Source organism: Oncorhynchus mykiss, chromosome 28 (genome assembly GCF_057628025.1).
Source record: "Oncorhynchus mykiss isolate SJ-2025 chromosome 28, ASM5762802v1, whole genome shotgun sequence".
NCBI classification, from domain to species: domain Eukaryota; kingdom Metazoa; phylum Chordata; class Actinopteri; order Salmoniformes; family Salmonidae; genus Oncorhynchus; species Oncorhynchus mykiss.
Genome location: NC_143049.1, coordinates 38,242,685 through 38,531,042, shown reverse-complemented (window position 1 = coordinate 38,531,042; position 288,358 = coordinate 38,242,685). Strand labels below are relative to the sequence as shown.

Below are 288,358 nucleotides of genomic sequence, written 5' to 3'. Positions count from 1 at the left end.
TTGGCACTTATACACGCATTACAGAATCCCTCACCTCAAGAATGCAGTCAGCAGGAGCAGACCTAGTTGCAGTGGAGGAGCGCGTTCAGCAGCACTCGACCATGTTGAAACGTTTGGGCACAGCCACGGATCGTGTCCTGCAGACTATGGATTGTTGGGGGAGAGGAGGAGGAAATTCAGCACCTCCACCAGCCCCACTACAACAGGTCCCACTATCCACCCCTCTTTCACCTGGTTTTTGACTAGCGCTCCCGAAGGAATATGATGGAACGGCTGCCAGATGCCAGGGGTTTTTACTACAGCTGGAGCTCTACCTGGCGACCGTCCACCCGGCTTCTTCGGGGCGTGAGAGTGTGTCTACCCTCGTCTCCTGCATCTCAGACAAAGCCCTGGAGTGGGCCAACGCCGTATGGAGTGAAGGAGACGCGGCGTTGGACCATTACGCAGAGTGAACGTCTGTTCCACCTGAGGCAGGGGACGAGGAGCGCGCAGGATTTCGCCTTGGACTTCCGGAACCTGGTCGCCAGCGCGGGATGGAACAACAGGGCCCTGATCGATCACTACAGGTGCAGTCTGTGCGAGGATGTCCATCGGGAGATGGCCTGCCGAGACACCACCCTCACATTGGACCAGCTGCTGGACCTGTCCATCCGGCTGGATAACTTGCCGTCCCGCGGACATCCTGATCGGGACCTGTCAGTTCCATCCCCAGCACCTCCGCTCCGACGCCCATGGAGCTGGGAGGTGATGCACTTAGGGCGACCGGAGGAGGGGCCATTCCCTGCACCATCTGTGGCCGCAGAGGGAACACTGCTAGTCGGTGCTGGGGGGGGTTCCTCAGGGAGTCGAGGAAGCAGGCAGGGCACTATATCGTGTCATCCCAGGTGAGTCGGCACCAGGCTAACCCAGATCCCCCTGTTGCTCACATGTATGTGTTTATTTCATTTCATGGGTTTTCCCCGCATAAGGCGCTAGTAGATTCAGGCGCTGCTGGGAATTTTATTGACTGTTCATTTGCTCATAGTTTAGGGATTCCCCTGGTTCCTGTGGATATGCCCTTCCCTGTGCACGCCCTAGATAGTTGACCGTTAGGGTCAGGGATGATTAGGGTGGCCACCGCTCCACTTGACATGGTTACGCAAGAGAATCAGTCTCTTCCTTATTGATTCACAAAATTGGATCTCAGGAGCGCTTACAACCTGTTGCACATCCGGAAGGGAGACGAGTGGAAGATGGCATTTAGTACAACCTCAGGGCACTATGAGTATCTCATCATGCCGTACGGGTTGATGAATGCTCCATCAGTCTTCCAGACCTTTGTGGTGAGATTTTCCGGGACCTGCACGGGCAGGGTGTAGTGATGAATATCGACGACATTCTGATATACTCCGCTACATGCGCCGAGCAAGTGTCCCTGGTGCGCAGAGTGCTTGGTCGACTGTTGGAGCGTGACCTGTACGTCAAGGCTGAGAAATATCTGTTCTTCCAACAGTCCGTCTCCTTCCTAGGGTACCACATTTTCACGTCAGGGGTGGAGATGGAGAGTGACCACATTTCAGCCGTGTGTAATTGGCCGACTCCCACCATGGTAAAGGAGGTGCAGAGGTTTCTAGGGTTTGCCAACTACTACTGGCGGTTTATCCGAGGTTTTAGTCAGGTAGCAGCTCCCATTACCTCACTGCTGAAGGGGGGACCGGTGCAGCTGCAGGCTTTGGTCCACATAGACTGTTTTACGGCGTAGCGTAGCTATAAACTAACGCCTCCTGCCGAGCTCCGCTGTCTTTCAAAGTGACAAAGCACTTGAGTGAACCGTGTCCATCACGTAGCACATCACCGCCAACAATCAACAAAGTTGTCTAGATTGGTCTGTTTAGATCTTTATGGACAATTTGGTACCATGAACGACAGGATGAATGGGCCCAGGGTGCATTTCAACAGTCTAAAAACGGCTTCCTCTCCAAGTCTCCTTTCCATTAGTAGTTGTCACAGGTCTGATCGGAATATAACAAGACAGAGGAAACACATTTCCATTGTAGTGGAGGCATCGGCCATCTTGCTTTTACCTGTCCCACTGCGTGTTTTCAGCTCGGTGAAGATGAGAGACGGGAGAGGAGCAGAGGAAACCACTTGAGACTATTAAGATGCACCCTGTGCTCTCCTCTTATTGCTGTGAGGTAGTGAAGGGTCTGGTGTCCTCTTCCTCTTATTGGTGTGAGGTAGTGGAGGGTCTGATGTCCTCTTCCTCTTATTGGTGTGAGGTAGTGGAGGGTCTGATGTCCTCTTCCTCTTATTGGTGTGAGGTAGTGAAGGGTCTGGTGTCCTCTCCTCTTATTGGTGTGAGGTAGTGAAGGGTCTGGTGTCCTCTCCTCTTATTGGTGTGAGGTAGTGAAGGGTCTGATGTCCTCTCCTCTTATTGGTGTGAGGTAGTGAAGGTGCTGGTGTCCTCTCCTCTTATTGGTGTGAGGTAGTGAAGGGTCTGATGTCCTCTCCTCTTATTGGTGTGAGGTAGTGAAGGGTCTGATGTCCTCTCCTCTTATTGGTGTGAGGTAGTGAAGGGTCTGATGTCCTCTTCTCTTATTGGTGTGAGGTAGTGGAGGGTCTGGTGTCCTCTCCTCTTATTGGTGTGAGGTAGTGGAGGGTCTGTTCAATTGAAGATACACCGATGGGTGCTCCAGTGAGACCATTACCTTCCAACTTTACTCTGTTTTGGAGCATTTTCTTCTGTTTTGGAAAGAGGTCCTTGGACCTGTGTCTTATTTGTCACCGTATAACCTTTGACAGTGGTACGATTCTTAACATCAATCCCCCCCCATGATGATTATGTAACACCAACAACGACCAGCTGTATCTTTCCAAAGTGGATAGACATAGAGGAAAACACACTGTTCGCCGGTAGAGAGCTTTAGGTATCACGTTACACAAAACCAATTCATCGTTATAATACAGACAGAGGTGAAAAGCTGTTCATCATGTTACACGGAGAAGGAAAAGACAGCTAGAGACAAAGGTGGGAGAGACAAAAATGCTTGGGATGAAAGAGAGGGCACAGGAGGTAAAGACGGAGAGACTAATAAAGTGGAGGAGAAAGGGAAAGACACAAAAGAAAGAAAGAAAGAAACAAAGAAAGAAACAAAAGAAAGTAAGAAAGAAAGAAATATAAAATCAAAGAGGGAAAAGTCAAGTCAACTTACAGAGAATGATTTAAGAGAACATAGCAAAATCATAGAGATATGAAATCAGCCAACCCTGAATCAGCCAATTCCATTCCATTTTAGTCATGTTCAGGAAGTAAACAATTTTTTTTTAGATCAAATTGTCAAATTTTCTTTAATGAAAAGCAATAAGGGTAATTGACCTCAAACCTGGACATCTGTTCATATTCCGCTGAGATTTATACCATTACAACTAGACAGTATATACTGTAGTTAGCTGTGATCCCGTTCTAGTAGAAAAAACCTGATATGGTTTATTACAGATCAGATATTCAATAAGACTGACATTTAATATACAGTAGTTAGCTGTGGGAGAGATGCTGCCCGGAAGTTACTCCAGCTTCGGCCGGACACCCTCAGTGTGGCAGACTATGCGGTGGAGTTCCGCACGCTAGCAGCAGAGGGTACCTGGAACATGGAACCGCTGTTCGACATGTTCCTGCACGGATTATCGGAGGAGATAAAGGATGAGCTGGCAGCCCGAGAACTACCAACCGATCCCGACTCACTCATCGCTTTAACCATCCGGATTGATGGTCAGCTACAGGAACGTTGGAGGGAGAAGAGGTCCGATTGTGGTCCGCATCACTCTCTCAGGGATCCCACCTTGCATCTGATGAACTCCGGAAGTCCCTAGCGTTTTTGTGAATCGGAGACTGCCGATTCACCTCTTCCCGAGCCGATGCAGATTGGCAGGGCTAGGCTGTCTCCGGAGACTGCCGATTCACCTCTTCCCGAGCCGATGCAGCTTGGCAGGGCTAGGCTGTCTCCAGCAAAATGCGTACACAGACTTGAGACCCAGAGTCGTCTGTATTGCGGTACTGTCGGTCATTATGTGTCTACCTGTCCCTTCGAGAATCCTAGCTCATTCCTTGGAGTGAGTACACCTCTGGTGGGTCTTAAAGACCATTTTTAGTCTCCTCTTGCTCGCCCCCTTCTCCGTGCCATCCTGCGGTTGGGTGACCAGTCCAAGTCTCTCCAGGTACTCATTGACTCTGGGGCCAATGTGAGTTTCATGGATGTTACCCTGGCGTCTGAGCTTGGCATCTCCACTCAACCCCTCTCCATTCCCATGGGTGTTTAAGAGCTGGATGGGCGCTCTGTAGGACGGGTCACCGACCAGACCACCCCCGTCAACCTACGAGTGTCAAGGAACCACAGCAAGACGATCCAATTCCTGCTGGTTAAGTCTCCGCAGGTTCCCGTGGTATTGGGATTATCTTGGCTCCAGCAACACAATCCCTCCATTGACTGGGCTACGGGTGCCATCGTGGGCTGGAACCTGTCCTACATCCCCGGAAACCGAGACCTTTTGGCGCTCCAAGATCATTATCCCCTCTGCTGTTTGTCCTCTGTTGTCCCTTACCCTCCATATTGTTCCTACCTTTTCTGTGTCTAGAGTTAAAGCCATGTCTGACTGCCCCTTGTCTCCTGTTTCCAGGCCCACCCCGTCTCATCGACGGCCGACCGGCGTACAGGGTGAGACGTCTCCTGAAGGTTCGACCTCAGGGGCAGGGGATTCCAGTACCTGTTTTGACTGGGAGGGTTATGGCCCGGAGGAGAGGTGCTGGGTCTCCGCTAGGAACATCCTGGTCCCAGGCCTCATCTCTGAGTTCCAGCGCCGCTCAGCCAGGTATGTACCCAGGTAGGACGCCAGGTGGTGGGGGCGCCTTGTGCTTGTCTCCACCCCCCTCCAGATGTCACCCATCTTCCCCACTCATCCCCTGGGTATGTATACCTGTGTTTTCCGTCTGTCTGTGCCAGTTCGTCGCGTTTGTTCAAGCCTACCAGCGTTTTGTGTCTCAGCTCCTGTTTTTTCCAGTCTGTCTTTTCTCACCCTCCTGGTTTTGACCCCTGCCTGTCCTGACTCCGAGTTCACCTGCCTGACCACTCTGCCTGACCCTGCCTGCCTGCCGTCCTGTACCTTGGTCCCATTACTCTGGATTACCAACCTCTATCTGACCTGACCCTGGGCCTGCCTGCCGTCCTGTACCTTTGCCCATTACTCTGGTTTACCGACCTCTATCTGACCTGACCCTGGGTCTGCCTGCCGTCCTGTACCTTTGCCCCCTACTCTGGTTTACCGACCTCTATCTGACCTGACCCTGGGCCTGCCTGCCGTCCTGTACCTTGGTCCCACTACTCTGGATTATCGACCCCTGCCCGCCTTGACTTGTCGTTTGCCTTCCCCTGTTGGTACAATAAACATTGTTACTTCAACACAGTCTGCACATGGGTCTTACCTTAAACCTGATAGCCTCTTCTTTTTTTTTTTTACCTAGCTCTTGTAAATAGGTATTTCGTTTTGAACGGTTTGTGCTAGATATTGCATTATAAAGGTCCAATCACCGACACCATGCTCTGTTTGTTTCTGTGGCAGAGGCTGTGATATAGCCAAAGCCCAGAGCCATATATTAAGAAATTAATTACTCTCACTATGCCTAATCAGACTTGCCTATACGAATGGTTTTCACAGTAGTTCACAGACAAAGTAAAACAAATATATATATATAAAAAAAATGCTTGTGAAGCCACTCGAATGGTACAAATGTAACAACAACTCACTCAGCACACTGGACTTGTAAGAACCCCACAGATGTAACCATGTGACGTGTTCACTGTTTTATCTGACCGCCACTAGTCCCAAGTCAACAGTCCAACAGGTCACGTTTATCAGCGACTTATCATCAAGGAAACCACTGCCCAAGAAACTGACTCTAGGGGTGAAGAGAAAATCCCTAGAGAATCCAGTCCAACATGTGTATATCAGCGCTGTGATGACACTTGGCATGCTTTAACTCACGATGATGTCATGCTGAGTCATGAGTAAAGCTTACTGTATCCCTGTGTGTGTGTGTGCGTGCATGCGTGCGTGTGTGTGTGTGTTGGTGTGTGGTAAGAATTAATCAGGGTGACACAGTGAATCTTCCTCCTCCTCTATGGTGAGGAAAGTAGTGAAATATACAGTAGTAATGGAGGTGGGGGTAAATAGGGAGGGAATAAAAAAGAGAGTTGAGAGTAAGAAAGAAAGAGAGAGAGAGAGAGAGAGAGAGAGAGAGAGAGAGAGAGAGAGAGAGAGAGAGAGAGAGAGAGAGAGAGAGAAAGAGAGAGAGAGCACTCTAACCCTGCCCACTTTTACAAAGCCATTCAACTCCGACATAGTGAGGCTTCTCCAGTGCTGTGTACATCAGCAGGAAAGGACACCATCACTACTGCAGCTCAACACACTGTCCTATATCCCAGGCACTTTGTTCAAGGACTAAAGTAGCGTGGACACGCTCTACCGAACACGAGACTGGAGAGAGTGGACAAGAGACTTCACTAACTGGACAAAAAGAAGAGGAATGGTTTTACAAATCTGAGAGGAGACAAAGCTGAGAGGAGACACCTGCTTTCCTGGACTTGATAGGATAAGTGGTTTACAAGGACTGCAGCAAAGACCTGGTTTATGAGGACCAAGTAAAGAGCCTGGTCCCAAAACCTCCATCTCCACTTTCCAACATCCAACTTTTTGAAGCTATAGTACCACTCTCAAAAAAGAAGCTATAGTACCACTCTCAAAGAAGAAGCTGTAGAACCACTCTCAAAGAAGGATTGTACTTTTCTCAAACTTGTTCTTTCAGGGAAACAGAGGTAAGGTGAAGAGAGCTCTCCGGTGTGCTGCTTCTCGTTCAGTCACCCCTTGCCGCAGTCCTCTCATCACCCTCTCCAGGGAGTGTGTATGTGTGAGTGTGTGTGTGTGTCTGTGAGTTGTCTGCGCTTTGTAGCACAGGATGCCCTCGTTAGCCGCGTTGGCTCGGGTGCTGGCGTTGCTTCTCCCTGGGCTGCAGACAGGATGTGGCTCCGCTACGGTAGCGGGATCACTTGCGACGGTGGATGGAGCTACACGGGGACAGGAGCAGGTGGAGGAGATCCAGGTGACCCCCTGTCCTTCCTGTGTGCTGGCCCAGATGAGGAGTGACTACCTGGGCTCGGACCCGGGTTCTGTCCCGGCCCCTCCTGGATCTGAATCGGCGTCGGCTCCGACGGACATGGTAGAAGCGGTGAAGCAGCACATCCTCGACATGCTCCATCTCAGCGCGAGGCCCAACGTCACCCACCCGGTGCCGCGCGCCGCCCTGCTCAACGCCATCAAGAAACTACACGTGGGCCGCGTGGGCAAAGACGGCAGCGTGGAGATCCAGGAGGAGGGGCCGGGGGGCGGCGTGGGGGCGGCGCCGCCACCCGAGCCGCCCTCCGAGATCATCACCTTTGCCGAGCCAGGTGTGTATAGCGTTTCATTTAAAGTGTATTCCTAGGTACTAAGAAATGACTTTGGTAAAATGTTAATTATACTATATAATAACATGAATTACTTTCTGGATATGTTTTGGTTGATTTATTAAACCAACACCGCTCGGTAGTGGTAAGGTACAAGGTAGTTATTACTCCTGTTGAATGGTTTGAAAAAGAACCAGAAACGATCCACTGTTTTCTCTTCATTATAAATACCAGCAGTAAACAAAGGTTCCCAAGGGTTTCTTCAGCTGTCCCCATAGGCTAGAAACATTACTGCAATTTATATGTTGCCCATAAGAGAACCATTTTTTTGTTCCAGGTAGAACCCTTTTGGGGTTTCATGTAGAACCCTCTGTGGAAAGGGTTCTACATGGAATCCAAGAGGGTTCTAATTAGAAGGAAAATTGTTCTGCCTGAATCCAAAAAATGGTTCTTCAAAAGGTTCTCCTATGAGAACAGCCGAAGATCCCTTTTAGGTTCTAAATAGCAGCTTTTTGTCTAGGCGTGTAGTGTAAAATAACGTGCTGCCTGAAACCCACGCTACCTGTCACCCACGCTGCCTGAAACCCACGCTACCTGAAACCCACGCTACCTGAAACCCACGCTACCTGAAACCCACGCTGCCTGAAACCCACGCTACCTGAAACCCACACTGCCTGAAACCCATGCTGCCTAACATCCACACTACCTGAAACCCACGCTGCCTGAAACCCACGCTACCTGAAACCCACGCTACCTGAAACCCACGCTACCTAACACCCACGCTGCCAGAAACCCACGCTGCCTAACATCCACACTACCTGAAACCCACACTGCCTGAAACCCACGCTACCTAAAACCCACGCTGCCTAAAACCCACGCTGCCTGAAACCCACGCGGCCTGAAACCCACGCTGCCTAAAACCCACCCTACCTGAAACCCACGCGGCCTAAAACCCACACTACCTGAAACCCACACTACCTGAAACCCACAATACCTGAAACCCACACTACCTGAAACCCACACTACCTGCGTGTGTGAAATGTGTAGTCTGCCTAGGTCTGGAAACGTTTTAAAGTTGACAAGTGTCTGTGGTGCTTATGGCTTTCTCTTGAGGATTCCTTCGAACTTGTGGTCAACAAGGCTTAGATGAAACTTATCGACATCCCTTTTCAGTTTCTTAGTTTGGGGGTTATGTGCATCCTCAGCTAGCACGAGTTCCCCACGGTTCAGAGAATGTCGACTGCAGCTTTGACTAGATGATTTCAGTGAGACATTACAAACGCAGCTGCTGGAGGGGCACATTCAATATATGTTTAGGAGGTCGTCATTGAAAATAAATAATTTGTTATTAGCTGGTTTGCCGGGTTAAATAAAGGTTAAATGAAAGGTTGGTATGAGATTAAGAAAAAGGAATTGTAAATTATGTGACATGCCAATTGTGTGTGTGGACTATATGGACTGTAGACTAAATTAAAATGGACTGTAGACTAAATTAAAATGGACTATAGACTAAATTAAAATGGACTATAGACCAAATGAATATGGACTATAGAATACATTAATATGTCTATAGACTAAATGAATATGGACTATAGACTAAATGAATATGGACTGTAGACTAAATTAATATGGACTATAGACTAAATTAATATGTCTATAGACTAAATGAAAATGGGGGAAACCCTAGCCTGGTTGCTGTCTCTGTTCAGCTACATGACAGGAGAAAAGTAAAGGAGTGAAACGTTAAACACACAGAAACCCCATACTACTGTATATTTATAGTGAGGTTGACGTTCTAGAGTAGAGAGGAACACACAGAAACCCCATACTACTGTATATTTATAGTGAGGTTGACGTTCTAGAATGAACGCACCAAATGGGTTTAGGAAGTAGGAAGTTAGAGAGGGAGATGGGCACACGTAAGAGAGGTACTGTATGATGACAGTAGAGAGGAACACACAGAGAGGTATGTTGACAGGTCTGGGGTTCGTATGTGTGGGGAATGTACGCTCAGGAGTTGTCAGCTCTACACTCTTAGAAAAAAAGGGCTCTAAAAAGGGTTCTTTGGCTGTCCCCATAGAACCCTTTTTGGTTCCATGTAGGGTTCTATCTAGAACTAAAATCATTCTACCTGGAACCAAAAAGGGTTTCTGCAAAGGGATGTCTTATGGGGACAACCAAAAGAAACATAGAAATGCTGTGTTGTGGATATTAAGAACACGGCGCAGAAGGAACTTTTCAGAGCTTAAATGTTATCATCAGTCGGGGAGAGAGAGGCAGAGAGAGCCAGAGAGAGCCAGAGAGAGAGAGAGAGAGAGAGAGAGAGAGAGAGAGAGAGAGAGAGAGAGAGAGAGAGAGAGAGAGAGAGAGAGAGAGAGAGAGAGAGAGAGAGAGAGAGAGAGAGAGAGAGAGAGAGAGAGAGAGAGAGAGAGAGAGAGAGAGAGAGAGAGAGAGAGAGAGAGAGAGAGAGAGAGAGAGAGAGAGAGAGAGAGAGAGAGAGAGAGAGAGAGAGAGAGAGAGAGAGATGGAGACAGAGAGAGAGAGAGAGAGAGAGAGAGAGAGAGAGACAGAGATGGCGACAGAGAGAGAGAGAGTGAGAGAGAGAGAGAGAGAGCCAGAGAGAGAGAGAGACAGAGAGAGAGAGCCAGAGACAGAGAGAGCGAGAGAGAGAGAGAGAGAGAGAGAGCCAGAGAGAGAGAGAGACAGAGAGAGAGAGAGAGAGCCAGAGAGAGAGAGAGACAGAGAGAGAGAGCCAGAGACAGAGAGAGAGAGAGAGAGAGAGACAGAGATGGAGACAGAGAGAGAGAGAGTGAGAGCCAGAGAGAGAGAGAGACAGAGAGACAGAGAGACAGAGACAGAGAGAGCGAGAGAGAGAGACAGAAACAGAGAGAGCGAGAGAGACAGAGATGGAGACAGAGAGACAGAGAGAGAGATGGAGACAGAGACAGAGACAGAGACAGAGACAAAGACAGAGAGACAGAGACGGAGATGGAGACAGAGAGACAGAGAGAGAGAGAGAGAGCTAGAGACAGAGACAGAGAGACAGAGAGAGAGAGAGAGAGAGAGAGAGAGAGAGAGAGAGAGAGAGAGAGAGAGACAGTATCCCCCGACAAGTAGCAGAGAAGTAGCAGAGACACGTGTTCCCCAGCTGTGTCTCTCTCTCTCTCAAGCACTTTGTGTCAACGCAGAAAACTGCACTGTACAACTATACCCTAATGTCTCTGTGTTCAGAGGAACTGAAAGTAGACCAAGTTTTGGGATTTCAGGCCTCGGTTTTCATCCTTTTACAAGAGCGGGTCATCAAAAGGCACCATCCAGAAGGTTGGTGAGTAAAACCCGTACATTTAGATAACCATTTTCTGTGTGATGGTCCGCCCTCGAAAAATTATGTTGCATAAAAATTACATAACTGTTTTTAAATAATAATCATCAAATCAAATCAAATCTAATGTATTCATAAAGCCCTTCGTACATCATCTGATATCTCAAAGTGCTGTACAGAAACCCAGCCTAAAACCCCCAAACAGCAAGCAATGCAGGTGTAGAAGCACAACAATAATTATTATTATCACTGCATCAGGGATAGCTTTATACAGACGCTTCGACTTTGCAGCCTTCTTGCTTCAGATACACTGCATGACCAAATGTATGTGGACACCTGCTCGTCGAACATCTCATTCCAAAATCATGGGCATTAATATGGAGTTGCCCCCCCCCCCCCCCCCCCACCCCGCCCCCACCCCCCCTCAACATTGCTGCGAGGACTTACTTCCATTCAGCCACAAGAGCATGAGTGAGGTCATGCACTGGTGTTGGGCGATTAGGACTGGCTCGCAGTCGGCGTTCCAATTCATTCACAACGGTGTTTGATGGGGTTGAGGTCAGGGCTCTGTGCATGCCAGTCAAGTTCTTCCACACCGATCTCGACAAACCATTAATGTATGGACCTCGCTCTGTGTACGGGGGCATTGTCATTCTGAAACAGGAAAGGGCCTTCACCAAACATATGCTACAAAGTTTGAAGCACAGAATTGTCTAAAATGTAATTGTATGCTGTAGCGTTAAGATTTCCCTTAAGGGAAAAGGGTCTAGCTAAAAACCATGACAAACAGCCTCAGACCATTATTCCTTCTCCACCAATCTTTACAATTGGCACCATGCATTGGGGCAGGTAGCGTTCTCCTGGCATGCATCAAGCCCAGATTCATCCGTCAGACTGCCAGAATGTGAAGTGTGATTCATCTCTCCTTAGAAGGCATTTCCACTGCTCCACAGTCCAATGACGGCGAGCTTTACACCACTCCAGCCGACTCTTGGCATTGGACATGGTGATCTAAGGCTTGTGTGCGGCTGCTCGGCCACGGATACCCATTTCATGAAGCTCCCGATGAACAGTTCTTGGGCTGAGACAGCTTGGAACTCTGTAGTTTGTTGCAACTGAGGACAGACGATATTTCAGTGCTACGCCCATCAATACTGGCCGGTCCCGTTCTGTGAGCTTGTGTGGCCTACCACTTCGCGGCTGAGACGTTCTTGCTCCACTTCACGATAACAACACTTCCAGTTGACCGGGGCAGCTCTAGCGTGGCAGAAATTTTACAAACTGTCTTGTTTGAAAGGTGGCATCCTGTAACGGTGCCACGTTGAACGTCACTGAGCTGTGTCTTCGATTTAATACACCTGTCAGCAACGGACGGGTGTGGTTGATATAGCCAAATCCACTAATTTCAAGGGGTGTCCACATACTTTTGTATATTTATATAGTGCACATCAACCACGTACATATCTAGTGTTGGAAAGAATTGTCATATTCAGGTGCAAAGTGGGTGAATCAAAGATGATATCAGACGAAGATGCAAAAAAACAGCAACAGGAAAGGTTTAATATAATGCATCGGAACAAAAACGTGTATCCGTGTACCACAGCACGCAGTCATGCGCTGCACGCCAACCCAACGAAGGGGGGGGGGGGGTTGCTCCGATTCTGGAGTCTTTCTTGATTGCGGGTCGGCCAATGTATACTGCAGAGCGGTGCAATAAGCGCATTCCTCCCTGGCTTGTTTGCTTACATAAATGTGCATAATGGCTTGGTACTATAAATAACCACCCTTTTGAATGAACCTTCGATTAAAGAAGGGCCAATAATGAGTTGGCGGAATTAGGGAGAAGGGGGGGGGGGTGTTAACGATTGTGTGGGGTGGGGGGGGGGGCATGGAGGCGAATCGGAGGGCTCCTGGCCGTGTATAATCATTTCATTCATCCAAATATGAGCCCCAATAATTACTTTTAGGCAGTGTGGAAGCTATATGTGGAGATTTGGATGGAGAGGTCTTTGAAAGAGCCTGAGCAAAGTGAGAGTAGGATATGGAAAGGGAGAGATATGGGAGGATGGGGGGAAGGTGGGAAAAGAAAAAAGAGAGAGGGAAAGAACAAAGAGGACTAGAGAGGGAAAGAACAGAGAGGACTAGAGAGGGAAAGAACAGAGGACTAGAGAGGGAAAGAACAGAGAGGACTAGAGAGGGAAAGAACAGAGGACTAGAGAGGGAAAGAACAGAGAGGACTAGAGAGGGAAAGAACAGAGAGGACTAGAGAGGGAAAGACCAGAGAGGACTAGAGAGGGTAAGAACAGAGAGGACTAGAGGGGGAAAGAACAGAGAGGACTAGAGAGGGAAAGAACAGCGAAGACTAGAGAGGGAAAGAACAGAGAGGACTAAAGAGGGAAAGAACAGAGAGACAGGACTAGAGAGGGAAAGAACAGAGAGACAGAGGACTAGAGAGGGAAAGAACAGAGAGACAGAGAGGGAAAGAACAGAGAGGACTAGAGAGGGAAAGAACAGAGAGCTAGAGAGGGAAAGAACAGAGAGGACTAGAGAGGGAAAGATCAGAGAGGACTAGAGAGGGAAAGAACAGAGAGCTAGAGAGGGAAAGAACAGAGAGGACTAGAGAGGGAAAGAACAGAGAGCTAGAGATGGAAAGAACAGAGAGGACTAGAGAGGGAAAGAAAAGAGAGGACTAGAGAGGGAAAGAACAGAGAGGACTAGAGAGGGAAAGAACAGAGAGGACTAGAGAGGGAAAGACCAGAGAGGACTAGAGAGGGAAAGAACAGAGGACAAGAGAGGGAAGAACAGAGAGGACTAGAGAGGGAAAGAACAGAGAGGACTAGAGCAGGAAAGAACAGAGAGGACTAGAGAGGGAAAGAACAGAGAGGACTAGAGAGGGAAAGAACAGAGAGACAGAGGACTAGAGAGGGAAAGAACAGAGAGGACTAGAGAGGGAAAGAACAGAGAGGACTAGAGAGGGAAAGAACAGAGAGGACTAGAGAGGGAAAGAACAGAGAGGACTAGAGAGGGAAAGAACAGAGAGACAGAGGACTAGAGAGGGAAAGAACAGAGAGACAGAGGACTAGAGAGGGAAAGAACAGAGAGACAGAGGACTAAATAGGGAAAGAACAGAGAGGACTAGAGAGGGAAAGAACAGAGAGGACTAGAGAGGGAAAGAACAGAGAGGACTAGAGAGGGAAAGAACAGAGAGGACTATAGAGGGAAAGAACAGAGGACTAGAGAGGGAAAGAACAGAGAGGACTAGAGAGGGAAAGAACAGAGAGGACTAGAGAGGGAAAGAACAGAGAGGACTAGAGCGGGAAAGAACAGAGAGGACTAGAGAGGGAAAGAACAGAGAGGACTAGAGAGGGAAAGAACAGAGAGACAGAGGACTAGAGAGGGAAAGAACAGAGAGGACTAGAGAGGGAAAGAACAGAGAGGACTAGAGAGGGAAAGAACAGAGAGCTAGAGAGGGAAAGAACAGAGAGACAGAGGACTAGAGAGGGAAAGAACAGAGAGGACTAGAGAGGGAAAGAACAGAGAGGACTAGAGAGGGAAAGAACAGAGAGGACTAGAGAGGGAAAGAACAGAGAGACAGAGGACTAGAGAGGGAAAGAACAGAGAGACAGAGGACTAGAGAGGGAAAGAACAGAGAGGACTAGAGAGGGAAAGAACAGAGAGGACTAGAGAGGGAAAGAACAGAGAGGACTAGAGAGGGAAAGAACAGAGAGCTAGAGAGGGAAAGATCCTTATTTTCTTCTTTTTATTTTAGATCTAGCCTAATATATTTTTGAAGCGCTTTTCATTCAAACTATTTTTGGTTCCCCGCTTTGTTTATTAATTTGTTCATTAGGAGGAGAAAAAGAGATAGAGGAGGAGAAGAGATAGAGAGGGTAGCGTGTGAACGAATTGTATGAATGTAATTTAATGTTGGTGGGCTTTTCTGTACATGCATATGCATATGCGATATGAGTTGCTCCCATTTCAATATATTTATGGTTTATGATGCCTAATTAACAGCTAAAGCCCCCAAAAGTACTAAATAATTCCGACCAAACTTGACAGACTGTTTGATGGTTGACTGTCTTTGTTTAGTTACACTAGGTGTTACACTACACTCCTGTTTGTTTGTGATTAAATTCAATGAGATTCCCAGGACATGTTTCTCCAAAACCGACAAAAACGACAGAGAACCAGCTATGCACGAACACTGCCAGACAGACGCACACTTTGGTAATAGATAGTGAGAAAGTTGTAAAAAAAAAAAAAAAACGTCACCTAAGCACACACGTTGCCACTCACCAGTGACTTGATAAACTGATTGTGGCCTGGCTGTTCAATGTGTCTGCTACAGTAACTACTACTTGCTAGCTTTATTGAGTTGGAACTTAGCTAGCGAGCTAGTGATTTTGGGCACTGATAAACAGCCTGTAGCTTGTGTTTATTTACGATAGTTGGACGGCTGATGAGGAAGTTGTAGACGTGTTATTGTTCTCAGAAATCAGTCCTGAGAGCGCAGCCAGATTTTCCCGACTTTCCAGACTTGACTAGACTGCATGCATATTTTTTAGCATGATAAATACTACACCAAACACCTTAGTTAAGTGTAAAATTGCAAGACTAAGACCACTGCAAAAAACGTCAAAATGATAGTAATTACAGACTTCTTAATTTATCCTAAATTAATTCAGACTATTTTAAGGAAGTTACTATTTTTGAGGAGGTGGCTATGTTGTTGCTACGGTGACTCAGGGGGGACAAACAACAGTCTCTGCCTCTGTACGATATGTGCAAATAACACACCCACATCCAACCACACCCCCAAGACAACTCTCGTTTGACTTCAGTCATGGCCGCTAGCGTTTCTTAATTAGCTTAATGAGCAATGAGGCTGTGTTGGAGATGTGTGTTGTTGCGTGATGGGTTGCACAACGTTGACCATTGGCCAGAGAGACTTCATGGTAGCTCTCTATATTACATTTTTTTTGGAAACATTTATTATAACCAATATAAATATTTTAATTTTTATATTTTATTAGGTGCAACTGTGTACAATATCAGACAATAAATGTCTGGTATCCATGAGGCTGTCCTAATATGAACATCATACACTAGTCCAATCACTGCATCTCCAGGACTCAAATCTACACAAGTATTTATAAAGACGTATTAATGAAAGTCACTAGGAGGTTATTATAAAGTGTAACCTGACTCACAACAATCCGCCCGTTGCTTTCCTAACTAAACAGATGCCAGAGTGACTGGGAAAGATAAATCCGAGCCAAACCTAGTCAGACACGACAGACCTCGAACAAATGCATTCTTGTACAAACAGAGTATGGGTTTGGAATAGAATGGACTGTCCATGGTCAAAAGCATGTACAATATCTCTCCTTCAGTCTAGAGCTCTATTTGATACTTAGAGTAAGCCTTTGAATATATTTAAGGAGGCTATGAGGCTTTTGCCTCTAGGGGTGCTCTTAAGCCAAAAGAAGTCCCCTAAATGGACAGACACACAGATTCGTCCAGAAATTCCATTTTTGGACAAAGAGGGGCACACCTCCAGTCAGCAATTACATTCCTGTACAGCCTCTTTTAAACATACTAGGTGTCATTTTAGAAGAGCAAAGAAAAACCTGCGTTGTCTAACCAAAAATGATTATGCACATTTGAAGCATTGCTCTCATTGTGATGACTAAACAACCTTTTCCCTTTTCTCCTGTAGGCGACACTACATCCGCTGTGACCTTTGACATTTCCAAGGAGGGCAGTGAGCTCTCAGTGGTGGAGCAGGCCAACGTGTGGCTCTTCCTCAAGCTGGCCAAGGGGCAAGGGCGAGGCAAGGGCAAGGTGAACATACAGCTTCTGCAGCGCCGCCGGCAGAAGACCAAAGCGCCAGGCTTTGCCTTCAACGAGACCCAGGGCGAGGAGGAGGAGTCGGTGTCTGAGAAGATGGTGGACACGAGGCGCAGCGGCTGGCACACGCTCCCCGTGTCGCACAGCATCCAGTCCCTCCTGGACACCGGTGGCAGCGTCATCGATCTGCGAGTCTCCTGCCCGCAGTGCACCGAGGCGGGCGCCACACCCATCTTGGTCCAGACCGAGGGCGAGCAACCGGGACGAGAGAGGGACCAATCCCACCGGCCTTTCCTCATGGTCGTATTGCGGCCCGGCACGGAGGAACACACTCACCGACGCGCCAAACGCGGCCTGGAGTGCGACGGAAAGATGCACATCTGTTGCAAGCGGCAGTTCTATGTCAACTTCAAGGACATCGGCTGGAACGACTGGATCATCGCGCCGCCGGGCTACCACGCCAACTACTGCGAGGGCGACTGCCCCAGCCACGTGGCCAGCATCACGGGCTCCTCGCTGTCCTTCCACTCCACTGTCATCAACCACTACCGAATGCGAGGCTACGCGCCCTTCCAGAACACCCAGTCGTGCTGCGTGCCCACGCGGCTACGCGCCATGTCTATGCTCTACTACAACGAGGAGCAGAAGATCATCAAGAAGGATATCCAGAACATGATTGTGGACGGGTGTGGCTGCTCATGAGAGACAGTGAAAGAGAGCAGATATATATATATAGACTCACCAATAACAAGAAGACACCCGTTGGGATGATGGGCCGTTTATCCCTTCAAACAAAAACAATACCTTTTTTGGGGAGTCATGTAAAAAATGTGTTGACTGACTGATCTGTCCGTTTTGTCTGATTATCTGACGGGAAATTTTGAAGTCTCTTTTTTCAGATTTGGAAATTTTGAAGTCTCTTTTTTCAGATTTAAAAAAAAAAGAGAATACAGAATATATTTTTGTTGAATGGAGAGCAAGAGTGGGACTACTTATGTGATTCCTGCTTCTCTGCACTGCAATGAACATGGAACCATTTTCCCTGAAAGAAAAAACCATACAACTGATCAAGTATTACCGTGTTTTTCTTTTTAATGTTTCTTTACACATTATGGGTGTTTTGATTTATTTTTTCATTTGTATACAAGGAAGACTTTTTTTTGCAAATTTTTTTGTTGTTGTTTTAGTTCAAATGCGCGTCCGTGTTTCAGTTGTTTGTTACTGTTGAGAGATACTTGAAAGAAATAGGTTTGACCAGCTACTGGAGCCAAACACTTTTATAATTAATAACACGTTTTTTTTATTTTTATTATTATTAATATTTCTGAACTATTTTGTCTTTTTACATAAAAAAAAAAAAAAATTATGTTGAAATTTGCACTATACCAACATTCATGCCAGCTTGATCACATTGACGGTAAAACACCAAACAGATGAGAAGACTACAGCTACAGACTTCTCAAGCAAAAACATATGAAGAGTTTTTTTTCCGACACTGTAAAAAAAAAAAAGTTGTATAAATTATCTTTTATATTTGAAAGAACTTCTGAAAGAAATTGGGTTGAGTCTATCCTAATCATGGCATGGAGTTGTTCAATGACAGACATGTATTTGTTTGAAATCTATCACTTGATGGTTTATTTCAGTGACAAATAATCATGTAGTTTAGCTAAAAGTAGTATTGCTAGGTTTAACACAGTCAAATGTAACAAATAACTACTTTATATATATATATATATATATATATATATATATATATATATATATATATATATATATATATATATATATATAAAGAACTGTACAAATGTTACGTATGACATCAATACTTAAATATATGAAACAATACAAATCAGTAGAGTAATATGAGATGTGAAACATTTACATTTGACCTTTTAGTAATTTAGCAGATACTCTTATCCATAGTGACTTACACCTTAAGATAGCTAGGTGAGACAACCACATATCACAGTCAAATATACAGGATATGAACATTCCATTCCACCTAAACAATGGATATATATATATATATATATATAAACACTTAAAATATTTAAATGAAAGATCTGAGAACAGTCATTGTTTTACACACACATGAAGGTACCCATAAACAATCATTTCTGATGGAAATACAATCATTTTTGGAAATAAACTCTTCATATACACTACAGTTACGGATCATAGTCTCTCAATCAAAGTAACACCAAAGATAGGAGCACCATTAACTTTCAAGTTGAGCTGTTTACCAGAAGGACAATCTCTACTGAAGTGTCTCGATTAATATTCCTAACAACTAGTGATGACAAAGACAAACAACACTTTGATGTAGAAACACCATGAAACTTACACTTAAAAGTCCCACTTAAAAGTCCCCACTTAAAAGTACTCATTTCCGACGGTTAAATGAATTTAATATTTTTTTTTCCATAATTTTCTTTCTTCAACAATTCTTTCACTGCCATTTTCTTGTTCTAAATGATTGACAAATTGAAATTGAAGAACAGTGGTTTTGTAGACATGTAACATCTTTGATAATAAACATACTGTATAACATGAAATGTCATAAATAACAAATATATAAAGATCATTGTGTTTTAATTTGGTGAATTACTATTCCATTGACAAAAGAGAAGACTCTGAAACGTTTGGACAACTTTACATACTCTTAAGTTACTGAAAATAAGGTGTTATATTACTTTGTTGTACAAACCACAAAATGTCGCTTGTGGATATGTTTTTATATAATTTATTTGGCAGAAATGTTTGCTTCATTATTAAACGCAATGAGTTGTACAAGTTCTGTTTTGTGTTTAATTTACATTTTCAGTAACACTTTACTTCAAGCATCCCGGAAATGGATCTATAACGCAGTTATGGAAACATCAGAATGCTTTCGTTTTTTTTTAAATGGTTCTAGCAAAAAAAAACATAAACGCAACAACAATTTCAAAGATTTTACTGAGTTGCAGTTCATACAAGGAAATCAATAAATTTAAATAAATTCATTAGGCCCTAATCTATGGATTTCACCATGACTGGGAATACAGATATGCAACAGTTGGTCACAGACGTTTAAAAAAATAAAATAAAAAGGATACAGATACATTTGAAAAAAAGAAAAGGAAAGGTAGGTGCGTGGATCAGAAAACCAGTCAGTATCTGGTGTGACAAACCATTTGCCTTACGCAGCGCGACACATCTCCTTCGCATAGAGTTGATCAGGTTGTTGATTGTGGCCTGTGGAATGTTGTCCCACTCCTCTTGAAGCTATGCAAAGTTACTGGATATTGTCAGGAATTGGAACATGCTGTCGTACACATAAATCCAGAGCATCCCAAACATGCTCAATGTGTAACATGTCTGGTGAGTATGCAGACCTTTGAAGAACGGGGACATTTTCAGTTTCCAGGAATTGTGTACAGGTCCTTGTGACATGGGGGCCGTGTATAATCATGCTGAAACATGAGGTGATGGCGGTGGATGAATGGCACGACAATGGGCCTTAGGATCTCGTCACGGTATGTCTTTGTGTTCAAATTGCCATAAAATGCTTTTTATTCGTTGTTCGTAGCTTATACATGCCCATATCATAACTGAGATGGTTTCTGACAGTTTGTGCAGAAATTCATCGGTTGTGCAAACCCACAGTTTCATCAGCTGTCCAGGTGACCGGTCTCAGACGATCCCGCAGGTGAAGAAGCCGGATGTGGAGGTCCTGGGCTGTACTCATAAAGCCAGGTTCCGAGACACAGGTGAAGCCTAGTAAGAAGTAGTGTGTATTCATGGATATCAAGGGAAGCCAGCCCCCCCCCCCCCCCAAACAAATACCAAGAAAAAAACATATACAATAATTTATCTTTCGTCTCTCTGTGTTTCATAATTTTCCTTTAATTCTCAAGAGGTTGAATGTATCTCACCAGAGAAAGCATCCGAGAAAGGGAAACAGCGCTCCTCTGTCTCTGTATGTGTAGCCCATGTATCTGATGCTGTCTGGTCAAATTGAGTATTACATTGTTGCCACCCGTAGTACTGAATGTAAGGGAAGCCAGTGAGCATTTGGCCTCCCTTGTTTAAAACATTTAAAAAATAACTGAAGGGTCCTTGTGCACCAAAAAAAAAATGTTTAAAAGGCTTCACACCAATCACATGACATCATTGACAGAAAGAACTTGAACTTCTGCATCTCATTGTGTTGGTGTTCTCCCGTGGCTAGCTAGCTAGCTAAAATGTTCCCTTTTTTAAATTAGCCATGGATGGAAATAGGGATTTGGACTTGTTGTTTTACTTAATTCTCCATACTGGCCAATGATTATAAAGGGGATTCTGATCCAACCATAAAGTCATACATTGTTCCCCTGGCCTGAGAGGATGGACATTTAATATGTAGCTAGCTGTAGAAGGCTAATATTAACTAGCTGGCTCATCGTTGCCCATGAAAGGAAGGTAGGCTAGCGAGCAAGTATTTTAGCCAGGTAGCCTAGGACAACAAAAACTAAAAGCATGTACTGTATGACAGAGTGACAGACTGTTTAACCAACATGAAAGAACAGGATGTCATTGCCGTTTCTCTAGGTTGAGTCAACACACACGTAAATCAGAACCATGGACAGCCATGGACCATGGACAACCATGGACAGCCACATCATATTTAACTTACGTTGATTGAAATAAATAGTTGTAACTATTAGACTAAGCATAGGTGATTTGATGATATTGAAATGTTTGAAATGCTGGAATAGTGGAGGCAGCTCCTGTTTTCTCTGTGACTTGCGGAAACTCTCTGGTGTTCTAAATCAATAGCTGTTTAGTAGTACGATAATGTAGGAAACCTTAACTTGTTAGACCATGCTGTAGGTCATGTAACTGTTTGTTACATGCAATATGCTTTGTGGACTCCACCGGACAGATGTTGCTCTCGGGTTTTGTGATGAAACAAAGGTGTGGTTGAATTTATTCTAGTTTTCTCGGCCTTAGGCCTACACATAACGGGGGAAAGGAATATGAATAGGTTATAGTGCAAACAATAAGTTGTAATATGGCTTTTTTCCTGGCTTGGTTTCTCCAGTGATTTTACCCACACTCCTCTGCTGCTGGTGAAGCTACTTCAATAGAGAGTCTTCATGCAGCATGCTATTTAGTCCAGGACCAATGGCACCATGCGCAGTATACTATATTCTGGTGCAGACACATTTGTAGAAAATAGAAATCATATATTGTCTGACTGCCTTTGGTTTAGGAGGAAGTGGACCAGCTGTGGAGGCAATGATGCTTTTCCTGTTCCGGCTGCATTTGTGATCACGGTCGGATCCTGACGAGAACTTCACAGCTATGTCACCAACAGTGGCTGGACTGATTCATGAAATCTAATTAGGTGCTAACGTAAGCTGTATGCTAACAAGACAAACTACTATACACATACATTTGATGGCTGTGATAAATCATTCATGGACTAATTTCAAGCTAAGAAGGTTAAGACATTGTCCTATTAAGACTATATCCTGTGCACTTGCATACTTCCTGTCATGGACTTGGTAGAGACTCCCTCCAGCCAATACTTACTCCAAATCCAATGCTTTTAAACCCATGATTGGGGAGAAGGGTTGAAAATGCAGACGCAATCAGTCATGGACACAAAGTAGAGATTGGAACCCGAGAGAGACACTTCCTGGCAGACAGACTGGCCCTGCCACAAGGCTAGTCGGCTGGATGCTTGTGAATGACATTGAGCCTTAGTCGCAGGGCTGTCTGATCATAAACAAGGAGAGTAGCAAACATTCCACAGCTTCAAGGACAAGAGACTCGAGTGCTCCCTGATACCCTCTGATACCCCCTTGGTCCAGCGTTGTCCGGGTTAGGGTTTGGCCGGGGTAGGCCGTCATTGTTAATAAGAAATTGTTATTAACTGACTTGCCTAGTTAAATAAAGGTGAAATAACAAAACATGTAAAGTAAGGAGGAGGAGGACATGCTCCCTGATTCCCCCTCGTAAGGAGGAAGAGGACATGCTCCCTGATTCCCCCTTGTAAGGAGGAGGACATGCTCCCTGATTCCCCCTTGTAAGGAGGAGGACATGCTCCCTGATTCCCCCTTGTAAGGAGGAGGACATGCTCCCTGATTTCCCCTTGTAAGGAAGAGAACATGCTCCCTGATACCCCCTTGTAAGGAGGAGGAGGACATGCTCCCTGATTCCCCCTTGTAAGGAGGAGGACATGCTCCCTGATTCCCCCTTGTAAGGAGGAAGAGGAGGACATGCTCCCTGATACCCCCTTGTAAGGAGGAAGAGGAGGACATGCTCCCTGATTCCCCCTTGTAAGGAGGAAGAGGAGGACATGCTCCCTGATACCCCCTTGTAAGGAGGAGGACATGCTCCCTGATTCCCCCTTGTAAGGAGGAGGACATGCTCCCTGATTCCCCCTTGTAAGGAGGAAGAGGATGACATGCTCCCTGATACCCCCTTGTAAGGAGGAAGAGGAGGACATGCTCCCTGATACCTGAGGGGTTGGCGGGACTACAGTAGTTCAGTTGGATGAAAACAGGCTTTGTTGACAACAATACTTTTCAGATATAAAGAAAAAGGCGGTAGAAAGTTGGTTGATACCTGGCTCGACACATCCTGGGAGGGAATGACTGCAATGATGCTTATGCTGAGTTCTAATAATTAATTAAATGTTGAGGGAAATCAATTTAAAGCCCTGAGGGATGGCTTTTTAAAGTGGTGATTCACACTGCCATTTCTGGATTTCATATTCTATAGGCACTGTGCACATGCTAGCTTATTTAACTTCCTGATTGGTTTCTATTGGTGCAGCTGTTTCCGCGCCAGCACACAAATGCTAAATACACCTCCATTTTGTCGTATTAATTAAATGACTTTATCTGGTGAGGAAACTCAACAAAAAAAAAATGAAAATATTTGTTTCCACGTAGCATAGCAACTAACAACAAGCTGATGTTCGCCGTATGCCCCTATCACTAAAGTTAGCTGAAGTTAGTAATTGCTGAATCCGCAGTAGGGGAAACCGGGCCACTGTTTGCTCTCAGCACCATTTTGTTTTTGTTTTGTTGATGAAAACAGAGGAGAGTAGAATTTAGCAGTGTGGTTTCTGCTGTACTTTAAGACTCGTGGAAAAAACAGTAACTTCCTTCTTGTTGTTAAAACCCAAAATAACGTGTCAGTTTAACCAATTAAGGTTTCCAGTTTTAAAGAAAACTAAACCATGGATTGAAGTTTCTCCTTGCTCATAGACTATTTTCAGGGTGAGAAACCATTGAACATTAGCGGCTAGATTAGCCTAGATTAGAGGCTAGATTAGTTTTGGCGGTGCACGACTGTGTTAGAGCTGTCAAATCCGCAAGCAGCTCCTTGTGCATTATTATTATTATTATCTTATTGCAGACACTGCCATTGGATGCAACGAAACCAGCCCACATTATAATCCCACGCAGCATTGTTAGAAATTCAACCGCTTGAATGCGTGACATTCTATTGTGTGCACCTCCATTAGACTGATACTCTATAAATCCACCCATCCTAATAAACATGACTGATACTCTATAAATCCCCTCCATCCTAATAAACATGACTGATACTCTATAAATCCCCCCCCATCCTAATAAACATGACTGATACTCTATAAATCCCCCCCCATCCTAATAAACATGACTGATACTCTATAAATCCCCTCCATCCTAATAAACATGACTGATACTCTATAGATCCCCCCCCATCCTAATAAGCATGACTGATACTCTATAAATCCCCCCCCATCCTAATAAACATGACTGATACTCTATAAATCCCCCTCCATCCTAATAAACATGACTGATATTCTATAAATCCCCCCCCCATCCTAATAAACATGACTGATACTCTATAAATCCCCCCCCCCCATCCTAATAAACATGACTGATACTCTATAAATCCCCCTCCATCCTAATAAACATGACTGATATTCTATAAATCCCCCCCCATCCTAATAAACATGACTGATACTCTATAAATCCCCCCCCCATCCTAATAAACATGACTGATACTCTATAAATCCCCCCCCCATCCTAATAAACATGACTGATACTCTATAAATCCCCCTCCATCCTAATAAACATGACTGATACTCTATAAATCCCCCCCCATCCTAATAAACATGATTGATACTCTATAAACCCCCCCCATCCTAATAAACATGACTGATACTCTATAAATCCCCCCCCATCCTAATAAACATGACTGATACTCTATAAATCCCCCCCCCATCCTAATAAACATGATTGATACTCTATAAATCCCCCCCCCCATCCTAATAAACATGACTGATACTCTATAAATCCCCCCCCCCATCCTAATAAACATGACTGATACTCTATAAATCCCCCTCCCCCTCCATCCTAATAAACATGACTGATACTCTATAAATCCCCCCCCCATCCTAATAAACATGACTGATACTCTATAAATCCCCCCCCCCCATCCTAATAAACATGACTGATACTCTATAAATCCCCCCCCATCCTAATAAACATGACTGATACTCTATAAATCCCCCCCATCCTAATAAACATGACTGATACTCTATAAATCCCCCCCATCCTAATAAACATGACTGATACTCTATAAATCCCCCCCCATCCTAATAAACATGACTGATACTCTATAAATCCCCCCCCATCCTAATAAACATGACTGATACTCTATAAATCCCCCCCATCCTAATAAACATGACTGATACTCTATAAATCCCCCCCATCCTAATAAACATGACTGATACTCTATAAATCCCCCCCCCATCCTAATAAACATGACTGATACTCTATAAATCCCCCCCCCATCCTAATAAACATGACTGATACTCTATAAATCCCCCCATCCTAATAAATATGACTGATACTCTATAAATCCCCCCCATCCTAATAAACATGACTGATACTCTATAAATCCCCCCCCCATCCTAATAAACATGACTGATACTCTATAAATCCCCCCCCCCATCCTAATAAACATGACTGATACTCTATAAATCCCCCCCATCCTAATAAATATGACTGATACTCTATAAATCCCCCCCATCCTAATAAACATGACTGATACTCTATAAATCCCCCCCCCCCATCCTAATAAATATGACTGATACTCTATAAATCCCCCCCATCCTAATAAACATGACTGATACTCTATAAATCCCCCCCCCATCCTAATAAACATGACTGATACTCTATAAATCCCCCCCCCCATCCTAATAAACATGACTGATACTCTATAAATCCCCCCCCCCCATCCTAATAAACATGACTGATACTCTATAAATCCCCCCCCATCCTAATAAACATGACTGATACTCTATAAATCCCCCCCTCCATCCTAATAAACATGACTGATACTCTATAAATCCCCCCCCCCATCCTAATAAACATGACTGATACTCTATAAATACCCCCCCCCCATCCTAATAAACATGACTGATACTCTATAAATCCCCCCCCCCATCCTAATAAACATGACTGATACTCTATAAATCCCCCCCATCCTAATAAACATGACTGATACTCTATAAATCCCCCCCCATCCTAATAAACATGACTGATACTCTATAAATCCCCCCCCCATCCTAATAAACATGACTGATACTCTATAAATCCCCCCCCCATCCTAATAAACATGACTGATACTCTATAAATCCCCCCCCCATCCTAATAAACATGACTGATACTCTATAAATCCCCCCCATCCTAATAAACATGACTGATACTCTATAAATCCCCCCCCATCCTAATAAACATGACTGATACTCTATAAATCCCCCTCCCCCTCCATCCTTATAAACATGACTGATACTCTATAAATCCCCCCCCCCCATCCTAATAAACATGACTGATACTCTATAAATCCCCCCCCCATCCTAATAAACATGACTGATACTCTATAAATCCCCCCCCATCCTAATAAACATGACTGATACTCTATAAATCCCCCCCCCCATCCTAATAAACATGACTGATACTCTATAAATCCCCCCCATCCTAATAAACATGACTGATACTCTATAAATCCCCCCCATCCTAATAAACATGACTGATACTCTATAAATCCCCCCCCATCCTAATAAACATGACTGATACTCTATAAATCCCCCCCCCCATCCTAATAAACATGACTGATACTCTATAAATCCCCCCCCCATCCTAATAAACATGACTGATACTCTATAAATCCCCCCCCATCCTAATAAACATGACTGATATTCTATAAATCCCCCCCCCCCATCCTAATAAACATGACTGATACTCTATAAATCCCCCCCCCCATCCTAATAAACATGACTGATACTGTATAAATCCCCCCCCCCATCCTAATAAACATGACTGATACTCTATAAATCCCCCCCCATCCTAATAAACATGACTGATACTGTATAAATCCCCCCCCCATCCTAATAAACATGACTGATACTCTATAAATCCCCCCCCATCCTAATAAACATGACTGATACTCTATAAATCCCCCCCATCCTAATAAACATGACTGATACTCTATAAATCCCCCCCCCCCCATCCTAATAAACATGACTGATACTCTATAAATCCCCCCCCCATCCTAATAAACATGACTGATACTCTATAAATCCCCCCCATCCTAATAAACATGACTGATACTGTATAAATCCCCCCCCCATCCTAATAAACATGACTGATACTCTATAAATCCCCCCCCCCATCCTAATAAACATGACTGATACTCTATAAATCCCCCCCCCATCCTAATAAACATGACTGATACTCTATAAATCCCCCCCCATCCTAATAAACATGACTGATACTCTATAAATCCCCCCCCCCATCCTAATAAACATGACTGATACTCTATAAATCCCCCCCCCCATCCTAATAAACATGACTGATACTCTATAAATCCCCCCCCCCCATCCTAATAAACATGACTGATACTCTATAAATCCCCCCCATCCTAATAAACATGACTGATACTCTATAAATCCCCCCCCATCCTAATAAACATGACTGATACTCTATAAATCCCCCCCCCATCCTAATAAACATGACTGATACTCTATAGATCCCCCCCCCATCCTAATAAACATGACTGATACTCTATAAATCCCCCCCCATCCTAATAAACATGACTGATACTCTATAAATCCCCCTCCATCCTAATAAACATGACTGATACTCTATAAATCCCCCCCCCCATCCTAATAAGCATGACTGATACTCTATAAATTCCCCCCCCATCCTAATAAACATGACTGATACTCTATAAATCCCCCCCCATCCTAATAAACATGACTGATACTCTATAAATCCCCCCCCATCCTAATAAACATGACTGATACTCTATAAATCCCCCCCCCATCCTAATAAACATGACTGATACTCTATAAATCCCCCCATTCCTAATAAACATGACTGATACTCTATAAATCCCCCCCCCCATCCTAATAAACATGACTGATACTCTATAAATCCCCCCCCCATCCTAATAAACATGACTGATACTCTATAAATCCCCCTCCCCCTCCATCCTAATAAACATGACTGATACTCTATAAATCCCCCTCCCCCTCCATCCTAATAAATATGACTGATACTCTATAAATCCCCCTCCCCCCCATCCTAATAAACATGACTGATACTCTATAAATCCCCCTCCATCCTAATAAATATGACTGATACTCTATAAATCCCCCCATTCCTAATAAACATGACTGATACTCTATAAATCCCCCCCCCCATCCTAATAAATATGACTGATACTCTATAAATCCCCCCCCCCATCCTAATAAACATGACTGATACTCTATAAATCCCCCCCCCCATCCTAATAAACATGATTGATACTCTATAAATCCCCCTCCATCCTAATAAACATGACTGATACTCTATAAATCCCCCCCCATCCTAATAAACATGACTGATACTCTATAAATCCCCCCCATCCTAATAAACATGACTTATACTCTGTAAATCCCTCCCCCCCATCCTAATAAACATGAATTAGCCTATCTTTCTAATGCCGCTTTGAACTTCTAATGCAGTAGTGATAATACACAACGTGGTTGGTGACACAACAGAGCAGCCGCTCACCGACTTGTCACCAGATACCACGGATGTCAGCCAACGCAGGTTAATGCTTGATCTGATTTAATCGAGGATAAAAAAAAAAATTACAAAATAATTGTAAAATACTGAACATCCCCTTTAACATCACAGTCATTGGGGTTTATGAGTTTATTCATCCTTTTGAAAAAAAAATAATTGAGTTGAAGGGTCAACAGGTCCAGGCGCTTTACATGATGCAGGTTTTATGCAAATGGGCATTTCCATCGTGTTGATTTAGTCTTAGTGGCTTACAATTCAATGTGTCCAACTTAGGTCGGTGATATCAAATCAAATCAAATCTTCATTTGTCACATAAACATGATTAGCAGGTGTTCATGCGAGTGTAGCGAAATGCTTGTGCTCCTAGTTCCCGACAGTGCAGTAATATCTAGCAATACATCTAACGAGTAAATCTAACAATTTCACAACAACTACCTCATATACACAAATGAAAAGGGATGGAATAAGAAGAGTGTGTACATATAAATACATGGGCGGGCGATGGCCGTGCGGCACAGATGGTTTGACATACAGTATGAGATGCGTAGGATATGTAAACATCATTAAAGTGGCATTATTTAAAGTGACTACTGATACCTTTTATTAAATAAATGTATCCATTAAAGTGGCTTGTGATTTGGATCTGTATGTTGGCAGCAGCCTCTCTATGTTAGTGATGGCTGTTGAACAAAAGCTGTTTTTTCAGTCTCCCAGCTTTGACGCGCCTGTGCTAACCTCGACTTCGGCATGACGGTTCGGGTGGTTGTTGTCCTTCATGATCCTTCATGGCCTTCCTGTGACATCAGGTGCTGTACAACCACAGTCACATATAGCACAGTCACGTAGTACAGTCACGTAGTACAGTCACGTAGTACAGTCACGTAGCACAGTCACGTAGTACAGTCACGTAGCATAGTCACATAGTACAGTCACATAGTACAGTCACATAGCACAGTCACGTAGCACAGTCAAGTAGTACAGTCACGTAGCACAGTCACGTAGCACAGTCACGTAGCACAGTCACATAGTACAGTCACGTAGCACAGTCACATAGTACAGTCACGTAGCACAGTCACATAGCACAGTCAAATAGCACAGTCACATAGCACAGTCACGTACCACAGTCACATAGCACAGTCACATAGCACAGTCACATAGTACAGTCACATAGCACAGTCACATAGTACAGTCACGTAGCACAGTCACGTAGCACAGTTACATAGTACAGTCACATAGCACAGTCACGTAGCACAGTCACGTAGCACAGTCACATAGCACAGTCACGTAGCACAGTCACATAGCACAGTCACGTAGCACAGTCACATAGTACAGTCACGTAGCACAGTCACGTAGCACAGTCACATAGCACAGTCACGTAGCACAGTCACATAGTACAGTCACATAGCACAGTCACGTACCACAGTCACATAGCACAGTCACATAGTACAGTCACGTAGCACAGTCACGTAGCACAGTCACATAGTACAGTCACATAGCACAGTCACGTAGCACAGTCACATAGTACAGTCACGTAGCACAGTCACATAGCACAGTCACGTAGCACAGTCACATAGCACAGTCACATAGCACAGTCACATAGCACAGTCACATAGCACAGTCACATACCACAGTCATTGCAAGTGAAGCTTTCCTCAATAAAGCAGTTATTAAGAGTCTTTTGTAACCTTTAACCTTTAACCTTTGTTTAACTAGACAAGTTCTTAATTACAATGACGACCTAGGGGCAGAATAACATGGGGCAGAACATCCGATTTTTTACCTTGTCAGCTCAGGGATTTTATCTAGCAACTCTTTTGGTTACGGGCCCAACGCTCTAACCACTAGGCTACCTGCCACACCCCGAGAAACCAAGTGTACGTGAGAAACCAAGTGCACGTGAGAAACCAAGTGTACGTGAGAAACCAAGTGCACGTGAGAAACCAAGTGCACGTGAGAAACCAAGTGCACGTGAGAAACCAAGTGCACGTGAGAAACCAAGTGCACGTGAGAAACCAAGTGCACGTGAGAAACCAAGTGGACGTGTTATTGCAAGAAAGACAAGTGAAGGCCATTAAGGTTGTTGGATTTAGATATTTATTAGCCCCAGAATTCATCTTGGAATTGTAGTTACTCATTTTGGACACCTACTGTGTATCAACAGGTTGTCATAAGGCAATATATAACTGTGATGTTGTGTATTCAAATACATGTGGGGTAAAGTATGTTGATGCACATTATGCATTGATCCCTGCCTACTTTAATCAGCTCATTCTCACTGCCTTTGTTTGTTTGGGAGAACTGTATCAGGTCTCGCGCTTAGCTCCAAACCATTCAGTTTCTCTCAGCAAATATGAATGAGAGATTGGATTAGTTCAAGGTCAGACAGTCCAAATCTATGGGACTGAATTGTGTCACACGGTTGGAAAGCTGATAGACAGAATACAAGGTCTGTGCCATGAAAGGTTCACAAACCAAGAGACAGCTAAAATAATCAGTTACTCTCTCTCTCTCTCTCTCTCTCTGTCTTTCTCTCTCTCTCTGTCTCTCTCTCTCTCTGTATCACACTCATTCTCTCGCTCTCTCATTCTCTCTCTCTCTCATTCTCTCTCTCTCCACTATTTATTTCATTATTCTCATGGAACCAGCTAAAGTGCCTTCAGAAAGTATTCATACCCATTGACTTATTCAACATTTTATTGTGTTACAGCCTGAATACAAAATGGATTAGTAGGTTTTTATCTTAGCAATCTACACACAATTCCTTGTAATGACAAAGTGAAAACATGTTTTCAGAAATGTTTGCAAATTTATTGAAAATTAAATACAGAAATATATAGTTTACATAAGCATTCACACCCCGTATTCAATACACGTTAGTGTCACCTTTGGCAGCAATTACAGCTGTGAGTCTTTCCGGATAAGACACTAAAAACATTAACACACCTGGATTGTGCATCATATGCCCATTATTCTTTTCAAAATGGTGTTGATACACCATCTAAAGTGTAATTATTAACTTCACCATGCTGAAAGGGATGTTCAATGGCTGCTTAAAAAAACCTCCCTGTTTTTTTTGTGGTTGAATCTGTCTTTGAAATTCACTGCTCGACTGAGGGACCTTACAGATAATTGTATGTGTGGAGGTACAGAGATGAGGTAGTCATTCAAAAATCATGTTAAACACTATTATTGCACACAGAGTCCATGAAACATGTTATTTCACTTGTTAAGCAAATGTTTACGCCTGGACTTATTTAGGCTTGCCATAACAAAGGGGTTGAATACTTAAAGACAATTCAGCTTTTCATTTTTAAAATAATTGGTCTTAGAGACTGGTCTTAAAAGCCGTGTGTTGTACTACGGCCTCCAGATCACATGTCTAGGTCTCAGATCAAATTTTCTACTAGTTCAACTAGTAATTTAACTACATGTTGCAGTAGGTTGGTGGTAGTTGAACTAAATTCTAATCTAGGTAGTGTTTTCAATAGTTCATTACTTTCTTAGCCATGTAGCGGTCTAGCTAACTACACACTACTGTTTTACCATGTAGCGGTGTAGCTAACATTGACTGGTAGTCTATGGGTATCTGCTAGCATGCTACTTACTATACTATACTCATGTATAAATTGTCGATAAGTAGATATAATAAAGTAATGGAAGATTATTAGGGACAATCTGCAGTTCAAAACAATAACTGTTCTGGTCAAGGGATGAGGCTGGAGAAATGTAACCACTCTCAAATGCATAGACTACGCTATGGATGCTTGTATGGCTGGCTCTTTTTGTTAAAGGAGATATCTTAATCCCAACGAGACTGACTGGGGGCGAAAAGGGGGAAAAAAAGATAACTAAAGTAAAAAACAGTCGGACTGAAGCCACGTTACCTGGACCCGTTACCAAGCAACAAGGGAACCAAGCAACTATTTCCAGAATTGAACGTGTCCTTGTGTTGTTATGAAGACGGCTCTGCTTGGGGAGGCCAGGAGTGCGTTCAATGAGGTTAAACGTTCAGAATGTAGCAGATACAACTTTTAACATGAATAATGCTGACACTGACAATTCAATACATTTTATTCATCTCTTGAGGGGGGGGGGGGTCACTTATTGTGCCTATGACAGCCAACTGTATCTGTATTACGTAATACATTTCTATAAGAACGTTCCGTAACGTTCCGTGGTCCGTTTTTGAACAGACCACCTGTTGGCTCATGGGACTCTCCCACAAGTTGTTCTCTGTAAACTTGGATCCCTTCTACCCGATGACTCTGGCATGGTTGGCAGCAGCAGCCATGCCCCTGTCCTTACGTGAGACTCAACAACACAACTGACTCTGTAGTGACCCTGGAGTTTAACAGTAACTGGGGAACTAAAACAGATGAGACGCAAGAGCTGCCAAAAGAAAGGTATATTACTGGAAACTTTTGAAGTTTACCGGTAAACTACCAGAATTTTGGTATCTTTCAAAGGACTTCTACTTCAGATTATCGCAGGTGTCTGCTGTCATCTGTGGCCTTATCACATAAATATATGACATAACTAAGTAAGAAAATTGAAAAATTAGAATGACAAACCGATAAAACATTATCCTAAATATAAACCATCAACTTTGTGAACACCATTGGTGTTTAATATGAGTGTTTCAGTACGTCACGTCCTTCATATTATTGCTTCGTTTACACACTTATTTATTACTTTATTTATTTTATAATATCATTATTGTTGTCAGTGTTTTGGCATCAAACTGGCAGCAGTTGTGAGGGGGGAAAAAAGTCACAGGTCTGAAGGAATTTTGCAGAGTTAATTTCAAATAATGCCATTGTTGGTTAGATTATTTTTTTCCCCTCATTAATTAGGACATTTGTTATTGAACCATATGGTTCCATCTACTACAGTAGAAACTCATGGACAAAGATATGAAAAATGAATACTATTATCACGTTTTAAGGTATGACCCAGGTGCAGACAGTGTTGAAGAAACAAAAGTGTATTCTTTAAACAGGGGAAGGCAAACGACAGGTCAAGGCAGGCAAACGACAGGTCAAGGCAGGCAAATAACAGATCAAGGAAGGCAAACGACAGGTCAAGGCAGGCAAACGACAGGTCAAGGAAGGCAAACGACAGGTCAAGGCAGGCAAACGACAGGTCAAGCCAAGCAAATGACAGGTCAAGGCAGGCAAACGACAGATAAAGGAAGGCAAATGACAGGTCAAGGAAGGCAAACGACAGGTCAAGGCAGGCAAACGACAGGTCAAGGCAGGCAAACGACAGGTCAAGGCAGGCAAACGACAGGTCAAGGCAGGCAAACGACAGGTCAAGGCAGGCAAACGACAGGTCAAGGCAGGCAAACGACAGGTCAGGGAAGGCAAACGACAGGTCAAGGCAGGCAAACGACAGGTCAAGGCAGGCAAACGACAGGTCAAGGCAGGCAAACGACAGATCAAGGAAAGGACACGACAGGTCAAGGCAGGCAAACGACAGGTCAATGCAGGCAAACGACAGGTCAAGGAAGGCAAACGACATGTCAAGGAAGGCAAATGACAGATCAAGGCAGGCAAACGACAGGTCAATGCAGGCAAACAACAGGTCATGGCAGGCAAACGACAGGTCAAGGAAGGGACACGACAGGTCAAGGCAGGCAAACGACAGGTCAAGGCAGGCAAACGACAGGTCAAGGCAGGCAAACGACAGGTCAAGGCAGGCAAACGACAGGTCAAGGAAGGCAAACGACAGGTCAAGGAAGGCAAACGACAGGTCAGGGAAGGCAAACGACAGGTCAGGGAAGGCAAACAACAGGTCAAGGCAGGCAAATGACAGGTCAAGGCAGGCAAACAACAGGTCAAGGCATGCAAACGACAGGTCAGGGAAGGCAAACGACAGGTCAGGGAAGGCAAACGACAGGTCAAGGCAGGCAAATGACAGGTCAAGGCAGGCAAACGACAGGTCAGGGAAGGCAAACGACAGGTCAAGGCAGGGGTCAATAATCCAGAGACGGTGGAAAGCACCGGAACGGCAGTTAATTTCAAATAATGGTCTCAGGGTCAGGTCAGGCAAAGGTCAGTAATCAAGAGGAGTTGAGGCAGGCTCAGGGTCAGGTCAGGCAGAGGTCAGTAATCAAGAGGAGTTGAGGCAGGCTCAGGGTCAGGTCAGGCAATGGTTGGTAATCAAGAGGAGTTGAGGCAGGCTCAGGGTCAGGTCATGCAAAGGTCGGTAATCAAGAGGAGTTGAGGCAGGCTCAGGGTCAGGTCAGGCAAAGGTCGGTAATCAAGAGGAGTTGAGGCAGGCTCAGGGTAGGTCAGGCAAAGGTCGGTAATCAAGAGGAGTTGAGACAAGCTCAGAGTCAGGTCAGGCAAAGGTCGGTAATCAAGAGGAGTTGAGGCAGGCTCAGGTTCAGGTCAGGCAAAGGTCGGTAATCAAGAGGAGTTGAGGCAGGCTCAGGGTCAGGTGAAGACTTACAGAAAACGTTTGACCTCTGTCATTGCCAACAAAGGGTATATAACAAAGTATTGAGATAAACTTTTTTTATTGACCAAATAAGTATTTTCCACCATAATTTGCAAATAAATTCATTAAAATGTCCTTATTTTGTCTGTCATAGTTGAAGTGTACCTATGATGAAAATTACAGGCCTCACTCATCTTTTTAAGTGGGAGAACTTGCACAATTGGTGGCTGACTAAATACTTTTTTGCCCCACTGTATGCCTATTGCATCTACACCAAAGCCTGCCATTTATAAACAAACAATGAACCAGACTCAAATTATAGCTATGCTAGTCAGTGCACCAGACACATTTGAATCTGTTACCCAAAAGAGAAAGTGAATGCAGGGGTAGCTGTGTATAGTGTTCCCACTTCCCAGCAATTTTGTCTCCCTATTCTTATTACAATGTCCAATTAAAATTCACAGACAGATTATCTGACTCTTAGTACTGGGGGCCAATTCTCTGCTTCAGAAAAAAAACGGATGTTACTAAGATTGTCCTTAGCCCCTATTCTATTACAGACAAAATGAAAAGTTGCACTGAGGGTTTAACTCCCAAAATGTGCTGTAGCAAAGCATTTTGAAAAAAAAATACATTTTTTAAATGCCCCCAGAGAACTGTAGACTGTACTTTACCACTGTAGGTAAATGCTGACTCATACTCAGTGTGTTGGGGAGAGCTAAGTGTTCCTCCAGCTTCACTAAACATAAAGATATACTGTATACACAGCTAAAAAAAAGACTCAGAGAAGACTATGAGACGATTTGACTGACGAACACATGGCAAAAAAAAAAAAAAACTTTATTAACAGACTATTTGCTAAGTAAGTAAACGAGTATGATATTTATGATCAGATTTATTATGCTGCATAAGACTTGTCATGAGCATGTATGACCCACTATAACGCCTTATAGTCATGTCATAAGGATCTTAACAAATACCAGCCTTTTGGAGTCAGTTAATATGTTGATACATGTTACCTATTGAGCTCTAGTTTAACAAAGTTAACGCAATGGTAAATCTTGGTAGCGCTATAGGTTCGGGGGTGTGAATTTTTTTTGGGGGTGGGGGGGATATTTTCACAATCGGAATTATTGACACAGTAGCTGACGGTGACACGAAAGGGCTGGGTTTTAATGAACAAACAAGTTGTGGCAATTCAATCTGGAAGAACGAGAATAGAGACATGACCACGGTCTGAGGACCACGCCCCCCCCCCCCCCCCCACCCCAAATCAAAAAGAGACATGAGGTTGTATTAAGTGTCACAGTAGAGTGCTGATTAGAATCAGTTTGAACCTTTTCAGATCACGATGAGAAAGGTAACATGGGCAGGGAAGATCTGATCCTTATATTCTGAAATGCTTGTGACATACGGCTCCTGGCGTTGACTAAAAGGAAATGTAGGGCACACTGTCGTTTTTCTTGGTGAGTCAGCTCATCCACAGACGCAATGTAAATAATTGTGGCCATGATGCTGCTGTATTTCCTGGTAGCTATGGAGACGCAGCGGTTGTCCTGAAAACATATCCGTAAAGGAACTGCTGAAGACATTATGTGGTTGAGCTCCTGGATATATTCAGCTCAAGATCCCTCTGAATAACCCCCCAGACTTCTTGTTTTGCTAAAAGAGACATAGAATTAGATTCAAATTACATTTGATCAAAATCGGTAAAAAAAAAAAACATAAACCGAATATACCGAAGATGTTGATAAATGAGGTCCATTGTTGGAGCTGAAACTGGGTAAAACTATGAATTGGAGCTGAAACTGGGTTCAGCCATGAATTGCTAACATGCACTAGTGGTACTGTACGGTGCCTTCAGAAAGTATTCATACCCCTCGACTTGTTCCTCAATTCAAAATGTATTAAATAGATGTTTTTCTCTTACCCATCTACACACAATAACCCGTAAAAAATGAGTCCATGCCGATGACAAGCACACCCAGAAAATGATGCAGCCACCACAATTCTTGAAAATATGAAGAGTGGTACTTAGTACTGTGTTGTGTTGGATTTGCCCCAAACATAACGCTTTGTATTCAGGATATAAAGTTAATTTCTGTCACACATTTTTTACTTTAGTGCCTTGTTGCAAACAGGATGCATGTTTTGGAATATTTGTATTCTGTACAGACTTCCTTTTTTTCACTCATTTAGGTTAATATTATGGAGTAACTACAGTGTTGTTGATCCATCAGTTTTCTCCCATCACAGCAACTCTGTCATTTAGGTTAATATTGTGGAGTAACTACTGTGTTGTTGATCCATCAGTTTTCTCCCATCACAGCAACTCTGTAACTGTTTTAACATCACCATTGGCCTCTTGGTGAAATCTCTGAGCAGTTTCCTTCCTCTCCGGCAACTGAGTTAGGAAGGACGCCTGTATCTTTGTAGTGATTGGGTGTATTGATACACCATCCAAAGTGTAATTAATAACGTCACCAAAAAGATATTGCTTTTTTTTATTTTTTATTTTTTACCCATATACCAATCTTCGTAAGGCATTGTAAAACCTCCCTGTTCTTTGTGGTTGTGGAGTCCATGCAACTTACGATGTGACTTGTTAAGCACATTTTTAATCCAGAACTTATACAGGCATGCCATAACAAAGGGGTTGAATACATATGAACTTTACTTTTTATTTTTTATTAATTTGTAAAAAAAAAAAAATAATAATAATTAAGAACATAATTACACTGACATTATGCGGTATTGTGTGTGTAGGCTGCGTAGGCTGTGACTGTAGGTATATCATCTCACTGTGTTATTGATCATCTATAAAGGTAGTTTGTACGGATGTGTGTTATGACACCATGTTTTTTTGAAAAAACCTTTTACACAACATTGTGGGAGCATCTTGGTCAGTGAAACTGACAAACAGTCACATGTTCACCATACGGACATGACAGCCAACATCCCCAACGCCTCACTATGCTGGAGGCAACAATGTCCAGTGACAAACCAGGTCTGATGGGTAACGGGTACGCCAAAATATGTTTTCCTTCTCCTCGCCATTGTTGCCGTGACAAACTGTTTTATTGCATCTGCCCCCCCCCCCCCCCCCACACACACACACACACACACACACACACACAACCTGGGACACTGTAATTACAGCTTGTCACGCATATCTGACCTCACAATAGCTTGTTCGTTGTCTTTGTTGTGGATGGTGTTACACACACACACACACACACTCACTGACAAATATACTCTCATTCACACACACACACACATTGACAAATATGCTCTCATTCACACACACAACACAAAACACACACAAACACTGACAAATATACTCTCATTCACACACACACACACACACACACACACACACACACACACACACACACACACACACACACACACACACACAGAGAGAGAGAGAGAGAGACAAAACACACTCACTAACACACTCAGTCTCCTTTCACACATACATTTACAGAACACACTCACACAGGGGACACACTCACACAGGGGACACACACTCTACCACATCAGAGGGGGAGGGCCCGGCTAGTGCAGCTCGCGGCCTGTGGGCCACATGCTAACTTACGCATGTTAATCTTTTCCCGGGTTGTCTCTCATCTCTGTGACTCAGATGCTGAACCACACACTCGCTCCAAATTCCCTTAGGTCTCCTTAATGAACATGTTTTGGTCAGTTCCAAGCCTGTAGCTTTAAAAGCCCCTGATAACTTTTTTTTTGTTTTTCACCCAATACAAAAAAAGTGTTGTCAAAAAGTTCAACCCTCATCTAGTATGGATTTTAACTTGGCTCGTTGTTCGATGGTTGTGCTATCTTACACAGTGGGGGAAACCAGTGTCTTCAGGCTAGTCGTCAGGCTTCAGGCTAGTCGTCAGGCTAGTTATATCCAGTCGGAGTCATCAGGCTAGTTATATCCAGTTAGAGTCGTCAGGCTAGTTATATCCAGTTTGAGTCGTCAGGCTAGTTATATCCCGTTGGAGTCGTCAGGCTAGTTATATCCAGTCGGAGTCGTCAGGCTAGTTATATCCAGTCGGAGTCGTCAGGCTAGTTATATCCAGTTTGAGTCGTCAGGCTAGTTATATCCAGCAATCTGAAACAAATGGAAAAGTTTAGGACTATGTGATTTCTAGATTTTGTGGTGATTATCTTTTCCATTCAGTCTAAAACCATGATGATGTGGTGATCCGGCGAGACTGTCCTTGTTTTTTCTTGAAGTCCGTAAAATAGTTTCAAACCAGCCAACTCATTGCTCTCTCTACTGTTTCATGGTGAGTGGTCTTACCCAGTCAAGTCACTCTTTGAAGCAGGGTGTCACGAGGGACCTTCTCACAGCTGGAATCCCCTTTCAGGGTTTCATGTGGTTCTGTGATGTGGGAGACAGGTGTCAGAGAAGAAAGCATTAGTCTTTAGAGGGATTTAGTGGCAGCTGTGGGACCCACAGGCCTTGCGGCAGGGTAGCCTAGTGGTTAGAGCGTTGGACTAGTAACCGGAAGGTTGCAAGTTCAAACCCCCGAGCTGACAAGGTACAAAATCTGTCGTTCTGCCCCTGAACAGGCAGTTAACCCACTGTTCCTAGGCCGTCATTGAAAATAAGAATTTGTTCTTAACTGACTTGCCTAGTTAAATAAAGGTCAAATAAAAATAAAAAATAAAAAACCTAGTATGACATGATAGGGAATGTTTGACAGGTCGTGTGGTAGCCAGTATTGTGGAGTAGTGAACTACTGTACATTTACAATTCAACTAATAATTTAATAACAAAGTTTCATCACGTTGTTAAGAGTCCATGTTACCGTAGAAACGGACTCAACCGAACGATTTCCCAGCGTCTCAAGTCAGCTGTTTGTTCCACACTAAACGTTACGAAACTCAGCAAAAAAAAAGAAACGTCCTCTCACTGTCAACCGCGTTGATTTTCAGCAAACTTAACATGTGTAAATATTTGTATGAACATAACAAGATTCAACCACTGAGACATAAACTGATCAGGTTCTACAGAAATGTGACTAACAGAAATGGAAGGGGGGGTCAAAATCAAAAGTAAAAGTCAGTATCTGATGTGGCCACCAGCTGCATTAAGTACTGCAGTGCATCTCCTCCTTATGGACTGCACCAGATTTGCCAGTTCTTGCTGTGAGATATTACCCCACTCTTCCACCAAGGCACCTGTAAGTTCCAAGACATTTCTGAGGGAATGGCCCTAGCCCTCACCCTCCGATCCAACAGGTCCCAGACGTGCTCAATGGGCTCTTCGCTGGCACTGGCAGAACACTGACATTCCTGTCTTGCAGGAAATCACGCACAGAATGAGCAGCATGGCTGATGGCATTGTCATGCTGGAGGGTCATGTCAGGATGAGCCTGCAGGAAGGGTACCACATGAGGGAGAAGGATGTCTTCCCTGTAACGCACAGCGTTGAGATTGCCTGCAATGACAACAAGCTCAGTCCGATGGTGCTGTGACACACCACCCCAGACCATGACGGACCCTCCCACCTCAATCCCGCTCCAGAGTACAGGCCTCTATGTAATGCTCATTCCTTCGACAACAAACGCAAATCCAACCATCACCCCTGGTGACACAAAACCGCAATTCGTCAGTGAAGAGCACTTTTTGCCAGTCCTGTCTGGTCCAGCAACGGTGGGTTTGTGCCCTTAGGCGACGTTGTTGCCGGTGATGTCTGGTGAGGACCTGCCTTACAACAGGCCTACAAGCCCTCAGTCCAGCCTCTCTCAGCCTATTGAGGACAGTCTGAGCACTGATGGAGGGATTGTGCGTTCCTGGTGTGACTCGGGCAGTTGTTGTTGCCATCCTGTACCTGTCCTGCAGCTGTGACGTTCCAATGTACCTATCCTGTGCAGGTGTTACACGTGGTCTGCCACTGCAAAGACGATCAGCAGTCCATCCTGTCTCCCTGTATTACTGTCTTAGGCGTCTTACAGTACGGACATTGCAATTTATTGCCCTGGCCACATCTGCAGCTCTCATGCCTCCTTGCAGCATGTCTAAGGCACATTCACGCAGATGAGCAGGGACCCTGGATTCTTCGGGTATTTTTCCAGAGTCAGCAGAAAGGCCTTTTTAGTGTCCTAAGTTTTCATAACTGACCTTAATTGCCTACCGTCTGTAAGCTGTTAGTGTCTTAACGACCGTTCCACAGGTGCATGTTCATGAATTGTTTATGGTTCATTGGACAAGCATAGGGAAACAGTGTTTAAACCCTTCACAATGAAGATCTGTGAAGTTGTTGTCAAATCAAATCAAATGTATTTATATAGCCCTTCGTACATCAGCTGATATCTCAAAGTGCTGTACAGAAACCCAGCCTAAAACCCCAAACAGCAAGCAATGCAGGTGTAGAAGCACGGTGGCTAGGAAAAACTCCCGAGACATGAATGAATTATCTTTGAAAGACAGTGTCCTGAAAAAGGGACGTTTCTTTTTTTGCTGAGTTTATATTTTCAGAGTAGCTTCCCCAACACGATAGTGAATGTTTGACAGGTTGTCCAGCCATTTGCACCACAGCACAATGAATCATCTGGGGATTTTGACTTTTGGATGTGTCACTGGTAAAGTCCCCCATAACCTCAAACGTATGGTGTACATTTTAGGACAGCCTGACCCCTTCTTGAGTCAATCAACAGCTGAGGATGTCCTAAAATGTACAACACACTAACCTGTGATCCGGCATGTCAATGCCGGGTGTGTGTGTGATGCTGCAGTTTGGTGTACAGCAGCCCCCAGAGGCAGCATCTGTGTTATGAGTGCCAACCATGGTTCTGACTCAAGGTTGTGGTTTTCTCACTCAGCCCCCTCACTGTGAAAACAAAGCCTGTTTAGTTCTCTGATCTTCTGACACCCTGGCCTCCTCGTGGTGGAGGACAGATGTACCCTGGGTCGTCTATTTGATCTCTCAGATGTACTGAGGAGCCTATCAACACTTTAACATTAGAATGTGGTGAAGTGCTGATAAATCATATTTTCTCACATTTGTCAGTTATGTGGTAGGCATTACCAGTAGCAAATAGCCTTTTGAAGTGTATGTTGCCTCACCAACCACATGTTGACTGATCCAGAGCAAAGTACAGGATAAATTAGGGTTAAGGACACAACAGAAAGTTGGTTTGGGTATTCGAACCAGCAACCTTTCAGCTACTGGCCCAACTGCTAGGCTACATGCTACAACAACAAAGATGTTTCTGGAAACAATAAATACTGTTTTTTTCACTCACACCCCTTACTGAAAAAATAGGCTCTGGCAAAAAGCTGTGGCAAACCTTTGGCATAAAATTTGCAGCAAGCTCATATTTTCACAATCAAATTCGTTGTGGCAATCTATTGTGGTAAATTTGCAGCACCTTGTGAACTTCTGGCAAACAATTATGGGAAACTTGTGACTAACATTCTGTTTGCTGCAAACTCAGTATGAATAGGCAAATTAAATTAGGTTTTTGTTTAAACAACATTGAAATATATCTACATTAACCAAATCAAATAGCTTTAAATGAACTTACTTCACAGAGGAAACTAAACACGCTATATGTAGTAAATATACTAAACATGTATTCAATGTCTTTAACAGATTAAAAAATATATTTATATATTTATACAACATGAAATCAGCATGGTAATGAAGAAAATGAAAGTCCTTCGTCCAACGCTTTGGCGCCCAGGAAGTAGTTGTTGTTGGTGGTTAACTGCCTTGCTCAAGTGCAAATTGGCAGATTTCTCTGGATTGCGGTCTCCCTCATGTACACCGCAACCTAGTTTTCCAGCCAGATGTTGTTCAGCCGCTTGGTCACCTAGTCTGCCCTTTCACATTTGACTCTGTTATGAGCACAAAGTATTCAATTAATTATAATTCCTTTTAACAATCAGTTTTCAAAATACACAACAAAATCTTTCAACATGTACCTGGCAAGACCCGGCTACTGCTCAAGCTTGGTGTGTCCAGAGGACTTCCCCTTGCGTATAAAAAAAAGATGGCGTTTACAAGACACTCACTGCGTGTAAGTCGTTTATGTTCTTCTTTAACTTCAGGCTATAGTCAAGTCGTCCAAAAGCAAGAGTGTTTCCTGAACCATGCCTTCCGCTGCAAGAAAGAGTACCTAATCAGTTGCTCAACCGAATGCATTAAACTAAAATGTGTCTTCCGCATTTAACCTAACCCCTCTGAATCCGAGAGGTGGCGGGGCTGCCTTAATCGACATCAACGGCGCCAAGGAACCAGTTGTTGTTGGGGGTTAAATGCCTTCCTCAGGGGCAGATAAGGGCAGATTTCTACACCTTGCTGGCTCGGGGATTCAAACCAGTGACCTGTCAGTTACTGGCCCGACGCTCGTAACCACTAGGCTTCACTGCTACGGGGGGAGATTTTAAAGGATAGTTTCACCCTGACATTTCTAAATGAAATACTTTGAGGGAAGGGTTGATAAGGCAGATCAAATGGTTGAACAAAGGGAGGGGAGTGAGGGAAGAGCTAAATGAATGAATAGGGGCGGCAGTAGCTTCCCGGTTAGAAAGAAAGGTCAATATTCGAACCCCCTGAGCTGCCTGCGAGGAAATCTGGAAATCTCCGTCAGCCAGAGAGTTACCAGCTACAATATCGCTGTGTACTACCTACTGCTGTGGTGCCCTTGAGCTGCTCACAGCCTCTGATGTGTGTGCTGTGTGTCATGTTGGTCACTGTGACAGAATATCTGTGCGAATGACCCAATAAAGCAAGCTATGTTAAAAATGATGAAGGCCAGACTATCTCGTCCCAAAGTGGCTGCAAGAGGTGAAGTTAAGTCTTTCAAGTTTCCATTAAGGTTGTGAAAGACATAGATGCTGTTTTACACACGGTCAATGAAAATCTGTGTTATTTCCCCCCCCTAACCCTAACCCTAACCCTAACCCTAACCCCTAACCCTAACTCCCCCCAAAGCTCTGTCCCTAGTCTCAAAAAAGGAATGTCTCAGTTTTACCTACCCCAAAACTTTGGAATCAAAGAGACCATACAGGTTCCACTCACTCAACATATCTTTACAAAGCTGTCCATTCATTGGCCTTGACCTCTGCATTTAAGTACAGAAATAAAGACATTTTAGAAACATAGCTAGCTAGCTAAACTAACTTCGCTACATCAAATTTAAGGTAAACTCTAATGTTAGCTAGCTAACCCGAATTTGCGTCCATCCTCCTCAACGTCACAAGTCTGACTGAAGCTGCCATTTTCAGAAACCATTGAAAACCAATACAGTAACGTTAACTAACTCAATAAATCCCCATGCAAGCATGAGTTAAGACTGCCCATTTTTTTTATTAACCCAGATGGAGAATAAGTCAAATCTAGCTATGGTAACGTAGCTAGCCAGCTAACTTAGCTAATGAGTAAAACAGTGTCCGTGACTTTAGCTAGCTACCGTTACAGACACTGACATAGTTAGCTAACCAAACGTTGACTAAAAACGTGCATTTAGTTATATTCTGCGACAACACTTCAGTAAACTAGCATAGTTGCGAAGGCTAATGTTAGCTAGCTAGCTAACGTTACCACAGCCAGGGATATCAGCACAGAAATAACTAGCTAGCTAACGATCAAGCTAATGTTAGCTAGCTACCTAATTATGATCGCACAATGTATTTAACCTGAATGACCATCAAATTCATAATTCATAACGTTTGTTACTTACTGTTTTCACTGTTTTCAGTCAGCCAAAATACCCTTAGTCTGTCAAAATAACATTAGCCGTTTTCCACTCGTCAGTCACGCAAGTCACACTAGAACTAGAATACTTGCAAGTATTCTAGTGGACTTCATGCGCTGGTGGAGGGACTTCATAAACTATTTGGCTGGGTCAAATAGCCCAACCTTAATAATAACCCAGCACCAACAACTCAACCTCGCTGTATTTACAGAAAACAACCAAACTATTGACCGAATGCCTGTAACCCAGCAATTGGGTCATCCAAACAACCAAACATTTTTTTTTTGAGTGTAACTTACATCTCATGCATGCAAGAAGCCTTGATCTTTTTGTTGCACACATATTTCTGCTAGAAAAGAGAGAAGGAACATCACATGATGAAGATGAGCTAGCTACTAGTTTAAAGCAATGAAAGATCGATATTGTGACAAATAATTAATGTATGGACTACATTAATGAGAATAAGACATGCATTTACGTACTTTATCAATCTTGAATACAAAACACTCATTTATTAAATCTATTTATGTTTTATTGAACCTTTATTTAACTAGGCAAGTCATTTATCACTCAAAGTGTTATGAGTGAGGTCACCACAAACATATTTCCAGGGTGTCAATGCATCCTCCTCCCAATACAGCCTTTTCCAACACTACGGGTAGGGTAGGTTTTGCTCTGATGTGAAATCAACTCATATTTTTGCAAGCTAGCTACCTTAGCTGTGGTGCTAGCTAACATGTTACTGAACCGTGACACTAGCATATTGACAGGCATATTGGTATTAAAAGACAGCAACGTATTCACCTACCTAAGTGTTTTGGCAAATCATCAGTTAGCTAGCTAGCTACCAATCACATGAATTTTGGAAGAATATGTTAGCTACATTAGTCAGTCAGTGGCGCTGACCGATTGAAACTAGACATCATCACGCGGGATAGAACAGCAGAATGTACTGCAATATTTTTTTTTTTTTACCCACAATGCTCCACTCCGTTTCATCCACAAAACAAAAACAATAACAGTGGTGCTGGGGACGGACATTGGCACCTGTTCCACTAATGCAGATTCCACCCTTAAATGAACAATAACTTTTAAGCTTTATTGATTTAAATACTTCATAATCCCTTTTATAAAACCAGATTCTACAACAACAAAAAAAAATCATAACCAAATATCATCACAAGGGGTAGCAAAAGGGGTATGCCATATTTGGCAAAGCACCAGAGGAAGACATTTTGACTTTTATTTAACTAGGCAAGTCAGTTAGGAACAAATTCTTATTTTCAATGACGGCCCTAGGAACAGTGGGTTAACTGCCTGTTCAGGGGCAGAACAACAGATTAGTACCTTGTCAGCTCGGGGGTTTGAACTTGCAACCTTCCGGTTTCTAGTCCAAAGCTCTAACCACTAGGCTACCCTGCATATTTTGCTTTATGTCGTATCACTTTGCTGATACAGTATTTTAAAGCATTTAAAGTGTCTGTAAAGACTTTAAGAACACTTTACAAAAGCGTTTATACGTTTCTGTACTTTTAACCAGTGGGTCTGGAAATAAAAGCCATGAATCAAAAATCTCTCTGTAGTCTCATCACAACAGCGATGCCAAGTTAGACAGGATATCGCCCATTCACTGTCCCCGTAGGCCCTCACACATACTCACATTCTTAAATAGGCAGGATTCATCCAGCCATCCTGTTTCTCTGTGTGTTAAAGAGATTACGCATGCAGGGAGAGAATTACTATATTTGGCACTGGCTGCCAAGTAAGCTGTAAAAGATCACATGTGAGCTCCATGTGTCTGTAGGACGGTGGTGCGCCCCTCTCTCTCTCTCTCTTTCTCCCCCTCCCCTCTCTCTCTCTCTCTCTATTCAATTCACTTTATTGGCATGACATAACAATGTACATATTGCCAAAGCTGTTTTTGGATATTTACAATATAAAAATAAATAAAATGAGAATCAAAATTGTCAACGGGACAACAGTAACAACAATAACCAAGGGTCAAAATAACCATACATTCAACTATAACAATAAGCATACAGTAGAGGACATGTGCAGGTTGATTGGTCTGTCAGACACTGTCCCTCAATTTATGGCAGGCAGCAATGTAGTGCGCTGCCAACCCACAGCTCTCTGCGTCCTCCCCCAACAGGACGGGTAGGCATATCTCACCAGAGAGGTCTTTGAAACCTATAAGGGTTTCAAATTTGGGAAAATGACACTATTTGTTTTATATTTTTTACATTTTGTCAGGAAATGCAGCTCCGTCTCAGGTTCTGCTGTGGTGCAATGGTTGCACAGCCTTTCCTCTACAGGGAGCCAGGTTCTGCTGTGGTGCAATGGTTGCACAGCCTTTCCTCTACAGGGAGCCAGGTTTTCCTGTGTCTACCCTTCTCAATGACAAGGCTGTGCTCACTGAGCCTGTAATTTGTCAACGTTTTTCTAAGGTTTTGATTCCTAACCATGGTCAAATATTGTGTTTCCCAATAAGCAAAATACAGTGGGGCAAAAAAGTATTTAGTCAGCCACCAATTGTGCAAGTTCTCCCACTTAAAAAGATGAGAGGCCTGTAATTTTCATCATAGGTACACTTCAACTATGACAGACAAAATGAGAAAAAAAATCCAGAAAATCACATTGTAGGATTTTTTATGAATTTATTTGCAAATTATGGTGGAAAATAAGTATTTGGTCACCTACAAACAAGCAAGATTTTTGGCTCTCACAGACCTGTAACTTCTTCTTTAAGAGGCTCCTCTGTCCTCCACTCGTTACCTGTATTAATGGCACCTGTTTGAACTTGTTATCAGTATAAAATACACCTGTCCACAAACTCCAACAGTCACACTCCAAACTCCACAATGGCCAAGACCAAAGAGCTGTCAAAGGACATCAGAAACAAAATTGGAGACCTGCACCAGGCTGGGAGGACTGAATCTGCAATAGGGAAGCAGCTTGGTTTGAAGAAATCAACTGTGGGAGCAATTATTAGGAAATGGAAGACACACTGTTAATCTCCCTCGATCTGGGGCTCCACGCAAGATCTCACCCCGTGGGGTCAAAATGATCACAAGAATGGTGAGCAAAAATCCCAGAACCACACGGGGGGACCTAGTGAATGACCTGCAGAGAGCTGGGACCAAAGTAACAAAGCCTACCATCAGTAACACACAACGCCGCCAGGGACTCAAATCCTGCAGTGCCAGACATGTCCCCCTGCTTAAGCCAGTACATGTTTTTACCCATGAGCCCCTCATGTTTACCCATGAGCCCTACATATATCCCAATGAGCCCTACATTTTTACCCATGCGTATGTTTTGCCTTTCACTAATGTGAATGCACTGACTCAGTTTCTTCTGACATTGCATTGAGGAAATGTTTTCCTCCCCTGTCCACCATGTCAGTATATAGTAATCGTGGGCTTGTTGGAATAGTTTGAAAATGCATTACTGGTGTCCATAGGCTTTATTCACCGTAACATCAAACAGTGGGTACCACACAACTAAGACGTTACTGTGCTTAGTTGGCTCACTCACGCAGACAGACACCACACACACACTCGCCGTCTCTGATAGAACTGTCCACACCTCTCCGTCTGTCACCCTGTATGACCCATCCCTGCTATGAAGGAGATGCTGTGGATGAGGTGAGGTGAGGTTATAGGGGGGGGGTATTCCTCCTGCGTCATCTACAACGTGGTTCTCTCTGCGTCGATTCCTTCTCTGTCCTCCGTCCAGTAGCCGTGAAAAAAAAAGCTGCCCAGTGGGAGGTGTGTTACTCACAGCTCAAGTCATCTTCGGGGGGGGGGGGGGGGGGGGTGTTGGAAATCGGGACACCAGGTGGCTACAATGTGAACTTTTTTCTGAGTTGAACCCACTGGTGTGGGTGTCTTCAAAGTCCTGTTAAAAAGAGAGGTGTAGGTTTGCAAACAAAGTAGCCCATTTTCATGTTTAATGTTGCAGCAGTACATTCTTGACTTTCTCCTTAAATGTGCTAATGATAATAATAATAATAATAATAATAATAATAATAATAATAATAATTAATAATAATGTTTTATTCACATTTTGAGCAAACCTGTGTTCTGGTGAAAATGTTATGAGTGGGAAAGTGTCTTGTTCTCCAAGCCTTGTAGATACAGTATACGGTTTCTTAGTTGAAACACCATTTTCTGTATGTTTAAAATGTTATTAAACAACAGCAGCTTTTAATATTATATATTTTTTGGGGACTGACATCAGTAGCTTCAGTCCTGTCAGTTCAATTCCCACTTTGGTAAAAACCCAGAGGGTGATTTTGACATGATGGGGATTACTTCCCTGACGACTCAGTGCACCATTTGACATGTTGGGGATTACTTCCCTGACGACTCAGTGCACCATTTGACATGATGGGACTCTAATTCCCTGACGACTCAGTGCACCATTTGACATGTTGGGGATTACTTGCCTGACGACTCAGTGCACCATTTGACATGATGGGACTTTACTTGCCTGACGACTCAGTGCACCATTAGACATGTTGGGGATTACTTGCCTGACCATTTGACATGATGGGGATTACTTGCCTGACGACTCAGTGCATCATTTGACATGTTGGGGATTTCTTGCCTGACGACTCAGTGCACCATTTGACATGTTGGGGATTACTTGCCTGACGACTCAGTGCACCATTTGACATGATGGGACTCTACTTGTATGACGACTCAGTGCACCATTTGACATGATGGGACTTTACTTGCCTGACGACTCAGTGCACCATTTGACATGATGGGACTTTACTTGCCTGACGACTCAGTGCACCATTTGACATGATGGGACTCTACTTGCCTGACGACTCAGTGTACCATTTGACATGATGGGGCTCTACTTGCCTGACAACTCAGTGTACCATTTGACATGATGGGGCTCTACTTGCCTGACGACTCAAACTGAATTATTTCCGCTGCTCTATGTTCGCTACAGACTTCAGTCTGAGACTGACATCATCGAAGTCAGTTTGTGGTAATGTCAAAATGAAGGGGATGTCGTACAAAACAAAGTATGTAGCTCAGTTGGTAGAGCATAGCGCTTGCAACGCCGAGATAGTGGGTTTGATTCTCAGCACCACGCACACAAAACCTGTATGTGTGCATGGCTGTAAGTCGCTTTGGCTAAAAGCATCTACCAAATGGCATCTCTGGTCCAAACCCATCGGTTTCTGCAACCAATCAGAACGGTTAGAATGTGTTTGTGTTCTATAATATGTTTTCCAGTATTGGGGAGGTATTCAGATCCAGACTCATTGCGGAGAAGAAGTGTTGTGGGTGTGGCGTTTGGCCAGGTAAGGGATTTACACCACAATAAGGATATTTTTTTGCACTTATTGGTGTTTTGACCGATCAGATCAGCTCTGAAAAATATCTGATGTGATAAGATCTTATGTGATTAGTGTGATTAGTGGGAAAAATATCAGAATTGGCCTGCCTGTTTAAACGCAGCCTGTAGACCCATACACAATCAGCGTACAACAGTGTACGTACAACAGTGAAAAAAGAAGAGTGTAAGGGATTTCTTCCATTGACGGAGAGGCGGACCAAAGCGCAGCGTGGTTATTTTGACTCATGTTTTAATAAATCACTTCACATGAACAAACTAACAAACTAACAAAAACAAGAAACGTGAAAACCCAAAACAGCCCTATCTGGTGCAAAACACAGAGACAGGAACAATCACCCACAAACACACAGTGAAACCCAGGCTACCTAAGTATGATTCTCAATCAGAGACAACTAATGACACCTGCCTCTGATTGAGAACCATACTAGGCCGAAACATAGAAATACCCAAATCATAGAAAAACAAACATAGACTGCCCACCCAACTCACGCCCTGACCATACTAACTAAAGACAAAACAAAGGAAATAAAGGTCAGAACGTGACAAAGAGACTCCTATCTCAATGGGACTCACCTGGATAAATAAAGGAGATATCAAATATCTTCATTACATAAGTATTCCTCCATTTTTGTAGAATGACAATATATATTGCCACAAATGGTACTACGCCCGAGATGTGCTGAATGTTTTCAAAATCTCAACATGTAGCCTATAGCCTGTTTCATCCTCACACAATCAAACACAGATGAATCCAAGCTGTCTAGACCATGATTTAACATCCACCTGTTTTCTATAAAACATTTCATTACCACGTCGGAGAACGGGACTCCAACCTGAGGATGAGGCTGCAGCTGACAGGGACGGCAATGGAGAACGGGACTCCAACCTGAGGATGAGGCTGCAGCTGACAGGGACGGCAATGGGGAACGGGACTCCAACCTGAGGATGAGGCTGACAGGGACGGCAATGGGGAACGGGACTCCAACCTGAGGATGAGGCTGACAGGGACGGCAATGGAGAACGGGACTCCAACCTGAGGATGAGGCTGACAGGGACGGCAATGGAGAACGGGACTCCAACCTGAGGATGACAGGGACGGCAATGGGGAACGGGACTCCAACCTGAGGATGAGGCTGACAGGGACGGCAATGGAGAACGGGACTCCAACCTGAGGATGAGGCTGCAGCAACATGTCATTACCACGTCGGAGAACGGGACTCCAACCTGAGGATGAGGCTGCAGCTGACAGGGACGGCAATGGAGAAACGGATCTCTGTGCTAATGGTACATTTCCACTAAAGCATTTAAGTATGTTATCCTCTGAGGCCTGACCCAAAACCAGTCAACGTACTTGGGTTGTGGGTTTAGTAGTGTTCCTATGGAAAAACACATTTAAAGAGACATGGTTTCTGATTTGAGATTTGATCTTATTATTATAATAGTTTTTTTTTTTACATTAGTCTCTCGTGTCCACTGTTGTTTTACTCTTTTGTCTCATTTAGAAAAATATTGTGTTTTTATTTTTCTCATCTTGTATTTTTTTGGGGGATTTGTTAAGCACTTTGAAATGAATCCTCTGTAAGATATGTGCTCTAAAAAAATTAAGTTGGATTTGATTTGATGTTTCTCCCGAAGACAAAAATGCAGATTGCCGTTCCCATGATTTCATCCTTTGGAATGACATTCAGGATTACAGGTGTGGGTTTAGATGCTAATCCGTGTCAATAGACAAATACGTCTCACAGGTCCTCCACTGTAATCCTCCACTAATGTTTCCAGATGGACCCACGGTATGGTTACCTCATGAGCAACGGTGGAAAAAGTACTCAATTGTCATACTTGAGAAAAAGTAAAGATACCTTAATAGAAAATGACTCAAGTAAAACTGAAGGTCATCCGGTAAAATACTACTTGAGTAAAAGTCTAAAAGTATTTGGTTTTAAATACACTTAAATATCAAAAGTAAATAGAATTGCTAAAATGTACTTAAGTATAAACCATTTCAAATTCCTTATATTAAGCAAAGCAGATGGCATCTTTTTCTTTCTTTCTTTTTATTGGCGGATAGCCAGGGGCACATCATTTACAAACTAAGCCTTTGTCTTTAGTGAGTCCGCCCGATCAGAGGAAGTAGGGATGACCAGGGATGTTCTCTGTTTAGTGAGTCCTCCAGATCAGAGGCTGTAGGGATGACCAGGGATGTTCTCTGTTTAGTGAGTCCTCCAGATCAGAGGCTGTAGGGATGACCAGGGATGTTCTCTGTTTAGTGAGTCCTCCAGATCAGAGGCTGTAGGGATGACCAGGGATGTTCTCTGTTTAGTGAGTCCTCCAGATCAGAGGCTGTAGGGATGACCAGGGAAGTTCTCTGTTTAGTGAGTCCTCCAGATCAGAGGGTATAGGGATGACCAGGGAAGTTCTCTGTTTAGTGAGTCCTCCAGATCAGAGGGTATAGGGATGACCAGGGAAGTTCTCTGTTTAGTGAGTCCTCCAGATCAGAGGGTATAGGGATGACCAGGGAAGTTCTCTGTTTAGTGAGTCCTCCAGATCAGAGGGTATAGGGATGACCAGGGATGTTCTCTGTTTAGTTTCATAACATTTACATACCAATAAAAATAATACCTCAACCCATATACCCACCCCCTCAACCCATATACACACCACCCCACCATATTCCTACCACCTCAACCCATATGCCCACCACCTCAACCCATATACCCACCACCTCAACCCATATACCCACCACCTCAACCCATATACCCACCACCTCAACACATATACCCACCACCTCAACACATATACCCACCACCTCAACACATATACCCACCACCTCAACACATATACCCACCACCTCAGCCCATATACCCACCCCCTCAACCCATATACACACCACCCCACCATATACCCACCACCCTTATATACCCACCACCTCAACCCATATACACACCACCCCACCATATACCCACCACCTCAACCCATATACCCACCACCTCAACCCATATACCCACCACCTCAACCAATATACCCACCACCTCAACCCATATACCCACCACCTCAACCCATATACCCACCACCTCAACCCATATACCCACCACCTCAGCCATATATTTACCACCCCACCATATACCCACCACCTCAACCCACATACCCACCACCTCAACCCATATACCCACCACCTCAACCCATATACCCACCACCTCAACCCATATACCCACCACCTCAACCCATATACCCACCACCCAACCATATACCCATCACCCAACCATATACCCACCACTCAACCATATACCCACCATCCAACCATATACCCACCACCTCAACCCATATACCCACCACCTCAACCCATATACCCACCACCTCAACCCATATACCCACCACCTCAACCCATATACCCACCACCTCAACCCATATACCCACAACCTCAACCCATATGCCCACCACCTCAACCCTTATAACCCCCCACTCAACCATATACCCACCACCTCAACCCATATACACACCACCCCACCATATACCCACCACCCCTATATACCCACCACCTCAACCCATATACACACCACCCCACCATATACCCACCACCTCAACCCATATACCCACCACCTCAACCCATATACCCACCACCTCAACCCATATACCCACCACCTCAACCCATATACCCACCACCTCAGCCATATATTCACCACCCCACCATATACCCACCACCTCAACCCACATACCCACCACCTCAGCCATATACCCACCACCTCAACCCATATACCCACCACCTCAACCCATATACCCACCACCTCAACCCATATACCCACCACCTCAACCCATATACCCACCACCCAACCATATACCCATCACCCAACCATATACCCACCACTCAACCATATACCCACCATCCAACCCATATACCCACCACCTCAACCCATATACCCACAACCTCAACCCATATACCCACCACCTCAACCCACATACCCACCACCTCAACCCACATACCCACCACCTCAACCCACATACCCACCACCTCAACCCATATACCCACCACCTCAACCCATATACCCACCACCTCAACCCATATACCCACCACCTCAACCCATATACCCACCACCCAACCATATACCCATCACCCAACCATATACCCACCACTCAACCATATACCCACCATCCAACCCATATACCCACCACCTCAACCCATATACCCACAACCTCAACCCATATACCCACAACCTCAACCCATATACCCACCACCTCAACCCATATACCCACCACCTCAACCCATATACCCACCACCTCAACCCATATACCCACAACCTCAACCCATATACCCACCACCTCAACACATATACCCACCACCTCAACACATATACCCACCACCTCAACACATATACCCACCACCTCAACCCATATACCCATCAGTGGGGGCTGCTGAGGGGAGGATGGCTCATATACACGTCTGGAATGGAGTCAATGCAATGCAACACATTAGAAATGTGGTTTCCATGTGGTTGATACCATTTCATTTACAGTCCTCCCCTCAGCAGCCTCCACTGATACCCACCACCCAGACCCCTATACCACCACCCTTATACCCACCACCACTATACCCACCACCCAAACCCCTATACCCACCACCATTATACCCACCACCCCTATACCCAGACCCCTATACCCACCACCCTTATAACCACCACCCAGACCCCTATACCACCACCCTTATAAACACCACCCAGACCCCTATACCACCACCCTTATAACCACCACCCCAACCCCTATACCCACCACCCCTATACTCACCACCCCAAACCCTATGCCCACCACCCCTATACCCACCACCCCAACCCCTATTCCCACCACCACTATACCCACCACCCCTATACCCACCACCCAACCCCTATACCCACCACCCCTATACTCACCATCCCAAACACTATACCCACCACCCCTATACCCACCACCCCAACCCCTATACCCACCACCACTATACCCACCACCCCTATACCCACCACCACTATACCCAACACCCCTATACCCACCACCACTATACCCACCACCCCTATACCCAACACCCCAACCCCTATACCCATAACCACTATACCTACCACCCCTATACCCACCACCCCAACCCCTATACCCACCACGACTATACTCACCACCCCAACCCCTATACCCTCCACCCCTATACCCACCACCCCAACCCCTATACCCACCACCACTATACCCACCACCCCTATACCCACCACCCCAACCCCTATACCCACCACCACTATACCCACCACCCCTATACCCACCACCACTATACCCACCACCCCTATACCCACCACCACTATACCCACCACCCCTATACCCACCACCACTATACCCAACACCCCAACCCCTATACCCATAACCACTATACCCACCACCCCTATACCCACCACCCCAACCCCTATACCCACCACGACTATACTCACCACCCCAACCCCTATACCCTCCACCCCTATACCCTCCACCCCAACCCCTATACCCACCACCACTATACCCACCACCCCTATACCCACCACCCCAACCCCTATACCCCCCACCCCTATACCCACCACCCCAACCCCTATAGCCGCCACCACTATACCCACCACCACTATACCCACCACCCCAACCCCTATTCCCACCACCCATATATCCACCACCCCAACCAGGCAGCGCTTTCAATCAAGGGCTCTTTTTCCCTCACGTCCTCCACTGACCTCTCAATGTTTAAGGTAGGCTAACTGCCCCCTTTGATCACAACAGAAATGAGTCCCAGTCCAAGGAAGAAGAAAGGGTCTGCACTTTCCCTAACAGCAGTGTTTCTCAGCTTTTTACCGTATAACTACAGGACCACAATCTCACCATGTACAGTGGGGTCAGAGGTCACCACAATCTCACCATGTACAGTGGGGTCTGAGGTCACCACAATCTCACCATGTACAGTGGGGTCAAAGGTCACCACAGTCTCACCATGTACAGTGGGGTCAGAGGTCACCACAATCTCACCATGTACAGTGGGGTCAGAGGTCACCACAATCTCACCATGTATGTATGATGCAAAAACAACATCATCAGCTGGGTAATAGGCAAGGCAGTGAGAACATCTTGTTCCTCTGATGTACTCAGAAGAGATCAACTGAAAATGCCTTTGTAACTGGTCTTCAGTACGGTGTACATTTTAGGGCACCCACAGCTTCAAGCCTCACCCCTCCTTGCTGAGGAGGTCCTAAAATGTACACCGTACGACAGACCTAGCATGCCTCGGACATCAGAGGTTCACATCTGGAAACCTTTGCTACTTATTAAACATTTCCCAATTAAGTGATTTCTCTCTGGTGGTTTTGCCTTTTTTCTTTCTTACTAAAACTTTTTTTTTTTTTTTTTTTTACGACATATATTCATTTTCACAGCGTTTTTTTTTTTTTCCACGGGGCAGATGTGAAAATTGTCCTGTTTTAAATCCACATATGTTTTGAGTCAAGTGAAAAGAGTTCACAGTGTGTTTCTTTTGAGTGTGTGTGTGTGTGTGTGTTAAAATCCTTTGTTTCCTTTGTTTCACCAGCATGATAAGGATAATGTCATTTTCAACCTTAAAAGGTTTCACCATCCCTACCACAGACAATACAGCTCCACTATATGAATTTGGCATCAGTGGGGGGAAACATCATTTCAGTACAGGGATGAGCAACTAGTCCTCGGGGTCCTGATTGATGTCACACTTTTTCCCCCAGCCCCAGCTAACACAGCTGACTTTAATAATCAACCTAAGTTTAGAATGCAATTTGTTTAACACGAGGACTGGCGCTGCCCATCCCTGCTTCAGTACTCATTTGTATTACTCTATCTGCAGGCTGTTTCATTTCTTTCCCTCTAGTGTTATACTATAATACAGGAGGTTGGTCCAAAACCCAGTACACTCAATGTGTACCCCTGGTTGGTATGACAGCATTCACATCTCACAAAATGGAGAGCTTGGGATATTCTGTGCCCAATCAAATGAATGGAATATTCACAAAAAGTGCAATCCCGTTCATCTGGCCTCCCAGACAACGCTGGACTCTGATGATCTGTTATTCGTTTTTCAGTTCAATTAACAAGTTTAATCTATACTCTTTAGTTGAAACAATAACAAAATGTCACCTGTTTTGGTAAAAAAAAAAAAGCTGAGGGATGGGCCTGGAGAAATGTAACCACTCTCAAATCTATAGACAGAGCTATGGATGCAAGGACTGACAATCCATGAAATCTAAATGATAGTTATAACCATGTTGAGGTTATACAGCGTTTGTTTATGTAGCACACGGGAGTGTGTGAAACGCATTCCTCAGCCTGAAGTGTCCCGTTTGTGTTGCCTCATTAGCTAGCTTGAAGTGGCGTGATCAGCTAGCTTGAAGTGGCGTGATCAGCTAAGGTGCTTAAGGAAGGACAGTCACTTGAGGCAGAGGGTCTCAAGTTCGTGCCAGCATGGGCTGAATCGGGAGGAAGTGGTACTTGCTAAGCGTGCAGTGTGATGTCCTTTACAGTGGTGCCGTGACCCCGGATCTACACATGCACTGGGGTCGCTGTTGAGTAAGTTTGAGGGGTCAATGTAACACATGGGGGGGGGGGGGGGGGATGTGTGAAACGTATTCCTCAGCCTTTAGTGTCCCGCTTGCATCGTTCATCATTAGCTACCTTGGGATATTCTGTGCCTTATTATACAAACTATAAGCATGTACAGTTGCGGGTGTTTGAAAATTGTTGCAATTTGTGTCTGAAAAAAATTTGGATTCCCTTTTAATATGCATGGAGAAATCCTGGTTGGAGGATTCCGGATTTCCTGCTTATTCTCTCCTGAGGAATGTATTGAATGTTCCCAGAATTTTGCAACCCTTGGCACACATAACTCACATTTTTAAATGACTGGATCCTAGTGACCTTATAAGGAGCTACCTACCGGAGGACACAAGACCGGAAATAAAACTGGCCAAGACCGCATTTGAGGGTAACAGTTTGGTTTTCAAATCTGCACACTGCTGAGAGTAAGAGGAGGCCTAAGCAGAAAACCGTGGGACAGTCATATCCTGTATGAAAACCTGGGGTCAAATAGTATTTGTTTCCATTCAAATACTTTCCGTGTTTGATCAAGCCTGCCTGGAGTGCTAGATGGGTGGGGTTTGAACCTTTGGGACTATTCCATTGGTTCTGTTACTCCAAGCTAGCTTTAGCAAGCAACGCTAAAGAAAACAAAGAAAAACTAATACTACTTAACCCCAGGTCTGATGAACACATGTGGAATCCAGAATGAAATGTAGAAAAACAGAGAGCATCCAAGAGATAGATGCTGATAAGAGCACTTGATGTGCTGCAGGTGCTGCTGTTGTCAATGAAGGGAGGAAGGCTGAATGGAAATCCCCCTACAGGCTTGACATATCTGTTGAAAGGAGAGCACATGCTTCTTACAAATGGGGAAAGATAATGTGTTCCTTCCCCAACAATCAGATCTGTTTGCGAAATATGTCCAGTTAGGTATGTTAACATAACATTTAAAGTTCAGGTTTTTCCATGAGATGAGAAGTGTTGAAATAACGACCCCCCCCAAAAAAAACACCCAGGTCGTGTTCATTAGGCCACAGACAGAAGAAAAAAGGTCAGACACTAAGTGAAACGGGAAGGTACGAGCTGAACATGTCAAATTAGAAAACACTTGTTTTTGTTTTCCATTGAAAAACATTTTGGTACAGTCTGCCCTAATGAACACGACCCAGTGCAGCAGACCTGAACTAAATTAGAATTCAATTTTCTTTCAGTGACATAAGCTCCACTCTATTGACCTATTGAGGACGGTCACTTGTGTTTGGGAGGCAGAGGTCCCGAGTTTGCACCAGGTATGGGCCGAATTAGGGAGGAAGTGGTTTTACATTTACAAATATTGGAGTAAAACAAGCTTGTATTTTGGTTTTAGTAGGGAACAGCAGTTGAACTAAGCTCACGAGGCATTTATAAGTTATATTCTGCAAGAATCAATGGGTATATATATTGAATTTATAAGTCCAAAAATGGATCGAGAAACTAAGGATTCTAGCTTTAAGGACAATCAATTAGTCTATAAGTCACTGTGATGGTCACATACTGTGCATCCTGCTCTATGTCCCAAAAAAATAAGTGAGAAATGGAGAGCGAACAAAGTGTTTTTTGACAACCACACACAAAGTCCACGGAAAAACACTTGCAAACGACGTGCATCACTGAATGAAGTGCTATGGGTGGGAGTGCTGAGACCAAAGGAAATCCTTATAGGAAGTTTCATCGGCTGACAGAAATGATTAGGCGCTCTCTCTTCACAGATGTCTGACCTGCGAAGTCACTCAGGTGCTTTTTTAAAGCAGGTTCAAGTTTCTATTTAATAAAAAAAAAACGATTAAATTATAATATTGTTTTAACGGCCTTTTTCCCGGGTGTCTCCCATGTGTTGCGGTATTCGGTCCAACTGTTTCCTGTGTAAATAACATAAACACACAAGGAGACTTAAGGGCTTGAGCTGTTTTAAGATGCGTTGGGTAACTAACTTCCTAAACAGATGCATGCTCTGTCCTTCCTTGTCCTCTCAAGAGTTGTGCAACAAACTCGAGGTCCATTTTCTTGCACAATCTATGGGAGAATCCCAATTGATTTTGGTCAGCTGCTCTCTTCCGTTGTTTTCCTCGACAAGGTAATCTCCCCCAAAATCATCAGGCTAGTGACGTCAACAGGGGTGCAACCCCCTCCTCCAAAAATCATCAGGCTAGTGACGTCAACAGGGGTGCAACCCCCTCCTCCAAAATCATCAGGCTAGTGACGTCAACAGGGGTGCAACCCCCCTCCCCCAAATTCATCAGGCTAGTGACGTCAACAGGGGTGCAACCCCCTCCCCCAAAATCATCAGGCTAGTGACGTCAACAGGGGTGCAACCCCCCTCCCCCAAATTCATCAGGCTAGTGACGTCAACAGGGGTGCAACCCCCTCCCCCAAAATCATCAGGCTAGTGCTGTCAACAGGGGTGCAACCCCCCTCCCCCAAAATCATCAGGCTAGTGCTGTCAACAGGGGTGCAACCCCCCTCCCCCAAAATCATCAGGCTAGTGACGTCAACAAGGGTGCAACCCCCCTCCCCCAAAATCATCAGGCTAGTGACGTCAACAAGGGTGCAACCCCCCTTCCACGCTAGTGGCGCCGGAGGAGATGGCCGCCGTTTTACGGTCTCCTAACCAATTGTGCTATTATGTGTTTCTTTTCGCGATATTAGTAAATTATTTTGTACATAATGTTCTGAAACGGTATCTTATGGAAGAAAAGAGCTTCTGGATATCAGGACAGCGATCACTCACCTCGGATTAGACAAAGATTTCTTCAACAACAACAACAAGCAGGACTCATGCGATATTCTCCAAACACCCCACAGGGTAGACATCCCAATTATTTGCAAAAGGAAGCGACACAGAGGGTGAAGAGCCGGATGCCTCGTCCGGACCCGTAGAAGACAACTAGGAAAGCTGCCGTTACCGTCAATATTACTCGCCAACGTTCAAACATTGGACAATAAACTAGACGAGGTACGATCACGAATATCCTACCAACGGCACATCAAAAACTGTAATATCCTATGCTTCACGGAATCGTGGCTGAATGACAACATGGATATTCAGCTAGCGGGATACACGCTGCACCGGCAGGATAGAACACTCCGGTAAGAGCAGGGGGTGTGGTCTGTGCATATTTGTAAACAACAGCTGGTGCACAAAATCTAAGGAAGTCTCTAGATTTTGCTCACCTGAAGTAGAGTATATTGTGATAAACTGCAGGCCACACTACTTGACTAGAGAGTTCTCAGCTATACTTTTCGTGGCTGTTTATTTACCACCACAGACAGATGCTGGCACTAAGGCCGCACTCAGTCAGCTGTATAAGGAAATAAGAAAACAGGAAACCACTCACCCAGAGGTGGCGCTCTTAGTGGCTGGAGACTTTAATGCAGAGAAACTTAAATCAGTTCTACCAAATCTCTATCAACATGTTAAATGTGCAACCAGAGGGAAAACAATTCTAGATAACCTGTACTCCACACACAGAGACGAGTACAAAGCTCTCCCTCGCCCTCCATTTGGTAAATCCGACCACAACTCTATCCTCCTGATTCCTGCTTACAAGCAAAAGTGAAAGCAGGAAGCACCAGGGACTCGGTCTATAAAAAAATGGTCAGATGAAGCAGATGCTAAACTACAAGACTGCTTTGCTATCACAGACTGGAACATGTTCCAGGATTCTTCCGATGACATTGAGGAATACACCACATCAGTCACTGGCTTTATCAATAAGTGCATTGAGCACTTTGTCCCCACAGTGACTGTACGTACATACCCCAACCAGAAGCCAAGGATTACAGGCAACAGTCGCACTGAGCTAAAGGGTAGAGCTGCCGCTTTCAAAGTGTGGGACTCTAACCCGGAAGCTTACAAGAAATCCCGCTATGCCCTGCGACGGACCATCAAACAGGCAAAGCGTCAATACAGGGCTAAGATTGAATGCTACTACACCGGATCCGATGCTCGTCGGATTTGGCAGGGCTTGCAAACTATTACAGACTACAAAGGGAAGCACAGCCGCGAGCTGCCCAGTGACATGAGCCTACCAAATTAGCTAAATTAGCTTGAGGGTAGTGCGTACGGTCCAGTACATGACTGGGGCAAAACTGCCTGCCATCCAGAACCTCTACACCAGGCGGTGTCAGAGGAAGGCCCTAAAAATTGTCAAAGACCCCAGCCACCCCAGTCATAGACTGTTCTCTCTACTACCGCATGGCAAGCGGTACCGGAGTGCCAAGTCTAGGACAAAAAGGCTTCTCAACAGTTTTTACCCTCAAGCCATAAGACTCCTGAACAGGTAACCAAATGGTTACCTGAACTATTTGCATCGTGTGCCCACCCCTCTTTTACGCTGCTGCTACTCTCTGTTTATCTTATATGCATAGTCACTTTAGCTATACATTCATGTACATACTACCTCAATTGCCCCGACCAACCAGTGCTCCCGCTGGCTAACCGGGCTATCTGCATTTTGTCCCGCCACCCGCCAACCCCTCTTTTTACGCTTCTGCTACTCTCTGTTCATCATATACACATAGTCAGTTTAACGATACCTACATGTACATACTACCTCAATAAGCCTGACTAACAGGTGTCGGTATAGAGCCTTGCTACTCTTTTTTCAAATGTCTTTTTACTGTTGTTTTATTTCTTCACTTACCTACACACACACACAAACTTGTTTTCCGCACCATTGGTTAAAGCCTGTAAGAAAGCATTTCACTGTAAGGTCTACACTTGTTGTATTCAGCATTTCACTGTAAGGTCTACACTTGTTGTATTCAGCATTTCACTGTGAGGTCTACACTTGTTGTATTCAGCATTTCACTGTAAGGTCTACACTTGTTGTATTCAGCATTTCACTGTGAGGTCTACACTTGTTGTATTCAGCATTTCACTGTAAGGTCTACACTTGTTGTATTCAGCATTTCACTGTGAGGTCTACACTTGTTGTATTCAGCATTTCACTGTAAGGTCTACACTTGTTGTATTTCGGCGCACGTGACAAATAAACTTTGATTTGATTTGATTTTGTGAAGTCAACAGGGGTGTAACCACCCCCCCCCCCCCCCCCAACAACATCAAAAAAACATGTGTAAAGTGATCAAAACCAGTTAGTTCTGCAAGACATTTGCAGATGAAAGGCAGATGAAAGGATAGGTAGTGTATAGTTTCTCCTCTGAGAAAAACAGTTGATTCAAAGGGGGAGCTGTTAAGCCAAGAGATGATGAGGTTGCTAGCTATATGTTTACAGTATATGTTTACAGTATATGTTTACAGTATATGTTTACAGTATATGTTTACAGTATAAACAGAATTAAACAAGTATACAAAAAATACATTATAACACAAGCATCATTATACAAAAATGTCAATAGTCTATTACAGTGTATTAGACATAACATCTGCATTCAAAGTTGATAGCATTGTTGTCCTAGTCGTAGAACTGTATGTCCAGGATGACTTAGTGCCTCTCCATGGGAATATGTCTCAGTTTTCCTCTCCGCTGCTGTACCTGTAGAGGGGGAAAAAATGAACAGGGGGGGTGAGGAGAGAAGGAAGAATGGAGAAAAGCGCATTTAATGACCTCATAAATCTGTCTCCACATCGTTTGTAGCTGAGCTCTCCAGCCCAGAGGCTAAAGGCAGAGGCTAAAGGCAGAGGCTAAAGGCAGAGGCTAAAGGCAGAGGCTAAAGGCAGAGGCTAAAGGCAGAGGCTAAAGGCAGAGGCTAAAGGCAGAGGCTAAAGGCAGAGGCTAAAGGCAGAGGCTAAAGGCAGACGCTAAAGGCAGAGGCTAAAGGCAGAGGCTAAAGGCAGAGGCTAAAGGCAGAGGCTAAAAGAGTATTGAGACTTTTAGTTTCACGTCTTTGAAATGTCAGATAAATGTATAAGGCATCCCTGGACAGTGCATCAAAAAAAGTAAAACATGTTTGACGTTTTGACCCACTACGGAAAAAACTAGTGGTCTGGTTTCAATACTTCCCTTTTACCTGACGTAAAAATCTAAATCTAATTTTATTTGGTAAACAACAGGCGTAGACTAACAGTGAAATGCTTCCATAACCTTGTTAATTAGTGTACACAATGGTTGGTGGGTGTACAGGCCTCCCTTTTGCACTGTATAAGACCATTGGAACCAGGGAGAGCATGAAATAACACGTGTATCTGCAATACACCTCTATTATGACATGGGTTTAGTCTTCGCCAGCCATATTCTATAAAGTGGGTAACTCTAAAGCTAGTCCTCTTTGTTAAAACGTCATATATTTAAAATTCTACATGTTAATTCCCCCCCCAAATAGGCCAATGGAACCTATGCACTTGTGACAATTGGTACCTACCTATCCCCTATCACAGATCCCAATAGTGAATAGGGGGTAGGGTCTGGGGTTCGGTTTAGAATTAGGATTGGGCAAAAGTTGTTGCAGTTTATGCACATTGCTTGGCGTGTTGTGGTCACAAACAAGACACTCTGGGAAGTCCTTATTTTTGAACGTTGATTGAGTGCTCACGGAGTTTTTAACCAGACAGTAACTCAGTGGTTCCCAAACTTGGGGTCAGGTCCCATGAAATAGAAATAGGGCCCCTTGAGAAAATCTGTAATCGTATCAAACACGTTAATAACTTGTTTCTCTTCTAATGGGTGGTAGAATACAACGTTTTAGAGTCAACTAAGGACACTAAAAACATATCTGTGTATATATGTACATAAGTATCAAATGAAAAATGTTACACTCTATATTAAACAAACCAGTTAGTGCCATCCACAATACTACTCAGTACTACTCAATATTACTCACAACAAAGCAGTTTTTTTTTCTTTTTTATTTCACCTTTTATTTAACCAGGTAGGCAAGTTGAGAACAAGTTCTCATTTACAATTGCGACCTGGCCAAGATAAAGCAAAGCAGTTCGACACAACAACAGAGTTACACATGGAGTAAAACAAACATACAGTCAATGATACAGTAGAAACAAGTCTATATACGATGTGAGCAAATGAGGTGAGATAAGGGCAAAAAAAGGCAAAAAGGCTAAAAAAAAAACATGGTGGCAAAGTAAATACAATATAGCAAGTAAAACACTGGAATGGTAGATTTGCAGTGGAAGAATATGCAAAGTAGAAATACAAATAATGGGGTGCAAAGGAGCAAAATAAATAAATAAATAAATATAATTAAATAAATAAGTAGGGAAAGAGGTAGTTGTTCGGGCTGAATTATAGATGTACAGGTGCAGTAATCTGTGAGCTGCTCTGACAGCTGGTGTTTAAAGCTAGTGAGGGAGATGTGAGTTTCCAGTTTCAGAGATTTTTGTAGTTCGTTCCAGTCATTGGCAGCAGAGAACTGGAAGGAGAGACGGCCAAAGAAATAATTGGTTTTGGGGGTGACCAGAGAGATATACCTGCTGGAGCGCGTGCTACAGGTGGGTGCTGCTATGGTGACCAGCGAGCTGAGATATAGGGGGACATTACCTAGCAGGGTCTTGTAGATGACATGGAGCCAGTGGGTTTGGCGACGAGTATGAAGCGAGGGCCAGCCAACGAGAGCTTACAGGTTGTGGTGGTGGGTAGTATATGGGTGTTACGTTCCCCAGTTTGTGTTGTAGTTTGTGTATTTGCATGTGTTTTATTTCAGGAAATGGCTTCCTGAAATCCCTCAAGCAGCTGATTGGTCGACTCCAGGGCTAATTGGAGAGCTGACCCCGCCCCCTCGTCAAGACACAGCTGTCTCCAATTACACATTCATTCTGAAGCTATATAAAAGCCAGTGTTCTGTTCAGGAGAGAGAGATTTTGGAGGTAGGGATTGCTGAGAGAGATTTTGCTAGAGAGATTTTGGAGGTAGGGATTGCTGAGAGAGATTTTGCTAGAGAGATTTTGCTGAGGTCATTGCTGAGCGATTGTTTGTGAGAGAGTTTTTGCTAGAGGTTGATTTTGCTGGGAGTTCATTGCTGAGAGTGGGTATGTTCTGTGAGTTTGTTGCTCAGGTAGAGCTTATTTGACATCCTCTGTTTCTTAGTTTGTTTGTAAAATTGTGTAATATTCTGTTTCATTTGTTCCCAGGGGAGAAGGGGAAGGCACCTTGGGAGTGCTTAGGCAAGAGGCCCGCGGGCATACATATACCCGTAGTATATTCATTGTCTAGGCACACTAGGTAAGACCTGGGCGGACCACTCCCTGTATTTTGGTTAGGGCACCAGGTGGTGCTAAATTAGGTAAGTAGTGGGTAGGCAGGTAAGATAGGAGAGGGGGGGGTTTGAGATTTACTTTCTTTGCTTTGGTTCCGTCCAGCCCCTTTTCCCCATATTACCGTGTACAGGAATAAAGTCCTTGTAAAACGGTACCACATTCTGCCTGTTGTCATTCTTACTCGCACCTACAGTCCATACCTCTTTCGCTTCACAGAGAGTTTAGTTGTAGCAGGGGGTTGCGTTCCCTCTTCATAGAGGCGTGCGTAACATAATGGGGGCTCATCCGGGATCTTTCCATTAAACCCACCGGACCCTGCTGCTCTGAGTTCTCTGTGGTTAGTGATTGAGGTGTGATGGTAGGTTGTGAGTTTGGATGACTTGTTTAGTTAGTGTGTTCAGTAGACTGCATTGTATAAGATGGCTGCATCAGCCATCTCCAAGTTTTTTGAAGCGCCCTCTATTGATTGTTTGGTGAGGTTTCGTAAAGTAGACCTTATAGCTATAGCTGACCATTATGGATTTGTTGTCCCTGAGAAAGCCCTAAAGGCTGAGCTTTTGGTGTTAGTCAGGGAGGGTTTAGTGAGAAAACGGATTCTCTCATTGCAAGGAGAGGAGACGGGTAGACCTTCTGATGCCAAGTCGGAGGACAAGGCGGAGGAAGGGGTTCCTCGTACCCCTTTGACAAAACGGATGGCACTGTGATAGACTGCATCCAATTTGTTGAGTAGGGTATTGGAGGCTGTTTTGTAAATGACATCGCCGAAGTCGAGGATTGGTATGATGGTCAGTTTTACAAGCGTATGTTTGGCAGCATGAGTGAAGGATGCTTTGTTGCGAAATAGGAAGCCAATTCTAGATTTAACTTTGGATTGGAGATGTTTGATGTGGGTCTGGAAGGAGAGTTTAGTCTAATCAGACCCCTAGCTTTTGTAGTTGTCCACATATTCTAAGTCAGAGCCGTACAGAGTAGTGATGTTGGACGGGCGGGCAGGTGCAGGCAGCGATCGGTTGAAGAGCATGCATTTAGTTTTACTTGTATTTAAGAGCAATTGGAGGCCACGGAAGGAGAGTTTTATGGCATTGAAGCTTGCCTGGAGGGTTGTTAACAGTGTCGAAAGAAGGGCCAGATGTATACAGAATGGTGTTGTCTGCGTAGAGGTGGATCAGAGACTCACCAGCAGCAAGAGCGACATCATTGATGTATACAGAGAAGAGTCGATCCAAGAATTGAACCCTGTGGCACCCCCATAGAGACTGCCAGAGGTTAGAGTTAGAGCCATCCACAATACTACTCAGTACTACTCAATATTACTCTCAACAAACCAGTTAGTGCCATCCAAAATACTCAGTACTACTCAGTATTATTCTCAACAAACCCGTTAGAGCCATCCACAATACTACTTAATACTACTCAGTACTACAATACTACTCACCAGTACTACTCAGTACTACTCTCAACAAACCAGTTAGTGCCATCCACAATACTACGCAGTACTACTCAGTACTACTCTCAACAAACCAGTTAGTGCCATCCACAATACTACGCAGTACTACTCAGTACTACTCTCAACAAACCAGTTAGTGCCATCCACAATACTACGCAGTACTACTCAGTACTACTCTCAACAAACCAGTTAGTGCCATCCACAATACTACGCAGTACTACTCAGTACTACTCTCAACAAACCAGTTAGTGCCATCCACAATACTACGCAGTACTACTCAGTACTACTCTCAACAAACCAGTTAGTGCCATCCACAATACTACGCAGTACTACTCAGTACTACTCTCAACAAACAAGTTAGTGCCATACACCACACTACTCAGTATTACTCTTAAACCTTTGGATGCCGTCTACCATTGCGGCCTCCACTTTAGAGGTGACAGTTTTAATACTTCTCTCTGAATACTGTATCAGAAGGTAGGATATACCTCATTACCTCCCGCCTTGTTCACAAAGCTCTGCTACACAAGCTTCCAACATACCCCATTTATATGAGAGACCAAACCCGTTTGCAGGGTTAGTTAACTCTTGAGGTCCCGTTTGTCTCCACATAGTTTGGTAAATCCACCCCTTGGTTTTAATGCACCACAGTAATGGAATACATTACAAAACAAATTCTACCTGGATTCCTGCCGATAGGGCAGTTTATAACATATATATATATATATATATATATATATATATATATATATATATATATATAAATAACTCTGTTGTTAAATGAGTTCACTGCAATTGTTTCAGTCAATTATTAGAACTTAACCTTTCTGATCTCCCCATCCCGGATCCGGGTTCGTGAATACAGACTCAAGCTCATTACCATAACGCAACGTTAACTATTCATGAAAATCGCAAATGAAATAAATATGCTAGCTCTCAAGCTTAGCCTTTTGTTAACAACACTGTCATCTCAGATTTTCAAAATATGCTTCTCAACCATTGCAAAACAAGCATTTGTGTAACAGTATTGATGGCTAACGTAGCATTTAGCATTAGCATTCAGCTGGCAACATTTACACAAAAAAACAGAAAAGCATTCAAAAAAATCATTTACCTTTGAAGAACTTCAGATGTTTTCAATGAGGAGACTCTCAGATAGCAAATGTTCAGTTTTTCCTGAAAGATTATTTGTTTAGGACAAATCGCTCCGTTTTCTGCGTCACGTTTAGCTATGAAAAAACCCCTGTATCCAGGATTGTGTAAATCTATCAGCAAGCTCATTAGCATAACACAACGTTAACTATTTATGAAAATCGCAAATGAAATGAAATAAATATGCCATCTCTCAAGCTTAGCCTTTTGTAAACACTGTCATCTCAGATTTTCAAAATATGCTTCTCAACCATAGGAAAACAATCATGTGTAAAAGTAGCTAGCTAGAGTTAGCATTTCGCGTTAGCATTTAGCGTTAGCATTAGCGTTAGCATCCAGCACGCAACATTAACAAAAACATAAAAGCCTTCAAATAAAATCATTTACCTTTGAAGAACTTCTGATGTTTTCAATGAGGATACTCTCAGTTAGATAGCAGATGCTCAGTTTTTCCAAAAAGATTCCTTGTGTATTAGAAATAGCTCCGTTTTATACATCACATTTGGCTACCAAAAAAAATCCATAAATTCAGTCCTCAAAACGCAAACTTTTTTCCAAATTAACTCCATAATATCGACTGAAAACATGGCAAACGTTGTTTAGAATCAATCCTCAAGGTGTTTTTCACATATCTCTTCATTGATACATCGTTCTTGGAAACATGCTTTCTCTCCTGAATCCCAGGAGAAAATGCCTGCACCTGAAGATTACGCACAAATTTAGACAAAGGACACCGGGCGGACCTCTGGAAAATGTAGTCTCTTATGGCCAATCTTCCAATGATATGCCTACAAATACGTCACAATGCTGCTAAGACCTTGGGCGAACGACAGAAAGTGTAGGCTCATTCCTTGCGCAATCACAGCCATATAAGGAGAGAATGGAAAACAGAGCTTCAGAAATTCTGCTAATTCCTGGGTGATGCATCTTGGTTTCGCCTGTAGAATGAGTTCTGGGGCACTTACAGACAAAATCTTTGCAGATTCTGAAACTTCAGAGTGTTTTCTTTCCAAAACTGTCAAGAATATGCATAGTCGAGCATCTTTTCGTGACAAAATATCGCGCTTAAAACGGGAACGTTTTTTATCCAAAAATGAAATAGCGCCCCTAGAGCTCTAAGAGGTTAAACTGTAAAAAATGGATGTTATGCATTCATAGCTGCCTTGTAGCTTTTATCATTTTGGTTGTTGTTGTTGTTGTTGTATTGATGGGTTTATTTTTGTCCTCGGGGCACCATTGTAGGCACTGGTCTCAATTGGGTTTCCCTGAATAAATAAAAGTTAATAATAAAAAAAAATAATAAACTCTGAAACGCTGACCTCTGAATTAGAGTACATTTATCTCAATCTCAACATTGAACAAAGCTATGATGATGATGCTGCAAAAATATCATCAGTTAGTTATGTCTTTAATTCTCGGAAATATAACCTAAGTAAGTTCTCTGGATAGAAACACCAAATCTGGAGGTTTACCAAAGGTAGCCTTCCGATTCTTTGATGTTGTTCATGAAGTGTTTTCCTACTGCCCTCAACATGTAGTATAACCTTGAGGATTTTGGGTCTGGCTATTACATTTCCTTTCAAAGTAGCTACATCTATTAATAGATAGGAAGCAAGAGCACTATTGGTCATGGATGAAATCACAAAATTGTACAGTGATATTAAAATGAACCATATGGGTTTTAGGAAATCTCTCAAACAGCTGGAAGTGGGTTTATACCTAGGCTGGTTAGAACTAGCAGTCGACAGATACAGTATCTATATTATAATACCGTAAGACACTTAACAGCGGGTGAATCTCCAACAATTTTGTGCCAGTTTCCTTCATTTTTCTGCTCAAAAGGAGCTCTTTATCCTGTTTTATACAATGGGTGGTTCTAATCCTGAATGCTGATTGGTTAAAGCCTCATTCCAGCCGGTGTCTATTTCACGTGTTACCACCGACTATGATGTTAAAATGCCTATTTACTCGGTTCCGTCTGACTGCGCAATCCACTGTCTCATCAGCCCAATCCACTGTCTCATCAGTCCACTCCACTGTCTCATCAGCCCACTCCACTGTCTCATCAGCCCACTCCACTGTCTCATCAGCCCACTCCACTGTCTCATCAGCCCAATCCACTGTCTCATCAGCCCAATCCACTGTCTCATCAGCCCAATCCACTGTCTCATCAGCCCAATCCACTGTCTCATCAGCCCTATCCACTGTCTCATCAGCCATATCCACTGTCTCATCAGCCATATCCACTGTCTCATCAGCCATATCCACTGTCTCATCAGCCATATCCACTGTCTCATCAGCCCAATCCACTGTCTCATCAGCCCAATCCACTGTCTCAGCCAGGCAAGTTATCAACTTGATCTCTACTATAAAAAGCATCTAGATATTATCTCACATTTCTTTTAGACTAACATTTCGTTTTCAACAGTGTAGATTTGTATAAACCTTGTTGTCTGTCTCTCCATCATCTGCAACATTGTTTCAATGTCCAAATTCAATCTCCAGCTGTCCCATAGTAATTAACTATGGAGGAGTCAGGACGAGACTGGCTGAGAAACGCTGCCTGCCAGTCTGTCTAAATCATGAATCAGCTGGTATCATTTTTATGGATATATACAAAGAAATGTCAATTGAAAAAAGTTAAATGAAATGAAGTGCAGCTAGTTTGCAATCTTTCCAGCTTCAGTTTGAAGTGATTGTGTTAGATGTTATCATGACACAAGGCGAGACCCAGATGCAGACACAGGAGTACAGATTGGAGTTTAAAATAATCCAAAAAGGAATAGGCAAGAAAATGGTCGTGGACAGGCAAAAGGTCAAAACCAGTTCAGAGTCCAGGAGGTACAGAGTGGCAGACAGGCTCGAGGTCAAGACAGGCAGAATGGTTAGGCAGGCGGGTACAAAGTGCAGAAACAGGCAAGGGTCAAAATCGGGAGGACTAGAAAAAGGACAATAAGCAAAGGCAGGAGAACGGGAAAAACGCTGGTTGACTTGGAACATACAATACACTGGCCCAGAGAGACAGGAAACACAAGGATAAATACACTGGCCCAGAGAGACAAAAAACACAGGGATAAATACACTGGCCCAGAGAGACAGGAAACACAGGGATAAATACACTGGCCCAGAGAGACAGGAAACACAAGGATAAATACACTGGCCAAGAGAGACAGGAAACACAAGGATAAATACACTGGCCAAGAGAGACAGGAAACACAGGGATAAATACACTGGCCCAGAGAGACAGGAAACACAGGGATAAATACACTGGGGAAAACAAGCGACACCTGGAGTGGGTGGAGACAATGAAGAGGACAGGTGAAACAGATCAGGGTGTGACAGGATGTGTTGTTGGCTAGCTCCTCTGAACAACAGTGTCCTGATGAGTCAGCACATTTTCTATGCCTGGCAAAATCGCGCCTCATTAGCTCATTGTTATGGATGTTTCCAAATAAATGTTACTAGAAAACAGCTTAAACAAATGCAAATTCAGCTTCTGTTATTCTGGCTGCACTGTTTGGCGTGACTGATTAAATATTATAAATACATTCATATAAATAAAGTTTTAAATTAAAATATGTCAATCATTATTTGAATGCGTTGGTAACCCGTTGTGTAAAAGTGATAATGCCCTCATAGCCGGTGTTTAGAGGATATCTGAGGGCGGCTTTCGGAATGCGATGGTTGCTATGGGTAACAGTGCTGTCACAATGGATATGATGTGTGCATTTATAGGCCAATTTTGAAACTGTAAAATAAAAAAAATCCCATAATTCTCATTGACTGGACATTCAAAGTTAGCATGGGAATTATGGGTCACAATAGTAAACTACAGCAATTATGTAATTCTGTTTCTATTGTATAGGGTAGGCCAGTAACTTTTGCAACCAAATTATTTTACTGTGCCTGGTCACATAGAGACTTTGATTTCCATATCTGATACTGGATATACAGTGGTTCCTCCTTTAAAAGTTGCGGCATACTACGGCACACCTTGCATGCTGCCGCAGAATTCTGTGGCATGTCATTAAATTGTCAGCCATTTTTTCTGTTACTGCAAGTTTTTGCTAGTGACCACCAGAGGGCATCTTTAAGAAGCATTTGAAAGTGTTTTGTATTGGCATAACCAGAGAAATTAAAACTTTTTTTTATAATAACACATTGTATATGGGATTGATTTTAAGAAATTTGGCTTAATTAATTTGATTAATATTATGGTGTTTCTATTCAGAGAAAAACGAAACCCTCAGGATTTCCGTTAGGATGGAATGGAAAATATGGCGCTGTACAACTTGACGGTAGGGAGTAGGCTACTGGATTGGAGGATTCTAAATTGATTGCATTCATTAGACAACTTTGTTCCAATATTTATGTAAATCAGTGATATTTATTCAAACAGTAATTCGTTATGGATATATCATTAAATCAACATCTGCAATTTTAAAGATAATCTTTTAATCATTATTTTATTAACAAAATGTGTTTATTTGTTTATTAGGCTACTGTGCACTCTACAATACGTACTGTTGTAAACATGGGAAAGTGCCTAATTCCTTACATAAGAGAGAGCAGGCCATGTCTGTACTACAGATTGCGGGACACCGGTGTTATTTCAAAGTTGTGATCCTGGAATGAGTAGGTGTCCCAACTTTTGATTGGGACTTGCTTAATTAATGACTAATAATATGGTGTGAAAAATGAAAAACCCTCAGGGTTTCCATTAAGATGGAACAGAAAATATGGCGCTGTACAACGTGATGAGATTGCTCTGAAATCGGTGTTGATAGCCAGAGCGAATTTACGAGAGCACCCGAATGTCCATTGAGAACGCACAATGACTATACCATTTAGCTAAGCTAAGAATGACGGGAATAATCAAGTCAATAACCGTTGGGTAGTTAGATAGTCTATAGTTAACATACTGGCAAGTTTGATGTATATCTACTAAAGTTTGGTAGCTAGCTAGCATACCGGTACATGCAGCTGTAATGGTATGCTATGTGGTTCGTGAGGACAGCATAGCTAACAAATTAGCTAATGTAAGGTAACTTATTTGAAAAGTCATTACTTTATTACATTGAGTAGCAAGCTACCCCTTGGTCGTTAGGGCAAATCTGGTCTGTGATAGGAGGGGGGGGGGGGGGGGGGTTCACACCTAGCTCGGCTATTAGACTATTCTTTAGTAAAGGTTGGATAGTCTATTGTTCAGCTATTAGCCCCCCTCCCCAACTTCCAACAAATGGTTGTTGTTACCATCTCATTCCTTTCCCTCTTCCATGCGTCATCATTCTGCGCCTGAGTGGCTCGCTTGTGGGCGTGCTGGCAGGATATGGCAGCATCTTCGGTTGTGCGTCAAGAATTCTGCACGTTTGTATGAAGGTGTGGTTATTCACGGGCAAATTGTTATATGCCTTGGAGGTACATTTGTGTCTTTGAAAATAAAATACGTTTTGCTCTCGACAATCAAAAATAATTGTTCTGAAAGCAACTTTTTTCCGACAAAGTCATAGCGGACACCTACGAAGAAGGACTGTGTGATGATGGCATCTCAGGTAAGCGGCACTGGGCGTTCTTCTGTCCAACTTTTACATAGCTAGTAGTTAGCTCCTACGATTCAGTGTCGGCTCATTACATACATACCGTAGAATGATGAATCATTATTCTCAAGCTAACCAAAAGCATTTAGCTACTAACGCCTGTTCTCGCCATTTTCAGTTGAATTAATTTAACTTTATTTCATGGCAACTCATGAGCAGGCCATGTCATATTTGTTTCATAGTCGATATATAATCATATTTCATTTCATGACAGTGTAACGGTTAGTTTTTTTTTACAGAAGGATGAAAGAACACAATATGTCTTTCACAAAGAGTTAGAGTCTGTGCAGCGTGTAGATGGTGCAGGAATCATATTTCCCATCACCTAATGAACAACCACAACACCAGTCTGGTGTTAATCTTTCTGTGCTGTATTGACGTATCCTGAAAATTAAATCTGCTGCTTTAGATTGAACGGTCATATCTGTTGTTGTTTTCATATCTACAAAAAAATTAAGCTATTGTCTTTACTTTCAGAGTGCGAGCTGATCAAGGGGTCGAATATATACAGTGCCTTGCGAAAGTATTCGGCCCCCTTGAACTTTGCGACCTTTTGCCACATTTCAGGCTTCAAACATAAAGATATAAAACTGTATTTTTTTGTGAAGAATCAACAACAAGTGGGACACAATCATGAAGTGGAACGACATTTATTGGATATTTCAAACTTTTTTTAACAAATCAAAAACTGAAAAATTGGGCGTGCAAAATTATTCAGCCCCTTTACTTTCAGTGCAGCAAACTCTCCAGAAGTTCAGTGAGGATCTCTGAATGATCCAATGTTGACTTAAATGACTAATGATGATAAATACAATCCACCTGTGTGTAATCAAGTCTCCGTATAAATGCACCTGCACTGTGATAGTCTCAGAGGTCCGTTAAAAGCGCAGAGAACATCATGAAGAACAGGGAACACACCAGGCAGGTCCGAGATACTGTTGTGAAGAAGTTTAAAGCCGGATTTGGATACAAAAAGATTTCCCAAGCTTTAAACATCCCAAGGAGCACTGTGCAAGCGATAATATTGAAATGGAAGGAGTATCAGACCACTGCAAATCTACCAAGACCTGGCCGTCCCTCTAAACTTTCAGCTCATACAAGGAGAAGACTGATCAGAGATGCAGCCAAGAGGCCCATGATCACTCTGGATGAACTGCAGAGATCTACAGCTGAGGTGGGAGACTCTGTCCATAGGACAACAATCAGTCGTATATTGCACGAATCTGGCCTTTATGGAAGTGTGGCAAGATGAAAGCCATTTCTTAAAGATATCCATAAAAAGTGTTGTTTAAAGTTTGCCACAAGCCACCTGGGAGACACACCAAACATGTGGAAGAAGATGCTCTGGTTAGATTAAACCAAAATTGAACTTTTTGGCAACAATGCAAAACGTTATGTTTGGCGTAAAAGCGACACAGCTGAACACACCATCCCCACTGTCAAACATGGTGGTGGCAGCATCATGGTTTGGGCCTGCTTTTCTTCAGCAGGGACAGGGAAGATGGTTAAAATTGATGGGAAGATGGATTGAGCCAAATACAGGACCATTCTGGAAGAAAACCTGATGGAGTCTGCAAAAGACCTGAGACTGGGACGGAGATTTGTCTTCCAACAAGACAATGATCCAAAACATAAAGCAAAATCTACAATGGAATGGTTCAAAAATAATCATATCCAGGTGTTAGAATGGCCAAGTCAAAGTCCAGACCTGAATCCAATCGAGAATCTGTGGAAAGAACTGAAAACTGCTGTTCACAAATGCTCTCCATCCAACCTCACTGAGCTCGAGCTGTTTTGCAAGGAGGAATGGGAAAAAATGTCAGTCTCTCGATGTGCAAAACTGATAGACATACCCCAAGCGACTTACAGCTGTAATCGCAGCAAAAGGTGAAAGCTGAATAATTTAATAATTTTTAATTTTGCACGCCCAATTTTTCAGTTTTTGATTTATTAAAAAAAAGTTTGAAATATCCAATAAATGTCGTTCCACTTCATGATTGTGTCCCACTTGTTGATTCTTCACAAAAAAAACAGTTTTATATCTTTATGTTTGAAGCCTGAAATGTGGCAAAAGGTCGCAAAGTTCAAGGGGGCCGAATACTTTCGCAAGGCACTGTAGATATTGCCAGATGTTCACTGTCTGAGGAACAGGCCGTGGAAGCTTTATTGCTGGCGAAAGTGTCCATAACCAGAGGTTATTAAACTGTTCTGTGTTCTTCATCTCTGCATGTCTTGTGGTACATGGAACCTGTCTCACATGCATTAATTAAAAACCCTTAAGATGTCAGCTGCTAATTTTCAGATTTACACCACATAAACAGCCATTTTCACTGGACTATCTGTTGCTGTTTCTGCCAAGTCATGATTTCCTTTGAGGGTTAGTCTTGCAATAACCAAGTGGTAAGACACATAGCCCTCTATATTTAAATGTTTCAGGTACACTCCGACAGGTGTCTACATCACATACAGTATCTTCTATTGACATTATCTTCTAATATTTGTCCACATCTGTTTTTCAGCATAAAGTACTCTGTAGCCACTTAGTGTGGACACCAGGTGAGACCACACACACAGTAACAGTCTCTTCTTCACTTCATCCCTCTCCCTAAATCCTCTAGGTTATATCAGCATTTTGGTGAACCCCTCCCGCATCTGAACTGGCTGATACAGGGGGCACAGCATGATCATAGGTGAGATGTCACTTGGTCAGGTCAACAGGAAGTATTATTAAAGATATGCTTTACATTGAAATACAGACAGATGTAGTAGTCCCAGAGTTAATGATCCCAGGTCAGTTTATATTATACAGGAAGTATTATTAAAGAGATGTAGTAGTCCCAGAGTTAATGATCCCAGGTCAGTTTATATTATACAGGAAGTATTACTAAAGAGATGTAGTAGTCCCAGAGTTAATGATCCAAGGTCAGTTTATATTATACAGGAAGTATTATTAAAGAGATGTAGTAGTCCCAGAGTTAATGATCCCAGGTCAGTTTATATTATACAGGAAGTATTACTAAAGAGATGTAGTAGTCCCAGAGTTAATGATCCAAGGTCAGTTTTGCATTTCACCTCCTGATGATTATGATGATTGACCTTGTTAGAATGAAAAAAAAACAAGGCTTAATCATGTTCTCTCTCTATCCATCTGTCTCTCGTCTGCAGGTATGTTTTGATGTGAGAGAGGATGCCAGTCCCGTCATTGCCACCTCACCCGCTCTTAAGATAACCAGCCTTGGGCCCCCAGTTGGCCCGAAGGTTAGGAGACACCGCAATTGTGATGAACTGAGAGAATATTAGGGTAGCACTGTAATTCATGAATCATATACTGCCTGCCACTGTTCTCACCTCTCTCCACACCGTCTTTCTTCCTCGTTTTATAATGCACACCATATGTGCATTGAGGTACAGATTGAACTTCTATTTACAATATAATATTACAATTATCATAATGCATGCATTATGTGTTTATAACACCTGGATAATGAACTTCTTTCAATAAATTGATCATTAGAAAACCATTTTGCAATTATGTTAGCACAAAAATAAAACTGGCCTTCTTTAGACTAGTTGAGTATCTGGAGCATCAGCATTTGTGGGTTTGATTACAGGCTCAAAATGGCCAGAAACAAAGACCTTTCTTCTGAAACTCGTCAGTCTATTCTTGTTCTGAGAAAAGTAGGTTATTCCATGCAAGAAATTGCCAAGAAACTGAAGATCTTGATGAGATACAGCACCTTCAGAAAGTATTCACACTCCTTGACTTTTTCCCACACGTTGTTGTGTTACATCCTGAATTTAAAATGTATTACATTTAGATTTTGTATCACAGACCTACACACAAAACCCCTTAATGTAAAAGGGGAAATATGTTTAGAGATTTTTTACAAATTAATAAAAAAATGAAAAGCTGAAATGTCTTGAGTCAATAATTATTCAACCACTTTGTTATGGCAAACCTAAATAAGTTCAGGAGTAAAACTATGCTTAACAAGTCACATAATACATTGTATAGACTCTGTGTTCATTAACAGTGTTTAACATGATTTTTGAATGACTACTGTCAATCTTCTAGGTGAATGGAATAAGGCGGAGTCAGGCGCAGGACACGGGTATGAGTAAAGCCACGATATTTACTCAAATTCAACAATAATCCAACAAGGGTAAACAAACAATCCAAAACACGGAACACGGAACCACTTGACAAAAACAATCACGTGCAAAACAGGGGAAGCCAGAGGGTTAAATAAGGAACACTGAATGGAATGGAAACCAGGTGAGTATAATGACAAAACAAAACGAAAATGAAACATGGATCGCTGGTGACTAGAAAGCCGGCGATGTCGACCGCCGAACGCCGCCTGAACAAGGAGAGGGACCAACTTCGGCGGAAGTCATGACAACTACCTCATCTCTGTGCACCACACATAAAATTATCTGTAAGGTCCGTCAGTCAAGCAGTGAATTGCAAACACAGAGGTGGGCACCTATTAGTAAATGGGTAAAAAATAAAAGCAGACATTGAATATCCCTTTGTGCATGGTTAAGTTACTCATTAAACTTTGGATGGTGTATCAATACACCCAGTCACTACAAAGATACAGGCGTCCTTCCTAACTCAGTTGCCGGAGAGGAAGGAAACTGCTCAGGAATTTCACCAAGAGGCCATTGGTGATGTTAAAACAGTTACAGAGTTGCTGTGATGGGAGAAAACAGATGGATCAACAACACTGTAGTTACTCCATAATATTAACCTAAATGACAGAGTTGCTGTGATGGGAGAAAACTGATGGATCAACAACACAGTAGTTACTCCATAATACTAGCCTAAATGACAGAGTGAAAAGGAGGAAGTCTGTACAGAATACAAATATTCCAAAACATGCATCCTGATTGCATTAAGGCACTATAGTAAAACTACAAAAAATGAGGCAAAGAAATGAACTTTATGTCCTTAATATAAAGCGTTATATTTGGGGCAAATGCAACACAACACTTCAGTGTACCACTCTTCATATTTTCAAGCATGGTGGTGGCAGCGTCATGTTATGTGTATGCTTGTCATCAAGGACCAGGAAGTTTATGATAAAAAGAAACAGTAGAACGAATCATTGGCAAAATCATAGAGGAAAACTTGGTTCAGTCTGCTTTCCAACAGACACTGGGAGACAAATTCACCTTTCAGCAGAACAATAAACTAAATCACAAGGACAAATCGACACTGGAGTTGCCTACCAAGACAACATTGAATGTTCCTGAGTGGCCTAGTTACAGTTTTGACTTAAATTGTATTGAAAATCTATGGCAAGACTTGAACATGGCTGTCTAGCAATGATCAACAACCAACTTGACAGAGCTTGAAGAATACAAAATAAAAAAAGAATAGTGTATTGTATAAAATATTATATATATATATTGTACAAAATGTATAAATATTGTACAATCCAGTTGTGCAAAACTTAGAGACTTACCCAGAAAGACACAGATGTAATCACTGCGAAAAGGTGATTCTTACAACTATTGACTCAGGGCTGTGAATACTTGTGTGAATGAGCTATTGCTGTATTTAATTATTAAATAGATTTGCAAATATTTCTAAAAACATGTTTTCACTTTGTCATTATGGGGTAATGAGTTTAGATGGGTGAGAAAAAAAAACACATTACATTAATCAATTTTGAATTCAGGCTGTAACAGCAAAACGTGGAATATACGTCAAGTGATATGAATATTGGCAACGGATTGGACTACTTTTGGGGTCTCAAAATATCTGACAAATGTCTATTTTAGAGTTAGTGACCTTTCATTTTTGGTAGCCTTTAATGTCATCCGTTCTGTGCCGCTCCTCCCTGTTCTGCTCACAATCGTAAGGTTTGTCCTATGTTACGAATCCCTTTTGGCCCGACAGTCTAGGGGGGGGGGGGGGGGGGGGGGGGGGTGGTAATGAGACGCGTAACAACTCATGCAAATAATAATTGTGACAAAGTAAAAGTGTGAACGTAATAACCAGGACAACTGAAATCTACCGTCAAACTCAAGGTTTATTTATAAACACACGGTAATGGGGGGGGAGCAGAAAAAGGGGCTGAGCTGGACCCAAGGAAAGAAACAATAAGTATGCAAAAACACCCCTAAGCTAGACTAGCCTACTTTAACAACAGCTAACTACCCAAAAATACAGTGGGTGGTCCGCCCAGTTCTAACTAGTGTATTTAACAAAGTTCACCTACGGGTAGTGTATGCCCATGGGCGACTTGTCTTGGTTTCCCCTTTTCCCACCAGCAATCAAACACACACCATAACCAAAAACAATACTCACAGGTGATGACAAAGTGATATGGAGATGCTCAAACAAAAGGCGAGGTTACGACACAAAGAGAGAGTGAAACAGAGAGATCTACATACATGGCATTTACAGAGAGATTGAGCTCTAGAGCAAACAAATGATGGGGTTTTTAAAACCATGGGGAAGGAACTGTGATAGGGTAGGAAACAGGAGGAGGTGTGTCTTCTGATTGATGATTGATTGTTGACTGATTGGGGAGTGATGATTTTCACCTGTGAGGGGAGAAGGAGAGAAAAGAAACACACACACAGGATACACACACACACAGGATAACTGTATCCGTAACATCCTAATTGATGTGATTTAGACTCTACCATCTGCAGGTCTGCACGTCCTTGACCATTCTGTGGCAGGAAAGGGGAGTTGCCCCGACCATCTCTTACAGACTCAGATAAAAACCGGCAGACTGTGGCAGGCCCTGACCATCTCTTACAGACTCAGATAAAAAACACCAGACTTGTCCAAGGTAAATTGGGTGTTTCGTCAATGTAAACTTCCACAAGGAGGTGTGAATGTTATTCTTCACTGTTGGTCTGGATCGCTTTTCTTCCCCTCGCTCTCTTCCGGAGGGAGACACCCTCTCTGACACGGGGTGAGGGAAACTACACTCGTGTACATCTCTGTGATTACCAATAATGACTACATAGAATTACATTTTTTTTTTATTTTACCTTTATTTAACTAGGCAAGTCAGTTAAGAACAAATTCTTATTTTCAATGATGGCCTAGGAACTACCTGCTCAGGGGCAGAATGACAGATTTGTACCTTGTCAGCTCGGGGGTTTGAACTTGCAACCTTCCGGTTACTAGTCCAACGCTCTAACCACTAGGCTACCCTGCCGCCCCACTTCATAGAACAAGGGAAGAAAAAAAGGCCACATGATACTATTTTGCTGAAAATGTTGCATCATACACTTTGGTCATATAATGCATCCCAGTTATGTATTATACGGTTGTTATACCTGCCTATGAGTTGTTATGACGGCTTATAGCAAGTGTTATAATGCTCTATGAGGCATTATGTTTGTGCCTCGTAGAAAGTGTTAACTTTTTTGTTTTGTTTTATTGTCTTCCACGACAAGCTTTCTACTGCTAATAGTTGCTAACGTTATTTAATAGGAAGCATTGTTTTTCAGTTAGGCAAAGAGAAGAAGAGCATCACTGTTAGAACAGCCGTGGGTATTACATAAAGCCACAGCCAGTACAGGATGGCAGTCAGTCAAGACCAAAGCTATCTCATTATGTAATGTTTACAGAGCTATTCTTTGCTAGCATCCAATTTAGCATCCTTTTGTTTTCAGGAATGTCTCTTCTTATGCCCCCCCCCCCCCCCCTCCCCCCCTCCCTATGAGACAATGGGACACGCATCAGACCGGAATACCTTTTCAGTCATCGCTATTACCATACGACAAAGCCCGAGGGGATAAAATACGATCTATTCAGGACGTTTTGCCGATCCGTTTCTAAATAAGCCCACACTGATCAATGGGCTTCTCTGTACCACGTCGTTGTCATCCCCTTTCATATTAAAATAACTCAATAATACATTACACGTTTTACTGGAGGACTTGTGAACTATTGACCAAGCTCAGATGAAAACAACAAACTGCATGCATTAGCCAACTGTGGTTGAACACAAAGAGTGGCTATTAGTTTAAATGTGATTTGGATGATTTTTTTATTTTTTTATGGGCAGGTTCATTTCTACACCTTTCTCAGGTGTATTCCCTCATCACAGTGCGTGTCAGATCTGACACCATAAGTACCAGAGCACGTGTGTAAGTCTTAGAGACGTTCCATATGTTTGACAGGAGAGAGCTCAATCCGGTTTCTTAAATTTGGACTACAACTAAAGTAAGACTATAATCCCCCAGTTTTACGGGAACGACCGATCTAGCAGAATCACACCGACGCCAGAGCTCTATTTTGAAAAGTTATATTATCTTAAAGTTGATTGCTGACATGCAAAACATTTTTGGGACTATATCAACAATGGACTAATGAAACAAATATCAAAATACAGTTGTTTTTTTTTTGGGGGGGGGGGTAGAGTTTTCCTTTAAGGGAAAAATGTAGATTTTTCCATTTGCTGTATTCTATTTATGTTGGTTTAACATCAAGGCCAGTTTAACATCAGGGCCAGTTTAACACCAGGGCCAGTTTAACATCAGGGCCAGTTTAACATCAGGGCCAGTTTAACATCAAGGCCAGTTTAACATCAAGGCCAGTTTAACATCAAGGCCAGTTTAACATCAGGGCCAGTTTAACATCAAGGCCAGTTTAACATCAGGGCCAGTTTAACATCAAGGCCAGTTTAACATCAGGGCCAGTTTAACATCAGGGCCAGTTTAACATCAAGGCCAGTTTAACATCAAGGCCAGTTTAACATCAGGGCCAGTTTAACATCAAGGCCAGTTTAACATCAGGGCCAGTTTAACATCAAGGCCAGTTTAACATCAGGGCCAGTTTAACATCAAGGCCAGTTTAACATCAGGGCCAGTTTAACATCAAGGCCAGTTTAACATCAGGGCCAGTTTAACATCAGGGCCAGTTTAACATCAGGGCCAGTTTAACATCAGTGCCAGTTTAACATCAGGGCCAGTTTAACATCAAGGCCAGTTTAACATCAAGGCCAGTTTAACATCAGGGCCAGTTTAACATCAAGGCCAGTTTAACACCAGGGCCAGTTTAACATCAGGGCCAGTTTAACATCAAGGCCAGTTTAACATCAGGGCCAGTTTAACATCAGGGCCAGTTTAACATCAAGGCCAGTTTAACATCAGGGCCAGTTTAACACCAGGGCCAGTTTAACATCAAGGCCAGTTTAACATCAGGGCCAGTTTAACATCAGTGCCAGTTTAACATCAAGGCCAGTTTAACATCAGGGCCAGTTTAACATCAGTGCCAGTTTAACATCAGGGCCAGTTTAACATCAAGGCCAGTTTAACATCAGGGCCAGTTTAACACCAGGGCCAGTTTAACATCAAGGCCAGTTTAACATCAAGGCCAGTTTAACATCAAGGCCAGTTTAACATCAAGGCCAGTTTAACATCAAGGCCAGTTTAACATCAGGGCCAGTTTAACATCAAGGCCAGTTTAACATCAGGGCCAGTTTAACATCAAGGCCAGTTTGACATCAAGGCCAGTTTGACATCAGGGCCAGTTTAACATCAGGGCCAGTTTAACATCAAGGCCAGTTTAACATCAAGGCCAGTTTAACATCAGGGCCAGTTTAACATCAAGGCCAGTTTAACATCAAGGCCAGTTTAACATCAGGGCCAGTTTAACATCAGGGCCAGTTTAACATCAGGGCCAGTTTAACATCAAGGCCAGTTTAACATCAAGGCCAGTTTAACATCAGGGCCAGTTTAACATCAAGGCCAGTTTAACATCAGGGCCAGTTTAACATCAAGGCCAGTTTAACATCAGGGCCAGTTTAACATCAGGGCCAGTTTAACATCAGGGCCAGTTTAACATCAGGGCCAGTTTAACATCAAGGCCAGTTTAACATCAAGGCCAGTTTAACATCAGGGCCAGTTTAACATCAGGGCCAGTTTAACATCAGGGCCAGTTTAACATCAGGGCCAGTTTAACATCAGGGCCAGTTTAACATCAAGGCCCTGGAGCTCTGAATGCCTTCGAAAGGCAGCCTTCATGTGCCCCTTCTACTTATCTAAGAAGGAAGCGGCAGGGCCGGCAGGGTAGCCTAGTGGTTAAACTGTTAGACTAGTAACCGGAAGGTTGCAAGTTCAAACCCCTGAGCTGACAAGGTACAAATCTGTCGTTCTGCCCCTGAACAGGCAGTTAACCCACTAGGCCGTCATTGAAAATAAGAATTAGTTCTTAACTGACTTGCCTGGTTAAATAAAGGTTAAAAAAAAGGCCTGGTGAGAGTTATGCAGTGGAAACACTACCTTCACGTATCCAAATCACTTACTGAATTCACTTCAATGAATGCAACAATTACCCCTTCTCAATCCGCATGCGAAAGTTATATAGTTATAAAGTTATATAGCATATTACGGCCGTGGCGGCTGTCGTGTAGGCCTTGTACAAACCCACGGTGTTGGATGGCCATCCATCTTGTACGGTTTATATTAGGACTGCCTCTGTCTCAGGAGCGCTTCTTGAGGCTGTCCTAATATGGATACCTTAATCCTGGGTTATACAAGCTTCACCAGGGGATTCAGAGTCTGCCAACATACAGTACTTTTCCAGAGGTACACAGTGGAACATGTCATGTAGAAGCACATTGCCAACAGTGGACCCTTCCTCATATACCCCAGTAACCGAAAGGTTGCTGGATCGAATCCCTGAGCTGACAAGGTAAAACATCTGTCGTTCTGCCCCCTGAACAAGGCAGCTCACCATCTGTGAAGACGTGGATGTCGATTAAGGCAGCCCTCTCTGATTCAGAGGGTTTGGGTTAAATGTGAAAGACACATTTCAGTTGACTAGGTACCATTCCCCCTTTCCCTTCACGGTGACTCATTAAATTGTGTCCAAGGTTCTGGGTCCCAATAGCATGTGAAGCCAGATGACTCCATTTTACTATTAGAGCACGTAACTGCTCTAGTGCTGAGACTCACCGCTTTAAATAAACGGTCTGTACTTTGGGGGGGGGGGGGCCCAGACGGGGAGCATTCGCTCCATATTGGATCGTATCTGGGGTACAGACCGTTCAGTGATAAGACAAAGACAGTGATAGGACACACACACACACACACACACACACACACACACACACACACACACACACACACACACACACAGGGCACAGTGTACCAAATACCAGGAAGCCAAGCTGATGCCTTCAAATCGCTCCCTCTTTGAAACAAAGGCACCATCCTTCTGTTATGATCGAGTTTGACTGATGGCTGCACCGCCTCACCTACTGACTTAGGGGTGACAAAATGGCGTAAACTTCGTATGGCTAATTCCGATTATGTGGGCATTATGCCAAGCCACTTTCAGTTCCAGTTCAGTGGTACTGTAATGGTGGCCTGGTTAAACCAGACTGGACGCTGGTCTAAGTGATGTCAAACAATGGTGAGAGAAGTGTTCAGTCTGGTTGAAACCACCAAAGCTACCATGACAACCTGGCTAACGCAATTACAGACACAAAGCTACCATGACAACCTGGCTAACGCAATTACAGACACAAAGCTACCATGACAACCTGGCTAACGCAATTACAGACACAAAGCTACCATGACAACCTGGCTAACGCAATTACAGACACAAAGCTACCATGACAACCTGGCTAACGCAATTACAGACACAAAGCTACCATGACAACCTGGCTAACGCAATTACAGACACAAAGCTACCATGACAACCTGGCTAACGCAATTACAGACACAAAGCTACCATGACAACCTGGCTAACGCAATTACAGACACAAAGCTACCATGACAACCTGGCTAACGCAATTACAGACACAAAGCTACCATGACAACCTGGCTAACGCAATTACAGACACAAAGCTACCATGACAACCTGGCTAACGTAATTACAGACACAAAGCTACCATGACAACCTGGCTAACGCAATTACAGACACAAAGCTACCATGACAACCTGGCTAACGCAATTACAGACAGGATGGAAATGGTTCCTGTGACCTCACAGTTCATCTTGTACGACCACAAATGAACATTATAGTCCCAATATGTAATTTCAACAGCTTGACCTTGAACACTGTGTTTGGCAAGTTGAGAAATGGGGCAAACGCTCTCAAAAATGTATTAATAGACAGAGCTACGGATGCAAGGGTTGACGGTCAATGAGATGGACATAATTCTAAGTCTATTTTGAAGCTATACATTGTGTACATACAGTGAGTGTACAAAACATTAAGAACACCTGCTCTTTCCATTACATTGACTGACCAGGTGAATCCAGGTGAAAGCTACGATCCCTTATTGATTTAACCTGTTAAATCCACTTCAATCAGTGTAGATGAAGGGGAGGAGACAGGTAAAAAAAATATACATATATATATATATATATATAAGTCTTGGACTGTGTCTGTGTGCCATTCAGAGGGTGAATGGGCAAGACAAAATATTTAAGTGCCTTTGAACAAGGTATGGTAGTAGGTGCCAGGCTCACTGGTTTGTGTCAAGAACTGCAACGCTGCTGGGGTTTTCCCCCTCAACAGTTTCCCGTGTGTATCAAGAATGGTCCACCACCCAAAGGACATCCAACCAACTTGACACAACTGCGGGAAGCATCCCGTTGGACTGCTTTAGACACCTTGTAGAGTCCATGACCCGACGAGCTGAGGCTGTTGTGAGGGCGAAAGGGGGAGGGGGGGGGGGGGGGTCAGTGCATACATTACATATTGTATACTTTACAAACGCAAATTACAAAAAAAAATATCACAAACTAGAGTAATACAACCTTTTGGCTTATGATGCGGGCTAAAATATTGACCCCACGTAGCTTGCCCACATCGGCACCATATGGGCCCGATGCAGGCTAAAATATTGACCCCACGTAGCTTGCCCACATCGGCACCATATGGGCTCGATGCAGGCTAAAATATTGACCCCACGTAGCTTGCCCACATCGGCACCATATGGGCTCGCTGCAGGCTAAAATATTGACCCCACGTAGCTTGTCCACACATTGGTTGTGGAGAAAAGTAACTAATAAATGCCATCTAGCAGATGCTTTGTTCCAAAGCCAGTTAGACTTATTGGTGCGTGCATATAGTATGAACTGGGTGAAATGGGAATCTAAACCACAACCCTGTCATTGCAAGCGCCATGCTCTTACCAACGGAGCCACACAGGACCTACAGAGGCTTTGGGAAACCCAACCCTCGTTGGTTAGCCAATCAGGCGGGTTAGTTTGCCCTATAAAACATCCCGTTCGGTTGTTTTGTGACAGGAGGACAAAGGACAAAGGGGAGATTGCATGTGCCAGTCTGTTGTGTGTATGTTGTTTGCCCAGATCCGACAATGAGACTGCTATTAACCTTTGGCCCAGTAATGGGCTGTTTTTGTGGTTTCTCCTCAGGATTGGAAATCCAGTGTACTTTCTAATGAGAACAGCTTTGTTGTCGCGAAAGCAGTGTGAGTAATGCTGAACCTCAAAAGGATGAGATCTAGGTCACCTAAATAGGGAAATATTCCTAATTCCTTCCTAATTACAGCGTTGGAAGTGTTATATAAAGTTACAAGTGGTTCTGGAAATATGAAACGGTTAAAAAGTTAACTCCTTTATGACATCAGGCAAATGTATTCATGAACCAGATTAAACAGAGAGGGAAGACAGTGACTGTGTTGGAATATCCATACTAACATACGGTATACTACACACTTAATGAGTATTTACTACAGTTGGTGTGAGTATCCGAACACAGCTAGTGGTCTGTGTCCCAAACAACACCCTATTCCCTTAATGGTGCACTACTCTTGACTAGAGCCCTGGTTAAAAAGTAATACACTATGTAGTGAATAGGGTGCCATTTTGGGAAGCGTCCAGTATTAGCCTGTTAAACTCAGACCCAGTACCCGGTCCAGGCCCCCCCGTAAAGGCCATAAATCTATGCACTATGCTCATTTGCATAGAGTATGCTCGATTTACCAAAAGTGCAAACATTTAGTATGCATGGACACCCTGACGGCCATTGTAAAACAATGCATTTACTTCTGCATCCATTTTACCTTGTACGCATCATCCACATGCGCCGTTTAGCTAGGTCATCGTTTACAATAGGAAAAGTGAATTGGAAAAGAAGTTTCCTAACCTGTCTGTTGTCTTATTTTTTAAATATTTTTTTACTCCATAACTTAAACGCCGATTGCTGCGGTCACTTTAAGAGGTCAGGCTTGACAATTCCTTCAGCCGTTTTGGTACATTGACTCACTATCAAAACCAGACGCAACTGGTTTAAAGTGGCCAAGAGACAGTCATGTGATCTCCTACCGCCATCTAGTGGACAAACTGGGAATCGGACAGGAGATATATTTACATCAATGGACAGATAAGAGGCTTCACCTTTCTCCTCATATGTGTAGCATTCCTGTAAGAAGAAAAATAGCACGTTACACAAGCCCTGCGTTTTTTTAATGCTATGTTCCTATGGGAATTTGCACATTTAGAGAGCCACCAAAAAAAGATCGATCAAATGTTTTTTTCTTTATTTTTACTAAAAATATTTTTGGAACAGTAAATGCTGACATGTTATTTCAAATCTTGCCTTTTAAATCTCTTATTCTCCAACATGGGGACAAACGGTACATTTCTGGGGGGTTTTGGGCTCTGTAGTAATGACATTGTTTCGACACCTATATCAGAATCCCACAGTTCTTACCTTTGTAACACTACTAAGCATGTATTTGTTGGCCGTATCGTTTTAAAACTGAAATGTACTTTATGAAAGTAGTATAAAATATGAATTGTTTAGAAAAATCCACCAGAGGGTGTCAGAGTTAAAGAGGTTTACTGTAGCTCAGTGTTCTGATGTGAGGTCAGAGTTAAAGAGGTTTACTGTAGCTCAGTGTTCTGATGTGAGGTCAGAGTTAACGAGGTTTACTGTAGCTCAGTGTTCTGATGTGAGGTCAGAGTTAAAGAGGTTTACTGTAGCTCAGTGTTCTGATGTGAGGTCAGAGTTAAAGAGGTTTACTGTAGCTCAGTGTTCTGATGTGAGGTCAGAGTTAAAGATGTTTACTGTAGCTCAGTGTTCTGATGTGAGGTCAGAGTTAAAGAGGTTTACTGTAGCTCAGTGTTCTGATGTGAGGTCAGAGTTAAAGAGGTTTACTGTAGCTCAGTGTTCTGATGTGAGGTCAGAGTTAAAGAGGTTTACTGTAGCTCAGTGTTCTGATGTGAGGTCAGACTTAAAGAGGTTTACTGTAGCTCAGTGTTCTGATGTGAGGTCAGAGTTAAAGAGGTTTACTGTAGCAGAGGTTTACTGTAAAGAGGTTTATTGTTGTTCAGTGTTCTGATGTGAGGTCAGAGTTAAAGAGGTTTACTGTAGCTCAGTGTTCTGATGTGAGGTCAGACTTAAAGGGGTTTACTGTAGCTCAGTGTTCTGATGTGAGGTCAGACTTAAAGAGGTTTACTGTAGCTCAGTGTTCCTGCCGAATCCACTGATTTGAAGGGGTGTCCACATACTTTTGTACACAGTGCATTCGGAAAGTTTTCAGATCCCTTGGACTTTTTCCACATTTTGTTAAGTTACACCGTTATTCTAATATTGATAGATTATTTAATTTTTTATCACCATCTACACACAATACCCCACAATAACAAAGTGAACGCAGGTTTTAAGATATTTTTGTAAATGTATTAAAATTTTAAAAAAACAGATACCTTCTTTACATAAGTATTCAGACCCGTTGCTATGAGCCTCGAAATTGAGCTAAAAGTGCATCCTGTTTCCATTGATCTTCCTTAAGATGTTTTTACAACTTGGAGTCCACCTGTGGTAAATTCAAATGATTAGACATGATTTGGAAAGCCACACACTTGTCTATATAAAGGTCCCACAGTTGACAGTGCATTTCAGAGCAAAAACCAAGCCATGAGGTCGAAGGAATTGTTCGTAGAGTCAAAGGCAGGATTGTGTCGGGGCCCAGATCTGGAGAAGGGTAACAAAACATTTCTGTAGCATTGAAGGTCCCCAAGAACACAATGGCCTCCGTCATTCTTAAATGGAAGAAGTTTGGAACTACGAAGACTCTTCCTAGAGCTGGCCGCCCTGCAGAACTGAGCAATCAAGGGAGAAGGGCCTTGGGCAGGGAGGTGACCAAGAACTCGATGGTCACCCTGACAGAGCTCCAGAGTTCCTCTGTGGAGATGGGAGATCTATCCAGAAGGACAGGCATCTCTGCAGCACTCCACCATTCAGGCCTTTGTAGTAGAGTAGCCAGACACAAACCACTCCTCAGTAAAAGTCACATGACAGCCAGCTTAGAGTTTGCCAAAAGACACCTAAAGGACTCAGACCATGAGAAACAAGATTCTCTAGTCTGATTAAACCAAGATTGAACTCTTTGGCCTGAATGCCAAGTGTCATGTCTGGAGGAAACTTGGCACCATCCCTACAGTGAAGCATGGTGGTGGCAGCATCATGCTGTCTGGATGTTTTTCAGCTGCAGGGACTGGGAGACTAGTCTGGATCGAGGGAAAGATGAACGGAGCAAAGTACAGAGAGATCCTTGATGAAAACCTGCACCAGAGCGCTCAGGACCTCAGACTGGGGCAAAGGTTCACCTTCCAGCAAGGACAACGAACCTAAGCACACAGCCAAGACAACGCAGGAGTGGCTTCGGGACTTTTTTAAAGTCTTTAAATGTCCTTGAGTGGCCCAACCAGAACCCGGACTTTAACCCGATCTAAAATCTCTGGAGGGACCTGGAAATAACTGTGCAGCAATGCTCCTCGTCCAACCTGACAGGGCTTGAGAGGATCTTCAGAAAAGAATGGGAGAAACTCCCCAAATACAGGTGTGCCAAGCTTGTAGCGTCATACACAAGATGACTTGAGGCTGTAATCGCTGCTAACGGTGCTTCAACGAAGTACTGAGTAAAGGGTCTCAATACTTATGTAAATGTAATATTTCTGTTTGTTTTTTTCTAAATTTGCACAAAAAACCTAAACACCTGTTTTTGCTTTGTCATTATTATTGTGTGTAGATTGATGAGTAAAAAAACAACAATTTAATCAATTTTAGAATAAGGTTGTAACGTCACAAAATGTAGAAAAAGTCAAGGGGTCTGAATACTTTCCAAATGCACTGTCTATAGTGTATTAGTGTATGTGTCAATTTCCTCACTACACGCAAATACGAGTGTTTCTGAATCTCACCGGTGGTATTGGGCCAGCGACTGTCCATTGTCTGGTTGTAAGCAAACCACAACATCCACAATTCAATAGGGATTTCAAGATGTGGAGGACCACCCCGTGGAGATGTGAGAAATATAAAAACACCACCCACTCGTCACTCATAATTATGTAGGGACACTGGAAAAAACACTACCCTCTCGTCACTCATAATTATGTAGCGACACTGGAAAAAACACTACCCTCTCGTCACTCATAATTATGTAGGGACACTGGAAAAAACACTACCCTCTCGTCACTCATAATTATGTAGGGACACTGGAAAAAACACTACCCTCTCGTCACTCATAATTATGTAGGGACACTGGAAAAACACTACCCTCTCGTCACTCATAATTATGTAGGGACACTGGAAAAACACTACCCTCTCGTCACTCATAATTATGTAGGGACACTGGAAAAAACACTACCCTCTCGTCACTCATAATTATGTAGGGACACTGGAAAAAACACTACCCTCTCGTCACTCATAATTATGTAGGGACACTGGAAAAACACTACCCTCTCGTCACTCATAATTATGTAGGGACACTGGAAAAAACACTACCCTCTCGTCACTCATAATTATGTAGGGACACTGGACAAAAACACTACCCTCTCGTCACTCATAATTATGTAGGGACACTGGAAAAAACACTACCCTCTCGTCACTCATAATTATGTAGGGACACTGGAAAAAACACTACCCTCTCGTCACTCATAATTATGTAGGGACACTGGAAAAAACACTACCCTCTCGTCACTCATAATTATGTAGGGACACTGGAAAAAACACTACCCTCTCGTCACTCATAATTATGTAGGGACACTGGAAAAAACACAACCCTCTCGTCACTCATAATTATGTAGGGACACTGGAAAAAACACTACCCTCTCGTCACTCATAATTATGTAGGGACACTGGAAAAAACACTACCCTCTCGTCACTCATAATTATGTAGGGACACTGGACAAAAACACTACCCTCTCGTCACTCATAATTATGTAGGGACACTGGAAAAAACACTACCCTCTCTTCACTCATAATTATGTAGGGACACTGGAAAAAACACTACCCTCTCGTCACTCATAATTATGTAGGGACACTGGAAAAACACTACCCTCTCGTCACTCATAATTATGTAGGGACACTGGAAAAAACACTACCCTCTCGTCACTCATAATTATGTAGGGACACTGGACAAAAACACTACCCTCTCGTCACTCATAATTATGTAGGGACACTGGAAAAACAACCTAAATACTGTCTAGCGGTAGTTTTCCTTTTAAAGTACACAACCTTTCCGAAGCGTAACCATTAGCAGGGGCTACTATGCATCTCAAATGGTACCCACCCATTGTCCTGCTGGGAAAAAAATTATCCTCAGAGTTGGGGAACATTGTCAGAGCAGAGATCCTCACCGATCCTCCACCAAATGTCACAGTGGGTGGGAGACCTGGAGAGGCCTTACAAGCCACAGTGTCTCGCACCCACTGTGAAATTTGGTGGAGGATCGATGATGATCTTGGGGGGGTGCTTTCAGCAAGGCTGGAATCAGACAGATTTGTCTTTGTGAAGGACGCATGAATCAAGCCACGTACAAGGTTGTCATGGGAATAAAAATTGCTTCCTTCTGCTCTGACAATGTTCCCCAATTCTGAGGATTATTTTTTTTCCAGCAGGACAATGCTCCATGCCACACAGCCAGGTCAATCAAGGTGTGGATGGAGGACCACCAGATCAAGACCCTGTCATGGCCAGCCCAGTCTCCAGACCTGAACCCCATTGAAAACCTCTGGAATGTGATCAAGAGGAAGATGGACGGTCACAAGCCATCAAACAAAGCCGAGCTGCTTGAATTGTTGCACCAGGAGTGGCATAATGTCACCCAACATCAATGTGAAAGACTGGTGGAGAGCATGCCAAGACGCATGAAAGCTGTGATTGAAAATCAGGGTTATTCCATCACATATTGATTTCTGAACTCTTCATAAATTAAAACATTAGTATTGTGTTGTTTAAAATGAAAATGGACTTATTTTCTTTACATTATTCAATGTCTGACAACAAAATTGACCAGTTGTCATTTTCTGCAAATAAATGCCCTAAATGACCCAAACACATACCTATAAATAGTAAAACCAGAGAAACTGATAATTTTGCAGTGGTCTCTTCATTTTTTTTCCTAGAGCTGTACGTATGCAATATAACTTCCAATAAATAGCATCTGAGAAAATGCACATATCTGCTGAATCTGAGTACTTTTTTTGTCTTGTTCTTTACAGTTTGTCTACAGAAAAACATTTCATTATTGTTGCAGCTCCGTCTTCAGGCTCCAGACGATGCGAGGTAACCAAACCCAACTGGGGAAATTCATCTTAACGTTATGTTTGAAATACGTATGGCTTGAAGATTGTACTGCAATGTATTTAAACACATTCTCACAAAGTCTTCAGTAAAGATAGTCTACTAAGCTGGTTGGAAATACATATTCAGTTTGCATAATTTTACATTGACAACAAAGTGAACAATATATTGCTTCGGCAATGTCATTGAATATACAGGATATTTAAAATACACTGATTAAACTCTCAAATGTTGTTTTTTTTCTATCTCTGTACCCCACACATACAATAATCTGTAAGGTCCCTCAGCTGAGCAGTGCATTTCAAACACAGATTCAACCACAAAGACCAGGGAGGTTTTCTAATACCTCGCAAAGGAGGCCACCTATTGGTAGATGGGTAAGAAAAATGAAAAAGCAAACATGGAATATCTCTTTGAGCATGGTGAAGTTATTAATTACACTTTGGATGGTGTATCAATACACCCAGTCACTACAAAGACACATGCGTCCTTCCTAACTCAGTTGCAAGAGAGGAAGGAAACTGCTCAGGGATTTCATCACGAGGCCAATGGTGACTTTAAACCAGTTACAGAGTTTAATGGCTGTGATAGGAGAACACTGAGGATAGATCAACAACATTGTAGTTACTTCACAATACTAACCTAAATGACAGAGTGAAAAGAACAATGTCTGTACAGAATAAAAATATTTAAAAAAACAAACATCCTGTTTGCAATCAGGCACAAAAGTAAAACAACAAAGAGTGTGGCAAAGAAATGAACTTTATGTCCAGGAATAAAGAGCGTTATGTTTGGGGCAAATCCAACACAACACATGACTGAGTACCACCCTTCATATTTTTAAGCATGGTGGTGTCTGCATCTTGTTTTTCAGGATATAAAAAGAAACGGAATAGAGCTAAAGCTTAACCTTGGAAAAAAACCTGGTTCAGTCTGCTTTCCAACAGACACTGGGAGACAAATTCACCTTTCAATAGGCCAAACACAAGGACAGATATACACTGGAGTTGCTTACCAAGACGACATTGAATGTTCCTGAGTGGCCTAGTTACAGTTGTGACTTAAATCGGCTTGATAATCTATGGCAGGACTTGAAAATGGTTGTCTAGCAATGATCAACAACCAACTTGACAGGGCTTTAATAATTTTTTAAAGAATAATCTGCAAATATTGTACAATCCAGGTGTGCAAAGCTCTTAAGAGACTTAGAAAGATTCACAGCTGTAATTGCTGTCAAAGGTGATTCTAACGTGTTGACTCAGGGCCGTGAATACTTATGTAAATTACATATTTCTATAAATATGCAAACATTTCTAAAAACATGTTTTCACTTTGTCATTATGGGGTATTAAAAAAAATCGTATGTAATGCCTTTTGAATTCAGGCTGTAACATAACAAAATGTGGAATAAATCAATGGGTATGAATACTTTCTGAAGGCTTTGTATGATATTATAATAAATTATAATAATACATAAATTATTATAATAAAAATCCCCATCAAAATCCGTCAATTTAAACTAGAGATATCTGTTTATTGAATGGGTTGATTCTCAATCCACCACATCCGGCTGTGGCGCTCTTCCACATCTGCAGTGGAAGGTAGCCGAGCTACCTGTCTGTCAGATCATGAGAGTTCCCGAAAACCGGTTTTCACATGAAAACGCCTGTAGTGTCCTAACGGTTTGGCCTACAAACTAGTATGACCACTCTACGGACTCGTTAAAAAAAAATGAATGGAAGTATGGAGGTCGTTTTGTGCCTACCTCAAAAAAAGGGGCTAAATATGTGTACAAAATATATATAAATATGCTAGATGTAGGACAGATACTTCAAAAACGTATTCCTTATTATTTATTTTTTGTATGTGTTTTTGCCATTTATATATGTGTTATTCCCATGCATTTGTATGGGATATGGTATTAAAGGCCAAATTCAATATTTAATTATAATGTTTTATATATATTTGTATATATACCTAAAGGGCTCCAAAAATGCCAAATCAAATAGCTAAATGCTCCATGGTTTGACTGCCAATGTTTTTAACGAACGAAATAATTGCTTGATGACCTCTACTCGCTTTGGTTGCTTGCTGTTGATCCCTTTCCACCTGAAGGTGGCAGAACACAAGTAAATGTTGATATTGTTTAAAACGCCAACGACGGAGAAGGATACGTTTTCCCTTCTTCCCGTTTATAGTATTTCCTGTTCCGGTTTTCTAAACGCGTAAACAGAGGTTTGAAAACATACATTTGGCATTTGCTTCCAAGAGAGCAAAGATAGTTTTTTTTCTCTTAGAAATAGCTTAGGTTTAGATTTTTGGAAATGTACAGACCGGATTTCAGACAACCCGGTCCGGGCGGAATGGGATCGCGAGGTGGTTTCAGAAGCCCGACAGGATTCGACAACAGCGCGGTGGGAATGCATCCTTCTCCACCGTGGGGATTTCGTGGTGGTCCCCCTCCGTCTTTTGGACCGCCTAGATTTGGCCAGTTTGATTCTCCAAATACTCCTCCAAGAGACTTTAGTGGTAACGGTAATAGGGGTTATCACAGTGGAAGTGGGGGTAAAGGAAGATTTAACAACGGCTCATCTCCAGCGTATACACCGCGTAGACAGAATCCGAGTCCTCGTGGCGCTTCGTACAGAAATTCTCCATACCACTCACAAAGTCCTGGACAACATATGGGTTATCAGGTAACTATTGAATTTTTTTTTGTTGCTTACTAAGTAACCCTTTTTGTTATAAATTGTTATTTATTTTAGCGCCTCTGGTCTGTGTTCTCGTAGATCGGGTTTTGTTTCACCTGCTATTTCCCACTCGGACGCCTCCGAATTGACGCAGGCGCGGTGTAATTAACGTTACACATTTGATATAACAAATATATTTGTCTGTCCAACGATAACCTAAATGATTCGTGAGTAGAAGACGACGAAACGCCATTTTTACCATCATGATGATTTGAGTAGATAGTATGTTTTGGCGTTTGTCTCGTTTATTTTTAGTTTCGATACCACGGCGCTTCTGTTTCTCACACGTGTCTGTAATTGACCTCCCGACGCCCCCATCATTTTATTTAATCTAATTGGTTTATAGTTTCGATGTCTCATAACGTGATGGTTCTTTCCCCTGAAGGGTTCCCCTCGGCATTCCACTCCGTTTGGGCCGCGCGGTGGCAGAGGCCAGGGGGCACAAGGTGGTGTGGAGAAGTTTTACAACGCTTCTATGCTGCAGGACCCATGGGCTAGCCTACAGCCAGTGCCGGTCACGAGCACAACCAGCTCCCAACAGCAAACCACACATACAGGCAGGCCAGGGAGATATTTCAACTAGGACTTTCCCCTTCAAACCATGCAGATGAGGCCTCAAACCTTTCCGTTTCATATTTGCCCTGTCCTTTTCTTTTGTTTCGGACTATTACCAAAAACCATTGAAGTGTGGTAAAAGTTGCCTATAACACAGACTATATAGTACAGCAGTCTTTGAAGATGTCAGAGGATTCACCAGCAATTGTTAGCGGACACACACTGTCCACTATCTGAAGCTCTTTTCCAGCACACCTTGTGATCACACCTTTACTTTTTAAACCTGATCGTGAGACTTTCTCAATTTCAGGGCAAATGGCAGCATACTAAAAACCAAACACAGGGAATCAATTATATTCAAAAAATTCTTTAGTGAATTTTTTTATTTTATCCATTTTTGCAGGCTAGTTTAATACCATATATGGTATGTCTGTGTGTACCTTTTTAATCATATGTTTCCCATTTTTAACATTGTGTCAGTATAAAGTGTTGATTAGTAAGGGGACTTTTTTTATTTACTTTTACCCCTCAGAAGGACAGCTGTGAATCTCTAGGTCTGTATCCACAAAGCATATCCCAGTGGGAATGCTGCTCTACAATCAGTGTTGCCTTGTTTTAAAAAAATAAATAAGATTACGTGGACAGATCCTAGATCAGCACTCCTACTCTGATGTTTTTGTGGATACGGGCCCTGATCTCCACAGGTTAGCATTGCGTTGGAAGAACTGATTGATTAGTTGGGTCTAGCCTGTTATGATGGACTGTATAAACCTCTAATTTGTTCTAGGCCTATTTCTAATGATATTACATGTGAAATGTATTTTACTGCTATTTCAAGATGGGCAATATAAACCAGTGACCTTGTCACTGCCTCAGGTTTCTACATGTGTAAATATGTATTCTAAAGGATATGTGTTTTCTTATTGTCGAGAAATATAATTTGGACGTTTGGTGTAATTGTTTGTAGTAAATTCAAAAAAATTGTAAAAAAAAACGGTTGTGATTAGTTTGACTTAAGACAATTGCCCGCAGCGTATCACCCTTTGCCCCGTGTAGGGTGCAGTCTTTTGGATGGGATGTTAAATGGTTGTCCTGACTGTCTGGTCATGAGGTGTTAACCCTGGTGTCCTGGCTAAATTCCCAACCTCGCCCCATTTCCATCAAGGCCACCTAATCACCCCCCCCTTCATTTCTAATTGGCATATCACTCCTCACCTGATGGCCGGTGAGCGTTGGTCGCTATGCATCACCCAGGTGGGCGAGGTGATTGTTTTTTTTCCTCCCTCGTACTATGTGAAGTGCTTTGAGTACCTCGGTTGGTAGTAAAGCGTTTAAATAGACCTGATCCATTTATTACTTCATTATGATTGGCCAAAGACTTAGGCCTACTCGATTATGTAAATGCATGAGTGGCGTCCTTATATAATCTGTTTAACTTTTAAGTCTCGATATGATGATTTTACAAATTGACATGGTGCTTGTCCCTTATGCAACAGTACTACATACTTTTGTCTATGTATATATACACACACACACACCCATCACTCACATGTGAAAATGTAGTTTACTCTGGTTTGAAATGTCTATTAAAGTTTGCTTTAACTTTTTATAGCTGTTCATCTTGTAAGGTTGTCCCAAGAAAAATACGAAACATTGACATTGTAAGTTATTTAATTTCCCCTTTTCCTTAATTTTCCAGTCAATTTACACTATTCCACGTGTTATGAGTTGAAAGGACCTCTGCTACCAGCGGCCAACATTAGGGCAGCGGGCGGCACAGACTTAATGATAGCGTCATTGCTCCTAGATATCAAGCCTCGTACAAACAGAACAATAGCATGGGATACCAGGGGGCGTGTTCATTAGGGCACACAATGGAAATGTTTTTCAACGAGAAACGGGTCTTTTCTTATTTGAGAAGTTCATAGTTCCTCACCAGTTTCATTCCATTCGGTGCCTAATGAACGAGACCCAGGTTACAATAATTGTCTTGGTAAAAAAAAGAAAAGTATTGGACCAGAGCCTAAGATATTATTTGCGGTGTGCGACTGTTAACTTCATTTAAAAAAAAAAAAAAACGTTGTCAGTTCTCACATTTTCAAACAGGACGGAAACTTAAGCATAATGGGCCATTGGTGCAATAGTTTCCCATTTCAGTGCGTCTCCTCAAGTTCATTGGTACATTCCATCCAAGGACTGGAGTAAACACCCAGCACAGTTATTAACGTGGAAGATTCTCAACTAGGGATGTTCACGCCATCATTTTCTGAAATGCATTTTCCCGTGTTAACTGTCTTCAAATATCAAAAGTAGCTTATTTTGAAATTAAAAGGTGTCTATGTTAACTACTTAAGTGTGTGTATATTGTAAATGAGAGTACATGGAACAATCAGTCGGGGTTATTGGTCTGTATAGCCTTGCCTTGACTCAACGGCACGATAGACGTTTGTCTAGCAGCAAGGTTTTCGGGTTGTGAGAAAATCCCAATGCCTTAAGGCGTCTGCATAGTACGTTCAGTTTTGTCATCGCAGAACTCGGCGAGGGGGGGGGGGTTGTGCACAAACGGCAGAAAAAAACCCATGCCGAAAAACAAAACAAAAAGGTTATTTATCAGACTATACAGAGGACCTCTGTGATATAAGGTATGTTTTATTTTTACCTTAACTAGGCAAGTCAGTTGAGAACAAATTCTTATTTTCAATGACGGCCTAGGAACAGTGGGTTAACTGCCTGTTCAGGTGCAGGACGACAGATTTCGGTTCCGGTTACTAGTCCAACGCTCTAACCACTAGGCTACCCTGCCTATAGTTAAAGGGATACAGATGTGCCTCGGGATAGAAACCTAAATTACATTTTCCAATTGCATTTTCTACACACTGATAGTTGTGTTATGGAATACTCTGAGGTGTATGATGATACGTACAATTTCATTTAGATGGATCTTTTAAGGGGCCGGGTTGAGCTTTAAGTCCATAATCCACGGGATAGAAACTGCAATCAATGGAATGATTCCCATTTTCTGTTATATGGAGGGGCCTGCACATTCCCCCTGATATTTTATAGCAGGATCTAAACAAGTGGAATATGGACTCGGCCGTTACAGAATGTACTGGTGTCTTAAATGGTAATGTACTGAAGTAGCCAGTCATAACCATTTTCCAGGACACCGATTTGTGTTTACAGGCCTAATTTTATCACCTAATTTATTAGGGAGTCATTGGAAATTCCTCCTTTCTATTTTCAGTCTTGATTACCTAGGCCAGGCTGAAAGACAAAACAAGACACTGCCAATTTTCTAAAAACAACCTCCTCCTTTGCTTATTAATGTAACTATGGTCACCAAAAGACTATCCTCTTAAATGAAGGTGACTATATCGGCCTGGTTTCCCAGACACCGATTAAGCTTAGTGCTGGACAATAAAGCAGGCTCAGTGTGAACTGAAAACCCATTTTTAGTGGCTAAGGATTCACATGTCCAGGAAAACAGCCTATTGTGTAATCTTTAGTATAAGCCCCTCAACCATTGGCCTGTTAAGTATAAGCCCCTCAACCATTGGCCTGTATAGCACGATCCAAAGTGTCACATTTCACAGCAGACTAACCAGATGGCAGAGAGACATTCCAGTGCAAGAGAGTTTAAGTTTGACTGTGGGATCCCATTCAATATCTTTCAATTAAACACCCTTAGGTTTCATGTCTATTCTGTGTGAAGTGGAGTATCCTGGAGTGACATTGAATGTAGCAGCATTTGAAATTAGCCATGAGATATAATAAATGTGCCCTTTTTTTAGTAGACTCTTTTATCCATAGTGACTTGGTCATGCGTGCGTATGGGTGGTCCCGGGAACAAATCGAACCCACTACACTGGCGTAATAAGCGCCACGCTCTACCAACTGAGCTATACAAAATGGGACTATAGTGATTTACTATCACACTGCAAACATTGCGTGAGCGTTCCGATAGCATCTTTTGTTTGTGACTGCTACACCAGTGGCATACCTCAGATGTCAGAGCCAGCCACTCGTTTTAAGTTTTCCTAAATTGACTATCTCTCAGAACGATAATTTAAGAGGGGTCATTACTGTTCTTGGGATAAAATATTACAATTGAAAGTAAATGTAAAGTCTTGTCATTTGTGGCCTCAAATTCCTTTTTTGGTTTCAGTTGTAGTCTTACCATTTTAGTGTTTACTATAATTGGATGACAAACTCCCCTTTAGTGAACTCACCTTTAAAAATAATAATAATAAATAAAAAAGACAGGATTTTCTCTCCCTTGGCCATGGCTTCTGAGAGGGAAACCTGGGTAATGTTCATTACAGAACGCAACAGATATTTTAACTTCTTGCAACAGAAAGCTAAAATGAGCAATTGTTATTAGACAAGTCCAGGTAGTCCCTCCCTGTTTCAGTCCATTTTCTTCCATTTGGTACCAAATGAACACGACCCAGAGGAATGGGCAAGGTGGAGGAGGGCTCGGGAAGGAAGCCGATGAACAGAACGCCTCATGCCACTATAAAATACAGCATCGCTCTCTGATTCTCTTGGCCAGGCTCTTCCTCTTCTTCTTTCCGTTCTTCTCTTTGCCATCCTCCATTTTTCTGGCTCTGATCTCACGCATCAGGTCAAAAAATACCTGCAAGGAAGAAAATTTCCTTGGTCACTGATTATTTTGTATTTTTCTCTGCTGGGGGGGGGGGGGGGGGGGGGTCGCCAAATACTGAATATAGCTTCATGAACAGATACAAAAACAGGCCTAGTTATGATGCTGTAAAATCCTTTCTGTGCAGAAGTTTATAGACAGCATTAACATTTCTTTGGTAGTTTGCCTCCCTCCTATACTCATTTATATGACCTCACACACCACATATCACAAACAATTGTTATGGCCAAATGAACTAGGGTTTCCTACACTGTAAGCAGTCTAAGGACAAGGTTTGACAGGAATCCATACCCCCCCCCCCCCCGTACTGTTTTCAAATGCTAACGTTACGAAACTGAAACCAAAGCATGGATTGCTGTCATTATCCCTTCAATTAAAATCATTGACCTATTACAGGTCTATCTCACGGTCGTTGGATTGCATTGCTAAGAACAATCATGAGTTGTCAAACCACACCCCACTAATTAGCTGATTGATCCAACAGCGAATCCACAAATACAGGTGATCACGGCCACTTGACCATCCGCGTGGATATTTAGGTGGAGAGGGTCAGGTGAGTGTTCTATTGAGGATCTTGTATTTGTCAGTAAGCTACTGACAAATAGAAGTTACTTCTTTTTTTTTGGTCATGTGCACAAGTACAGTGAAATGCCTCTTGCTAGCTATTTCCCTACAATGCAGTAATATCAGGAGTACTTTAAAGTAAAAAAAGGAACACTAGAGTAATTACACTATATACAGGGTCAGTTAATACCATACTATATACAGGGTACAGGGTCAGTTAATACCATACTATATACAGGGTCAGTTAATACCATACTATATACAGGGTCAGTTAATACCATACTATATACAGGGTCAGTTAATACCATACTATATACAGGGTCAGTTAATACCATACTATATACAGGGTCAGTTAATACCATACTATATACAGGGTCAGTTAATACCATACTATATACAGGGTCAGTTAATACCATACTATTTACAGGGTACAGGGTCAGTTAAAACCATACTATATACAGGGTCAGTTAATACCACACTATATACAGGGTCAGTTAATACCATACTATATACAGGGTCAGTTAATACCATATTATATACAGAGTCAGTTAATACCATACTATATACAGGGTACAGGGTCAGTTAATACCATACTATATACAGGGTCAGTTAATACCATACTATATACAGGGTCAGTTAATACCATACTATATACAGGGTCAGTTAATACCATACTATATACAGGGTCAGTTAATACCATACTATATACAGGGTCAGTTAATACCATACTATATACAGGGTCAGTTAATACCATACTATATACAGGGTCAGTTAATACCATACTATATACAGGGTCAGTTAATACCATACTATATACAGGGTCAGTTAATACCATACTATATACAGGGTCAGTTAATACCATACTATATACAGGGTCAGTTAATACCATACTATATACAGGGTCAGTTAATACCATACTATATACAGGGTCAGTTAATACCATACTATATACAGGGTACAGGGTCAGTTAATACCATACTGTATACAGGGTCAGTTAATACCATACTATATACAGGGTCAGTTAATACCATACTATATACAGGGTCAGTTAATACCATACTATTACAGGGTCAGTTAATACCACACTATATACAGGGTCAGTTAATACCACACTATATACAGGGTCAGTTAATACCGTACTATATACAGGGTCAGTTAATACCACACTATATACAGGGTCAGTTAATACCATAATATATACAGGGTCAGTTAATACCACACTATATACAGGGTCAGTTAATACCATACTATATTCAGGGTCAGTTAATACCATATTATATACAGGGTCAGTTAATACCATATTATATACAGGGTCAGTTAATACCATATTATATACAGGGTCAGTTAATACCACACTATATACAGGGTCAGTTAATACCACACTATATACAGGGTCAGTTACCACACTATATACAGGGTCAGTTAATACCATGCTATATACCGGGTCAGGTTAATACTATATACAGGGTCAGTTAATACCACACTATATACAGGGTCAGTTAATACCATACTATGTACAGGGTCAGTTAATACCACACTATATATACCTGGGTGTCTGGTTAGACTGTAAACTCTCCTTCCAGACTCACATTAAGCATCTCCAATCCAACTGACCATCCTACCGATCCTTGACTTTGGTGATGTCATCTATAAAATAGCCTCCAACACTCTACTCAACCAACTGGATGCCGTCTATCACAGTGCCATCCGTTTTGTCACCAAAGCCCCATACACTACCCACCATTGCAACCTGTACGCTCTCGTTGGTTGGCCCTCGCTTCATACTCGTCGCCAAACCCACTGGCTCCAGGTCATCTACAAGTCTCTGCTAGGTAAAGCCCCACCTTATCTCAGCTCACTGGTCACCATAGCAGCACCCACCTGTAGCACACGCTCCAGCAGGTATATCTCACTGGTCACCCCCAAAGCCAATTCCTCCTTTGGTCGTCTTTCCTTCCAGTTCTCTGCTGCCAATGACTGGAACGAACTACAAAAATCTCTGAAGCTGGAAACTCACATCTCCCTCACTAGCTTTAAGCACCAGCTGTCAGAGCAGCTCACAGATCACTGCACCTGTACGTAGCCTATCTGTAAACAGCCCATCTATCTACCTACCTCATCCCCATACTGTATTTATTTATCTTGCTCCTTTGCAGTTGCAAATGAGAACTTGTTCTCAACTAGCCTACCTGGTTAAATAAAGGTGATTTTTGTTTTGTATATTTAAAAGATAAATAAACAGGGTCAGTTAATACCATATTATATACAGGGTCAGTTAAAAACCATACTATATACAGGGTCAGTTAAAAACCATACTATATACAGGGTCAGTTAATACCACACTATATACAGAGTCAGTTAATACCACACTATATACAGGGTCAGTTAATACCACACTATATACAGGGTCAGTTAATACCATACTATATACAGGGTCAGTTTAATACCATACTATATACAGGGTCAGTTAATACCATACTATATACAGGGTCAGTTAATACCACACTATATACAGGGTCAGTTAATACCATACTATATACAGGGTCAGTTAATACCACACTATATTCAGGGTCAGTTAATACCATACTATATACAGGGTCAGTTAATACCATACTATATACAGGGTCAGTTAATACCATACTATATACAGGGTCAGTTCCAGTACCATACTATATACAGGGTCAGTTCCAGTACCATATTAACAATGTGCAGGGTTACTGGAGTGATGGAGGTAGATATGTAGGGGTAAGGTGACTAGGCATCATGATATATGATAAACAGCAGTGTGTGTGTGGAGGCAGTATGAATGTGTAGAGGTCTGGGAGTGCATAATCAGTCAATTAAATAGAAAAACCATTAGGCCAAGTCCTGGAATGAAAGGGCTTTTTTGGCCTGGAATGAAGGGGCTTTTTTGGCCTGGAATAGGCTTTGTGCCTGGGAAACCAAATAAAATACAATTTTATTGGTCACACACACACATGGTTAGCAGATGTTAATGCGAGTGTAGCGAAATGCTTGTGCCTCTAGTTCCAACCGTGCAGTAATATCTAACAAGTCATCTAACAATTTCACAACCCCCCTTGTATGTAAAATAATTAAATAAAGGCCCTATCACCTTGTCAACATTTGCACGGGTCTTGGCGGAGGTCTCCACGTAGCTGACGCCCCACTGCTCGGCCCGGGCCTTGGCCTCCTCGCCGCTCACCTGCCTCCGCTCCTCCAGGTCTGACTTATTACCCACCAGGAGGAAGGGAACATTCTCATCCTCCTTCACTCGCAGGATTTGTTCTCTGGAGAGGAAAGAGGGAGATCATGTCATCCTATAGATCTATGGAGAGGAAAGAGGGAGGTCATGTCATCCTATAGATCTCTGGAGAGGAAAGAGGGAGGTCATGTCATCCTATAGATCTCTGGAGAGGAAAGAGGGAGGTCATGTCATCCTATAGATCTCTGGAGAGGAAAGAGGGAGGTCATGTCATCCTATAGATCTCTGGAGAGGAGAGGGGTCATATCATCCTATAGATCTCTGGAGAGGAGAGGGGTCATATCATCCTATAGATCTCTGGAGAGGAGAGGGGTCATATCATCCTATAGATCTCTGGAGAGCGAATGGAACTCATTCCTGAATTGACCTACCCCAAAACCTGGTCTCTCCTTTTCATTTCAAAGCCCACCCTTATTACCTGAAGTCAACGGTGGCGGCGAACGACTCGGCCTCGGTGATGGAGAAGACGCAGAGGAAGCCCTCACCGCTGCGGAAGTAGTTGTCTCGGATGGCGGCATAGTCCTCCTGGCCCGCTGTGTCCAAGATGTCGATCTGCACCTCCTCTCCGTCCAATACCACCTTCTTCCTGTAGCTGTCCGCCTTGGTGGGCTCGTAGTCCTCCACAAACTGATGGAGAGAAGTAGGAGAAAAAGATGGGACATATTGAGGAAGAGTTTCTTTAGAAGTCCAGGTTTACGTTATAACAAAATGTTTTGAAGATTAAACCACAATGTAATTTTGGCCCAAGCAGACCATCACCTGACAGAATTGAGGAAGAGAAAAGTCCTTTTGAGAGTGGACGATGGGGCCTTAGTGGGGAGTTTCCACAATTGATATCAGTGACCAGGAGTGTCCATTTTCATGGACATCTTGGCCCCGTTTTGAATATTCTTTAAAAAAAAGCATTCTTCTTTCCTTGAAGTAATCACTGATCTGACTGGCTTGGTGTATGCAAGCTTTCCACTGCATTGATTTCACTGGTTATGTCGTGTCAGAACAGTGAATTTATTTCAAGGAAGGAAGGAAGGAAGGAAACAACACAATGATTATTGTAACAGGTGTGTGGAGACCGTTGATGACATCAGTGGCTCACCTCGTCATACATGAACTGTAGGGTGAGGGCCGACTTGCCCACTCCTCCGCTCCCCACCATGATCACCTTGTGGAGGGCCAGAGAGTTCTGCCCCTTGGGCTTGTTGGTCGTCATGACCGCTCACACACAGACTCACTCACAGGGAGGGAAAGAAGAGAGGGAGAGGAGGAGGAGGGGGAGAGGGGAGACGGAACCGAGGCAAAAGGTTGGTTTGAAAGTCAGGGAATCGGCAGAGGGTGGTAATGTCTCAGCATTAAGGGTGATCCAACAGTCCCTGTGAAGAAGAAAATGAAATAAATACATGGCACTGTTCAAAGTAGTAATCTTTAAGCTTTAAAACTTTCCCATCATATAAAAAAAAAAAATTCCCCAGACATACAGTAGGCCAATGTTGGCATAGATCATTTAGATTACCTGAACTTTAGAAAACAAAAGTTTAATTCACCCAGTGTTTCATTCATGTCCATCTAGCATTTTAAGATGCTACTCTAAACATTGACGTAGCATATAGTCCGTGTTGAACACCTTTTCACACGACCACACGTGCATTCTAAAATCAGACGGTTGATGGTTGCTCAGTTCAAGGTAGGAAAAGGAAAAGTATTGTCTTGTGAAGTCTAGGCCTACCTGTAACAATTTTTTTTATTTTTAAATGGACGATAAGCCCTATTTCATTTGAGGATCTGTCATAAAAGATGTAAAAAGAGGCTCGTCGTTATTTACAACAACAACAACAAGCAGCTGCAAGGTCCTCTGCCTCCAAAAACTGGTCAATGTGTCCTGAGGCCAAACCAGTTCTCCTAGCCATTGATAGGCTTAAAGGGTTGGTATTGTTTATATGCAGTTGTTGGGTTTGTTTTAAGCAAACACTGTTTAAGTGCTACATCAGGACACAATCACTCTTTTCTAAAGCCAGAGAGTAGGCGGGAGAGAGCACAACAACACCCCCTTTTGTCTCAGCAGCTGGCCATTCCCTCATTAAATTTCACATGAGTCAGAAGTGTAGTTTTAGGGAGGGGGGGGGGGGGGATGTTTTTTCATTGTCAATCATTAAATTTTGCCCATATTCTTGAATGTTAAGATCACAAAATAAACCTAATCTGCTAATAATTAATTTAAATATTGTGATTGTAGAAAAATAGGTAAATTATTTCAAAAATATAGGTTTGTTATTTCTACATGTTTTAGTCTTAGGTTCAGACTGGAGTTTTCTTTTATAATGTTAATACTAGCTACAGTGGTTAGCAAGCTCGAAGGAAGTCTTTATTTATTTTACTAGGCAAGTCAGTTAAGAACAAATTCTTATTTACATTAATCGCCTACCCCAACCAAACCCTAACCCGGATGACGCTGGACCAATTGTGCGCCGCCCTATGGTACTCCCAATCATGGCCGGTTGTGATACAGCCTGGAATCGAACCAGGGTCTGTAGTGATGTGTCTAGCACTGAGATGCAGTGCCTTAGACCGCTGTGCCACTCGGGAGCCCCAATACTTATCAGTGGGGATAAGGGGATTGGGGATTGCTAGCTATGATCCCATAACCTATATTGCCTATGAAGCGTGACTGTCTCATGACATTTAACCGTGGATGTACGGAGAAAATGCCCTCTGTCTCTTGTCACCCCTGTTGACTCCCACATGTGGGGAGTTTGTGCTCTCCGATATGCTAAGTCAAGTGGTCGGCCAATGACGATCATTGTGATTCTACAAGTAGAAAACGGTAGATTCATCGCTACGGGGTCGGGCACGCAGCAGGTACCGCTTTTGTTCAGGCAAGAGAAGGAAACGGCCTCCCAACTGCGACAAGTACTTATCGGCAACAAGACTCTGGGGAATGTTTTAACGCTTGAGGGTTTAGCGGCACCTTCTAACAATACAGTACAAGCGATTTAGGCTAGGCTTATATAGTATAGCGTAGTGTGGTATAGTAGTAGCTTGTAGTATCAGGTCACTGTCGACGGCAGCAGACCACGACCGGGTGGTCCAGCCTGGGGACTGGCATAACAGATGCCATGACATCACCCATGTGGGTGATGGGTCCAAGTTCGGAGGCTCACATTTAGGACAAAAGGCCTACATTAGAATCTAAAGTACAGGATAAGTGTGACAATGGGCTGATTGATACCCTGGCAGTGGAAATGTCAGCCATCACATTATCTAGCCCTAGGCTGTGTTTCTGGTGGTGGGGCCAATGGCCAATTGATCAACCATAAGTCCTTTAATAATCCTAGTCAATACAATATCTACTAAAGACTTAAGCATACTGATATCGGTTGATCAAAAACCCTCCTAACCTGGGTAAGGGTTTAGTCACCTCAAACGAGGCCATAACGGTCTTTTTAAGCTGCACTATACAGAAATTGTTCCTCCATTTTCTGGTTGCTAAAATATCTAATATTTAGCCTAATTTCAGTTTGTGACAAAACAAGCAGGTACAGTGTCTTTGGAAAGTATTCAGACCTGATAGAGACATACCCCAAGCGACTGTAATCGCAGCAAAATGTGGCGCTACAAAGTATTAACTTAAGGGGGCTGAATCATTTTGCACGCCCAATTTTTCAGTTTTTGATTTGTTAAAAAAGTTTGAAATATCCAATAAATGTCGTTCCACTTCATGATTGTGTCCCACTTGTTGTTGATTCTTCACAAAAAAATACAGTTTTATATCTTTATGTTTGAAGCCTGAAATGTGGCAAAAGGTCGCAAAGTTCAAGGGGGCCGAATACTTTCGCAAGGCACTGTAGCTGTGTGTCATACCCAAGAAGACTCGAAGCTGTCATTTCTGCCAAAGGTCTGAATATTTTCCGAAGGCACTGTATAAACCTGTTTTTGCTTTGTCATTATGGGGTGTGTAGATTTGATGGGGAAAAAAACCCCTATTTAATCCATTTTAGAATAAGGCTGTAATGTAACAATGTGGAAAAAGTCAAGGGGTCTGAATATTTTCCGAAGGCACGTATAGTGTAGAGAATCATCGTACCAGTTAAACTGCTGTGAAATATATTTTTCCACAACCAAAAATACTGTATTTTCAGCTGTTCTGAAGTTGGCGTACAAAACCGGATGTAAGACGCAAAAAAAACGAAACTTAAGAACGGGAAGCATAGAAATAACGTGAATAGATCAGTTCATACTGCTTCTTAGACCTGCTTTCAATGAGTGACAGATCTATATCTTACATTTCTATGTGAATTTGGACAAGTCGGACAAAAAGTTACATATTCATGTTCGGTACGAAACGGCTGAAAACGTTCCCGAAACTGTAAAGTATTGGGCTATCTGTACATTTTAAGAAACGGATCGATTTCTGTTGCAAAACATTTTTGCCTAAATGAAATGACCCTGAGCATTATCACAAAACAATGATAAAAGGCCATTGGATCAACTGTGAAAAACTAGAGGTAGGCCTATTTCTTGAACTGGACCGAGTGGAACTAGGGTGTCAAATCACTAGCTCTAACATCATCGATGGAATTCCAGAATTTCCCTGAGTTTTTAAAGCTGGCCCTCGAAATATGCAAGGGAGTGCCAATATTGGCAATGCATGCTACACCGGTCTGCCTTTTTTAATAGCTAATCAAATGAAGAGAACAGCCTAGACAGTTATGTCATCTGCTCACCATGTCCGTAATAGACATTGGTCTATACAGCAGTGAGGGGAATGTCAAGCAGGAGGACAGGATCTGTGGTAGCTCCCACCACAGAATAGCAATAGTTGAATCAGGAGTTGGAATCTAGCAAGTACGCGGAAACGCAAGGGGTACAGAGGGAGGTCTCAAGGATCAGTTTAGGAGAAGGAAGAGGAAGTAGTATTCTTTCCTTGCTATCTGCTGGAAAATCAGAGCTCACTTTATTAGCTTTATACATCAGCCATTAAAGTTGTCCCTACACACTGATCCTGGGTCAATTTACCATTCACCCCCCCCCACTAATGGTTAAGACTAAAGGTTTACTGGGGAAGCTGATCCTAGATCTGCACCTAGTTGAATCCTCACAACGGAGAGGTGAGAAATAGGGATTCCTTTGATCACGAACCCTGAGGGCAGTGCATGGATCTCTGTCGGGCTGGATGATATATCGTGTATGCCTGTATGGATTTTTACAATAGTCAATAGCGATAGTTTTGATTCAATGTTAAAATGTTCTACTTCACTGTCAGTTTTGTCCTAGTTTGGTTGAGTATAAAACCCATCAAAATGGAGAAAGCCCATTTAAAATTAAAATACATCATTTTTCTGCTATTCAAGAGTCACGCATTACTCAGAAAATGTAATTCTAATCGTTCATTATTCAGAAACATACAATACCTTCATACCGCCCCCCCCCCCCCAAAAAAAATAAAATGGATATATTTTTGCCCATATCGCTCATCCCTACCCTGAGGGCAGTGAGTGTATCTCCGTCTGAACAACACTGCCAAACCCAGATGGCAAACAAGCTCAACCAACTGACAGTCTGTCATTTGCCTATGTAACCTATATGCCAATGACATTTGTGTGATGTAAATTGGGTGGTGTCTCCACTCCCCAGCCCTTGTGAAGGCTCCCGAGTGGCGCAGTGGTCTAAAGAACTGCATCTCGGTGCGAGAGGTGTCACTACAGACCCTGGTTCGATTCCAGGCTGTATCACAACCGGCCGTGATTGGGAGTCCCATAGGGCGGTGCACAATTGGTCCAGTGGCGTCCGGGTTAGGGTTTGGCCGGGGTAGGCCGTCATTGAAAATCAGAATTTGTTCTTAAGCGGCTTGCCTGGTTAAATAAAAGGTTGAATAAATATATATTTTTTTTTTCAGTCTTCCCTTCCTCCTCTTACTAAAACTACATATTGTGTACTAATCGTACTACGTACTGTTTTGAACGTACTGTTTAGTAAACGTATGCAGTTATAAATAAAACATACTAGGCTCACGTATACTAAATGTGTTATCCAATTGCGTTGATTCATTCGTCCATTTTGCACCTCCCCAATTTATCTGATTTATTAGCAACGTCAAACACGAGTGGGTCCGAAAATATCTTCCTCAGTAGCATGCAGCAAATTCGTACTAGACGAAAAGCCGAAATAAATGACATTCTGACATTTGAAGCATTACTACTGTTTCTTTTTATATTTCACATTGTATAAAACGTTCTTATTTTCACGTACACAATTAGTGAATTGAATGCAAATCAGAAGGCAAGTACTAGTACCTATTCCAACACGGACAATGGTTTTCCCCGTTGTGTGTTTAATAAATTGTAGGCCAAAAGAAACACTAGCACCTTCCCTTACTAGCACCAATTTTGCTGATGGCTACTTTGAGGAACATTTGACTTAGTATGACTGGGATGTGGTTGTCTTGCCTAGCTATCTTTAGTGCATTCATCTTAACTATAAGTCACTCTGGATAACAGCGTCTGCTAGGCTAAATGACCTAAAATGTTTATGGCAGCTGTGGCCTCCAAGCTTCACTGTAAATGGCAGCTGTGGCCTCCAAGCTTCACTGTAAATGGCAGCTGTGGCCTCCAAGCTTCACTGTCAATGGCAGCTGTGGCCTCCAAGCTTCACTGTCAATGGCAGCTGTGGCCTCCAAGCTTCACTGTCAATGGCAGCTGTGGCCTCCAAGCTTCACTGTCAATGGCAGCTGTGGCCTCCAAGCTTCACTGTAAATGGCAGCTGTGGCCTCCAAGCTTCACTGTCAATGGCAGCTGTGGCCTCCAAGCTTCACTGTCAATGGTAGCTGTGGCCTCCAAGCTTCACTGTAAATGGCAGCTGTGGCCTCCAAGCTTCACTGTCAATGGCAGCTGTGGCCTCCAAGCTTCACTGTCAATGGCAGCTGTGGCCTCCAAGCTTCACTGTCAATGGCAGCTGTGGCCTCCAAGCTTCACTGTAAATGGCAGCTGTGGCCTCCAAGCTTCACTGTAAAACACGTCTAGTACTGACTGACATTCTTATAATTCCACAAGGTTGTGCGGGTACTTCTGTGGGCATTGTTAACAGTGATGAAAAGTCCAGATGCCCATCTGTTTTGTTATTTGAATGACTGCCGGAAGTAGTTAGCTAGCGGTTGTGTTTTTAGAAAATAGTGTAGTGGCTAAACATCCTGTTAGAAGAACTATCCAACTTTGAATCCCAAATGGCACCATATTCCCTACATAGTGCCCTCATAGCCCATAGGGCTCTGGTCTAAAGTAGTGCACTATAGAGGGAATAGGGTGCCATAGGGCTCTGGTCAAAACTAGTGCACTATAGAGGGAATAGGGCTCTGGTCTAAAGTAGTGCAGTATATAAGGAATAGAGTCCCATTTAAGTTTCCATATTGGGAATAGGACTCTCCCTGGCCAATTGTTTCCCACATGGCCAACACACCCAAAACCATGGCCACCAAGTTTCGATTTGTTTTCATGCTAACTTGCAAATTATTCATTTATTACCCTTTTACCAGGTAAGTTGACTGAGAACACATTTCTCATTTACAGCAATGACCTGGGGAATAGTTACAGGGGAGAGATAAATGAGCCAATTGGACACTGGCCATGATTAGGTGGCCATGATGGTATGAGGGCCATGGATTCTTAAGTGATCAGAGTCAGGACACCTGTTTTAATGTCCCATTTGAAAGACAGCACAAGGCAATGTCCAGAGGAAAGAGTGCCTCCTACTGACACTCCAACACTTCCAGCAGCGTCTGGTCTCCCATCCAGGGACTGACCAGGACCGGCCCTGCTTAGCTTCAAAGGCCAGCCAGCAGTGGGATACAGGGTGGTATGCTGCTGGCAATCAGTTCAGTGATCAACTCAAATTCACACAGACAAGTGAAACACTACCTTGAAGACTATTAGGCCTTATGACTCCACAAATTAAATGTTCTGTAAAATTATTCTGAAACCAAATCTTTCTCTATACACAGACATTCTCCGAAATAAACCCCGGTCACCTCAAAACCTGTGCCCTGTCTTGACATCTCGTAGCCCCAGTATCAATGTAGGACTGTTCTAGGCTCTGTGGTGACATTTTTTAAAACGTTTTTGTTGTTGTTGTAATTACAAGGTGCACATGTGCTACTAAATGTAACATTTTTTGGAGTGCATAATGAATCGGACCACAATGGAAAAACACGGCAATCGGCATTTGAAACAATAAAGCACCTCTCCGCCACTGTTTCGGTAAAAGATTGAAGGATAGCGCTGGGGAAATGTAACCACTCAAATTCATAGAGCTATGGAATGCAAGGACTGACAATCCATGGTATCAACATACAGCAGGGTTGCCCAATAGGTGGTACGTGGGCCAAACTTTGCCTTCGGGTGAATCTATATGCTCGCCCCCAAAATGTTCTGAGCAAAAATACCATTTTCGTTTGGACACAAGACTCAAAATCACCAAGGTAAGGAGGTCAAAGTGATTTGCAGTGGCCATGTTTTTATTACTAATATCAGCCTTGTGTTTTGCGATGCGGAGTTTCAATGCTTGTTTAGTTGGACAAATATAAGCAGACCAGCAGATGCATTTGAGCATGTTTATACCATTTGTGGTGCTATAATTAATGAAGCTTTGGCTTTCTTTACCTGTTCTCGGGTGGTAAAACAGAGTTGGTATTGGTTGTGTTGTCAAAATATATAGCGCATTTGGAAAGTATTCAGACCCCTTGATTTTGTTACGTTACAGCCTTATTCCAAAATTGATAAAAAATCCCCCAATCTCCACACAATACCCCATAATGACAAAGCAAAAACAGGTTTAGAATTTTTGGCAAATTATAAAAATAAGAAAAACAGATATCACATTTACGTAAGTATTCAGACAATTTACTCAGTACTATGTTGAAGCACCTTTGGCAGCGATTACAGCCTCGAGTCTTCTTGGGTATGACGCTACACGCTTGGCACACCTGTATTCAGAGAATTGTCCCAAAACCACTCCTGCGTTGTCTTAGCTTGTGTGCTTAGGGTCGTTGTCCTGTTGGAAGGTGAACCGTCGTCCCAGTCTGAGGTCCTGAGTGCTCTGGAGCAGGTTTTCATCAAGGATCTCTCTGTACTTTGCTCCTTTCATCTTTCCCTCGATCCTGACAAGTCTCCCAGTCCCTGCCGCTGAAAAACATCCCTACAGCATGATGCTGCCACCACCTTGCTTCACCGTAGGGATGGTGCCAGGTTTCCTCCAGATGTGACACTTGGCATTCAGACCCAAGAGTTCAATCTTGGTTTCATCAGACCAGAGAATCTTGTTTTTCATGGTCGGAGTCTTTTAGGTGCCTTTTGGCAAACTCCAAGTGGGCGGTCATGTGCCTTTCTTTTTTTTTTTTTACTGAGGAGTGGCTTCTGTCTGGCCACTACCATAAAGGCCTGATTGGTGGAGTGCTGCAGAGATGGTTGTCCTTCTGGAAGGTTCTCCAATCTCCACAGAAAAACTCTGGAGCTTTGTCAGTGACCATCGGGTTCTTGTTCCACCTCCCCGACCAAGGCCCTTCTCCCCCGATTGCTCAATTTGGCTGGGCGGCCAGCCCGAAGAAGAGCCTTGGTGGTTCTAAAATTCTTCCATGTAAGAATGATTGAGGCCACTGTGTTCTTGGGGACCTTCAATGTTGCAAAAAAATATTGGTGCCCTTCCCAGATCTGTGCCTTGACACAATCCTGTCTCTGAGCTCTACGGACAATTCCTTCGACCTCATGGCTTGGTTTTTGCTGAAATGCACTGTCAACTGTGGGACCTTATATAGACCGGCATGTGCCTTTCCAAATCATGTCCAATCAATAGAATGTACCACAGCTGGACTCCAATCAAGTTGTAGGAACATCAAGCGGGGCGGCAGGGTAGCCTAGTGGTTAGAGCATTGGACTAGTAACCGGAAGGTTGCGAGTTCAAACCCCCGAGCTGACAAGGTTCTGCCCCTGAACAGGCAGTTAACCCGTTGAAAATAAGAATTTGTTCTTAACTGACTTGCCTGGTTAAATAAAGGAAAAATAAATAAATAAAAGGATGATCAATAACAGGATGCACCTGAGCTCAATTTGAAGTCTCGTAGCAAAGGTACAAGGTATCTTTTTTTAATATAAATTTGCAAAAATGTCTACCTGTTTTGTCATTATGGGGTATTGTGTGTATATTGATAAGGGGGGGAAAGTCAAGGGGTCTGAATACTTTCCGAAGGCACTGTACACAGTGGCCACGTCGTGTGATCGAGGCGTTAGGATAACAAATGCGAGGGGGCAATATTGTTAAATCTCATAGATTTTCAGCAGGTATATATCTCTCTGGTCACCCCCAAAACCAATTCTTCCTTTAGCCGCCTCTCCTTCCAGCTCTCTGCTGCCAATCAATGACTGGAACGAACTACAAAAATCTCTGAAAATTGAAAACACTTATCTTCCTCACTAGCTTTAAGCACCAGCTGTCAGAGCAGCTCACAGATTACTGAACCTGTACATAGCCCATCTATAATTCAGCCCAAACAACTACCTCTCCCCCTACTGTATTTATTTATTTAGCTCCTTTGCACCCCATTATTTATATCTCTACTTTGCACATTCTTCCACTGCAAATCTACCATTCCAGTATTTTACTTGCTATATTGTATGTACTTTGCCACCATGGCCTTTTTTTGCCTTTACCTCCCTTATCCCACCTCACTTGCTCACATCGTATATAGACTTGTTTCTACTGTATTGTTGACTGTATGTTTGTTTTACTCCATGTGTAACTCTGTGTTGTTGTATGTGTCGAACTGCTTTGCTTTATTTTGGCCAGGTCGCAATTGTAAACGAGAACTTGTTCTCAACTAGCTTGTTAAATAAAGGTGAAATAAATAAAAAAATAAAAATTTAATTTTGATGACTTGAGGATGTTCCATTGTTTCAAAAACAATGGATTTGTCACGACTGGCACATTGCCGTTTTGTCTTGGTTTCTACTAGTGTCATTGAGTAGGCTTTTAACTTTCAGTCTCTCCCCAGGCCTGTTTGATCACACCGACAGCATCAGTGCATTTTGGTACACCAGAAATACATTCATTTTGCAATGTAAGGCTGCGTTTCAGAGGCAGTTGCAGTGCGTTCTGTGTGATGCATACGTTGGATGTATCAAACGTACGCATCAGACTGTATGTGTAGACGGCTTGACAGAAATGGTAGCAGGAGGTGAATTTTGAACTGTTGTTGTTGCATACATATCCAGATGATGCTGCGGAATGACGCTGTCTGTGTGATCAAGGCATAACACTTACTGTATCGGGTTGCAGGAAACTGGTGCGCAAAATCATGACCTTTTACACTTAACCTCTGTCTGTATTACAGTTACCTCAAAGTCTTAGGAATTGACCCACCGGTATGTTCTGCTTAAGGTGGTTACTGACTGTAAAAGTGTATTCCTACTCTGCAGCTTGCGGGAAGATGGTTGACTCCAATTTGTTTTCTTTATTTTTATAGATTGTAAGATCCAAGACGTCTATCCCCCCCCCAAATGTATACATGCTGTGAATTTGAGATTGGGGTCAGATAAGTTCATAAGAAATTAAATCTGAGAGAAGAGCGTCAGTACCGTTCTATACCATGAGGATGCAACTTTGCCAAAGCTTGCCATTCTGGAAATACATATCTTTTTTTTTGTGTGAACATAATAAAACGGTCTCCTCTGCGTCCCATAAATAAATTAGCATCGTTAGGCGTGAATGCAGCTCTCATCACTCTGTCCCCAGAGTCTGTTGGTGGAAACTGCCCGCATATTGGAAGGCATTTGATGCGAGGGCTTTTCAGTGAGAGACAGAATAAAGAACTAGAATAAGGTAAGATACCCTCCGGTCTAGTGTTGAGAGAGCGCTCGTAGTCCTGCGTCATGCAGGATAATAGAGTAGAATGTCAAGTGTAACCAAGTTGCTTTCAGTGTCGCATCTCTAGTTATTGATGATCTTAAGCACGGCCCCGGTATCTCCTTAAAAAAAAAAAAGCTTGCAATGCTGGCACAATTTTAGAGATGAAAAACAAATCTATATACTAAGATAGGGGTTCAATAGGGGTTACTTTTACCTGACACACGGACGTAAAATATGTTTTTCCATGCTTTAGATTATTTTTCGGGAAGCCATAAATTGATTGTATCCCAATGGGCTCCCGAGTGGCGCAGCGGTCTAAGGCACTGCATCTCAGTGCCAAGAGGCGTCACTACAGTCCCTGGTTCGAATCACATCCGGCTGAGATTGGAAGTCCCATAGGGCGACGCATAACTGGCCCAGTGTTGTCTGGGTTAGGGTTTGGCAGGGGTAGGCCAGTCATTGTAAATAAGAATTTGTTCTTAACTGAATTGCCTGGTTAAATAAAATAAAATCAAGGTTGGAAATGATTGTGTTCGTCAAATACTATCTGTGTTATTTAGAGTCTACATTCGGGCTATATGAATCCTAGCTACTTTTGAAGCTCATCTCGTGAACAAGCTCTTCCTTTTGCTTTTCATTCTGTTCCACCACATATTTGCATTCTACAGAGGCTGCCTGGACAGCGAAGAAATCATGACAACAATTATTACATTGGTGATTTGTTACTCTCCGTAAGGGGCACAGGTGCTCCCAAATTTAAAAAAAAGTCCAGGTAGTGCAGCATACACTGTTCTCATTTTCACGACAAACGTTAAGTCATTCATGTCCATGCACCTAGCCAGGTTTCAAACACCTTATCCATTATAAACCTGCCTCTTCAGTCGAATGGGTTTGAATACAAAGGTAAGAGAAAACAAAAAGGTGAATCTTATTCCACATAACCAAGTAGCTTCGATCCCCACTTGCGAGACATTTCGCTTACCACCACAATTAAATCATAGGAAGAGCGCACAACATCTTTGTCCTGAGCTTCACATACAACAAGTGTCAAATCAACAGCCATTAGTAAACAAGTTGGCATCATGTAACTTATGCGCATATAAAGGAATGGGTGTGGTTGGTATGTTTACCCAGTGTAAGAGACGGACGTGTCTAGGAGATGAATATTTAAATACTGAACCGATAATCAAGCCTGTCAACCAGTTTGTTGGTGCATGCATTCAACAATATGGTTAGAAATCAATACATTACAAGTTGTTACTGACCATAATAAGCTAAAGCCTCAATGTTACACCGTGTCGTAATTTCATCAAATAGATTAGAAAATTAGCCATCGACAAGTGCATTTGCTTACTAGTTACTAGCTAGCCATGGGCTAGTTGTTCAGGCCGTTGTCGGTGACCACATCGACAGCTAATAAAAGCATCCATTCATTGGCTACATTTGAATAGCTAGCTAGCTATTACCGTGGTTAACTAGTAATATACACCTAGTGTTATGCTTGCCATAATTTATAAACATTTTCAACAAACTGCTTTTATGTAGCTAGCTGACTAGTTAGTTATAGCGAGGCACCTGCTTACCAGAATGAAGGTGTCGTGTACCGTGTGTAAACAAACTCACTTGCTGCTCGGCTAACGTTAGCCGAAGTTAGCCGACGTTAGCCGAAATTAGCCGACGTTAGTTAGCTACTGTAACTAACTGGATTATAGTAGTTGGTCGCAAAACAAAATATCAGGTCAAACGACGACACTGTACGCACCCGTAGCTATTATGAGATATGCTACGTTTGTACCGTAAATATATATGTTTACCGGCTCTCAAGGCTCGTCCAAGTTAGTTTTGATTAAAAAAGAAAAGGGGGAAGAAAGAAAGAAAAAACCTCTGTCAAGTCCATCATTATTTATCAAGCTTGCTTAGACATTTCGCCCCCGCCGGTGATGGTGATGCTGAAGGCGTGCGTTGTTCAAGCTGTCCACAAATGTCGAATAAATCAAAATGCCAATAAATCTAAATCACATAGGCTTATAACTTTTTTTTTCTCCGTTCACCTTATTGACTATGATCATTCGGGTATTTCTTCCAAATTGCTTCTAAAAAAAATAAATAATAATCCTTTGCTCCTACGCAGACAGGTGTTTTTCGTGGAATAAATGACTGTAGGCGAGGGGTGTGGCTATGGTTTGTGAACATCACTAAAATCATTCACCATCAAAGTTCCTCCACAAAATATGATGATGCCAGTATACATCGCATGTAGCTAGTGTTTATTCAAATATTTTATAGCCTATATTGTTGTAAACAACCGGGAAAAATAGACGAATGCTAGCTTCTTGCCTCTCCCAACCAATGATTTATATATAGACTATTCGACTGACGGGGCGACGCTTTGAAGCCACCGTGCCTCCATCTTGGCACTCACCACTTTAAATACTATTTTGGAAACAATAAATGCATTTGTCTACATTTTATTTTTTGCCACGTTTATTATATGACAGACACGCGATGCATACTTTTAAATGATATATGTGAGCTAAAAAAAAAAAAAAGTTAACTTTAAAATATAATTTTATAAAGTACTGTTACAAAGAATACTTCAATACATGCTATTTTGTCCCTTAAACATTTGAAATACTGTATATAGTGCCTTCTATATAGCTTTAAAAAAATGGAAGTCAGAGCCTAAAATGTTCCCTGTACCCTGCAATCACACCTGCAACCCTGTGACTAGTAAACACTCAATCTGTAGAATATCATTATTTTTTTTTACGGAGGACAGACTGTTTCTTCTGGGGAGTGTCAATATCACCGACCAGAGGCTTCAAAGCATCTCATTGGCCAATACCTAGCATCAGCAATCCAGGGTTTATATACGTCATTGCTCCCAACAACTAATGATGAGTTCAACATTTTACATGTTAGTCATTTAGCAGACGCACGAGCGTTTATCCAGAGTGATTTACAATAGTGAGTGCATACGTTGTCATACTGGTCATCCGTGGGAATCGTACCCACAACCCAATTGCAAGCACCATGCTCTACTTTTTATTTTTAATTAACAAATATCAACAAACAAAAGAGGAATAGTCACATGCAAACATACAAACTATTTACATTGCCAGGAATCCTAAACAAACAAATTATATTCATTAATCATACAACAAGTTTTAATTGGCTTTTTGTTTTTCATTTTAGTTAAAGTAGTTCCATATTGTTTAAAATCATTTATAAAGTGAAAAAAGTTAGGTTTTGAATTAGACCATTGCATTTGTGAATATGAACTGTACCTAGTATTATTAGCAGTTGAATTAAATATACTACATCTTTATGTCAGAATTTCTGAAATAAATCATCATATCAAAACCATTAAATAGTACAACCGGCCCTAAATAAAAAATGTAAACAAAATTCTGTATGTCAATCCAATAAATTCTACTATAAATACAGGCAAAAAACAAATGCAAAATGGTCTCCTTCATTCCACAGAAATCACATTTATTAGTCTAATATTCAGTGCACCATGCTCTACCAACCGAGCCACACAGGACTGTGGTGATGTCAGATGTTTTGCTATACAACATGATGTCATACGGTAATTCTACGAGCTTAACGTAGCTACAGATAACAGTATGACCATTTGAGTATGACATCTTTTTCCTTGACTCTCCATATCATCGTGTGAGAAGCAACATTTGCACAATGACAACGTGTGTGTGTGTGTGTGTGTGTGGTTCGGTTCCAACTTGGGCCTCTGGAAAGAGCTCAGACTTTTCGACCTGAAGATTACTGACGTCATGATTACACCTCGTATTTTTCCAGAGTTCCCAGTTGTTTTGAATGTGGCACAATTCCTTCCAAACGGACAAATTATAACCCAGATACTCATAACACTGTACACGTAGCCTTATCCCATTGGACAGTTGATCTAGCCTCATTTTACATCTCAGATGTGTATAGTGTAAAGCTGGATTTATGAGTTAGCCAGCGAACTTTGATTAACAACCAGAAAGCTAAACTTAGATGTGTTTTTTGGTTGTTGACTGAATTAGACCATTCCCGTTTCAAGCCATCTTTCCTAAATAAAATAAAAAAGTGTTATTACAGACCATTTAGGAAAGTTTGCTGGCTAACTGAAAGATCCCGTTTTGTTGTATACCCCTCAGCTGAACAAGCAAGCGATATTTCAATATTAGCACTTGACAATTTCAAAACGGACCTAAAAAGATACCACCTGGGAAAAATATGCCCCCTTTCCAAACATATCCCCCAAAATATAGACAAGACAAAACATGTCCTCCTGAAAGGCAAGTAGATCGAGGAGCATTCTGAAAGGATTCAGACCGCTTCACATTATTACATTACAGCCTTGTTCTAAAATGGATTAAATTGCACCCCCCCCCCCCTTCAAATCTACACACAATACCCCTTAATGACATCACAATAACCCATAACGAACAAACCATTTTTTTTGTTTAAATATTTGGGTAAAATGTATTACAAATGTAAAAAAAAATAAGTAAACATAAGTATTCAGACCCTTCACTCAATACTTTGTTGAAGCACCTTTGGCAGCAATTACAGTCAAGTCTTCTTGGGTATGACGCCACAAGCTTGGCACACCTGTATTTGGGGAGTTTCTCCCATTCCTCTCTGCAGATCCTCTCAAGCCCTGTCAGGTTGGATGGGGAGCTTTGCTGCAGTTATTTTCAGGTCTCCCCAGAGATGTTCGATTGGTTACAAGTCCGGGCTCTGGCTGGGCCACCCAAGGACATTGAGATTTGTCCCAAAGCCACTCCTGTGTTGTCCTGTTGGAAGGTGAACCTTCGCCTCAGTCTGAGGTCCTGAGCGCTCTGGAGAAGGTTTTCATCAAGGATCTATCTTTACTTTTCTCCATTCATCTTTTCCTCGATCCTTCCAGTCACTGTCACTGAATAACATCCCCACAGCACCTGACCAAGGCCCTTCTCCCCAATTGCTCAGTTTGGCTGGCTGCCAGCTCTAGGAAGAGTCTTGGTGGTTCTAAACTTGATCCATTTAAGACATTTTTTGGTACAATTTCCCAGATCTGTGCCTCGACACAATGCTGTCTCTGAGCTTTACGGACAATTCCTTCAACCTCGTGGCTTGGTTTTTGCTCTGACATGCACTGTCAACTGTGGGACCTTATAAAGACAGGTGTGTGTCTTTCTAATCCATTGAATTTACCACAGGTGGACTCCAAACAAGTTGTAGAAACGTCAAGGATGATCAATGGAAACAGGAAGCACCTGAACTCAATTTCAAATCCCATAGGAAATGGTGTAAATAAAGCTATTTCTGTTTAATTTGCAAAAAGTCTAAACACCTGTTTTCACTTTGTCATTATGGGGCAGATTGATTTGGGGGGGGGGGGGGGGGGGGGGGGGGGGGAATAATAATTGAATTAATTTCAGAATAAGGCTGACTTAATGTGGAAAAAGTGAAGGAGTCTGAATACTTTCCGAATGCACTGTAGGTACTAAACTCAGCAAAGAAACGTTCCTTTTTCAGGACCCTGTCTTTCAAAGATAATTTGTAAAAATACAAATAACTTCACAGATCTTCATTGTAAAGGGTTTAAACACAGTTTCCCATGCTTGTTCACTGAACAATGAATGAACATGCACCTGTGGAACAGTCGTTAAGATTACAGACGGTAGACAATTAAGGTCACAGTTATGAAAACATAGGACACTAAAGAGGCCTTTCTACTGACTCTGAAAAACACCAAAAGAAAGATGCCCAGGGTCCCTGCTCATCTGCGTGACTGTGCCTTAGGCATGCTGCAAAGAGGCATGAGGACTGCAGATGTGGCCAGGGCAATACATTTTAATGTCCGTACTGAGACGCCTAAGACAGCGCTACTGTGAGACAGGACGGACAGCTGATCATCCTCGCAGTGACAGACCAGGTACCACGTCGGTACATCTGAACATCACACCTGCGGGACATGTACAGGATGGCAACAACAACTGCCCGAGTTACACCAGGCACGCACAATCCCTCCATCAGTGCTCAGACTGTCCACAATAGGCTGAGAGAGGCTGGACTGGCAGGTCCTCACCAGACATCACCGGCAACAACGTCGCCTAAGGGCACAAACCCACCGATGCTGGACCAGACATGACTGGCAAAAAGTGCTTTTCACTGACAAGTCGCGTTATTGTCTCACCAGGGGTGATGGTCGGATTCGCATTTATCGTCAAAGGAATGAGCGTTACACCGAGGCCTGTACTCTGGAGCGGGATCGAGTTGGAGGTGGAGGGTCCATCATGGTCTGGGGTGGTGAGTCACAGCATCATCGGACTGAGCTTGTTGTCATTGCAGGCAACCTCAACGCTGTGCATTACAGGGAAGACATCCTCCTCCCTCATGTGGTACCCTTCCTGCAGGCTCATTCTGACATGATCCTCCAGCATGACAATGCCACCAGCCATACTGCTCGTTCTGTGCGTGATTTCCTGCAAGACAGGAAATGTCAGTGTGCTGCCATGGCCAGAGAAGAGCCCGGATCTCAATCCCATTGAGCACATCTAGGATGTTGGATCAGAGGGCGAGTTCTCCCAGAAATGTCCAGGAACTTGCAGGTGCTTTGGTGGAAGAGTGGGGTAACATCTCACAGCAAGAACTGGCAAATCTGGTGCAGTCCATGAGATGCACTGCGGTACTTAATGCAGTTGGTGGCCAGATACTGTTGATACATCAGATACTGACTTTTGATTTTGACCCCCCCCCCCCCCCCCCGCAATTCAGTTGACAGTGAGAGGATGTTTTTTTTGTTGCCGAGTTTATATTAACCAGTAGGCCGATGTGATTGGTAATAACGAGAGGTTAAGTATCCAACAGTTTTGTTTTCAAGCATACTGTCTTAAATTGTAGGCCGACACAATAATATAGTGTGATAGCTTTGCCTTGAAATGGTTCATTCGATTAAAAAGTACTGTAAATTCAGCACTGGTCTCACATGATTACAATGAAGCGCCGTGGTCATCGGAGCAGTTTAGAACCACACACAAAATGTTTAATGAAATAGCTTAATTCAATAAAATTGCATGTCTACATTTTTTTTTTTAGAGATGCTTTATTCACATGTAATTCAGACTTGCAATACAATAAAACAAAATATACTTCACCCTCAGCACATTGGGCCAAAGCTGTTTTTTTAATTTATTTTTTTAAATTGCCCTAAAATACAATAAGCTGATATTTCATCATATCAATAACTATTTTTGCATATACGGTATAGGCTACACAACAACTATCACCAATGTCTGCAGTTGTTGCAAAAAGAATGCTCCTGTACCGACTGCGTGTTAAACTAAACCAGTAGTGGTTTTTCAACTGAGCACAATGCCTTTACATTTCAGTGACACATAGCAAAAAAAGCTGTGATATATATTTTGTCTCCCTCCCCTCCCCGCCCCCCAAAAAAGAAAAAGAAGAGAGTTCACTGTTCTGGCAGTCACCCAACCCATTTAATTACTCTTCAGTGGTATATTCCACACCCCTTTAATTAATGTCTGTTCAGTGGTACATTCCACAAACATTGTCTCCTTCCTTAATTTTATCCTTCCTGTTCGCTGTCGGAGCCCTTCGCTCATCATCAGTCTTCTTCCTCCTGCCGCTGTGGGGGTGTTAGTTCTCCCTCTCTCATATGGGCGTGGCCCTCCACTCCTTGCCCTCCGTCAAGGCGCGCGGTTGGTGTATGAACACGCTATACCGCACGCCCTGATTGGCCGCCGCCCTCACAAAGCCACTGTTCGCCGTCATTGTGACTGCCCGTAGTGTGTCGCCCGTGCCGAAAATCATGAGCGAGCGGGGGTTCACCTTGGAGCTGGCAGTGAGGCGCTGGGTGCGCTCCGACGGCTGGTCGGGTACCACCCGTAGCCGCCTCAGCAGCTCATCGGCACGCGCCTTCTCGCCGGGGCCGCCGAGCGTGTCCAGGATGACGCGGAAGTCGTTTACGGCCGACTGGCACGCGTACAGCTCCTTGCCCGCCATGAACTCCTGGAGGCGAGGGAGGACCTTGTCCTGACGCTCCTGGGCTGCCTGCTCAGTCAGCACCTGCTCCTTGAAGGCCAAGCGGCAGTGGCCGTGGCTCAGTGACGACACGTACGTGATGAGTGTAGTGATGTCCAGGTTGGCCCGCCGGCACACATCTACCTTGACCCCGGTGGGGAATGCCAGGCTGGCCACGATGGTGTCGCGGTCAACTCGCGTGTGCTCGACATCTTCTGCGTCGTCTTCTTCTTCGACAAAGTTTTCAACGTCTTCCTCATCTTCCGCTGCCTTGCCTTCTCGCTCTTCCTCTTCGTAGCAGCGTTCCATACCCTCCTTGTTTGCTCCCTCCCCCTCTTCCTCCTCGCTTCCTTCCTCCTCCGCCATCACCAAGTTTACCGCCACGATGTCCCCGCGCACCGAGATGCCAATCTCTCTCAGGCGGTCGGCCATTGGGCTGGAGACGCCATTGTAGAAGGCAAAGATAATGTGTGGGTTGCTGTACTGCACAGGCTGCTGGCGGCTGGCCTGCAGGAAGTCCTCAGCTTGCTCCACCACACTCTTGTCGCCGTACTGGCCCCGACCCTGCCAGATGTTGTGCAGTGCCTCTGCCTTGCGCCCAATAGCCTTGACCCAGGTGTGCCCGCCGTTGGCCACCACGTCCACCACCAGCGTCTGCTTGGTGCCGCCGGCGTCCTCGTAGGCGAACACATGCAGCACGCTCACCACCATCTCCAGTGACTCCGCCGACTCCACAATGGCCTGTTTTCATATAGATTTGACAGATTTACAAAAACAAATACAAGTTGATGTGAATACAACGATACACAGTAAAAAACCAGTGAAGATTAAACCAAAAAAGTCAACCAACACATTTCCAATATGGCCCTCGTTGTCAGATGGGTAAAACAATGGACAGCTATAGAGCAAGACTAATTGTCCACTGGGCACTCTAAAAATAGAAACCGTTTCAACATAATTCAATTGGAAAATACATACAATATATAAACAAGACCCACCTTCAGGTGGGTGAGGTTGGTGCTCTGCAGGTGGGACTCCTTGATGAGCACCTTGCCCGCCTCCACCTTGGTCAGGAACTTGAGCTCGGCTCGCAGCTTGCTGCAGAGCTTGGCCCGGCCCTCCACATCGCGCACCTGCCTCGCACAGAGCTGGTCCACACGCTTGAGCAGCTCTTGGGCCACCTGGATACGCTCCTGCAGCATGGAGTGTGTGGCGGCCATCTTCGGTGCATTATTCCTGAAGAGACAGGCCAAGGACAGACTCACACATTAGGGTGGTTGCTTACACCACCAATAACATAACTTTTATGTTCTTAAGCATGCAGACTCTGCATTGATCTGTAAAATGTAGTAAATGTGAAAAACGAATACAACCATTGGATTTCAAAAACATGATACGAACAACTACACAATCATTTTTTGCGTATCAACACAAACTACAACGTCTAGCCTTACTCAACATTCAATTTAACCAAAGCGCCTGAATATACCGTTTGTTTCAGCATGGGATGGAACATTCAAATCAATCAACAAACTCCACATTGAGCTATGTCAATTTACGTAATAACACTAGTGAGTGTTAGAATCACACGTGTCACTTTCAGAACTTAATCGTAAACGAGTCAAACAGAGACGGAATTCCAACTGGGCGAGTAAACATCAGTATCCAAACCGTATTATTCTTCTTCTTATTATTATTATTATTATTTGTAATAATTATTTGTAAGAGAATAATTTACAGGGAGCAGCAGATTGCCAGTTGTCTTAGATAAAATGCCTTCAGAAAGTATTCTAATCTAATGTATTTATAAAGTCCTTCGTACATCAGCTGATATCTCAAAGTGCTGTCCAGAAACCCAGCCTAAAACCCCAAACAGCAGGTGTAGAAGCACGGTGAAACAGGTGTAGAAGCACGGTGAAGCAGGTGTAGAAGCAAGTATTCACATCCTTTGACTTGTTCCACATTTTGTTGCCTGGATTCAAAATTGATTTAAATCGATATTTTCACACACACAAAGTGCAAACATGTTTAGAAATGTTTGCAAATCTATTGAGATAGAAACACAAATCTCCCTTACATAAGTATTCATACCCCTCAGTCAATACTTTAGAAAATAACCTTTGGCAACGATTACAGCTGTGAGTCTTTTTGGGGTAAATCTGAGGTTTCCACACCTGGATTTTGCTACATTTACCCATCATTTCTTTCAGAAGTCTTCAAGCTGTCAAATTAATTGTTGATCATTGCTAGACAACCATTATCAGGTCTTTCCATATACTTTGTTCAAGTATATTTAAGTCAAAACTAACTCGGGTCACTCAGGAACTTTCCCTGTCTTCTGTTTCTTTTTTTTATTTTTATCCTGAAACTCCAGTCCTTATCGATTACAAGCATACCCATAACACGATGCAGCCACCACTACGCTTGAAAATATGGAGTGGTACTCTGTGTAATGTGTTGTATTTGCCCCAAACATAACACTTTGTATTCAGGACAAAAAGTGAATTGCTTTGCCACATTTCTTTTGCAGTATTACTTTAGTGCCTTGTTGCAAACAGGATGCATGTTTTGGAATATTTTTCATTTAGTTTAGCATTGTTGAGTGACTACAATGTTCTTGATTCATCCTGTTTTCTCCCATCACAGCAATTTTAAACTAACTGGTTTTAAAAAGTCGCCATTGGCCTCATGGTGAAATCATTCCTCTCCGGCGACAGAGTTAGAAAGGACGCCTGTGTCTTTGTATCTATACACCCAGTCACTACAAAGTGTAATTAACTGCTCAAAAGAGATATTCAATGTCTGCTTTTTATTTTTTACCCATCTACCGAGGCATTGGAAAACCTCCCTGGTCTTTGTGGTTGAATCGGTGTATGAAATTGACTGTTCGACTGAGGGACCTTACACTTATTTTTATGTGGTAGGGTGCAGAGATGGAGCTGTAGTCATTCAAAAATCATGTTAGACTATTATTGCACATAGTCCATGCAACTTTATTATGTGACTTGTTATGCACTTATTTAACTCCGGAACTGATTTATTTTTGCCATTAATAAAAGGGGTTGAAAACAAACATAATTCCACTTTGACAATATAGGGAGCTGTGTGAAGGAAGTCACCACAAAAAAATAATGAATTAATTTAAAACATTTTCACATTCAGGCTGTTAACATAACACAAATGTGGAGAAAAAAAAGGTGTCAATACTTTCTGAAAACACTGTAGTTTTAGGACTAGAGCACCAGTTGCTTGCGGAGTTCATTGTTCCTAGTTCTATACGGAATGTTTTCCCTGATGCACCGCCTGTGACACAGCTAACTTTGTAACAAATTAACATCAGTTGAGTAGAAGCCCGTTATTACAGGTCAGCTATGTGTTTTATCGACAAACAACAACAAAAAACGCCCTTACAACATGCTAACAATTAGTATCTCGTTCGTTTTTCCCGTTTACTAGTGGTTGTCGGTAGCTAACATATGGTTTCATTAGCAACATTAACCAGCTAGCTAGCTATAGCTAAAGTTTGCTTACACTACCGACTGTAGTGTGCCTGTCAAATTGAAATTATGTTTGGGTTTTAATTTTAACAAAACGAAACACCGCACAGTATGAAAATGTATCATAATTATTCAAAAACACTTACGGTCAAAAAAAAGCCGGTAAATTACTATGCTGCGTTGCAGCTACCTTGATACGTGTACCCCGGGCCCGGTGACGGTGCTTGTCCGCCTCTCTCAGCTGTCTGGTCGGTGGTCGCGCTCTGCTCATATCAAGCAGAATGCAGTGAAACAGTGGGGAAAAAATACCTCTGTCGCCATCTACCTTGGAGTTGAAGTAGGTCTACTCTCACACCATTTAAAATAGGCTTACTTTATTTGAATCTACAAATCACAAGTGAACGCCTTTTCATCAATGTATGTGCTATTTCCACCGAAAATTCAGCCTCTCTTTGAAAATGAAAAAAATAAAAATAAATCACAACTACACAATTCAACACACAGCAGACAACTGGTTCCCTTCTAACCATGACCACAATTGAGAGTAATAGTAATGTTGTCTTTTTGTAGGCACTGACTCTGCCATGGTTCTGTTGAACAAACCCTTTGGAGAAACGAATTCAGTTTTTGTATGGGTTTTGGAAAAACGCTGAAAATAAGGTCTGCTGTAAACAGACTTAGAACAAAACATACAAGATCTCAGGACTATGACATAATCTTCATCAGCTAACATCACTTTTGTTGGGGGGGGGGGGGGCTTGAAATTTGGAAGCATTTATGAACAAATATATAATAGCAACATGTAACGTTTTGCTCCCATGTTTCATGAGCTGAAATAAAAGATTTCCCCCCCAAAAAATCTATCCACACAAAAAGTTATTTTCTTCTCAAATGTTGAGCACAAATTTGTTTACATCCCCTTCAGTGAGCATCTCTCCTTTGCCAAAATAATCCTTCCACTTGACAGGTGTAGCAAATCAAGAAGCTGATTAAATGGCATGATCATTACGCAGGTGCACCTTGTGCTAGGGACAATAAAAGGCCACTCTAAAATGTGCAGAAATTGAATGTTCATTTTCCCATAAGCCTCCTACAACATTGTTTTAGAGAATTTGGCAGTCCGTCCAACCGCCCTCACAACCACACACCACATGTAAACACGCCAGCTCAGGACCTCCACAACCGGCTTCTTCACCTGCGGGATCGTCTGAAACCAGAAAATGTTTATAGGGTGTAATACAATACAATACAATACAATTACAATGGGTCATTCCACAAAAAGAGTGCCTCTTGCAATCCCTTTGATATTTTTGGTTAGAAATGATGAGCTGAGATTGAATTTTAAAAGCCTGTTATTAAATGAAGTGGCCATTTTTATTATAAATAAAGGCCTGCTAAAGTGCCGAAACCCAACGGAGGGACAGTCAACCCTTTGTCACTTCTAGGAAGATTTTAATCCAATTAATCCCTACATTTCTCCAAGTTTCACTATCATTATAAAGCCCCAGTTGCTTTGACAAAGTCATTTCTGAAGATAATTTATTTAATGTGATTCATATCAAATCAAATTGTATTTGTCACATGCGCCGAATACAACAAGTGTAGACCATACCGTGAAATGCTGAATACAACAGGTGTAGTAGACCTTACAGTGAAATGCTGAATACAACAGGTGTAGGTAGACCTTACCGTGAAATGCTGAATACAACAGGTGTAGTAGACCTTACAGTGAAATGCTGAATACAACAGGTGTAGGTAGACCTTACAGTGAAATGCTGAATACAACAGGTGTAGTAGACCTTACCGTGAAATGCTGAATACAACAGGTGTAGGTAGACCTTACCGTGAAATGCTGAATACAACAGGTGTAGTAGACCTTACCGTGAAATGCTGAATACAACAGGTGTAGGTAGACCTTACCGTGAAATGCTGAATACAACAGGTGTAGTAGACCTTACCGTGAAATGCTGAATACAACAGGTGTAGGTAGACCTTACTGTGAAATGCTGAATACAACAGGTGTAGTAGACCTTACAGTGAAATGCTGAATACAACAGGTGTAGTAGACCTTACCGTGAAATGCTGAATACAACAGGTGTAGGTAGACCTTACCGTGAAATGCTGAATACAACAGGTGTAGTAGACCTTACCGTGAAATGCTGAATACAACAAGTGTAGACCTTACCGTGAAATGCTGAATACAACAAGTGTAGTAGACCTGTCATGTATTGTCATGTTGTGTCTTGTTTCTGTTCTTTCCCTTCACCCTGTCTCCCTCTGCTGGTCGTTATTAGGTTACTTTTTCTCCCCCTCTTTCCCCCAGCTGTTCCTTGTCTCCTCCTAACTACCTCGTCACCCCTTTTCCCACCTGTTCCCTTTTTCCCTCTGATTAGTCCTCTATATCTCTCTCTGTTTTTGTTCCTGTCTTTGTCGGATTCTTGTTTGTGTTTTTCATGCCTGAACCAGACTATCGTCATGTTTGCTGCAACCTTGTCCTGTCCTGTCGGAATCTGCCGGTCCATCTGAGCCTACCTATGTTTTGTTATTAAAGAAGTTCTGTTTACGTTAATTCGCTTTTGGGTCCTCATTCATGCACCTTAACAGAAGAATCCGACCAAGAATGGACCCAGCGACTTCGGATCCTCTCCACTCAGCCGTCGAGATCCAGGGAGCGATGCTAGGCAGACACGAGCAGGAATTGTCTGCTGCTCGACATGCCGTTGAGACCCTGGCCACCCAAGTCTCCAACCTCACAGAACAGGTTCACCATCTCCGCCTCGATCCACCGGCCACTTCCAGGACTTTCGAATCTCCGGAGCCCAGAATCAATAACCCGCCGTGTTACTCTGGGGAGCCCACTGAATGCCGCTCGTTCCTCACCCAGTGTGATATTGTGTTTTCTCTCCAGCCCAACACTTACTCCAGGAGCACTGCTCGTGTCGCCTACGTCATATCTCTCCTTACTGGACGGGCTCGTGAGTGGGGCACGGCAATCTGGGAGGCAAGGGCTGAGTGTACTAACCAGTATCAGGACTTTAAGGAGGAGATGATACGGGTTTTTGATCAATCTGTTTTTGGGGAGGAGGCTTCCAGGGCCCTGTCTTCCCTATGTCAAGGTAATCGATCCATAACAGACTACTCTATTGAGTTTCGCACTCTTGCTGCCTCCAGTGGCTGGAACGAGCCGGCTTTGCTCGCTCGTTTTCTGGAGGGTCTCCGCGCAGAGGTAAAGGATGAGATTCTCTCCCGGGAGGTTCCTTCCAGCGTGGATTCCTTGATTGAACTCGCTATTCGCATTGAGCGACGGGTTGATCTTCGTCACCGAGCTCGTGGAAAGGAGCTCGCGTTCTCCGTTGCCCCCCTCTCCGCATCACTACCATCTTCCTCTGCCGGCTCGGGTGCTGAGCCTATGCAGCTGGGAGGTATCCGCATCTCGACTAAGGAGAGGGAACGGAGAATCACCAACCGCCTCTGTCTCTATTGCGGTTCTGCTGGTCATTTTGTCACTTCATGTCCAGTAAAAGCCAGAGCTCATCAGTAAGCGGAGGGCTACTGGTGAGCGCTACTACTCCTGTCTCTCCTTCAAGATCCTGCACTACCTTGTCGGTCCATCTACGCTGGACCGGTTCGTCAGCTTCCTGCAGTGCCTTAATAGACTCTGGGGCGGAGGGCTGTTTTATGGACGAGACCTGGGCTCGGGAACATGACATTCCTCTCAGACAGTTAAGGGAGTCCACGGCCTTGTTCGACCTGGATGGTAGTCCTCTCCCCAGGATTCAGCGTGAGACGCTACCTTTAACCCTCACTGTTTCTGGTAATCATAGCGAAACCATTTATTTTTTAATTTTTCGTTCACCTTTTACACCTGTTGTTTTGGGCCATCCCTGGCTAGTTTGTCATAATCCTTCCATTAATTGGTCTAGTAATTCTATCCTCTCCTGGAACGTCTCTTGTCATGTGAAATGTTTAATGTCTGCTATCCCTCCTGTTTCCTCTGTCTCTTCTTCACAGGAGGAGCCTGGTGATTTGACAGGGGTGCCGGAGGAATATCACGATCTGCGCACGGTGTTCAGTCGGTCCAGGGCCACCTCTCTTCCCCCACACCGGTCGTATGATTGTAGTATTGATCTCCTTCCGGGAACCACTCCCCCCCGGGGTAGACTATACTCTCTGTCGGCTCCCGAACGTAAGGCTCTCGAAGATTATTTGTCTGTAGCTCTTGCCGCCGGTACCATAGTCCCCTCCTCCTCTCCCGCCGGAGCGGGGTTTTTTTTTGTTAAGAAGAAGGACGGGTCCCTGCGCCCCTGCATAGATTATCGAGGGCTGAATGACATAACAGTGAAGAATCGTTATCCGCTTCCTCTTATGTCTTCAGCCTTCGAGATCCTGCAGGGAGCCAGGTTTTTCACTAAGTTGGACCTTCGTAACGCTTACCATCTCGTGCGCATCAGGGAGGGGGACGAGTGGAAGACGGCGTTTAACACTCCGTTAGGGCACTTTGAATACCGGGTTCTTCCTTTCGGCCTCGCTAACGCTCCAGCTGTCTTTCAGGCATTAGTCAATGATGTCCTGAGAGACATGCTGAACATCTTTGTTTTCGTTTACCTTGACGATATCCTGATTTTTTCACCGTCACTCCAGATTCATGTTCAGCACGTTCGACGTGTCCTCCAGCGCCTTTTAGAGAATTGTCTTTTTGTGAAGGCTGAGAAGTGCTCTTTTCATGCCTCCTCCGTCACATTTCTCGGTTCTGTTATTTCCGCTGAAGGCATTAAGATGGATCCCGCTAAGGTCCAAGCTGTCATTGATTGGCCCGTCCCTAAGTCACGCGTCGAGCTGCAGCGCTTTCTCGGCTTCGCGAACTTCTATCGTCGTTTCATCCGTAATTTCGGTCAGGTGGCAGCTCCTCTCACAGCCCTTACTTCTGTCAAGACGTGCTTTAAGTGGTCCGTTTCCGCCCAGGGAGCTTTTGATCTCCTCAAGAATCGTTTTAGATCCGCACCTATCCTTGTTACACCTGACGTCACTAGACAGTTCGTTGTCGAGGTTGACGCGTCAGAGGTGGGCGTGGGAGCCATTCTTTCTCAGCGCTCCCTCTCTGACGACAAGGTCCACCCTTGCGCGTATTTTTCTCATCGCCTGTCGCCGTCGGAACGTAACTATGATGTGGGAAACCGCGAACTGCTCGCCATCCGCTTAGCCCTAGGCGAATGGCGACAGTGGTTGGAGGGGGCGACCGTTCCTTTTGTCGTTTGGACTGACCATAGGAACCTTGAGTACATCCGTTCTGCCAAACGACTTAATGCGCGTCAGGCGCGCTGGGCGCTGTTTTTCGCTCGTTTCGAGTTCGTGATTTCTTATCGTCCGGGCTCTAAGAACACCAAGCCTGATGCTTTATCTCGTCTCTTCAGTTCTTCAGTAGCCTCCACTGACCCCGAGGGGATTCTCCCTGAGGGGCGTGTTGTCGGGTTGACTGTCTGGGGAATTGAGAGGCAGGTAAAGCAAGCACTCACTCAAACTCCGTCGCCGCGCGCTTGTCCCAGGAACCTTCTTTTCGTTCCCGTTCCTACTCGTCTGGCCGTTCTTCAGTGGGCTCACTCTGCCAAGTTAGCCGGCCACCCTGGCGTTCGGGGTACGCTTGCTTCCATTCGCCAGCGCTTTTGGTGGCCCACCCGGGAGCATGACACGCGTCGCTTCGTGGCTGCTTGTTCGGTCTGCGCGCAGACTAAGTCCGGTAACTCTCCTCCTGCCGGCCGTCTCAGGCCGCTTCCCATTCCCTCTCGACCGTGGTCTCACATCGCCTTAGATTTTGTCACCGGACTGCCTTCGTCAGCGGGGAAGACTGTTATTCTTACGGTTGTCGACAGGTTCTCTAAGGCGGCTCATTTTATTCCCCTTGCTAAGCTTCCTTCTGCTAAAGAGACGGCACAAATCATCATCGAGAATGTTTTCAGAATTCATGGCCTTCCGTCAGACGTCGTTTCGGACAGAGGTCCGCAATTCACGTCTCAATTTTGGAGGGAGTTTTGCCGTTTGATTGGGGCTTCCGTCAGTCTCTCTTCCGGCTTTCACCCCCAGTCTAACGGTCAAGCAGAACGGGCCAATCAGACTATTGGTCGCATCTTACGCAGTCTTTCTTTTCGCAACCCTGCGTCTTGGTCAGAACAGCTCCCCTGGGCAGAATACGCCCACAACTCGCTTCCTTCGTCTGCGACCGGGCTATCTCCTTTTCAGAGTAGCCTCGGGTACCAGCCTCCGCTGTTCTCATCTCAGTTCGCCGAGTCCAGCGTCCCCTCCGCTCAGGCTTTTGTCCAACGTTGCGAGCGCACCTGGAAGAGGGTCAGGTCTGCACTTTGCCGTTATAGGGCGCAGACTGTGAGAGCTGCTAATAAGCGTAGAACTAAGAGTCCTAGATATTGTCGCGGTCAGAGAGTTTGGCTCTCCACTCAGAACCTTCCCCTTAAGACCGCTTCTCGCAAGTTGACCCCGCGGTTCATTGGTCAGTTCCGTATTTCTCGGATCATTAATCCTGTCGCAGTGCGACTTCTTCTTCCGCGATATCTTCGTCGCGTCCACCCGGTCTTCCATGTCTCCTGTGTCAAGCCCGTTCTTCGCGCCCCCGCTCGAATTCCCCCCCCCATCCTTGTCGAGGGCGCACCCATCTACAGGGTCCGTAGGATTTTGGACATGCGTCCTCGGGGCCGTGGTCATCAGTACCTAGTAGATTGGGAGGGGTACGGTCCTGAGGAGAGGAGTTGGGTTCCCTCTCGGGACGTGCTGGACCGTGCGCTGATCGATGATTTCCTCCGTTGCCGCCAGGTTTCCTCCTCGAGTGCGCCAGGAGGCGCTCGGTGAGTGGGGGGGTACTGTCATGTATTGTCATGTTGTGTCTTGTTTCTGTCCTTTCCCTTCACCCTGTCTCCCTCTGCTGGTCGTTATTAGGTTACCTTTTCTCCCCCTCTTTCCCCCAGCTGTTCCTTGTCTCCTCCTAACTACCTCGTCACCCCTTTTCCCACCTGTTCCCTTTTTCCCTCTGATTAGTCCTCTATATCTCTCTCTGTTTTTGTTCCTGTCTTTGTCGGATTCTTGTTTGTGTTTTTCATGCCTGAACCAGACTATCGTCATGTTTGCTGCAACCTTGTCCTGTCCTGTCGGAATCTGCCGGTCCATCTGAGCCTACCTATGTTTTGTTATTAAAGAAGTTCTGTTTACGTTAATTCGCTTTTGGGTCCTCATTCACGCACCTTAACAAGACCTTACCGTGAAATGCTGAATACAACAAGTGTAGTAGACCTTACCGTGAAATGCTGAATACAACAGGTGTAGTAGACCTTACCGTGAAATGCTGAATACAACAGGTGTAGTAGACCTTACCGTGAAATGCTGAATACAACAAGTGTAGTAGACCTTACCGTGAAATGCTGAATACAACAGGTGTAGGTAGACCTTACAGTGAAATGCTTACTTATGAGCCCTTCACCAACAATGCAGAATATACAAAAAAGTAAGAAACATTTTCTTTATAAACTAAAGGAAAAATAGAAAAATACAATGACAACCATAAAGGCTATATACAAGGGGTACCGGTTACCGAGTCAATGTGCAGGGGTTACGGGTTAGTCAAGGTATTTGAGGTAATATGTACAATACCTTCAGAATGAATACCTTCATACCCCTTGTTGACTTATTCCACATTTGGTCGTGCCCAGTCCCAGGGTCCTTAGCTTAGTGATGAGCTTGGAGGGCACTATGGTGTATTTGCGAGTACGTGCAATTTTTCTATGCTTCCAGTTCCTAAGTTTAGTTTTTGCATATTTTACTTTGGGTTTTGTACACCAGCTTCAAACAGCTGAAAATGCAATGTTATTGGTTATGGTAAAATATCTTTCACATCGGTTTAGATGGTATAATAATTCTCTACGCTATACTTGCTTGTTTTGTCAAATAAAGTGAAATTAACCAAACTATTATAATTTTAGGAATCGGGAAATGGCAGAGAAATTTCTGCATAGTGCATCTTTTAAATATTATTTTCAAAAGAAAGGTTGAACATCTACTAGTCAAATCATAGAGTAAAAACAAGTGAGCTGGTTCTTGTGTGTGTGTGTGTGTGTGTGTGTGTGTGCGCGCATAGAGTCATTGCAAGAGTTGTGCATTAATTCATGCAGGGAAAGGGAATAGCCTAATAGCCTAGTACTCTGGAGTCCTAAAAACAATTTAATTCATTTATGTTATTTTGGCGGATTTCTCGGATTGGCTCTCCGGAACAATTATATGTGGGTGGATTGAGGAGAAATAATCTGTCCTGATGTGGGTATCGGGTGGGACTTGGAATTGATGTGGCTGGGGAGGCTCCAAAAAAACTGACCCGTACAGGACTCTACTCTGCACCAGATGATCAAGAGTTTTTTGTTGCTGTTGTTGTTGTTGTTGTGACCTCCAGGCAGGCCTGGTGCATGTAAATCAATCAGGAATCTCTGAACCATGTCAACCAGGAGGTCAGACAATGGTGTGGTGCCGTGGTGGCGCTATGACTGCATCTGAACTTGGAAATGATGCATCTGTGCGCGTGTTTAGATCAGCTGTCTCCTGGTACGTCACTCCATTGAATCAGACCCCTCTTTGGGTGGTGTTTCGTTCGTATCCATTCTACCCCGAGTAACATTTTGGTGTTTTTTACCATCGCACACAAAGCATCTAACCGTCCCTCTGATCTTCCTCCCTCCGTAGTCCAGATCTCTGCTAGGTCAGAAATGTCAGTCGGCCTCTTCAACCCACAGGTCAGTGTCAGGTCAGTGCCAGGTCAGTGCCAGGTCAGTGTCAGGTCAGTGTCAGGTCAGTGTCAGGTCAGTGCCAGGTCAGTGCCATTGTAAAAAATAAATAAAAATAACAACAAAAAAGTAATCGGACTAAGCATGACCTCACAGATGACAGACCTCATCTTCCTGTGTGTCCAAGAGCTGCATTTCCTCTTCAGAGGGTTCTGACCTTGCATCTTCAGAGGTCAGCTCTGACAACCACAGGCTTACGGCCTCTTCAGAGGTCAGCTCTGACAACCACAGGTTTACGGCATCTTCGGGGCTCCCCTATGACAACCACAGGTTTACACCATCTTCAGAGGTCACCTCTGACAACCACAGGTTTACGGCATCTTCAGAGGTCAGCTCTGACAACCACAGGTTTACGGCCTCTTCAGAGGTCAGCTCTGACAACCACAGGTTTACGGCCTCTTCAGAGGTCAGCTCTGACAACCACAGGTTTACGGCATCTTCAGAGGTCAGCTCTGACAACCACAGGTTTACGGCCTCTTCAGAGGTCAGCTCTGACAACCACAGGTTTACGGCCTCTTCAGAGGTCAGCTCTGACAACCACAGGTTTACGGCCTCTTCAGAGGTCAGCTCTGACAACCACAGGCTTACGACATCTTCGGGGCTCCCCTATGACAACCACAGGTTTACGGCATCTTCAGATGTCACCTCTGACAACCACAGGTTTTATAAGGGCACAAGGCGAGAACCAGATGCAGACACAGGAGGCAGATGTTTAGAGCTTTTGTAGTTTATATATAATCAAAAAGGAGTAGGCAAGAGAATGGTCGTGGACAGGCAAAAGGTCAAAACCAGATTCTGAGTCCAGGAGGTACAGAGTGGCAGACAGGCTCGATGTCAGGGCAGGAAGAAGGGTCAGGCAGGCGGGTACGGAGTCCAGAAAAAACAGGCATGGGTCAAAACCGGGAAGACTAGAAAAATATACTAAAAAACAGGAGCATGGAAAAAACACGCTGGTTGGCTTGAAAACATACAAGACGAACTGGCACAGAGAGACAGGAAACAGAGATAAATACACTGGGGAAAATAAGTGACACCTGGAGGAGGTGGAGACAATCACAAGGACAGGTGAAACAGACCAGGGTGTGACAGTACAACCATGACCTCTGCCTGAACCGATAGCGGGGAGCCAGAGTCCGTGGCGGTCTGCTTGTCAATGACACCTGGAGGTTGTCTTGAGAAGAGCTGCCCAGGCTCTTTTACAGGTACGCCGACAGTGACGGACGAACATCTTGGCTGAAGGTATGTTGACCTCCGCTTCTTGTTCTGGGAAGAGCGGGGGCTGATTTCCCATGGAGCATTCGAGGTAGTCCAGTAGCTGAGCAGGGGAGAGTGTTCCTGGAATATTCCACCCAGACCAGTTGCTGACTCCAGGTGGTGGGGTTACTGGCAACAAGACACTGGAGTTTCGTCTCCATATCTTGATTAGCTCACTCCGACTGGCCGTTGGACTGGGGATGAAATCCGGAGGACAGATTGGCCGACGACCCGATAAGGGTGCAGAACACCTTCCAGAAACGGGGCGAAAACTGAGGACCCCGATCCGAGACAATGTCGAACGGAGTCCATGGATTTGGAAGACGTGCTGCACCATGAACTGGGCTGTCTCCTTGGCTGAAGGTAATTTAGGAGGAGGGATGAAATGGGTGGCGTTGGAGAACCTGTCAATCACCGTCAGGATGGTGGTGTTGCCATCTGACGGAGGAAGCCCAGTGGCAAAATCCAGGGAAATATGAGACCAGGTGCGATGAGGAACAGGACGTGGCTGAAGGAGACCAGACTGAGTTTGCTGCGAAGTCTTGCTTTGGGCACACACCATGCATGTGGCGACGAAGGCCGAGACATCAGGAGCCATGGTGGGCCACAAGAAGCGCTGGCGGAGGAAAGCCAAGGTAATGCAAGCACCAGGATGACAGGTAAGCCTGGAGGAGTGAGCCCATTCCAGGACTTGGGACCGGACCGAATCGGGAACAAACATCCGGTAAGCCGGGACTCCCCCGGGGTCTGGCTGGGAAAGTTGTGCTTTGCGAACCAGAGCCTCAATACCCCAGACAACCACAGCCGGCAAATATGAGGCAGGGAGAATGGTCTCTGATTCCGAGGGTGTGGGAGCGGAACTGTACAGGCGGGAAAGGGTGTCCGGCTTCACATCTTTGGACCCTGGGCGGTAGGAGATGGTGAAATTAAACCTAGTGATTCACAGAGCCCACCGGGCCTGTCTAGAGTTAAGGCGCTTGGCTGTGTGGAGTTATTCCAAATTCCAAAAATGGATGTTGCACCCCTTCCAGCCAATGCCTCCACTCCTCCAGGGCCATCTTTACTGATAAGAGTTCCCGGTTGCCAACGTCATAGATCCTCTCCACCTAGTTGAGACAATGGGACATGAAGGCACAGGGATGAAGCTTTTGTTCCTTTACGGATCGCTGGGAAAGAACGGCCCCTACTTCCACGCTGGAAGCGTCAACCTCCATCACAAACTGATGGGTCAGATCCGTATGGATGAGGATGAGGGCAGTGGTAAATCATTGCTTCAAATCCACAAAAGCCTTGTTTGTTTCTGGGGACCAAGTGAACGGTACCTTGGGAGAGGTGAGTGCAGAGAGGGGAGTCGCCAGGTTGCTGTAGCCCCGAAAGAAATGGCGGTAATAATGAGCAAACCCCCAGAAACCGCTGTAGCTGCACCCTGGATGGGGCCAATTCACCACTGCTCTCACTTTTTCCAGATCCCATCTGAACATTCCCTTCGGAAATGACGTATCCCAGAAAAGTGATTGTGGAGCGGTGGAACTCTCACTTCTCCGGCTTTAACAAACAACTGGTTCTCCTGAAGAACTTGTCACACATGGAGAACGTGTTCCTGGGCAGAATAGGAGAAAAACAGGATGTCATCGAAGGTACACAAAAAAACAAAACGATACAACATGTCCCCGAGCACATCGTTAACCAGAGCCTGGAAGACAGCAGGAGCGTTAGTGAGTCCAAACGGCATGACCAGGCACTCATAGTGTCCACTTGCTGTATTGAATGCACTCTTCCACTCGTCTCCTTCGCGTCTCCGAACAAAGTGGTAGGCATTTCGGAGGTCCAGTTTAGAAAATATGGTTGTCCCCTGGAGAGGTTCGAAAGCTGAGGAGAGGAGTGGTAGCGGGGAAAAGTTCTTGACTGTGATGTCATTGACACCCCGGGTAATCAGTACATGGACGCAGGGTCTTGTCCTTCTTTCCCACAAAGAAAAATCCTGCGCCGGCAGGAGAGGGCTAAGGGCGAATGCTTCCAGCCGCCAGAGAGTTATCAATGTACTCCTCCATAGCCTTGGTCTCAGGGCCAGACAGGGAATAAATCCGTCCTCGAGGCGGTGTGGTGCCCAGGAGCAGGTAAAATCGCACAATCATAAGGACGATGTGGAGGAAGGGAGGTAGCACAAGCTTTACTGAAAACTTCCCGGAGGCACTGCATCATAGTGCTAGAGGCGTCTTTACTGACACCCTGGTTCGATTCCAGCCTGTATCACAATGGGCCGTGATTGGGAGTGCCATAGGGTGGCTCACAATTGGCCCAGCATCGTCCGGGTTTGGCCGGGGTAGGCCGTAATTGTAAATAAGAATTTGTTCTTAACTGACTTGCCTAGTAAAATGAATGTTCAAATATTTATATATATATATTTATATATATATAATAAAAAATATATATATTTATATATATTATTATTATTATATATATATGTTTTATATATATAAGAGTACATCAGCTGACCGCACATGCAGGCTTTTCCTGATGTCCCACACCTGGCCCTCCCTATCACGTGGAGGGCCTCTATCCCTCCGGTTGTTCACACGGGCCCAGACAGTTTGACCACTGGTTCAGCTCTGCTGGTACTGGACCTTGGCCTGGATGTCTGGATCCCTGGATGAGAAACTGTCCACCAGGGGGAGCCGATCCCCACGATACCCCAGAATCTGTTACATACATATTTTTCTCTCATGTATGTCACACAGAGTATCTGCGCATGCACACACGGGTGCACTTCACTTTGCTACAACGTGTAATGAGTTGCAAGTAAGTTGCAGGCATTTTTTTTAAAGAGACAACCAATGATTGGGAGCAAACCCAAATGCAACTTTGTTGCAAGCAACTGTCCAAGTTGCTTCATGTGGTGCACCTCTGCAGCTACGCCAAAATCCCCAATGAATATTATAACAATCTTTGAGTTCATTTTCCAAGATCTTATTTAAGTATCTGGATAATATCAACGTAATCATGGGTTGTTACTTCTTTTTGGGTCCACTGTCTCTTTAAAACTGTAGCCTACCTCTCGTCATTCCTATGGTAGGCTATTGACACCGGGGAAAAGGGGGGGTGGGGGGTTACAGCAAATCGCCGTTGCCTCTCGCGGCCGCCGAAAGTATGTCTACATGGTAACGGTTTCATACTCGGCAGGAGTGGTGGCATTGCGTCTTGACGCAACAAGTTTCGGGTTTTGTTTATATCAAAAACTGGATGCGAATAAGTTTCCATTTGTAACACTCGGAGATAAAATACATTTTTAGCCTTCAACAGTCGTTGGAATCGTGCACTATTACCTGCACGTCTTGTAAGAATTTAGTTTAAAATCAAAATGTATTCAGTAAAAAAATATCTGTAATGACATGCTGACTATGTTTGGATTTATGGTTTGAGAAGAACGTTTTTGGGGGACTATCTTCCGCTGGGGAAAAAAAAGAGGATCCACGCGCATTTCTCCTCATATAACGCGCACGTTTTTGTAGGAATACTTTTTATTTGATGGATACCTCCGAGCTCTGTGAATAGATAATGCATTACACAGGATGGGTGCGAACAATGGGAAACAAAGTGGGAGTGAGGGTAAGTGCAACTGGAGAAAAGGAACGAGTTTTACAGTACGTTCTGAAGCCATACTTGTGGCAACGTCATACCATTTTGCAGGCTACATTGTTTCAGTAATATAATCATCCAGGCTACACAATTGACCTGCTCTTTCTTTATACAGTGTCGCCAGTAATGTATAGCTATGAAATATTGCTATATCCCGAAAAAAAGCTGATTTGATCTGAAACTGTCTGTCCTAGATATGCCTATCTAAATTCGATTTACATTACATTTCATACAGTACATCACCGGGGCCAAGCTTCCTGCCATTTGATTTACATTGGGCCATTGGTAGCCTTGTCGTTGGTATATCTCAGGTATAACCGACTAAAAGTTCTATTCATTTTAAAGAGTTTGAATTATTGATTTAAAGAAAACAGATCACACCACAGCCCATAGAGCAGCATCTGAAAAGCTTAACCTTTCTCACCAGAACTCAGAAATGATCTGACCTGTTCTGGTGGTGGAAATGATCTGACCCGTTCTGGTGGTGGAAATGATCTGACCTGTTCTGGTGGTGGAAATGATCTGACCTGTTCTGGTGGTGGAAATGATCTGACCTGTTCTAGTGGTGGAAATGATCTGACCTGTTCTAGTGGTGGAAATGATCTGACCTGTTCTGGTGGTGGAAATGATCTGACCTGTTCTAGTGGTGGAAATGATCTGACCTGTTCTAGTGGTGGAAATGATCTGACCTGTTCTAGTGGTGGAAATGATCTGACCTGTTCTAGTGGTGGAAATGATCTGACCTGTTCTAGTGGTGGAAATGATCTGACCTGTTCTAGTGGTGGAAATGATCTGACCTGTTCTGGTGGTGGAAATGATCTGACCTGTTCTAGTGGTGGAAATGATCTGACCTGTTCTAGTGGTGGAAATGATCACACCCGTTCTGGTGATGGACATCTTTTGACAGTTCAGCAAAGAATAGACACACAGATTCAGAAATACCCTTTGTATAAATTAAAGCATGAAGAATATACATGTTATCTTCATGTTATCTTCTTGTTGGTCTTCTCGATGTGATTTGACTCTGTATGTAGCATTAGAAATTTCCCATAGAATGCATTTGGAAAGTATTCAGACCCCTTGACTTTTTCCACATCTTGTTAACGTTAGTCTTATTCTCAAATTGATTAAATAGTCCCCCCCCCCCCCATAAATCTACACACAATGCCCCATAATGACAAAGCAAAAACAGGCTTATAGACATTTTTGCAAATGTGTAAATATATATAAAAAAAATGGAAATATCACATTTACATAAGTATTAAGACCCTTTACTCAGTACTTTGTTGAAGCATCTTAGGCAGCAATTACAAGTCTCGAGTCTTCTTTGATATGACGCTACAAGCTTGGCACACCTGTATTTGGGGAGTTTCTCCCATTCTTCTCTGCAGGTCCTCTCAAGTGCTGTCAGGTTGGATTGGGAGCATCGCTGCACAGCTTTTTTCAGGTCTTTCCAGAGATGTTCGATTGTGTTCAAGTCCGGGCTCTGGCTGGGCCACTTAAGGACATTCAGAGACTTGTCCCGAAGCCACTCCTATTGTGTGGGATCAACCCGATTCGATCCCAGGCTGTGTCACAGCCGGCCGTGATCGGGAGTCCCAGGAGGCGGCGCACAATTGGCCCAGCGTTGTCCAGGTTAGGGGAGGGTTTGGCCGGCTGGGATGTCCTTCTTCTATCTAGTGACTCCTTGTGGCGGGCCGGGCACTTGCAAGCTGACCTCGGTTGCCGTTTGTACGGCTTCCAGGTTAAGAGAGGAGTGTGTCAAGAAGCAGTTCGGCCTAGCAGGGTCGTGTTTCGGGGGACGCACGGTTCTCGACCTTCGCTTCTCCCGAGTCCGTACGGGAGTTGCAGCAATGGGACAGGATTGTGACTACCGATTAAAAAAATCCTGAGGAGAAATCAAAACAGGAAGTGAGATATCTTCACGATATTGGGGAGAAAAAGGGTTAAAAGTACCAAAGAAATTTGATTAAAATATCTCTCAACTTTGCTCCGTTCGTCCATCCCTCGATCCTGACTAGTCTTCAGGCCCTGCCGCTGAAAAACATTCCTACAGCATGATGCTGCCACCACCATGTTTCACCGTAGGGATGGTGCCAAGGTTTCCTCCAGACTTGAAGCTTGGCATTCAAGCCAAATAGTTCAATCTTAGTATCATCAGACCAGAGAATCTTGTTTTTCATGGTCTTGAGAGTCCATTAGGTGCCTTTTTTTTCCCCAAGCGGGCTGTTCAAATCAAATTTATTTATATAGCCCTTCAAAGTCCAGCCTAAAACCCCACACAGCAAGCAAATCAAATCAAATCAAATCAAATCAAATTTTATTTGTCACATACACATGGTTAGCAGATGTTAATGCGAGTGTAGCGAAATGCTTGTGCTTCTAGTTCCGACAATGCAGTAATAACAAGTAATCTAACTAACAATTCCAAAACTGCTGTCTTGTACACAGTGTAAGGGGATAAAGAATATGTACATAAGGATATATGAATGAGTGATGGTACAGAGCAGCATAGGCAAGATACAGTAGATGGTATCGGGTACAGTATGTACAAATGAGATGAGTATGTAAACAAAGTGGCATAGTATAGTATAAAGTGGCTAGTGATACATGTATTACATAAGGATACCGTCGATGATATAGAGTACAGTATATACGTATGCATATGAGATGAATAATGTAGGGTAAGTAACATTTATATAAGGTAGCATTGTTTAAAGTGGCTAGTGATATATTTACATCATTTCCCATCAATTCCCATTATTAAAGTGGCTGGAGTTGAGTCAGTGTCAGTGTGTTGGCAGCAGCCACTCAGTGTTAGTGGTGGCTGTTTAACAGTCTGATGGCCTTGAGATAGAAGCTGTTTTTCAGTCTCTCGGTCCCAGCTTTGATGCACCTGTACTGACCTCGCCTTCTGGATGATAGCGGGGTGAACAGGCAGTGGCTCGGGTGGTTGATGTCCTTGATGATCTTTATGGCCTTCCTGTGACATCGGGTGGTGTAGGTGTCCTGGAGGGCAGGTAGTTTGCCCCCGGTGATGCGTTGTGCAGACCTCACTACCCTCTGGAGAGCCTTACGGTTGAGGGCGGTGCAGTTGCCATACCAGGCGGTGATACAGCCCGCCAGGATGCTCTCGATTGTGCATCTGTAGAAGTTTGTGAGTGCTTTTGGTGACAAGCCGAATTTCTTCAGCCTCCTGAGGTTGAAGAGGCGCTGCTGCGCCTTCTTCACGATGCTGTCTGTGTGAGTGGACCAATTCAGTATGTCTGTGATGTGTATGCCGAGGAACTTAAAACTTGCTACCCTCTCCACTACTGTTCCATCGATGTGGATAGGGGGGTGTTCCCTCTGCTGTTTCCTGAAGTCCACAATCATCTCCTTAGTTTTGTTGACGTTGAGTGTGAAGCAATACAGGTGTTGAAGCACGTTGGCTAGGAAAAACTCCCTAGAAAGGACAAAACCTAGGAAGAAACCTAGAGAGGAACCAGGCTATGAGGGGTGGCCAGTCCTCTTCTGGCTGTGCCGGGGGGAGATTATAACAGAACATGGCCAAGATGTTCAAATGTTGGTCAATGGTTGTCAGCATGGTCAAATAATGGGTCTGGGACAGGTAGCACATCCGGTGAACAGGTCAGTATTGCATAGCCACAGGCAGAACAGTTGAAACTGGAGCAGCAGCACGGCCAGGTGGACTGGGGACAGCAAGGAGTCATCATGTCAGGTAGTCCTGAGGCATGGTCCTAGGGCTCAGGTCCTCTGAGAGAGAGAAATAAAGAGAGAAAGAGAGAATTAGAGAGAGCATACTTAAATTCACGCAGGACACTGGATAAGACAGGAGAAGTACTCCAGATATAACAAACTGACCCTAGCCCCCCGACACATAAACTACTGCAGCATAAATACTGGAGGCTGAGACAGGAGGGGTCAGGAGACACTGTGGCCCCATCCAATGATACCTATGGACAGGGCCAAACAGGAAGGATATAACCCCACCCACTTTGCCAAAGCACAGCCCCCACACCAGTAGAGGGATATCTTCAACCACCAACTTACCATCCTGAGACAAGGCCGAGTATAGCCCACAAAGATCTCCGCCACGACACAACCCAAGGGGAGGCGCAAACCCAGACAGGAATATCACATCAGTGACTCAACCCACTCAAGTGACACACCCCTCCTAGGGATGGCATGAAAGAGCACCAGTAAGCCACTCAGCCCCTGTAATAGGGTTAGAGGCAGAGAATCCCAGTGGATTCTGTTATGTGCATTTTACTGAGGAGTAGCTTCGGTCTGGCCACTCTACCATAAAGACCTGATTGGTAGAGTGCTGCAGAGATGTTTGTCCTTCTGGGAGGTTCTCCCATCTCCACAGAAGAACTCTGGAGCTCTGTCAAAGTGACCATCGGTTATTGGTCACCTCCCTGACCATGGCCCTTCTCCACCGATTGCTCAGTTTGGCCTGGTGGCCAACTCTAAGAAGAGATTTGGTGGTTCCAAACTTATTTCATTTAAGAATGATGGAGTCCACTATGTTCTTTGGGACCTTCAATGCTGCAGAAATGTTTTGGTACCCTTCTCCGGATTTGTGCCTTGACACAATCCTTTCTCGACGCTCTACGGGCCATTCCTTTGACCTCATGGCTTGGTTTTTGCTCTGACATGCACTATCAAATCTAGACAGGTGAGAGCCTTTCCAAGTCCTATCAATTAAATTTACCACAGGTGGTCCACAATCAAGTTGTAGATACATCTCAAGGGTGATCAATGGAAACAGGATGCACGTTAACTCAATTTAGAGTCTTATAACAAAGGGTCTGAATAAGGCATTTCGGTTTAAAATCAGGTTTTTAGAATAAAATGTTTTCGCTTTGTCATTAAGGGGTATTGTGTGTAGATTTATCATTTAATCCATTTTAGAATAAGGCTATAACTTAACAAAATGTGGAAGAAGGGGAGGGATCTTATTACTTTACGAATGCACTGTATCTCACTTGCAACAAAATGTTACAGATTTTGCAGATCGCTGACAAGTGTTATGCTCAGTGGAAACTATCATTAATGATATCAACGAAATCCAAACTACTTTGGAGCTACTTTAAGGCCATGTTCCTGTTTTTATATGGTCTTCTTGGCTTCCATTATGTCAGGTCCTGTATACGGTAATGCTAACCAGAGGCTGCTGTAAGTAACTGAATTGCACAAATATGGAGAAATGGTCTGTTGTTTGACAACAGCCAAGTTAAAAGTGGAAAATCGTATAGGCCTAATTTTTTTGGGCGGGGCGAACTAACCCTCGTAGACAAAAATTAGTGTTTCAAGTGGTTCTCATTCTACTTTTATGCAGGGAAACCGTAAAATAACAGCCAAAAAATAAAGAAATATGCTTCTCTGTTGCCATCGTCAAAAAATATTTTTTTTTTTACACTTTCAATGGCCTCATCTGTCATACCTTTTTAGGGGACTGGTTTTGACAGCTGTTTGAAATGAGTGGGATTCATGTGCGCTGATTTTTGCTTGGCGTCACACTGTAGCTGTGTCCGAATACTCACACTAACCGTACTAACGCTACTATTTGTGATGTAAGTTGAGTATGTAGCATGCTTATTGGTCATAAGGACAACAGTTAGTGTGCCAAAAGTTCCCCCGATTTCGTACTGACAGTGATGAACGCCATTCCGTACAAATTTGCGCAACCGCGACATTCAAACGAGGCTGCAATGAAATCTAATGGGACTGTAGCGACTGTGTTGACATCAGAATCTGGGGTGTGAACCAAGTTTCTGTTCATGGTAACGGCTCTGTAGTATTGGAGAAAAGTCATTTAAAAAACGGACCTCTCCGATGCTGTACGCTACATCTTGACGTGTCACGTCGTAACGTACAGCACGCATAAAGCAACTCGTTCTGTCTTAGTCTCCTTACACCAGGCACTTCTCTCATCGTTTAAAAACAAGAAAGGGACAGGGTAAGGGGGGGATACCTAGTAATTTTTTTGCATCGTCACTGCCATCATGACTCTCAAAGCCGCTGTTTACTTCTGAAGATCACTTTAGCACCGCCCTAAAAGCACGATTCAAATTCAACACAAACCTTCAAAAAAGGTAATGACACATTATATAAACCCTTTGTAGTGTTTTATTTAGATTTTTAGAGGTGAAAAGTTGGACAGATCGAGTGAAAAAAGCCGTTTCCCCACACGACATCTCTCTTCTCACGATCACGCAATAGGTTTCACACGCCATTTTTAAAAAAAAGACCCGACGGAGCTCATTGCCTTCTTGAATCACGCAGAGACGTGCATCATGAAGGTCTCGTCAATGCTTTTGTTGTAAAGGGGAGAATTTGTGCTTTACAATGGTATTGATATTACAGTTGATCTCGAAGTATTATGTTTTTTGGGGCGCTAAAATAAGGTCAATTGTACGAACCAGCGCGATGTACAAAAGTTAGTTCACATTACATTTGCGAAAATATGAAGTATACAAGCAGTGGACACTATTACCGTTGGTTTAGGGCCCATAATGCAATTCTTTGGAAAATGGGCGTGGCTTCACAACATTTTCAGATTTGAAGCAAACGGTGGAATAAATGCAGCTGAAATCCGACGAGAGCGGATTCAAATTCATTGCTTTAACTAATTATGAGAAATGTGAAGAAAAATGTTGAGCAATGTAATAAAGTAACAAGTTAGCAAGAAGTTGCATAGCAACAGCCTCAACTTCCGGTAGACAGGTGAAGCTGTAGTACACTCAACTGAAGGGATACCGTTCTTTTCCAGTATACAAAAATGAACTACTAGTATATACTTTTTAAATATGTAGTATACAGTATGTTAGTATGGGTAGTTGAACACTGCTCATGAGAAAAGTGTGCTTAATGCTACATTTATTTAACCTTTATTTAACTAGGCAAGTCAGTTAAGAACAAATTCTTATTTTCAATGACGGCCTAGGAATAGTGGGTTAACTGCCTTGTTCAGGGGCAGAACGACAGATTTGTACCTTGTCAGCTCGGGGATTCAAACTTGCAACCTTTCGGTTATTAGTCCAACAGCTCTAACCACTAGGCTACCCTGCCGCCCCACATATGCTGCCCTTACGGAAATAAAGATGCAACTGTAGTTATTCTGTAATAACAATAATTCTGTTATTCCAAAATACTACAGTTGAATGCGAAACTGCAATATTTTTTATATTTTTTACAAGGGTGATCAGCAAGTCAGCTACCTTTTTGTTTGTCCTAACACAAGGACAACATTCTTGGTACAAATAGCTTTGACAGCTGCATCACAAGCACAATGTCATTTTGGGTAGTGAGGAGGGCTTGACCCACGAACACAGTATAATGTCATGTTATAAAACCTCATACCGTTTTACTGGACAGTGGCTGTCGGCAACATTAATTGAGGTGTGAAAGAGAAAAATCGACAGCTGGTGACCAAAGTTGTTTTCCGTGTAATGAGGTGGGATAAAACACCAGCTTAAGTTGTCATTCCCTATTCCTGTACAGGCCATGTGGCCAAAATGCCACTCATACAGGAAGTGTTATTACCAGCCTCTTACGCAAGACTGTAGATACATTAGGAATGCCATAGAAATAGAGTTTCTAGAATATGCATCCCCGTTCAAATCAACATTCTGTAATTATATTTATATGGCACGGTAATATTTCATCCATTTTGTATGTGTTGGATATTACGAGACCTGGTTCACTACCCGGGATCGCAGCAGTAATGAGTCTGGTATAGTTGATGCTATGTTGGTGTATGTTCACCCCTTTGTGGAGTTCAACATTAACATGATTAGTTAGTGAATTAGACGAGAATAAGGATTTACAGTAGACTAGATTCTATTCTATATATATATAGATTCATATATAATAGATCCATTTCTTTGTTTAGTTTCTCATTTGTTGTCAAATGCAAAACTCAGAGCAGGGACTAATTTAAAAAATAGTTTTTATGCAATATGCCTCTGCCACATTCTTCTCCCGCTGAGTGACTTGTTGGCTGGAGTTTTAAACCTGCGGTAAGCAAACCAATAAACCAGCTCCTTCTTATAAGGTTACGTTTTGGGTCGTCCTCCCAACTGGCTCACGTTGATGACACCAGCAAATTTCCACTGGAGCAATAGCTTGAGGTATAAGATGCCCATAACCACAGATCTAGGATCAGATTAACTTCTTAACTTCTTAACATTAACCGTTTGGGTCATGAGAAACTATTGGACCTTGTATCAGTAGTAAGGGGCATAGAATTACACATAAAACTCCTTCCACCTCAACTAGACATGGATAATAAGGCCCAGTGTGGGTAATAGAATTAGCTACTTGAGTTCAAATGTGCTTTTCTTAGAGGCAAGATAAGTCATTCTAATTACTGTAAACTGGAAGGGAAACCGGGAGTAGAAAAAAATGGAGGGGGAGCAGATGTGGTAACAGAAATAACAAGTCAGATCTGAAACTTATCATCCAGATCACTGATCTACACCCGGCTCAAATGGTTCCAGATCACTGATCTACACCCGGGTCAAATGGTTCCAGATCACTGATCTACACCGGGTCAAATGGTTCCAGATCACTGATCTACACCGGGTCAAATGGTTCCAGATCACTGATCTACACCGGGTCAAATGGTTCCAGATCACCTATCATACTACTATGGCTGACCCTGTAAAACAACACCTATCATACTACTATTGCTGACCCTGTAAAACAACACCTATCATACTACTATGGCTGACCCTGTAAAACAACACCTATCGTACTACTATGGCTGACCCTGTAAAACAACACATTACACTGCACCTATCTGCTGTATGTGACAATATAACATCTTATCTTAGTACTTCAGTTGTATTTGTGCAGAGTTTGTGGGCCACTTCTTTATAGTTTGAGACAGACTGAGCACGTTTTTGATCTCCACAATGCAAAACCATACTGACTATTCTGATTAAACAAAACACTACGGACTATTCTGATAAAACAAAGTCATACGGACTATTCTGACAACAGGATGGACTGAGAAAGAGAGAGAAGGAGACAGGAATGTCACCTGGAAGTAATTCTGTGCAAAGGCCATTTCCTCATGTCCTCCTGTCTGTCGGTCTTTGACTTCTCCCATATGTGGATATGCCTTGAAGGTAGAAGAGGCCTTATAGCCATTATAGAAGCAATGTAATGTAGAAGAGGCCTTATAGCCATTATAGAAGCAATGTAATGTAGAAGAGGCCTTATAGCCATTATAGAAGCAATGTAATGTAATGTAGAAGAGGCCTTATAGCCATTATAGAAGCAATGCAATGTAGAAGGGGCCTTATAGCCATTATAGAAGCAATGTAATGTAGAAGGGGCCTTGTAGCCATTATAGAAGCAATGTAATGTAGAAGGGGCCTTATAGCCATTATAGAAGCAATGTAATGTAGAAGGGGCCTTATAGCCATTATAGAAGCAATGTAATGTAGAAGGGGCCTTGTAGCCATTATAGAAGCAATGTAATGTAATGTAGAAGAGGCCTTATAGCCATTATAGAAGCAATGCAATGTAGAAGGGGCCTTATAGCCATTATAGAAGCAATGTAATGTAGAAGAGGCCTTATAGCCATTATAGAAGCAATGTAATGTAATGTAGAAGAGGCCTTATAGCCATTATAGAAGCAATGTAATGTAGAAGGGGCCTTATAGCCATTATAGAAGCAATGTAATGTAGAAGGGGCCTTGTAGCCATTATAGAAGCAATGTAATGTAATGTAGAAGCGGCCTTATAGCCATTATAGAAGCAATGTAATGTAGAAGGGGCCTTATAGCCATTATAGAGGCAATGTAATGTAGAAGAGGCCTTATAGCCATTATAGAAGCAATGTAATGTAATGTAGAAGAGGCCTTATAGCCATTATAGAAGCAATGCAATTTAGAAGGGGCCTTGTAGCCATTATAGCAGCAATGTAATGTAATGTAGAAGAGGCCTTATAGCCATTATAGAAGCAATATAATGTAGAAGGGGCCTTATAGCCATTATAGAAGTAATGTAATGCCATGTAGAAGGGGCCTTGTAGCCATTATAGAAGCAATGTAATGTAGAAGAGGCCTTATAGCCATTAAAGAAGCAATACAATGTAGAAGAGGCCTTATAGCCATTAAAGAAGCAATGCAATGTAGAAGGGGCCTTATAGCCATTATAGAAGCACTGTAATGTAGAAGGGGCCTTATAGCCATTATAGAAGCAATGTAATGTAGAAGGGGCCTTGTAGCCATTATAGAAGCAATGTAATGTAGAAGGGGCCTTGTAGCCATTATAGAAGCAATATAATGTAATGTAGAAGAGGCCTTATAGCCATTATAGAAGCAATGTAATGTAATGTAGAAGAGGCCTTATAGCCATTATAGAAGCAATGCAATTTAGAAGGGGCCTTGTAGCCATTATAGCAGCAATGTAATGTAATGTAGAAGAGGCCTTATAGCCATTATAGAAGCAATATAATGTAGAAGGGGCCTTATAGCCATTATAGAAGTAATGTAATGCCATGTAGAAGGGGCCTTGTAGCCATTATAGAAGCAATGTAATGTAGAAGAGGCCTTATAGCCATTAAAGAAGCAATACAATGTAGAAGAGGCCTTATAGCCATTAAAGAAGCAATGCAATGTAGAAGGGGCCTTATAGCCATTATAGAAGCACTGTAATGTAGAAGGGGCCTTATAGCCATTATAGAAGCAATGTAATGTAGAAGGGGCCTTGTAGCCATTATAGAAGCAATGTAATGTAGAAGGGGCCTTGTAGCCATTATAGAAGCAATATAATGTAATGTAGAAGAGGCCTTATAGCCATTATAGAAGCAATGTAATGTAGAAGAGGCCTTATAGCCATTAAAGAAGCAATGCAATGTAGAAGGGGCCTTATAGCCATTATAGAAGCACTGTAATGTAGAAGGGGCCTTATAGCCATTATAGAGGCAATGTAATGTAATGTAGAAGGGGCCTTATAGCCCTTATAGAGGCAATGTAATGTAATGTAATGTAATGTAGAACATACCTTATAGCCATTATAGAAGCAATGCAATGTAGAAGGGGCCTTATAGCCATTATAGAAGCAATGTAATGGATTGTTTTATCATGTTAGCGGTGCAAGACTCTCACCTTTTATGGTGAAATGTAGCGAGGACTGTTTTGTTTGTGTTGTGAATGGGATTATAAACATGCTGCATAACTGACCTTAGATCCTGTAGTGTGTTTCAAATGGCACCGTGCTTTGAACCAGAGCCCACAAGGGGACTCGCCCTGTAGTGAATCCCAACCTGTCATCTTTGAACCAGAGCCCACAAGGTGGACTCGCCCTGCAGTGAATCCCAACCTGTCATCTTTGAACCAGAGCCCACAGGGGGACTCGCCCTGCATTGGATCCCAACCTGTCATCTTTGAACCAGAGCCCACAAGGGGGACTCGCCCTGCAGTGAATCCCAACCTGTCATCTTTGAACCAGAGCCCACAAGGGGACTCGCCCTGCATTGGATCCCAACCTGTCATCTTTGAACCAGAGCCCACAAGGGGGACTCGCCCTGCAGTGGATCCCATGACCTGTCATCTTTGAACCAGAGCCCACAAGGGGACTAGCCCTGCAGTGGATCCCAACCTGTCATCTTTGAACCAGAGCCCACAAGGGGGACTCGCCCTGCAGTGGATCCCATGACCTGTCATCTTTGAACCAGAGCCCACAAGAGGGACTCGCCCTGCAGTGGATCCCATGACCTGTCATCTTTGAACCAGAGCCCACAGGGGGACTCGCCCTGCATTGGATCCCAACCTGTCATCTTTGAACCAGAGCCCACAAGGGGGACTCGCCCTGCAGTGAATCCCAACCTGTCATCTTTGAACCAGAGCCCACAAGGGGGACTCGCCCTGCAGTGAATCCCAACCTGTCATCTTTGAACCAGAGCCCACAAGGGGACTCGCCCTGCATTGGATCCCAACCTGTCATCTTTGAACCAGAGCCCACAAGGGGGACTCGCCCTGCAGTGGATCCCATGACCTGTCATCTTTGAACCAGAGCCCACAAGGGGGACTCGCCCTGCAGTGGATCCCATGACCTGTCATCTTTGAACCAGAGCCCACAAGAGGGACTCGCCCTGCAGTGGATCCCATGACCTGTCATCTTTGAACCAGAGCCCACAGGGGGACTCGCCCTGCAGTGGATCCCAACCTGTCATCTCAGATGGAAACAACAAAGAGTTTATTCTTTTAATGTTACAACTGTACCTGAACTGTCCACTACAATGCTTATGTATGGGTGTTAAAGTAATACCACATGATTTGACACATTGTTCCTTGTTATACTGAATGCCCCGTTATACTGAATGCCCCGTTATACTGAATGCCCCGTTATACTTGATTATGTTAATGTAAAGGTACAACCATCTATAGTGTCACTCGTTCAGACTTAAACGGGATTCAAAAGGGTTCTTAGGCTGTTCCCATAGTAGAAAGCCTTTTTGATTCCAGATATAACCCCTCTGGAAAGGGTTCTTAGGCTGTTCCCATAGTAGAAAGCCTTTTTGATTCCAGATATAACCCTCTGGAAAGGGTTCTTAGGCTGTTCCCATAGTAGAAAGCCTTTTTGATTCCAGATATAACCCCTCTGGAAAGGGTTCTTAGGCTGTTCCCATAGTAGAAAGCCTTTTTGATTCCAGATATAACCCCTCTGGAAAGGGTTCTTAGGCTGTTCCCATAGTAGAAAGCCTTTTTGATTCCAGATATAACCCTCTGGAAAGGGTTCTTAGGCTGTTCCCATAGTAGAAAGCCATTTTGATTCCAGATATAACCCTCTGGAAAGGGTTCTTAGGCTGTTCCCATAGTAGAAAGCCATTTTGATTCCAGATATAACCCTCTGGAAAGGGTTCTTAGGCTGTTCCCATAGTAGAAAGCCTTTTTGATTCCAGATATAACCCCTCTGGAAAGGGTTCTTAGGCTGTTCCCATAGTAGAAAGCCTTTTTGATTCCAGATATAACCCTCTGGAAAGGGTTCTTAGGCTGTTCCCATAGTAGAAAGCCATTTTGATTCCAGATATAACCCTCTGGAAAGGGTTCTTAGGCTGTTCCCATAGTAGAAAGCCATTTTGATTCCAGATATAACCCTCTGGAAAGGGTTCTTAGGCTGTTCCCATAGTAGAAAGCCTTTTTGATTCCAGATATAACCCCTCTGGAAAGGGTTCTTAGGCTGTTCCCATAGTAGAAAGCCATTTTGATTCCAGATATAACCCTCTGGAAAGGGTTCTTAGGCTGTTCCCATAGTAGAAAGCCTTTTTGATTCCAGATATAACCCCTCTGGAAAGGGTTCTTAGGCTGTTCCCATAGTAGAAAGCCTTTTTGATTCCAGATATAACCCCTCTGGAAAGGGTTCTTAGGCTGTTCCCATAGTAGAAAGCCTTTTTGATTCCAGATATAACCCCTCTGGAAAGGGTTCTTAGGCTGTTCCCATAGTAGAAAGCCTTTTTGATTCCAGATATAACCCTCTGGAAAGGGTTCTTAGGCTGTTCCCATAGTAGAAAGCCTTTTTGATTCCAGATATAACCCCTCTGGAAAGGGTTCTTAGGCTGTTCCCATAGTAGAAAGCCATTTTGATTCCAGATATAACCCTCTGGAAAGGGTTCTTAGGCTGTTCCCATAGTAGAAAGCCTTTTTGATTCCAGATATAACCCTCTGGAAAGGGTTCTTAGGCTGTTCCCATAGTAGAAAGCCTTTTTGATTCCAGATATAACCCTCTGGAAAGGGTTCTTAGGCTGTTCCCATAGTAGAAAGCCTTTTTGATTCCAGATATAACCCCTCTGGAAAGGGTTCTTAGGCTGTTCCCATAGTAGAAAGCCATTTTGATTCCAGATATAACCCTCTGGAAAGGGTTCAACCTGGAATCAAATAGGATGTTTGTGACTTTGGTTTAAAACTGCTGAAAAGACTACTTGGTGTACCCGTCCGCTGTTGATTTTCGTGGGATTTTTTGCCTGTCTGGTTGGCTTTTTCGTGGTGTGTTCCACTGTGATACGTCCCGTCCTGATTTGATCCTGTGTTCCTCTAGGTAAAGGCAGCTCCAGTATTTCCTCCGACCTGAGTTCAAGTACGGATCAGACGTCAACCAAAGCTCCCAAGAATGCAGCTACCAGCGAAGGTAGGGCATCTGGACCTCGTTAGCCCAAATCTGTTTACATGTTGTCTTTTTTCTCCCTCTCTTTTTCCTGCACTGTTGACTATTTTTGGACAAAACCAAGTTTTTTTTTGAGAGATACTTTGTTGGAAAACAAACTGCCATCACTGCTGTTGTGAGCTGTTCTCTTTTTCTGGTTTGTTAACAGTAAATTCTGGCCCTGCGGAGGGAGAATACTGACTACAACTCTGTTGTTAACAGTAAATTCTGGCCCTGCGGAGGGAGAATACTGACTCCAACTCTGTTGTTAACAGTAAATTCTGGCCCTGCGGAGGGAGAATACTGACTCCAACTCTGTTGTTAACAGTAAATTCTGGCCCTGCGGAGGGAGAATACTGACTCCAACTCTGTTGTTAACAGTAAATTCTGGCCCTGCGGAGGGAGAATACTGACTCCAACTCTGTTGTTAACAGTAAATTCTGGCCCTGCGGAGGGAGAATACTGACTCCGACTCTGTTGTTAACAGTAAATTCTGGCCCTGCGGAGGGAGAATACTGACTCCAACTCTGTTGTTAACAGTAAATTCTGGCCCTGCGGAGGGAGAATACTGACTCCAACTCTGTTGTTAACAGTAAATTCTGGCCCTGCGGAGGGAGAATACTGACTCCAACTCTGTTGTTAACAGTAAATTCTGGCCCTGCGGAGGGAGAATACTGACTCCAACTCTGTTGTTAACAGTAAATTCTGGCCCTGCGGAGGGAGAATACTGACTCCAACTCTGTTGTTAACAGTAAATTCTGGCCCTGCGGAGGGAGAATACTGACTCCAACTCTGCTGTTAACAGTAGAGTCTGGCCCTGCGGAGTGAGAATACTGACTCCAACTCTGTTGTTAACAGTAAAGTCTGGCCCTGCGGAGGGAGAATACTGACTCCAACTCTGTGGTGCTGCTTTGGAAAGAGAGAGAGAGTGTGTAGAGTGTGTGTACCAGCGTGTGTCTGTGGAAGGGAGGAGAGATGAGAACTGTTTCCCAAGATTAGAAGAGGCGTCTGCCTGTCTGCCTGAATGCCTGTATGCCTGTCTGCCTGTCTGCCTGTCTGTCTGCCTGTCTGCCTGTCTATTCTGCTTCAGCCCACACTCTCTCTCACACACACACTCTCTCTCTCTCTCTAACACACACACACACACACACACACACACACACACACACACACACACACACACACACACACACACACACACTGAACTTCCAGCCACCAAAATAATAGCAGGGAGGGCTGTCCTCTCCTCTCTAAAATAACAATGGTGTAGCAAGGCCAAAACGGCCTGTATTCTAGAGAAGGCACCCTCAGCACTGACCCGTGGTGACTGTGGTCTTGGCCTGTGGCTCCAATTCAGCCACAAAATGGCGACTGTTGCAGGCTTGTAAGCTACTTACAACTGTAGCTATCAGGAATGGATTCCCAACGTGAAAAAAAAAAAAAACTGGCTTAAATGAGGTCATAAAACCTTTTCTAACCAGTTTCCATTCGAACACTTTCGCCCCAGGATCAAATGTAGTAGCTAGCGAGATTTGGTTCCTTCACGAGATTAAAGTGGCTGTAGCTAATAGCGCTCTGCCAGGAGTAAATCAGCAGATAAACTATCATCCATCTCCACGAGCTAATATGGAACATTTTGCGGAATGGCAGCAACTGCAACATAGGCAATGTGTGACCTGATTAGAGCTCTCTGTGAGAGAACATTGATGGGCTCTATTGAAATGGCCGTGTGTGACCTGGTTAGAGCTCTCTGTGAGATAACATTGATGGGCTCTATTGAATTGGCCGTGTGTGACCTGGTTAGAGTTCTCTGTGAGATAACATCGATGGGCTCTATTGAAATGGCCGTGTGTGACCTGGTTAGAGCTCTCTGTGAGAGAACATTGATGAGTTCTATTGAAATGGCAGTGTGTGTGTAAAACAAGATCTAAAGTATGCAGAAAATATAATAGACATATATATTTTTCAATAAGATCACATTTGAGAACTAACAATCACCAAAATAAAAGCTGGACAGTCAGAGAGAATCTCAAATTCCCAAAAATGATGCATTTTGGAGTATTTTTTGTCATGGCATGGGGCCCCCATTGATTTTGTTATAATATTGGAGTCACTCAGATAGCATAAGGCATGGCAGACATGTGTAGAATTGCAGGAAATTAGCTTTAAAACAACAACAAAAAATTGGTGCCCATGGCCATGCCCCATCACCTACGCCTCGTTTTGATCCAGAAAAAAACTGTGATGGGCTCTTTTGAAATGGCAGTGTGTGGCCTGGTTAAAGCACTCTGTGAGATAACATTGTTCCTAGTGGGGCCTCTCCTTTCACCGTTGCCCTTGTGATAAACCTCAAAGGATGTGTGTGTGTGTGTGTGTGTGTGTGTGTGTGTGTGTGTGTGTGTGTGTGTGTGTGTGTGTGTGTCTAGTTCGCAAACGATTCGTTCTTTTTGAACGATTCTTTTTACTGACTCGAGAGTCATGATTCGTTTTTTTCTGAGTGACTCATTCATTTTAGTTATTGGTTTGACCTGCTAGTGCTGGCCCAATGAGTCCTACAGCAGGATTCATACACACTCCTTCTGCTCAGTGGCTCCAGAGACTTGCTTCCAGGGCCCGGCCTGCCCAGTAGGCAGGATGAGGCGGCTGCCTATTGCGGCAGATTGACGAGGGTGGCATACACTCCCCTGTAAGGGCGGTAGTTCGCACAGCAGTTCGCAAACGATATTGTGCTTATCGCCATCACGGCAGTCAAGCTGTGTGTGTGTGTGTGTGTGTGTGTGTGCGTGCGCGCATGCGTGCGTGCGCGTGCATGAATGAGCCGTATTAAGCACATAAAATAGACCATCGGGATCGTGTGCGTGTGTTGTGCTATAGCAAGGAGGAACTTTCTAATTAGGTACTTTATATCTGTATCTATATCTTTTAATCTGTGTTTACCTTTATCCATCCTGGAAACTGTATTTAAGTCGCATTATGATCCTTGGGGACAGTGACATAGAAATATAAACTATTCAAACGTCGAATTCAACAACGTTATTGTTGTACTGGCTGTTGGTGAAAGAAGGTGAGGACCAAGGTGCAGCGTGTTCATCATTAGTTAATAGAACAGAACACTGAATGACAAAACAACCAAGCGAAAACAGTTCTGTCTGGTGCTAAACACAAAAAAACAGAAAGCAACTACCCACCAACACTCAGGTGGGAAGAAAAAAAAAGGCTACCTAAGTATGGTTCTCAATCAGAGACAACGATAGACAGCTGCCTCTGATTGAGAACCACACCCGGGTCAAACAAAGATATCCAAAACATAGAAAATGAACATAGAATGCTCACCCTAGTCACACCCTGGCCTAACCAAAATAGAGAATAAAAGCCGCTCTATGGACAATTGTGATGTTGGAACTGTGTCAACTCGAGGAACATGCGTATTGAACAGTCAACCGGTAGCTTGTTCCAGGAAATGGGTCGTAGTAAAAATGTTAAAAAAAGAGGTTGGCCGCAACTTGACCGTGCCTGTATGCTCACACCCAGACAGTGGCCAGCTCAGTGGTCAGTCCAGTTTTCTTATTTTCTGTGTGTTCAAATATTGTGACCTTACATCAGATTTGTACACTTGGCACAACTTCTCTCTGCACTTGAGTCTGTGTTCCAGTTCTCTGCTATGATTTCATTCACATTCCTCACATGCTTGTTCAGTATAGGAAGGAGTCAGAAATAGAGCCAATTTCCATCAAATGAGTCAATATCTTATGCTTATGTGCCTCGTGAACACCGCTAATATTGGCCACGTGGCATTTAAAGCCATTTGGAGTAACTTAACAAAGTGGACAGGGCTCATTTAAGGTCATTCGGAGTAACGTAACACAATGGACTAGGCTCATTTAAGGTCATTCGGAGTAACGTAACACAATGGACTAGGCTCATTTAAGGTCATTCGGAGTAACGTAACACAATGGACTAGGCTCATTGGCAGTTGTGCTGTAATAGTGAGGGATATTTTCTTTACAGTTTTTTGGGGGGGAACTGTGTGTTTTTGGGGGGAAACTGTGGTTTTTTTGAGGGAGAACTGTGTGTTTTTGGGGGTAACTGTGTGTTTTTGGGGGGGAACTGTGTGTTTTTTTGGGGGTAACTGTGTGTTTTTGGGGGGAAACTGTGGTTTTTTGAGGGGGAACTGTGTGTTTTTGGGGGGGAACTGTGTGTTTTTGGGGGGGAACTGTGTGTTTTTTTGGGGGGAACTGTGTTTTTTTGGGGGGAACTGATGTTTTTTAGGGGGAACTATGTGATATTTGGGGGAACTGTGTGTGGGGGGAACTGTGATTTTTTAGGGGGAACTATGTGATTTTTGGGGGAACTGTGTGGTTTTTTGGGGAGGAACTGTGTGGTTGATTTTATGGAACAGTCAACGTACAACAGATAGCAGAAAATGCATTTGCCAAATGTAGAATGTAAAACCTGCAGGTACAGTGCAGTCAGAAAGTATTCAGACCCCACATTTTGTTACGTTACAGCCTTATTCTAAAATGGATTACATTTTCTTCCCCCCCCTCATCAATCTATACACAGTACCCCATAATGACAAAGCAAAAACAGGTTTTTATACATTTTATACAACATTTTATACAAATTTACTACAGATAAAAAATGGAAATATTACATTTACGTAAGTATTCAGACCCTTTACTCAGTACTTTGTTGAATCACCTTTGACAGCGATTACAGCCTCCAGTCTTCTTGGGTATGATGCTACAAGCGTATTAGGGGACACATTAGTGCACACCTGTATTTGGGGAGTTTCTCCCATTAATCTCTGCAGATCCTCTCAAGCTCTGTCTGGTTGGACGGGGAGCGTCGCTGCACAGCTCTTTTCAGGTTTCTCCAGAGATTAAAAAAATGTATATATTTCACCTTTATTTAACCAGGTAAGCAAGTTGAGAATAAGTTCTAATTTACAGTTGCGACCTGGCCAAGATAAAGCAAAGCATTTCGACACATACAACAACACAGAGTTACACATGGAGTAAAACAAACATACAGTCAATAATACAGTAGAAAAATATGTCTATATACAATGTGAGCAAATGAGGTGAGATAAGGGAGGTAAAGGCAAAAAAAAAAGGCCATGGTGGCGAAGTAAATACAATATAGCAAGTAAAACACTGGAATGATAGATTTGCAGTGGAAGAATGTGCTAAGTAGAGATGGAAATAATGGGGTGCAGAGGAGCAAAATAAATAAATACAGTAGGGGGAGAGGGAGTTGTTTGGGCTAAATTATAGATGGGCTATGTACAGGTTCAGTAATCTGTGAGCTGCTCTGACAGCGGGTGCTTAAAGCTAGTGAGGGAGATAAGTGTTTCCAGTTTCAGAGATTTTTCTAGTTCGTTCCAGTCATTGGCAGCAGAGAACTGGAAGGAGAGGCGGCCAAAGGAAGAATTGGTTTTGAGGGTGACCAGAGAGATATACCTGCTGGAGCGCGTGATACTGGTAGGTAGTGCTATGGTGACCAGCGAGCTGAGATAAGGGGGGACTTTACCTAGCAGGGTCTTGTAGATGACATAGAGCCAGTGGTTTGGCGACGAGTATGAAGCGAGAGCCAGCCAACGAGAGCTTACAGGTTGTAGTGGTGGGTAGTATATGGGGCTTTGGTGACAAAACGGATTGCACTGTGATAGACTGCATCCAATTTATTGAGTAGAGTATTGGAGGTTATTTTGTAAATGACATCACCGAAGTCGAGGATCGGTAGGATGGTCAGTTTTACAAGGGTATGTTTGGCAGCATGAGTGAAGGATGCTTTGTTGCGAAATAGGAAGCCAATTCTAGATTTAACTTTGGATTGGAGATGTTTGATGTGACTCTGGAAGGAGAGTTTACAGTCTAACCAGACACCTAGGTATTTGTAGTTGTCCACGTATTCTAAGTCAGAACCGTCCAGAGTAGTGATGTTGGACAGGCGGCCAGGTGCAGGCAGCGATCGGTTGAAGAGCATGCATTTAGTTTTACTTTCATTTAAGAGCAATTGGAGGCCACGGAAGGAGAGTTGTATGGCATTGAAGCTCGTCTGGAGGGTTGTTAACACAGTGTCCAAAGAAGGGCCAGAAGTATACAGAATGGTGTCGTCTGCGTAGAGGTGGATCAAAGACTCACCAGCAGCAAGAGCGACATCATTGATGTATACAGAGAAGAGAGTCGGTCCAAGAATTTAACCCTGAGACACCCCCATAGAGACAGCCAGAGGCCGGTCAACAGGCCCTCTGATTTGACAAACTGAACTCCATCAGAAAAGGCATTTTTTTTAAATAACCAGGCATCCTCTACTGACGTGATGAGGTCAATATCCTTCCAGGGTACCCCGGCCAGGTCAATTAGAAAGGCCTGCTTACTGAAGTGTTTCAGGGAGCGTTTGACAGTGATGAGTGGAGGTCGTTTGACCTCTGACCCATTACGGAAGCAGGCAATGATGCTGTGATCGCTAAGATCTTGGTTGAAAACAGCAGAGGTGTATTTAGAGGGCAAGTTGGTTAGGCTGATATCTATGAGGGTGCCCGCGTTTATGGCTTTGGGGAGGTACCTGGTAGGTACATTAATAATTTGTGTGAGATTGAGGGTATCAAGCTTAGATTGTAGGATGGCTGGGTTGTTAAGCATGTTCCAGTTTAGGTCGCCTAGCAGCACGAGCTCCGAAGATAGATGGGGGGCAATCAGTTCACATATGGTGTCCAGAGCACAGCTGGGGGCAGATGGTGGTCTATAACAGGCGGCAACGGTGAGAGACTTGTTTTTAGAGAGGTGGATTTTTAAAAGTAGAAGTTCAAATTGTTTGGGTACAGACCTGGATAGTAGGACAGAACTCTGCAGGCTATCTCTGCAGTAGATTGCAACACCGCCCCCTTTGGCCGTTCTATCTTGTCTGAAAATGTTGTAGTTAGGGATGAAGATTTCAGTTTGAATCGGGTTCAAGTCCGGGCTCTGGCTGGGCCACTCAAGGAAATTCAGAGACTTGTCCCAAAGCCACTACTGCGTTGTCTTGACTGTGTGCTTAGAGTCGTTGTCCTGTTGGAAGGTGAACCTTTGCCCAGTCTGAGGTCCTGAGTGCTCTGGTGCAAGTTTTCATCAAGGATCTCTCTGTACTTTCCTCCCTTCATCTTTCCGTCGATCCTGACTAGTCTCCAAGTCCCTGCCGCTGAAAAACATCCCAACGGCATGATCCTGCCACCACCATGCTTCACAGTAGAGATGGTGCCAGGTTTCGCCCAGACTTGAAGCTTGGCAAAGAGTTCAATCTTGGTTTCATCAGACCAGAGAATCTTGTTTCTCATAGTCTGAGAGTCCTTTTGGTGCCTTTTGGCAAACTCCAAGCTGGCTGTGGCCCATGTGGCACATGGCCTTTTACTGAGGAGTGGCTTCCGTCTGGCCACTCTACCATAAAGGCCTGGTGGTGTGCTGCAGAGATGGTTGTCCTCCCTGTCACCTCCCTGACCAAGGCCCTTCTCCCCGACCAAGGCCCTTCTCCCCTGACTGCTCGGTTTGGCCAGGCGACCCGCACAATATAAATGTACTATCGCACAGGAATGCTTTATAAATCGACTTCGTAGGTCGCAAGGCCAAACGTAAACCTAATTTAACACCAGCCAACCAACCTCTGCAGGCCACATGGAAAGACGGTTAACAAACCGTCCCTTCAACCTGTAAACCTTATTCCCTACATAGTGCACTACTTCTGACCTGAGCCCTAATTTAACACCAGCCAACCAACCTCTGCAGGCCACATGGAAAGACGGTTAACAAACAGTCCCTTCAACCTGTAATGTCCCCCACTCATTGCTTCATGTCTATGGTCTGTCCAAGAAACATATTCTACAGCTATAGCTGCATACCTTTGTGACATCAGCTGAAGGGCTTTATAAATACATTTGATTGATTGATTGATACCTCACATGTCATGGTTGTATCCCAAATGACACCCTATTTCCTATATAGTGCACTACTTTCGCCCGTAGCCCTATGGCACCCTATTCCCTACATAGTGCACTACTTCTGACCTGAGCCCTATGGCACCCTATTCCATACAAAGTGCACTACTTCTGACCTGAGCCCTATGGCACTCTATTCCCTATATATAGTGCACTAGTTTTGACCAGAGCCCTATGACACTTTATATGAAATAGGTAGGGTGGCATTTGGGATACAATTCATATGATGGTTTTCAACAGAACTCCTGAGGCTTGTGGGGATGAGGGCTTAGTTACTATGGCAGCCACAAATTGCAGTATTTAGGATCTGAGAGTTTACTAAGCGTGTCAATTGTGTGCAAACTCTGTCCATAGGCCTTGAGGATTGTGAGCAGGTGTTAGTTCGGTCTCAACACTGAGAGACACCAAGGGACAGATTTCCTAAGCGCTTGCACTTTGTACTAAGAAAATAAAAAAATAGGAAATAAAGATTATAACATCATTTCAATGTGATCAAGACAAAGGACATGATTGTGGACTACAGGAAAAGGAGGACCGAGCACACCCCCATTCTCATCTAAAGGGTTGTAGTGGAGCAGGGTGAGAGCTTCAAGTTCCTTGGCGTCCACATCACCAGCAAACTAACATGGTCCAAGCACACCAAGACAGTCGTGAAGAGGGCAGGAGACTGAAAAGATTTGGCATTGGTCCTCAGATCCTCAAAAGGTTTTACAGCTGCACCATCGAGAGCATCTTGACGGATTGCATCACTGCCTGGTATGGCAACTGCTCGGCCTCCGACCGCAAGGCACTACAGAGGGTATTGCGAACGGCCCAGTACATCACCGGGGCCAAGCTTCCTGCCAACCAGGACCTCTATACCAGGCGGTGTCAGAGGAAGGCCTTAAAAATTGTCAAGGACTCCAGCCACCATAGTCACAGACTGTTCTCTCTGCTACCTCACGGCAAGCGCTACTGGAACACCAAGTCTAAGTCCAAGAGGCTTCTAAACAGCTTCTACCCCCTAGCCATAAGACTCCTGAATATCTAATCAAAAGGCTACCCAGACTATATTTGCATAGCCCCACCCCCTTCTACACAGCTTCTACTCCCTGTTATTATCTATGCATATTCACTTTAATAACTCTACCTACATGTACATATTACCTCAATTACCTTGACTAACCGGTGCCCCCGCACATTGACTCTGTACCAGTACCCCCTGTATATAGCCTCCTCATTGACTCTGTACCGGTACCCCCTGTATATAACCTCCACATTGACTCTGTACCGGTACCCCCTGTATATAGCCTCCACATTGACTCTGTACCGGTACCCCTGTATATAGCCTCCACATTGACTCTGTACCGGTACCCACTGTATATAGCCTCCACATTGACTCTGTACCGGTACCCCCTGTATATAGCCTCCACATTGACTCTGTACCAGTACCCCTTTTATATAGCCTCCACATTGACTCTGTACCGGTACCCCCTGTATATAACCTCCACATTGACTCTGTACCGGTACCCCCTGTATATAGCCTCCACATTGACTCTGTACCGTAACACCCTGTATATAGCCTCCACATTGACTCTGTACCGGTACCCCCTGTATATAGCCTCCACATTGACTCTGTACCGTAATACCCTGTATATAGCCTCCACATTGACTCTGTACCGTAATACCCTGTATATAGCCTCCACATTGACTCTGTACCGTAATATCCTGTATATAGCCTCCACATTGACTCTGTACCGTAATACCCTGTATATAGCCTCCACATTGACTCTGTACCGTAATATCCTGTATATAGCCTCCACATTGACTCTGTACCGTAATACCCTGTATATAGCCTCCACATTGACTCGCTATTGTTATTTTACTGCTGCTCTTTAATGATTTGCTACTTTTATATCTTACTTTTTGGGGAGGGTGTTTTCTTAAAACTGCATTGTTGGTTAAGGTTAAATAAGCATTTCACTGTAAGGTCTACTACACCTGTTGTATTTTTAACCGTAGAGATATATGGACTTCAGGGGCTTCAGGTGAATAACCGTAGAGATATATGGACTTCAGGGGCTTCAGGTGAATAACTGTAGTGATATATGGACTTCAGGGGCTTCGGGTGAATAACTGTAGAGATATATGGACTTCAGGGGCTTCAGGTGAATAACTGTGGTGATATATGGACTTCAGGGGCTTCAGGTGAATAACTGTAGAGATATATGGACTTCAGGGGCTCCAGGTGAATAACTGTAGTGATATATGGACTTCAGGGGCTTCGGGTGAATAACTGTAGAGATATATGGACTTCGGGGGCTTCGGGTGAATGATCTTAGATATATGGACTTCAGGGGCTTCAGGTGAATAACCGTAGAGATATATGGACTTCAGGGGCTTCAGGTGAACAACCGTAGAGATATATGGACTTCAGGGGCTTCAGGTGAACAACCGTAGAGATATATGGACTTCAGGGGCTTCAGGTGAATAACCATAGAGATATATGGGCTTCAGGTGAATAACCATAGAGATATATGGACTTCAGGTATATAACCATAGAGATATATGGACTTCAGGTATATAACCATAGAGATATATGGACTTCAGGTGAATAACCATAGAGATATATGGACTTCAGGGGCTTCAGGTGAATAACCATAGAGATATATGGACTTCAGGTGAATAACCATAGAGATATATGGACTTCAGGGGCTTCAGGTGAATAACCATAGAGATATATGGACTTCAGGTATATAACCATAGAGATATATGGACTTCAGGTGAATAACCATAGAGATATATGGACTTCAGGTATATAACCATAGAGATATATGGACTTCAGGTGAATAACCATAGAGATATATGGACTTCAGGTGAATAACCATAGAGATATATGGACTTCAGGTATATAACCATAGAGATATATGGACTTCAGGTATATAACCATAGAGATATATGGACTTCAGGTGAATAACCGTAGAGATATATGGACTTCAGGTATATAACCATAGAGATATATGGACTTCAGGTGAATAACCGTAGAGATATATGGACTTCAGGGGCTTCAGGTGAATAACCATAGAGATATATGGACTTCAGGTGAATAACCATAGAGATATATGGACTTCAGGTATATAACCATAGAGATATATGGACTTCAGGTATATAACCATAGAGATATATGGACTTCAGGTGAATAACCGTATAGATATATGGACTTCAGGTGAATAACCATAGAGATATATGGACTTCAGGTGAATAACCATAGAGATATATGGACTAAAGTGAACCATTTTGACATGTTTATTTATTTATTTTTGTCGAAAGAACACAGCTGCTTTGTTGATGAAAAATGTACTATGACAGAGATATGTGGTTGTCCCACCTAGTGATCTTAAGCAGAATGGACTAACGGTAAGTCGCTCCGGATAAATGCGTCTGCTGAATGACTAAAATGTAAATGTTAAAATGCATTTCCTGTAAATCACAGAGAATCTTTGAGTGCTGAGAAACACAGTGTGTGTTACAGGCCTTGCTTATGTAAGTTTGAGCCAGGCCTTGGGGCGTAGATGGAGGAGCCTGTGTGGCTGCATTCTCCTCTGAGATGGGTGGGTGGCGGTAGCGTATATGGTGGTGTGTGTGTCTGTCGGTGAACTGTGGTTCACCTCCGACTATGCGTTGGGTCCAGCCCAGATTATGCGCTGGGTCCAACCCAGATTATGCGCTGGGTCCAGCCCAGGCTATGCACTTGGTCCACCTCCAACGTAGATCAGATTTCTCCTGCAGATTCTAGCAGGGAGGACCACGCAGAACACCAACCAGTGCTCTCTCTCCCACCTTGCCTTCTCTCTCCCACCCTCCCTTCTCTCTCCCACCTTGTCTTCTCTCTCCCACCCTCCCTTCTCTCTCTCACCTTGCCTTCTCTCTCCCACCCTCCCTTCTCTCTCCCACCCTCCTCTCTCCCACCCTCCCTTCTCTCTCCCACCCTCCCTTCTCTCTCCCACCTTGACTTCTCTCTCCCACCTTGCCTTCTCTCTCCCACCCTACCTTCTCTCTCCCCTCTTCCCTCCTCTTTCTCCCCTCTCTCTCCCCTCCCCCCTCCTCTCTCTTCCCTCCTCTCTCCCCTCCCCTCTTCCCTCCTCTCTCTCCCATCTTTCCTCCTCGCTCTCTCTCCCCTCTCCCCTCCCCTCTTCCCTCCTCTTTCTCCCCTCTCCCCTCCCCTCTTCCCTCCTCTTTCTCCCCTCTCTCTCCCCTCCCCTCTTCCCTCCTCTCTCTTCCCTCCTCTCTCTCCCCTCCCCTCTTCCCTCCTCTCTCTCCCCTCTTCCCTCCTCTCTCTCCCCTCTCCACTCCCCTCTTCCCTCCTCTTTCTCCCCTCTCTCTCCCCTCCCCTCTTCCCTCCTCTCTCTTCCCTCCTCTCTCTCCCCTCCCCTCTTCCCTGCTCTCTCTCCCCTCTTCCCTCCTCTCTCTCCCCTCTTCCCTCATCTCTCTCCCCTCTTCCCTCCTCTTTCTCCCCTCTTCCCTCCTCTATCTCCCCCCTCTTCCCTCCTCTATCTCCCCTCTTCCCTCCTCTCTCTCCCCTCTCCCCTCCCCTCCTCTCTCTCCCCTCTTCCCTCCCTTTGCTCTCCCACCCTCCCTTCGCTCTCCCACCCTGTGTGTGTTATAACTATCCATCAAATCAAATTTATTTAAATAGCCCTTCGTACATCAGCTGATATCTCAAAGTGCTGTACAGAAACCCAGCCTAAAACCCCAAACAGCAAGCAATGCAGGTGTAGAAGCACGGTGGCTAGGAAAAACTCCGTAGAAAGGCCAAAACCTAGGAAGAAACCTAGAGAGGAACCAGGCTATGTGGGGTGGCCAGTCCTCTTCTGGCTGTGCCGGGTGGAGATTATAACAGAACATGGCCAAGATGTTCAAATGTTCATAAATGACCAGCATGGTCAAATAATAATAAGGCAGAACAGTTGAAACTGGAGCAGCAGCACGGTCAGGTGGACTGGGGACAGCAAGGAGTCATCATGTCAGGTAGTCCTGGGGTATGGTCCTAGGGCTCAGGTCAGTTGAAACTGGAGCAGCAGCACGGCCAGGTGGACTGGGGACAGCAAGGAGTCATCATGTCAGGTAGTCCTGGGGCATGGTCCTAGGGCTCAGGTCCTCAGAGAGAGAGAAAGAAAGAGAGAAGGAGAGAATTAGAGAACGCACACTTAGATTCACACAGGACACCGAATAGGACAGGAGAAGTACTCCAGATATAACAAACTGACCCTAGCCCCCCCGACACATAAACTACTGCAGCATAAATACTGGAGGCTGAGACAGGAGGGGTCAGGAGACACTGTGGCCCCATCCGAGGACACCCCCAGACAGGGCCAAACAGGAAGGATATAACCCCACCCACTTTGCCAAAGCACAGCCCCCACACCACTAGAGGGATATCTTCAACCACCAACTTACCATCCTGAGACAAGGCTGAGTATAGCCCACAAAGACCTCCGCCGCGGCACAACCCAAGGGGGGGGGGGGGTAGCGCCAACCCAGACAGGATGACCACATCAGTGAATCAACCCACTCAGGTGACACACCCCCTCCAGGGACGGCATGAGAGAGCCCCAGTAAGCCAGTGACTCAGCCCCTGTAATACGGTTAGAGGCAGAGAATCCCAGTGGAAAGAGGGGAACCGGCCAGGCAGAGACAGCAAGGGCGGTTCGTTGCTCCAGAGCCTTTCCGTTCACCTTCCCACTCCTGGGCCAGACTACACTCAATCATATGACCCACTGAAGAGATGAGTCTTCAGTAAAGACTTAAAGGTTTAGACTGAGTTTGCGTCTCTGACATGGGTAGGCAGACCATTCCATAAAAATGGAGCTCTATAGGAGAAAGCCCTGCCTCCAGCTGTTTGCTTAGAAATTATAGGGACAATTAGGAGGCCTGCGTCTTGTGACCGTAGCGTACGTGTAGGTATGTACGGCAGGACCAAATCAGAGAGATAGGTAGGAGCAAGCCCATGTAATGCTTTGTAGGTTAGCAGTAAAACCTTGAAATCAGCCCTTGCTTTGACAGGAATCCAGTGTAGGGAGGCTAGCACTGGAGTAATATGATCACATTTTTTGGTTCTAGTCAGGATTCTAGCAGCCGTATTTAGCACTAACTGAAGTTTATTTAGTGCTTTATCCGGGTAGCCGGAAAGTAGAGCATTGCAGTAGTCTAACCTAGAAGTGACAAAAGCATGGATTAATTTTTCTGCATCATTTTTGGAGAGAAAGTTTCTGATTTTTGCAATGTTACGTAGATGGAAAAAAGCTTTCCTTGAAATGGTCTTGATATGTTCTTCAAAAGAGAGATCAGGATCCAGAGTAACGCTGAGGTCCTTCACAGTTTTATTTGAGACGACTGTACAACCATTAAGATTAATTGTCAGATTCAACAGAAGATCTCTTTGTTTCTTGGGACCTAGAACAAGCAAAACAAGCTGTTTTGTCCGAGTTTAAAAGTAGAAAGTTTGCAGCCATCCACTTCCTTATGTCTGAAACACATGCTTCTAGCAAGGGGTCTAAAACCAGACTGAAGCATTTCGTATACATTGTTTGTCTTCAGGAAGGCAGTGAGTTGCTGCGCCACAGCCTTTTCTAAAAACGTTGAGAGGAATGGAAGATTCGATATAGGCCGATAGTTTTGTATATTTTCTGGGTCAAGGTTTGGCTTTTTCAAGAGAGGAGATTACTGCCACTTTTAGTGAGTTTGGCACACATCCGGTGGATAGAGAGACGTTTATTATGTTCAACATAGGAGGGCCAAGCACAGGAAGCAGCTCTTTCAGTAGTTTAGTTGGAATAGGGTCCAGTATGCAGCTTGAAGGTTTAGAGGCCATGATTATTTTCATCATTGTGTCAAGAGATATAGTACTAAAACAGTTGAGCGTCTCTCTTGATCCTAGGTCCTGGCAGAGTTGTGCAGACTCAGGACAACTGAGCTTTGAAGGAATATGCAGATTTAAAGAGGAGTCCGTAATTTGCTTTCTAATAATCATAATCTTTTCCTCAAAGAAGTTCATGAATTTATCACTGCTAAAGTGAAAGTCATCCTCTCTTGGGGAATGCTGCTTTTTAGTTAGCTTTGCGACAGTATCAAAAGGGAATTTCGGATTGTTCTTATTTTCCTCAATTAAGTTAGAAAAATAGGATGATCGAGCAGCAGTAAGGGCTCTTCGGTACTGCACAGTACTGTCTTTCCAAGCTAGTCAGAAGACTTCCAGTTTGGTGTGGCGCCATTTCCGTTCCAATTTTCTGGAAGCTTGCTTCAGAGCTCGGGTATTTTCTGTGTACCAGGGAGCTAGTTTCTTATGAGAAATGTTTTTAATTTTTAGGGGTGCAACTGCATCTAGGGTATTGTGCAAGGTTAAATTGAGTTCCTCAGTTAGGTGGTTAACTGATTTTTGTCCTCTGGCGTCCTTGGGTAGACAGAGGGAATCTGGAAGGACATCAAGGAATCTTTGTGTTGTCTGTGAATTTATAGCACTACTTTTGATGTTCCTTGGTTGGGGTCTGAGCAGATTATTTGTTGCAATTGCAAACGTAATAAAATGGTGGTCCGATAGTCCAGGATTATGAGGAAAAACATTAAGATCCACAACATTTATTCCATGGGACAAAACTAGGTCCAGCGTATGACTGTGACAGTGAGTGGGTCCAGAGACATGTTGGACAAAACCACTGAGTCGATGATGGCTCCGAAAGCCTTTTGGAGTGGGTCTGTGGACTTTTCCATGTGAATATTAAAGTCACCAAAGATTAGAATATTATCTGCAATGACTACAAGGTCCGATAGGAATTCAGGGAACTCAGTGAGGAACGCTGTATATGGCCCAGGAGGCCTGTAAACAGTAGCTATAAAAAGTGATTGAGTAGGCTGCATAGATTTCATGACTAGAAGCTCAAAAGACAAAAACGTCTTTTTTTTTTTTGTAAATTGAAATTTGCTATCGTAAATGTTAGCAACACCTCCGCCTTTGCGGGATGCACGGGGGATATGGTCACTAGTGTAGCCAGGAGGTGAGGCCTCATTTAACACAGTAAATTCATCAGGCTTAAGCCATGTTTCAGTCAGGCCAATCACATCAAGATTATGATCAGTGATTAGTTCATTGACTATAATTGCATTTGAAGTAAGGGATCTAACATTAAGTAGCCCTATTTTGAGATGTGAGGTATCATGATCTCTTTCAATAATGACAGGAATGGAGGTGGTCTTTATCCTAGTGAGATTGCTAAGGCGAACACCGCCATGTTTAGTTTTGCCCAACCTAGGTCGAGGCACAGACACGGTCTCAATGATGATAGCTGAGCTGACTACACTGACTGTGCTAGTGGCAGACTCCACTATGCTGGCAGGCTGGCTAACAGCCTGCTGCCTGGCCTGCACCCTATTTCATTGTGGAGCTAGAGGAGTTAGAGCCCTGTCTATGTTGGTAGATAAAATGAGAGCACCCCTCCAGCTAGGATGGAGTCCGTCACTCCTCAGCAGGTCAGGCTTGGTCCTGTTTGTGGGTGAGTCCCAGAAAGAGGGCCAATTATCTACAAATTCTATCTTTTGGGAGGGGCAGAAAACAGTTTTCAACCAGCGATTGAGTTGTGAGACTCTGCTGTAGAGCTCATCACTCCCCCTAACTGGGAGGGGGCCAGAGACAATTACTCGATGCCGACACATCTTTCTAGCTGATTTACACGCAGAAGCTATGTTGCGCTTGGTGATCTCTGACTGTTTCATCCTAACATCGTTGGTGCCGACGTGGATAACAATATCTCTATACTCTCTACACTCGCCAGTTTTAGCTTTAGCCATCAACATCTTCAGATTAGCCTTAACGTCGGTAGCCCTGCCCCCCGGTAAACAGTGTATGATCGCTGGATGATTAGTTTTAAGTCTAATACTGCGGGTAATGGAGTCGCCAATGACTAGAGTTTTCAATTTGTCAGAGCTAATTGTGGGAAGCTTCGACGTCTCAGACCCCGTAACGGGAGGAGTAGAGACCAGAGAAGACTCGGCCTCTGACTCCGACCCTCTGACTCCATCTCTTGTGTAGAAATGTTAGAATTCATGAGTAATTTCCCTATTCTGGCAATTTGCCTTTGACTTCCTTCATCTTCTTTGGACTCCCAAATACCTGACTGACCAGTCTACCATACTACCATTCTACCATACTACCATTCTACCATTCTACCGTTCTACCATTCTACCGTTCTACCATTCTACCATTCTACCATTCTACCATTCTACCATTCTACCATTCTACCGTTCTACCATACTACCATACTACCATTATACCATTCTATCATAATACCATAATACCATACTACCATTCTACCATTCTACCATTCTCAGAAATGTTGTGGGTTCGGGGTTTATGAAATGTGAACGACTGAGTATCAACAGTTGGAAGTGGTTAGCCGTTTGGGGCAATGCTTTTATTAATGAAAAGTGACTTTATAAATCAAATGTTATTTGTCACATGCACCAAATACAACAGGTATACAACTCACCTTACCCTGAAATGCTTACTTACAAGCCCTTAACTAACAATGCAGTTCAAGAAATAGAGTTAAGAAAATATTTACTAAATAAACTAAAGTAAAACATTTATATATTTTTTAATAATAATGAAGTAACACAATAAAAAATGAGGTTATATACAGGGTATTACGGTACAGAGTCAATGTGGAGGCTATATACAGGGTGTTACGGTACAGAGTCAATGTGGAGGCTATATACAGGGGGTACCAGTACAGAGTCAATCTGGAGGCTATATACAGGGGGTACCGGTACAGAGTCAATGTGGAGGCTATATACAGGGTATTACGGTACAGAGTCAATATGGAGGCTATATACAGGGGGTACTGGTACGGAGTCAATGTGGAGGCTATATACAGGGGGTACCGGTACAGAGTCAATGTGGAGGCTATATACAGGGTATTACGGTACAGAGTCAATGTGGAGGCTATATACAGGGGGTACCGGTACAGAGTCAATGTGGAGGCTATATACAGGGGGTATTACGGTACAGAGTCAATGTGGAGGCTATATACAGGGGGTACCAGTACAGAGTCAATGTGAAGGCTATATACAGGGGGTACTGGTACGGAGTCAATGTGGAGGCTATATACAGGGGGTACCGGTACAGAGTCAATGTGGAGGCTATATACAGGGGGTACCAGTACAGAGTCAATGTGAAGGCTATATACAGGGGGTACTGGTATGGAGTCAATGTGGAGGCTATATACAGGGGTATTACGGTACAGAGTCAATGTGGAGGCTATATACAGGGGGTACCAGTACAGAGTCAATGTGGAGGCTATATACAGGGGGTACCGGTACAGAGTCAATGTGGAGGCTATATACAGGGGGTACCGGTACCGAGTCAATGTGGAGGCTATATACAGGGGGTACCAGTACAGAGTCAATCTGGAGGCTATATACAGGGGGTACCGGTACAGAGTCAATGTGGAGGCTATATACAGGGTATTACGGTACAGAGTCAATATGGAGGCTATATACAGGGGGTACCGGTACAGAGTCAATATGGAGGCTATATACAGGGGGTACTGGTACGGAGTCAATGTGGAGGCTATATACAGGGGGTACCGGTACAGAGTCAATGTGGAGGCTATATACAGGGTATTACGGTACAGAGTCAATGTGGAGGCTATATACAGGGTATTACGGTACAGAGTCAATGTGGAGGCTATATACAGGGGGTACCAGTACCAAGTCAATGTGCAGGGGCACAGGTTAGTTGAGTTAATTTGTAAACTGACTATGCATAGATATTAAACAGCGAGTAGCAGTAGTGTGAAAACAAAAGGGGGGTGGCGTCGTCAATGTAAATAGTCCTGGTGGCCTTTTGATTAATTGTTCAGCGGTCTTACGGCTTGTGGGGCCAGTCTTACGGCTTGTGGGGCCAGTCTTACGGCTTGTGGGGCCAGTCTTATGGCCTGGGGGCCAGTCTTACTGCTTGGGGCCAGTCTTACTGCTTGGGGCCAGTCTTACTGCTTGTGGGGCCAGTCTTACTGCTTGTGGGGCCAGTCTTACTGCTTGGGGGCCAGTCTTATGGCCTGGGGGCCAGTCTTACTGCTTGTGGGGCCAGTCTTACTGCTTGTGGGGCCAGTCTTACTGCTTGGGGGCCAGTCTTATGGCCTGGGGGCCAGTCTTACTGCTTGTGGGGCCAGTCTTACTGCTTGTGGGGCCAGTCTTACTGCTTGTGGGGCCAGTCTTACTGCTTGGGGGCCAGTCTTACGGCTTGTGGGGCCAGTCTTACTGCTTGTGGGGCCAGTCTTACTGCTTGTGGGGCCAGTCTTAAGGCTTGTGGGGCCAGTCTTACTGCTTGTGGGGCCAGTCTTACTGCTTGTGGGGCCAGTCTTACTGCTTGTGGGGCCAGTCTTACTGCTTGTGGGGCCAGTCTTACTGCTTGGGGGCCAGTCTTACTGCTTGGGGGCCAGTCTTACGGCTTGTGGGGCCAGTCTTACTGCTTGTGGGGCCAGTCTTACTGCTTGTGGGTCCAGTCTTAAGGCTTGTGGGGCCAGTCTTACTGCTTGTGGGGCCAGTCTTACTGCTTGTGGGGCCAGTCTTACTGCTTGTGGGGCCAGTCTTACTGCTTGTGGGGCCAGTCTTACTGCTTGGGGGCCAGTCTTAAGGCTTGGGGGCCAGTCTTACTGCTTTGGGGCCAGTCTTATGGCCTGGGGGCCAGTCTTTCTGCTTGTGGGGCCAGTCTTACTGCTTGTGGGGCCAGTCTTACTGCTTGTGGTGCCAGTCTTACTGCTTGTGGGGCCAGTCTTACTGCTTGTGGGGCCAGTCTTACTGCTTGTGGGGCCAGTCTTACTGCTTGTGGGGCCAGTCTTATGGCTTGTGGGGCCAGTCTTACTGCTTGTGGGGCCAGTCTTACTGCTTGTGGGGCCAGTCTTAAAGCTTGTGGGGACAGTCTTAAGGCTTGTGGGGCCAGTCTTAAGGCTTGTGGGGCCAGTCTTAAGGCTTGTGGGGCCAGTCTTAAGGCTTGTGGGGCCAGTCTTAAGGCTTGTGGGGCCAGTCTTAAGGCTTGTGGGGCCAGTCTTAAGGCTTGTGGGGCCAGTCTTACTGCTTGGGGGCCAGTCTTACTGCTTGTGGGGCCAGTCTTACTGCTTGTGGGGCCAGTCTTACTGCTTGTGGGGCCAGTCTTTCTGCTTGTGGGGCCAGTCTTACTGCTTGTGGGGCCAGTCTTACTGCTTGTGGGGCCAGTCTTACTGCTTGTGGGGCCAGTTTTACTGCTTTTGGGGCCAGTCTTACTGCTTGGGGGCCAGTCTTACTGCTTGGTGGCCAGTCTTACTGCTTGGGGGCCAGTCTTACGGCTTGTGGGGCCAGTCTTAAGGCTTTGGGGCCAGTCTTACTGCTTTGGTGCCAGTCTTACGGCCTGGGTGCCAGTCTTACGGCTTGTGGGGCCAGTCTTACTGCTTGTGGGGCCAGACTTACTGCTTGTGGGGCCAGTCTTACTGCTTGTGGGGCCAGTCTTACTGCTTGTGGGGCCAGTCTTAAGGCTTGTGGGGCCAGTCTTAAGGCTTGTGGGGCCAGTCTTAAGGCTTGTGGGGCCAGTCTTACTGCTTGGGGGCCAGTCTTACTGCTTGTGGGGCCAGTCTTACTGCTTGGGGGCCAGTCTTAAGGCTTGTGGGGCCAGTCTTACTGCTTGGGGCCAGTCTTACTGCTTGTGGGGCCAGTCTTACTGCTTGTGGGGCCAGTCTTACTGCTTGTGGGGCCAGTCTTACTGCTTGTGGGGCCAGTCTTAAGGCTTGTGGGGCCAGTCTTACTGCTTGTGGGGCCCAGTCTTACTGCTTGTGGGGCCAGTCTTACTGCTTGTGGTGCCAGTCTTACTGCTTGTGGGCCCAGTCTTACTGCTTGTGGGGCCAGTCTTACTGCTTGTGGGGCCAGTCTTACTGCTTGTGGGGCCAGTCTTACTGCTTGTGGGGCCAGTCTTAAGGCTTGTGGGGCCAGTCTTACTGCTTGTGGGGCCAGTCTTACTGCTTGTGGGGCCAGTCTTACTGCTTGTGGGGCCAGTCTTACTGCTTGTGGGGCCAGTCTTACTGCTTGGGGGCCAGTCTTAAGGCTTGTGGGGCCAGTCTTACTGCTTGTGGGGCCCAGTCTTACTGCTTGTGGGGCCAGTCTTACTGCTTGTGGGGCCAGTCTTACTGCTTGTGGGGCCAGTCTTACTGCTTGTGGGGCCAGTCTTGAGGCTTGTTGGGCCAGTCTTACTGCTTGTGGGGCCAGTCTTACTGCTTGTGGGCCCAGTCTTACTGCTTGTGGGGCCAGTCTTACTGCTTGGGGTCCAGTCTTACTGCTTGTGGGGCCATTCTTACTGCTTGTGGGGCCAGTCTTAAGGCTTGTGGGGCAGAAGGTGGACTCCAAACCGTTATAAACGGTCCATAAGCTCATGGTAGTGAGTTTCAACCGATTATGAGTCAACTATGCTGTAAACATACAGTAGCTAAACCCGTGTACTGTGTGTATCTAGGTGAGTTTTCACTCTAACAGTATGTATCTAGGTGAGTTATTACTCTAACAGTATGTATCTAGGTGAGTACTCACTAACAGTATGTATCTAGGTGAGTACTCACTCTATCAGTATGTGTGTGAGAGAGAGAGAGAGAGAGAGAGAGAGAGAGAGAGAGAGAGAGAGAGAGAGAGAGAGAGAGAGAGAGAGAGAGAGAGAGAGAGAGAGAGAGAGAGAGAGAGAGAGAGAGAGAGAGAGAGAGAGAGAGAGAGAGAGAGAGAGAGAGAGAGCACTAGAGAGAGAGAGAGAGAGAGCGAGCAAGAGCACTAGAGAGAGAGAGAGAGAGAGCGAGCAAGAGCACTAGAGAGAGAGAGAGAGAGAGCGAGCAAGAGCACTAGAGAGAGAGCGAGAGAGAGCGAGCAAGAGCACTAGAGAGAGAGCAAGAGCACTAGAGAGAGAGCGAGAGAGCGCAAGAGCACTAGAGAGAGAGCGAGAGAGCGCAAGAGCACTAGAGAGAGAGCGAGAGAGCGCAAGAGCACTAGAGAGAGAGCGAGAGAGCGCAAGAGCACTAGAGAGAGAGCGAGAGAGCGCAAGAGCACTAGAGAGAGAGCGCAAGAGCACCAGAGAGAGCGCAAGAGCACCAGAGAGAGAGAGAGCAAGAGCACCAGAGAGAGAGAGAGCGAGAGAGCGCAAGAGCACCAGAGAGAGAGAGAGCGAGAGAGCGCAAGAGCACCAGAGAGAGAGAGAGCGAGAGAGAGCAAGAGCACCAGAGAGAGAGCGAGAGAGAGAGAGCAAGAGCACCAGAGAGAGAGCGAGAGAGCGCAAGAGCACCAGAGAGAGAGCGAGAGAGCGCAAGAGCACCAGAGAGAGAGCGAGAGAGAGCAAGAGCACCAGAGAGAGAGAAACAAAAAGTATAAATATATATGACTTCTTCCATGTTGGACCACTGTACTAACAACCTGCACTGATGGGGAAACCGGCAAATTGGAAAAATAATCTTCTACATGCATTCTGAAACAATGCAAGCTGTTTTGACTTGATCAAAACACTTCGTTTGATTTCTATGGCTTTTCTGTAAGTCCTGTGTCAATGGCTCTAGAGTTGGCCTGGTAAAAGCTGAGTTTGTATGTATAAGGGGCTTAACACAGACAAGGCCAAGGCCATTTACGCTTTAAGGCAATCTGCTAGTTCCTTATAAACCTCTTGACAATGTGGTTTTAAGAGCTCATTGAGTTTAGCTAAAAAAGAGCGAGGCTCATTGTTTTCTAATGGGATGGGACAGGTCATAGCCTGGGCATAGGCCTCACAGGGAAACACTGCTGAAGTGCTTGGTTGTTTTCAGCAGGGGATTTACAGGGGAGAACATATGCTGCATTAAAGCTGTGAAAAGCATGAGAAAAATGATGACGTTCAGCAACGGGGTAGCATAGCCAACCTAGCCAATAACAACGGGGTAGCATAGCCAACCTAGCCAATAACAACGGGGTAGCATAGCCAACCTAGCCAATAACAACGGGGTAGCATAGCCAACCTAGCCAATAACAACGGGGTAGCATAGCCAACCTAGCCAATAACAACGGATTAGCAAAGCCAACCTAGCAATAACAACGGATTAGCAAAGACAACCTAGCCAATAACAACAGGGTTGAAAAGCCAACCTAGCCAATAACAACGGATTAGCAAAGCCAACCTAGCCAATAACAACGGATTAGCAAAGCCAACCTAGCCAATAACAACGGGGTAGCATAGCCAACCTAGCCAAAAACAACGGGGTAGCATAGCCAACCTAGCCAATAACAACGGGTTAGAAAAGCCAACCTATCCAATAACAACGGGGTAGCATAGCCAACCTAGCCAATAACAACGGGGTAGCAAAGCCAACCTAGCCATAAACAACGGGGTAGAAAAGCCAACCTAGCCAATAACAATGGGGTAGCAAAGCCAACCTAGCCAATAATAACGGATTAGCAAAGCCAACCTAGCCAATAACAACGGGGTAGAAAAGCCAACCTAGCCAATAACAACGGGGTAGAAAAGCCAACCTGGCCAATAACAACGGGGTAGCATAGCCAACCTAGCCAATAACAACAGATTAGCATAGCCAACCTAGCCAATAACAACGGGGTAGCAAAGCCAACATAGATAATTACATCTGATAAAATCAGACCGACATTGCTTTGGCTTGTTCTCTCTGTCTCAAATTCAATTTAAGGGGCTTTATTGGCATGGGAAACATATGTTTACATGGCCTCCCTCTCTCCCTCTGTCCATCTGTCTGTCTCTCTCTCCCTCTGCCCGTCTGTCTCTCTCTCCCTCTGTCCATCTGTCTCTCCCTCTGCCTGTCTGTCTGTCTCTCCCTCTGCTTGTCTGTCGGTCTGTCTATCTGTCTCTGCATGTCTGTCTCTCTCTCCCTCTGTCCATCTGTTTCTCTCTCCCTCTGTCCGTCTGTCTGTCTCGCCCTCTGTCCGTCTGTCTGTCTCTCCCTCTGTCCGTCTGTCTGTCTCTCCCTCTGCCCGTCTGTCTCTCTCCCTCTGTCCGTCTGTCTGTCTCTCCCTCTGTCCATCTGTCTGTCTCTCCCTCTGTCCATCTGTCTGTCTCTCCCTCTGTCCGTCTGTCTGTCTCTCCCTCTGTCCGTCTGTCTGTCTCTCCCTCTGCCTGTCTGTCTCTCTCTCCCTCTGTCCGTCTGTCTCTCTCCCTCTGTCCGTCTGTCTGTCTCTGCCTGTCTGTCTCTCTCCCTCTGTCCGTCTCTGTCTGTCTGCCTCCCTCCCTCCCTCCCTCCCTCCCTCCCTCCCTCTGTCCGTCTGTCTGTCTCTCCCTCTGCCTGTCTGTCTCTCTCCTTCTGTCCGTCTGCCTGCCTCCCTCCCTCCCTCCCTCCCTCTGTCTTTCTCTCCTCCTTTTTGGAAGGCAGAAAAACAAACGACTAATGCGGACCACACAAACATACACGCGTACAAACATTAACAAGGCAAATTCCAACCCTAAAAACGAAAACATACACGTTCTGTTTCTCACTATCTATGTGTATGATTTACAGTGTGTGCTCATATTTTCACCAAACAAACACACGCCTCAATATTACCACAATACCCGTGGTAATACTCAGGCACCGCCAACGACGCCCCTACAAAAACAAAGCCAGACACGTGGTTTTCATGAAGTGTCACATTTTAAATTCAAATGTGTGATTTTATTTTTCTCCACACGTTTATTTTTCACATTATTATTTTGCACTACTTCCAGCTACATCTGGTCTCACATCCAGGGACCGACTAGGACCCTGCTTAGTTTCAGAGGAAAACCATCAATGGGGTGAAGGGTGCTTTTGTTTCTGGAATGAATGTGTCAAAACACAAATTAAATTGCCATTGGAGGTATTTTATTTATCATTCAAAAAAATGTACAAATATTTTTGCATCCATTTACAATTTCACACATGAAACTGCAAATTAGATTTTAACATGTGAATGTAAAATCACAGCAAATGTGATTTTCAAATGTGAATGTTTTTCACATGTAAAAAATGCAATTCCATGGAATTTTAACATGTGGAGTTTTCTTACATGTTAATCTGCAAATCAGATGTTTTTTACGTGATTGATTTTCACGTGAACTTGCAATTTCACATGTGAAAGTGAGATTTTCACTTGGAGGTTTTTTTGTGAAACTGCATATCCGATTCTCACATGTGAAACTTTAACATTTGAACTCTTTAATACAAGTGAAAACATGGTTTCACATGTGAAATTTAAGCTCAAACGTGTGAATATTTCTTTATTTTTAAGGACGTCTTTTGAACATCATGTGAATTTAAAACTAATATCTCTGCATTTTTTTTTTTTTTTTTTTACTCATGTTCCACTCTGTCCTTGACTTTTCCAAAATAAGTATATTTAATACACTATACATATTTAGAATTTCAATATCACGAACAGAAGGTGTTATAAGCAGTTTTAGGAGGACATTTTTTCCCCCCCTTGCCCCTTATTCACGACAGTTACCTGCCCAGCTGATAATAGCCCATCGAAACTACACCTAAACTATATCAAAACTAACTTCACACATATAATAGATGTAGCATAAATACACCATTTAATTGATAATAGTCTGACGGGTGACAATATTATAAATTGTGTGGGAAAGAGACTGATGAACAACAATTGAACAGGAGGAAATTTGCAGGTAGAGCATAACCGACTCGAGCTAACATAAACGACATCGATATAAAAATCAGCAAAAAAATATTTGGTGATACTCTACTGTATAGATTTTGTCCATTGTCACTAAAACAAAATGGTGACAGTCCTGCTGAATGTTCTGACATTATAAAGGCTCAAACATACCCTTTGTCTTTCCACACATTTTTTTCCACACCTTATTCTAAAATTGATTAAATAAAAAACCTTTTGCTCATCAATCTACGCACATATTGACAAATATTATTTTTTAATGTCTGCAATAAAATAGAATAAAAACATGAATACCTTATTTACATAAGTATTCAGACCTTATGCTTTGAGACTTGAAATTGAGCTCAGGTGCATCGTGTTTCCATTTTTAAAAACATTTAAAAAAAAAAAAAATACATTTTAGATTAAGGCTGTGATGTAGCAAAATGTGGAAAAAGTCAAGGGGTCTGAATACTTTCCTAATGCACTGAGCTAGTTAGCTAGCATTCTGTCAAGTCAATTTCCTGACTTTAACAATGGTTTGTGGTCATGACAGTTTGCATTACTGAACAAAAATATAAACGCAACATGCAACAATTTCAAAGATTTTACTGAGATACAAGTTCGTATAAGGAAATCATTCAATTCAAAATAAAGGAATTAGGCCCTAATCTATGGATTGCACATGACTGGGAATACAGATATGCATCTGTTGGTCACAGATACCTTAAAAAAAGTAAGGGTCTGGATCAGAAAACAAGTCAGTATCTGGTGTGACAAACCATTTGCCTCATGCAGCGCGACACATCCCCATCACATAAAGTTGATCAGGTAGTTCATTGTGGCGTGTGGAATGTTGTCCCACTCTTCAATAGCTGTGCAAAGTAGCTGGATATTGGCGGGAACTGGAACACGCTGTCGTACACGTCCATCCAGAGCATCCCAAACATGCTCAATGGGTGAAATGTCTGGTGAGCATGCAGGCCATGGAAGAACTGACATTGTCAGCTTTGTTTCATGACATGCAATTCTCTGGAAACAGTTCTGGTGGGCATTCCAACAGTCAGCATGCCAATTGCAATCTGTGGCATTGTGTTGTGTGACAAAACTGTACATTTTACGGTGGCCATTTATTTTCCCCAGCACAAGGTGAACCTATGTAATGATCATGCTGTTTAATCAGCTTGTTAATATGCCTTACCTGTCAGGTGGATGGATTGTCTTGGAAGAGGAGAAATGCTCACTAACATGGATACAAACCAATTTGTGCACATTTTAGAGAAATAAGCTTTTTGTGCCTATGGAACATTTCTGTGATCTTTTATTTCAACTCATGAAACACGGGACCAACACTTTACATGTAGCGTTTATATTTTTGTTCAGTGTATAAGCAAATTGACAATAATACAATGAATGCACAAATGCCAGTTTCACTCGTTAATTCGAAACAAGACCGTCTTGGTTTTTCTTGAAACCTCATTGTAACGGCTGTCTCTCTGACGAGGAGGAGTAGTAAGGATCGGAGGACCAATGCGCAGCGTGGTACGTGTTCATGCTCTTTATTAAAACAAGAGAACACTGAAACAAAACAATAAACCACAAGTGAAATAACAAAACCGAAACAGTTCCGTGTGGAACAAACAACTGACACGGAAATTAAACACCCACAAAACACAAGTGGGAAAAAGGCTGCCTAAGTATGATTCTCAATCAGAGACAACTAACGACACCTGCCTCTGATTGAGAAACATACCAGGCCAAACGCAAAAACACACAACATAGAAAACGGAACATAGACAAACCCACCCAACTCACGCCCTGACCTAACAAAGGAACTAAGGTCAGAACGTGACACTCATAAGTAATGTTGACAGTTTGGTCCTAGAGAACATTAACATTACTGTAAGCAGTTTAACATTAAAGAAGACACAACTAAGGGAACATATTATAACCTGGAATCCATATGTAAAAAAGATGGAAAAGAAGCATTTGTACAATTCCTCCACAGCTGTTTGAGCCGTTGCCAAGTCATAATAGCACATCCGATGATACTGTGCTTTTTATTTCCTGTGTTTTCTATGGAGGTTAGGTCACATGTCTTTTCATCAAACACCTCATTGGTTCTGGCTGGAGATGTTCAGACTAATCTAGGCTATATCCCTCCTTTGTTTCTCTCTCCAAGACAGATGATACACATTCCAGCCTCCTGTGTTCTGGAAGACTTAGTCCCAGCCTCCTGTGTTCTGGAAGACCTAGTCCCAGCCGTTCCTAATGTGTTCTGGAAGACCGAGTCCCAGCCGTTACCCCTGTGTTCTGGAATACCGACTTCTAGTCCTGTTTTCTTTGGCAGCGAATGGGCAAGGTGTTAGACTGTGATTCCGAGAAGGGGAATGATAATGCTTCCAATGTGTGGATCTGTTCTATCTAGTTAAATATCTGTTAAGAGTTAGAAGGGACATGAGAGAACCCAACGCAGGGTAATTGATCTATCTGTTAAGGGTTAGAAGTGTCTATACCCTCAGGACAATCTATACCCTCACGACTATCTACACCTTCAGGACTATCTATACCCTCATTAGAGCTCTGTTACCCAACCTGGGCCTGTTTTTTCATCAATAACTATGGTATGGGCAGGGCTCGGGTATCACTAAATTGATCACTAACATTTTGAAGCTGAGCCCCGTGCGCACGCTCTGCAGCGTAGTACAGTCATATCTGACTGAGATCGTAACATGGAGTCAGAAGTGCTTCAACCTCGTTAAATTATAAGACAGGAGTGATTATTTCACCTAAAATAATAATGTTCCTTGAGTTTTGTGGGAGTTTAGAGTGACAAAAAGTAGCCAACTGCTCTCTCATGTCTCTTCATTGATCAGAGCAGCCCAAGTGAAGCTGTTGCTATGGATACTCACAAACACAGAGCCACCATGAGCAGAGCGCATGCAGAGTGAGCTGCGCGCAAGGAGCGAGTGACAGACAGAGAGGAACAGCTAATTGATTTACTAACTGAGGAAGTTATTTCTGGTTTCAGAAAGGGGGTTTGCCTTAAATTTGGAAGAAGCAGTCAGGCCTAATAAGGGTAAGGCCTGAACGTTGTGGGCATGGGTAAGGCTCTGGCTTAAAATTCATACCAGTGCCATGGTGTCATGTAAAAATAGTTAGTTAGTTAGTTAGTTAGTTCCCAATCGTTCTGATTGCTAGCTTGCATTATTAGCTGCCAGCTGGTCAATGTGGCTTGTTCTCGGAGGTGTGCAGTTTTTGATTGTTTGTATAGCTACAGTGCCTTGCGAAAGTATTCGGCCCCCTTGAACTTTGCGACCTTTTGCCACATTTCAGGCTTCAAACATAAAGATAAAAGACTGTATTTTTTTGTGAAGAATCAACAACAAGTGGGGACACAATCATGAAGTGGAACTACATTTATTGGATATTTCAAACTGTTTTAACAAATCAAAAACTGAAAAATTGGGCGTGCAAAATTATTCAGCCCCCTTAAGTTAATACTTTGTAGCGCCACCTTTTGCTGCGATTACAGCTGTAAGTCGCTTGGGGTATGTCTCTATCAGTTTTGCACATCGAGAGACTGAAATTTTTTCCCATTCCTCCTTGCAAAACAGCTCGAGCTCAGTGAGGTTGGATGGAGAGCATTTGTGAACAGCAGTTTTCAGTTCTTTCCACAGATTCTCGATTGGATTCAGGTCTGGACTTTGACTTGGCCATTCTAACACGTGGATATGTTTATTTTTGAACCATTCCATTGTAGATTTTGCTTTATGTTTTGGATCATTGTCTTGTTGGAAGACAAATCTCCGTCCCAGTCTCAGGTCTTTTGCAGACTCCATCAGGTTTTCTTCCAGAATGGTCCTGTATTTGGCTCCATCCATCTTCCCATCAATTTTAACCATCTTCCCTGTCCCTGCTGAAGAAAAACAGGCCCAAACCATGATGCTGCCACCACCATGTTTGACAGTGGGGATGGTGTGTTCAGCTGTGTTGCTTTTACGCCAAACATAACGTTTTGCATTGTTGTCAAAAAGTTCAATTTTGGTTTCATCTGACCAGAGCACCTTCTTCCACATGTTTGGTGTGTCTCCCAGGTCTCCCAGGTGGCTTGTGGCAAACTTTAAACTACACTTTTTATGGATATCTTTAAGAAATGGCTTTCTTCTTGCCACTCTTCCATAAAGACCAGATTTGTGCAATATACGACTGATTGTTGTCCTATGGACAGAGTCTCCCACCTCAGCTGTAGATCTCTGCAGTTCATCCAGAGTGATCATGGGCCTCTTGGCTGCATCTCTGATCAGTCTTCTCCTTGTATGAGCTGAAAGTTTAGAGGGACGGCCAGGTCTTGGTAGATTTGCAGTGGTCTGATACTCCTTCCATTTCAATATTATCGCTTGCACAGTGCTCCTTGGGATGTTTAAAGCTTGGGAAATCTTTTTTTAAACTTCTTCACAACAGTATCTCGGACCTGCCTGGTGTGTTCCTTGTTCTTCATGATGCTCTCTGCGCTTTTAACGGACCTCTGAGACTATCACAGTGCAGGTGCATTTATACGGAGACTTGATTACACACAGGTGGATTGTATTTGTCATCATTAGTCATTTAGGTCAACATTGGATCATTCAGAGATCATCACTGAACTTCTGGAGAGAGTTTGCTGCACTGAAAGTAAAGGGGCTGAATAATTGTGCACGCCCAATTTTTCAGTTTTGATTTGTTAAAAAAGTTTGAAATATCCAATAAATGTCGTTCCACTTCATAATTGTGTCCCACTTGTTGTTGATTCTTCACAAAAAAAATACAGTTTTATATCTTTATGTTTGAAGCCTGAAATGTGGCAAAAGGTCGCAAAGTTCAAGGGGGCCGAATACTTTCGCAAGGCACTGTAAATAAACAAACATGAAAGCTAGTTTTTAACCAAAGTATAAACAACTGTTTCATCTCCACCAGTTACTTTGACATCGTTCAAAGCTGTTATTTTGATAACCAAATGTATTGAGCTAGATACTGTGCATTCGGAAAGTATTCAGACCCCTTTCCTTTTTCCACATGTTGTTAAGTTACAGCCTTATTCTAACATTAATTAAATAAATAAAAACATCTCATAAATCTACACACAATACTCCATAATGACAAAGTGTAAACAGGTTTTTTATTTTAAAAAATTGCAAATGTATAAAACAAAAACAGAAATACCTTATTTACATAAGTATTCAGACCTTTTGCAACGAGACTCGAAATTGAGCTCAGGTGCATCCTGTTTCCTTTGATCATCCTTGAGATGTTTCTACAACTTGATTGGAGTCAGAGAACAACATCTATACGCTGTACTGAGTGAGTACGTATATAAAGAAGTGCAATGAAGATGTTGTACCCACTGTGACTATTAAAACCCTAACCAGAAACCGTGGATGGATGAGGTGCAACACTTTTAACCATGGAAAGAGGTCTGGTCTATATGACTGAATATAAACAGTGTAGTTATTCCCTCCGCAAGGCAGTCAAACAAGCGAAATGCCAGTACGGGGGACAAGATGGAGTCGCAATTCAACGGCTCAGACACGAAACGTATGTGGCATGGTCTACAGGAAATAAGGGACTACAAAAAAAGAAAACCAGCCACGTCACGGACACCGACGTCACTTTTCCAGACAAACGAAACACTTTCTTTGCCCGCTATCATCCAGAAGGCGAGGCCAGTACAGGTACATCAAAAGCTGGGACCGAGAGACCGAAAAACAGCTTCTATCTCAAGGCCATCAGACTGCTAAACATCCATCACTAACACAGAGAGGCTGCTGTCAACATTGAGACCCAATCACTGGACACTTCAATAAATCACTTCACTTTAAATAATACCATTTTAATAATGTTTACAAAGCTTACATTACTCATATCACATGTAAATACTTGTATTTATACCATCTATTGCACCTTGCCTATGCCGTTCGGCCATCGCTCATCTATATATTTACAGTTGAAGTCAGGAGTTTACATACACATTAGAAAAATACATTTAATCTCAGTTTTTCACAATTCCTGACATTTAATCCTAGTAACAATTCCCTGTTTTAGGTCAGTTAGGATCACCACTTTATTTTAAGAATGTGAAATGTCAGAATAACAGTAGAGAGAATTATTTTTTCAAGCTTTTATTTCTTTCATCACATTCCCAGTGGGTCAGAAGTTTACATACACTTAATTAGTATTGGGTAGTATTGCCTTTAAATTGTTTAACTTGGGTCAAACGTTTCGGGTAGCCTTCTACAACCTTCCCACAATCAGTTGGGTGAATTTTTACCCATTCCTCATGACAGAGCTGGTGTAACTGAGTCAGGTTTGTAGGCCTCCTTGCTCGCACATGCTTTGTCAGTTCTGCACACACATTTTCTATGGGATTGAGGTCAGGGCTTTGTGATGGCCACTCCAATACCTTGACTTTGTTGTCCTTAAGCCATTTTGCCACAACTTTGGAAGTATGCTTGGGGTCATTGTCCATTTGGAAGAACCATTTGTGACCAAGCCTTAACTTCCTGACTGATGTCTTGAGATGTTGCTTCAATATATCCACATAATTTTCCTACCTCATGATGCCATCTATTTTGTGAAGTGCACCAGTCCCTCCTGCAGCAAAGCACCCCACAACATGATGCTGCCACCCCCACAACATGATGCTGCCACCCCCACAACATGATGCTGCCACCCCCACAACATGATGCTGCCACCCCCACAACATGATGCTGCCACCCCCACAACATGATGCCGCCACCCCCACAACATGATACCGCCACCCCCACAATATATAGGGAAGGAACCAAAGGGAGAGACATATATAGGGATGGAACCAAAGGAAGTTACATATATATAGGGAAGGAACCAAAGGGAGTGACATATATAGGGAAGGAACCAAAGGGAGTGACATATATAGGGAAGGAACCAAAGGGTGTGACATATATAGCCCAGTATGAGGTCATGAGCGCTCTGGAGCAGGTTTTCATCAAGGATCTCTCTGTACTTTGCTCCGTTCATCTGTCCCTCGATCCTGACTAGTCTCCAAGTCCCTGCCGCTGAAAAACATCCCCACAGTATGATGCTGCCACCATCATGTTTCACAGTAGGGATGGTTCCAGGTTTCCTCCAGACTTGAAGCTTGGCAGTCAGGCCAAAGAGTTCAATCTTGGATTCATCAGACCAGAAATGTATAAAAACATGTTTTTGCTTTGTCATTATGGGGTATTGTGTGAAGATTGATGAGAGAACAAAAATCATATTTAATCAATTTTAGAACAAGGCTGTAACAAAATGTGTAAAACGTCAAGGGGTCTGAATACTTTCCGAATGAACCGTATGTTTGCCTGAAGTGATTTGTGAAAGCCTAACACTGTAATCTAGTATTTTATAATTTAGCCAGCCATGTTGGCAATATAATAAGCTTTCAGATGATGCTCACCTGACCCAGATTGCAATTTCTAATGCACAGTAAACAGTGAACAGTGTAATGTTTGTATTCAATCTTGTGTCCGGTAAACTGTCCTCGCATTTTGGTTTGATAATTTCCCCATAATCTCTTGTGTTCTCTTTCAATTGCTACCATGGTCATGCATATACTTTTTATAGTTTTATCTGTTAGAAACATTTAAATTTGTCCCTATACATCTAGGCCCATTTCCACCAGTCTAAAGAGTTGTTCATCTAGGCCCATTTCCACCAGTCTAAATTAGGCAAAGCAATACATGTAACAGATATGTGCTACATGACTATAGATTTATTATAGATTAAATATTAAATAAGTTTGAGACTAAGGGTAATTTTTTTTCATCATTTAATTTGCCATTAAGATGCAGGGATGTATTGTTTTAATGTACCTAAGTAATAAAAGTAGCCTAATAATTGCTTAACAAGTCTATGATCGCAGCAGTAGGACTGTCTTTTTTAGGGGGGGGGGGGGGGGGGGGGTTTGTTTGTTTGTTTGTTTGAGCCCCCCCACAAAAGATCTGTGCACGTTTGAGACTAAGGGTTATTTTAAGGGGGGGGGGGGGGGGGCACGCCCTGACTGTGATTTCCATCGTAAACAGACTATCACGGTGACAGTACTTCATACGCCCTAAATCTGTCATAACAAGGCTGCTGATCAGAAAAGGGAAACTTGTTGTTTGTTTTTTTTGAAAGAGAAAATGTCATGCATGTGTTTGTATTGAGACCACTCCTTAGACACGTTGTTCATCCAACAAAACATTCCAAGCAGATTTACTTCGGTTCACAACAGGTTTATCATGCAACAAAAAAAGACATGTTAAAAGGTTTAACGTGAACACATTCACGGCCATAGTGTTGTACCTATTATACACTATGGAACTGTACTATGCTAGTGTGTTTCTTGTCTTTTCCCTATTGTCCTTTCTAGCATGGTTCCAGTAGCTGTGGTGGGTGCAGCCCACAGCGCGACTCAGCTTTGGCTTGGCTTAGCACTGTGAACAGGGTTGGAACAATGTTGTGGAGTGAGGCTAACTGGAGGAAAAGAGGCCTGTTGTTCAAGAAAATAGGTTCATATACTGAAATAATGAACACGGCATTCCTGAAACTGAAATAATAATTTTGCCCGTGGAATAGCAAAGCAAATTATCTTTTGTATTTTATTTATTTAACAAGGCAAGTCAGTTAAGAACACATTCTTATTTACAATGACAGCCTAGGAATAGTGGGTTAACTGCCTTGTTCAGGGGCAGAACGACAGATTTTTACCTTGTCAGCTCGGGAATTCGAGTAACCACTAGGCTACCTGCCTCTAACCACGAGTCTACCTGCCTCTAATCACTAGGCTACCTGCCTCTAATCACTAGGCTACCTGCCTCTAACCATGAGGCTACCTGCCTCGAATCACTAGGCTACCTGCCTCTAACCACTAGGCTACCTGCCTCTAACCACTAGGCTACCTGCCTCATCTAACCACTAGGCTACCTGCCTCTAACCACTAGGCTACCTGCCTCTAATCACTAGGCTACCTGCCTCTAACCACTAGGCTACCTGCCTCCTCTAACCACTAAGCTACCTGCCTCTAACCACTAGGCTACCTGCCTCCTCTAACCACTAGGCTACCTGCCTCTAACCACTAGGCTACCTGCCTCCTCTAACCACTAGGCTACCTGCCTCTAACCACTAGTCTACCTGCCTCTAACCACTAGGCTACCTGCCTCTAATCACTAGGCTACCTGCCTCTAACCTCTAGGCTACCTGCCTCTAACCACTAGGCTACCTGCCTCTAACCACTAGGCTACCTGCCTCCTCTAACCACTAGGCTACCTGCCTCTAACCACAAGGCTACCTGCCTAATTTGAGCAATTAGCATTACAATATATATTTCATTGTAAGCTGTAAGCTTAGTTATGGAGTTATGGAGATGTGAAATTTTTTGGGGACAATCTTGAGCTACTTTCTAAGTAGACCAAACCAATCTTGGTGGATTTCTGGGTGGAAAACTCTGTGGTTTGCGGTCTTTTCTACCTTTTGGCTTTGAACGGAGTCGGGGAAAAACTTAAACCACACTGACTAAAAAACAACACACCCTTTTGGAATCAACATTCGACATTTATATTGTAGTCATTTAGCAGACGCTCTCATTAAGATTGATACGTGGTTGTCTTCACCCAGCTCAGTCGTAGCAAGTATTCATTTTCCCTTATTAAAGTAGTTATTAGCAAAGTCAGTGCTAGTAAGAAAAGAGAAGATACAACTTTTTTTTTTCTTCTTTGTTTATTAATCAGTGACCATAGCATCTTTAGCCTAGCTGAGACCAATAGCTAGGATAAGCTTAACACTTGATCTGTGGATTTGTACTGTAGTCGAAGGGGCTGTTAATCTCCTTTTGCCCAATAGGTGACAGCGGATGGGGGAAGTACACAGCATCAGCTAGTGCTGTTAATCACATCATTATGGTGTCTTGTAAAAGTTGTTCACCTATCAAGTATAATTGATGGAGTAATAGTTATGCTTCAAGTAAGATTAAGAATAGAAATATTGTGTTTTGTATTTATCAGTATTCTTTTTTTTGGGGGGTGGGGAATGAATCCTCTCTCTCTCTCTCTCTTTCTCACACACACACACACACACACACCATAGTGTCAGGCATTCATTGCAATTATACTGATTATTTTAAAGCACTTTCCTGTGAGCACAATGTGTTTTTGATCAGCAAGATGGTGACTAGTAAAGTGAGGTAAAACACTAAATTAACAGCATCTATTGGATTGTTGCTCCTGTACATTGGGAGCTGGCATTAAAATCTGACTCTTAATAATATCAGGTGTCGTTGATGCCGTACATGGCTCTCTCGTCATAGTACTGTGGACTGTGGACAGTTGTTTTGTGTGACATACTGTACCTAAGACTGTTAAGCACATGGAATGGAAGGCCTACAGTATACTCTTATCTACCTCAACATAACGTTGAACTAACATATTTAGCCTAATAAACATAATTTAACTAACATATTTAGCCTAATAAACATAATTTAACTAGCATATTTTTCTTCAAATAATTGAACCAAGATATTTTTCTTAATAAATGTCATTGAACCAAGATATTTTTCTTAATAAACGTCATTGAACCAAGATATTTTTCTTAATAAACGTCATTGAACCAAGATATTTTTCTTAATAAACGTCATTGAACCAAGATATTTTTCTTAATAAACGTCATTGAACCAAGATATTTTTCTTAATAAACGTCATTGAACCAAGATATTTTTCTTAATAAACGTCATTGAACCAAGATATTTTTCTTAATAAACGTCATTGAACCAAGATATTTTTCTTAATAAACGTCATTGAACCAAGATATTTTTCTTAATAAACGTCATTGAACCAAGATATTTTTCTTAATAAACGTCATTGAACTAGCATATTTTTCATCAAACATTATCATCAAGTTGAGGGCGTTATTATGAGCGTTATTATGACGTAATCCAGTTGTCTCTACAACCAGAAAGCCCGTATACATCAGACAACCAATCAAAGACTACTGTTTCCAGGTGCTAAAATTACATCTAAAAATGTCCTTACAAAACCAGTCCACAACATCACAAAAGTTGTCATAATGACATCATTGCAACCAATTTCGCCCACAAAGTGAAATAAGGCATTTTGTAAGAAATCCAGGAGCAATTAATACAAAATATATATATATATATTTTTGTACCCCATACTCTATGGTGGATGGGTATAATTTGATTTATTCTGTTTTTATTGACAGGCAGCAGCCATTGTATTGGTCAACTGCCCTACTATTCTGGAGTTTGGGGTTAGCGACACTGTTGACCACTTCTACCGGAGTCACTTCCTTTTCATTGAGCGGTCATGCATGTCCTTGAACTGCGTATCTAGTGTCCCCTTGACATTACATGGACAACACCAGTAGACTTTTACACCCCTAGAATTACAGGCTTTTGATTGGGGACTTTTACACCAATGGAAAACCTCAGAATACAGGCTTTTGATTGGGACTTTTACACCAATGGAAAACCTCAGAATTACAGGATTTTGATTGGGACTTTTACACCAATGGAAAACCTCAGAATTACAGGATTTTGATTGGGACTTTTACACCAATGGAAAACCTCAGAATTACAGGATTTTGATTGGGGACTTTTACACCAATGTAAAACCTCAGAATTACAGGATTTTGATTGGGACTTTTACACCAATGTAAAACCTCAGAATTACAGGCTTTTGATTGGGGACTTTTACAGCAGTTTTATGTCTGTTTTTAAAGTGTGTGTGTGTGTGTGTGAGAGAGAGAGAGAGAGAGAGAGAGAGGACAGAGTCAGAATGGCCCCCCTTTTTTTTTTGACAAAATTTGCAACTCTGGCATTTTCAGAAATACTGTATGATTTCAATTCACGTGACCATAGTGGTTTACTGCTGGGGCCTAAAGTAGCATGTCTTCAGCCAGAACTCCTACTGCAGTAGTTGCTGAGAGACATGGGCGGTCGCTGGTGTTCTTTGGTGTGTGTTCTTTGGTGTGTGTGTGTGTGTGTTGTTGTTAGGGCAAAGCACAAACATGGGAGGGGTGGGGGGGGGGGGGGATCTGTGGGTGTAGATACACCATGTCACAGTGGTCCGTGGGATTATTGTGGCTCTGCGGGAAGGAGGACTTTAAACTGTAGTGTCAACTCGAAAGGGGATTCCTTCATCCTCCGATTTATGACAGTGTAAAAACTGACCCTAGTCACTGCTGGTGCCTTGGTCTGGCGCTAAACATGTTTCCATTGAGATGTGTGTTGTGTTCACTGGGCTGCAAATTAGACCTTTTCTTCTTTTGTAGAGATTAGTATACTTTAAGTTGATGCTGTAGTATAATAGGCTTTTGGTTCCAAGCTGCTCTGCTACCCGCGGTGAGCATCCACTCCACCCTCCATCTCTCTGGACCGGAGAGTGTAAATAACATGGTAGTAGCTCCAACTCTCCCTCTGATAGGGTTAGGGGTTCCCTCTACATGGTAGTAGCTACAACTCTCCCTCTGATAGGGTTAGGGGTTCCCTCTACATGGTAGTAGCTCCCTCTGATAGGGTTAGGGGTTCCCTCTACATGGTAGTAGCTCCAACTCTCCCACTGATAGGGTTAGGGGTTCCCTCTACATGGTAGTAGCTCCCTCTGATAGGGTTAGGGGTTCCCTCTACATGGTAGTAGCTCCAACTCTCCCTCTGATAGGGTTAAGGGTTCCCTCTACATGGTAGTAGCTCCAACTCTCCCACTGATAGGGTTAGGGGTTCCCTCTACATGGTAGTAGCTACAACTCTCCCTCTGATAGGGTTAGGGGTTCCCTCTACATGGTAGTAGCTACAACTCTCCCTCTGATAGGGTTAGGGGTTCCCTCTACATGGTAGTAGCTCCAACTCTCCCACTGATAGGGTTAGGGGTTCCCTCTACATGGTAGTAGCTACAACTCTCCCTCTGATAGGGTTAGGGGTTCCCTCTACATGGTAGTAGCTACAACTCTCCCTATGATAGGGTTAGGGGTTCCCTCTACATGGTAGTAGCTACAACTCTCCCTCTGATAGGGTTAGGGGTTCCCTCTACATGGTAGTAGCTACAACTCTCCCTCTGATAGGGTTAGGGGTTCCCTCTACTGTAGATGGAATACTTGCCATATAGCTTATGGCTATCCACATATCTGCTCCTCTCAGATCTGCAGGTGTGCCCAGGTGGTACATTTTACATTTTAGTCATTTAGCAGAGAGGCATACAGTTCGTACATTTTTTGGGATGAATGCACTAAGGTTGATGTCCGCGCTCTCGCGGAAATCTAACACAATAAAAAAATCACCATAAAAATCTGTCAGTTTAAGTTGGTCTCAATCCACTGTAACACTTCCGCATCAGTGGTGAAAGGAGAGAGAGAGAGAGGGAGAGAGCAGTGTTTGGCAGATCATGAGACATCCTGAAAGGTGACAGAGAGAGAGAGAGAGCAGTGTTTGGCAGATCATGAGACATCCTGAAAGGTGACAGAGAGAGAGAGAGAGAGCAGTGTTTGGCAGATCATGAGACATCCTGAAAGGTGACAGAGAGAGAGAGAGAGAGAGAGAGAGCAGTGTTTGCCAGATCATGAGACATCCTGAAAATCGGTCTTCTCGTTGGAAAAAGAGACTCTCACAAACACAAGGTGTTCTCCGTTTTGCTCTACGACTCCCACAAGAGTCTTGGGACTCGTCTGAAGTCGGTATAGCCCATCTGCCAACTTCTGTCTGTAGATTCCGAAGAATTTGGGCTACACACTAATATGACCCCTCTGTGTAAAGGTGATACTCTCACAAACACGTACATGTTTTGAATGTCCCCCAGTACCAGTCAAAAGTTTGGACACACCTACTCATTCAAGGGATTTTCTTTATTTGTACTATTTTCTACATTGTAGAATAATAGTGAAGGCATCAAAACTATGAAATAACACACATGGAACCATGTAGTAACCAAAAAAAGTGTTAAACAAATTCTTCAAAGTAGCCACCCATTGCCTTGATTATAGCTTTACACACTCTTGGCATTTTCTCAACCAGCTTCACCTGGAATGCTTTTCCAGCAGTCTTGAGGGAATTCCCACATATGCTGAACACTTGTTGGCTGCTGTTTCGCGGTGGGAACTATACATGAGGAGATCATCTACTCTGCGTCTCACAAAGACATGGCATCAGACCAAAGGATAGATTTCTACCGGTCTAATGTCCATTGCTCATGTTTCTTGGCCCAAGCAAGTCTTCTTCTTATTGGTGTCCTTTAGTAGTGGTTTCTTTGCAGCAATTTGATCATGAAGGCCTGATTCACGTAGTCTCCTCTGAACAGTTAATGTGTCTGTTACTTGAACTCTGTGAAGCATTTATTTGGGCTGCAATTTCTGAGGCTGGTAACTCTAATAAACGTATCCTCTGAAAGTCTGCAGTAGAGGTAGCTCTGGGTCTTCCTTTTCTGTGGCGGTCCTCATGAGAGCTAGTTTCATCATAGCGCTTAATGGTTTCTGCACTTGAAGACACTTTAGAAGTTCTTGAAATTTTCCATATTGACTGACGCTCATGTCTTAAAGTAATGATGGACTGTCGTTTCTCTTTGCTTATTTGAGCTGTTCTTTCCAGAATATGGTATTTTTACCAAATAGGGCTATCTTCTGTATACCTTGTCACAACACAAATGATTGGCTCAAATGATTGGCTCAAACGCATTAAGAAGGAAAGAAATTCCATAAATTAACTTTTAACAAGGCTCACCTGTTAATTGAAATACATTCCAGGTGACTACCTCGTGAAGCTGGTTGAGAGAATGCTAAGAGTGTGCAAATTTGTCATCAAAGCAAAGGGTGGTTACTTTGAAGAATCTCAAATATAAAATATATTCTGATTCGTTTAACACTTTTGGTTACTACATGAGTTCATATGTGTTATTTCATAGTTTTGATGCCTTCACTATTATTCTACAATGTAGAAAATAGTAAAAATAAAGAAAAACCTTGAATGAGTAGGTGTCCAAACTTTTGACTGGTACTGTACATGGAGATTGTTTACTGACAAAAGTTCTTATTTACAATGACGGCCTACCCCGGCCAAACCCAGATGATGCTGGGCCAATTGGGGCTCCCAATCACGGCTGGTTGTGATACAGCCTGGAATCGAACCAGGGTCTGTGATGACGCCTCTAGCACTGAGATGCAGTGCCTTAGACCTCAAATTAGAAGGTGTCTTAAACTTCAAAGTCAAATAGCAAAGTTTTCCTTGGTATGACTTTCTAGAAACAATTATACATAGCTGAGTAGTACCAATATTTGTTTTGAATTAGGAGACAGCTGGCAATACTTCTGTGAAAGAGGACACACATTAGTCACTCAGCAGAATGCTTTTTTTCATCTTGGAACCATTTTGAAATGGACTACAGTTATTTTTATACCGTTCTGGAAGATTTCTTCTGTATTTTTCCATTCCAGTTAATTAAAATGGGGTTTATTAGAGCTGCACGCTTTCAGAGAGGAAAAATAACAAACATATGTATCTTCTCTTCTTTCAGACATCTCATTTCCACTAATGTCGATGCCAGTGGGTCTAGCTTTGTTCAGCGTGTCTGGGTCTGTTTGTGTTGGAGTGGAGGATCTCCCCTAACACACAGCGTCTCAGAACACTTCTCCAGATCCTCTCTGCTTTACAGACCACTAGCAAGGCTCCATCTTTCAAAGGGGGGGGGGGGGGGGCGGAAAGAGAAAGTCATCTGAAGTGGTTTCTCTTTTCTCTTCCCCTCTGCTGTGGCAAAGTCAGTGTTTTCAGACCAGATGTTTAAATATTTTTTTATATTTTTTTATGATGTTTTTTGGATTTCATAAAGAACCCCAATGCCTCTATAGGAAGAAAGGCTTTAGGGGTTAGCCAGAACAGGATGACTCAATAAGGACAGCCGCAAATAAATCAGACCCTTTCAAAGGAATAGTTCACATACAAATGTACCTCATAGTGTGGCTACCTAGTCTCTCACTTTCCCATGGTCTAATGGCCCTTTGCTCTTCCTCTCTGTCTCATAATGCTTTATGAAAGTTTAGTACCTTTTGTAGGCCTAACTCACTGGTTTATTCCACAGTCTGCCATGTCCTATCTACTTTGCACTGGAAACAAATCCTAAGCAAAGATACCTTTGGCACAGTTTCACTCGGAATCGTCGATCTCAAGCAGAGTTCACTCTGTGTTCTTCTTTCTATGTGAGGTAAACTTTTTAAGGGAGTCACCCATTTGCTTTCAATAGACAACTGAGTTTTGCACAAGAGATCGTCCCAGTAAGATTTATGAAAGCAGTAGGGTGTTCCTGGGTTTTTCCAGAAATCCAGGATAAAGGATTTCCTCCTTATCTATTCCCTTATGATTCTGGGGATCCTCCGACTGTGACTTCTAAAAAATCAGGGAAGTATTCTGTATCTTGCAGCTGTAGGTGGAATCATCAGACACAGGTCAGCACACAGAGACCCCTTTCCTCAAGGACAGGAGCAAAATAGGATGTATCCTCTTAACAGGGCCCGAGAGTGTAAGAAATAGGAGATGGAGAGAGAGAGAGAGAGAGAGAGAGAGAGGATTTTGGGAGCAGCTGCCTTGTTGATCGAGGTAGATTCATATGGGTTTTCATTCAGTAGCCCATTCCAACCTGCAGTGGCTGGCTTGTGAGAGGAGCAACAATGTAAAAGAAAGATAACAATATGGTATGAAAACAATTTAAAAAGTGTGAGGCTAAAAACAGTCCTTTCACCATGTGACCCACCAAAGTGTAGGCTGCTCCAGCCCACCATACTCACTCAGAAAAGGGCAAGTTCAAAAAAAATAAAAAATAAACTTTGCTTTCAAACATTGCATTTTTAATGAACATCAATTGACAAAAGTGAATATTCGGAGGGTCTCTTCCCAACAAATCAAGAGGCAGACATGCCAGAACGTTAGGATTCAAAACTAGTGTTTGCAGGCAAAACCTTTTGCAGTTGTTTTAGTGAAGGTAGTTGATGTAAACTAGCCACTAGTGAAATGCACTCATCTTGCTAGCTCCTATTTAGTATTTTTTGGAGGACGGCAGGTATTTATTGGGGGCGGCAGTGACATAGGCACTGACGTAGTTCCTCCTGCTACTCAGAGATCCAGTCTCCTCGGATGGCTTTTTCGCTCTGTCCTGTTGCGCTCATTCATTCATCCATCCGTCCTCCCTCTTCTCATTCATCATCCCCACTTCCCCCTTCTCATTCATTCATCCCCACTTCCCCTTTGCATTATCCATCCCCACTCCCCCCTTCTCATTCATTCATCCCCACTTCCCCCATTTGCATTAATCCATCCCCACTTCCCCCTTCTCATTCATTCATCCCCACTCCCCCTTTGCATTAATCCACCCCCCCACCCCCTTCCCTTTCTCCCATCCCCCTCCCCCTTCCTTTTCTCCCATCCCCCTCCCCCTCCCCCCTCCCTCTCCCTTCCTCCCATCCCACCTCCCTCTCCCCTTTCTCCCATCCCCCCTCCCCCTTCCCTTTCTCCCATCCCCCCTCCCCCTTCCCTTTCTCCCATCCCCCCTCCCCCCCCTTCCCTTTCTCCATCCCCCCTCCCCTTTCTCCCACCCCCCCTCTCCCTTTCTCCCACCCCCCCTCTCCCCTTTCTCCCATCCCCCCTCTCCCCTTTCTCCCATCCCCCCTCTCCCCTTTCTCCCATCCCCCCTCCCTCTCCCTTTCTCCCATCCCCCCTCCCTCTACCCTTTCTCCCCATCCCCCCCTCCTCTCCCCTTTCTCCCATCCCCCCTCCCCCCTCTCCCCCCTCCCTCTCCCCTTTCTCCCATTCCCCCTACCTCTTCCCTTTCTCCCATCCCCCCTCCCTCTCCCCTTTCTCCCATCCCCCCTCCCTCTCCCCTTTCTCCCATCCCCCCTCCCATCCCCCCTCCCTCTTCTCTTTCTCCCATCCCCCCTCCCTCTCCCTTTCTCCATCCCCCCTCCCCCTTCCTCCCATCCCCCCTACCCCTTCCTCCCCATCCCCCCTACCTCTTCCTTTTCTCCCATCCCCCCTCCCCCTTCCATTTCTCCCATCCCCCTCCCTCTCCCCTTTCTTCCATCCCCCCTCCTCTCCCCCTTTCCTCCATCCCCCCTCCCTCTCCCCTTCCTCCCATCCCCCCTCCCCCTCCCTTTCTCCCATCCCCCCCTCTCCCCCTTTCTCCCATCACCCCTTTTCTCCCATCCCCCCTTCCCTCTTCCCTTTCTCCCATCCCCCTCCCCCCATTCCCCCTCCCTTCTCCCATCCCCCCCTCCCCCTTTCCTCTCCCCATCCCCCCTCCCTCTCCCTTTTCTCCCATCCCCCTCCCTCTCCCCTTTCTCCCATCCTCCCTCCCTCCCCTTTCTCACATCCTCCCTCCCCTCTCCCTTCTCTCCCATCCCCCCTCCCTCTCCCCTTCTCCCTTCCCCCCTCCCTCTCCCCTTTCTCCTCCCATCCCCCTCTCCCTCCTCCCTCCCCCTCTCCCCTTTCTCCCATCCCCCCTCTCCCCTTCTCCTCCCATCCCCCCCCTCTCCCCTTCTCCCATCCCCCCTCCCTCTCCCTTCCCCCACCCCCTCCCCCCTTCCCCATCCCCCATCCCCCCTCTCCCCCTCCCCCCTCCCCCATTCCCCCTACCTCTTCCCTTTCCCCATCCCCCCTCCCTCTCCCCTTTCTCCCATCCCCCCTCCCTCTCCCCTTTCTCCCATCCCCCCTCCCACCCCCCTCCCTCTTCTCTATCTCCCATCCCCCCCTCCCTCCCCCTTTCTCCCATCCCCCCTCCCCCTTCCTCCCCATCCCCCCTACCCCTTCCTCCATCCCCCTACCTCTTCCTTTTCTCCCATCCCCCCTCCCCCTTCCATTTCTCCCATCCCCTCCCTCCCCTTTCTTCCATCCCCCTCCCTCTCCCCTTTCTCCCATCCCCCTCCCTCTCCCCTTCCTCCCATCCCCCCTCCCCCTTCCCTTTCTCCCATCCCCCCTCTCCCCCTTTCTCCCATCACCCCTTTTCTCCCATCCCCCCTCCCTCTTCCCTTTCTCCCATCCCCCCTCCCCCCCATTCCCCCTCCCTTTCTCCCATCCCCCCTCCCCCTTTCCTTTCTCCCATCCCCCCTCCCTCTCCCTTTTCTCCCATCCCCCCTCCCTCTCCCCTTTCTCCCATCCTCCCTCCCTCTCCCCTTTCTCACATCCTCCCTCCCTCTCCCTTTTCTCCCATCCCCCCTCCCTCTCCCCTTTCTCCCTTCCCCCCTCCCTCTCCCCTTTCTCCCTTCCCCCCTCCCTCTCCCCTTTCTCCCATCCCCCCTCCCTCTCCCCTTTCGCCCATCCCCCCTCCCGCTCCCCTTTCTCCCATCTCCCCTTTCTCCCATCTCCCCTCCCTCTTCCCTTTCTCCCATCCCCCCTCCCTCTCCCCTTTCTCCCATCCCCCTTCCCTCTCCCCTTTCTCCCATCCCCCTTCCCTCTCCCCTTTCTTACATCCCCCTCCCTCTTCCCTTTCTTCCATCCCCCCTCCCTCTCCCCTTTCTTCCATCCCCCCTCCCTCTTCCCTTTCTCCCATCCCCCCTCCCTCTTCCCTTTCTTCCATCTCCCTTCCCTCTCCCTTTTCTTCCACCCCCCCTCCCTCTTCCCTTTCTCCCATCCCCCCTCCCTCTCCCCTTTCTCCCATCCCTCTTCCCTTTCTCCCATCCCGCTCCCTCTTCCCTTTCTCCCATCCCCCCTCCCTCTCCCCTTTCTTCCATCCTCCCTCCCTCTCCCCCTTTCTCCCATCCCCCTCTCCCAGACAAACTAGCAGCTAGCTGGCAGGCCCTTCGTCTTTCTTCAGCGAGCCTGCCGGGGCTGCTGCCATTTGCTGTGTGGCCGCCAGCGGGGCACCTTGCTCTAATTAAAATGCCTTCTGTGCTTCTCATGCGAGGCAGGCCGGTCCTCGCCGGCTGCCGGAGCTCTTGGGGTTCTTCTTGCAATGCTCTCTCTCTCTCTGTGTGTGTGTGTGTGTGTGTGTGTGTGTGTGTGTGTGCAAGGAAGAAGCCATAGTGACTGATCTGAAACACTGTAGACATCGACACGAGTTCCAGTTCACCAACTTGCTACCTGGATTGCATTCACTCTGCCCTGGTTCACTCTCCCTACTGGATCAAACTCTGCCCTGGTTCACTCCCCCTACTGGATCAAACTCTGCCCTGGTTCACTCCCCCTACTGGATCAAACTCTGCCCTGGTTCACTCTCCCTACTGGATCAAACTCTGCCCTGGTTCACTCCCCCTACTGGATCAAACTCTGCCCTGGTTCACTCTCCCTACTGGATCAAACTCTGCCCTGGTTCACTCCCCCTACTGGATCAAACTCTGCCCTGGTTCACTCCCCCTACTGTACTAATGTACAGAATGTATTATACAAAATTCACAAATTCAACAGCACAAAGGCAGAGTCATGTCTTAAGTGTAAAACTAACAATGACTCAATGATTCATGCCTTCTGGGAGTGCTATGAAGTCCTAAAGTTATGGGCAGAGTTAGAAAGATGGCTGTCAGATGTTTTACACTGTAAGTTTAATTTTAATCTGCATATTTCAAGGGTACGGTGATATACCCAAAGGGTTGGACCATACTTTTCTCACCAATCAATTAAAGAGAAAAAATACTTAATTGGAAATCAAATTTATCCTCCATCATTAACTTCTTATGGGCAGGTGGGACATTCGGTGAAATTGCAGAGTGCGAAATTTAAACTACAGAATTATATTTAACTTTCATAAAATCACAAGTGCAATACATCAAAATAAGGCTTAACTTCTTGTTAATTCAGCCGCTGTGTCAGATTTCAAAAAGGCTTTACGGCGAAAGCACACCATGCGATTATCTGAGGACAGCGCCCTGCATACAAAAGTATTAAAAACATATTTCAACCATGCAGGTGTGCCTTGAAAGTCAGAAATAGCGATATAATGAATGCCTTGCCTTTGATCTTCTTCTGTTGGCACTCCAAAAGGTCCCACATACATCACAAATGGTCCTTTTGTTCGATAATGTCCTTCTTTATATCCATAAAAACACAGTTTAGCTGGCGCTTCAGTCAATAATCCACCCAGTTTCCCTCCATCAAAATGCATACAAAATTAATCCCAAACGTTACTAATAAAGTTTTCCAAACAAGTCAAACAACATTTATAATCAAACCTTAGGTACCTTAATACGGAAATAAACGATACAATTTAAGACTGAGAAACGTTATTGTCTTTACCGGAGAAAAATACCAAAGAACGCCCTTGGAAACACTACAGCCAAAATGGGAGCCACCTAGAAAAACTACAATTTCTGGCTCATTTTTCCAAAAACCAGCATGAAACTCTTTCTAAAGACTGTTGCCATCTAGTGGAAGCCCTAGGAACTGCAATCTGGGAGGACTTCGCCTTATATTGAAAGTGACAGCCATTGAAAACAGTAGTAGGCTGAATTTTTGTTTTGCGAGAGGGATGGTTTGTCCTCAGGGTTTCGCCTGCAATATCAGTTCTGTTATACTCACATACATACTTTTAACAGTTTTTAGAAACTTTAGAGTGTTTTCTATCCAAATATTCCAATTATATGCATATTCATCCTAGCTTCTGGGCAGTTTACTTTTTTTATGTTAAAGGTTGGGCATTAAGTACCCGCCAACGTCATGTTTAGTTTAGTGCACGTGTCAAACTTATTCCACAGAGGGATGAGTGTCTGCGGGTTTAAACACAACTTTTTTATTGATGAATTAAGGTCGCTAGTTGGTTGCCTAGGTCTTATTTGAAAGGAAAAACCAAAAACCCGGCAGACACTAGGCCCTCCACGGAATGACTGAGGAATGTTAAGTTGTTTGTTTTCTTTGTATACAGATATGTTTTGTTCTGTCTGAAAACCAAAATAAAAGTACATAACGCTTAGTGTACTTTAAAAAAAAGTAAGAGGAAAAGCTGAAGGCAGGGCAATTGCATGTTGAGAACAGGATAAAAGAAATCAGACGTCACTTCTGAGACGGGTCATTTCCCTCCAAGCGCTTGCTTTTCCATTGTGACACCACCAAACAGTCAATTCGTTTCTTATGAGAACAGTATGTTTCTAGGATACAGTTCTCTCCTACTAGCCTGTTAGCCTTGGTGCTGTGGTGAGTCTCCTACTAGCCTGTTAGCCTTGTTGCTGTGGTGAGTCTCCTACTAGCCTGTTAGCCTTGGTGCTGTGGTGAGTTTCCTACTAGCCTGTTAGCCTTGGTGCTGTGGTGAGTCTCCTACTAGCCTGTTAGCCTTGGTGCTGTGGTGAGTTTCCTACTAGCCTGTTAGCCTTGGTGCTGTGGTGAGTTTCCTACTAGCCTGTTAGCCTTGGTGCCGTGGTGAGTCTCCTACTAGCCTGTTAGCCTTGGTGCTGTGGTGAGTCTCCTACTAGCCTGTTAGCCCGGGTGTGGTGGTGAGTCAGGTTACCATAGAAACCAATGGGTCAAGCCTGTGTGAATAACGACCTGTGAAATCACTGTCTGTTTCTCTTTATGCAAAACATATGAAGCATTTCTAGTGAAACTCAATAGGCTATTAGGCCTCTGAATTTCTTTTTAGAGTTGCAGAGGAAAGTGATCATGATTGTCAGGGCTGGAGGTATGAATTTTGTTCAAAGACACCAGAGAGAGAGGAGAGAGAGAGATATAGAAACAGAGATGAAGTGAGTGAGAGAGAGCAAGAGAGGGGGAGACGCCAAACATACGAGGACTATTCCGTTATGGATAGGCCTACCCTTTTAGAAATTATAAAGCACCAAACAGAGGGAACAATATGGGGCGGCAGGTAGGCCTAGTGATTAACGCATTGGACTAGTAACCGAAAGGTTGCAAGTTCAAATCCCCGAGCTGACAAGGTACAAATCTGTCGTTCTGCCCCTGAACAGGCAGTTAACCTGTTAATTGAAAATAAGAATTTGTTCTTAACTGACTTGCCTTGTTAAATAATGGTAAAAAAAAATGTGTTTTAGTTCCTATATACACTGTAGTAGGTCTAAAGTTAGTGTGACGTCCTAGGTCTGTAGGAATGACATGTCCTGCGTGCCAATTCTCTGTCCGTTCTCCCTAAATGCACACTTCTTCATCTCCTTTTGTGGATTAAAGGATTAACCCTAAAGGAAACGTCTGTCGGAAGAAAGGAATGAAAAAACTCCCTCTATAGCCCATGCTCACACCCATCCAATGCTTTGACTATAACTTCTGCTGACCACACACCTCCATGGAAACTTGTTGAAAGTCAACAACAGGCTTGACCTCTTCTTAACTCACCTTCACGACAGGACTCGAGGAGCCCACCGAATAATTGTGTAGCTTTGGCCCCGCGCTCAAGACATCTCATTTTCGACTTTCAAAGAGGGGGAAAGATTCTTTCCAGACTTCAACAATGGGTTCAGTATGTGAGATAAACTTGCAATCTCAGTTGCTTCTCGTATTTTGGAGTAATTACTGTTAATGCTCTCGTGAGATGAAAGAGTCCATATTTCTTTGCTACATTTTCATTGAGTGCTCTAATTGCAATGTTGTAGATATATCACATGACATGCATGATATTGTCCTTTATTTCTCAATCTTCAAGAGACGGTTGGTCAACAGATGTATCGTTCTTACTTTTTAATGAGCTCAGAAGTACCTTCTTTTTTTTTGTGTCATATGTTTTGCTCTGTGAGCAACAACTTGGCTGACGCTCGTTGAAGGCTTTTCACAAGCACAGATCTAGGATATATGCTACCTTACCCTCTAACCAGATCCTGAACTTGACTATTGAGGGTTATAATGATGAATGGTGAAAGGGCCACCGTGTAGCTAAAGGGCCACAGTCAACACACAGTGAAAGGGCCACAGTCATCACACAGTGAAAGGGCCACAGTCATCACACAGTGAACGGGCCACAGTGATCACACAGTGTAGCTACAAACTGTCTATACGGGGACAATGGTCGACTAGCCTTAGATTAAGTTGAGTGTTTGCAGGACTCCCACACCTTCCGTGCTGGTTGAGAAAATGACATTCTTTGCATTCTCAACTCACGGTCTTTTGAGATCAGTAAAACTGGTTATTGTTTTTAGTTTTTTAAATGCGGTTATATCTCAAAGGAGACACCTTTTTCTCAAAATCACCTTTGGAGTATTCAAACCAATTGGGTTTGAGAAGGTCCAGTCCCGTTCTTGTCTTTAGCTGCCCCTATAAGCTCTGCTTGCGTCAAATGAGACCAAATAAAAACTCACTAATACTTAATAGGACCAAAACAATAGACGTGCGCCACAATATTTCTTCTGTCAAAGTAGAACATGTACAGTAGCTTATGTGTGTTTGATCTAGTTTTGTTTTGTTTCTCCACAATGATTGATTAAGACGATCCTCCTGGTCCGTTGCACCTAAATGACCTGTCCAGTCCACCCCCTACTACGTCCTCTATTCATGATCAAAATGAAAGGACTGAAACAATGCATGTAACTGTTGGTTACATTGTTGTTTCGGGTCATTTACTGAACTAACACAAAAGACTGTATCGCAGCGCTACACGGCACTTCTTGTTCGGCGTGGAATGCTTGGCCTGGTTCAAGGAGAAGGTCACGCCAGTTCATTGGAGTATTCTTGTTCTATATATGCAACGATTCTGGTGAATCTTTATTCTAGATTGCAAAAAAGATAGTTGTTGGTCTAATTGGAGAAAGAAAAAAACATGTTGCTACTGAGGCCATTTTGTTTAGTTTCAGTCTGGAGGAACTTGACATTTCGAGGCCATTTTGTTAGTTTCAGTCTGGAGGAACTTGACATTTCGAGGGCATTTTGTCAGACGTTGTGCCTGTGTTCTTCATCAGAGTGTGGGGATAAACCTCAGAAGGGTCTGGAATACTAATCTCCAAGACAAAATGAAAAAGAGGGAAGATTTTGGTTCTTACTGCTGTGGCTATAATAGTATATTCACATAAATGGACCTTGAACTTGTTTTGAGGCTGGTGAACACCATGGTGTGTTTATGGTTGGTGAACACCATGGTGTGTTTATGGTTGGTGAACACCATGGTGTGTTTATGGTTGGTGAACACCATGGTGTGTTTATGGTTGGTGAACACCATGGTGTGTTTATGGCTGGTGAACACCATGGTGTGTTTATGGTTGGTGAACACCATGGTGTGTTTATGGTTGGTGAACACCATGGTGTGTTTATGGTTGGTGAACACCATGGTGTGTTTATGGTTGGTGAACACCATGGTGTGTTTATGGTTGGTGAACACCATGGTGTGTTTATGGCTGGTGAACACCATGGTGTGTTTATGGTTGGTGAACACCATGGTGTGTTTATGGCTGGTGAACACCATGGTGTGTTTATGGTTGGTGAACACCATGGTGTGTTTATGGTTGGTGAACACCATGGTGTGTTTATGGTTGGTGAACACCATGGTGTGTTTATGGTTGGTGAACACCATGGTGTGTTTATGGTTGGTGAACACCATGGTGTGTTTATGGTTGGTGAACACCATGGTGTGTTGAGAATGGCTTGAGGATAGCCTACCCCAATATCAAAAATAGCAAGTGGTCAAATTTCATGTACCTGCAGAAACACATCCACCAAACGTGACACGTAGAAAAAGTCCATGTGAGTGAAAACACTTTGTGCTTTCGCTAAACCCCTCGAAACACAACTTGGTTGAGTTAATGTATTAGAAAGACATACTGACTGACAGATAGAAAAGACAGACCGACAGACAGTAATTATAGTACCTCAATCAGACAGACAGACAGTAATTATAGTACCTCAATCAGACAGACAGACAGACAGTAATTATAGTACCTCAATCAGACAGACAGACAGTAATTATAGTACCTCAATCAGACAGACGGACAGACAAACTGTAATTATAGTACCTCAATCAGACAGACAGACAGACTGACAGTAATTATAGTACCTCAATCAGACAAACACAGACTGTAATTATAGTACCTCAATCATACACAGACAGACAGTAATTATAGTACCTCAGTCAGACAAACAGACAGACTGTAATTATAGTACCTCAATCAGACAGACAGACAGACAGACAGACAGACAGACAGACAGATATACATACAGTAATTATAGTACCTCAATCAGACAGACAGACAGACAGACAGACAGACAGTAATTATAGTACCTCAATCAGACAGACAGACAGACAGTAATTATAGTACCTCAATCAGACAGACAGACAGACTAATTATAGTACCTCAATCAGACAGACAGTAATTATAGTACCTCAATGAGACAGACAGACATACTGTAATTATAGTACCTCAAGCAGACAGACGAGGGGGGGGGGGGGGGCTATGCAAATAGTCTGGGAAGCCATTTGATTAGCTGTTCAGGAGTCTTATGGCTTAGGGGTAGAAGCTATTTAGGAGCCTCTTGGACCTAGACTTGGTGCTCCGGTACCGCTTGCCGTGCGGTAGCAGAGAGAACAGTCTATGACTAGGGTGGCTGGAGCCTTTGACGTTTTTTAAACCTTTCCTCTGACACCACCTGGTATAGAGGTCCTGGATGGCAGGAAGCTTGGCCCCGGTAATGTACTGGGCCGTACGCACTACCCTCTGTAATGCCTTGCGGTCGGAGGCCGAGCAGTTGCCATACCAGGGAGTAATGCAACCCGTCAGGATGCTCTGTGCAGCTGTAAAACCTTTTGAGGGTCTGAGGACCCATGCCAAATCTATTCAGTCTCCTGATGGGGAATATGTTTTGTTGTGCCCTCTTCACGACTGTCTTGGTATGCTTGGACCATGTTAGTTTGTTGGTGATGTGGACGACAAGGAACTTGAAGCTCTCAACCTGCTCCAATACAGCCCCCGTTGATGAGAATGGGGGTGTGCTTGGTCCTAATTTTCTTGTAGTCCACAATCATCTCCTTTGTCTTGATCACGTTGAGGGAGAGGTTGTTGTCCTGGCACCACACGGTCAGGTCTCTGACCTCTTCCCTATAGGCTGTCTCATCGTTGTTGGTGATCAGGCCTACCACTGTTGTGTCATCAGCAAACTTAATGATGGTTTTAGTTGTGCCTGGCCGTGTAGTCACGAGTGAACAGGGAGTACAGGAGGGGACTGAGCACGCACCCCTGAGGGGCCCCAGTGTTGAGGATCACTATGGCGGATGTGTTGTTACCTACCCATACCACCTGGGGGCGGCCTGTCAGGATGTCCAGGATCCAGTTGCAGAGGGAGGTGTTTAGTCCCAGGGTCTTTATCTTATTGATGAGGGCACTTTGAGGGCACTATGGTGTTGAACGCTGAGCTGTAGTCAATGAACAGCATTCTCACATAGGTGTTCCTTTTGTCCAGGTGGGAAAGGGCAGTGTGGAGTGCGATTGAGAGGGCATCATCTGTGGATCTGTTGGTACGGTATTCAAATTGGAGTGGGTCTAGGGTTTCTGGGATAATGGTGTTGATGTGAGCCATGACCAGCCTTACAAAGCAGTTCATGGCTACAGACTATGGGTCAGTAGTCATTTAGGCAGGTTAACTTAGTGTTCTTGGGCACAGGGAATATGGTGGTCTGCTTGAAACATGTTGGTTTTACAGACTCAGACAGGGAGAGGTTGAAAATGTCAGTGAAGACACTTGCCAGTTGGTCAGCGCATGCTCCGGATACACGTCCTGGTAATCCGTCTGGCCCTGCGGCCTTGTGAATGTTGAGCTGTTTGAAATTCTTACTCACATCGGCTGCGGAGACCATGATCACAGTCTTCCAGAACAGCTGGTGCTCTCATGCATGTTTCAGTGTTACTAATTATAGTACCACAGACAGACAGACAGACAGACAGACAGACAGACAGACTGTAATTATAGTACCTCAATCAGACAGACAGACAGAAAATTCTGATTTATAGACATCTTTGGCATGACCATTTAAACAATGTATACCTAACCTAATTAGACATAACTCATCATTGAAGTCATTAGAGTTATGTAAGTGATCATTGGGGGAAAAGTACTTGCAAGGATGTCTTGTAACAGAGATAGACATGACTGTTGAAGGAACGCTGCAGAGTTCAGGCCCACGGCCATAATAGACGGGACCTGTCTGTTTTTATTCCTAATTTCCTCTGTAGAGCAAATTACCCAAACATGGTTTAAAAATGTAGAAAATAATTCATTTTGATTCATGGTTCGTAGGAAATAATTCATTTTGATTCATGGTTCGTAGGATATAATTCATTTTGATTCATGGTTCGCAGGAAATAATTCATTTTGATTCATGGTTCGTAGGAAATAATTAATTTTGATTCATGGTTCGCAGGAAATAATTCATTTTGATTCATGGTTCGTAGGAAATAATTCATTTTGATTCATGGTTCGCAGAAAATAATTCATTTTGATTCATGGTTCGTAGGAAATAATTCATTTTGATTCATGGTTCGCAGGAAATAATTCATTTTGATTCATGGTTCGTAGGAAATAATTCATTTTGATTCATGGTTCGCAGAAAATAATTAATTTTGATTCATGGTTCGTAGGAAATAATTCATTTTGATTCATGGTTCGTAGGAAATAATTCATTTTGATTCATGGTTCGCAGGAAATAATTCATTTTGATTCATGGTTCGTAGGAAATAATTCATTTTGATTCATGATTAACGTGGTCTACAGTGGTTATCTGGGTACAATGGATACAGACAGCAGCCATCCCTGATGTAATCAGTGATTACGCATTATGGGTGATTATTTAGTTTATTTGATGGTTGCTGTATGTTTTTTCTAACTAAAGTCAGCCCTGCTGTCGAGGTCAACTCAGGGTGAGCACTGAAGAATTTGATGCCACCGAGAACAAAGAGAGTCATTCCTATTGGTCACCTGACGGTATGTTGTTTCACACACAGAGGCAACAATTAACCCACTCTCTCGCTCTCTCTCTCTCTTTCTTTCTCTCCTTCGCTCCCACCCAGATTCGGACCTGAGCATGCGGACATTGAGCACCCCCAGCCCTGCTCTCATCCTTCCTCCTCACCCTCACCCTCTCTCTCCTCTCCTCCCCCTGTCGGCCCCCTTCAACAGCTCCTCCTCCACCTCCTCCTCTGAGACGGTTGCCATGGTGCACGCCACCTCCCCTCCCCCTTTCTTCTCCGCCACCCACTCACGCCGCCGCGCCACCCGGGACCACCACCAGGGGGCATCGGTGCCCATCGACCTCTTGCCGGACCAGATCTTCCTGGACGTCTTTGCCCGCCTGCCCACCAACCAGCTGTGCCGTTGCGCCCGCGTCTGCCGCCGCTGGTACAACCTGGCGTGGGATCCCCGGCTGTGGCGGAGCATCCGGCTGACGGGGGACGTGCTGCACGTCGACCGGGCGTTGCGGGTACTGACGCGGCGCCTCTGCCAGGACACGCCCAACGTGTGCCTGATGCTGGAGACCCTTGTGGCGAGCGGGTGCCGGAGGTTGACGGACCGCGGTCTGCTCACGGTGGCCCAGTGCTGCCCCGAGCTGCGCCGCCTGGAGGTGGCGGGCTGCTATAACGTGTCCAATGACGCCGTGTTCGAGGTGGTGTCGCGCTGCCCCAACCTGGAGCATCTAGACGTTTCAGGTAAACATCTACATTGAACATTTTAATCATTTAGCGGACTTAATGTCAAGTGTATTCACTAGGTTCAGTAGGGGAAAAAACCCTCACCACATATCACAGTTATCACAAGTAGACCAATACCCGCAGTCATTTAGAATCAGTGCCACAAAGAAAAAACTGTGTGTGAAAGAAAGAAAAGTACACTTAGCCTCCTCCTGCCTTAAATAAATAAATAAAAACTGCTGCTCAGAGATATTATGGTGACTAATGTATCAACTCTCCTCTTGGAGAGGTAGTCTCCCATACAGAAATCATTATGGTGTCTAATGTATCTAAGGTGCCAACTCTCCTCTTGGAGAGGTAGTCTCCCATACAGAAATCATTATGGTGACTAATGTATCTAAGGTGCCAACTCTCCTCTTGGAGAGGTAGTCTCCCATACAGAAATCATTATGGTGTCTAATGCATCTAAGGTGCCAACTCTCCTCTTGGAGAGGTAGTCTCCCATACAGAAATCATTATGGTGTCTAATGTATCTAAGGTGCCAACTCTCCTCTTGGAGAGGTAGTCTCCCATACAGAAATCATTATGGTGACTAATGTATCTAAGGTGTCAACTCTCCTCTTGGAGAGGTAGTCTCCCATACAGAAATCATTATGGTGACTAATGTCTCTAAGGTGCCAACTCTCCTCTTGGAGAGGTAGTCTCCCATACAGAAATCATTATGGTGACTAATGTCTCTAAGGTGCCAACTCTCCTCTTGGAGAGGTAGTCTCCCATACAGAAATCATCATGGTGACTAATGTCTCTAAGGTGCCAACTCTCCTCTTGGAGAGGTAGTCTCCCATACAGAAATCATCATGGTGACTAATGTCTCTAAGGTGCCAACTCTCCTCTTGGAGAGGTAGTCTCCCATACAGAAATCATTATGGTGACTAATGTATCTAAGGTGCCAACTCTCCTCTTGGAGAGGTATTCTCCCATACAGCAAGGCCACCTCTATGCACTAATTTCCCGGGTACAGAAGGGAATACATTGAAACGACTTGTGAGTTGTTATTTTAAAGAAGACAAACCAGAGCAACCTTGTCTAAGTAAGGTGGTACATTCCTAAAGTATGACCTATGACCTAGCTCTCCTGTTCTTCAGGAACCAGGGGCCGGCAGTAATGAATACTACTTCTGACTGTCCCTCCCACTCCCAGGAACCCCCCACGGCGTTATCTCCGTTTACATTACAACATGTCGGACTTACAGGATCACAATGTTCTGGAATGTTCTTCTCTCATCTCTTCAAAGACCTACTCTTTGAATAATGCGTTCAGACGTTAGTATTATTTCCCATGCTGAAAACCTGACATGAGTCAAATGACTAATCTATGAAAGATTAGTCAAAATGCAACCCTAATTTGACTAGCACTGTGAAAAAAGGGCCTCTGAGTTAACACCATGTCCAAGTCAACCCAGCTTTGCAGACCTACGGGAAATACATACTGTGTGTCGAATGTCATTATTTAATACTTTCAATCACGTGTTTCCCTGGCACAATGGAACGAACCAATGGAATACTCCTAAAAGTGCAAATCTCAAGATAAGTGCACCCCAAATGTTACATGTATACCAGTATGCATTTGATCCTGCTGAGACAACCTAACAAACTTCCTATGTTCTCTGTGGTACAAACTGTCCAGAGCCCAGTGTTGTTTGCCACAGTATTTCTCTCTCTACACTCTCACTGCATACTGAATGGAATGCGACTTCAGTCTCTTTCCTGGTGTTTTATTTCCCACTTCCTGTGCCCTTCTTCCTGCCGGAGTAGATTGTTGCCGTCCCGGTGCGTGTCATAGGTCTGCTGGAGTTCCCTCTGTTGAAGGAATCTGGGTTCTGTTCATTAGGCCTCAAATGGAAGAAAAATGTTCAGAAACAAAGTGGAGTAACACATCTCAGATGTTTCCCCTAGATGCAAAACCATTCCATCCACTTCATAGCTTTCATAAACTCCCCGAAAGGCAAGACCATCAACTAACCTATTTGGCAGCTCAGCACTTTCCCGAATCGTTCTTCTTGCTATCTCAGAGCTGTCGTACCTTGCTTCCTTTTCCTCTCAACTGGGCATCCCACGTTTCAGTCTGAGAGGTTATAGGAGGAAGGAAAGAGAAGCCTTATAAAGGTGCTCAACTCAACATCATGTTTTTCAGGAAGGGGTGGCCTGGTGAAAGAAGAAAGGCTGTGGCCAGTCACAATTAAAAACATCCGGCATGTTTTCGTGAAAAAATAAAAAGTGTGGAACTAGAAAATCCAGACGTGTCCCCTACTATCCATTGTGTTTTTACATTGAATTCGCCCCCCCCCCACCCCCCCCCTTAAGATGGAGCGCCGTGCTGCTTTCCATTTGTAGATCAGTAGCAGATCTCAATGCTCATGACTTCTGGTTTTAATATCGCTCTGGGAATTAAAACAAACAGGAGTAGAATGGTCAGGACATGGAATTCCATAAAATGTAATTAGTGGGCCTTAAGAAAGTAGCTATGCTCTGAATGTTGGGACTGTTTTTAAAAAAAGGGTTCTGTGGTCAACTGTATTTCACTTTTGTTTTGTTTGTTGTCGGTAGTTTTGATACGCTCTCTAAATCCTGAATACACCTAAATACTATATTCTCTCTCTCTCTCTCTCTCTCTCGCTCTCTCTCGCTCTCTCTCTCTCTCTCTAGGCTGTTCCAAGGTGACCTGCATCAGTCTGACGCAGGAGGTCTCCCTTAAACTATCGCCAATGCATGGCCAGCAGATCTCCATCCGCTACCTGGACATGACTGACTGCTTGGCCCTGGAGGACGAAGGCCTGCACACCATCGCCGCCCACTGCACCCAGCTTACCCACCTCTACCTGCGGCGCTGCATGCGCCTCACCGACGAGGGCCTTCGTTACCTGGTCATCTACTGCCCCGCCGTGCGCGAGCTCAGCGTCAGCGACTGCCGCTACGTCAGCGACTTCGGCCTGCGCGAGATCGCCAAGCTCGAAGGCCGGTTGCGCTACTTGAGCGTGGCGCATTGTGGAAAGATCACTGACGTCGGGGTTCGGTATGTCGCTAAGTATTGCTCACGGCTGCGATACCTGAACGCGCGGGGCTGCGAGGGCCTCACGGACCACGGCCTGGAGTACCTGGCCAAGAGTTGCCCCAAGCTGAAGTCGCTGGACATCGGAAAGTGTCCGCTGGTGTCGGATGCAGGCCTGGAACTGCTGGCGCTCAACTGCTTCAATCTGAAGCGGCTGAGCCTCAAGTCGTGCGAGAGCATCACGGGCCGCGGGCTGCAAGTGGTGGCGGCCAACTGCTTCGACCTGCAGCTGCTCAACGTGCAGGACTGCGACGCGCCACTGGACGCACTGCGATTCGTGAAGCGCCACTGCAAGCGCTGCGTCATCGAGCACACAAACCCGGCCTTTTTCTGAGGGGGGGGGGGGGGGGGGGGGGTGTGCTTCAAACCCGGCCTTTTTCTGAGGGGGGGGGGGGGGGGGGGATGGGCTACAAACTGAAGCCTGTATCCCACACCTACACGTAATGTAATGTGCACATGACAATCTATCATAGTTGTTATTATAGCACTCATAAGACTGTTTTTAAGTTATTTTTCCCCCTCCCTATTCCCTCACTACAAGCTGTTTCTCAACTTTCAAAAAAATGTATGTTGTTCAGAACATATTTTAATTCTAAAAGGGATCCGTTTTTAAGCAGATGACTGCTGTATGTAATAAAACACTAGTGTATATTCATTTGAAAGGAACAACTATAATAGCATGAAAAAAACTCAACTCCTAGTGCTTTCTCAGTATCTTTGTCAGGCCAAGAATTTGAAATGGAATGCAATTTAATTATGAGTAATGATTATCTTATTTGTGTCAAAGGTTCACGTGTGACAATCCACTGAAGAGGTCTCCTTTTCAGTTGGCAGTGCTGGGTCCAGTAACTCCCAGTCATTCCACATTGCTTAAAGAGGCTGTACAGTACATACGATAGAACGTTAGTCCATTTCGTAACTCATGAAACCACATAAAACCCTTAGTTTTAATTAACAATATGCTTCTACCCGTGCCGTGGAGAGGCGTGCACCTTTCCTGTCCAATCAGGTGATCGATGAGCAATATTTCTGTACATTTAAGGGGACCCCATTTGGCCCCAGAGGCAAACGTTCTGTATTTCCTTTTAAAAACCTTTAGATTATTTTTTTCATTTTTATGTTGGCTTTTCAACTAGAACTATCTGCTCTTATTCACGGTTTACATGTCATTCTTCTGCAGTTTTTAAATGCTAGACAATCCTACCATCATGTCCGTGGTTAGTGAAGTGTGGGGTTGTTTTTTTGGGGGAATTCAATGTCCAGTTCCATTTTGTTAAAGAATTGTGTACACTAACTATGCTCAGACAATCACTAGAACAAGTGTGTTCACTTCTCTATTTTTTATTGACATAATAGTGGAATAAAATAATGTCCTAAATGAGGATGGCCTCTGAGTCATGTATGTCTCAAAATTATTATTATAGAACTAGTACGCAATCAAACAGAGACGCTACTTAATGTTAAAATGAATATGTGCAATTATCAGGAATTAATTATTTTTCTGCCCTCAGACATTGAGGTGTAAGATTTATTCTATGTAAACAAGGGTCAAACCCGCACCTCAGTCAAGGTTGGTCATCTGTCATAATACGTTTTAGTTTGTATTTTCATGGCAGAATGAATTACTGTTATGTGTATAATAATTGATTTCCTGATTTGTCTGTGCTGATCACATCCATATTGGGTTTTTACACAAATAACATATATTTTTTATCTTTAAACATTTCAGGAAATGGTCCATGCAAAACATTGCTTGTGATTACAAACTAATGAGACACTAAGGAGCTCGCCATGCAACTCTGTCTGGAACGGTGACTTCCATTCATAGGTGTGTTTATGCCCCTTGGCTGCTCTACAGATCATATCGTTATTATTCCCCCTGGCTGCTCTACAGATCATATCATTATTATGCCCCCTGGCTGCTCTACAGATCATATCGTTATTATGCCCCCTGGCTGCTCTACAGATCATATCGTTATTATGCCCCCTGGCTGCTCTACAGATCATATCGTTATTATGCCCCCTGGCTGCTCTACAGATCATATCGTTATTATGCCCCCTGGCTGCTCTACAGATCATATCGTTATTATGCCCCCTGGCTGCTCTACAGATCATATCGTTATTATGCCCCCTGGCTGCTCTACAGATCATATCGTTATTATGCCCCCTGGCTGCTCTACAGATCATATCGTTATTATGCCCCCTGGCTGCTCTACAGATCATATCGTTATTATGCCCCCTGGCTGCTCTACAGATCATATCGTTATTATGCCCCCTGGCTAATCTACAGATCATATCGTTATTATGCCCCCTGGCTGCTCTACAGATCATATCGTTATTATGCCCCCTGGCTGCTCTACAGATCATATCGTTATTATGCCCCCTGGCTGCTCTACAGATCATATCGTTATTATGCCCCCTGGCTGCTCTACAGATCATATCGTTATTATGCCCCCTGGCTGCTCTACAGATCATATCGTTATTATGCCCCCTGGCTGCTCTACAGATCATATCATTATTATGCCCCCTGGCTAATCTACAGATCATATCGTTATTATGCCCCCTGTCTGCTCTACAGATCATATCGTTATTATGCCCCCTGGCTGCTCTACAGATCATATAGTTATTATTATGCCCCCTGGCTGCTCTACAGATCATATCGTTATTATTATTCCCCCTGGCTGCTCTACAGATCATATCGTTATTATGCCCCCTGGCTGCTCTACAGATCATATCGTTATTATGCCCCCTGGCTGCTCTACAGATCATATCGTTATTATGCCCCCTGGCTGCTCTACAGATCATATCGTTATTATGCCCCCTGGCTGCTCTACAGATCATATCGTTATTATGCCCCTTGGCTGCTCTACAGATCATTGAGTTATTATTATGCCCCTTGGCTGCTCTACAGATCATATTGTTGAAAACATTCAAGTCACTTTGCATGCTGGAATTAGTTACAGTAAGAGATTAAACATTCAGTCACGTTCTCACACCATTTAACACTACTATCGTGTGGGTAGTTGTATTAAATGGTGGCATACATCAGACGGTATTGCTGTGACTGGAACACATTGGTAGATTGAACTGAATCAAACAACCCAGATCAAAGAATATGGTCTCCTGCTTCCATTCTCGGAATGACATCGACCACCACATGCCCACAAATAATCTAATCTTTGTGTTTTATTTTATATATGTATTTTATTTAATTTTCCCTGTTTAATGTCAACATTATGAATAAGTACAATCACATTCCTGAACTTTACATAACCCATCGCCTTTGTTCTACCTGAAACCTGTCAAATTCTGCCACGTAGTGGTGAATGTGCTAACTACATCCAATGGGATGTTGGCTATCAACAACAAGGCAACTCCTATGACTAATTGGGAATGGGACGCAAGCGTAGGATTGATCACCCTGTCGCTGGCCGCCTTTGGGGAGGGTGTATAGTGTGAAAGGCCGAAACAACATTAACTCTTGGAAGTGCTTGCACAAAGGATAGTAACATCTCATCCTGTGTTCTTGGAATCTGAATCTAGCATGGCAGTGAGATTTCAGGTGTGCAATTATTAGTCAAAACAGTTTAAACGTTTTGCAACTAAAACAAAAGTTTCTATAGGACAAATAAAGGTAGCTCCCGCCCAATTGTTCTTCTGTTTAAGAAACGTTTAGCAACAGCATTGGTGTGATGGATATGATATGGAACACTGCGTTTGCCTTGCGGCATTGCGTTGGAGAGGCAGTTGCACTGCGTTCTGCATACGTTGGATTTATCGAAGTTAAGCGTCAAAATGTATGCGTAGACGGCTTGACAGAAATGGTAGCGGAAGGTGAATGTTGAACATTTGTTGCACACATATCCAAATGATGCTGCGTCCGATTTTGCGTAAACACATACTATCGGTGTGATTAAGGCGTTTGTGTACAACATCCTGTTCTTGTTTTATTGTTGGCACTAAAAAAAATTACAAATAGACCATTCTGAGGGGCAATACAGTTATATTCTAAATATATTCGAGTCTGGCTAATTTATAGCCATATTCTAGCCAATACATTTCACGATATAGCCAATGTTGACTTTGCAGCTTGGCCATAGCGGCAAATGATATCGCTCAGTTGGGAACCGTTTTCAAGGAGCTATGTTCGGAAGTGTTACGCAACCGTTGTTCCCAGAAAACTTCCTGTGCGAATGTAAACCAACAGCTAAAGAACGTCTAAAAAAGAGCTACCTGCTAGAATTAGGCTAGTAATATGAGGACATTAAGGGCCATGTAGAGAGTAAAAAGCTTTGGACAATCATGTTCGCTGGTGGGGTGTTCCCGATTGACAGAAATTAAAAGTGTATAGATTTTCCCAAAGGATCAGCACAACGAGATGCATGGATACTTGCTGTAAAACGAGGTGGTTGGACGCCAGCGTCAAAAATACAAATGGGTATTTAGCGCAAACTTCATTATTGGTAAGTTTAACAAGTTAACATAACCTACAACAAAAAGTCAGGTAAACAACACTTTCCTGCAGATACCCAATCTCCTCCAACCTACCATCAAATGGACCAACAGCATGTGCAACAGGTCAAGTAAGTGTAAATATCATTTTAGTCAACATTCTGCCTCGTAGAGACTTTTTTTTTTTGACACTTATTTCAGGGTAAACATGGTAACAGTCTGACGTTTAGGCAAGCATCCGTCCGGAAGTGTCATGTAAAAAAATACTCAGAGCGTGAAATAGTTTCCATAGACACCCCTTTTCTATCGTACTGCAATCTCGTTAGCTAAATTGTCACTTGTATTTTCAATCTCCTGACCCATGCAGGTGATGCACAATATGTAAATAGACAAATGTAACCGAAGGCAGCTGACCAAAGCGTTTCCTCGCAATCAGCTGGAAGTGTTTGTGAAATTTGCCAGCTGATTGAGTGTGACAACATTCAGTCTGTTGTTCGGTTAGGCTCGGCCATATTATGCAAGTGTTTTGTCGTGTGCGAATTGTGTCATTATTGAAAATAAATGCGGAGATATACAGACCAGCAGAGGTGTGGATTCGAGTCACATGACTTGGACTTGAGTCAGACATGAGTCACAAATATGATGACTTGCAACTCGACTTCGACTTTAACATAAGGTGACCAGATTTCTGGAATGAGAACCGGGGACATTGCCAGTTCGGCGGTCAATATATAATTAAAATATCCAATGTTATTATCTAGGATTTTTTTTAAAAAAATGGACAATTCCGGTTTCATGTGTTTCGTCTTAACAGGCACATTGTGATAGAGAAAACAACTATACTACAGAAACACTATAGACAAGACAGAACTGTCCAATCTGAACAGCCATTCAGTGGTCCTGGTAGTCTGGGTAGAATAAGAACAGAAGAGAACATGAGCTAAATTGAAAAAAAGAGACAATAGTATATATGAAATACTTAACATAATAAAGAAATAAGATGCTGATGAGATTGGTAACTACATAATATACTTATACCAACCGAATCTGTATATTTCTCAGAATAATGTATTTTCTTCAGGATTGCTCTGTCTTTGGCCAGCTTCTCCATGAACTCCTGGCAGGGGAGGTTGAAGTTTGTCTTCACAATAAGAATGGACTTGATGGTAGGATCAGTGAACCTATTTCTTGCTGCTGTCCATATATTATTAGTTTGGGAGAATACTCTCTCGACTGGTGCATTACTTCCAGGTAAACACATGACAACAGACGCTAATCTAGCCAGGTTAGTGTGTGGGATGTCGTTCTCTTTGAAGTGGGTAACCACCGTGCTCCATCTCTGACTAAGAGGTGTCTCAGATGTTTTCCATTCTTCAAGCGATCCCCCCTTTATGGAACTCTTGCAGGCCAGTATCCTCGTCACACAATGCATCCTCATTGATGGTCACATTGGGGCATTTTTCCTGCAGTGTGCCTGCTGCCTTCTGGATCTCTTCACGCTGAGGTTGTCTTTTTAAAAGGAGACCATGTAAATATTTTAGATGATCTGTGTGCCTGCAAGTAGTTCACAGCCGTAGTGAAGAACGATTGGGATGTTTTGAGAAAGCTCTCTTTAGACATGTCTCCATTGTCCTCCAGCTCTCTCAGAAGTCCTCTGACCAAAACTGGAATGAAGTTGTCATCACGTCTTGCAGTCAATTTTGCCTCAACGTTTCTCAGAATAGCAGCGGACTCCACAACACAGTGGTCCTGGCCTCCAAGCATCTTGATCGTGTCACGGAATTCGTGTCAAGTTTCCATGGACAAAGGCCAGCCAAAGTTCAGTCAGTGGATCTTCGAACATTGTTCGCAAGGACAACAGGGCATTTGTCTTCAGAAATAAAAAAAGATTTCAATGGCACATTTTCAGCACTCTTTCTAGAACAGGGAGCATGGACATCCTGCGAACATGGCTGTGCCCTAAAATGTTATGGTTCTTCCTGGCCAACAAACTCACAAAAGTCCTTCAGTCGTTCTACTCTGACGGTAAAAAATATGAACATATCCAAATATCTTTGTGAGCAGGTACTCAACATCATATCCAAAGCTGTTCTGGCCGTGTTATGAATGACGTGGGCAGGACAACCTCAGCCAATCACCTCCCGCGGCAGAGCATTTTTAACTTTGGTATGGACATTGACCCTCCCCCAGCCTATTCAGTCCTCCAAAGAAGGTATTTGTGTTGTGGGCAGAGAATATTTTCCAGGTTACATTTTTTGGATGACCATCAGGACCTCAGCTGCAAGGTCCTCTGCTGTTTCTCCATTCAATTCAACAAAATCAAGCAGTTTTGTTTCCACAGATGTGTTGCCATCATATATCTTACAATATCTGACCACTATTGGCAGCAGCTTTACATGTCCATGATTGGACACATCAATGGCCAGGGACACAAATTCAACCTGGTCTAGGTCCTGTGTTAGCAATATGGGCAACTACTTTGGTAACACGTTACTCACTATGGCTTCACATTTTGTCCTAGCACATGTAAACGTTGGCTCATAAAGCTTCCGTGTCAGTTGTGCTGTGCAGTCCATAGATCTGTAACTATGATTGTGTCACATAGTGTGGTATGCAAAGACACCCCCCTGCACAGATAAACCATATTCTTCTTGGGAAGTCTCTACCTTCTTGAAGAATGTGGTGACAGAGGGCATACCAACACGGCCAATCAGAGAGGCTTCATGCTTTTTTCGTCTGCTGATGTTCTGCCGTTCTTCTCCGGCTGCCAATTGAAAGAGAGGAATTACAAAGGGTGCAGTGAACCATTCTATTGTCTTGACCTGAGCGTATAAATGGAAATTCTCTCATGTCTGTTATAAAAAGTGCATTTCCGTTTCTTGGAAAGAGTCATTGTGTCTGTTCTTCACTCTCCTTGTGTCACTCTACTTACTCTCTTCACTTTTTCTTCTCCTCCAATCTTTCTCCTCCTCTTTTCTTCCTGTCCTTCTCTTCACCTTTCCACCTCACTCTTCTACACTCTCCTTGCTTCACTATTTTTTACTCCTTTAATTTTTCCTTCTCCTTCCTCTCCAATCTGTGTTAATAAATAGCATACTATTAGATAAAATACTTTGGTTAATAGATTCTGATTGCTTGCCATTGTTTGCCTCATTTGTATTTATTTTTTCATAAACATTGTTTGGAAAAATGAATTGGCAGGCTCTGTCACCATATCTTGACCTTTCCTCTTCTATCTCCTTCACTCTTCTTCCTATCCAGTCTTCCTCCTCTCCACTGCTAATGTTATCCATGAACATTTCTCAATGTATTTCCACACTACTTATAATGCCAAACCATTAAAATTGTTATCTACAAAAAATATTCTCAGAATTAATTGCGTTAATTTAATAGAATCATATTTTCAAAATAGCCCGTCCACTGCATGTTTACATGTGAACGTTTTTTAACCTAGCTACCATAACAGTAGCTAGCTAACTTAGTCTACATAGCTAACATTAGCTAGCATAGCCCATTTAAAACCTTATAGAACAGATCCATCTATCTATATGATAAATTGTGACATTATAACACCACTAGCTAGTATCTCAAACGATTGTAACTTACGTGGCTTGAAAAGACATTTGTGGTAATGTTGTGGATTCGCTTGCTTCTGGCCCGAGTTTTCCACAGCAGTTTTCTCTAAAACTATCGCGAGCAAGTAGTTAGTAGAAGAAGAAGAGTGAATGAAGCTGCTATAGCGAGCAGCCCCCTCTGCTGGACGAAATGAAGCGCGTTCACTAGTTGCAGACGAAATGTCAAAAAGTTCTGTTACAGTCCGTAGAAACTTGTCAAACGATGTATGGAATCAACCTTTAGAATGTTTTTAACATAAATCTTCAATAATATTCCAACTGGAGAATTCCTTTGTCTTCAGAAAAGCAAAATAACGGGAGATACCTCTCATGTGAAATGCGCGTGACCAGCGCGTGACGGCTGGCAGACCTCTGACTCATTCCCCTCTCATTCAGCCTCCCTTCATAGTAGAAGCATCAAACAAGTTTCTAGAGATGGTTGACATCTAGTGGAAGCCTTGGGAAGTGCAACATGAACAATCTCCCACTGCATCTTCAATAGGGGCTGAGTTGAATATCGACCAACCTCAGATTTCCCACTTCCAGGTTGGTTTTTGCCTGCCATATGAGTTCTGTTATACTCACAGACATCATTCAAACAGTTTTAGAAACGTCAGTGGTTTTTATCCAAATATACTAATCATATGCATATATTAGCAACTGGGACTGAGGAGCAGGCAGTTTACTCTGGGCACCTTATTCATCCAAGCTACTCAATACTTCCCCCCCAGCCATAAGAAGTTTTAACACCAATGACTCGTGACTTGACTTGGACTTAAGCCTTATGACTCGACACCCTCCCCAAGCCCAAATATGAAAAATGATGCTCTTAAAAAGTGTGCAGCGCATAAACTCTTCATTTAACGGATTACAGTTTGAATCGGACAGCAGCCAATCAAATTGTGCCAGCTGAGAAAAAGTTGTGCGTGCGTGTCAGTGCAGAGGAACATCGGCGGGTGAGTTCAGATGGAGCCCTTGGAAAGATGATACCCCAAATGATAAATATATAAATAAAAAATGTTGGATATAAAGACGACGCTGTATCAACAACAAAAATGGATTGCAACCTGCAAAACATGCGAGAAGAAAATAAGAGGAAGGCGCAACAATTTCCAACTTTGTTCGACATTTTGAAGCTGCTGTTCTGATTGGTGTTAGTAATGATTAATGATACCTGTATTACCAGACCTGGCCATGGGGGGGGGGGCAGGGTGTCTCTACTGCTGTTCTCGGCAGTGAGGACCCACCATCGGCAGTGAGGACCCACCATCGGCAGTGAGGACCCACCATCGGCAGTGAGGACCCACCATCGGCAGTGAGGACCCACCATCGGCAGTGAGGACCCACCATCGGCAGTGAGGACCCACCATCGGCAGTGAGGACCCACCATCGGCAGTGAGGACCCACCATCGGCAGTGAGGACCCACCATCGGCAGTGAGGACCCACCATCGGCAGTGAGGACCCACCATCGGCAGTGAGGACCCACCAGGCAGTGAGGACCCACCATCGGCAGTGAGGACCCACCATCGGCAGTGAGGACCCACCATCGGCAGTGAGGACCCACCATCGGCAGTGAGGACCCACCATCGGCAGTGAGGACCCACCATCGGCAGTGAGGACCCACCATCGGCAGTGAGGACCCACCATCGGCAGTGAGGACCCACCATTGGCAGTGAGGACCCACCATCGGCAGTGAGGACCCACTAGGCAGTATGTAGCCTAAATCCTGCCTGATGTTACTGCTGTTCCTAAAACCATTGACATACGTTAGCCTACTGTAACCACACAAAGAGAGTGTATGTGTAACGGCTGTTGGTGGAAGAAGGTGAGGACCAAGGTGCAGCGTGGTATCTGTTCATCCTTCTATTAATGGAACTGAACACTGATTAACAAAACAACAACGAGAACAACCGAAACAGTTTTGTCTGGTGCAGACACAAAAACAGAAAGCAACTACCCACAAAAACACAGTGGGAAAAAGTTACCTAAGTATGGCTCTCAATCAGAGACAATAACAGACAGCTGCCTCTGATTGAGAACCACACCCGTGCAAACAACAAAGAAATACAAAACATAGAAAATGAACATGGAATGCCCACCCTAGTCCCACCCTGGCCTAACCAAAATAGAGAAGCCTCTCTATAGAGAGCCTCTCTATGGCCAGGGCGTGACAGTGTGTGTGTTAAGGTTGGGCGATTGTGTACAAACCTACATCGCCCGATGGCGCCCCATAGAGATTCTCGATAGTCGATCACTATTGGACTGTCTTTCTCATGGCTACCCATGTATTTCCATGGAAATATAAAATGTATATGGAAAGTAATAAATATAGAGATTTTTTTTAAGCATTCATGATTTGCGTAAATGTAATATACTAACTATTACTCTTGTTAAAAATATGAAATGGTATTACATTTGGTGAAGAGCACATTATGACTTGTTTAGGACTCGAAACACAACGTTTAGGACTTGATACTTGAGATGGTCTTGACTCGGACTTGGGACTTGACTTGGGACTTGTAAAACAATGACTTGGTCCCACTTCTCCAGACCATAATTCACTGTAGTAATCATTCACCTTTGGTCTCTAGACTGAGTTTGGGATCATCTACAGCCATGTGGAGGACAAACTCTACTGTGCTCAGAAGGGCAAAGGGGCTTTCCTAAACGGTGTGCCTCTATTTATTTTATCTTTATTTAACTAGGCAAGTCAGACACTACGTTGCAATTTAGACAGTTATAAGTTCCCAATTGTGCCATTTTTCAACCCAATAATACCGGTCTGATTTTCAAAGGGCTCAGCATACATTACAGACAATTTTTTTTAAATGAAACATGCAGGTAAGGTAGTAGGAACTCAGGTGTGTGCAGAAACGCATAGCGCTATATAACACTGTTAGCCATATCTTTTGGACATCAATGTCAGTTGTGAAGATGTTCAGAAGTCTCCATGTTGTATCCACTGAAGTGTTACTCCTCTTCATACCATCAGGCACTGAGTTTGACATGATGTCAAGGAAGGTTATTGCAGCGAGCAGCTCGGCCGTAGCCAATCAAAACGCGCCAATCAAAACGCGCAAGTGGTCCAGGCCTTCCCCTGTACCCATGACAACGAGGATCCTAAAGCCAAGTAAGTACGCCTGTGCCTAGCAACGGGACACAGCGTTCAAAACGGGACATTAGGCACGGCACAGCGTTCTCCTTGTTTAGCCATTTGAACAATGAACCGCCATTGCTTTGGAGAGGTACGTCTTCGTGAAATAAAGACCAATTTAATTGAATACACAAATGTGTGGATTCTCATCGTTGAGGTTATGCTCCCACCTACTGTTTGTGTGTTCTACCTACATGTCTTTTACCATTGACATAGTGAAACGAAATGGTTATAATAATGATGCGCAATTCAGTTAAATCTCCATTACATTTATACAGTAATGCCATATAATGTCAATCCCATATTGGTCAAATAAAATCACAGAATGGTTTTGGGTACAGTAAAAATCTGCTATCATATTCAGGTAGATTTAAAAATAAAAAATCTGAATAAACAGACACTGTTATAACGTTTAGGCTACACATTGAATTCTCATCTTGGTTTTCTTTTTGGTGAGGCCACCATTTCATTTAATGAATGCCTTGATGCCTGCCTATATCAGATGGATGCCGATTCTGGTATCATTACATAAGACAGAGGGTTAATTAAGGCATAAAAAAAATGAAAGTAGGGTGGTTGGTCAGGGTGGATGGATGGGCGTATAATGCAAACGTCTAGTAACCTTTTGCCTGTTCAAATCTCCACATGGACAACTTGAACATTTTAGCTAATTAGCAACTACTTACGACCTTTTAGCTACTTTAAAATGACTTAGCATGTTAGCTAACGCTTAACCCTAACCTTAAACTCTAACCCCAACCCCTAGCCTAGCTAATGTTAACCACCTATCTAACATTAGCCACCTAGCTAACATTAGCGTTAGCCACCTAGCTAAAATTAGCAACAACCAAGTGCAATCGGAAACGTACAGTATACATTCAACCATCAAGCCTGGCTAATATTTCAAAACAAGTATTTTCTTTATGCCAGGCAAGCCCATCAAGACATTCAAATCTGGAGGACCCCTTTCCTCAGCGTAAGAGATGCAGTATTTGAGCCAATAGGGTCAGTTACTGCAGCCACAACATTGAAACAGAATCCTACTTTAACCAATGACCAGCCAGCATTGGAAAGCATGGACGGTTTCGCAAGTTGGAACTGCATGGAGTGAAATGCCTTTAAAAGCCTCATTGCCACCTGTCCAGAGCACTAAGCTATGAATTGTATCCCACCAAACAGTGATTGACAATCATCTTGAAATGTAGAAAGCATTGTCCCCTGTTATCACAAGTTGAAATATTGACTTTGCCATGTTATTACATCTTGATTTCAATATTTAAATATTTCTCATGATCATGTGATTTGGTAAAGGGGTTATTTGGGCATTAAAAAAAACTAGGAGGAACAAGGCACTCTTCATATAACTAAAATGCCTTTAGAGCATGTTCAATGGAACAAAGATTGAAAAACTATTGACGTGTTTCGACATAGGCCATCGTGGGAACTAGTGGGAATTTGTTATAAACATTTTATTTTCCCAAATAAGAGATATGATTATGGATATGATAAAATAAATACAACTGCTTCAAATGCGCTCCTACTCTCCATTGTGATAGTGAGAGAGGTGTCAATGTGTTCAAACAGCTGAACTGTGAATAGCATTGTGGTTTCCTCCTCTAAACTTGTGACCTATAGCTTTACCTTAACCTTTTGTGATGTAAGTTTATTATGGATAATGGATGGTGATTATGGATAATGGAGGTGGATAATGGAGGGGCCTTATGGATCATGGAGGGGGATTGTGGATAATGGAGGTGGATATCGGAGGGGATTATGGATAATGTAGGGGGATTGTGGATAATGGGGGTTATGGGTAATGGAGGGGGTTATGGATAATGGAGGGGGATTATGGATAATGGATCACCCGTGGAACTCCGTTTAGGGATACTATACCGAAGCATTGAATGCTGTCATACCTTGTAACTTACATAAAATGCTTACATAGAATGCTTACATATAATGCTTACAGGGTCCTTTTGCAATTTGGGTGAACTATCCCTTGAACTATTAAAATGGTGGAAGCCCTCAATGGCAATGCCCATGCTACAAGGGGTTATATACATCTAGAGTACCTATTTCTATGGCATCAAATAACTGCTACAGTTCCTACTTTTCAGTAAAGTGTTAGAAATTACTCAAATTGAGACTGTTTGTATTATTGGGTTGTTCATATCAACCTGACTGAGGATTGCCTGTAAAACGTTTTTAAAATACACTGAACACGCGGTTTGTTGATGTCAACGTTGTGAACAGAGTCCATCATGTTGGTGGTGTGGTTATGGTATAAACAGGCATAAACTACGGACAACGAATACAATTGTATTTTAACGATGGCAATTTGAACGCACAGAAATACAGTAACGAGATCCTGAGGCCCATTGTCGCGCCATTCACCCGCCACCATAACCTCGTGTTTCAGCATGATAATGCACAGCCCCATGTCGCAAGGATCTGTACACAATTCCTGGAAGCTGAAAATGTCCCCGTTCTTCCATGACCTGCGTACTCACCAGACATGTCACTCTTTGAGCATATTTGAGATGCTCTGGATCGATGTGTACTACAACGTGTTCCGGCCAATATCCAGCAACTTCGCATAGCTTGAAGAGGAGCCGGACAACATTCCCCAGGCCACAATCAACAGCCTGATCAACTCTATGCGAAGGAGATGTGTCGCGCTGCGTAAGGCAAATGGTTTGTCACACCAGATACTGACTGGTTTTGTGATTCACGCACCTACCTTTTCTTTTCTTTTTTTTCAAATGTATCTGTATCCTTTTTATTTTATTTTTTTAAACGTCTGTGACCAACTGATGCATATCTGCATTCCCAGTCATGTGAAATCCATAGAATATGGCGTAATGCATTTATTTCAATTGACTGATTTCCCTTTATGAACTACTGTAACTCAGTTAAATCTTTGAAATTGTTACATGTTGCGTTTAAAAGTTTTGTTCAGTATTGCTAATGGCGTGCAATGGCGCAACACTGGCCAGTAAGCGGCAGCACATACCCGTTATTCGTCTTGTTGGGCAAAATAGCCAAGAAGAAGACGATTCTATGCGGAAGTAAAAAAAATAAAAATTGTTCTATGCGGAAGTGGTGGCTTATTGACTTTTCCCAACTCGATCTACTATCGGTGAGATTTTAGTCTCTTTTTTTCTCGATCATTCGTATGCTAGTTACAGTCCCTTATTTCCTATTCTGTGCACAGACTAGCTCGATAACGTGTTGTGTGTTACATTTTAAGATGGAATGGTTATAAATCCTCGCATATAGCTCGAGAACTGTTAGGCTAAACCAATCTCGGATCAGTACTGTTTTTTAAATGGATAAACAATACTTTATCTGAAAACATTTGCAATGCAAACAGTTTTATTATAGAATATCGCTATTTGTTTTAATTAAATTATTATACCATAATTTGTCAATGTACTTTCACATTCTTCCCATCAGTATAGGAGCAATCAGTCGTTCTTCCCTCTAGGGTTGCTATTTTTACAAAGGTCATGCTCTTGGAAAATGGAAATTACAGGAGGATTTGCCTCAGGTTTCATAAAGCTCTTATTCTGATGGAATTGACAGCATTTTCAGCTCCATTGCTACAAGCACATACTGGACCCAGTATTGGGGTAGCTAGTTTATTTGCACATTTTTCCAACATAACCATAGTATGATCGCTAAACTTTGAGGTGTTATTTTATCAATGTTTTATGTATTAAGTAAAACCTTTTCACTGTCTGTTCCACAGCATCCTTTTAAGGACATAGTTCTTACATCAAGGCACCATACCATGACTGACCTTTGGCAGAATGCCATGGACCATGCTGTGGCTCTGGCCAGGAAAGCAGGCTCGGTGAGTGTCTCTGTCTGTCTGTCTGTCTTTGTCTGTTTTTGTGTCTGTCTTTCCTTTCTGTCTGTTTTTGTGTTTGTCTGACTGTCTCTGTCTGACTGAGTTTGTGTCTGAATTTGTGTCCTGTCTGTCTGTCTTTGTGTTTGACTGTCTCTGTCTGACTGTCTCTGTCTGACTGAGTTTGTGTCTGAATTTGTGTCCTGTCTGTCTGACTGACTGACTGACTGACTGACTGACGGACTGACTGACTTTGTGTCTGTCAGAGCGTGTGGTGGGGCTGCTTGTCTTGTGGTTTTCTTCACTGACCTTTTGGCTTCAGACAGAAGTTCCAGTATTCAACCGTGTATCTATCTGCTGCAGCTTGTAAGGGATGCAGTACAGAATGACATGAAGGTTATGTTGAAGAGTTCTTCTGTGGACCTGGTGACTAAAACTGACCAAAAGGTGGAGCAACTCATTATAGACTCTGTGAAGGAGAAATTCCCCACGCACAGGTACAATAACTTACTGTGGCTTTGCTTATATAAAGACATATCCTGAGACACACACACACACACACACACACACAGGCACACTTCTTATAGCCCAAGAAAAGGAGAAGGATTTTTACAGGTATATTACAGAACCTCCCGATCAGTATCTGTTGGTGTTCAATCAGACATTATAAAGGTGATATTATACATGGTGTTTCTAGAGGATGCAGACATTATAAAGGTGGATGCAGATGGGGCAGCAGAGTAGCCTGGTGGTTTGAGCGTTGGACTAGTAACCGAAAGGTTGCAAGTTCGAATCCCCGAGCTGACAAGGTACAAATCTGTCGTTCTGCCCCTGAACAGGCTGTTCCTAGGCCGTCATTGAAAATAAGAATTTGTTCTTAACTGACTTGCCTAGTTAAATAAAGGTAAATAAAATTTAAAAAATGATGCCGACATTATAAAGGTGTTTCTAGATGATGCAGACATTATAAAGGTGTTTATAGATGATGCAGACATTATAAAGGTATAAATAATAGATGATGCAGACATAGATGATGCAGACATTATAAAGGTGTTTATAGATGATGCAGACATTATAAAGGTGTTTATAGATGATGCAGACATTATAAAGGTATAAATAATAGATGATGCAGACAAATATGATGCAGACATTATAAAGGTGTTTGGTGTTTCTAGATGATGCAGACATTATAAAGGTGTTTATAGATGATGCAGACATAGATGATGCAGACATTATAAAGGTGTTTCTAGATGATGCAGACATTATAAAGGTGTTTCTAGATGATGCAGACATTATAAAGGTGTTTCTAGATGATGCAGACATTATAAAGGTGTTTATAGATGATGCAGACATTATAAAGGTGTTTCTAGATGATGCAGACATTATAAAGGTGTTTCTAGATGATGCAGACATTATAAATGTGTTTGGTGTTTCTAAATGATGCAGACATTATAAAGGTGTTTCTAGATGATGCAGACATTATAAAGGTGTTTCTAGATGATGCAGACATTAGAAAGGTGTTTCTAGATGATGCAGACATTAGAAAGGTGTTTCTAGATGATGCAGACATTATAAAGGTGTTTCTAAATGATGCAGACATTATAAAGGTGTTTGGTGTTTCTAAATGATGCAGACTATATGGACTTTAATGGCGATAGTTTAGTAGGTCGTTTTACGGAGAGGGGGCGATCTAGACTTGTCCAATAAGAAAACATTGTGCTACGGAAAATGAAAATGAGCATTTCAGATTGTCCCTCTCTGTTGCAGTCTGTTTCCTTTAGTGCCTTAATGATGTTGCACGCAGAGAGAGAGAGCTGAAAACACAGGCGAAGCCGCCTCTGGCTTTACATAGAAACAAATGGAGGTCGACTGGGTTGTTCTTTTCCTGTGTGCGTTTAAGCAGCTTTGTGAACATGACCTTGTTCTCCTTGTGTTGCAGTTTCATAGGCGAGGAGTCGGTGGCTGCTGGAGAGCCCTGTGTTCTAACTGACAACCCAACCTGGATTGTCGACCCGGTAGACGGAACCACTAACTTTGTCCACGGGTAATTTATTAAATTATTGTTATTTTCTCAAATAAAATGTGGTAATCGTTTTGTGTCGATTTAAAATATCTTATCAAAAACCTGATTTCCATGTAATCCTGTCATTATGTAGCATGCACATTTGCTCATCTTACCGTAGCACTGGTTACACCGTCTTTCTGAAATCCATGGCTTCCAACAGATATCCATTTGTTGCCGTGTCTATTGGCTTTGCAGTCGACAGAAAGGCAAGTTTTCCTATTAATCATTCAGAGTTTTTCTGAGCCTAGAGAACTCGAGACATTTCATTGTTCATTCTTCATTTTAAAATTGCAAAGTTTTGCACCTACAAGAGTTAAATCTGCAACATAATTGTTGCAGTTGAGTGAGTGTCTCTGTCTGTCTGTCTGTGTCTGTCTTTGTCTGTTTTTGTGTTTGTCTTTCCTTTCTGTCTGTTTTTGTGTTTGTCTGACTGTCTCTGTCTTTTACAGCATTCTGTGTTTCATAAATTAGATTTTTTTTTTAAATGGTCAACTGACCGGGAAGATCATCTATGTTTAAACCAGTATAATGTATATTCATCACCAGTCATTAAAGGGGCTGTAAAAGTCTAAAATTTTATTGAATTTAGATTTCTCTTTTTGGTTTTTGGAATTGTGGTCGATTGTGTACCCTAACCTCTTTCACTGTGTATAGGGGGGTAGTGAATCCCTGTTCAGATTGCCACCGCAACAGACATTCATTCCTCTCTTGTTTCTCTCAGCTGGAGTTTGGAGTGGTGTACAGCTGCATAGAAGACAAGATGTACACAGCCAGGAAAGGGAAGGGGGCCTTCTGCAATGGACAGATCCTTAATGTGTCAGACCAGAAAGGTTCAGTAGTTAGTTCAACCAGTGCATCTATAGTGCTGTATAATACTAGTATTACTATGTCTCTCTGAGTTCACTACTATTCATATTTTACTTTACTATAGACCAGTGTTTCCCAATCTTTTATTAGGTGAGAAGCCACATATTTACATTTCCTTACTCCGTTTGAGTCCAGATTTACATTGTAGCGCTGCATTTAAACTAGTATTTCATTTTTGTTAAAATAAGTATTACAATTCATAAGCATTACAATTCATGAGCATTACAATTCATGAGCATTACAATTCACGAGCATCACAATTCATGAGCATTACAATTCACGAGCATTACAATTCATGAGCATTACAATTCACGAGCATCACAATTCATGAGCATTACAATTCACGAGCATTACAATTCATGAGCATTACAATTCACGAGCATCACAATTCATGAGCATTACAATTCACGAGCATTACAATTCATGAGCATTACAATTCACGAGCATCACAATTCATGAGCATTACAATTCACGAGCATTACAATTCATGAGCATTACAATTCATGAGCATTACAATTCACGAGCATTACAATTCATGAGCATTACAATTCATGAGCATTACAATTCATGAGCATTACAATTCATGAGCATTACAATTCATGAGCATTACAATTCATGAGCATTACAATTCATGAGCATTACAATTCATGAGCATTACAATTCATGAGCATTACAATTCACGAGCATTACAATTCATGAGCATTACAATTCACGAGCATTACAATTCATGAGCATTACAATTCATGAGCATTACAATTCATGAGCATTACAATTCATGAGCATTGCAATTCACAAGCATTGCAATTCACGAGCATCACAATTCACAAGCATTACAATTCACGAGCATTACAATTCACGAGCATTACAATTCATGAGCATTACAATTCATGAGCATTACAATTCATGAGCATTACAATTCACAAGCATTGCAATTCACGAGCATCACAATTCACAAGCATTACAATTCACGAGCATTACAATTCACGAGCATTACAATTCACAAGCATTACAATTCACGAGCATTTGCAACATCTTTAGTACTTAACACAAATTTGTAATCCTTTATACACATCATCATTCAGTTCTGACCTACTTCCCTCCTCACACTCCCCTGCTAACCTTCCCTCCCTGTCTCTCTTACCCTGTCTATCCAAAAAACCTGAAATAGGAATGTCACTGAAGTGCTGAACTTTCTCATTACAGAAATCAGCCAGTCTATCATTGCTACTGAGTTTGGTTCCAACAGAGACACAGAGGTGGTTGACAAAATCTTCTCCAGCATGAGGAAGATCCTGTGTTTACCCATCCACGGGTAAGAATGCCCTGGCCACGTTTAGAATTATATCCACGGGTAAGAATGCCCTGGCCACGTTTAGAATGTCATCCACGGGTAAGAATGCCCTGGCCACATTTAGAATTACATCCACGGGTAAGAATGCCCTGGCCACGTTTAGAATTACATCCACGGGTAAGAATGCCCTGGCCACGTTTAGAATTATATCCACGGGTAAGAATGCCCTGGCCACGTTTAGAATGTCATCCACGGGTAAGAATGCCCTGGCCACATTTAGAATTACATCCACGGGTAAGAATGCCCTGGCCACGTTTAGAATTACATCCACGGGTAAGAATGCCCTGGCCACGTTTAGAATTATATCCACGGGTAAGATTGCCCTGGCCACGTTTAGAATGTCATCCACGGGTAAGAATGCCCTGGCCACGTTTAGAATTATATCCACGGGTAAGAATGCCCTGGCCACGTTTAGAATGTCGTCCACGGGTAAGAATGCCCTGGCCACGTTTAGAATGTTATCCACGGGTAAGAATGCCCTGGCCACGTTTAGAATGTCATCCACGGGTAAGAATGCCCTGGCCACGTTTAGAATGTTATCCACAGGTAAGAATGCCCTGGCCACGTTTAGAATGTCATCCACGGGTAAGAATGCCCTGGCCACGTTTAGAATTATATCCACGGGTAAGAATGCCCTGGCCACGTTTAGAATTATATCCACGGGTAAGAATGCCCTGGCCACGTTTAGAATGTTATCCACGGGTAAGAATGCCCTGGCCACGTTTAGAATTATATCCACGGGTAAGAATGCCCTGGCCACGTTTAGAATTATATCCACGGGTAAGAATGCCCTGGCCACGTTTAGAATTATATCCACGGGTAAGAATGCCCTGGCCACGTTTAGAATGTCATCCATGGGTAAGAATGCCCTGGCCACGTTTAGAATGTCATCCACGGGTAAGAATGCCCTGGCCACGTTTAGAATGTCATCCACGGGTAAGAATGCCCTGGCCACGTTTAGAATGTTATCCACGAGTAAGAATGCCCTGGCCACGTTTAGAATGTTATCCACGAGTAAGAATGCCCTGGCCACGTTTAGAATGTCATCCACGGGTAAGAATGCCCTGGCCACGTTTAGAATTATATCCACGGGTAAGAATGCCCTGGCCACGTTTAGAATTATATCCACGGGTAAGAATGCCCTGGCCACGTTTAGAATTATATCCACGGGTAAGAATGCCCTGGCCACGTTTAGAATGTCGTCCACGGGTAAGAATGCCCTGGCCACGTTTAGAATGTCATCCACGGGTAAGAATGCCCTGGCCACATTTAGAATTACATCCACGGGTAAGAATGCCCTGGCCACGTTTAGAATGTCATCCACGGGTAAGAATGCCCTGGCCACGTTTAGAATGTCATCCACGGGTAAGAATGCCCTGGCCACGTTTAGAATGTCATCCACGGGTAAGAATGCCCTGGCCACGTTCCCAAATGGCATACTTCCATACTACTTATTAGACATTGCGTGGAGGCCATGTATTTAAATGTTTTCTTGAAAGACTAGGATGGCATACTACATTAGCTGAGAAATGAGTATGGGACCACTCTGCATACTATTCAGGAAGTTTTTTTCACATTTGGTATCCCAGAACTTATCCTATTGCTAGCGGGAAAACCTTCGTACCATCAGATAAGACTCTGCTTTGTGTGGGTAACTTGATGACATTAACCCTAACTCTGACGCTGGAAAAGCTTTGTGCAAGCAATAGTCTTGTCCAATAAGAAATGCCAGTTTTAGTTGTCTGTTGTAAAACATTTTGTTATGGTAATGAACACAACCTCTCTCTGTCCCATCTTCCTAGGATTCGAGGTGTGGGCACAGCGGCCACAAACATGTGTCTGGTGGCGTCGGGCTGCGTGGAGGCCTACTACGAGATAGGGATTCACTGCTGGGACATCGCTGCCGGGGCCATCATAGTCACAGAGGCAGGGGGCGTCCTCATGGATGTAGATGGTACGTCACTGTATATCCCAGATAGCACATAGACCTCCGCCCCACATTTGGCTCCTGAGTGGCGCAGGCGGTCTAAGACACTGCATCTCAGTGCTAGAGGCGTCACTACAGACCCTGGTTCAGCGGTCTAAGACACTGCATCTCAGTGCTAGAGGCGTCACTACAGACCCTGGTTCAGCGGTCTAAGACACTGCATCTCAGTGCTAGAGGCGTCACTACAGACCCTGGTTCAGCGGTCTAAGACACTGCATCTCAGTGCTAGAGGCGTCACTACAGACCCTGGTTCGATTCCAGGCTGTATCACATCCGGCCGTGATTGGAAGTCCCATAGGGCGGTGCGCAATTTGCCCAGCATCGTCCGGGTTAGGGTTTGGCCAGTGTAGGCCGTCATTGTAAATAAGAATGTGTTTTTAACTGACTTGCCTAATTAAATAAAGGTTACATATTTTTTTTTAAACATAGGCACCATGAACACATTATTTGTTACTTTTATATTTTTTATATATTCTTTTTACTTCTCTATTATTTACTTAACAATCATTTTTCTTAAAACTACATGGTTGGTTAAGGGCTTGTAAGTAAAGCATTTCACTGTAAAGTGCATGTGGCAAATACAATTCTGATTCTGATACCTTGGGAAGATGCAGTGGTGACATCAGAACGAATGGCTACTTTCTATGTTGTGCAGATCTACGTTGCCAGGCAACGACGTTCTATTATGATGTCGCGGCAGCGTCCTCTTCACAATGTGTAAAACGCCTCTCCCTACTACATATTCCCAGCCCATTTTGATGCGTCGGCCAAATGGGTGTTGCGTGTTCACTCGTAAAAATGGGTGGTACCGTGTGGCTCTAACAACGTCCAAGGTTGTGGGTTCAATTCCTGCAGGGATGAAACGCGCATACACTTACTGTACTGTGTGTCGCTTTGTATGGAAGTATCTGCTAAGTGGTACTAATCACAGTATATAGTACTATTATGCACAATAGCACTCAAGATCCAATCACAGATCAGCATAGACTTCAATTAATCCTCAATAACAATTGATTACCCAGATGCTGAGATTTGATCAGTTTGTAAAAACGACAGTATTTTTGTTGCTGTTGTAATTTAGCAGTTGTATTTTCATTAACAATTAATTAATGAACAATTCCTGCAGGGAATACTTTAACTAGTTTTACTTTCGTTATCAATAGTTAATAAGATATAACTTTCTTTACAGCTATAAAAAATAATATTACAACATGAATTGTTCATTTTTCTAGGTGGACCATTGGATCTCATGTCCAGAAGGGTTGTTGCTGCAAATAACAAGATAATCGCTGAGAGGATTGTCAATGAGATTGACGCGTTTACCCCTCTGCGAGATGATGCGTCTACAGAGACAGAAGACTGAACAAAGAAAAATGGCTATGTTTTAAGTCATATTCTTAGGGATAAAAAAAATGTGTTTTGTAAGCTTGTTTTATTTTTTTTTCCCAAAAGATATCACTGTTCTTGAACAATTCTGGTCATTTAAAACCAAACTTTTTGTCCTAGCATTTTGTGTTTTATACGTTTTTAAGTAGTTCATTTTGAAATATTATAATTGTTTTATGTCAACTGACCAGGAAGATAATTTATGTTTTAAGACATAGATCAGTACTGTATATGTATCTTCAGTCATGTATGTACAAAAATAAATATATATATTTTATTTTATTGAGTTTAGATTTTTCCTTGGTTTTTGAAGTGTACAACATAGTGAACTGATGAGTAAAGAAATGGTCCCACGTTGCTCAGTTGGTAGAGCACGGCGCCTACGACGCCAGGGTTGTGGATTCGATTCCTAAAAGTATGATAATGTCTGGACTCACTACTTACTTACTTGTAAGTCGCTCTGGATAAGAGCATCAGCTAAATGACTGAAATGTTAAAACTCAGTCAATTCAAGGTTTAATGCAGCTGAAAAAGGGTCTCTTATCCAGGAGTGTGAAAGGTCCGGATAGAACTATGTCCACTTAATGTTGCACCCTACTGGTTTGCATTTTCATTTGAAATGCGCTGTTAAATTATATTAATTTAGTTCTGCACTTACTTAAAGCCTACAGTTTTATATATATATTTTTTTAATTACTTTTTAAAATCATGAATGAGCTTTCATGATGTCTTTATGTTAAGTCTCCCTTTATAGCCACGTTTTATACCTGGTACTGGACTGTGTCCACATCCTGTTTGTGACCACATTTGTAGACGGATGTAGATGATTAAAAGACACGTTGTGATCAGATCCTCCGAAGGTGGTCGGACACGCGTTGTGTCTGGATATCTTACAAGTGAGGACGGATCTGGACAGCGAAACCATTTAAATCGTCGTTATTCCCACCTCTTTTGTTTTTGAACAAGTGGCACCATTGACTTATTGACATTAATATGTGTCTTAAAATAATATGAACTTAATTTTTTTAGGGAATATCTGTCAAGTAATTTGAATACAGGTAGGGACTATGGAAATCTGGTCACACTGCAGACACAGTGGATGGATGAGAGACACACTTTAATAACGTGTGAGCGCAATCATAATATGGACAAGTTCAGGAACAAGGACGCATGTTAGCGCCAGGTGTCAACAGCTTGCTCAGTTACCTGGGGGTGGCAAGTAGCCTAATGGTTAGATCGTTGGCCCAGTAACCGAAAGATTGCTGGATCAAATCACCGAGTTGACATGGTAAAAATCTGTTGTTCTGCCCCCTGAACAAGGCAGTTAACCCACTGTTCCCTGGTAGACTGTCATTGTAAATAATAATTTGTTCTTAACTGACTTGCCTAGTTAAATTAAGGTTACATTATATATATATATATATATATATATATATATATATAAAAGAGCAGCAGCTAGCAACTCAGCTCCTCAAAGGCCAACATGTTCTTATGTTCCCAGTCGGCTGTAGACTGTTTATGGCCTTATGTCTTTATTAGTACAGTTGTTATTTTGGAAAACTACAAACTCTGTTTCTCATTGGACAAGACCAGGTAGTCCCGCCCCCCAGTTTCACTTAATTTCAAAACGTTTTCTCCCTACTGAACCCCACCCGGGGTGGTATTCACTATTTACCACACAAACCTGGGTGGTGTAACTAGAAACCAGGCAAACCTTGGTGGTATTCATTAGACACCAGACAACCCTGGGTAGTGTCACTAGACACCAGGCAAACATGGGTGGTATTCACTAGACACCAGACAACCCTGGATAGTGTCACTAGACACCAGGCAAACATGGGTGGTATTCACTAGACACCAGACCAGGGTGTTATTAACTTGCTTCCTCATGGCTCTGGGGATGTTGTATGTGTTACCCGCTCGGACAACACATTATTTTCATGGATCATGAAAGGGCTGAATTAGGGAGAGTGGTGAAGATGTTGTCAAAGTGGCAAGTTACTAAACAAACCAGTTAGCCCATTATGATGCCAGGGTGGTTACTGTCATGTGGAACTGAAACGGTACCAGCCAAATAAACCTACTCCTTATTTTCCTTGTTGGGGGAAACCCTGTGGTTGAGACAGAAATATAAGATTCTGAATCATTTGAATGCCTAAGGCAGACACAGGACACTCAAGCTGTGAAAAAAAAAAAATGATCTGATTCAGAAACAAACCCTAGTACAACAGCAATCTGCCCACGGGTATTTTCTGAGCATGAGAACCTCTTTCAGCAAACCTTTTTAATCCACTTTTACTGGTGACCTCAATGTAGGAGTTATGACCACTAAACAAATGATGACCTTACAACAGTAGTGCCACGACAACAAAACATATTTTTTTTATGTATACAGGACCAGTCAAAAGTTTGGATACACCTTCTCATTCCAGGGTTTTTCTTAATTGCTACTATTTTCCACATTGTAAAATAATAGTGAAGACATCAAAACTATGAAATAACACGTATGGAATTAGTCCTGGGAATACAAATATTTTCTAAAGAAATTTCCCTTTTTCAGGACCCTGTCTTTCAAAGATAATTTGAAAAAATCCCCCAAACTTCACAGATCTTCATTGTAAAGGGTTTAAACACTGTTTCCCTATGCTTGTTCAATGAACCATAAACAATTAATAAAGATGCACCTGTGGAACGGTCGTTAAGACACTAACAGCTTACAGACGGTACGCAATTAAGGTCACAGTTATGAAAACTTAGGACACTAAAGAGGCCTTTCTACTGACTCTGAAAAGCACCAAAAGAAAGATGCCCAGGGTCCCTGCTCATCTGTGTGAACATGCCTTAGGCATGCTGCAAGGAGGCATGAGGACTGCAGATGTGGCCAGGATATTAAATTGCAATGTCCTTACTGTGAGACGCCTAAAACAGCGCTACAGGGAGACAGGGTGGACAGCTGATCGTCCTCGCAGTGGCAGACCACGTGTAACAACACCTGCACAAGGATCGGTACATCCAAACATCACACCTGCGGGACAGCTACAGGATGGCAACAACAACTGCCCAAGTTACACCAGGAAAGCACAATCCTTCCATCAGTGCTCAGACTGTCCACAATAGGCTGAGAGAGGCTGGACTGAGGGCTTGTAGGTCTGTTGTAAGGCAGGTTCTCACCAGACATCACCAGCAACAACATCGCCTATGGGCACAAACCCACCGTCGCTGGACCAGACAGGATTGGCAAAAAGTGCTCTTCACTGACGAGTTGTGGTTTTTGTCTCACATGGGGTGATGGTCGGATTTGCGTTTATCGTCGAAGGAATGAGCGTTACACCGAGTCCTGTACTCTGGAGCAGGATCGATTTGGCGGTGGAGGATCCGTCATTGTCTGGGGCAGTGTGTCAAAGCAGCCACCATTCCAAACATCAGTCTGTTGTTCCTCGTAGGAGAACAGTCCGAATAGCCAGAAAGTTCTGGGTCAGGTTCAATGGCCTTGGTTCATATACCTTTGAATACCAATCAAAGACGTTCACCCCGAAAATTGTGAAGTAGGGGGCAGAGCCAAAAAATTATGAGTTGATGAACCCTCCGAGGCTTTACATTTGCCACACAGTGTGGAGACCTGGTCGGTGAACTCTATGTCATTTGGTTTTGGAGTAATGAAGTCTATGCATGATTTTGTATCGTTTCCATTGATATCTGGCATTGATGCAATAGGAGTGAATTGTAGACAGGGCTTCTCCCCATAGATTATCTGAGATCTCAATATTTAACTCTTTAAACCAGGTCTCCTTGAGATGACTAGTAGAGCCCTCTGCATAGTTTTTTATTTAACCTTAATTTAACTAGGCAAGTCAGTTAAGAAAAATATCTTATTTACAATGACAGCCTAGGAACAGTGAGGAACAGCCTTGTTCAGGGGCATAATGACAGATTTGTACCTTGTCAACTCAGGGATTCGATCTAGCAACCTTTCAGTTACTGGCCCGACGCGCTAACCACAAGGTTACCTGCTATAGTTGGAGAAAAGGAGACAGACAAACTGTGAGACTAGGTGTTTTGAGTTAGGAGGGCTGCCGTAGCAGATCATAACACTGTGAGACTAGGTGTTTTGAGTTAGGAGGGCTGCCGTAGCAGATCATAACACTGTGAGACTAGGTGTTTTGAGTTAGGAGGGCTGCCGTAGCAGATCATAACACTGTGAGACTAGGTGTTTTGAGTTAGGAGGGCTGCCGTAGCAGATCATAACACTGTGAGACTAGGTGTTTTGAGTTAGGAGGGCTGCCGTAGCAGATCATAACACTGTGAGACTAGGTGTTTTGAGTTAGGAGGGCTGCCGTAGCAGATCATAACACTGTGAGACTAGGTGTTTTGAGTTAGGAGGGCTGCCGTAGCAGATCATAACACTGTGAGACTAGGTGTTTTGAGTTAGGAGGGCTGCCGTAGCAGATCATAAAATGAATGTTGTACAGGGAGGGTTTCAACATTTTGAATTTTCCCTTTGAAATGTGTTCTTTAAATTGGAGAGATCTTCAATTGTGGCCAGTCCCTTCTCCCTCCACTCAACAAAAAACGGAGATGGAACAAAAAATAATGATTGAAACATATCGGGGATATATATATCTACAGAGATATCAGGCACCTTATAAACATGCTTAGTCTGGTTTAGATATCTTAAAGAATTTCTCAAAACAACGTTGTTGCCTGTCAGACTGTTTGGACACTCTGCTTTAGAGGAAAGCATCGCTGGAGCAGAACAATGTGTTCCAGTATTGACTTCCATACTTATCCACAGGGGGGCGCCCTTGTCCAATTTATCTGTGAAACCCAGACGCTAGTCTGTTAATGCCCTGGCATTTGCAGCACAGTAATACTGTTTAAAGACGGGTAAGTCTACTCCACCATTTCCCTTGGGCTTTTGCAAGTGGCCTTCACAACTACAATGGGCTTTGTAACCTCAGACAAATGGAATGATTGTCGAGTCCAATGTTTTTTTTTAAATGAAGACGTAAGACAAATTGGGAGATTCTGGCAAAGATTGAGTAACCCGGGAAGAGAAAACATTTTTATGGCATTAATGTTACCAATCATAGAAAGAGGCAATATTCTCCAGTTCTCTATGTTTTGTTTTAGCTTTGCAACCAGCACACTAGTTAACCTTGAGGATGAGCACCAGCACACACTGTAGTTAACCTTGAGGATGAGCACCAGCACCCTGTAGATAACCTTGAGGATGAGTACCAGCACACTGTAGTTAACCTTGAGGATGAGCACCCGCACACTGTAGTTAACCTTGAGGATGAGCACCCGCACACTGTAGTTAACCTTGAGGATGAGCACCCAGCACCCTGTAGTTAACCTTGAGGATGAGCACCAGCACCCTGTAGTTAACCTTGAGGATGAGCACCAGCACACACTGTAGTTAACCTTGAGGATGAGCACCAGCACCCTGTAGTTAACCTTGAGGATGAGCACCAGCACACACTGTAGTTAACCTTGAGGATGAGCACCAGCACCCTGTAGTTAACCTTGAGTATGAGCACCAGCACACACTGTAGTTAACCTTGAGGATGAGCACCAGCACACTGTAGTTAACCTTGAGGATGAGCACCAGCACACACTGTAGTTAACCTTGAGGATGAGCACCAGCACCCTGTAGTTAACCTTGAGTATGAGCACCAGCACACACTGTAGTTAACCTTGAGGATGAGCACCCGCACACTGTAGTTAACCTTGAGGATGAGCACCAGCACACTGTAGTTAACCTTGAGGATGAGCACCAGCACACACTGTAGTTAACCTTGAGGATGAGCACCAGCACACTGTAGTTAACCTTGAGGATGAGCACCAGCACCCTGTAGTTAACCTTGAGGATGAGCACTAGCACACTGTAGTTAACCTTGAGGATGAGCACCAGCACACTGTAGTTAATCTTGAGGATGAGCACCAGCACCCTGTAGTTAACCTTGAGGATGGGCACTAGCACACACTGTAGTTAACCTTGAGGATGAGCACCAGCACCCTGTAGTTAACCTTGAGAATGAGCATCAGCACACTGTAGTTGAGCTTGAGGATGAGCACCAGCACACTGTAGTTGAGCTTGAGAATGAGCATCAGCACACTGTAGTTGAGCTTGAGGATGAGCACCAGCACACTGTAGTTGAGCTTGAGGATGAGCTTTGGGTTTCTAGGGATTTTTTTGTCCCAGGTAAGTTAAGTGGTCGTTTCCTCTCTAGCTCACTTGCTGTAATATTGCCTGAGAGACATATGAGATCACTTTTGCCCCAATTAAATTCTATAGCCAGATAGATTGACAAATGAATTGATTAGCTGTAATAGACTACGGACAGAACCTACTGGGTCTGAGAGGCGTGTCGTCTGCATATAACAAAATGCGGCTTTCTATGTGTCCTACCGACCTAAATATTAGGATAAACCTTATTTTTATCTCTAGGGGTTCAAAGGGCGACAGTGAAGAACTCAGGACTGAGTGGGCAACCCTGCAGGACAAATCTATGTAGTTCAATGGGACTGGATTTGTCGCCATCGGTCAGAATAGAGGATGTTGGGCAAGCATAGAGCATATTTTGGGCAAGCATAGAGCATATTTTGGGCAAGCATGGAGCATATTTTGGGCAAGCATAGAGCATATTTTGGGCAAGCATAGAGCATATTTTGGGCAAGCATAGAGCATATTTTGGGCAAGCATAGAGCATATTTTGACCACGGTTGCAAATGAGTCATCTAAATCCAAACCTAGTGAGTGCTTCGAACATGTATGACCCTTCTATTCGGTCAAATGTTTTTTTGAACATCAATGTCTTTTTGAGCGACATAACAGCAACCTTGGAAACTTTCCCATGATTTTGCATACAGGATGTTATTGTTAAGCAGCCTGCGTACATTAGAAAAAAGAGAACCTGTCTGGGATAAAACCCTGTCTGACCCGGATGAATAATGGCTGTTACATGTTTGTTCAACCTGTTAGCAAGCACTTTGGTGATTCACTTTTTTTTTTAAAAACGAAATTGAGCAGGTGCTATTGGTCTATAATTTGCAGGATCTTTTCCCTCTCTGTCTTTTAAAAACAGAAGACAGAGACTGTTATTTTTGAACTGTTATTTCCTGTTGAGTCAGTGATCCTCCTGAGTAAGAGGGGGGACCATTAGAGGCCTGCAGCCTTTCCAGGTGGGAGAGTTTTTTTATTGCCTCCATTTTTTTCCACCTCTGTTGTGAAATTTGAGTCCAATTCCTTTTTCTCTTTTGGCGCTATCATCAAGTTTTGGCAGGCTGATGGAATCAAAAGAAGGCTGATAAATCAGAACTAGAAGCATCGGATCTGGAACAGTATAGCTCGGAGTAAAACCTCTTGGAGGCAGTTGTTTATCTCTTTAGGATCTGTCAGCAACATGTCCAACCCAGACCGGATTTTATGGATTGGTCTATTAGCTTGTGCACCCTTTAGTTGTCTAGCCAACAAACCTTTCCAGTTTTGTCCCTTAGTTCAAATTGTTTGTTTTTTGTCTCAGCTTTAACAGGAGGTTACTGATCCGAGAACCAAGAAAATAGTTGTATTCATATTTTACTTTAAAAAAAATGTGTTGTAGTCGACCCGAGAGAGTGAAGTTCTGAATGCCTCTAAAAAAGCTGTTTTTTCATCCAGTCACAAAAAATAATATGACCTCTCATAACCACTTTAAAAGTTTCCCATAGTTTAGAATCAGAAACCACTCCTGTGTCATTAGTCTCGAGGAACTCAAGGATGATCAATGAAACAGAATGCGCCTGAGCTGAATTTCGAGTCTCACAGCAAAGGGTCTGAATACTTATATAAATAAAGTATTTATGTTGTTGTTGTTCTCAATAATTAAAAAACATTATTATGTGGTTATTAAATGTTATGAATGCACTGTATATTATTTCAAATAAAACATCTCAAACATGTACGAATGAAACTAAAACGTTAAACAGACCTAATACTAAGCTAGCAGCATTCAAACTTAACAGCCCTCTCCGTTGTTTTTGGTAAACAAATGAATACGTTACCGTTTATGAATAAACGTAAAAATCCACTGTTTGCTCAGGCAATATCCCAAAACATTTGTGACGAGTGTTTTCACCCTTTCAGGGGGTCATTTTGACACTTAGCTTGCAGCCTCCTCAGGCTCCGTGAAGACTCCTGTCGTGCATTTGTGATGGACATGTAGCTTGGCTGAAAAATGCAGACTGTACATCCTGAATTGCAGGCTGCAGATGCTATTGTAATAAACTGCACGCTTTCCCAGTCGTAGTGGGAGGACCATACATCATACTATATCAAAGTGTGACTCCAAGTGTCACGCCCTGACCTTAGTTATCTTAGTTATCTGCGGTAAGACGTACTTGATGTGGTGATGTTTGTTTTGCGGTAAGACGTACTTGATGTGGTGATGTTTGTTTTGCGGTAAGACGTACTTGATGTGGTTTGCGGTAAGACGTACTTGATGTGGTGATGTTTGTTTTGCGGTAAGACGTACTTGATGTGGTGATGTTTGTTTTGCGGTAAGACCTACTTGATGTGGTGATGTTTGTTTTGCGGTAAGACCTACTTGATGTGGTGATGTTTGTTTTGCGGTAAGACCTACTTGATGTGGTGATGTTTGTTTTGCGGTAAGACGTACTTGATGTGGTGATGTTTGTTTTGCGGTAAGACGTACTTGATGTGGTGATGTTTGTTTTGCGGTAAGACGTACTTGATGTGGTGATGTTTGTTTTGCGGTAAGACGTACTTGATGTGGTGATGTTTGTTTTGCGGTAAGACGTACTTGATGTGGTGATGTTTGTTTTGCGGTAAGACGTACTTGATGTGGTGATGTTTGTTTTGCGGTAAGACGTACTTGATGTGGTGATGTTTGTTTTGCGGTAAGACGTACTTGATGTGGTGATGTTTGTTTTGCGGTAAGACGTACTTGATGTGGTGATGTTTGTTTTGCGGTAAGACGTACTTGATGTGGTGATGTTTGTTTTGCGGTAAGACGTACTTGATGTGGTGATGTTTGTTTTGCGGTAAGACGTACTTGATGTGGTGATGTTTGTTTTGCGGTAAGACGTACTTGATGTGGTTTGCGGTAAGACGTACTTGATGTGGTGATGTTTGTTTTGCGGTAAGACGTACTTGATGTGGTGATGTTTGTTTTGCGGTAAGACGTACTTGATGTGGTGATGTTTGTTTTGCGGTAAGACGTACTTGATGTGGTTTGCGGTAAGACGTACTTGATGTGGTGATGTTTGTTTTGCGGTAAGACGTACTTGATGTGGTGATGTTTGTTTTGCGGTAAGACGTACTTGATGTGGTTTGCGGTAAGACGTACTTGATGTGGTGATGTTTGTTTTGCGGTAAGACGTACTTGATGTGGTGATGTTTGTTTTGCGGTAAGACGTACTTGATGTGGTGATGTTTGTTTTGCGGTAAGACGTACTTGATGTGGTGATGTTTGTTTTGCGGTAAGACGTACTTGATGTGGTTTGCGGTAAGACGTACTTGATGTGGTGATGTTTGTTTTGCGGTAAGACCTACTTGATGTGGTGATGTTTGTTTTGCGGTAAGACGTACTTGATGTGGTGATGTTTGTTTTGCGGTAAGACGTACTTGATGTGGTGATGTTTGGTTTGCGGTAAGACGTACTTGATGTGGTGATGTTTGTTTTGCGGTAAGACGTACTTGATGTGGTGATGTTTGTTTTGCGGTAAGACCTACTTGATGTGGTGATGTTTGTTTTGCGGTAAGACCTACTTGATGTGGTGATGTTTGTTTTGCGGTAAGACGTACTTGATGTGGTGATGTTTGTTTTGCGGTAAGACGTACTTGATGTGGTGATGTTTGTTTTGCGGTAAGACGTGTTTGATGTAGTGATGCATGTTGTTGATTGATGATCATTTTTATAACGAATATTTGTGCCCGATATTTTTAATTAGAATAATAATAATACAATTTAAATAGACAGGAAGAGTAGCTAGTTTCCTCTTCTGTGAGGTTTTATGGCGAACTACACTCAAAAAGGTGTATTGCCGCCACCAATTGAATACGGGTGGAAAACTCACAAACAGTAATTTCCATTACGGGGAAGGGAAAATTATCTTAGGCCCCACAAACTAAAAAAATTATTAACAAAATTAAATAAATAATATAAATTCCCACTCCTTCAGTCATTTGAAAACTGCAATATCCTGCTCAGGACTCATCACTTTTAAAACACATGGTCCTTTCAACATCTTGGACATCTTGGCTTCTCCCTTCTCTGTAGACACTTGAAACATGCCTGAAATGCTCTGTCTCTGTAGTTTATATACCTCAACTGCACTTGAGTAGGGAGAGACTCCATATCAAAAAAACTAAAGAACAGAGTCTTCTCTTTTCTTCATTCACCACACCATTCTTCCAACGTGCATCAATCACTCCAGGAATATTTTTCATCTCTGCAACATCGACTTCCCATGAGACGCCAGATATCACCCCCTTGAGGGGCGCCCTGTTCCAAAGAGACACACAGGAAGCAACACGTTCCTTCTGATCCTTAGAAAAAAGAAGAAAGAAAAAACCTCTCGTGATCCTCACAGCCTTAACTTTACCCAGCTTTCTCCACCAGTTTGGATATCTCAAATGGATTCTTCAGCGTTGGTAATCCGATCAGTGGTTCATCATCAACAAACTGTACCGCTACAAGATACGAAGGGCCATTCTCAGCGCTGCACGCTACTTTCCTCTGTTTTCCATTCTTTTGGACAATAGTCAAATTTTCCTTAATTCCACTACCATTAAATTCAAGATCCTCAACAGTTTCTGAACTGCGATCTTTTTCCGGTTCGGTCCATACTGCCTGAGTAGCTAGTTTGCTGACTGCCAAGGATCACTTCTTTTTCTATTTCTTTGAGGTTTATTGGCAGCTCCCCCCCGCCCCCCCCCCCCCAAAAAAAAAAAACCTCATACAAAATAGACACACTCATCTGAGACTGCTCTTCTCTGTGTAATGGAGGCTTACTGCACTGCCAAAGCTGACTCTCTCTCCTCTGTTCTCATCCTATCCACTGCCTTCCGACAACGTGAACCATCAGATCCTCCTCTTCACCCTCTCAGGGCTTGGCGTCTCAGACTCTGCACACTGTTGGATTGCATCCTACCTGGCAGGCCTCTCCTACCAGGTGACGTGGAGAGGACGTGGAGAGGATCTGTGTCTGCACCACATATTCTCACTACTGGTGTCCCCCAGGGCATGGTTCTAGTCCCTCTCCTCTTCTCTCTATACATCAAGCCACTCGGCTCCGTCATATCCTCACATGGTCTCTCCTATCATTGCTGTGCGGATGACACTCAGCTACTTTTCTCCTTCCCGCCTTCTGACACCCAGGTGGCGACGCGCATCTCTGCGTGCCTGACAGACATCTCAGCTATCTCAACCTCAACAATACAGAGCTGCTCTTCCTCCATGGGAAGGACTTCACGCTCAAAGATATCTCCATCAAGGTTGATAACTCCACAGTGTCGCCCTCCCATAGTGCAAAGAACCTTGGCGTGACCCTGGATAACACCCTGTCGTTCTCTTTAAACATCAAAGCAGTGACTCGCTCCTGTAGGTTCATGCTCTACACCATTCATAGAGTACAACCCTACCTCACACAGGAAGCGGTGCAGGTCCTAATCCAGGCACTTATCCTCTTCTGTCTGGACTACTGTATCTCGCTGTTGGCCGGGGTCCTCCCGCGTCATCAGAACCCTGCAACTCATTCAGAACGCTGCAGTCCACCTGGTGTTCAACCTTCCCAAATTCTCCCATGTCACTCTGCTCCTCCGCACCTCCACTCGCATCCACTACTAGGCCATGGTGCTTACCTACGGAACAGCAAGAGGAACTGCCTCTCCTTACCTTTAGGCTATGCTCAAACCCTACACTCCACCTCATGTCTCTTTGCCCTACCACCCCTACGGGAGGGCATCTCCCGCTCAGCCCAGTTCAAGCTCTTCTCTGTCCTGGCACCCCAATGGTGGAACCAGCTTCCCCCCCGAAGGTAGGACAGCAGAGTCACTGCACATCTTCCGAAAACATCTGTAACCCTACCTCTTCAAGCAGTATGTTAAATAATCCTCTCCTCACCTCGACCCCCCCCCCCCCCCCCAGCTCTGACTACTGACTACTGAGGAAAAATGTACTTTCTATCCCTGTGATATGTGGTTGTCCCACTTAGCTATCTTAAGATGAATGCACTAACTGTAAGTCGCTGTGGATAAGAGCATCTGCTAAATGACTAACATGTCAAAAAATAACATCCCATTCCTTCAGTTCAGTTCAAATCACCTACAGGTTCAGGGGCCTGTGAGAGCAGAACATTCTTTGACAGGATTCCTTGCAAGGCCTCGCCTCCCCCAAAAAGCTGCACTCACAATGATGCCGATTTTCTCAGATTTCTTCTCTGTTTGCGCTGTGCAGTTTATTTACATTTGCAATAAATGTAATCGGCTATCGGGATTCCCTCGGTAGCCGCGAAAATATTCACTGGTGCAGGCTCTACTACCATTGCATCTTCCAGACTACTCACTCCTTCCAATCTGCTCACCGCTTCCAGATAGGATACAAGCTGGCCCTCAGCCCTCACGCTGGCCACTATTGCCACCTCTGTCTCCTTCACCCTAACAGCTTAACTTTACATGATACGTGAGAGACTCTTCGTAAAATGATTAAAAAAAAAAGTTCACTCTATCCACCATTCGGGTCAATAGACGTGAACCGACCACTCCTTCCACCATACGGTCAATAGAAGTGAACCGACCACTCCTTCCACCATTCGGGTCAATAGAAGTGAACCGACCACTCCTTCCACCATTCGGGTCAATAGACGTGAACCGACCACTCCTTCCACCATAAGGGTCAGTCGACGTGCACAGACCACTCCTTCCACCATAAGGGTCAATAGACGTGAACCGACCACTCCATCCACCATAAGGGTCAGTCGACATGCACCGACCACTCCACCTACTTCCTTAGGTATTGCATCTGCACACACTTCAGGCGCTTACCTCAGAGATAACCCACTTGATAGGTGCTCTGCTTCCAAGATCCACACACAAAAAAAATATACTCTGATATCTTCTTGAGGCCAAAAGAAGGCTTCTTCTGCTCCACAGATACACAAAAACATCTGAATAAGACCTCTTCTTGTGACTCTGACCGACGCCACATTATCCTCCAACGCATCCCAAAATGTCCTCATCAAACAGATAACGTTGGTTATGGGTTCCCCAACAATTTCCAATCATCCTCTATACGCCTTGTAACCTCAATTGTCCCGTCATAATTCATCCGACACATTCCCATTCTTATTTTTCGACACTAGATGTCAGTATGGCATCTCAAAATCTATCTCAATTTTTGGCTATCAATCTTAAATCTATCTTCCTGTTACGCTGACTGTACCGAATAGTTTATTTAGGCGGCAGAATGCACAAGCATTACATATTTTCTGAAGGCCAACATAGATCGTATGAAAATAGTTTCATATTTCATTGTCACTTGTTCACATCGGGAGTAAAACAGTACAGTGAAATGCTTAACTTGCCAACTCTTTCCCAATAATGCACAATAGAAGTGGTAGTATAGATCAGAGAATGCAAGAGAAACACGAGAATGCAGTTATATAGTTATATAGTCTGATATACAAATAAAATCAAATGTTATTGGTCACGTACACACGGTTAGCAGATGTTATTGGTCACATGGTTAGCAGATGTTATTGGTCACGTACACATGGTTAGCAGATGTTATTGGTCACATACACATGGTTAGCAGATGTTATTGGTCACATGGTTAGCAGATGTTATTGGTCACATACACATGGTTAGCAGATGTTATTGGTCACATGGTTAGCAGATGTTATTGGTCACATGGTTAGCAGATGTTATTGGTCACATGGTTAGCAGATGTTATTGGCCATGTACACATGGTTAGCAGATGTTATTGGTCACGTACACATGGTTAGCAGATGTTATTGGTCACATACACATGGTTAGCAGATGTTATTGGTCACATACACACGGTTAGCAGATGTTATTGGTCACATGGTTAGCAGATGTTATTGGCCACGTACACATGGTTAGCAAATGTTATTGGTCACGTACACATGGTTAGCAGATGTTATTGGTCACATACACATGGTTAGCAGATGTTATTGGTCACATACACACGGTTAGCAGATGTTATTGGTCACATACACATGGTTAGCAGATGTTATTGGCCACGTACACACGGTTAGCAGATGTTATTGCGAGTGTAGCGAAATGCTCGCGCTTCTAGTTTCCCGACAGTGCCGCGATATCTAACAAATAATATCTAACAATTCCACAACAAATACCCAATAGACACAAATCTAAGTAAAGGAATTGAATAAGAATATATAAATATATGGATGAGCAATGACAGAGCGGCATAGACTAAGATACAATAGATAGTATAGAATATAGTATTTACATATGAGATGAGTAATGCAAGATACGTAAATATTTTTTAAGTGACATTATTAAAGTGACCAGTGATCCATTTATTTAAGTGGCCAATGATTTCAAGTCTGTATGTAGGCAGCAGCCTCTCTGTGTAAGTCATGGCAATTTAACAGTCCTTGAGATAGAAGCTGTTTTTCAGTCTCTCGGTCCCAGCTTTGATGCACCTGTACTGACCTCGCCTTCTGGATGATAGCGGGGTGAACAGGCAGTGGCTCGGGTGGTTGTTGTCCTTGATGATCTTTATGGCCTTCCTGTGACATCGGGTGCTGTAGGTGTCCTGGAGGGCAGGTAGTTTGCCCCCGGTGATGCGTTGTGCAGACCTCACTACCCTCTGGAGAGCCTTGCGGTTGTGGGCAGAGCAGTTGCCGTACCAGGCGGTGATACAGCCCGACAGGATCCTCTCGATTGTGCATCTGTAGATGTTAGTGAGGGTTTTGGGTGACAAACCACATTTCTTCAGCCTTCTGAGGTTGAAGAGGCGCTGTTGCGCCTTCTTCACGATGCTGTCTGTGTGAGTGGACCAATTCAGTTTGTCAGTGATATGTACGCCGAGGACCTTAAAACTTTCCACCTTCTCCACAGCTGTCCCTTCGATGTGGATAGGGGGGTGCTCCCTCTGCTATTTCCTGAAGTCCACGATCATCTCCTTTGTTGACTTTGATTGAGAGGTTATTTTCCTGACACCACACTCCAAGAGCCCTCACCTCCTCCCTGTAGGCCGTCTCGTCGTTGTTGGTAATCAAGCCCACTAATGTTGTGTCATCTGCAAACTTGATGATTGAGTTGGAGGCGTGCATGGCCACGCGGTCATGGGTGAACAGGGAGTACAGGAGGGGGCTGAGCATGCACCCTTGTGGGGCCCCAGTGTTGATATACAGGTCTAATATACAGGTCAGTGCAGTGCCAGAACCCTTATTCCAATGTGCAGGGTACTGGAGTGATTGAGGAAGGAATGTACATGTAAACAGAGGTAAAAGTGTCTGGTTGCAGGATAAACACTAATAATATAGCAGCAACGAATGTTAATCACTATAATCAATCAATCAATTATGGCAACAGCATATGTGGAGCGCGCACTGAAATGAGTGAGTATGAGTATCTGTGAGGTGTCAGCATTGAGTGTGGTGAGCGTGTGTGTGTGTATGCATGAATGTGAAGAGTGTCCATGTAGGTAGGTGTGTGTGTGTGTGTGTTTGTGTGTGTGTGTGTGTGGTAGAGACCTGAGGATGGGCATAGACAGTATACATGACAGCATACTTGTTAGAGTTGTGTTGTAATATTTAAAAACTGTTCAAAAACAGCAATTTTCAGTAAAATGGAGAAGGTCAATCTTTGCTACAAGATCTTGACTGTGAGGCAACTGTGAGGAATTCAAAATGAATGGGCATTAATATGGAGTTGGTCCCCCCCATGCTGCTATAACAGCCTCCACTCTTCTGGGAAGGCTTTCCACTAGATATTGGAACATTGCTGCGGGGACTTGCTTCCATTGAGCCACGAGCATTTGTCAGGCACTGATGTTGGGCGATTAGGCCTGGCTCGCAGTCTTGTGTTCCAATTCATCCCAAAGGTGTTCAATGGGGTTGAGGTCAGGGCTCTGTGCAGGCAAGTCAGGTTCATCCACACCGATCTCAACAAATAATTTTTGTATGGACCTCACTTTGTGCATGGGGGCATTGTCATGCTGAAACAGGAAAGGGCGCTCCCCAAACTGTTTCGACAAAGTTGGAAGCACAGAATTGGCTATAATGTTATTGTATGCTGTAGTGTTAAGATTTCCCTTCTCCGGAACTAAGGGGCCTAGCCCGAATCATGAAAATAGTCAGAGAAAATGTTTCCTACTCCACCAAACGTTACAGTTAACTATGCATTCGGGCAGGTAGCGTTCTCCTGGCATCCGCCAAGCCCAGATTCATCCACCGGACTACCAGACGGTGAAGCGTGATTCATCACTCCAGAGAACGTGCTCCAGAGTCCAATGGTGGCGAGTTTTACACCATTCCAGTCGATGCTTGGCATTGCACACGGTGAAAGACATTTTCGTCTTTTGAGCTTCTAATCATGAAATCTATGCAGCCTACTTTAATCACTTTTTATAGCTACTGTTTACAGGCCTCCTGGGCCATATACAGCGTTCCTCATTGTTTTCCCTGAATTCCTATTGGACCTTGTAGTCATAGCAGATAATATTCTAATTTTTGTTGACTTTAATTTAATATTCACATGGAAAAGTCCACAGACCCACTCCAAAAGGCTTTCGGAGCCATCATCGACTCAGTGGTTTTGTCCAACATGTCTCTGGACCCACTCACTGTCACAGTCATACTCTGGACCTAATTTTGTCCCATGGAATAAATGTTGTGGGTCTTAATGTTTTTCCTCATAATTCTGGACTATCGGACCACCATTTTATTACGTTTGTAATTGCAACACGTAATCTGATCAGACCCCAACCAAGGAGCATCAAAAGTCATGCTATAAATTCACAGACAACACAAAGATTCCTTGATGCCCTTCCAGACTCCCTCTGCCTACCCAAGGACGTCAGAGGACAAAAATCAGTTAACCACCTAACTGAGGAACTCAATTTAACCTTGCACAATACCCTAGATGCAGTTGCACCCCTAAAAACTAAAAACATTTCCCATAAGAAACGAGCTCCCTGGTATACAGAAAATACCCGAGCTCTGAAGCAAGCTTCCAGAAAATTGGAACGGAAATGGCGCCACACCAAACTGGAAGTCTTCCGACTAGCTTGGACAGACAGTACCGTGTAGTATCGAAGAGCCCTCACTGCTGTTCGATCATCCTATTTTTCCAACTTAATTGAAGAAAATAAGAACAATCCAAAATTTATTTTTGATACTGTCGCAAAGCTAACTAAAAAGCAGCATTCCCCAAGTGAGGATGGCTTTCACTTCAGCAGTAATGAATTCATGAACTTCTTTGAGGAAAAGATCATGATTATTTGTCACGGTTTTCAGTATGTGAAGGAGAGTCGGACCAAAATGCAGCGTGTCTATTGCGATCCATGTTTAATGAAGAAACACACTAAACACAAACACTACCAAAACAATAAACGTAACGAAAACCGAAACAGCCTATACTTGTGTAACATAACACAGAACAATGACATCAGGACACTAAGGACAATCACCCACGACAAACTCAAAGAATATGGCTGCCTAAATATGGTTCCCAATCAGAGACAACGATAAACACCTGCCTCTGATTGAGAACCACTCCAGACAGCCATAGACTTTGCTAGTAACCCCACTAGCTACAATCCCAATATATATATACAATATATATATATACATATACAAAAACCCCATGCCACACCCACACCCTGGCCTGACCCAATACATTAAGAAAAACACAAAATACTTTGACCAGGGCGTGACATTATTAGAAAGCAAATTACGGACTCCTCTTTAAATCTGCGTATTCCTTCGAAGCTCAGTTGTACTGAGTCTGCACAACTCAAGTGTTTTAGTACTATATCTCTTGACACAATGATTAAAATAATCATGGCCTCTACACCTTCAAGCTGCATACTGGACCCTATTCCAACTAAACTACTGAAAGAGCTGCTTCCTGTGCTTGGCCCTCCTATGTTGAACATAATAAATGGCTCTCTATCCATCGGATGTGTACCAAACTCACTAAAAGTGGCAGTAATAAAGCCCCTCTTGAAAAAGCCAAACCTTGACCCAGAAAATATAAAAAACTATCGGCCTATATCGAATCTTCCATTCCTCTCAACATTTTTAGAAAAGGCTGTTGCGCAGCAACTCACTGCCTTCCTGAAGACAAACAATGTATACGAAATGCTTCAGTCTGGTTTTAGACCCCATCATAACACTGAGACTGCACGTGTGAAGTTGGTAATTACCTTTTAATTTCATCAGACCGAGGCTCTGCATCTGTCCTCGTGCTTCTAGACCTTAGTGCTGCTTTTGATGTCATCGATCACCACATTCTTTTGGAGAGATTGGAAACCCAAATTGGTCTACACGGACAAGTTCTGGCCTGGTTTAGATCTTATCTGTCGGAAAGATGTCAGTTTGTCTCTGTGAATGGTTTGTCCTCTGACAGATCAACTGTAAATGTTGGTGTTCCTCAAGGTTCTGTTTTAGGACCACTATTGTTTTCACTATACATTTTCCTCTTGGGGATGTCATTCAAAAACATAATGTTAACTTTCACTGCTGTGCGGATGGCACAAAGCTGTACATTTCAATGAAACATGGTGAAGCCCCAAAATTGCCCTTGCTAGAAGTCTGTATTTCAGACATAAGGAAGTGGATGGCTGCAAACTTTCAATTTTTAAACAAGGACAAAATAGAGATGCTTGTTCTAGGTCCCAAGAAACAAAGATATCTTCTGCTGAATCTGACAATTAATCTTAATGGTTGTACAGTTGTCTCAAATAAAACTGTTAAGGACCTCGGCGTTACTCTGGACCCTGATCTCTCTTTTGACGAACATATCAAGACTGTTTCAAGGACAGCTTTTTTCCATCTTTGTAACATTGCAAAAATCAGAAACTTTCTGTCCAAAAATTATGCAGAAAAATGAATCCATGCTTTTGTTACTTCTAGATTAGACTACTGCAATGCTCTACTTTCCGGCTACCCAGATAAAGCACTAAATAAACTTCAGTTAGTGCTAAATACGGCTGCTATAATCCTGACTAGAACCCCACAATTACTCCAGTGCTAGCCTCCCTACACTGGCTTCCTGTCAAGGCAAGGGCTGATTTCAAGGTTTCACTGCTAACCTACAAAGCATTACATGGGCTTGCTCCTACTTATCTCTCTGATTTGGTCCTGCCGTACATACCTACACGTACGCTACGGTCACAAGACGCAGGCCTCCGAATTGTCCCTAGAATTTCTAAGCAAACAGCTGGAGGCAGGGCATTCTCCTATTCTCCTATTTTTATGGAATGGTCTGCCTACCCATGTGAGAGACGCAGACTTGGTCTTAACCTTTAAGTCTTTACTGAAGACTCATCTCTTCAGTGGGTCATATGATTGAGTGTAGACTGGCCCAGGAGTGTGAAGGTGAACGGAAAGGCTCTGGAGCAACGAACCGCCCTTGCTGTCTCTGCCTGGCCGGATCCCCTCTTTCCACTGGGATTCTCTGCCTCTAACCCTATTACAGGGTCTGAGTCACTGGCTTACTGGTGCTCTTTCATGCCATCCCTAGGGGTGCGTCACTTGAGTGGGTTGAGTCACTGATGTGATCTTCCTGTCTGGGTTGGCGCCCCCCCTTGGGTTGTGCCGTGGCGGAGATCTTTGTGGGCTATACTCGGCCTTGTCTCAGGATGGTAAGTTGGTGGTTGAAGATATCCCTCTAGTGGTGTGGGGGCTGTGCTTTGGCAAAGTGGTGGGGTTATATCCTTCCTGTTTGGCCCTGTCCGGGGGTATCATCGGATGGGGCCACAGTGTCTCCTGACCCCTCCTGTCTCAGCCTCCAGTATTTATGCTGCAGTAGTTTATGTGTCGGGGGGCTAGGGTCAGTTTGTTATATCTGGAGTACTTCTCCTGTCCTATCCGGTGTCCTGTGTGAATTTAAGTATGCTCTCTCTAATTATCTCTTTCTCTCTTTCTTTCTCTCTCACGGAGAACCTGAGCCCTAGGACCATGCCTCAGGACTACCTGGCATGAGGACATCTTGCTGTCCCCAGTCCACCTGGCCGTGCTGCTGCTCCAGTTTCAACTGTTCTGCCTGCGGCTATGGAATCCTGACCTGTTCAACGGACTTGCTACCTGTCCCAGACATGCTGTTTTCAACTCTCTAGAGACAGCAGGAGTGGTAGAAATACTCTTACTCATCGGCTATGAAATGCCAACTGACATTTACTCCTTGGGTGCTGACTTGCTGCACCCTCGACAACTACTGTGATTATTATTATTTGACCATGCTGGTCATTTATGAACATTTGAACATCTTGGCCATGTTCTGTTATAATCTCCACCCGGCAGAGCCAGAAGAGGACTGGCCACCCCTCATAGCATGGTTCCTCTCTAGGTTTCTTCATAGTTTTTGGTCTTTCTAGGGAGTTTTTCCTAGCCACCGTGCTTCTACACCTGCATTGCTTGCTGTTTGGGGTTTTAGGCTGGGTTTCTGTACAGCACTTTGAGATATCAGCTGATGTACGAAGGGCTATATAAATACATTTGATTTGATTTGAATTTAGACTTGTGTTGCAGCTGCTCGGCCATGGAAACCCATTTCATGATGCTCCCGAAGGAACAGTTCTTGTGCTGACGTTGGTTCCAAAAACAGTTTGGAACTAGGTAGTGAGTGTTTCAACTGAGGACAGACAATTTTTCCGCGCTTCATCACTCGGTGGTCCCGTTCTTTGAGCTTGTTCAGTAAGGCCATTCTACTGCCAATGTTTGTCTGTGGAGATTGCATGGCTGTGTGCTCGATTGAATACACCTGTCAGCAACTGGTGTGGCTCAAATAGCCAAATCAAATCATTTGAAGGGGTGTCCACATACTTTTGTATAAATAGTGTATGACACATCTCATCTGATCGACGCAGGAATGTCCCATAGAGAGAGTGTCGAGAAAGAAAAGAAAGAGAAAGAGAGAGATAGAGAGACGGACCATGAGGAGAATGATTGGAAGAATATGAGAGAGATATAGAGACGGGGACAGAGTCGATAGAGACGGTAGTGAAACAAATGCATTGTTCACACAGTTGTTAGAGCCCAGATTTGGTGGATCGAGAGAAGCCTGTGTCTACTGCTGATGATACTATCTGCTCAGTTGAGTGGGATTAGGATTTTTAGTGTGAAGGTGACTCCCCAAGCCCAGGATTACGTCACAAATGGCACCCTCTTAACCACGTATGACCTTGGTCAAAAGTAGTGCACTATTTAGGAAATAGGGTGCCATAGGGCTCTGGTCAAAAGTAGTGCACTATGTAGGGAATAGGGTGCTATTTAGGACACAACCCAGATATAGAGGGTGAGTTCTGGGTGAGATTCCAGACATGAGGATACAGCGAGCAATCCCCAGTAAGCCACAGCTTTGAGAGAAGTCATTTTATCGATCAAATCATGGACAATTGGTGTAATAAAATAACTAATAAAAATCCTAGAATGGTTCTGACCAGTGAGCGGTGTGTCCCTTTAACCTGGATTCATCCTCTGAAAACCTTACAGAAAAAAGTCCAGCGATCTTTTCCTGTCACTAGACTTTCAATTTATTTGTTCCTTAATCATACAGTGGGGAGAACAAGTATTTGACACACTGACGATTTTGCAGGTTTTCCTACTTACAAAGCATGTAGAGGTCTGTAATTTTTATCATAGGTACACTTCAACTGTGAGAGACGGAATCTAAAACAAAAATCCAGAAAATCTTAAGTAATTTTAAGTAATTAATTTGCATTTTATTGCATGACATAAGTATTTGATACATCAGAAAAGCAGAACTTAATATTTGGTACAGAAACCTTTGTTTGCAATTACAAAGATCATACGTTTCTTGACCAGGTTTGCACACACTGCAGCAGGGATTTTGGCCCACTCCCCTTCAGGTTTCGGGGCTGTCGCTGGGCAATACGGACTTTCAGCTCCCTCCAAAGATTTTCTATTGGGTTCAGGTCTGGAGACTGGCTAGGCCACTCCAGGACCTTGAGATGCTTCTTACGGAGCCACTCCTTAGTTGCCCTGGCTGTGTGTTTCGGGTTGTTGTCATGCTGGAAGACCCAGGTTTCTTTTATACAGGTAACGAGTTCAAACAGGTGCAGTTAATACAGGTAATGAGTGGAGAACAGGAAGGATTCTTCAAGAAAAACTGTGAGGTCTGTGAGAGCCAGAATTCTTACTTGTTGGTAGGTGATTAAAAACTTATGTCATGCAATAAAATGCAAATGTATTACTTAAAAATCATACAATGTGATTTTCTGGATTTTTCTTTTAGATTCCGTCTCTCACAGTTGAAGTGTACCTATGATAACAATTACAGACCTCTACATGCTTTGTATGTAGGAAAACCTGCAAAATCAGCAGTGTATCAAATACTTGTTCTCCCCACTGTATATACTGAGGGTATCAAACATTAGAAACAATTGCTCTTTCCATGACATAGACCGACTAGGTGAATCCACGTGAAAGCTTTTGATCCCTTATTGATGTCTCTTGTTAAATCCACTTCAATCATTGTAGATGAAGGGGAGCAGACAGCTTAGAGAAGGATTTTTAAGCCTTGAGACAATTGGGACATGGATTGTGTATCTGTGCCATTCAGAGGGTGAATGGGAAAGACAACAAATTTAAGTGCCTTTGGAACAGGGTATGGTAGTAGATGCCAGACGCACCGGTTTGAGTCAAGAACTGCAACACTGCTGGGTTTTTCAAGCTCAACAGTTTCCAGTATGTATCAAGAATGGTCCAGCACCCGAAGGACATCCAACCAACTTGACACAACTATGGGAAGCATTAGAGTCAACGTGAGCCAGCATCCCCGTGGAAAGCTTTCGACATTTTGTAGAGTCCGTGCCCCGACTAATTGAGGCTGTTCTGAGGGAAAAGGGTTGCACCTCAATATTAGGAAGGTGTTCCTAATGTTTTCTTCTCTCAGATGTAGACGTAGGATCAATATTACACTCATTATTCATCAGTTGAGTCCTCCACTTTCCACAAGTAACAAATATTGTGTTGATCTGCTATAATGGAGTCTTTATTTACCACAACGGTACTGAAGACAATACAGAACCGTCGGTGTGTATTGGAGTGAAATGGGGCTAATGTGGTAGACACTCCGCTTGGTGCACTGGCAACTAGTACAAATAGGGTTAACCCACTTTGCAGTGGTTTGTAATGTGCATAGCAAATGCCTTGGGACAGGACCTCACTGCCGAACTGTCAGTCCGATATCTCAACCATTACGCCAAAAGGTGGCTGCAGAATTCACATCTGAGAAGCACTGCAGACTAGTGTGCATGGCGACAGGATCAAATTCGATTGTAATACATTAAATTCGGGAGATTAATTGATATCGCAATTCGAAAATTCGAAGTGCCAGTGGTTTTCAATTAGGATTTTTACGAATAGGAATTCGGGATAGGAATTCTGAATTGCAATGGGATTGACCTCTCTCAGACACTGTTGAGCTCTCACTAATCCCAAACATTACTGTATTGGCTTATGTAAGTAAACAGTACTGTATTGGCTTATGTAAGTAAACATTACTGTATTGGCTTATGTAAGTAAACATTACTGTATTGGCTTATGTAAGTAAACATTACTGTATTGGCTTATGTAAGTAAACATTACTGTATTGGCTTATGTAAGTAAACATTACTGTATTGGCTTATGTAAGTAAACAGTACTGTATTGGCTTATGTAAGTAAACAGTACTGTATTGGCTTATGTAAGTAAACATTACTGTATTGGCTTATGTAAGTAAACAGTACTGTATTGGCTTATGTAAGTAAACATTACTGTATTGGCTTATGTAAGTAAACAGTACTGTATTGGCTTATGTAAGTAAACAGTACTGTATTGGCTTATGTAAGTAAACAGTACTGTATTGGCTTATGTAAGTAAACAGTACTGTATTGGCGTATGTAAGTAAACAGTACTGTATTGGCTTATGTAAGTAAACAGTACTGTATTGGCTTATGTAAGTAAACAGTACTGTATTGGCTTACGTAAGTAAACAGTACTGTATTGGCTTACGTAAGTAAACATTACTGTATTGGCTCATGTAAGTAAACAGTACTGTATTGGCTTACGTAAGTAAACAGTACTGTATTGGCTCATGTAAGTAAACAGTACTGTATTGGCTTACGTAAGTAAACAGTACTGTATTGGCTCATGTAAGTAAACAGTACTGTATTGGCTTACGTAAGTAAACAGTACTGTATTGGCGTATGTAAGTAAACAGTACTGTATTGGCGTATGTAAGTAAACAGTACTGTATTGGCTTATGTAAGTAAACAGTACTGTATTGGCTTATGTAAGTAAACAGTACTGTATTGGCTTATGTAAGTAAACAGTACTGTATTGGCTTATGTAAGTAAACAGTACTGTATTGGCTTATGTAAGTAAACAGTACTGTATTGGCTTATGTAAGTAAACAGTACTGTATTGGCGTATGTAAGTAAACAGTACTGTATTGGCTTATGTAAGTAAACAGTACTGTATTGGCTTATGTAAGTAAACAGTACTGTATTGGCTTATGTAAGTAAACAGTACTGTATTGGCTTATGTAAGTAAACATTACTGTATTGGCTTATGTAAGTAAACAGTACTGTATTGGCTTATGTAAGTAAACAGTACTGTATTGGCTTACGTAAGTAAACAGTACTGTATTGGCTTATGTAAGTAAACAGTACTGTATTGGCTTATGTAAGTAAACAGTACTGTATTGGCTTATGTAAGTAAACAGTACTGTATTGGCTTATGTAAGTAAACATTACTGTATTGGCTTATGTAAGTAAACAGTACTGTATTGGCTTATGTAAGTAAACAGTACTGTATTGGCTTACGTAAGTAAACAGTACTGTATTGGCTTATGTAAGTAAACAGTACTGTATTGGCTTACGTAAGTAAACAGTACTGTATTGGCTTATGTAAGTAAACAGTACTGTATTGGCTTATGTAAGTAAACAGTACTGTATTGGCTTACGTAAGTAAACAGTACTGTATTGGCTTATGTAAGTAAACAGTACTGTATTGGCTTACGTAAGTAAACAGTACTGTATTGGCTTACGTAAGTAAACAGTACTGTATTGGCTTACGTAAGTAAACAGTACTGTATTGGCTTATGTAAGTAAACAGTACTGTATTGGCTTATGTAAGTAAACAGTACTGTATTGGCTTACGTAAGTAAACATTACTGTATTGGCTTACGTAAGTAAACAGTACTGTATTGGCTTACGTAAGTAAACAGTACTGTATTGGCTTACGTAAGTAAACAGTACTGTATTGGCTTACGTAAGTAAACAGTACTGTATTGGCTTATGTAAGTAAACAGTACTGTATTGGCTTACGTAAGTAAACAGTACTGTATTGGCTTATGTAAGTAAACAGTACTGTATTGGCTTACGTAAGTAAACAGTACTGTATTGGCTTATGTAAGTAAACAGTACTGTATTGGCTTATGTAAGTAAACAGTACTGTATTGGCTTACGTAAGTAAACAGTACTGTATTGGCTTATGTAAGTAAACAGTACTGTATTGGCTTATGTAAGTAAACAGTACTGTATTGGCTTATGTAAGTAAACAGTACTGTATTGGCTTATGTAAGTAAACAGTACTGTATTGGCTTATGTAAGTATACATTACTGTATTGGCTTACGTAAGTAAACATTACTGTATTGGCTTATGTAAGTAAACATTACTGTATTGGCTTATGTAAGTAAACAGTACTGTATTGGCTTATGTAAGTAAACAGTACTGTATTGGCTTATGTAAGTAAACATTACTGTATTGGCTTATGTAAGTAAACAGTACTGTATTGGCTTATGTAAGTAAACAGTACTGTTTTGGCTTATGTAAGTAAACAGTACTGTATTGGCTTATGTAAGTAAACAGTACTGTATTGGCTTATGTAAGTAAACAGTACTGTATTGGCTTATGTAAGTAAACAGTACTGTATTGGCTTATGTAAGTAAACAGTACTGTATTGGCTTATGTAAGTAAACAGTACTGTATTGGCGTATGTAAGTAAACAGTACTGTATTGGCTTATGTAAGTAAACAGTACTGTATTGGCTTATGTAAGTAAACAGTACTGTATTGGCTTATGTAAGTAAACAGTACTGTATTGGCTTATGTAAGTAAACAGTACTGTATTGGCTTATGTAAGTAAACAGTACTGTATTGGCTTATGTAAGTAAACAGTACTGTATTGGCTTATGTAAGTAAACAGTACTGTATTGGCTTATGTAAGTAAACAGTACTGTATTGGCTTATGTAAGTAAACAGTACTGTATTGGCTTATGTAAGTAAACAGTACTGTATTGGCTTATGTAAGTAAACAGTACTGTATTGGCTTATGTAAGTAAACAATACTGTATTGGCTTATGTAAGTAAACAGTACTGTATTGGCTTACGTAAGTAAACAGTACTGTATTGGCTTATGTAAGTAAACAGTACTGTATTGGCTTACGTAAGTAAACAGTACTGTATTGGCTTACGTAAGTAAACAGTACTGTATTGGCTTACGTAAGTAAACATTACTGTATTGGCTTACGTAAGTAAACAGTACTGTATTGGCTTACGTAAGTAAACATTACTGTATTGGCTTACGTAAGTAAACAGTACTGTATTGGCTCATGTAAGTAAACAGTACTGTATTGGCTCATGTAAGTAAACAGTACTGTATTGGCTCATGTAAATAAACAGTACTGTATTGGCTCATGTAAGTAAACAGTACTGTATTGGCTCATGTAAATAAACAGTACTGTATTGGCTTATGTAAGTAAACAGTACTGTATTGGCTTATGTAAGTAAACAGTACTGTATTGGCTTATGTAAATAAACAGTACTGTATTGGCTTATGTAAATAAACAGTACTGTATTGGCTTATGTAAATAAACATTACTGTATTGGCTTATGTAAGTAAACAGTACTGTATTGGCTCATGTAAGTAAACAGTACTGTATTGGCTTATGTAAGTAAACAGTACTGTATTGGCTTATGTAAGTAAACAGTACTGTATTGGCTTATGTAAATAAACAGTACTGTATTGGCTTATGTAAGTAAACAGTACTGTATTGGCTTATGTAAGTAAACAGTACTGTATTGGCTTATGTAAATAAACATTACTGTATTGGCTTATGTAAGTAAACAGTACTGTATTGGCTTATGTAAATAAACAGTACTGTATTGGCTTATGTAAATAAACAGTACTGTATTGGCTTATGTAAGTAAACAGTACTGTATTGGCTTATGTAAGTAAACAGTACTGTATTGGCTTATGTAAGTAAACAGTACTGTATTGGCTTATGTAAGTAAACAGTACTGTATTGGCTTACGTAAGTAAACAGTACTGTATTGGCTTATGTAAGTAAACAGTACTGTATTGGCTTATGTAAGTAAACAGTACTGTATTGGCTTATGTAAGTAAACAGTACTGTATTGGCTTACGTAAGTAAACAGTACTGTATTGGCTTATGTAAGTAAACAGTACTGTATTGGCTTACGTAAATAAACAGTACTGTATTGGCTTATGTAAGTAAACAGTACTGTATTGGCTTACGTAAGTAAACAGTACTGTATTGGCTTATGTAAGTAAACAGTACTGTATTGGCTTACGTAAGTAAACAGTACTGTATTGGCTTATGTAAGTAAACAGTACTGTATTGGCTTATGTAAGTAAACAGTACTGTATTGGCTTATGTAAGTAAACAGTACTGTATTGGCTTATGTAAGTAAACAGTACTGTATTGGCTTATGTAAGTAAACAGTACTGTATTGGCTTATGTAAATAAACAGTACTGTATTGGCTTATGTAAGTAAACAGTACTGTATTGGCTTATGTAAGTAAACAGTACTGTATTGGCTTATGTAAGTAAACAGTACTGTATTGGCTTATGTAAGTAAACAGTACTGTATTGGCTTATGTAAGTAAACAGTACTGTATTGGCTTATGTAAGTAAACAGTACTGTATTGGCTTACGTAAGTAAACAGTACTGTATTGGCTTATGTAAGTAAACAGTACTGTATTGGCTTACGTAAGTAAACAGTACTGTATTGGCTTACGTAAGTAAACAGTACTGTATTGGCTTACGTAAGTAAACATTACTGTATTGGCTTACGTAAGTAAACAGTACTGTATTGGCTTACGTAAGTAAACATTACTGTATTGGCTTACGTAAGTAAACAGTACTGTATTGGCTTACGTAAGTAAACATTACTGTATTGGCTTACGTAAGTAAACAGTACTGTATTGGCTCATGTAAGTAAACAGTACTGTATTGGCTCATGTAAGTAAACAGTACTGTATTGGCTCATGTAAATAAACAGTACTGTATTGGCTCATGTAAGTAAACAGTACTGTATTGGCTTATGTAAGTAAACAGTACTGTATTGGCTTATGTAAATAAACAGTACTGTATTGGCTTATGTAAATAAACAGTACTGTATTGGCTTATGTAAATAAACATTACTGTATTGGCTTATGTAAGTAAACAGTACTGTATTGGCTCATGTAAGTAAACAGTACTGTATTGGCTTATGTAAGTAAACAGTACTGTATTGGCTCATGTAAGTAAACAGTACTGTATTGGCTTATGTAAATAAACAGTACTGTATTGGCTTATGTAAGTAAACAGTACTGTATTGGCTTATGTAAGTAAACAGTACTGTATTGGCTTATGTAAATAAACATTACTGTATTGGCTTATGTAAGTAAACAGTACTGTATTGGCTTATGTAAATAAACAGTACTGTATTGGCTTATGTAAATAAACAGTACTGTATTGGCTTATGTAAGTAAACAGTACTGTATTGGCTTATGTAAGTAAACAGTACTGTATTGGCTTATGTAAGTAAACAGTACTGTATTGGCTTATGTAAGTAAACAGTACTGTATTGGCTTACGTAAGTAAACAGTACTGTATTGGCTTATGTAAGTAAACAGTACTGTATTGGCTTATGTAAGTAAACAGTACTGTATTGGCTTATGTAAGTAAACAGTACTGTATTGGCTTACGTAAGTAAACAGTACTGTATTGGCTTATGTAAGTAAACAGTACTGTATTGGCTTACGTAAATAAACAGTACTGTATTGGCTTATGTAAGTAAACAGTACTGTATTGGCTTACGTAAGTAAACAGTACTGTATTGGCTTATGTAAGTAAACAGTACTGTATTGGCTTACGTAAGTAAACAGTACTGTATTGGCTTATGTAAGTAAACAGTACTGTATTGGCTTATGTAAGTAAACAGTACTGTATTGGCTTATGTAAGTAAACAGTACTGTATTGGCTTATGTAAGTAAACAGTACTGTATTGGCTTATGTAAGTAAACAGTACTGTATTGGCTTATGTAAATAAACAGTACTGTATTGGCTTATGTAAGTAAACAGTACTGTATTGGCTTATGTAAGTAAACAGTACTGTATTGGCTTATGTAAGTAAACAGTACTGTATTGGCTTATGTAAGTAAACAGTACTGTATTGGCTTATGTAAGTAAACAGTACTGTATTGGCTTACGTAAGTAAACAGTACTGTATTGGCTTATGTAAGTAAACAGTACTGTATTGGCTTATGTAAGTAAACAGTACTGTATTGGCTTATGTAAGTAAACAGTACTGTATTGGCTTATGTAAGTAAACAGTACTGTATTGGCTTATGTAAGTAAACAGTACTGTATTGGCTTATGTAAGTAAACAGTACTGTATTGGCTTATGTAAGTAAACAGTACTGTATTGGCTTACGTAAGTAAACAGTACTGTATTGGCTTATGTAAGTAAACAGTACTGTATTGGCTTACGTAAGTAAACAGTACTGTATTGGCTTACGTAAGTAAACAGTACTGTATTGGCTTACGTAAGTAAACATTACTGTATTGGCTTACGTAAGTAAACAGTACTGTATTGGCTTACGTAAGTAAACATTACTGTATTGGCTTACGTAAGTAAACAGTACTGTATTGGCTCATGTAAGTAAACAGTACTGTATTGGCTCATGTAAGTAAACAGTACTGTATTGGCTCATGTAAATAAACAGTACTGTATTGGCTTATGTAAGTAAACAGTACTGTATTGGCTTATGTAAGTAAACAGTACTGTATTGGCTTATGTAAATAAACAGTACTGTATTGGCTTATGTAAATAAACAGTACTGTATTGGCTTATGTAAATAAACATTACTGTATTGGCTTATGTAAGTAAACAGTACTGTATTGGCTCATGTAAGTAAACAGTACTGTATTGGCTTATGTAAGTAAACAGTACTGTATTGGCTCATGTAAGTAAACAGTACTGTATTGGCTTATGTAAGTAAACAGTACTGTATTGGCTCATGTAAGTAAACAGTACTGTATTGGCTTATGTAAGTAAACAGTACTGTATTGGCTTATGTAAATAAACATTACTGTATTGGCTTATGTAAGTAAACAGTACTGTATTGGCTTATGTAAATAAACAGTACTGTATTGGCTTATGTAAATAAACAGTACTGTATTGGCTTATGTAAGTAAACAGTACTGTATTGGCTTATGTAAGTAAACAGTACTGTATTGGCTTATGTAAGTAAACAGTACTGTATTGGCTTATGTAAGTAAACAGTACTGTATTGGCTTACGTAAGTAAACAGTACTGTATTGGCTTATGTAAGTAAACAGTACTGTATTGGCTTACGTAAGTAAACAGTACTGTATTGGCTTATGTAAGTAAACAGTACTGTATTGGCTTACGTAAGTAAACAGTACTGTATTGGCTTATGTAAGTAAACAGTACTGTATTGGCTTACGTAAATAAACAGTACTGTATTGGCTTATGTAAGTAAACAGTACTGTATTGGCTTACGTAAGTAAACAGTACTGTATTGGCTTATGTAAGTAAACAGTACTGTATTGGCTTACGTAAGTAAACAGTACTGTATTGGCTTATGTAAGTAAACAGTACTGTATTGGCTTATGTAAGTAAACAGTACTGTATTGGCTTATGTAAGTAAACAGTACTGTATTGGCTTATGTAAGTAAACAGTACTGTATTGGCTTATGTAAGTAAACAGTACTGTATTGGCTTATGTAAATAAACAGTACTGTATTGGCTTATGTAAGTAAACAGTACTGTATTGGCTTATGTAAGTAAACAGTACTGTATTGGCTTATGTAAGTAAACAGTACTGTATTGGCTTATGTAAGTAAACAGTACTGTATTGGCTTATGTAAGTAAACAGTACTGTATTGGCTTATGTAAGTAAACAGTACTGTATTGGCTTACGTAAGTAAACAGTACTGTATTGGCTTATGTAAGTAAACAGTACTGTATTGGCTTATGTAAGTAAACAGTACTGTATTGGCTTATGTAAGTAAACAGTACTGTATTGGCTTATGTAAGTAAACAGTACTGTATTGGCTTATGTAAGTATACATTACTGTATTGGCTTACGTAAGTAAACATTACTGTATTGGCTTATGTAAGTAAACATTACTGTATTGGCTTATGTAAGTAAACAGTACTGTATTGGCTTATGTAAGTAAACAGTACTGTATTGGCTTATGTAAGTAAACATTACTGTATTGGCTTATGTAAGTAAACAGTACTGTATTGGCTTATGTAAGTAAACAGTACTGTTTTGGCTTATGTAAGTAAACAGTACTGTATTGGCTTATGTAAGTAAACAGTACTGTATTGGCTTATGTAAGTAAACAGTACTGTATTGGCTTATGTAAGTAAACAGTACTGTATTGGCTTATGTAAGTAAACAGTACTGTATTGGCGTATGTAAGTAAACAGTACTGTATTGGCTTATGTAAGTAAACAGTACTGTATTGGCTTATGTAAGTAAACAGTACTGTATTGGCTTATGTAAGTAAACAGTACTGTATTGGCTTATGTAAGTAAACAGTACTGTATTGGCTTATGTAAGTAAACAGTACTGTATTGGCTTATGTAAGTAAACAGTACTGTATTGGCTTATGTAAGTAAACAGTACTGTATTGGCTTATGTAAGTAAACAGTACTGTATTGGCTTATGTAAGTAAACAGTACTGTATTGGCTTATGTAAGTAAACAGTACTGTATTGGCTTATGTAAGTAAACAGTACTGTATTGGCTTATGTAAGTAAACAGTACTGTATTGGCTTATGTAAGTAAACAGTACTGTATTGGCTTACGTAAGTAAACAGTACTGTATTGGCTTATGTAAGTAAACAGTACTGTATTGGCTTATGTAAGTAAACAGTACTGTATTGGCTTACGTAAGTAAACAGTACTGTATTGGCTTACGTAAGTAAACATTACTGTATTGGCTTACGTAAGTAAACAGTACTGTATTGGCTTACGTAAGTAAACATTACTGTATTGGCTTACGTAAGTAAACAGTACTGTATTGGCTCATGTAAGTAAACAGTACTGTATTGGCTCATGTAAGTAAACAGTACTGTATTGGCTCATGTAAATAAACAGTACTGTATTGGCTTATGTAAGTAAACAGTACTGTATTGGCTTATGTAAGTAAACAGTACTGTATTGGCTTATGTAAGTAAACAGTACTGTATTGGCGTATGTAAGTAAACAGTACTGTATTGGCTTATGTAAATAAACAGTACTGTATTGGCTTATGTAAATAAACAGTACTGTATTGGCTTATGTAAATAAACATTACTGTATTGGCTTATGTAAGTAAACAGTACTGTATTGGCTCATGTAAGTAAACAGTACTGTATTGGCTTATGTAAGTAAACAGTACTGTAAAGGCTTATGTAAGTAAACAGTACTGTATTGGCTTATGTAAATAAACAGTACTGTATTGGCTTATGTAAGTAAACAGTACTGTATTGGCTTATGTAAGTAAACAGTACTGTATTGGCTTATGTAAATAAACATTACTGTATTGGCTTATGTAAGTAAACAGTACTGTATTGGCTTATGTAAATAAACAGTACTGTATTGGCTTATGTAAATAAACAGTACTGTATTGGCTTATGTAAGTAAACAGTACTGTATTGGCTTATGTAAGTAAACAGTACTGTATTGGCTTATGTAAGTAAACAGTACTGTATTGGCTTATGTAAGTAAACAGTACTGTATTGGCTTACGTAAGTAAACAGTACTGTATTGGCTTATGTAAGTAAACAGTACTGTATTGGCTTACGTAAGTAAACAGTACTGTATTGGCTTATGTAAGTAAACAGTACTGTATTGGCTTACGTAAGTAAACAGTACTGTATTGGCTTATGTAAGTAAACAGTACTGTATTGGCTTACGTAAATAAACAGTACTGTATTGGCTTATGTAAGTAAACAGTACTGTATTGGCTTACGTAAGTAAACAGTACTGTATTGGCTTATGTAAGTAAACAGTACTGTATTGGCTTATGTAAGTAAACAGTACTGTATTGGCTTATGTAAATAAACAGTACTGTATTGGCTTATGTAAGTAAACAGTACTGTATTGGCTTATGTAAGTAAACAGTACTGTATTGGCTTATGTAAGTAAACAGTACTGTATTGGCTTATGTAAGTAAACAGTACTGTATTGGCTTATGTAAGTAAACAGTACTGTATTGGCTTATGTAAGTAAACAGTACTGTATTGGCTTATGTAAGTAAACAGTACTGTATTGGCTTATGTAAGTAAACAGTACTGTATTGGCTTATGTAAGTAAACAGTACTGTATTGGCTTATGTAAGTAAACAGTACTGTATTGGCTTATGTAAGTAAACATTACTGTATTGGCTTATGTAAGTAAACAGTACTGTATTGGCTTATGTAAGTAAACAGTACTGTATTGGCTTATGTAAGTAAACAGTACTGTATTGGCTTATGTAAGTAAACATTACTGTATTGGCTTATGTAAGTAAACAGTACTGTATTGGCTTATGTAAGTAAACATTACTGTATTGGCTTATGTAAGTAAACAGTACTGTATTGGCTTATGTAAGTAAACAGTACTGTATTGGCTTATGTAAGTAAACAGTACTGTATTGGCTTATGTAAGTAAACAGTACTGTATTGGCTTATGTAAGTAAACAGTACTGTATTGGCTTATGTAAGTAAACAGTACTGTATTGGCTTATGTAAGTAAACAGTACTGTATTGGCTTACGTAAGTAAACAGTACTGTATTGGCTTATGTAAGTAAACAGTACTGTATTGGCTTATGTAAATAAACATTACTGTATTGGCTTATGTAAGTAAACAGTACTGTATTGGCTTATGTAAGTAAACAGTACTGTATTGGCTTATGTAAATAAACAGTACTGTATTGGCTTATGTAAGTAAACAGTACTGTATTGGCTTATGTAAGTAAACAGTACTGTATTGGCTTATGTAAGTAAACAGTACTGTATTGGCTTATGTAAATAAACAGTACTGTATTGGCTTATGTAAGTAAACAGTACTGTATTGGCTTACGTAAGTAAACAGTACTGTATTGGCTTATGTAAGTAAACAGTACTGTATTGGCTTATGTAAGTAAACAGTACTGTATTGGCTTATGTAAATAAACAGTACTGTATTGGCTTATGTAAGTAAACAGTACTGTATTGGCTTATGTAAGTAAACAGTACTGTATTGGCTTATGTAAGTAAACAGTACTGTATTGGCTCATGTAAGTAAACAGTACTGTATTGGCTTACGTAAGTAAACAGTACTGTATTGGCTTATGTAAGTAAACAGTACTGTATTGGCTTACGTAAGTAAACAGTACTGTATTGGCGTATGTAAGTAAACAGTACTGTATTGGCGTATGTAAGTAAACAGTACTGTATTGGCTTATGTAAGTAAACAGTACTGTATTGGCTTATGTAAGTAAACAGTACTGTATTGGCTTATGTAAGTAAACAGTACTGTATTGGCTTATGTAAGTAAACAGTACTGTATTGGCTTATGTAAGTAAACAGTACTGTATTGGCTTATGTAAGTAAACAGTACTGTATTGGCTTATGTAAGTAAACAGTACTGTATTGGCTTATGTAAGTAAAGAGTACTGTATTGGCTTATGTAAGTAAACATTACTGTATTGGCTTATGTAAGTAAACAGTACTGTATTGGCTTATGTAAGTAAACAGTACTGTATTGGCATACGTAAGTAAACAGTACTGTATTGGCTTATGTAAGTAAACAGTACTGTATTGGCTTATGTAAGTAAACAGTACTGTATTGGCTTATGTAAGTAAACAGTACTGTATTGGCTTATGTAAGTAAACAGTACTGTATTGGCTTACGTAAGTAAACAGTACTGTATTGGCTTATGTAAGTAAACAGTACTGTATTGGCTTATGTAAGTAAACAGTACTGTATTGGCTTACGTAAGTAAACAGTACTGTATTGGCTTACGTAAGTAAACAGTACTGTATTGGCTTATGTAAGTAAACAGTACTGTATTGGCTTATGTAAGTAAACAGTACTGTATTGGCTTACGTAAGTAAACATTACTGTATTGGCTTACGTAAGTAAACAGTACTGTATTGGCTTACGTAAGTAAACAGTACTGTATTGGCTTACGTAAGTAAACAGTACTGTATTGGCTTACGTAAGTAAACAGTACTGTATTGGCTTATGTAAGTAAACAGTACTGTATTGGCTTATGTAAGTAAACAGTACTGTATTGGCTTATGTAAGTAAACAGTACTGTATTGGCTTACGTAAGTAAACAGTACTGTATTGGCTTATGTAAGTAAACAGTACTGTATTGGCTTACGTAAGTAAACAGTACTGTATTGGCTTATGTAAGTAAACAGTACTGTATTGGCTTATGTAAGTAAACAGTACTGTATTGGCTTATGTAAGTAAACAGTACTGTATTGGCTTATGTAAGTAAACAGTACTGTATTGGCTTATGTAAGTATACATTACTGTATTGGCTTACGTAAGTAAACATTACTGTATTGGCTTATGTAAGTTGTCACACCCTGGTCAAAGTATTTTGTGTTTATCTTTATTTATTTGGTCAGGCCAGGGTGTGGCATGGGTTTTTGTATGTGGTGTGTATGTGTGGGGATTGTAGCTAGTGGGGTGTTCTAGCTAAGTCTATGGCTGTCTGAAGTGGTTCTCAATCAGAGGCAGGTGTTTATCGTTGTCTCTGATTGGGAACCATATTTAGGCAGCCATATTCTTTGAGTTTGTCGTGGGTGATTGTCCTTAGTGTCCTGATGTCATTGTTCTGTGTTAGGATACACAAGTATAGGCTGTTTCGGGTTTTGTTAAGTTTATTGTTTTGGTAGTGTTTGTGTTTAGTGTGTTATTTCATTAAACATGGATTGCAATAGACACGCCGCATTTTGGTCCGACTCTCCTTCTCATCAAGAAAACCGTTACAGAATCACCCACCACAAAGGGACCAAGCAGCGTGTCAACAGGCAAGAACAGCCCAAAGTGGAGTACAGTATGGACTATACTTCTTGGGAGGAGATAGACAGGTGGGCGGTCGACCCAGGGAGAGTGCCGGAGCCCGCCTGGGATTCGATGGAGCAGTGCGCGGAAGGATATAGGAGAATGGAGTTTGCGAAGCAAGCAAGGCGGCGCGGACGGAGGCCCCATAGTCAGCTCCAAAAATTTCTTGGGGGGGGGCTCAGGGAGAGTGTGGCAGAGTCAGGAGCCAGACCTGAGCCAACTCTCCCTGTTTATCGTGAGGAGCCAAGGAGGAGACCAGAGCCGGTGTTGGAGGTGAGCGAAACAGAGACTGTGAAGGAGTTAATGGGGAAATTGGAGGAGAGAGAAATGAGGGAGTTGCTGTGTTGGTGTTTTAAACATGGAATTCGCCCGACGGAGCGTGTCGGGGATTTGATGGCACCTGGGTCAGCGCTCCATACTCGTCCTGAGGTGCGTGTTAGTCGGCTGGTTAAGATGGTGCCAGTTTCACGTACCAGGCCTCCTGTGCACCTCCCTAGCCTTGCACGTTCTGTGCCAGCACCGCTCTCAAGATCTCCAGTACGCCTTCACGGTCTAACCCATCCTGTGCCACCTCCACACCCCAGCCCTCCGGTAGCAGCTCCCCGCACCAGGCTTCCTGTGCGTGTTCTCGGCCCAGTACCACCAGTGCCAGCACCACGCATCAGGCCTACAGTGCGCCTCGCCTGTCCAGCGCTGTCGGAGCCCTCCTCCTCTCCAGCGCTGTCGGAGTCTCCCGCCTGTTTAGCGCTGTTAGAGCCTTCCTTCTCTACAGCGCTGCTGGAGTCTCCCGCCTGTTCAGAACTGCCAGTTAGCATAGAGCTGCCAGTTAGCATAGAGCTGCCAGTTAGCATAGAGCTGCCAGTTAGCATAGAGCTGCCAGTCTGCAAGGAGCTGCCAGTCTGCAAGGAGCTGCCAGTCTGCAAGGAGCCGCCAGAGCTGCCTGTCTGCAGGATGCCGCCAAAGCTGCCAGTCTGCAAGGAGCCGCCAGAGCTGCCTGTCTGCAGGATGCCGCCAAAGCTGCCAGTCTGCAAGGAGCCGCCAGAGCTGCCAGTCTGCAAGGAGCCGCCAGAGCTGCCAGTTAGCATGGAGCAGCCAGGGCCGCCAGTCAGCATGGAGCAGCCAGGGCCGCCAGTCAGCATGGAGCAGCCAGGGCCGCCAGTCAGCATGGAGCAGCCAGGGCCGCCAGTCAGCATGGAGCAGCCAGTCAGCATGGAGCAGCCAGTCAGCATGGAGCAGCCAGAGCAGCCAGTCAGCATGGAGCAGCCAGAGCTGCCAGTCAGCATGGAGCAGCCAGTCAGCATGGAGCAGCCAGAGCTGCCAGTCATCATGGAGCAGCCAGTCAGCATGGAGCAGCCAGAGCTGCCAGTCGACCAGACTCTTCCAGATCTGCCAGTCGACCAGACTCTTCCAGATCTGCCAGTCGACCAGACTCTTCCAGATCTGCCAGTCGACCAGACTCTCCCAGATCTGCCAGTCGACCAGACTCTCCCAGATCTGCCAGTCGACCAGACTCTCCCAGATCTGCCAGTCGACCAGACTCTCCCAGATCTGCCAGTCGACCAGACTCTCCCAGATCTGCCAGTCGACCAGACTCTCCCAGATCTGCCAGTCGACCAGACTCTCCCAGATCTGCCAGTCGACCAGACTCTCCCAGATCTGCCAGTCGACCAGACTCTCCCAGATCTGCCAGTCGACCAGACTCTCCCAGATCTGCCAGTCGACCAGACTCTTCCTGATCTGCCAGTCGACCAGACTCTTCCAGATCTGCCAGTCGACCAGACTCTTCCAGATCTGCCAGTCAGCCAGGATCTGCCAGTCAGCCAGGATCTGCCGAAACCACCAGCCAGCCAGGTAGATTCATCAACCTGCCTGAGCTTCCTCTCACTCCTGAGCTTCCTCTCACTCCTGAGCTTCCCCTCAGTCCCGAGCTGCCTCAGTCCCGAGCTGCCCCTCAGTCCCGATCTGCCCCTCAGTCCCGATCTGCTCCTCAGTCCAGTGGGGTTCTGGGTGAGGACTACTAGGCCATGGTCGGCGGCGAGGGTGGACTATCCAGGGACGCGAGGAGAAGGGACTAAGACATTGATTGAGTGGGGTCCACGTCCCGCGCCGGAGCCGCCACCATGGACAGACGCCCACCCGGACCCTCCCTATTGTTTTGAGGTGCGTTCGGGAGTCCGCACCTTAGGGGGGGGGTTCTGTCACACCCTGGTCAAAGTATTTTGTGTTTATCTTTATTTATTTGGTCAGGCCAGGGTGTGGCATGGGTTTTTGTATGTGGTGTGTATGTGTGGGGATTGTAGCTAGTGGGGTGTTCTAGCTAAGTCTATGGCTGTCTGAAGTGGTTCTCAATCAGAGGCAGGTGTTTATCGTTGTCTCTGATTGGGAACCATATTTAGGCAGCCATATTCTTTGAGTTTGTCGTGGGTGATTGTCCTTAGTGTCCTGATGTCATTGTTCTGTGTTAGGATACACAAGTATAGGCTGTTTCGGGTTTTGTTAAGTTTATTGTTTTGGTAGTGTTTGTGTTTAGTGTGTTATTTCATTAAACATGGATTGCAATAGACACGCCGCATTTTGGTCCGACTCTCCTTCTCATCAAGAAAACCGTTACATAAGTAAACATTACTGTATTGGCTTATGTAAGTAAACAGTACTGTATTGGCTTATGTAAGTAAACAGTACTGTATTGGCTTATGTAAGTAAACACTACTGTATTGGCTTATGTAAGTAAACAGTACTGTATTGGCTTATGTAAGTAAACAGTACTGTTTTGGCTTATGTAAGTAAACAGTACTGTATTGGCTTATGTAAGTAAACAGTACTGTATTGGCTTATGTAAGTAAACAGTACTGTATTGGCTTATGTAAGTAAACAGTACTGTATTGGCTTATGTAAGTAAACAGTACTGTATTGGCTTATGTAAGTAAACAGTACTGTATTGGCGTATGTAAGTAAACAGTACTGTATTGGCTTATGTAAGTAAACAGTACTGTATTGGCTTATGTAAGTAAACAGTACTGTATTGGCTTATGTAAGTAAACAGTACTGTATTGGCTTATGTAAGTAAACAGTACTGTATTGGCTTATGTAAGTAAACAGTACTGTATTGGCTTATGTAAGTAAACAGTACTGTATTGGCTTATGTAAGTAAACAGTACTGTATTGGCTTATGTAAGTAAACAGTACTGTATTGGCTTATGTAAGTAAACAGTACTGTATTGGCTTACGTAAGTAAACAGTACTGTATTGGCTTACGTAAGTAAACAGTACTGTATTGGCTTACGTAAGTAAACAGTACTGTATTGGCTTACGTAAGTAAACAGTACTGTATTGGCTTACGTAAGTAAACAGTACTGTATTGGCTTACGTAAGTAAACAGTACTGTATTGGCTTACGTAAGTAAACAGTACTGTATTGGCTTACGTAAGTAAACAGTACTGTATTGGCTTACGTAAGTAAACATTACTGTATTGGCTTACGTAAGTAAACAGTACTGTATTGGCTTACGTAAGTAAACATTACTGTATTGGCTTACGTAAGTAAACAGTACTGTATTGGCTCACGTAAGTAAACAGTACTGTATTGGCTCATGTAAGTAAACAGTACTGTATTGGCTCATGTAAATAAACAGTACTGTATTGGCTTATGTAAGTAAACAGTACTGTATTGGCTCATGTAAGTAAACAGTACTGTATTGGCTTATGTAAGTAAACAGTACTGTATTGGCTTATGTAAGTAAACAGTACTGTATTGGCTTATGTAAGTAAACAGTACTGTATTGGCTTATGTAAATAAACAGTACTGTATTGGCTTATGTAAATAAACAGTACTGTATTGGCTTATGTAAATAAACATTACTGTATTGGCTTATGTAAGTAAACAGTACTGTATTGGCTCATGTAAGTAAACAGTACTGTATTGGCTTATGTAAGTAAACAGTACTGTATTGGCTTATGTAAGTAAACAGTACTGTATTGGCTTATGTAAATAAACAGTACTGTATTGGCTTATGTAAGTAAACAGTACTGTATTGGCTTATGTAAGTAAACAGTACTGTATTGGCTTATGTAAATAAACATTACTGTATTGGCTTATGTAAGTAAACAGTACTGTATTGGCTTATGTAAATAAACAGTACTGTATTGGCTTATGAAAATAAACAGTACTGTATTGGCTTATGTAAGTAAACAGTACTGTATTGGCTTATGTAAGTAAACAGTACTGTATTGGCTTATGTAAGTAAACAGTACTGTATTGGCTTATGTAAGTAAACAGTACTGTATTGGCTTACGTAAGTAAACAGTACTGTATTGGCTTATGTAAGTAAACAGTACTGTATTGGCTTATGTAAGTAAACAGTACTGTATTGGCTTATGTAAGTAAACAGTACTGTATTGGCTTACGTAAGTAAACAGTACTGTATTGGCTTATGTAAGTAAACAGTACTGTATTGGCTTACGTAAGTAAACAGTACTGTATTGGCTTATGTAAGTAAACAGTACTGTATTGGCTTACGTAAGTAAACAGTACTGTATTGGCTTATGTAAGTAAACAGTACTGTATTGGCTTACGTAAGTAAACAGTACTGTATTGGCTTATGTAAGTAAACAGTACTGTATTGGCTTATGTAAGTAAACAGTACTGTATTGGCTTATGTAAGTAAACAGTACTGTATTGGCTTATGTAAGTAAACAGTACTGTATTGGCTTATGTAAATAAACAGTACTGTATTGGCTTATGTAAGTAAACAGTACTGTATTGGCTTATGTAAGTAAACAGTACTGTATTGGCTTATGTAAGTAAACAGTACTGTATTGGCTTATGTAAGTAAACAGTACTGTATTGGCTTATGTAAGTAAACAGTACTGTATTGGCTTACGTAAGTAAACAGTACTGTATTGGCTTATGTAAGTAAACAGTACTGTATTGGCTTACGTAAGTAAACAGTACTGTATTGGCTTATGTAAGTAAACAGTACTGTATTGGCTTACGTAAGTAAACAGTACTGTATTGGCTTATGTAAGTATACATTACTGTATTGGCTTACGTAAGTAAACATTACTGTATTGGCTTATGTAAGTAAACATTACTGTATTGGCTTATGTAAGTAAACAGTACTGTATTGGTTTATGTAAGTAAACAGTACTGTATTGGCTTATGTAAGTAAACATTACTGTATTGGCTTATGTAAGTAAACAGTACTGTATTGGCTTATGTAAGTAAACAGTACTGTTTTGGCTTATGTAAGTAAACAGTACTGTATTGGCTTATGTAAGTAAACAGTACTGTATTGGCTTATGTAAGTAAACAGTACTGTATTGGCTTATGTAAGTAAACAGTACTGTATTGGCTTATGTAAGTAAACAGTACTGTATTGGCTTATGTAAGTAAACAGTACTGTATTGGCGTATGTAAGTAAACAGTACTGTATTGGCTTATGTAAGTAAACAGTACTGTATTGGCTTATGTAAGTAAACAGTACTGTATTGGCTTATGTAAGTAAACAGTACTGTATTGGCTTATGTAAGTAAACAGTACTGTATTGGCTTATGTAAGTAAACAGTACTGTATTGGCTTATGTAAGTAAACAGTACTGTATTGGCTTATGTAAGTAAACAGTACTGTATTGGCTTATGTAAGTAAACAGTACTGTATTGGCTTATGTAAGTAAACAGTACTGTATTGGCTTATGTAAGTAAACAGTACTGTATTGGCTTATGTAAGTAAACAGTACTGTATTGGCTTATGTAAGTAAACAGTACTGTATTGGCTTATGTAAGTAAACAGTACTGTATTGGCTTACGTAAGTAAACAGTACTGTATTGGCTTATGTAAGTAAACAGTACTGTATTGGCTTATGTAAGTAAACAGTACTGTATTGGCTTACGTAAGTAAACAGTACTGTATTGGCTTACGTAAGTAAACATTACTGTATTGGCTTACGTAAGTAAACAGTACTGTATTGGCTTACGTAAGTAAACATTACTGTATTGGCTTACGTAAGTAAACAGTACTGTATTGGCTCATGTAAGTAAACAGTACTGTATTGGCTCATGTAAGTAAACAGTACTGTATTGGCTCATGTAAATAAACAGTACTGTATTGGCTTATGTAAGTAAACAGTACTGTATTGGCTTATGTAAGTAAACAGTACTGTATTGGCTTATGTAAGTAAACAGTACTGTATTGGCTTATGTAAGTAAACAGTACTGTATTGGCTTATGTAAATAAACAGTACTGTATTGGCTTATGTAAATAAACAGTACTGTATTGGCTTATGTAAATAAACATTACTGTATTGGCTTATGTAAGTAAACAGTACTGTATTGGCTCATGTAAGTAAACAGTACTGTATTGGCTTATGTAAGTAAACAGTACTGTAAAGGCTTATGTAAGTAAACAGTACTGTATTGGCTGATGTAAATAAACAGTACTGTATTGGCTTATGTAAGTAAACAGTACTGTATTGGCTTATGTAAGTAAACAGTACTGTATTGGCTTATGTAAATAAACAGTACTGTATTGGCTTATGTAAGTAAACAGTACTGTATTGGCTTATGTAAATAAACAGTACTGTATTGGCTTATGTAAATAAACAGTACTGTATTGGCTTATGTAAGTAAACAGTACTGTATTGGCTTATGTAAGTAAACAGTACTGTATTGGCTTATGTAAGTAAACAGTACTGTATTGGCTTATGTAAGTAAACAGTACTGTATTGGCTTACGTAAGTAAACAGTACTGTATTGGCTTATGTAAGTAAACAGTACTGTATTGGCTTATGTAAGTAAACAGTACTGTATTGGCTTATGTAAGTAAACAGTACTGTATTGGCTTACGTAAGTAAACAGTACTGTATTGGCTTATGTAAGTAAACAGTACTGTATTGGCTTACGTAAATAAACAGTACTGTATTGGCTTATGTAAGTAAACAGTACTGTATTGGCTTACGTAAGTAAACAGTACTGTATTGGCTTATGTAAGTAAACAGTACTGTATTGGCTTATGTAAGTAAACAGTACTGTATTGGCTTATGTAAGTAAACAGTACTGTATTGGCTTATGTAAGTAAACAGTACTGTATTGGCTTATGTAAGTAAACAGTACTGTATTGGCTTATGTAAGTAAACAGTACTGTATTGGCTTATGTAAGTAAACAGTACTGTATTGGCTTATGTAAATAAACAGTACTGTATTGGCTTATGTAAGTAAACAGTACTGTATTGGCTTATGTAAGTAAACAGTACTGTATTGGCTTATGTAAGTAAACAGTACTGTATTGGCTTATGTAAGTAAACAGTACTGTATTGGCTTATGTAAGTAAACAGTACTGTATTGGCTTATGTAAGTAAACAGTACTGTATTGGCTTATGTAAGTAAACAGTACTGTATTGGCTTATGTAAATAAACAGTACTGTATTGGCTTATGTAAGTAAACAGTACTGTATTGGCTTATGTAAGTAAACAGTACTGTATTGGCTTATGTAAGTAAACAGTACTGTATTGGCTTATGTAAGTAAACAGTACTGTATTGGCTTATGTAAGTAAACAGTACTGTATTGGCTTATGTAAGTAAACAGTACTGTATTGGCTTATGTAAGTAAACAGTACTGTATTGGCTTATGTAAGTAAACAGTACTGTATTGGCTTATGTAAGTAAACATTACTGTATTGGCTTATGTAAGTAAACAGTACTGTATTGGCTTATGTAAGTAAACAGTACTGTATTGGCTTATGTAAGTAAACAGTACTGTATTGGCTTATGTAAGTAAACATTACTGTATTGGCTTATGTAAGTAAACAGTACTGTATTGGCTTATGTAAGTAAACATTACTGTATTGGCTTATGTAAGTAAACAGTACTGTATTGGCTTATGTAAGTAAACAGTACTGTATTGGCTTATGTAAGTAAACAGTACTGTATTGGCTTATGTAAGTAAACAGTACTGTATTGGCTTATGTAAGTAAACAGTACTGTATTGGCTTATGTAAGTAAACAGTACTGTATTGGCTTATGTAAGTAAACAGTACTGTATTGGCTTATGTAAATAAACAGTACTGTATTGGCTTACGTAAGTAAACAGTACTGTATTGGCTTATGTAAGTAAACAGTACTGTATGGGCTTACGTAAATAAACATTACTGTATTGGCTTATGTAAGTAAACAGTACTGTATTGGCTTATGTAAGTAAACAGTACTGTATTGGCTTATGTAAATAAACAGTACTGTATTGGCTTATGTAAGTAAACAGTACTGTATTGGCTTATGTAAGTAAACAGTACTGTATTGGCTTATGTAAGTAAACAGTACTGTATTGGCTTATGTAAGTAAACAGTACTGTATTGGCTTATGTAAGTAAACAGTACTGTATTGGCTTACGTAAGTAAACAGTACTGTATTGGCTTATGTAAGTAAACAGTACTGTATTGGCTTATGTAAGTAAACAGTACTGTATTGGCTTATGTAAATAAACAGTACTGTATTGGCTTATGTAAGTAAACAGTACTGTATTGGCTTATGTAAGTAAACAGTACTGTATTGGCTTATGTAAGTAAACAGTACTGTATTGGCTTATGTAAGTAAACAGTACTGTATTGGCTTATGTAAATAAACAGTACTGTATTGGCTTATGTAAGTAAACAGTACTGTATTGGCTTATGTAAGTAAACAGTACTGTATTGGCTTATGTAAGTAAACAGTACTGTATTGGCTTATGTAAGTAAACAGTACTGTATTGGCTTATGTAAGTAAACAGTACTGTATTGGCTTATGTAAGTAAACAGTACTGTATTGGCTTATGTAAGTAAACAGTACTGTATTGGCTTATGTAAGTAAACAGTACTGTATTGGCTTATGTAAGTAAACAGTACTGTATTGGCTTATGTAAATAAACAGTACTGTATTGGCTTACGTAAGTAAACAGTACTGTATTGGCTTATGTAAGTAAACAGTACTGTATTGGCTTATGTAAATAAACATTACTGTATTGGCTTATGTAAGTAAACAGTACTGTATTGGCTTATGTAAGTAAACAGTACTGTATTGGCTTATGTAAATAAACAGTACTGTATTGGCTTATGTAAGTAAACAGTACTGTATTGTCTTATGTAAGTAAACAGTACTGTATTGGCTTATGTAAGTAAACAGTACTGTATTGGCTTATGTAAATAAACAGTACTGTATTGGCTTATGTAAGTAAACAGTACTGTATTGGCTTACGTAAGTAAACAGTACTGTATTGGCTTACGTAAGTAAACAGTACTGTATTGGCTTATGTAAGTAAACAGTACTGTATTGGCTTATGTAAGTAAACAGTACTGTATTGGCTTATGTAAATAAACAGTACTGTATTGGCTTATGTAAGTAAACAGTACTGTATTGGCTTATGTAAGTAAACAGTACTGTATTGGCTTATGTAAGTAAATAGTACTGTATTGGCTTATGTAAGTAAACAGTACTGTATTGGCTTATGTAAATAAACAGTACTGTATTGGCTTATGTAAGTAAACAGTACTGTATTGGCTTATGTAAGTAAACAGTACTGTATTGGCTTATGTAAGTAAACAGTACTGTATTGGCTTATGTAAGTAAACAGTACTGTATTGGCTTATGTAAGTAAACAGTACTGTATTGGCTTATGTAAGTAAACAGTACTGTATTGGCTTATGTAAGTAAACAGTACTGTATTGGCTTATGTAAGTAAACAATACTGTATTGGCTTATGTAAGTAAACAGTACTGTATTGGCTTATGTAAGTAAACAGTACTGTATTGGCTTATGTAAGTAAACAGTACTGTATTGGCTTACGTAAGTAAACAGTACTGTACCTCTTATTCACATCTTTTTTTATTTGATTTATTAGGATCCCAATTAGCCGACCCAAATGGCCTTTGGCATCAAAGCAGTGTTGCATGGTCCCTCGTCAGACCTCCCTGCATGCCGAGTGAGCTCCGTATCCCTCACTGCTTTTGGAAGTGAATCATCAGCCTGTCATGACTTTTTAAAATGTATTTATTTATTTGAACTTTTATTTAACTAGGCAAGTCAGTCTTTAAGAAAGAAATTCTTATTTACAATGACGGCCTACAAAAAGGTAAAAGGCCTCCTGCGGGGACGGGGGTCTGGGATTAACAATTAAAAATTGAAGAAATGCAACATTACATAAAGAGAGACCAAAGACAACAACATAGCAAGGCAGCAACGCATGAAACCACAGCATGGTAGCACCACAACATGACAACAACATGGTAGCATCACATCATGATGACAATATGGTAGCAACACAAAATGACAACAACATGGTAGCATCACATCATGATGACAACATGGTAGCAACGCAACATGACAACAACATGGTAGCATCACATCATGATGACAACATGGTAGCAACGCAACATGACAACAACATGGTAGCATCACATCATGATGACAACATGGTAGCAACGCAAAATGACAACAACATGGTAGCATCACATCATGATGACAACATGGTAGCAACACAACCTGACAACAGCATGGTAGCAACACAACATGACAACAACATGGTAGCAACACAACCTGACAACAACATGGTAGCAACACAACATGGCAGCAGCATGACGGGGCTCCACTCTATCCATCTCCCAGGTCCAGGGTCCCAGTCCACACTCTATTCCCTATACAGTGCACTGTACGTTTGATCCAAAGTATATAGGACATTTAGGACTCATACCTCATTGTACCACTGACCTAGTTCAAGACAATGAAGAACACCCTCCTCTACACTAACGCTTCTGAGAGGGAAACAGGGACCCCACCACAGTGCCCCCCCACCTCCACCATAGTGCTCTCTCCATCCACCACAGTGCCCTCTCCCTCCACCACAGTGCCTCCCACCTCCACCACAGTACCCCTCCTCCACCACAGTGCCCTCTCCCTCCACCACAGTGCCCCCCCCTTCACCACAGTGCCCTCTCCCTCCACCACAGTGCCCTCTCCCTCCACCAGAGTGCCCTCTCCCTCCACCACAGTGCCCTCTCCCTCCGCCACAGTGCCCCCCTCCACCACAGTGCCCCCCCTTCACCAGAGTGCCCGCCCTCCACCACAGTGCCCCCCACCTCCACCACAGTACCCCTCCTCCACCACAGTGCCCTCTCCCTCCACGACAGTGCCCTCTCCCTCCACCGCAGTGCCCTCTCCCTCCACCGCAGTGCCCTCTCCCTCCACCACAGTGCCCTCTCCCTCCACCACAGTGCCCTCTCCCTCCACCACAGTGCCCTCTCCCTCCACCACAGTGCCCTCTCCCTCCACCACAGTGCCCCCCCTCCACCACAGTGCACTCTCCCTCCACCGCAGTGCCCTCTCCCTCCACCACAGTGCCCTCTCCCTCCACCACAGTGCCCCCCACCTCCACCACAGTACCCCTCCTCCACCACAGTGCCCTCTCCCGCCACCACAGTGCCCTCTCCCTCCACCACAGTGCACCCCCTCCACCACAGTGCCCTCTCCCTCCACCACAGTGCCCCCCTCCACCACAGTGCCCTCTCCCTCCACCACAGTGCCCTCTCTCCCTCTACATTGCCAAACAGTACTGTATTGGCTTATGTAAGTAAACAGTACTGTATTGGCTTATGTAAATAAACAGTACTGTATTGGCTTATGTAAGTAAACAGTACTGTATTGGCTTATGTAAGTAAACAGTACTGTATTGGCTTATGTAAGTAAACAGTACTGTATTGGCTTATGTAAGTAAACAGTACTGTATTGGCTTATGTAAATAAACAGTACTGTATTGGCTTATGTAAGTAAACAGTACTGTATTGGCTTATGTAAGTAAACAGTACTGTATTGGCTTATGTAAGTAAACAGTACTGTATTGGCTTATGTAAGTAAACAGTACTGTATTGGCTTATGTAAGTAAACAGTACTGTATTGGCTTATGTAAGTAAACAGTACTGTATTGGCTTATGTAAGTAAACAGTACTGTATTGGCTTATGTAAGTAAACAGTACTGTATTGGCTTATGTAAGTAAACAGTACTGTATTGGCTTATGTAAATAAACAGTACTGTATTGGCTTACGTAAGTAAACAGTACTGTATTGGCTTATGTAAGTAAACAGTACTGTATTGGCTTATGTAAATAAACATTACTGTATTGGCTTATGTAAGTAAACAGTACTGTATTGGCTTATGTAAGTAAACAGTACTGTATTGGCTTATGTAAATAAACAGTACTGTATTGGCTTATGTAAGTAAACAGTACTGTATTGTCTTATGTAAGTAAACAGTACTGTATTGGCTTATGTAAGTAAACAGTACTGTATTGGCTTATGTAAATAAACAGTACTGTATTGGCTTACGTAAGTAAACAGTACTGTACCTCTTATTCACATCTTTTTTTATTTGATTTATTAGGATCCCAATTAGCCGACCCAAATGGCCTTTGGCATCAAAGCAGTGTTGCATGGTCCCTCGTCAGACCTCCCTGCATGCCGAGTGAGCTCCGTATCCCTCACTGCTTTTGGAAGTGAATCATCAGCCTGTCATGACTTTTTAAAATGTATTTATTTATTTGAACTTTTATTTAACTAGGCAAGTCAGTCTTTAAGAAAGAAATTCTTATTTACAATGACGGCCTACAAAAAGGTAAAAGGCCTCCTGCGGGGACGGGGGTCTGGGATTAACAATTAAAAATTGAAGAAATGCAACATTACATAAAGAGAGACCAAAGACAACAACATAGCAAGGCAGCAACGCATGAAACCACAGCATGGTAGCACCACAACATGACAACAACATGGTAGCATCACATCATGATGACAATATGGTAGCAACACAAAATGACAACAACATGGTAGCATCACATCATGATGACAACATGGTAGCAACGCAACATGACAACAACATGGTAGCATCACATCATGATGACAACATGGTAGCAACGCAACATGACAACAACATGGTAGCATCACATCATGATGACAACATGGTAGCAACGCAAAATGACAACAACATGGTAGCATCACATCATGATGACAACATGGTAGCAACACAACCTGACAACAGCATGGTAGCAACACAACATGACAACAACATGGTAGCAACACAACCTGACAACAACATGGTAGCAACACAACATGGCAGCAGCATGACGGGGCTCCACTCTATCCATCTCCCAGGTCCAGGGTCCCAGTCCACACTCTATTCCCTATACAGTGCACTGTACGTTTGATCCAAAGTATATAGGACATTTAGGACTCATACCTCATTGTACCACTGACCTAGTTCAAGACAATGAAGAACACCCTCCTCTACACTAACGCTTCTGAGAGGGAAACAGGGACCCCACCACAGTGCCCCCCCACCTCCACCATAGTGCTCTCTCCATCCACCACAGTGCCCTCTCCCTCCACCACAGTGCCTCCCACCTCCACCACAGTACCCCTCCTCCACCACAGTGCCCTCTCCCTCCACCACAGTGCCCCCCCCTTCACCACAGTGCCCTCTCCCTCCACCACAGTGCCCTCTCCCTCCACCAGAGTGCCCTCTCCCTCCACCACAGTGCCCTCTCCCTCCGCCACAGTGCCCCCCTCCACCACAGTGCCCCCCCTTCACCAGAGTGCCCGCCCTCCACCACAGTGCCCCCCACCTCCACCACAGTACCCCTCCTCCACCACAGTGCCCTCTCCCTCCACGACAGTGCCCTCTCCCTCCACCGCAGTGCCCTCTCCCTCCACCGCAGTGCCCTCTCCCTCCACCACAGTGCCCTCTCCCTCCACCACAGTGCCCTCTCCCTCCACCACAGTGCCCTCTCCCTCCACCACAGTGCCCTCTCCCTCCACCACAGTGCCCCCCCTCCACCACAGTGCACTCTCCCTCCACCGCAGTGCC

General features: G+C 43.0%; 6 protein-coding genes and 1 long non-coding RNA gene across 16 annotated transcripts; 4 read left to right on the top strand and 3 right to left on the bottom strand.

The window, feature by feature from the left end:
* Positions 1–6,386: 6,386 nt before the first annotated feature.
* Positions 6,387–17,989, top strand: inhbab (inhibin subunit beta Ab). Its single transcript, XM_021590092.3, has 2 exons — positions 6,387–7,475; positions 16,517–17,989. Exons 1-2 carry the CDS (start codon positions 6,986–6,988, stop codon positions 17,347–17,349), a joined length of 1,323 nt encoding a protein of 440 aa, XP_021445767.3. The 5' UTR covers positions 6,387–6,985; the 3' UTR covers positions 17,350–17,989.
* Positions 17,990–63,255: 45,266 nt separating this feature from the next.
* LOC149971176 (uncharacterized) lies at positions 63,256–223,328 on the bottom strand. 2 transcript variants are annotated; one of them, XR_016492810.1, is made up of 4 exons: positions 223,249–223,328; positions 69,055–69,131; positions 68,630–68,691; positions 63,256–63,393 (listed from the first exon to the last, which is right to left on the bottom strand). It is a non-coding gene; the product is annotated as an uncharacterized LOC149971176 (long non-coding RNA). The 2 variants fall into 2 exon arrangements; XR_016492809.1 differs by lacking the exon at positions 223,249–223,328 and having other exon boundaries at positions 69,055–69,172.
* Positions 96,008–98,725, top strand: mplkip (M-phase specific PLK1 interacting protein). Its single transcript, XM_021590091.3, has 2 exons — positions 96,008–96,509; positions 96,949–98,725. Exons 1-2 carry the CDS (start codon positions 96,138–96,140, stop codon positions 97,144–97,146), a joined length of 570 nt encoding a protein of 189 aa, XP_021445766.2. The 5' UTR covers positions 96,008–96,137; the 3' UTR covers positions 97,147–98,725.
* On the bottom strand, positions 98,771–119,841 carry LOC110509119 (ras-related protein Ral-A). 4 transcript variants are annotated; one of them, XM_036966597.2, is made up of 5 exons: positions 119,542–119,841; positions 106,704–106,977; positions 106,029–106,237; positions 105,461–105,635; positions 98,771–101,754 (listed from the first exon to the last, which is right to left on the bottom strand). In XM_036966597.2, exons 2-5 carry the CDS (start codon positions 106,815–106,817, stop codon positions 101,632–101,634), a joined length of 621 nt encoding a protein of 206 aa, XP_036822492.1. In that variant the 5' UTR covers positions 106,818–106,977; positions 119,542–119,841; the 3' UTR covers positions 98,771–101,631. The 4 variants fall into 4 exon arrangements, with proteins under 4 accessions (XP_036822492.1, XP_036822491.1, XP_036822493.1 ...); XM_036966596.2 differs by having other exon boundaries at positions 119,074–119,660; XM_036966598.2 differs by having other exon boundaries at positions 119,305–119,642.
* On the bottom strand, positions 124,570–129,320 carry c28h7orf25 (chromosome 28 C7orf25 homolog). 2 transcript variants are annotated; one of them, XM_021590088.3, is made up of 3 exons: positions 129,171–129,320; positions 126,526–126,763; positions 124,570–126,268 (listed from the first exon to the last, which is right to left on the bottom strand). In XM_021590088.3, exons 2-3 carry the CDS (start codon positions 126,745–126,747, stop codon positions 125,159–125,161), a joined length of 1,332 nt encoding a protein of 443 aa, XP_021445763.2. In that variant the 5' UTR covers positions 126,748–126,763; positions 129,171–129,320; the 3' UTR covers positions 124,570–125,158. The 2 variants fall into 2 exon arrangements, with proteins under 2 accessions (XP_021445763.2, XP_021445764.2); XM_021590089.3 differs by having other exon boundaries at positions 129,215–129,317.
* Positions 142,176–216,572, top strand: fbxl7 (F-box and leucine rich repeat protein 7). The gene is made up of 4 exons (XM_021590087.3): positions 142,176–142,715; positions 156,804–156,893; positions 211,465–212,100; positions 214,788–216,572. The coding sequence occupies exons 1-4, from the start codon at positions 142,679–142,681 to the stop codon at positions 215,522–215,524; spliced, it is 1,500 nt and encodes a 499-aa protein (XP_021445762.2). The 5' UTR covers positions 142,176–142,678; the 3' UTR covers positions 215,525–216,572.
* On the top strand, positions 219,309–238,202 carry impa1 (inositol monophosphatase 1). Of its 5 annotated transcripts, none has more exons than XM_036965880.2 (10): positions 219,309–219,653; positions 226,250–226,387; positions 230,163–230,267; positions 230,625–230,758; positions 232,201–232,305; positions 232,487–232,532; positions 233,048–233,156; positions 234,397–234,505; positions 236,347–236,498; positions 237,764–238,194. In XM_036965880.2, exons 3-10 carry the CDS (start codon positions 230,205–230,207, stop codon positions 237,892–237,894), a joined length of 849 nt encoding a protein of 282 aa, XP_036821775.2. In that variant the 5' UTR covers positions 219,309–219,653; positions 226,250–226,387; positions 230,163–230,204; the 3' UTR covers positions 237,895–238,194.
* Positions 238,203–288,358: the final 50,156 nt, after the last annotated feature.

Excerpts from the sequence above, each read along its gene's own strand:
- inhbab (XM_021590092.3), top strand. The coding sequence starts at position 6,986 with ATGCCCTCGTTAGCCGCGTTGGCTCGGGTGCTGGCGTTGCTTCTCCCT. Across the intron at positions 7,476-16,516 it reads CATCACCTTTGCCGAGCCAG|GCGACACTACATCCGCTGTG; the intron begins GTGTGTATAGCG and ends TTTCTCCTGTAG.
- mplkip (XM_021590091.3), top strand. The coding sequence starts at position 96,138 with ATGTACAGACCGGATTTCAGACAACCCGGTCCGGGCGGAATGGGATCG. Across the intron at positions 96,510-96,948 it reads GACAACATATGGGTTATCAG|GGTTCCCCTCGGCATTCCAC; the intron begins GTAACTATTGAA and ends TTTCCCCTGAAG.
- LOC110509119 (XM_036966597.2), bottom strand. The coding sequence starts at position 106,817 with ATGACGACCAACAAGCCCAAGGGGCAGAACTCTCTGGCCCTCCACAAG. Across the intron at positions 105,636-106,028 it reads GCCGCCACCGTTGACTTCAG|AGAACAAATCCTGCGAGTGA; the intron begins GTAATAAGGGTG and ends TTTCCTCTCCAG. Across the intron at positions 101,755-105,460 it reads CCCGTGCAAATGTTGACAAG|GTATTTTTTGACCTGATGCG; the intron begins GTGATAGGGCCT and ends TCTTCCTTGCAG.
- c28h7orf25 (XM_021590088.3), bottom strand. The coding sequence starts at position 126,747 with ATGGCCGCCACACACTCCATGCTGCAGGAGCGTATCCAGGTGGCCCAA. Across the intron at positions 126,269-126,525 it reads CCAACCTCACCCACCTGAAG|GCCATTGTGGAGTCGGCGGA; the intron begins GTGGGTCTTGTT and ends ATATGAAAACAG.
- fbxl7 (XM_021590087.3), top strand. The coding sequence starts at position 142,679 with ATGGGTGCGAACAATGGGAAACAAAGTGGGAGTGAGG. Across the intron at positions 156,894-211,464 it reads GAATGCAGCTACCAGCGAAG|ATTCGGACCTGAGCATGCGG; the intron begins GTAGGGCATCTG and ends GCTCCCACCCAG. Across the intron at positions 212,101-214,787 it reads GGAGCATCTAGACGTTTCAG|GCTGTTCCAAGGTGACCTGC; the intron begins GTAAACATCTAC and ends CTCTCTCTCTAG.
- impa1 (XM_036965878.2), top strand. The coding sequence starts at position 219,573 with ATGGATACTTGCTGTAAAACGAGGTGGTTGGACGCCAGCGTCAAAAAT. Across the intron at positions 230,759-232,200 it reads GAGAAATTCCCCACGCACAG|TTTCATAGGCGAGGAGTCGG; the intron begins GTACAATAACTT and ends CTTGTGTTGCAG. Across the intron at positions 233,157-234,396 it reads TAATGTGTCAGACCAGAAAG|AAATCAGCCAGTCTATCATT; the intron begins GTTCAGTAGTTA and ends TTCTCATTACAG.